Source organism: Sorex araneus, chromosome X (assembly GCF_027595985.1).
Source record: "Sorex araneus isolate mSorAra2 chromosome X, mSorAra2.pri, whole genome shotgun sequence".
NCBI lineage: Eukaryota > Metazoa > Chordata > Mammalia > Eulipotyphla > Soricidae > Sorex > Sorex araneus.
Window position 1 is genome coordinate 61775446 of NC_073313.1, and position 288358 is coordinate 62063803.

General features: G+C 48.4%; 2 protein-coding genes and 2 non-coding genes across 5 annotated transcripts; 1 reads left to right on the forward strand and 3 right to left on the reverse strand.

Moving 5' to 3' along the window:
* Positions 1–16876: 16876 nt before the first annotated feature.
* MAMLD1 (mastermind like domain containing 1) lies at positions 16877–118345 on the reverse strand. Of its 2 annotated transcripts, XM_055121881.1 has the most exons (7): positions 118206–118345; positions 117600–117670; positions 54827–54985; positions 40212–41882; positions 23747–23987; positions 19686–19770; positions 16877–18892 (listed from the first exon to the last, which is right to left on the reverse strand). In XM_055121881.1, the coding sequence occupies exons 3-6, from the start codon at positions 54920–54922 to the stop codon at positions 19730–19732; spliced, it is 2049 nt and encodes a 682-aa protein (XP_054977856.1). In that variant the 5' UTR covers positions 54923–54985; positions 117600–117670; positions 118206–118345; the 3' UTR covers positions 16877–18892; positions 19686–19729. The 2 variants fall into 2 exon arrangements, with proteins under 2 accessions (XP_054977856.1, XP_054977855.1); XM_055121880.1 differs by lacking the exons at positions 117600–117670; positions 118206–118345 and adding an exon at positions 116960–117246.
* Positions 95678–95807, forward strand: LOC129400251 (small nucleolar RNA ACA64). The gene has a single exon (XR_008627561.1). It is a non-coding gene; the product is annotated as a small nucleolar RNA ACA64 (small nucleolar RNA).
* Positions 118346–163424: 45079 nt separating the features above from the next.
* On the reverse strand, positions 163425–163700 carry LOC129400043 (60S ribosomal protein L36a-like). Its single transcript, XM_055122707.1, has one exon. The coding sequence runs from the start codon at positions 163698–163700 to the stop codon at positions 163425–163427; it is 276 nt and encodes a 91-aa protein (XP_054978682.1).
* Positions 163701–282085: 118385 nt separating this feature from the next.
* Positions 282086–282207, reverse strand: LOC129400206 (U6atac minor spliceosomal RNA). The gene has a single exon (XR_008627525.1). It is a non-coding gene; the product is annotated as a U6atac minor spliceosomal RNA (small nuclear RNA).
* Positions 282208–288358: the final 6151 nt, after the last annotated feature.

A 288358-nucleotide genomic window follows, 5' to 3' on the forward strand; every position in this document is an offset into this window, starting at 1 on the left:
TGTACCCTTTAGCTGTCCTCTCCCGGCACTCTGTGGCTCAGCCCCTGGCAACCACAAGTCTACTTTCCAGCTCTACAGATTCGTCTGTTCTGGCAGGAACAGATAGTATCCTTGCTCCTAGTTGGAAGGCTGAGAAGCAATCGGATTAGCCTGCGCTGGACTTCCAGGCGACCTCCCCCAACCCTCTATCCTATGAGTCGTGGGAAGGGAAGCCCGGGCCCCCCCACACAAGTCAAGTGCTCTCCCTTCCCTCAGCTGCCCACATTCACGGTTCCTCCCCGAGTCACAAAGCAGCACCCGTTTCCTTTCCCTCACACGCCTCACCCCACAGCTGCAGAGGGGCCCGTTCGGTGTGTTCCTCTGTCTGTTGGTAGCCCTCGGCCTGCTTCCTCTGAGGGGCGGCTGGACATCACCTTGAGACCCAGCTCATGCTTGCCAAGCCCTCCCACTGTGGCCCGCAGGCACGGGTGGCGAGTGTGCCAACCCTGGGCCCTTTGTTCCCCAAGACGGGCCCTGGGCAGCCAGGGCCCCGTGTGGCACTTTCAAAGGACCACATGTTCCCTCCTTTGAGGCTGTCTGTCCGGGCGGGGGTACGCCGTGTATGTGGAGATAGACTTCTCCACTGCAAAGGCAAAATGCCCCACGAATGGTCATGGGGCTGCAGCGTTTCCCGGGATCCTCTGTGCCCCATGCCTGGCCTCTTCAAGGACCAGAAGGTCTTGATTTGCAGGCAATAGTGGCCATGGCGCGACTCTGGGTTTCCCAGTGGGACTGTGTCCACCTGCAGCTGCAAAGCCGGGGGGGAGGGGAAGAGAAGGAAGGCAGGCCAATGCGGGGGAGAGAAAGAGGCTGGAGAGGTGGCGCAGGGGCTAAGGCCAACCCTGTGTCCGTCCCCCTAAGCCCTGCCAGGAGTGATTTCTGAAAGCAGGGCCAGGGCTAAGCCCTGAGCACCGCTAGGTATGGCTCCCAAATAAGCCAACCAATCAAACAAAGGCAGCGAGCAGGACCTATGGAGGTGGCTTGGTGACTGGGGCCAGGGAAGGGCACCCCAGCTCTGTGCATACCTTTTCCTACCGATCAGGGATTTGGCAGACCCAGACTCCAATATACAATCTCAGCTTTGAGGAGGCCCAGCCAGGAGGCTTTTATACATGGGCCAAATTCTGGGACAAAATAAACCCTGCAGCCCTCAAGCGACCCAGGTGAGAAATGGCCAAGAGCAATGAGAAATGCACAGGAGCAACGGAGGCCCTGGCCTTTGCCTCAGGGATTCCCCCCAGTAGCCCCAGGCACCTTTCTCCTATGGGGTAACCTGGGTTACCGCGGGGGTCGAGAATGCCTGTGAAGATATGACTGCGTGTCTCCTCCCTCCTTCTCCCAACCCCACTTTCAATCAGAGAACCTGGCCTGGCTCCTGCCAGCATCTCTGCCTGGGGGAAGTTCAGAGCCTGGACGCCCACTTGTTTTCCTAGCCATCTTGAGAAGTTGTTCGCATTCTGGAAACCAGGGTTGTGGGGGGGGGCACCACTTCCTGCCACACCACCGCTCTGGGTATGCTGCTGGTGGTGCTGAAGATGCCAAGGAGGACGGTAAGGATACGGTGAGATGATGCTGACGATGGGGAGGGATGCAGGGAGGGGTCAGTGGGGCGAGGCTCCTAGAACACACCTGGCTTGGTTTTGTTTAGAGGAGTCACTCCAGGCAGTGCGTGGGAGGGTGTGGGAATTGAACCCGGGCCTCTCACATACGAAGCCTGTACTGCAGTCCTTTAAGCTCTCTTCCCAGTCCCCACACTGGCCTTTGAAAACAAAACTGTGTTGTATATTAGGGTCCCTTCAACACATTTGATATTGAAAATGGAGACCACTGACATGGGGCTGAGAAATCCATGCCTTGGAATTGTACCTGAACATCACCGTGTAAAAGGACCAACCTTATTCCCACACCTCGGCCCCACCATCATTTGCTTCATGCCTTTATTACTGCCTCTTGTCTCATTATGGACTTTAGAATGTGAGGAGTGGTGCACCATGCCAAAGAATGGCCAATTAATTACATGTAAATATAATACTTTAAAACACGGAAGGCACCCAAGCTCTGTCCATACCTTTCCATTGTAGCTGGCAGAAGGGAGAGGGCAGAGGTGAGAAGAAAGTTTACCTCCCAACCTACAGGACCACCCCAGAAAGAGCCTTATATGAGCACTGGAAGGATTGGCTACTGGCCTTGAAATTGAATTCTGTCTGCTGCTACTCAGATTCTTTGACATAATTCTGTGCCTTATTGTCACTTGATCATTCCTCCTTGGCACTGGCTTGCTCATGTTGGTCTTGGTGGTGACGTAACTGGTACCAGGACTGAGGATCAAGTTACAAAGTTGCACTAGCAGAGTTTCTTTTTCTTTCTTTCCTTCATTCTCTCTATCTCCTTCCTTCCTTCCTTCCTTCCTTCCTTCCTTCCTTCCTTCCTTCCTTCCTTCCTTCCTTCCTTCCTTCCTTCCTTCCTTCCATTTCTTCCTTCCCTCTTTACCTTCCTTCTTCCTTCCTTCCTTTCTTTCTTTCTTTCTCTTTCTTTCTTTCTTTCTTTCTTTCTTTCTTTCTTTCTTTCTTTCTTTCTTTCTTTCTTTCTTTCTTTCTTTCCTTCTTTCTTTCTTTCTTTTCTTTCTTTCATTTTTCTTTTTGATAAAGCACCATGAATCATAATGTTGTTCATAGCTGACTTTTTGACATACATTGTTCCATCCCCAATCCTGCCACCAGTGTCAACTTCCCTTCACCAGTGTTCCCAGATTCCTCTCCTAAAGCTCCCCCACCCACCCCAGCCACAGTCTGCCATCTCCATAAGCGTCTTTTAAATCTGGCTACTAAAATTTGGGTCTTTAGGTTCTGTGTTGTTGACTCTGTAGTTTGAATATTTAACTCTATTGTTCCTTGACACCACCTATGTAGCTGAGTCCCCCTGGCCCTTGCCCCCATTGCTTCTCATCTATCTCTTCCCTCCCCTTCGCTGTTTCTTTCCTTCTCCTCCCTAAGTTCTGGGGCCTAAGGTGATCTAGGCACTCCCAGCTTTAAACCATTGCATTTCCTCATCCATTTAATTTATGTCTGTCACTGTGATCCCGTTGCTCATCGATTTGTTTGAGCGGGCACCAGTAACGTCTCTCATTGTGAGACTTATTGTTACTGTCTTTGGCATATCCATTACGCCACGGGTAGCTTGCCAGGCTCTGCCGTACAGGCTAGATACTCTTGGTAGCTTGCTGGGCTCTCTGAGAGGGGCGGAGGAATCGAACACGGGTCGGCCGCATGAAAGGCGAACGCCCTACCACTGTGCTTTCGTTAAATAAATGAATCTTTTCGATTCCACTGTTCTTCCTGCACTAACATACGCCTCAGAGACCTGGGCCCTCCCTACGAAAATAGGATGAGAACGCTATTCAGGTATCCCAAAGAGGAATCGAAAGAGCTATGCTTGGATTATCACATTTCACTCAAGTGAGAGAAGGAATCCGGAGTTCTGACTCCTGTCGATGGTCAAGAATCAGGGATGCTGTCTCATTTGCCAAGACATCAAAATGTAATGCGATTCAGAGATGACCGCTGGACTAGAGCTGTTACCGACTGGATTCCACGGGACGTCAAAAGACCACGTGGCCGCCCAACAACGAGATGGTCAGACTTCTTCATCAAAACCCTGAATGAACGGTGTGAGGCTCTTCCTGTTCCTGGAGTGAGCAGATATCATTGGGCTACACTAGCACGAGACAGGGACAAATGGAGACGTTACTGGCGCCTGCTTGAGCAAATCAAAGATCAACGGAATGACAAATGATACAAGTGATTTTTGTTTTTAGAAATGCCGACCCATTCTTTGGTGAAAATATCTGAGTTATACATAATGGATTTTTAACCTAATAGGTACAGATACTGTTTTCAAAAGCCATCGTCCTTCAAGTCGGATTCGAACCAGTGACCTAAGGATGACTATTAATCACACACCTACAGTCCTCTGCTATACCAACTGAGCTATCGAAGGATTCTGGGCTGGAGTGATAGCACAGCGGTAGGGCATTTGCCTTGCACGTGGCTGACCCAGGTTTGATCCCTCCACCCCTCTCAGAAAGCCTGGCAAGCTATCGAGAGTATCTCATTTTGCACGGCAAAGCCTGGCAAGCTCCCCGTGGCATATTCGATATGCCAAAAACAGTAAGAACAAGTCTCACAATGGAGATGTTACTGGTGCCCGCTCAAGCAAATCGATGAGCAGCGGGATGACAGTGACATTTTTATTTTTATTTTTTGCTTTTTGGGTCACACCCAGCGATGCTCAGGGGTTACTCCTGGCTCTGCACTCAGGAATCACTCCTAGCGGTGCTCGAGGGACCATATGGGATGCTGGGAATCGAACCCGGGTTGGCTGCGTGCAAGGCAAACGTCCTACCCGATGTGCTATCGCTACCGCCCTCCATTTACTTTAAATATCATATATAAGTGATATCATCCTGTGTTCATCCTCCTTCTGACTTTCTCAATTTAATATATCTTCCAGTTGCATCCATGTTGCAGCACATTGCATGATTTCATCATTCCTTACAGCTCCTTGCAGCATTTCTGAGGAGGAAGAATAAGAGAGGAACAGGAGAGAAACACGTGGTGGCTCCAGGGAGGTCAAGTTACGGCTTGAAGATCCTCTGGCTTCATATCGAAAAGTGACCCTCAACTTGGTATAAGGATTCCAGTCTGGTCTGTGCAGTGGATTCAAACTTCTCACACATGGTAAGTTCCATCTCTCCTTTCTAACAAGACCAGTGAAAGGTCGTAAGCAATCCCTGCTTTGAATACTTGGGTAATTTCTGATTTTGACCTAAGACATATCGTGTCATTCACAACTTTGTGTGTATGTCTTTGAATGTGCATGTGGATTTTCTCTGCAATAGACTCCTATCTTGTCAAAAGCCAAGAACTTTATTTATCCTTGGTCCTGGAGGGTACAGTGAGGATTCTTGGCCCTACCCAAATCTACTGAAATGGTATTCTTTTCTTGCTTTTTGGGGTTTGGGGGTCACACCTGTTAGTGCTCAGGCCTTACTCCTGACTTTGCTGGACTCAGGAATATTTGGGGCACCATGTGTGATGCCGGGGATTGAACCTGGGTTGGTCACTGTAAAGTAACACGCAACCCAGAAATTCTTCTTGCAGCGATTTATTAAGAGACCTTCTCATGCAAACGGAAAAGAGGACGAACGAAGGATGGACGAAGGAAGAGGAACCAGGGGGGAACCCACTAGCTAGGCAGCCTCCCTCCTTATATACCTCTCGCTGCTTGTTTACGCCCAAGTGTCTGCAGCTGATAGGCTAGTTACACCTTGTGGGCGTGACAGGACATCCTGTTTTCTTATTAGGAGTTATTTTCGAAGCACGGTGAAATTAACAAGAACAGGTGTTGTTTACGAAGCACGGTCCTGTGGAGGCTCTCCACAGTTCCCCCTTTTTGTTTTAGAACAGCAAGTCTGCGTAGCGACCTTGGCCCCCTTGGCCTTACCCGTCATTGGGAGCCCTCTCGCTTGTAGGTCCCTGTCTTAGGTTGGTCCAAGGGTCAGGTGGGGTATAATGCACCCTTTCAAACTCCTCAACCACAGGAGGTCCCCTGCAGTTAAGGGCTCTCAGCTGCATAATACCTTTGCTACATCCAGCTAGACCTGAGTGTTCAAAGCGAGACTATTGTTTCATAGTTGCAAGCCAAAGCTGCAGGGATTGCTGTGCTTCCAGGGCCGCAAATGCCCGTAAATACCACGCCCTATAAGTAGTTGTTCTTGCTGCATTTTATATAGACACCAGGCAAAAAACCAAAGCAGCGAGAAGCAACAAGGACAGTACTACTCCCACCCCCGCCCACTCTTTGATAAAATGGACGGGACTTCTACTCTGGTCTTATCAAGATGGGTAAGGAAGGGGATAATCTATGCACAGGCGTCAAAGCAGGCCATGTTGTAGCAATGGCCCAGGAAGCTGCTTCTTCAGCTCATATCCTCACAGGAATCAGGCTGAGGACAAGCACCAGTTTGCACATCTTGGTCTACTGGAGGTCTGAGATCCAAATCAGGTGGTTGAATTCTACCTCTGATGAGACGTAAAGGGATCCAAAGTTTCTTAGCGGGGTTATCATCTGTTGAAACAAAAGCATAGCCTTTTCCTTGAATGAGGAGTTTTCCCGCTACATTCAATTGAGAAAATACCTCCTTTTTGTATTTGATTTAACATTGCGTATGTCCACTGAAAAATGCAGAGGTGATGGGCTTAAGGTCGCAGTGTTCTATACTGAAAAGGGGTTGTAGTAACTGTATCTGGGCAGGAAATAGGCTGCGCTTCCCGCCATCCCTGGCTGCAGCGATTATACTGATTGGAGCTCTGAAACTCCACACTGGGGAAAGGGGCTGAAACTGGGAACATCTCCTGATTTTGTGGGGCCTGGGGCTGGTCCCCTTGCAGGTGTCCCGAGTTGGGGTCACCCACTACACCAAAATTAAAGCGACAACCTCTGGCCCAATGATTTCCCCTCTTACACCGGGGACAGGGCCTGGGAGGTGCAAGTCTGGCTCTGCAGTCTCTGGCCCAGTGGTTTCCCTTCTTACACCTGGGACAGGGCCCAGGACATGCTCTCGTAGAACGGCTTGGGGGTGCATTGCAATCTCTACGAAAGTGGCCTGGTTTTCCACAATTAAAACATCTTTTCTGAGCTTGTCTCTGTAAGGCATAGACCTGTACCTTATGTTTAGCAGAGCCAATATTCCTGCATGCTTCCAAATACCTGAATATGTCTTCCTTCTCCTTAATAGGGCCCAGAATGGCCTGGCAATCCTCCTTAGCATTTTCAAAGGCCAATAGTTTAGTCAACAGCTCCTGAGTTGCCTTATCTTTAACCTGCATTTCAATGGCTTTCATCAACCTTCCTATGAAATCTACATAAGGTTCTGAGGCTCTCTGGAAAATCTTTGTAAAACTTCCCTTAAATTCTGCTTCTGCATCAACCTTCTCCCATGCACGCAGGGCTATTTCACGGACATGAGCAAGAACAGCATGAGGCAAGGTGACTTGCCTTTCTGGGTCGCGCCATTTCCCTTCACCAGTTAACATCTCACAAGTCAACTCAATCCCTGAAAAGTTTTGTCCAGAATGGCCTAGGCCTTGAAGCCTTGCCTTGGCCTCATTATAGAGCCACATTCTCCATTCCAAGTACTGAGAACGGCTTAAGCATGTCTTAGCAACCATGTGAAAATCTTGAGGCACCCAGTAGGATTTTTTACTCCAGTATGCAAGATACTCCCTACAGTACGGAGATGTAGGCCCGTATGAGACACAGGCCTGTTTGAAACGACTGAGAGAATCCATCCTTAACCTGCGATGAGATGGATGCTGCTTCTTCTCTGCCTGGACTGGGCGATTGGGAGCATGTCCCGAGCGGTCTGGAGGCCGCTTGGCTGAGTCGCCCTCGGACTCACAATCTGAGTAAGTGGCAGCAGACTTATAACCCACATCACTTCCATCTAATGCACTGGAAGTAGAGCAATATTCACCAGCCTCAGAAATATTTTTACTATTAAAATCCTTTCGAGACTTAGGTGTGAGAGGAGCTGAGGCCGTATTATTCCTAATGTTCTCCACATCAATTGCACTATTCAAAAATAGGAGAATAGAATTAACAATCTCCCATGTAGTCCAGAATTCCCGGGGGATCTTAGTCCCTTTCTTAGATGCCTTATAGACATTTTTCCTAACTTGTCTCCAAATCTTGCTTTCTAAAGTTCCTTCGTCTGGGAACCATGGGTTAATCTCATAAACCACTTTAAGGCAGGACCGGAGTTGGTCTCTGGAAATGTAGAGTTCCGGGTTTCCTATTCTGCGGGAGAGACTTAATGAAATCCATAAATGACTTGCCCTGTTCAGTCTGGCTGGAGAAAATACGAAAGACCTTGGGAAGGCACAGAATCTGTCCCATTTTAGTGGGGGATTGCTGCTAGGATTCTAATCCGCAGCACACACACACAAAAATCCTGATCTCCCGCTCACTTTCTAGAGTGGGGTGCACCGAACGCTTATTCTTACCTTTAGTTGGTAGTTCGGGCCCACCCAGGGACGCCAGCTGTAAAGTAACATGCAACCCAGAAATTCTTCTTGCAGCGATTTATTAAGAGACCTTCTCATGCAAACGGAAAAGAGGACAAACAAAGGATGGATGAAGGACGAAGGAAGAGGAACCAGGAGGGAACCCACTAGCTAGGCAGCCTCCCTCCTTATATACCTCTCGCTGCTTGTTTACGCCCAAGTGTCTGCAGCTGATAGGCTAGTTACACCTTGTGGGCGTGACAGGACATCCTGTTTTCTTATTAGGAGTTATTTTCGAAGCACGGTGAAATTAACAAGAACAGGTGTTGTTTACGAAGCACGGTCCTGTGGAGGCTTTCCACAGGTCACATGCAAGGCAAGAGCCCTACCAGCTGTACTATCGCTCTGGCCCCATGAAATTATATTTTTTGAGGCCGGAGACCAGGATGCAGATTTTTTCACAGGTGGTTTTGATGTACAGCACAAGTTCAAGTTAGGCACATCGAAGCAGGAGCTTGAAGGAGAGAGGGACTTCACAAGGCTCCTTTGGGGCCAGTCCGAGAGTGGTGCCCTGTACTCCTTTTATCTGGAAGTTGGTTTAGCATCCTCGCTAGGTTCAGGGGCCCTGGTTTCCATTCCTTTCATTATCTGCCTATTATTTCTGTTGATCATTTCTTGCCATTGGGTTCTTAATATTTATCTTAGTGATTCCTTTATTAGGTAGTACATACAGAAGAATAGATATTAATCAAAGGAAATGCATCTAGCTAAGGAGATAGAAACGGAAGAGCCTGGCAAGCTCTCCGTGGCGTATTCTGTATGCCAGATACAGTAACAATAACAGGTCTCATTCCCCTGACTCTGAAAAGAACCTCCAATCGTTGGAGAAAATGAGTAAAGAGAGGCTGCTAAAATCTCAGAGCTGGGACAAATGAAGACGTTACTGGCGCCCTCTCGAGTTAGTCGATGAACAACGGGATGACAGTGATACAGTGATACAGTGAAGGAGAGAGAAATGGAGGAATCTTGTATGTAGGATAACAGCTTCAGGTAGTTTAGGTTTATTTGGTTACTCCCGTTACAGTGCTCCCACTCCTGTGTTTATTTGTAACTTCTTTCTTAGTGTTCTGTTGACTTGCAAATACTGTTTTTCTCTTCTCCTTGAGTCCTTTGCATAGTTTATTCAGAGCAATGTCCTTTTTGTATGGACACAGGAAGACTTAGCAAATGCTATGCTTTTATAACCTGGGAGTCATTTGACTCTACATGATAGTTTCCTCCTGGGCATCTGTTCTCTCGACCTAAGCCTCAGCTGCCCTTAGTTCCTAGCACCCCTAAAAGCAGGGTCCCGACGTGGGACGAGACGGACCCAGGGCAAGCAGTGAGTTGTGTGCTAACCTGGCATCGAGATGGGCCTGGCCAAAGTGCCTAATGCTTAACTATAAGTTAAGAGCTTGATCATGGACAAATGTTGTCATGATCCAAACAGTGACAACTAGATTTGGACCCTGCTAGGGTGAGGAATGATTAATCTGGCCTGAGTGCTGTGGTCTGAGTCTGTGGCAAGATGTTGCCAGGAGAGCTGCCTTGCAAGCCTCAATGTATCTCTTGCTATGTCCATACAAAAATAACTAGTATTAAGATGTTAATAAGTGTTTGGACTAAGGAAAGGAAAAAAACCTTAAGAGTCATGAAGGGCTTTGGAATGCCCTGCCCTCAGGAAGGGCTTTCTTATGTTGATTTTGCTACCTGGCTGGGTGTAGCCTATAGGGCAAGGTGGGAGAGAGAAGGAGGAGGAGAGACAAGAGAGTGGCTGGAGTGGATGCAGAGAGAGGCCGGAGCTGGGAGTGTGGGAGATGAGAAAGATGGAACATTGAATAAACAATAACTAATCAGCAACCAGCTTGGTCCTCGTTCTTCCTTCGCCTGTCCTTGACCACCGGCCGTCCTGATCCAGTCCACACACAGCGGTTCCAGAGCACCGAATGCGGGTGGTGAGACAGAGCTGCCTGGAGAGCCCGCGAGTGCACGCACCCCTCAGCGAGCTTTAGTTTTTTACGGAATACCAAAAGAACAATTTCAAAAATATTGCGAATTCAGAAAACTCAGGGAAGCCAAACCCATGAACAATAATCTCAGAGATCAGTTTGTGAAAACTGTTGTCAGGAGAGGTGAGATAAGGCCACTCTGGTCAGTTCATGAAATGAGTCAGCTGTGCTCTCCACTGGCTTCTGGAAAAGCGGCCTGAGGAAATCTGAACACTGTCCCTTGCCCTCCCAAATCCATACTTGGCCTTCTTCTTCCACATAAAATTGTGATCCTCGTCTGAAAAAGTACAGGAAGAACGGAATAAGGAAGTGGAGCTTTGGAAGCTCACAAACAGCTTCAGATGGGGAGACAATCTGCCAGCATAGGCTGGGGCATGAGTTTTGAAGAGAGGGTGAAAGGGTCAGGTTTTATGTATGCCCAGCTGAATTAGGGTGGCCTTCCCGCTTATACATATTCTAGCACCAGCTTATACATATTCATATACATATTCAGCTTATACATATTCATGAGGGGGAAAGGTGGGCCCGGCCGTTGAGGAACATGCAGTGGACATAGATTTCGCATACAGAAAATGGTGGAGAAGGGTCCTTGGTGGGGGTGTTTTTCTCAGTGATAACAACGGGAAGGATGATCGGGAGATCAAGGAGGCCACTGCGTTGTCTCCACCAGCTGTTCTCCAATCAGGAGCCGGAGGCCTCATCTGCAGTACACTGTGTTCTTAAAGTTTTATCTTTGTCCAGTGAGAGACAAAAGACTGTAACAAGGTGGCTTCTCCCAGGGAGGGACCGTCCCATCTTCCAAAGACAGGCCTCAGGATAATTGGCTGTATCTTTTTTTCTAGACCCAGAAAGTACATTAAATTTTTTTTTCCAGGGATGTGTGGGAAGAGAGTAGCAAAAAGCTTGGGCACTAGATTTGCACTTTAAAAGCATACTTAAAGACATATTGCCAGACATTTTAGCATAAAAGTGAAAGTGATCAGAAAACTTTGAAGAAATGTACATTGAATCGACATCAGTGCACCTTCCTGATGGACATCAGCTAGTTATTTTATTTATTTGATCTACCCAAACCTCTGTCCATCCATCGACCATGTATTTTTTTTCCTTTGTGTGCTTCAAAGTAGCAGCTCTGAGCAGTTTGCACCCCAACAGATCATTAACTAGCAGTCAACATTTGTTTCAGATTTTTTCCTTTTGGTAAATTGGCTTACAATGAGATGTCCAGATCTTAAATGAAACATTCTCTGAGTTTTAGCAATACCTACACTGGTGGAACGCAATGTTCCTATCAAGAGACAGAATTTATAATTACCCAGAAAGTTCTCTGGTGCCCTTGATTGTCCAACCCCAAGACCTGCCCTGAGGGACCTATTACTTCCATTTTGTTTCCCCAGATTGTTTTTCTTTATTTTAGCACTTAAAATAAATGAAATCATATTGTAAGTTGGCCCTTGAATTGTGCAAGTCTACTGGGCAGTTTTGTTTTCTAGTCACACACCGAATTGCTCAGGGATCACTCTTGCCTCTGCTGGGTTGGGGGGAGCATATTGGATGCTGGGGACTGAACCAGGGTCAGCTACATGTAAGGCAAGTGACTCACCTGAAGCATTGTTTCTCGGGCCCTCATGTGGGCTTTTTAAAGGCATGTGTTGTAGGGGAGGGGGGGAGTTCCACATTGAAAGATTCAACCAAACTTTGGTACATCTACCCAGTGGAATACTATGCAGCTGTTAGAAAAGATGAGGTCATGAAATTTGCATATAAGTGGATCAACATGGAAAGTATTGTGTTAAGTGAAATGAGTCAGAACGAAAGGGACAGACATAGAAAAATTGCACTCATCTGGGGAATATAAAATAACAGAGTGGGAGACTAACACCCAAGAGTTGTAGAGATAGGGACCAGGAGGTCTGCCCCCCAGTTTGGAAACTGGCCTCACATGCTGGGGGAAAAGACAGCTCAGATAGAGAAGGGAACATCAAGTAGAGGATGTTGGGAGGACCCATTTGGGTTGGAAGATTCGAACAAAACGTAGACTATAGACCGAAAATGAAGGCCACTCAATTACCTCTATTGCAAACTACAACACCTAAAATGATAGAGAACAAATGGGAATGCCCTGCCGCAGAGGCAGGGTGGGGTGGTGAGAGATGGGGTGGTGGTGGTGGGAAGGATACTGGGATCATTGGTGGAGGACAATGGGCACTGGTGGAGGGATGGGTAAAAAACAATCACTGTATGACTGAAATGCAAACACAAAAGTTCATGTTTGTAACTGTACATCACAGTGATTATCTAACAAAATTTTTTTAAAAAAGAAAGATTCAACCAATCATGGATATCAGCTTGTTGAATCCACAGACACAGAATCTGTGTAAATAGAGGGTCACCTCTAAATTAAACTTGGATGTTCTACTGCAGCCGGGGAAGAGAGCACTGGCACCTTGAACCTGCTGCCTTGTTCAAGTGGCTCCTTTTCATTGCCAGGGAAGAGCATTTTTATTCATGCATTGCATTTTCTGAATGCTTGAGACTTAGTTTGTCTACTGTCTCATTGTTAGACTCTCACGTTGTTTACAGTTTGGGGCTCCTCGGAGTCAAATTGCTATGAAATTCTTATACTTCTCCTTTCGTAGATGATCCACTATTTTTATCATCAATGTTGGGTGCACTAGTCTTTGTCACATGCTCCAATTTTGCCCTCTAAGATTGTTGTTTCTCTTCTGACTTTTGCCATGTGCTTTTCTGCATGTCAGAATGTTTATTTCACTTGGGCAATTTCATGCATCTTTTTTCTTTATAGCTTCTGGATTTTATGTCATGATTGGAGAAGCTTGATCTACCCTGACATTATAAACTTATTCACCCTTGCTTTCATAGCATGCGTCAGGGATTCTCTTACCCATTAGCATCTTTGAATCATCTTAATTTATCCTGATGTCTGGAATGAGGCAGGGGAGCCAGACTTATTGTGCAAGCGGTTGACTTTTCCAACACTATGTTGTGTGTTTCCCTCCCCAGTTTGAAATGCCACCTATGTTTTTGTTGTTGTTGAGGCAAAATAGCTCTAGTTAGAGAAATTTACTTAAATAATACAGAAGGGAAAGAGAAGAGAGACAGGGAGAGAGACAGAGTATTTAAGAGAAAGCATGGGCTTCTGCAGAGGGTTTTGAAAAAGTGGAGAGCACCACTTTCAGGTCAAGTTGTGGGCCAGTCTCCAAAGTAAAGAAGACGCCATAAAGTAAAAGAAAGGAATCACACATCTCAGGTCGAGATGGGCAAGTCTCCAAGGTGGGGAATGTGCCAGAACACCACTTTTCACATGGTCTTATTTCCCACACCCTTCCCATTGACCCTGTGTCAGAGCCATGTTGCTCTAAATACAATGCCTTCATGCTACATTTTATTTTATTTTTAAATCTTGTTGGGGGGTATTGGGCCACACCTAGCAGCACTCAGGGACTGCTCTCAGCTCTGTGCTTGAGGGTCAGTCCTGGCAATGCTCGAGGGGCCATGCAGTATCAGGGATTGGCCCAAGCTTGGTTATATGCAAGGCAAACACGTTCCCCTTCTACTACATTTCCTGCCCCTTCATGGGACTTTGTAACAGCCAGTAGTACTAGGACCCTTCCTCAAATCATTTCATCATCTTCCAGAAAAGAATCCATTGGAGATCCTACGGTCACAGGTTTAGCTGAGTTCTCTTGGGGGGTAATAAGAAGAATGACAGAAGGACCACTAGGATGCTTCCCTAGTTGTAGACTCGGGTACCCAGGGGGTGGGGAGCTTCAGGAATGAGGCACCAGGTAACTAGCCTCCGTCATTGGTTAGACTCTGCAGAGTGCACAGGAAGATGCCTCATTCATTCTGAAATCCACCATCCACAGTGGCCCCAGCCTTCCCTCCTGGCTGTGGCCTGGCCCTGCCTACCTCTTCCGCTTTCCTGATGCTCTCCTCTTGCTTATGGGTCCTGTCCACTGACCTCTTTCTTTCCACGTAGTCCCCAACACCGAACTGGATCCTTCTTACCTTTTCATTTCAGCTCCAGATTTAGACCTGCAGAGCTGTCTCTGTTGAGAGCTTAGCTACCATGGACCGCTCCCCACTTCCCGTCAGCTCCCCCAGCCCCTCCCTCTCTCTTTCCTACCGTCTGTGTTTGTTTCACAGCTCTTAGTGCAACTTGTTACTACTGATTTTTTTTTGCAGGTCCAGGGCCGGAACCCAGGATGCCACACACAGGAGACATGTGCTAACCACTTAGTACATCCTTGTCCCCATTTCCTTGTTGTTGCGTTTGCCATGTGCCTCTTGGTGACGGTTGGTTTCCTGTCATCTGGACTAGGTCCATGCCTTGCTGCTTGGGCTGCAACTCTCCTGCCCTCTGAACAGGACGGCCACTTCAAGCCTTTCCACGCCAGTCCTCTGGCTTCCCGAATCGCACAAGTCCCGCACCGGCTTCCTGTGGCAGATGTGGGACTCCTCAGCTTCCTAAGTGTGAACATCCCTGACTAGGAATCTCCTTGAATATGTCCACGGGTTGCTTAGCTGGCCCATTTGTCTGTGCGCAGCCCCGTCTCCATAACTGTCTCCTGCTTCCTGCGCCAGGCAGGCTGACCGGTTCACGGTGTGGCTGCACACCAGAGAAGCTAGCAGGCGTGCTTCATCACAAAGCCGTCTACTGCAAGTTCCCTAACTTGCCGGGATGCAAGTAAGTGACCGAGAGAACCATTCCCCCTGACTCCAGGGGACTGAGCCTGGGGTCTCACGTGGCCTCCTGGGGCCTTGGGACTTTGGAGTAGGAGAGGGCAGGTGGAATAAGGTTTGGAGGCAGCAGATGCCCCTAGCAACTGTGATTCTTTCTGTGCTGTGTGGGGAGGCTTTCCAGAGCAGGTCCACTCGACCAGGAAGAGGCTAGACCACTGTCTGAGGAAGATGAGGGGAACCGTCATTGCAGGCGAGCTCCTGACACCCTCCTAGCTCCTTATCAAGGGATCTAGAGGCCTTCGCTGGGATGCGCGAAGGTCGGCCTTGACTCGATGGGAAGAAGGGCCTTAGAGAAAGCGGCTTCCAGAAGTCAAGGGCCAGGTCTTTACTGGAAGAAACGAAAGCCCAGCGCTGCCGAAGTGGACTGAAAAGTTGGGATTTGTTTTATGGCTGAGGGAGGTGGTTACTTCTCCAGTGTCTGTAGGGAACACAGCCAGGTGGCCCTGGGTGGAGTGTTAGCGGGAGGGAGGCAGGCCGGGGGCTCCTCGTTCTAGCTGGAGCTGGAGAGACGGGGCCTTGAGGGTCCTTTGAACTGGCTTGGGCAGAGTGAGGGCCCCTGGGGAGGAGCCAGGGGGCACAGGCGAGAGGGAGCTCAGCCATGGCAGAGGGGCTGGGAACAGAGCTGGAAGCCACAGCCACTGTATGGAGACAGTGGGGTAGAGTGAGGGTCGGTCTGCGGCTGTGGTGGTGGGGGTGAGTCAGCCCAGTGGGCACAGGAAACAGCAGCTGAGTGTGCCAAGATCAGCATTTGTGCGGGGCCTAAGACTGAGCGGATGCTGGGCCTGTCTGGGGCACTGGAGGCCGAAGGAGAGCAGAAGAGCTGGGGCAGAGGACCTGTGTGAGCAGCCGGACTACAGCCTGGGCTTTGGGGTGCTAACCTCTCACCCCTTAGACACTGGGGGCCTTTTCTGGGACTTGAGGCCTCCCTGAAGTGCATGTGCCAGCGCCAGAGTACTTGACCCAAAGATGCCATGGGGGGAACTGCTGACCTGTCTGGATGAGGTTATGAACTCTCCCAGGCAGTTGGAGGAATGAGAACGAGTTACTTGGGACAACATGGAGCAGAGATGTCGCACCCGCCTCCGTGCATTTGGGAGTACCATCTCCACACAGTACCATCTGCCTCCCTGTTCGTCAGCCTCCCAAGCCCCCGTGGCCACAGGACAGCAGTCACAGTGAAGTTCCCCTTGGCATGTGGCCCAACCCGAAGTCAAATTCCAGATGAAGCCCAGAGGCAGTAGCTTTTGGACTGTGGAGGCTGCCTGAGAGAGGGCGGGGAGCAGGCAGCAGGAGTCCAGGGCTGACAGAAGGCACTGGGCAGGACCTGGATGCCCAAGTCAGCTGGCCTTGGGCATGGCTGCCAGGGCCGGTGTCCCAAAGACAGCTTCCAGAAGGTCAGGTCTCAGAGTCCAGAAGGGGGGAGGGTCACTGCATTGCAGACTAGCACACTGAGAACTCGTGCCGGAGGTCCTGGGGCTGACCCTCACCCTGGAGCCAGCATGCGGACTAACAGGATTTGGGGGAGGAGTGTGATAATTTGGACTCTGAGGCAGCGCCTTCGCCTTCACTTTCCTGTGTCTCCTACCTCAGGGTCACGTCTCTTTCAGTTGCCCTCTGTGGGTGTCCCCTGCACAAGGGGAGGGAGCAATCATTGGGCCTGTTGCCTTCTCAGTGGCATGCACAAAGGATGTAGATTCACCGTGGCAATCTCCATCAGCCCCTCACACCTAGACTTTAGTGGCTTCGGCAGCTGTCTCCTGCCCACTCGGCAAAAGCCATGTTTCTTGGCTATGGAGGGGGGGCCATCGCTAGGATGGCACTTTTGCCCCCACCGCCCACCTCTGGACAGAGCACAAGACATGCAAACGGGAGCCTGGGAAGGACCAAAGACACCAGCAGGCTGAGCTGACGTGGGCTTGCAGGTACTGAAAGCTCCCTTGAAAAATAAAAACATAGAGGCACTTTTCTCCTGGCTGTTTATTACAGAACGAAGAAAAAAACCGCATTGGCTGGAAACAGACGCCAGATTTCAAATGTTGAGGTGAAATACGAGGTGGCAATTAAAATGTGATTACACGGAGTCTGGACACCGAGAAAAGTTTACAGAACAGTGGGTGTGGGTTTCCAATAACAGACACTCAAATATACAGAACGATAATTGCCGAGAGAAAGCATCAAAGACAAACCCCAAATCAACTATTAATGTTTACAGACTTTCCCCCCAAACCACAGAGCCTTGCATCGAAAAAATCCTGAAAGTCTTTGATTATCACCTCCCTTTCACCCAGCGAGGGTGGCCAGCAGGGCAAAGCTGGGCTTTCTCTCCAGGTGAACGGTGAGTGCAGAGCACTCATTCCCGGGGACCGCCTCTCCCAAATCTCCAAGAGGTCTCAGTCTCCTGGGGCATTCACCATGCTTCTGCTGTAAAATGCTCATCAGGAAAGAGCAAGCATAGACGGCAAGGTTTGCAAAAGACATCAAAAAACCACACACGAGATAGAATTTTCAGTGAGAATGCTAATAAATGGCCAAGTGGTTTTCTACTTGGCAATAATTATTGTCCGTTTGCACGGTACCCTCTAGGTCACATACACATCTCATTGCGTCACAAACCAGAAGCGACTCAGCCACCTGGCTTCGAAGGTATTGGGAGCAGAACAACACAAGCTTGAGGATATAGGCAACAATGTGTAATCAACACAAAACAATGCATAATAAACACAACTCTACCAAAACGAAAGCCGTGGCTTTATTTACAAAGTCACAAAAAGAAGTATAAATACTTCTGCCATTAACGTTTAGGAAAACCATTTACAAAATTTTCAACTATGTACAGGTGGCTTGAAAAATCACCAACTTCTTATTTTGTTAAAGGTAGACAGAGGAAGGGGCGTGGGCTGTGCCACTTCCACTGTGTATGGGGGTGGGTGGGGGGGAGCGGGTCATAACTATCTGGCTGTCTGGAGCCTGTTGTGAATTGACTCTCAATCCAACACTCTACGGTGACATCAATGCTGGCTGCTCTCTACGCTTATGCCTCCCTAGTGCTAGCGCCCGGGTCTGCACTAGGGGCCTCTCGATCTGAGGTATGCGGGACGGCAGTGTGCTGTCCCAAAATGTCATCGATCATCCTCAGATCACATAGCCAGGGCTCATTGGGGACGCTGTTGGGGCCTTGAAAGAGCTCCCGAAGGAGGAGCGGCAGCTCACGACCGTCGGAGAGCAACAGGGCATCATCAGCGAGTGGGAACAGGGCCTCAGGCTGCTCGGGAGACTGGCTGGCAGCAACAGCAGAGGCGGCGGCCGCGGTGGCGGCGGCAGCCACAGAGCTGGGTGGCTCAACGGCCTGGATGGGGCTTCTGGGATCAGAGCCGACCCAGCCCTGTTCGGGGGACGTGGTGACAATTGGCACGGGCACTGGGGCCGGAACAGGGCTCATCTGAGCCACGGGGCCAGGACTAGCTGTGGCCGGAGCGTTCGCTCTCCCACTAGGCCTGCCCCATGTGGCCATCTGACTGGGGAGCACGGCTGCGGGCAGCACAGGGAAGGCCTGGGTGAAGATGGCCCTGCTGTCGAGATACTGCCGGATGCTGCTGCTCACTATCTGGCTCAGGGAAGGGACCCGAGAGCCCTCGCGGGTGGCCGCAAGCATCCACATGGTGCTGCTAATCATGGCAGGGGTGGCGGCGGACACTCTTAGCAGGTGGGGGCTTGGATGCTGAATACCCAGAGAGCTGAGACAGAAGCCAGACAGGGGTGCCCCCGAGGGGGCGGCCCTGGTCAGATAGGTGTGTGGGTACACAGCGGGTGACAGGAAGGGGACTGGGATGCCGGAGTAGCAGAGGCCTCGCTGCTGTATCATTCCGGGCTTGAAAGTGTTTGAAAGGCCCCCGGGCCTGGGTGGTATCACGTGCTGGCTGGATGCAGGGTCGGCCGTGGTTCGGCTACACTTGAAGATGACTTGTTCTTGGACGGCTATGGAGAGAGAAGGCACAGTCAGGCTCAAATGCATCTTCATTTGAGCTATGGGTGGGGCACATACAACCAGCGCTGACCTCCCTCCTGACTACCCTGGGATACTGTTCTCTAGACTTTCTTGGATCCCCCTGCATTTGCATGGCAGCTCTTCAGGGGAGCCCTCCTGGACTGTGTAGCTCTATGCTCATGAGCACCAGCCAAGAGCCCCTCCCTGCCTTTTCCAGTCCACTGAAACTCCATCGGGCACTGGGACTGCCCAGAGGGGGGGGTCTTACCTGCCCTGACAGCAGCCTTCCTGATACTCATGCACACCCCCACTGCACGGTAGCCGTGTCCAACCTCTGCAGCCTCGGCAGGTGGGGTGCAGCTGCTACCAGGACTGGAAATTGGCAGGCTGGCCCATGGTGGCAGAGCAGATACTCAGAGCCCCAGAGAGCGAGACACAGCAGCAAGCAAGGGTCACCTGAACCCCCTTTCTCTAGGCCTGTGAGGCTGCTGCTCACCAGGGCCACTCCTTCCTGTCCCCAAAGAGAAGGGCCCAGACTCACGTGGACTCCCATCTTTTGCATAAAAGCCACTTCATGGACATTAGGGCATGGACTTCAAAGGGGGCCCCACTCAAGCCTCCACCGAGATGAGCTTTCACTGACCCACAAGCACCCCAGTCTCCTCTGCATCCAGAAACTCCACAGGATCCGCTTACCCCACACTGAGTCCACACCCTCCTTCCCCCGAGCTTTCTGGTTGGTCCATCTGTCCCCTTTTGGGAACACCGATCCTCCCTGCTTACCTTGAAATTGTCTCAACTGTTGGGCGGTATATGCCCGCCGCTGCTCAGGGATCATTGCCATAGGACCGGATGTCCGCTTCCCTTGCTAAACAGAAGATGGAAAGCACTCATTAGATGAGGCATACTAGGACAGAGTAGCCTCAGGACCACTGCGTGGGGACTCAGGACTTGGCTTTGGTGTAGCAGAAAGCATGAGTGCACACACTGACACACTTGCATGCATGCCCCGCCCTCCCGAGCGAAATTCCACAGGTATACAAAAAAGTAGGAATCGGCACCTGGGTTACAAAAATCAACTGCAAGAGCATAGGATGGGCCAGGAGAGACAGAGCTGAGCAGCAACAGCACGGAAGGGAAAGATTTAGCTGATATCAATGTTCCTCCACTCAGGATGTGTCAGCAGTGAGATGTGATCACCAAAGAGCAAATTAACATCAGGCTGCATTAATAGAAGCAGAACATGTAGAAGAAGGGAGGTGACAGTCCTACACTACTCTGCCTTGGGCAGGCCGTGTCTGCAATGCCAACAAGAGACCTGGCATGGCAGGCTTGGGGAGAACCAGAGGGCAGGAGGAGAGGGGAGGAGGTCCTGGACACTGAGCACACGGGCGGGGCAAGGCGGAGGGCATCCGGGTGCCAGGGCCAGGGCAGTACACTCTTAGGCTTAGGGGTGGCCTGTGCCAGACTCTGCAGGGTATACATGGTGAAGGATCGAGGCTCACTTGGGGTGACTGGCACGAAGGGGCGAGATGATGGCCTTGTCTGACACCCTGCTATCTCTCTCCCCTCAAGGAAGCATGCCCCCAGAGTCCACTTCCTGAGTTCTGTCCCCAAATCCCAATGCCAGGGGACTTGGCCTTCTATTTCGGCCCGTGTGTTGGAGTTCTGCAAGGCAGACTGGGGCAGGGGGTGGGGACTGGCACTTGGGAGCGTGTCCGGCTCCCGGGCCTGGCAGCAACTCCGGCCTCAGGTCCTGCCAAGGCAGAGAGGACAAACATGTGGCACCAGCCAGCCTCTGCCAGATTCCAACCGACAGGGCTAGTGGCTGCCTCCCTTCTGGGTTCTGAAAGGTCCCGGCAAGAGCTGAGGAGGCAGTGGCTCTTGAGCTGGGGGGGCTTCCCGCTCCCCGAGTCCCTGCGAAGAGCACAGCATTGCCGGCGGAGGCCAGGAGCACAGGGCTCGGCTGACGGCTAAGGTCCCCGAGAAGAATTGGGGAGACAATGAGCAAGCAGCTGGAGCGGGTGGGGGGGACTTCATTCCCAGGCAGCTCTCTTTTTGGTTTTTAGTTCTTCCACCCTGTTCCTATTGTGACTCGTCATGCTCAGACAGCTGAAATGAATTGCCCTAAGTGCCATGGGTGGCTAAGAAATGCCAAAGTGCAGAGCTGGCAGGCAGTGCCACCACGCCAGCTCTAGGCTCCAGGAGCTCAGTCTGCGGCGCAGTGGGCTCTCCCGTTCATGCCCTCCAGGAGCCCCCTGTAGGGGGAGGGGCACAGAGCCAGGCCGAGACACCCAGCTTCCCTCACACTGTGTGGCTAGGGGACACCAGGATGTTGCAGGCAGTCAGTGGAAGGGCAGGGCAAGTGGGGTCCGTACCCTCCAGCCTGTGGGCTGGGCTTAGGACTTCCTGGGGCCCTGCCCATGAGTCCAGTGTGTGGCTTCATGCCAAAAGGCCCCTGCTCTGAGCCTGCTGTCCATCCTCAGCACGCTCTGTGCTGTGGGCCTGTTTTGCGGTCCGAGTTTGTTGTAGGTTCCAGGCCTACTGTCTGTGTGATCTGCACCTTCTGTGTGTGTCCTGTGCCCGAGCCTTCTTCCCTGGCCTCCCGAAGAGGTGCTTCCTTTGTTTTGTAGATGGAGGATCAGCCTTTGTTCTGTATCCAAATGCTTCAAAGATAAGACCTGAGAAAACAGTTGTTGCCTTTTGACACTGAAAATTGGAATTGTTGGAAAGCGGAGCAAACAGGAAATGACCAATGCGCTCAGTGAACAGGAGGAAACAGGGGCTTTGAGTCTCTGCGTTGACACTTGTGGAATGGTCCAGCAGCCCCCGCGGCCGTGGGTGAGCTTGGCCACTCCCTGGCTTGGAGCCGGCGTTTTCATACCAGGTGATGCTCCCAGATCCAGCCTGCCTCTTGTGGGGTGGGGAAGTTGCTGTCCTGAGCCCGCACTCCTGGTTCCTGGCCCTTCCTCCCGGGGAGGCTCAGACAGGCAGGAGCCAATGGCAACCTGGGAAGCGCTTGCAGATGCCGGCTGGTGGGAAGGCTTGTCCATGTGCAGGAGAGGGGGAAGGGCCAGGCCCACAGCCTTCCTGCCATGGGCATAGCTGAGTCCATATGGGCCCCCTGCAGGATAGGTGTGCAGGCACCCTCTGAACCCAAAACCGTGACCTCACTGACTGTGCCCTTTAACCAGACAAAGGGCCAAAGGTCAGTGGGGCTCCCTGGTCTTAACCTTGACCCTCAGAGCACAGGGGGCCAACTCCAAAGGAGACTCTAGAGGGACTAGTTCTGGTGGAAGAGGACAGTCGCCAAAGCTGATTCTGTACCACACAGTGGTGGAGGGTGGGAGGGGAGGGCAGGGGTGAAAGATAGGGGGGAGGAAGGAGGTGGGGCAGGGAGGGAGGGAACTACCAGAGGGCCAGTGGGAAAAGGAAAGAGAAAGGAGGCACAGAAGACAGAGTAGGAGAGGGAGGGGGAGGGAGGAGGAGTGAGAAGGAGGGGAGGGCAGGAGAGGGGGAGGGCAGGAAGAGAAGGCTGGATGGGGGAGGGCCGGAAATGAGAAGAAAGGGAGGAGGATGGGGAGGGACAAGAAGGGAGGATTGGACAGGAAGGGAAGGAGGGCAGGAGATGGGAAAGAGGGCAAGAGGAGAGGGGGAGGCAGGAAGGGGAGAGGGGGAGGCAGGAAGGGGAGAGGGGGGATGGGAAAGGCAGGAACTGAGGACTCGAGCCGGAGGACTGGAAAGGAAAGGGGGCAGGAGGGGAGTAAGGGGGAGGAGACAAGGAAGAAGGTTCTAGAGGGTCCTGATGGCTTGGGTTCCTGGGGCCTCTCCACCCCTAACCCGAAGGGACCCCTAAGACAGAGGCAGCGCAGGTTTGAGGGAAGGTGACCGCCTTGGATCTTAAAGGGTCCTCCGGGCTCATCCCCACACTTTTCAGCTCCCCCCCAACACTCAGGGTGCAGCATCTCCAGCGTGGATCCAGATTGTGGGGTGGGGAGCAGCCTCAGCCCCACCCTGGGAGGGAAGAGAGGAAATGAAGTGAGGGACAGAAACTGAGCAGCGAATACCCTCTCCCGGGCTGTCTGATGAGGACCCCTAGGGTTTTTGTGGGAGCCCCAAAGTGGGCCAGGTGGCTGCCGCTCAGCTGCTTTGGAGCAGGAGGATTTCCATTAAAGGCGAGAAGTGCCGAAGGCCTCGTCCTGATCGCTATCAGCACAGCTCGCCCTGTGCACGCTGCTCCGTGCCCACAATCGCCGGTAGACAGTCTGGGCCGCATTCGCTCACATGACCAGGTCCGTGCCTCTCCCAAGCAAGTCAAGCTGTTTCTGCTAATTTCGCGACTTGATCCCAACTCGCCAGGAGCCAAGGCTTGGCCTGGAGCCCTTCTGCCTTGGGCAGGAGGATCCACCTTCCCGATTCTGGGGACGCGGGTCCCGGGTGGGGTCAGAGTCACTGGCTTGAGGTTCAGAGTCCACAGCGGACGGCAGGCTGGAGAGGCAGCCCCTGGGGAAGGGGGGGTCTGGGGGTGCAGAGCACAGACCTCCTCCCCTCAGGCTCACAGGTGGGCAGCAGGGACAGGCGGGGAAAGAATTGGGGTGCTGGGAGGCTCCGCAGAGGGGACCGGAGATGGCCCCAGGGGCGCTCTGCAGCACTGTGCTCGTTGGGCGTTCAGTTTGGCCCTGCCTGGCAGGGAGAGTAGAGAAAGCTCTAGGAAACCTTCCTAGGTGTACAGAGTTGTCTGGGCTGTCACCTCCCAACAATCCTGTGAGGCAGGCGGCAGGCTGAGCAGGGGCCCGTGCCCCGTTGACAGATGAGGAAAAGCGAGGCTGGGGTGTATGACTTACCTAGGGCTTCGCAGGTAGGCAGCAGTGGTGCGGGCAGCTGCCTCCAGGCCTTCGGATCCCAGCCGCCCCAGGGCGCTGCCTGCGAGCTGTTGTGCGAGGTGACTCGGGCCAGATCATGGGCAAAGGAGCTGCCGGGCAGGTAGGACTCACTCCCCAGGGCTTGGCAGGATGAGGCCTGTCGCCCGAGGCCCACCTGGGGGAGCCTGGTTTCCCCAAGCTTGCAGGCTTTTTCTACATGAGTCTACAACAACCGATTGAACAATCCATCAGCTGCGCGACTACAACCTGATCCGATTCATCTCGTCTCTGCCCCGAGTGATTTGGGTGTTGGGGTTAGTTATGTATGACAACAGGTGTGGGGCAACCAAACCAAACTACTTGGTGTGGGCGGGGGGTGGGGGGGTCCCAGGTCTTGGGTCACTTTGACAATCCGTTCGAAGCTATAGCCCCTCTCCACAGAAAAAGCAGTTTGCGGGGGTGCATTTGGCCCAGCCCAACCTACCCACATGTTACATGTAACTTCAGGGGAGTTCTGGACCACTTAATACCCATCCGAGGCTCTCAGGGTAAGGCTCCCTTGCCTGAGACAATCGCTGTCTTGTTGCAAACGGGAGTGAAATAAGGTCAGAGAGTTGGGTCACTGGCAATGAACTCAATTGAGCAGCCCCAATCCCACCCTACCCACCCTCCTAGCCCACCCCCGCGACAGAGCACAACCTTGGAACCAGTTTGTAAGTAGATATGTGGAGACATGCGGTGAAATCTGCAAAACCAAACGGTGAGTGGCAAAACCAACAGTCCAGCTCAATGCCTGAGACCGCCCTCATGAGGCTTATTTGCCATGGTCCCTAGGTTTGGTTTGGGCTGAGATCTCCCTTCTCCATCAGGTATTAGGACCTCGGGAGGGCAGCGGACCCAATGGAAGTCCCAGTTCTTCCAATTTGACATGCCCATCCCATCACTTGGCAACTGTGATGTCTCAGAGGACCAGGGAAGGCTGCCTCTCCATCAATGAGAAGTTCTGTCCACCCAAATAGTCTCTTCACTCTGCTGGGAGGCATTGCTGGTGGCTACAAGACCCGGCAGAAGGGGGGCAGTGACATCCCCAGGCTCAGCTAAATAGATACAGTCAATTCCTTTTGTTGAAAGAAACATTAAGCATCTATTGCAGGCAGAACCAAGGCCACTGACAATTTGGATGCATTCTTGAAGGGAAGAATTAAAAGGGTCACCACGGGATTTAGGGGGCATTGACAATAATCCAAGTGCTTGACTCTTCAGGCACACTCAGTCCTTTAAATACAAATGCATTCAAAGGCCCTGGGGCGGGAATTAGGCAGTAAGGATTATCCTTCTTACAGATGAGGATACTGAGGCTCAGAGATCAACTAAGTCACACAAAGTCACACAGGCAGTTAGCACAACCAGATGCAATCCTATCTTTGATTGGTTCCCAAGTCAGCAGGCAGTTTGCCAGTGGGTGTACTTGAGTGTTAACTCACCATCAGGCAAACAACTTTTCAAATGTGTAGTGTTTCAGTGTGCCACTGAGAGGCGGCCAGAGTTATAGTACAGTGCGTAGTGCTTGCCTTGCATGCAGCTGATGTGGGTTCCATCCTGGGCACCCCATATGGGCTCCCAACCCCACCAGGAATGATCCTTGAGCACTGCTGGATATGCTTCCCCACAAAAAACCAACCAACTAATGCCCGCTGAGAAAAGAACGAGTGAGGTTGTATAATGGGCTGGCCATGTTTGCCAGAGAGCTTGCGGGGAGGCTGGCAAGGTTGGTGCAACCCCAGTCCCAGGGATACAAGCGCACTTGCAGTTTTTTTCAGAGTAATCTGTCCTGTGGGGCCTCGCAAGCTCCATTTCTGAGGGTCCCGGCACTGCCGCAAACACACGTGTCTGTCCCAAGCTCTGCACACATCTAGCCTGCAGTGCTCTTTCTGGAAGTTGCTTCTGTTGAAAAGCAGCTCCCACACCTCTGTGATTCAGCCTCTCCTTCCTGCCAGGTGTGAAGGCTGAGCATCTGTTGGGCTGGACTGGGTCTGAGTCACCTCTCCACCCCACCTCCTTTCCCCTGTGCCCACATAGGGCCTGGCATCTACAAGGGGCTCAGCCAACACTTGGAACGTTCCGTTGACTTAACTTGTATGAGGGGCTGGAGCGATAGCACAGTGAGTAGGGCATTTGCCTTGCATGTGACCAACCCGGGTTTGATTCCTCCGTCCCTCTTGGACATCCCGGCAAGCTACCGAGAGTACCCCGCCCGCACGGCAGAGCCTGGCAAGCTACCCATGGCGTATTCGATATGCCAAAAATAGTAACAAGTCTCACAATGGAGATGTTACTGGTGCCCGCTTGAGCAACGGGATGGCAGTTACAGTGATACAGTAAACTTGTATGAGCTTGGCAGAATGACAATCTGCTATGTCCCAGGCCTTCCCCAGTGAGGTAGGAGTAGGAATGTCAACAATTGGAACCTTGATCCTTTTCAGCACATCTACGTATCCCTTCCCCACACCACTGGTCCACGGAGGCCATTAGCAAAACAGAAATCACTCAGACTCACCGGAGAAAGGGATTATTAGTGTATACCTGCATGCGTGTCATGGTGTGTTGTGTCACACTCACTGTCCCTGCTTTAGGTAATGGGGACGTGGAGACCGGATTGCTCAGGACAGACCATGCTAAGGTGGGAGTCGCTTGAAGCCCAGCAGGGAATAGATGTGAAAGTGCCAGAACATGACCAGGAGCAGATGACAGCCTCCTCCGCCCCCAAATCACTGGCCATCCTAGACTATCACTGGACCCCGGAGAGCTTCGGTGTAAGGAGTCCAGTGGATGACCACCTCAGATCCAATTCGAGTCAAAAACTTGACCAGAAAAACTTGACCAGAAGCACGTAGCTGTCTTGACTAGGTTGGATACAGGTCCCATCCTTCCCACAGAGGAAGGCAGGTTGCGTTTGGAAGGGTATGGTAGATGCTGGAATTCCTTGGGCTTCTGGGGAGATAGAGTGTGGCTTTCTAGCCTGACTCATCCTGGGGGTTCTGGCAATGAAGCCTGAATTCTTTATTCTTTCTCATATCCTTACTAGCCAAGTGAACTCTGCAGAGATAAGAAGAGAGTGCCCAGGAGAGGGGATAGGAATTACTCTGAGAACCTGAAGTCCTTCTGATTTCAGAGGCCAACCCCAGCAGCGCAAGCCACTAGTGGGATGAACATGGGGGACACTGAATGTTACCCACGGAGCCCGAAGGGTTAAAGGGAGAACTCTGGGGGCTGGAGCGATAGCACAGGGGGTAGGGCCTTGCACACGGCCGACCCGGGTTCGATTCCCAGCATCCCATATGGTCCCCTGAGCACTGCCAGGAGTAATTTCTGAGTGCAGAACCAGGAGTAACCCCTGAGCATCGCTGGCTGTGACCCAAAAAGAAAAAAAAAAAGAAGAGAACTCTGAAAGAGCCTGGCTTTTTGGGTAAGTTGATGGAAGTGCTTCCTTGTCAAATGAAGGTAACAGGGGGTGGGGGGAGACGGGACTGGGGAGGGGGGAGGGATGTTGGGTTTACTGGTGGGGGAGAATGGGCACTGGTGAAGGGATGGGTTATCGAACTTTGTAAGGGAGAAACTTGAGCACAAAAATGTATAAATCTGTAACTGTACCCTCAAAAAAATAAATGTTTACAGTCTGAAAAACAACAACAACAACAACAACAACAAAAAACAAATGAAGGTAACAGGAGGCTGTCACTGCCATGCCGTTACTCATCGATTTGCTCGGGGGGCATCAGTAACGTCTCCATTTTGAGACTTGTTGTTACTGTTTTTGACATATAGAATACACTGCAGGTAGCTTGCCAGGCTCTTCGAGAGGGGCAGAGAAATCAAACCCGGGTTGGCCACGTGTAAGGCGAACGCCCTACCGCTGTGCTATCACTCTCAAGGCCACAGGAGGCAACTTTGCAAATTTGAAGCAGTGCACTGGGAAAAAAAAAAACAGGAAAATACAAGGATTCTACATTGTCATTACCCTGCTTGGCCAAGTGTAAATGGGATTTTGAAATACCAAACCACACATCTGGACCGGAGCAATAGCACAATGGGTAGGGCACTTGCCTTGCATATGGGCCAACCTGGATTCTATACACAGCATCCCATAGGGTCCCTTGCAACTACTAGGAGTGGTACCTGAGTGCAGAGCCAGGAGGAACCCCAGAGTATCATTGAGCATGGTCCCAAAACAAAAAAAAAATCCAAACTTGTAGGGGCCAAAGGCATAGTACAGCAGATAGGGCACTTGCTTTGCACCTGGATAACCGGAGTTTGATCCCTGGCATCCCATATGGTCTTCTGAACACTGGCAGGTGTAATTCCTGAGTGCAACATCAGGAACAAGCCCTTAGCATTGCTGAGTGTGGCACAAAGCAATCCCCTCCCACCAAACCACCGAAACACTCATAATTCACACATATAGAATTATGATAAAAGATTTGGAATTTAATCATAGAATTTGGTTCAACTGGCAAGTGTTTACTTTGCCTAGAGTAAAACAAATAATCTGAGGAATGAAGAATATATCAATACTGCAAATCAACAATGTACAAATCAACTTAAGAAATGAAGGACTAGGGCAATAGCACAGCAGGTAGGGCGTTTGCCTTGCATGCAGTCAACTCAGGTTTGAATTCCAGCATCCCATATGGTCCTTTGAGCACTGCCAAGAGTAATTCCTGAGTGCAGAGCCAGGTGTGACCCAAAAAGCCAAAAAAAATAAAAAAGAAATGAAGGACTGTCATTTTCCTGTGACATTAATTCCACAAGTAAGCTAGTGGCCTGCTTAAAGACGGGTCTTCTCCTGCTCATCCTCCTCCTTCATCTCAGTAGTCAGTGCTCCTAAGTAGTGAGAAAGGAAGACTAGGTGGTCACTCAGCCTACGAGGCCAGTGGGAATTGGCCTGGAAGTGGAAACATGGTGAAACTCGAGTATCGGGGTTGGGGCAAAGGGGAATGGTGGCTAGGAGGGGACGATGGCACAAGTTGTTCTATAGTTGCCGGAAGTGTCCTATTTGCTCATCATGAATATGATTTTGATGATGATACTCACAGCACCATATAGTAAACATCTATAATGAGCCGGGCATCATGTCGAAAGCTGTACAGTTTCTGTGTAATAAAATCCACGCCCACCCTCAAAGACACATGCCATTATCATTCACTTGTTTTGGAGTCACACCTGGAGGTGCTTACTCCTGGCGGGCTCAAGGAACCCTCTGGGATGCTGGGGATGGAACTCGGGTGGGTTGTGTATTAAGCAGGCACCTTCCTCTCATTACTGTCATTCCAGCTCCTATTGTTCACATTTTATAGGTCACAGGAATGAGGTTCAGAGAAGCCCAAGTCCTGGGGCATCATAAAGCCACATCTTAAAAGAAAGTGGCCATGTTCTGAGAGAACCTAGGTCTTGCTTCAAAATCCATGCTCTTAACCATAGTCAAAATGTGCTGTCAAAAGCATCAGCTTTATGTTAAAGTACAACCACATCCTCTCCCCTCCCAGCCCCTCCTGGTGCCTCATATTGGGGACAGTAAGCACTGCTGACAGGCTCCCAGGGTTCCAAAGAAACTAATCCAAATAGCTGTCACATTTGGGCAACCGAGGAAGGGAGCGGCAGGATTTCCTTTGGACACTTCCGGATTCAGACAGCAGATTTAATGTGTGCACCGAAAGTCCCTCCCTGCCTAAGTGCCACTAAAAGTTCAGCAAATTTAGTTTTGCGAGACACCCTCCTGCCAGGCTCAGGGGCACACTCCAGGGGCTAATAGCATCCCAACTTCCGCAGTTCATTCTGGGTGGTTGGGCCTGTCGGCTCACGAGTCCTGAACCTGTCTCGAGTGTCTGAGAGAGGAGGAAGGCACTCCTTAGCGGCTGGTCCCCGTTCTGGCTGACTGTTTCCAGGTACCAGCCTCTGCAGCACGAGGCCGCTGCTTGCCCCCAACTCCCTGATTGGCAGGTGGGAAGGCCGAGGCCTCAGTAGAGAAGGTGCCGCCTCTCACAGCAGCTCATTTTTTTTTCTGGTCTGAAGCTGGAAGGGAGCAGATGGGGTAGGAAGGAGCCGGAGCTTGAAGCTCCTCTGTGCGGCCTGGCGGGACACCTGGCGAGAAGAGGGCTTCCCACCCCATACTTTCAATGCCACTTTCCCTCTCACTCAGGGAAGATCAAAAGGGCAGCCTGTTTTTTTACCAGTTAAAGTCATGGGCCAGATCCAGGGAAGTTCTGCCCTCTGCTCCCAGATGAAATACCCCAAGTATTTCAAATGCAGCAGGGGCTGCAAATGAACAATGCCCCCCGCCCCCCAGCCCCGGGACAGCCTGCAGTGTCAGGGCTCTGCTCGGGCAGTCCTTTGCAGGGTGCAGTTTTGAAAAGGGGACACTGAGATTAGCAGTCTCTGGTAAGAGAGCAGGAGGATCCTGGGTCGTGAACCACACCCTGGGTACTATCCCCATGCCAGGTGCCTTTTTTGGCTTTGACAGCCCTGCAAGGGGACAGCTTCCGGCTGCTGAACCCCATCAGCTAGGGGGCGTGCCTCAGGACCCCTCCTGTGTCGCATGTCTCTGGGGCTGGGTCACAGCACAGCTGCCCCGGAGACACCCATGAGGAGGCCTGGGTGTCATCACACACTCACACCCCATGCCCAGAGCTGAAGCTGCCTGCTGACCTGAAGGACCAGAAGCCGTCCCGGGAAAGCTGTTTGCCAGCCAAATTCCTTAGATTCCTTCAGCTCTCCAAGCTGGAGACTCTGGGTTAGACCCTGGTCCTCTGCATCGGAACCAACTCTCTAGGGCACATTTGGGCAGAAGCATCCTTTGCTCCTGGGCCCTCGCTACACAGAGCAGCAGGCTGAATGCCCGAGGAGGCAAGTACTGGCCCTGGGACCACTGTGGGCTGCTCTCCTGCTGCTCCTTTCCAAATGGGGTGGGTCTTTCTTCCCTGTCTTCTCCCTCTCTTTCTTGGCCAATGTGAGCATGCGCAGCAGCTTTCAGGAACACAAAGGGCCACATCCTGGCCAGGCGAAATGATCCCAGTGTGGAGGCTAGAGCTGAATCCCGTTTGGGGAGGTGACAAGGCTTTCTGACTGGGGTGAGCATTCAGGGAACACAGGAAAGGGGAGCATGAGGAGGGCCAAAGCAGGTGGCTGTAGCAAGTACAGTTAGGGTGCAGCTAGCATCCAGTCTCCCTTCTGGCACTTTCCCATTTCAATCTAAGCAGCCTCACTTCCCCGTGCTGCTTTTATGCTTTGGGGACAACAACCAGATAGTCAGGGCCTTAGAGTTGGAGGACCCGGCCCAATCTCCAGGAAGCAGCCTAGCAGGGCAGTGATCGATCAGGCGATTCACCCTGCCCCACCCATATTCCTTGGAATTCTAGAAGCACACAGCTTCTAGAACACTGTCCTGTCACGCACTACAACAGGACGAAGCCTGGAGCCCCTGGTGTAGCTGGGAGTCATGTGCGCCCACAAGGGGGAGCCAGTCCTGGAGTGAGGTCCAGGATGTTAGAGGAGGCAGAATGCACAGCTAGAAAAGCACTAACATTTTTTGGTGACAGGGTCAAGCCATTGATTCAAAGCACCCCTGCAGTGTGCCCAACCATCCGACTTCAATAACAAGCTTGGTAATCGGCTTCATGTTAGAACATTCCATCTCGAATGATGAAGTGTGGACCGCGGCAGCCTGTTCTGCCTTGACGCCATTTCCCCTGAGCCAGAGACTAGTTTCTTTTCAGAGACATCTAACAACCTGCCCCAAGTAGACAGGGGGCTGGTGCAAGAGCTTGTCCTTGGACTCAGCGCCAATGAGGGGCGTCCATTCAGAAACACTCTATTTTGCATTAGTCGAATGCACACACACTTTAGAAGCAAGAGCCCAGCTAAGCAGCGTGAAGAATTTTTGGATCCTATTCAATTCCGATGCAAACTCGGACATGTACTTTGTGGGTTTCTGTGAGGAAAATAATTGATGCTCCAAACTGGAATTCATCTATAGAAAAAAGGCAGTAGGAGCTCCTTAAAAGCAATTATTGGCATCAAGCTCCTGAATTTTTAAATCCCTTGAAAGGTCCGAGAACAAACAAACCAGAAAGTTGAGACCTAATTTCGAGGTAGTAACTGTAAACACACCAGTCAAAACCTGTAAGAGGTGCTCTGGGGAGGAGGCTGGTCTCGAACCATTGCCAGGGTTTTTGCTCTGCCTCCCTACTTCTATGTGCTAGCAAGAACGTCAGCGGCCATGAAGGTATGAATCGACAGGTGTTCAGTGTAAGGTTACGGAGACATAGTTACCCTTTAAGAACTTTCTGGATGGAGAGAAGGTAGGTTTGCCTGGACTGTGAGCTCAGGCGGGGCATGGGGGTGCAGCTATCACTGTGCCAATGAGGGGTCTTATGGCGGGGGGAGGCGGAAACATAGCTGACTCAGTGGGAGTATCAATTGGCTTCAAATGTCTCTGAAGGGCTCTGAAGCCGGGAGAGGGGGTGAATACTGAGCTAGATGACCATCAATCTCAAGATTTTTGTCATTTGGCTCAAACCAGGGGCCTGCAGAGGATTCTGAACCCTGTAATGGGTGTCAATCTGGTTCTGGCAAATCACAAGCAGATTTCCTGCTCACAGCAGAGACTTGGCGGCATCTTGGAAGCGGCTGAGACTGAGCATCCTCCCAGAATCAGCTCTTGGAGTCTTAGCATGGGCTGAGTCTGGGTCCCAGTGCTGTCCTGGCTGGGGCGTGAGCACTAGACAGGGGGGAATGGCAGCAGCTGCCACAGACCCTCGACTGCTGACCTTTACGTCAGCAGGAATCCACCTGAGCAAGGACATAACCGCGGGCCTTTGCACCCCCACTTTGCTCCTTTGATCTGTATCCCTCTTGAGTGCCAACAGGCAAAAGAGCAAGAAGGGGAGCTGAGGGCCCTTTTTGTAGGGGATTGGGGGAGTCAAGAAGCACTCTCCTGATGACATCCCTATTCTTTTTTTTTTCCTTTTTGGTTCTCACCCGACGATGCACAGAGGTTCCTCCTGGCTCTGCACTCAGCAATTACCCCTGGCGGTGCTCAGGGGACCATGTGGGATGCTGGGAATCGAACCTGGGTCGGTCGTGTGCAAGGCAGGCACCCTACCTGTGGAGCTATCGCTCCAGCCCCTGACATCCCCAGTATGCCAAAGAAGATAGTTGCAAAGGAAAAGGCAATAAAGGAAATAAAAGCAGCTAACTAATAGAGCAATGAAATCCAAACACCCTTCCCCAACAAGGAACACTTCCACAAAAGTAATACAAGTCAATACAACACCTACTATTAAAGATAAAAAAGGTTTGAAATCAGTGGTTTGAAGCTTCCTCAAAGACAACCAAATGTTCTTAGAACTTAAGCTGCCAATGGTACTCATATCAGGGCAATCGCTGGTGTGCAATGACACTATAGTTATGGAAGAAACTGGGGAGAGGGTACATACCATACGAAGAGCTCTATATTATTTCTTAAAATTGCACGTGACCCCAGCTCAAAAGAAAACCTTGAACTGAAAACACAAAAGCTATTACATTGGTAGTTTTCCCAGAAGAACAAATTTCTGCCTAATAACATCCCCCCCCCAAAAAAAAAACTGCTCACTGAATCTGGGCAAGGAATCATTCCTCTGGAGACTGCATGAATGTCTGGATGTCTAAGCCCTCAACAGCAGGAACCCCACCGCCATCATCCCTAGGGAACTACCAGTGTGGACTGACACAGGGGCTGTAGCTGTGACCAGGCTAGGGGAAGAAGCTGCACAGTGGCAGGCCTGGTGCTTTGTGGGGGGCTGATGAGCATGTGCTGTGGGCTACAGGAGAGCAAAAGCCCGACTGCACCTCAAAAATGCACCTTGGCTGGGGTGGGAGCAGTGGCCCATACATGTCCATGCAGAGGCAAGGCGTTCCTTGGTCTCAAAGGCCTTGTAGGCTGTGCATTGCTATTAATATTTGCTCTAAAATCCTCAAAATAGTCTCAAGAGCTTAATCCTGTAAAGGCTAGAAGATGCGATTCATGTGTGGGCTCCTGCTCGTCTGTCTGCTGTCATCCAGCTTCCCATTGACAGAGCCAGACCTTCCCTATGCCTGCAGAGCCCACCACTGTGTGTGTGTGTGTGTGTGTGTGTGTTTATGTGCGCACGTGCGCGTGTGTGTTGGGGGTGGAGAGGGCAAGATTCACAGACTCGGATTCCAAAGTGATCCCCAAGGCAGAACCGGAAGGCACTGCAGGGTGGACTGGGAGTCCAGCTGGGTAGCAAGACTTCTCCAAGACGTTAGGGCACCTACTCAGGGGCTCTCACTTCCGGCTTGGCATGACAGTGGCAAGGCCTGCCGGAGTCGCCATCGGGAACCCCACACAGACGGCCAGTCATTCGGCCAGGCCCTGTCTCCAAACAGCTGAAGGAGCCAGCGAGTGGCGACCCAGCATCCTGCTGCAGGGCTGCAGGTTGGTTTCCCGGTAGCAGGGGACTCTTCCCCACCTTCAGGAGCACAGACAATGGCCGCCCTTCCCGCCCACATTTGCCCAAGCGGGCATCTCTCCTAAGTGCCTGGAAGGGAAACTAGCCAGGAAGGTGATTTCTAAGCACTGGCCATGTCCGTGGATCCCGTCCCACATGGCTGCTTGTTGGAACCCTGACAGCCCAGATGTCCATGCCCATGGCTACCTTTCCCTGCTGTGGGTCCCTGGCGGAAACACAGTATGAGCCTTAACTGCCCACTTTCTATCTCCTCTTTTCTTACCGAATCTCTGGATCTTGCCCTTCATCAGCCCAGTCCTGTGCCGTTAACACATTCACAGAGCCTCCTGCTGGTGTCTCCTTCTGCCCCTTGTGCATCGCCCCCAACTTCACCTGGGCTTAGCACCTCCAGATTGCCCCTCCTTGCTCTCAAGTCCCAGACACTCTCTCTTCCACTCCCTGTCTCAACGAACTGGGCTATTCTAAGGTCCCCCTCAAAGTAGTGGCATCAATGGCCCCACACGTCTGTGTGTGTCACACTGGTAACACTGAACACAGACTCTGCAAGAATCATCTGTGCTAATATGTGCCAAGGATTCCTTGCATTAAAACTGTGTGCAGTGCTGGGAAGTGACATGCAAGGCACTGATCTACCATGGAGCTACGTCCCTGGCACCAAGACCTTCCTTTTGAAGGCTAAGTAATTGTCCATTAGATGGACAGATCCCATTTTGTTGATCCCTTCTCCAGTTGCTGGGCATTTGGGATGTTTTCACCTGTTGGCTATTTTGGAGAGAGCTGTTATGATCACGGGTGGCCAGAGGGCTGTTCAAGACCCTGCTTCCGAGTCTATTCTTAGGAGTGGATGTGGGAGCACACGGGAATTCGATGCCTCGTTACGATGCCTCTACACTGTTTTCCACAGCAGCTGCGCCATTTCACATTCCTACCGAAAGCACACGCGGTTTCTGATTTCTCTGCATCCTCTCCAACACTTGTTCTTTTCTGAGATGAAAAAAAGAACCTTCCTAATGGGTGTCCAGATTTTGGCTTGAAGTTAGAAAACCTCGTGTGAGTCGCTGTTTCTCCCCCAAATTCCAGAGCTCGACTTTAGGAGGGTTTGCCCAATTGCGGGAAAGGATCATGGGCTTGTCCCCATTCCTTCCCCTGGGACGGGGTGTGGCTCCAATATTTTCCCGAACTCTGGCTCTTGCAAATCAACGGTCATTATTTGGGATCACAAACAAACAGCCCCCTTTCAGACCCTGGACCAAGAGAATCAGCTGGTTCTCGCAAATCCTCCTCCTGTGCCACCCAAACTGCGGCCTGCCAAAAAGCCGGGGTCCCCCACTCCTATGCGCCTCTTCCTCAAACTTGGCAACATGCTTCAGGGGACAGGCACACAGCATGTGTGCCGGGTTTGCAATCCAAAGCACCCCTCAGCACAGCTCTATTTGGAGTCATTTCTCACAGCACTTCCAGGACACGGGTAGGCCTGCCTTGGTCCCGGCAGCTGGCCCTGGCATGCTGAGTCCAGCCTGACTTTTGCTGATCTAACATGCAAGCTGATTAACTGGGAGAGGGAACAAAATTTGGAAGACAAGAGGATGTGCTTCCCCCGTATCCCACCCGGGCCTACCAGCCGGTACCCCACGGGGGCAACAGCGGCGGGCAAGCCTCTGCTAGAACACTCCCCGGGAGCTTCGAGGTGTTCAGGAGGGTCTGAGTGGACCTAAGTCTGGAGGGGTCTCTTGGGCCTCAGTAGAGCTTTGCTTTGCACATATGGACCACACTGGTGGTGCTCAGGGGAACCCCGGGGCTGCTTCTGGTGGTGCTGACGGCGAGTGCTGCCTGGTGCTGGGGTTCAGGGCAGGCATGGTGCTCGACCACCTAAGCCATACCCCTGGCCCCCGCCTCAGTGTTTTGAAGGGGAGCACCAAATAGGCAGGGCCCTCTCTACCAACAACGTGACCCTATGAGACAGGACTGGCCAGTGGGGGCCAAATGGGTCAGATCAAGGGAAAATTACCACGTTTCGCTTGCCCCTTAGGCAAATGCCAACTCACTGCGGCACTGTCCCTTCAACTTCATGAGGTGCCAGAACATGCCAACTCCAGTGTTCTTTGCTTTCCCAAGTCTGCCTCCGCCCCACCCCCGGCCTTGGGGTGCTGTGCTGGTTGGGGCCCCGAGGGCCATAGTGGGTGCTAGCCACCTTGGGTCAGTGTCTTGGCCTGCAGCTGAGACCCTCCTCTTTGGCTGGCATTTTACTGCAAGTGGCACCTGTGGCTCCGCCTCTGACTTTAGAACCCGCAGCATGTCTCAAGAGGGCCTCCTCTCTTTGTGGGTCTCACACACATGGTCCATGGAGATTCCCGAGGTGGCACCGTGGAAAGGAACACACCATCATTACTGCTTTGGCACTCTCAGAAAACGGAAGCCAGATGCCTTCCACTAAGCTGAACTAATGACGGCATTATTTTGACCCTTTTTGTTAATCTTTGTGTTGATGGGGGGCACACCCAGCAAGGCCTCGGGGCTACTCCTGATGCGGTGTCGGGGGGACTGTGCGGGCCAGGGATGCAGAGTTCATGCTTCCTCCCTTTGAGCTCTCTCCCAGCCCAATGCTTGCTTTTGATTTTTAAAAATATCTTCAAGCACTTCTGGTGGCCCCGTGATCCCGATACTTGTGGGCCAAGCAGCACCACATTATTCGAACTGAGCATTGAACAGTCCAGCTTTATTGGCTAAGTAGCATGGCAGAGGCCCCAGGGCCCCCTACACACTGTTTTCAAGCCCCCCAAAGTCTCATTTGGAGCACCCTGTTCTCCTCTCCAAATGTCACTGCTAAAAACAACACAAAGCTTTCTGAAGTCAGTTACTAGGAGACTAAAATCATTTCCAGCACAGGTCTTTCTTCTGAGGGAATGTTTTGGGGGCACTGTTTAGTGGGGCGTCGCCGAATAGGGGATGCTTGCTTCAAAGATTAACATCAGACAAATGACTCCTAAAGTTCTGCTCTTAGAAAAAAAAAAGAAGCTGAGCCAGGACGTGGGAGATCAGTAATGATTATCAACCAAAAAATAAACTAAATTCTTGGTAACATTAGCGCCCCATTCTGAGTGTGCATTTCCCAAATTCTGTCTGAAGTTCCTGGCAATACAGAGCAGTTGAAATAAAACTTAGTTAACTCTCAGAGAGTGAGCCCAAACTTTCAAAAGGTCTTTATGCTGGGTGGAATTATATTTGTTCTCAGAGTAGCTTTAAAAAAAAGTTTTCTTCCAAACAAAATGGCAGTTTAGAAAGGAAGAAAAAATGCGGCCTGAATGTGCAATCGGGTGCCAAGACAACATTAAAATACTCATTTGGGAAAATATTCTTGAGTCTAGTGGCCAAGACACGTGTGGGGCAAGCCCGGCTCTGAGACCAGGCTGCCCCCATCCTTCCTGAGCACCCTCAGAGGTTCCTCCAAGCTCTGTGCTTGCATTCAGCCAGCCTCATTTCACATACAAGCCTTCCCACCAGACTCTGCAAAAGATGTGCACGAAAGAAACATTTCTTAGAACTTAGGGCAGTGGGCTTCTCTCCTTAACCCTGGCCTCTCCTTAACCCTGGTACAACAGAATCAAGGAAAGCCAGTGAAAGCCAAGGTCACAGACTGCCTTACTGGGGCTGGAGAAGGGGAGTGTTTCAGCAAGATCTCCATCACTTGATTTAAAGGCTAATGGACAATGCTGAGAGCAGAAGAAGGTGCCCTGGCAGAAGTAGGCAGAGCAAATGGAGCCCATGCCACTGCCTTTGACAAGAAGGTTTCCTTGGCCTATGCCTCTGAGTTTATCCTGCTGGTGTGCCTTGTGGCAGGGGGTGGTGGAGGGGTGTGGAGCAGTGCCTGGCACGCATGCGCATATTTGATTTGGCTGTGCTAATGAACCTGGCAGTCACAGTCACGGAAAAGTTCTGCTCTGCTCAGCAGGTAGGTCCACCTTGGAAATCCAATCGTAAAGGAGTCTTGGGTTTCTGCCAAGGTGCTTTGCAGAGGCTTTGAGGGGAGGAGGGTGGAATGGAAAGGGGGTAGGCGCTCCTTAAGGAACCACATTGCGTGCTTTGGCATCCATCTCAACCCTATTTGAGCAAACCTCCCAAACCTGAAACACAGACACATTACACTGCCTCCCTTCCCCAGTGACAAGGACAGAGCCTAACCAGTTCTTTCACCACTGACACTGCTCTGGGCCTCGCTGTTCCCCCACTGGTTCCTCTCGGGTTCTCGGTGTGGCTACAGAAGATACAGGGAACCTGAGCTGGTGACAAGCTATAGAGAGCTCAAGGCAACGGATTATTGGTGGACAGGACTCACCTGAATCCCTCATCTCTTCCCACCTCCCACCTATCCTGGTTTCACTGGCTTCTGGGTACACGGGCAGGGACACGGTGGTCCACACTCGCCTCCCTCCGGGCTGCTGTTCAGCTCCTCGGGACTCATCATCCTGTGTACTGGCCTCCCTCAGCTCCCGGACCCAGGGAACCCAGGCACAGCCCCTGCCCAGGGAACACTCCAGGTCCCTCTGCTCCAGATCATCTTCTGGCCTCGGGAGATGGAGAGGAAGTAGATGCAGAGGCCGCCTAGGTCCATTTACTTAGGTCACAGCTGTGTCAGCTAAGGGACTTTCTGGACATCAGTGGGGATACCATGGGCCAGGTCTCAGCATTGTGACCGTGATTCATCCTATCCCCCAGACTCCCCATCATACACACAAGGACCCCGGGGTCTGGAGTGGGCAGAACCCTAGCCAGTTGGAAAAGGGTCAGACAGGAGACTTGACCCAAGTGATCCCAAGCTTGGTCTCTCTTATACCTGCACTCAAGTTGGCCCTTCTGGGCTGGTGCCCTGACAAGGCCTGGGGTACCCCTATGCTCGATGTTGTCTCCATGTGTGTCCAGGCTGCAGGAGTGCTTCTTAGTTTTCCCAACACATGAGGAGCCGCGGTGAGAAGGAAGACGGCTCTAAAGGGCAACCCCCACGCCGAGCCACCCAGTCCTATCACAGGTGACACTTAGTGCTAGGTCATCAGATCTGCTCTGAAGAGGACACGGGGTCAGCAACTGGGGGAAGCCTCCATCTGCCTGCCTGCCAGGGTCCTGCCAGCAGTGTGAGAGAGGTGGGCCTCTTGGAGGCCACATGGAAGGTGGTTTACATGGACACACACCAGACGGCGAGAAAAGCCCCAAGCCCCAGAAAGTAGGAACCAGCCTGGCGAGGTACCAGGCAGGAGGGTGAGAACCTGCATCAGGGAAGGCCCAGTGGCTGCGCAGCTGCCCTTTGCCCAGTGTGTGACTCTGTGCAACATCTCAACTCTGAGCCTCAGTTTCTCAGCCTGTAAGCTGGCAGTAGGAAGCATCGCTCCTCACAAAGCACTGCTGGGAGGGGCCCGGCCACAGTGCCTGTGCACCAACATGGCGACACCGAACAGGACAACGTCATTGGAGGCTGTGCTTCGGCAGTGCCCGGGGATGAGCGGCACTGATGCTGCTCAGCAGAAATCTACCAGCACATTTCCAGAACACTCCACGGGCCTCGATCCGCATGGCACAGATTGAAATGCCTCAGGGCCATGGACTTACCCCCTACGTGTTGTGACCGGTCCTGCCAGTGAGGAGTGGGGCTGAGGTGGGGACACACTACCTGGCACCTCAGGAGCTTGGGGTCTGGGGTCCCTGCTTCCTTCCCTGGAGTGCCTGGCGGATGCCATCCCCCACTCAGGGGAGTTTAGCCCCTGCACCCGCAACAGGCAACATACCACTGGCCCGCTGCAGCATTCTCACTGCACAGGGCGGAAGTCGGCTTTTCTGGAAAGGAAGGCCAGAGCTGGGCATGACTAGTGTGAACCACCTCTTTGCTTGCCCCATGGGAGGACGACCGGCCAGTGGCACGGGGGTGTCCTTACCTGTCTTGGCAGAGTGGGCAGCGCCTCGGAGCCCAGGGCACGCTGCTGGTAGCGCTGTGGCTGCTGCATCACCTGCTGCAGCAGGAACGTCGAGGGGTCGTGCTGCTGCAGCTGCAGCGTGGCCGTGGCGGTGGACGAGGCAGTGGCCGAGGACGGCATGGACGGCGGCTGCTGCAGGTAGTGGAGCAGGCTGGCATGGCGTGATGGCGCTGGCATGGGTGGCATCTTGGAGGGGCCCGGCTCCGACATGAAATGTGATAGTGGTTTGGTGTTGCCAAACGACAGAGGCTCGGGGACGCCGTGGCTGCCGCTGGCCATGGCCTGCGGCATGAGCATGTTGAAGGGGGCTTTGGATGCGTTGGTGCTCATGGGCTTGAACATGGCATTGGCCATCTGCTGCTGCTGCTGCTGCTGCTGCTGCTGCCCCAGCGCATTGCTGCTGGTTGGCAGGCTCCGGACCAGCGAGCACTGAGGGGTGAAGGACTGTTGCGGCAAGCCGGGGCTGGCCAGCTTCTCCGGGCGATAGGGCGGCGATGGGCCCGGGGTGCTGGTGGGCAGCGCGGTCAGCATGTGGCCTTGAGGGTGCTTGATGGTGGATGACACCAGGTGCGCGAGGATGGAGCTCTGCTGGGTGAACTGCGACTGCTGCTGGCTGATTGCCGGGCTCGGCACATAGGGCATGCTAGGGAGCAAGGCGCTGGAGGAGGCCTGCATGGTGCCTGATGACATGCACGACACCAGGAGGCTCTGCGAGCTGAAGGCTGGCGGTGGGTGAGGTGATGGCACGGGGCGGTAGGGGGGTGAGACCCCCGGGGCAGGCAGACCGGACCAGGTGGGGGCCGGTGTCTGCTGCTGCTTTGTGGCCGAGCCCTGCTTGCTGGCTGCCAGCACCTTCAACTGGTGGGCGTGATGCCACTGCGGCACCGGGATCTGAGGCATGGCCACCGGGGGCCTCGCCTGTGCCGGATTCTTGACCTGCATGCCAGAAGTGGTAGGAGACATCATCTGTTTACTGGTGGGGGGCAGTCCATAGCTGACCCCTGCGGAAGAGGATGGCATTGGCAGTGCTATGCCAGGCACCTGGCTGCAACTCGGAGGAAACTCTTTGCTGGGCCCCAGGCTCTCCAGGTGTGGCATCTGAACGGTGGGCTTGGACGGGGCTGCCAGGCTCGCCTGCGGATGATCCAAGAGCAGCGGCTCCTCCGGCTTGTTTCCAAGGATCTTCTCCAGATCGAGCTCAGCCGATCCCGGTTCTTGAATCTTGGTCAGTTCATCCAGCAGCTCCTGAAGCTCTTGGTCCACAGCGGCCTGCATGTTGCTGCTGTTGTTGTTACTTTTGTCGCAGTAAGGAACAAGGTGGGGCGCCCCCTTCAGGCTCATGTCTGTGGGCTGCACCACTGCGTACGGGGTTCCCATGACATTGCCACCATTCATGGGATTATTTTCCAGCATCAGAGAATGGCCAGTGACTCCCATGGCTACGGAGCTGGGATTCATGGGCATGGGAGGAGGCTGCAGCTCGGTACATGCTGCGCTGGCATGGGCCCGGGGCACTCCCATCGAGAGAGTGACATCTTCAAGGCAAGGCCTCTTGCTTTTACTAGGGTAACCCCCTTCAGCCATGCCTGGATATTGGTAGCTCTCTTCTTCCTGTCTCCTCTTAGTGGCTCCCTGTGGGTGGAGAGGTGTGGGGGGAGAGGGAGAGAGATTGGTATAAAGACGCATTATAGCTAATGAACATGAAACTTACAAGATAAAACAGATTTCTCAGTTGAAAGACTTCTAGTTGTCAAAACTATACAATACAGCCTATTTTGGGCACTGCTAATGCTTGTTTCTTTGTTGCTGTGTTTCATTTAAACTCTCTTGTTATATCTCAAAGGAGTCATTACGCTGTCTGTATACTCTATATGCCAGAAAGTCACGGATAGGAGGTTCTATGCCCATTTAGAGGAAACTGAGGAAGCCACGAAGGAACCCTTTGGTCAGAGACCGGCAGTATTGCAGAACTAACCAGAGGCAGAGCAGGGTGGTGATTCCCGTCTATGGAGCGTGTGATTTGTAAAGAACAAGAGTGACAAGAGTCACCATGTGATCTCGAAAGAAAGACAAGTGTATCATAGACAGTTGTGTCTGATGGCCTCTCTGTCTTGCTTCCATGCATCAGGCTGCAGTTGAGACCATGGACCATATCCAAGCCTTTAAGGAAATCAGCAGAGGAGGATATGGAGTCTGGGGCAGCTGTTGAAGCTGCAGAGTTGAGGGCGGGAACACAACGTGGAGCAGTGACTCAATTAATTCTCTCTCCAATCAATTCTCTCTCTCTCTCTCTCTCAGAGTAGTCCTCTCTTAGGGATGGCTGGTAGTTCCCTTTTTTCTTGTTTATTTTTCATGGGAATGATTTGTAATCCACTGCCCCACCCCCCTCCCCAGGTGAAAGCTCCCTAAAGAAGGAGAAATTCCTCTCTGCAGATGCATCCTCGGGCTGAAAGATAGAAAACAACGGGAAAAGGGCACAGCCTGCAACGTGGGGGAGCTGACCACCAGCTAACAGAGCCCGCCTCCGGGATCAAAGCAGGGCTCTTAGTCATGCCGGGCTTCCTACGCTCCCTGGGCTTCACACGGTGCTCAGAGGCAGTCACACACCAAGGCCTAAGGCCTTCAAGGACTGGAGACATAGGGTGGGGTGGGGACACTGTGTGGCAATCGGCGCCTTAAGGACAGGAAGAGTGGGCCTGGAGCGACAGCACAGCGGGTAGGGCGTTTGCCTTGCCGAGCCGGGTTTGATTCCCAACATCCCATATCGACCCCCGAGCACGAGCACGATCAGGAGTAATTCCTGAGTGCATGAGCCAGGAGTAACTCCTGTGAATCGTCGGGTGTGACTCAAAAAGAAAAAAAAGGACAGGGAGAGAGGGGTGGGGAGTGTCCTCTATGCCAACAGTCCACTAGAGACATTTCTCTGGCCGCATTTTCGTGTAAGAAAGCCCTTTCTGGAAGGGGTCCGGGAATGCGGGTATGGAGTCCAGGTATTGTACATTCGAGGTCCCTGTTCTGCTGTGCACAGCTAGACCACTGGGAGCTGAAGCTGTGGGGCCCGGTCTGTGGTCCCCTGGGACCCCTGGGACTCACAGCAGGCAATAGACAACGTGGGTTGGGTCTAACGGGATCATGGATCCTAACCTTGTGATACTAAAGATGGGTACCCAGAGGCCTGGGGCAGAGTCAGTGCTTGCCAAGGCACACAGCAGCCTTGTCACGACCACTCAGCCGTCTGCACCCTCCCTGCCGTGCCCAACCACTGGTTGACTTCTGTTTCTCGTTGCTCTCAGGCCACAGCAGGTGAAGGAATCGGGACAAATGAGGATGAGGAGACTGGGAGTTTTCTTCTGTGGCTTCCTGCAGTTCCATCAACTCTGTGTCAGCTAGCAAATGAGCCACTTTTGCCCAAACCAGTGCGATCTTGCACTACATACCCCGAAAAACTTAAAAGAAATCCAGTATGTATAGAGAAGTGGATGAGAAGGAGGAGTAACATGCCTGTAGGGGCAGAGATGCCATAGGCTCCCTGCCCCAGGCAGGGATGGCCACATGCAGCCCAGGATGATATTCATGAGGTCAGCAGGAAGGCACCAATGGGCGGGGGGGGGGCAGGAATGCCGGGAAGGGGAGTGTAATGGGGTACCTGACAGGTAATGCGGAGTTCACTAAAGAGCTCCAGGGGTGCCCTGTGCCCATCTGTAGCTTGTGCTGACTTCCCCGCTGGCCAACTGCATACATGCTAATATGCCCACTCCATTCCAGTGAGAGCACACCACTGGCTCTTCCATAACCAAGCAGGCTCCTGGATGCCATGTGGTGTGCTGCGGAATGTCCATTGCAGTTGGACCTAACTTGGGACCCCTGTTGCAGGAGGCAGGCTGAGTTGCTGATGCTTGGGGGTGCTTCTGTAGGAGGGAGTTGAGCCCGGCCTCAAGGGGTTTCATAGCCGCACAGCTTCAGGTTGGGAATTGGATGGTGCCAGCTTCCCTCAGACAGCCTCAAGCGTCCGCCTCTAAAGGGCCCCTTCATTGCATTCCAACTGAGACTGGCTGTGCTTTCCCGCTGCCCAGGGCCATTCTAGTACCTTCTTTGCTTCCCATGGCCAGTACTTGCTATTGATGAGGTCACTCTGCACAATTTGGGGGATAACTGGCAGAACACCCTGTTGACATGCCACTGGGAATGTCAGGCCCCTCACCTAGTCTCCAGAACTTTCTGAAGTAACAGTGCCACTCCACGCACAGGCCATTCTCTAGCCTATGGCTCAGTGACAGGCAGCTCTTAGGCCAGCTCTCGCTCCCAATCTGACTCACCCACTGCGCCACTTCTTTCTTCTATTTTAAAAAATATAAACAGTGGGTGAATAGTAGAAGCTGGCGTGGTTTCTATAGTCTACATCAATCTTCTTTCATTTCTTTCTGTTTTGGTTATTGTTGTGTGGGCCACACCTGTCAGTGCTCAGGGTTTACTCTTGGCTCTGTGCTCAAGGATCACTTCTAGTGGGCTCAGAGGACAATATGAGGTTGCGGGAATAGAAACCAGGTCAGCTGCGTGTAAGGCAAGTGCCTTACTTGCTGTTTTATTGTTCCAGCCCTTTTCTCTTCTTCCAGAAAACATAACTGAGTCTGACTTGTCTATAGTCCCACAGTTAGGGAATAACCAGGACACTTAGACCCCAGGTGTCCCAGCTCCCTGAATCCTTAGCAGTGGCCTTTGGTGGGGGAGGAGGCTAGTCACCAGGCATCTTTTAGAAAGAAGTGAATTTCGCTCTATTCACCAATGCCTGTAGAGCCCCATTTCATAATTGGGCAGACAAAGGCAGCAATGTGATCCCCACGACCTTCTAAACATTCATGAAAATGCATCTGGGAGCATGTGATGGCTTCCCCACCCCCTAAATAACGAGAAAACAAAGGCAACCCTTCTGATGGGGGCCAAGTTCAGCTCTGAAGTCCACATTCTTCCTGCGTCTGTCTGGGCATTGACATACAGCCATTCTTCCTTTTCGACATTTTCAGTCCGGCATGGCACAAAAGGCAGAGATTTCTTGAAAAGATCAAGAGCTTGTGAGTTCCATTCAGGTTCGTAAAGCAGGAATCCGGAGGATCTCAGCAATGGTGCAGGCACAGAAAACTCGCCTCACAGGAGTTTGGCTGCATTTTGGACAGCCCAGCTGGAAGCTTTAACACCCACAAAAGACCAGAAAAATGGGCTCAGATCCTGTTGTGGGGAGTGTCGGAGGCTGCAGGTGTCCGGGAGGGGCGGGTTCGGAGATGTCATTGTCCCTCCAGAGGGCCCTGGAAGGGACTGGGAAGCAGGTAGCAAAGGCTCATGGCTGCTTCAGTCTCCTGGATGCCAGTTTGCTTCCTGGCCTCTTCGTCTCTTACGGGGAGACCCGTCCCGGTAAACTTCCCTCGGCATTTACAACAGCATGCAGATTGGACTGCAGGCCTCTGTGATGATGGGGTTCCTCTGTAAACTGGCTCGGCAGAGAGCAGTGAGAAGATGGGAGGGCGGGGAAGAAGACTCCGAGTAAAGTGAGCATCCCTAGGTTTAAGAGAGCAGGTTTTCAGGACAAAGGGAGAAAGAAGGAAGAGCTGGGCTGTAGGGAGGAGGAAGGCCATGCTTGGCTGGCCGCACGGTCCTCGGCTTGTCCCTTTCTCACGACAGTTGCCCGTTGACTGAAGCGATCTTTGACAAGTCCGTACAGGGTTTTCAGTCTTGCCAGCAGAGCAGGGTACGTGTCTCTGCGGCGGGCATGCCAGAAGAGGTGGGAAGGTCAGGGAACCCTCAAAGCCAAGTGACTTCCAGGAGTCTGTCTCAGGAATCTCTGCTCCCAGCCACTGAGCAGCAAGAACCTCGTCCTATGACAGGCAAAGTCTTGGTGCCGCTATTTGCTCAAGCAGCAGCTGATGACGGAGCAGGAGGCCAGCGCTGGAGGAGTGACCCTAAGCCTTTCAGCTCCCTTCTCTCTCCTCTATGCAGTGTGTGACTGGGGGCAAGTCACTGGCCTCTCTTTGGCCCTCAGTGACACTTTCTGTACAATGGGCTTTTGGTCTGCCCCGTGAGCCTCAGGGCCTTTGGGGATGGTGCCCAGCTGGGAACACACTCTTTACTGACACCCTGTGTTAAGCCCTGGGTCGCCAAGCTGCCTGCTGGCTCTTTAACAAACAAGGCCATGGCCACCAGGATTGGGGCACTGGCAGGAAAGGACAGAGGCCACCCACTTGGCCCCGACAGCCCTGTGCCAGCAGCCGGCAGAGTTGCCTGGTTCTCAGGAAGAGAGGTGGCATTTCAAATGCCCCCGTCAGCTGCTTGCCACAAGCCAGTATCCTGAGTTCCATCACACTGCCCGCGACCCCCTGCCTTCCCTTCCGACTGGTGGCTGGTTGTAAGCAGCTGCACCCAAAGCTGGGGGAAGGGCGTGCAATTTTCTCAAGCTCCCTTCTCTTTGTGGAGTGTAGAGGCAGCACTTGGAAGAGCTGGCTGCTCGAAAAACAGCCCTGCACCTCCGGGAGTGTGTGGCTTTCAGGCACCCAGAGTCCCCAGGGTCCCATCCTCTGAGTGGAATCAGAGCATGCCACCCTGGAAGAAGGCTGCCAGGCCCTGAGGGACAGGTTGGGGAGACCCAGAGCCGGGTCTGCTCTAAACACAGTCCCAGGCGCTGTCATGGGTCGGGTCTCCGTGGACGCCCAGGAGTGCAGCGGGTAAAAGGGCCATGTGGAATAGCCCAGGCCAGCCTGGAAGGTTAAGTGGGGATTGCTTAAGGAAGGGGGGCATTGTCCCTGTACAGAGAACCTGTGTGTGTGTGTGATTCAGGCAGACTATCTTCACCTCCTTCCCCAGAATGAGCCTAAGGGATTTTGAATGGCACTGAGAAAGGGGAAGGGGCTAATTAAGGCAGGGACACAGTCAAGGTTGGAATCTACAGGCCTGGGTTTCCCGGTGGGGGCGAGCATTGGGCCTCAGTCTACCCCTCTGGAAAGTGCATGGGTGCCGGGATGACTGAGCTCAGGCTGATTCTGCCCAGGGGTCCCTTGGGACAGGCGGGGCTCTGTCCCACAGGGAGACCAGGGTGGGGCCATCATTGACCCTGCAGGCAGTCTTCACACAAACCCACTGGTGGTAGCGGGGGCACACACAGGTGGGCCCTGGCTTTTTAAGAAGAAATTACTTAAACACCCCTCTCTCTCTTTCAAGGAGCATGCCAATCACCGTGGTAAGCTCAGGGATTTTCCACCCTCGCTCCTTAGTGTTGGCCCTCAAGTAACATATCCTGGACTCGGTCATCTGTGACACTGTTCCATGATTCAGAGGAATCCATCTTTGTACAGCCCACCAAGGGAATCCTAAGAGAACACCCCTTTCAGGAGTGCTTCAGAGAGTGGAAGAACTCAGAGGTTCCCCTCAGCTTTCTCTTCATCTGTGGGGTGACACTGCCCACGGAAAACACGCGTCAGGAGTTCTGCCAGACACCCAGCGGGGCTGGAGAGTCAGCGAGAGGGCCTGATGGGTAAATTGAGGTTTGAGAAGGGCTGTTAGTGCATTTTGGAGACGCAGCTTCTGGCCAACATATGCTGGGGGCAACCAGGAGCCCCAGTTAATCCATGAGCTGTGAAGAATCGAGTGTTGGGGCGTCTGCTATGAGGGCAGAGTGAGCTATGTGGAAATCCCATGCAGTGTGGAGAGCCAGTGGCTCCCCTTCCTACAGACTTTAGCCTGCTCAGGTGAGGACAGGAGCCAATAGTGCTCCTTACAGCACTGTGGGTTGAGGGCACGACACGGTCCTGCCTTCCTGGATGCATAACTGTCTCCATGTTATGCATAACTTCCCCACTCATAACCAGCGTGATGAGCTGAAACGGACAGAAGAGAAATAGCTCCTCATAGCTATATACTGTCTCTGCTGCAGTCATACGCACAAGCTGTGCTTTGTGGGGACCTATACTTCTCCAACTGGGGGGGGGGGGCTCTTTACAACAGAGAATGGAAGCTTCAAGGCCCAGGGTTAGCTAGCAGGTCTAGAGACGTTCCGAGAATAATGAGTCTTAAAGCTTAGGCCAAGGGGATGCTGCATCTGCCTGTCTCCCCACCAAGGGCCCGTGGCTTGGCCTGGGCTTGAGAGCAGGCCAGAGACTGCCCTGCAGCAGGAAGCCAAGAGTCAGAGGCACCTGGTCTGTCCAGGGCCTTCTAGAGGTCACATGCGCACTGAATCAGCATCTTTCAGCTGCTGAGAGCCAACTTCCAGCTCTAAAATGGAACTGTCTGCAGACGGACCAATACAGCCAGCAGCTGAGAGGCTGGCTGGACCCTGTCGCCGGAGAACTAGTAGGTGGGATATGGAGTAGCGGGACAGTCCCAGACTCTCCCCATGTTGACAAAGAAAATCGGGTCCCTCTCTGTTGTAGCAGGTACTTCTGGAGTGTGGACAAGGTGATGGCTACTCTAGGCCTCCGTTCTGTCGTGTTCATGAGCCCCATGATGTAAAGCTAGTCCGGGGCCTGGCATGGTGCAGGCTGAATATTCTTCTCTCGGCTCAGCAAGTCTTTCCTGGTGGTCTGAAGATAGCCTCGAATTTGGTGATTCAGCAGTTTTTGCCTTCCGAGGCAGATGAGCCTTGACTCATTGGCTGCACTCCTGCACAGCTGTGTGCAAGGGTAACTTCTGGAAGCTCCCCCAGAAAAAAGTGGGATGAGAATGTGCCTTCAAGAGGAAAGTCTCAGCATATCGCTTTGTGAGGGGAGAGATCCGTCATTGAAACAGCACTGCTCCTAAGGTGTGTAGTCGCGAAGGTTCCTGTCATGAATCCTAATTTAATATTGATCGCCAGCATATGCCAATGCTCCGGATCCCCGGAGCATACCGCAACACGACAGGACTACATATTCAAACGACGATGATCCGCACATATTGATCGCACTCTCTCTGTGCGGAAAGTGTCTGCGACTGCATTGTGCTCTGTGTCATCTACCCTGCGCCTGTAGTGGTAGTGATGACAGTGGTGGCAGAGGCGGGGGAATCAACGTGGGTGTAGCTGATGGATGTGATGGTGGTCGGCGTGTGGCGGTGGTAGGAGCGGCAGTGATTGATGGAGGTGAGATGGTGTAGAGGTGGTGAGAGTGAGGAAGTACAGGTGGAAGGGGTAACAGGAGGTGGAGTTGAAAGTGCTAAGTGACGGTGCAGGTGATGGAGGAAGTGGTTAGATGGGTGATGAGAGAGATGTGGAGGTGGTGGTGAGGGCGGGGGCAGGTGGGGTTGCTACTGGGGCAGGAGTGGCAGTATGGAGGTGGAAACAGTAATGGTGGAGGTAGTAGAAGTGGATGGACATGGTGGAGGTGACGGTGGTGGCACGCTGGAGGTAGTGCTGACAGGAGGTGGTGCCATAGCAACCTTCCTTCTGCTCGTGCCCTTCTTAAGAAAGGCCACTGACCCTGGCAGCATCAGAAGGCTCACACTGAATGCGTCATTAACAGAACCCTCAAATCTGTCTCCTTGCAGTTGTGCATAATTATCCTTTCTCACCTAGAAAATTAAAGTTGCATTGCCGGCGAAAATAAGGGAGATTTTATTGTTTGCTAAAATGCTGCCAAAGAAGTAATTTCATGTCAGATTTAACTACAGGAAAGGGCAAGTCATTTTGAAGTTCCTTAGCTGTCTTCTGGCTAACAGAATTGGACAGCTAGCAGTGTGAGCTACTCTCCATTTAGATCTTTGAAGCCGTCCATTCGATCGCAGAAACTTCTAGAAAAGAAGGCCGGGAGAGGCTGGCCCTGAACTCCTAGCCATAGCAGAAAGGAAGGTGAAGGTTCGAACTGTACAAAACTGGGCCTTCCAGGTAGCTCCAGCACAGACCCCTCAGTCCGAGAAGGAGTTCAAAAAAGAGAGACGCGCCAGCCTGATGGAGAGGGAGCTATAGTTCTCGGAACAGGCAGGAAGTGAGCCAAGCCAGCAGGACTAGGGTGTGTGAGCAGCGTTACCCAGTGCTGTTACAGGGTAGCCAGCCGGGTGGTCAGGTGGCCTGTTCCTCATCTCTGGAGCCTGGTGGCAGGTCTGAGTCTGGGGGAGTCACAAGGCTGCCTCCCCCCCCCCGGGTGCAAGCGGCCTGAAGTGGGGGTGCGGGGTCAGCTGTGCATGAACGTCCCAAGCTCTCCTGCCACCCCAAGCCCGGCTCCAACTGTGTGGCCTCTCATCCAGACGCCTCGTCCCTGGGTCCCGAGGAGCCTGGGGCAGGGCCAGGCAGGAGGGTAGGCGGGCAGGCTGGCATGAGCTCTCGGCGGCTCAGTGCCAAGCTCCCAGATGCCAGCAGAAACCAAGTGCCAAAGAAACTCCACTTCACTTGCACCTGTGGGTCTCAGGGCATAGGTTGGCTAGAACAGCCCCCCCACTCCCCCAGAGAGGCCCCGGAGTTGAAGCCCGCTGGGCCGGCGACAAGGAGGGCCTGCTGAAGAAGGGCCTCTGCCTGGCGGCCTGCCGCACGGGGTGGCTGTCACGGGAAAGCGCCCTGACTGCAGGAGAAGGAGGGAGAGAACAGCTGTGTGCTCCATGGGGAGGATCCCCAAAATAGAAAGGCACAGACGCACTGCAGGCCCTGACCCAGAATGCGCACAGCCTTCCCATCAATCCCGCTCACGGGGAAGCGGGGAGGCTGTTGGCGCTGAGCCCCCCACCTCCAGGGGCCCCGTGTAGCTCCAAGGACACGCGCGTCCCCTGGCCCTTCTCAGGGAGGAAACCTCAGAGCTCCTGCCGGACGCTAGGCATTCCAAAAAGGGCCCTTGGTGGCTGGGATATTCCCTGCGCCCTGGGGTCACTGCCCTCCCGGCACCACGAGGAGCACGCACGGCCGTTTCCCGGTGGGAAAGGTCTCAGTGAGTGTCGGGCCCAGCTGCCTGCCTGGGAAGTCGGTCCCCGGGGTTCTGCACAGGGCCCCCTCTCCTGGGCAGGCCTGAAGCGGGAGGCTCCCAGTGGTCTTGCACCTTGCCACCTCCTTCACCCCCCAACAGTTTGCCAAGACAGCTCAGCCCAGAGCCTGGGGCTGCCCCGGCCTGACTCACAGGCTAGGCTGGGGGTGATGCTGAGCGGAATGTTCTCAGGAGCCCCTCTTCTCTGTCAATGGGTCAGCTCTGACATAGCCTGCGGGTAATCTGGAACCCAGTTCTGAGCACTGCCCCTTGAGCTTCCAGGGTGGAAAGCTGTGAGAATTCCTAAGCTGGGCCCCCGATGGCACTCAGGAGGGCAGGCTTGGGTTTGAGCTCTCGATGTCCAACTCACAGACTGCAACTCCGGGAAAGCCCGAGCCCTCCTTAGTCTAGGCTGTTCACTGGTCAGAGGGCGGAAGCGGACGAGCTCATGGCTACAAAGGACCTCTCGCGAGACCCCCTCCTTTGTTCTTCTGGCTGCAGAGCGGGCCAGACATGGGGGCGAATGTGCTGCTCGATGGTGAAGTGGGGTAACCCGGGGTGTCTAGCACAAGGTACCAGGAGGGCCCTCAGGAACGTGGCAGGAAGCCAAGCAGAGAGACAGGTCCTGTGGGATGACACTCACATCCTCTGACCTCCAGGTCTCACCAAATTAGTGACAACTCTGGGGTCACATCTCATTCTCTGGAGTGAACCTGGGACCTGTAGGTGAGGTAAATATGGGCACAGAGCCTATTATACTCAGGACCACCCTGACTGGGCCCCTCAGATCCAGTTCTCCACTTGCTGCACTCAAGGGGACTCACAACCACCAGCTTCCTCCTCCGCAGAGCTTGGAAGGAAACTGGGCCATGCAGCCTGAAGAGCTCTGGTCCCGAGTGCTCCCCTGCATGTCTGAAACCCCCACAGTCTCAGAACTCTGCGGCTCCTGGTAGGATCTGGGCTGGGACCAAGGACAGGGGCCAAGCACACCGAACGCCAATTCCATCCAGGCTCTGCGAGATGCCCATCGTGAGATTCTCACACCAGGAATCAACCCACCCACCAGTGAGGATGGGGAACACGGAGGGAGCTTCATGTCAAAGGTCAGGCCCACCTCCTGTCCAGGAATATGTGCAGAGACCCGATGCCTTCCTCCAGGCACAGAGGTCCAAAGTACAAAATAAAAAGAGTAGCGGTGGAGGGAGGCAGGGGCAGTAGGGACTCATTGCTGAGCGCAGGAACCACTGGGTAAGGCACTTGCGCCCTCAGGCAGCTAGAGGGCAGAAGGAGGAGCACCCAGAGGGGGCAGCGCTGCACCACTTAGCTCTGTGTCTCTGGTCAGGTCTTTTGCTCTCTCTGAGTCTCCATTTCATGGGGTGACCCCTAGGGGTCAGGAGCTAATCCTGCCCCCTCCCCTAGGGTCCCGAGGAAATGACAATTAGCAAAGGGCCTGGTACCGAGTCAGTGCTCCATGATGAGCAGCCATTACTACTCACTGTACTGTTGTCTGGGGGCCGATCCCAGAGCTCAGGGCTCACTCCTGCCAGGGGTTGGGCGACACTATATGGTGTTGGGGATAGGACCTAGATCAGTCTCAGGAAAGGCAGGTGCCAAGTGCCCCACCCACTGTATTATCCCTCCAGTGCCGTTATTCCTCTTGATAGACCTTTGTCCTTAGGGAAGGCTGAGCCCTACAATGATGACATCTGATGCCACTTCCTTGCAAGGGGCTTACAGTGCTCCAGGGGAGCCCCAGGGGTCTCTTAGAGCATTCTCATTTGGGACTGAGACGACACCAGGTGTAGGGACAGCAGCTTGACAGGATGTTTTGGGTCGGTGGACTGGGGAAAGGATGAGGAAACTAGGAAAGCTAAAACTCTGAAAATACCCCCACTGCAAGGCGGCAGGCAGGATGCGGGTGAGCGGGGGCTCCAGAGAGCTGCTTCCAGCTTCCAGAATCTCCTGGAACTAGAGTGTTGGCAAAGGGGGTTGCCCCCACTGTGCCAGAGGGGGAGCTGCGATGCCAAGAGAGCAAAGCCCAAGGCCTCTTTGCAGGGTGGGAGGACTCCATCAATTACGGTACGGGGTACCCTAGTGTTCAGGGAAGCTTGCTGTTTGGGAAGCAGGGCACTCACAGAGCCAAGGACAGAGAACAAGGTGTACCCTTTAAGAGAGAGAAGGGCTGATTTTGATCAAGTCCAAGGCATGAATCTAAAGTGGTGCATGACTGGAATTTTTGGCAGGGCTCACAAATGGCTCCAAATCTGTAGAGAGAAGCCAAGGCTGAAAATGGCCCGGGCAGTGGAGACCTCTCTTGTGAGGGCCAGAGTGGCACCAGTCTACACTGACTCAGACCCATGTGATGACTCATTGGTCACACTTCAGGAAAGAACGCTGGTGAGTGAGGAAAGGTGAGGAGGACCCTACAACTTCAATCACCCAGTCACCGAGTCTTCCAGGAAATGCTTCCGCAAGGATGTAAAGGAGGAGAGAAAGCCGAGACCTAATGTAACCCTTGGAGGCATTGCAAAGAGAGCTGCCTGCAAGGTCTTCATTCCTAATGATGAAAGGGAAGCAATCAATCAAAAAGGCAACTAGAATGGAGCCTCGAGATAGTCTCCTAGACAAAGCCCAGTGTCAGAAACTTGAGGGCAGGCTGCTGGCAAGTCTAACCCCATCCTTGCCATCTCTGGGAACTGGGACGTTTTGGGTGTTCAACGTTCATCCTCACGACTCCATAACACATTCAGACACACGGCTGGTGATCAGGAAGGAGGGGGAGGGAGAAATATGACAACAGTCCTTGCAGACCTGTGCCCCTATCAGAATCCTCGCATCAAGTGAAAGCAGGTTGCCCTCGGGATCAGAGAGGCCGGGCCCTCAGTTATGTGCAATGACATTTCTGCAGAGCCCAGAGTCCCAGCTCTCTGTACAGGAAGGAAGCGGACCACGGCTCTAGAAGAGCCATTTCCTCTCTGCTCTATTAATTTCAGAGATTAAGCAGGCCACTCCTCTGCGGGCCTAATACACTGAGATAACAGCCATTGTGTTTGCTGGGACTGCTACTAACTGAGCTCATCTGGCTCGACTGGCTATGGTACAGGTTTTCACTGTCACATTCTACTGACCGGTGACTCTCACGGCCCATCCTGGCTTCAGGAACTATCGCTTGGGACACACAAATGCTGTGTTCGAGGTGGCTGGGGGAAGCACACACTTCTGAAAGGATTTCTCAAAAGCACCCCCTCCCCCGCCCGCTCGACAGAGAATTGAATGGGGATCTCTTTCAGAGCCTCCTCCCTGGCTTCCGGTTCTCAGTGGCGCGAGGAAGCTACTGTAATACATCTAGTGCCTGTCATTCCCACCTTCTTGGTTTCTGCAGGGCGGAGGGAGGGGTAGGCCTTTTCATCCCTCTTTCTAGTTGGAAGCAGGGGAGATGACTGGACTGGGAACGCAGGTGGAGCCTGGAACCATACTTCCTGTTCTCCCAGAGACTCACACGAGCCTGGACTGCTCATCTCCTAGACGTTTCCCAGGTCCAGTGGCAATTCCTGACACTCTGGGTTGGTCCCCCACCATGAAGTTTTTCACAGCACATGTCAATAATACACCTTACATTCAAGTTTCAGATGAAGAGCATTCAATCCCCCCTCCCCCCATTGCCCATTGTCTGACCGATTCCTGGAGCTTTCTGTGTTCCTGATGATTTCCCACCATGGAGTAATTGGGAAGCATGTTCTTGATTACAAGCCGATTTTTCCAGTCATCCATTGTTTGACCTGCAATTTTATTCTTGACTCTCCAAGGCGTTTCCCAAACGACCTAGACACAGGGCTTAGGGAGACAAAAAGTACACTGTCTTCAGATTCGAAGACCAGACCATCAATCCCATGAATTACAGACTTTCACTCTGAGGACAGGTTTGGGTTGGGTCTGCACATTTCTTTTTCTGTCTCCCCACCACCACCTTATTCTCATCCCAGGGGGCTGGGACATGGCTGGGAGGCAGCTGGCTGGTTCGAAGCCAGGCCTGGGTTCAGATGGGTGCAGAAACAACCTGACATGACTGCCTTGGCATGTCATTGGGCTCCAAGGCTGGGACTGTGGGTCCTAGGTCTGACATTGTTTTCATGTGGCAGACCTAGGAAACTCTCTGGCCTTCCATGCCAGTCCATTTCGTTGAATCAGGAGAGAGCTTCTACCCCTTCAGTGCTACTGGAGCCAAATGATGGCTATGCACATGGCCGCCCCTAGCCAAATAAGCTAGCAGTTCAAAGCCTGAGAGACAATGCAACGAAGCAATGGATGTTGGAAGGAGCTCATGAAATGCGAGTAGAGTGGCTTATAAAAGCAAGCAGCCTGTGATTTGCGATATTTGCACCCCGTGCACACCCATAAGCCTTGTTTTTTTCATGGCTTGGACACATAGCGAAGGCTCTGTGAAGCTCTTCATACACGAGGGGAGCTCTCCACACCCCCCAACCCACCCCGTACAACCTTCAGCAATAGAAAATCAGGCTGTGAGTGTTCACATTCATATCTCTTGGAATAAGAAGAGTACTTGCCCCCTTTCCCCAAAGAACAACTTAAACCTCTGAACATTAGTTATAAAACTTACATAAGACACTGAAAGAGGGAAGGAAGGTAGAGAGAGAGGGATCCTAAATCTCAAGGAATGAACTGGTGGGTGTTCATTCCTTGAATGAAGTTGCCTGGGTGCTCTTTTTGCCTTATGGGCCTCAGACATAAAACTGAAGAAGCTGGTAGCCCTAATGCCAATGGGCACGGGCCAAAAGTTCCCAACCAAAGCCTTTGGTCTAAGGATCCAGAAATTTGCAGCTTATCAAGAGAGACAAATTTTATACTACAGCTCCTCTAATTCAGCTGAGTGTGACAGAAAAGTCGTGGTTCCACTCTATCCCATCAGGAAAGGTGCAGGCCAGCATAGACTCCACCTCCACCTGGCCGTTTTGGCTTGTCTCTGCTTCTTCCCACTAGGGTGGTGTCAGAGGGCAGTGAGGACCGATCCCTGCACAGCAGGAATGAGGCTGCATCCCACCCTGAGCTGTGTCAGGGGTGGTCAGCTAGACCAAGTGTTCCCACCCATGCCAGATTAGGTTACATCAATGGAAACCCAGTGGGGAGCTGGTACAATAAGACTCCAGAGTCCAGACTCCCTGGTTTCAGAGGAGGCCAAGTGGGGAACCCAGCTGCCACAGCCACAGGTGGAAATATGATAGTGCCTTCCACTTTCCTGGCCACAGTATTGTCAGAGAAAGTCAGCTACAACAGGAATTTTAAATAAAAGCCAGTACTATGGGGCTGGATCATACAGCAGTTAAGGCACTTGCCTTGCACTCAGATGACCCAGGTTTGATCCCTGGCATCAGATGTGGTCCTCCGAGCCCTGTTACGACTAATTATTGAGTCCAGAGCCAGGAGGAAACATTGAGCATCGCTGGGTGTAGCCCCAACACCAAAATAAACCCAAATAAAAATAAAACAAACCAAAAGAAACAAAAAAACTGTTACTATAATACTTGGGAGTACCCAGATTTCAATGGAAAAAATCTCTTCATACCTAGAATCAGGAAATCTCATGTATGAAAAAGAAAATCCACAGATGCTGGCACTGAGACTACATGGACATTAGAACATTGGACAATTTTTAAAAACATAACAATTAAAGTGTTTCAATCAACAATTATAATCAAGCGTGGAACAAAAGAAAATGATAAGCCTCAGCAAAGAAACAGAATACACAAAGGAAAACCAAGTGGAAATTCTAGAACTAAAAATCAAATCACTGAAATAAAAAGAAATTTAATGGATGGGAGCAAGTAAGATGATAACGGAGGGAAGAGAGAAAAAAATAGAATAGCAGTTACCCAATCTGAACTGGGAAAATAAATGGGAAAATAAACTGGGAAAAAATGAAAAGCATTATAGATTCATATGGAAATGTAACAAATGACCTAAGTTTATGTTATTAGAATCCCAGAAACAGAGATCAAATAGGGCAGAAAATACATGGAAAGAAATAATGGCTGAAAACTTCCCTAAATATGGCAAGAGGCATTAATCTAAAATTCAGGAATCTAAGTAAATCCCTAACAGTCTAAAACAAAGAAACCCTACTAAATAAAGTCTAAAAAGCAAGGAAAAAGAAATGACAACTTACCTATAGAGGGGATTTTTTGAATGACAATGACTTTTTAAAATTTAATCAGAAATTATGGAAGCCAGAAGGTAGCACAATCATTTACAAGTGTCAGAATAAAATATCCACTAATCCAGAATCCAGAATTACTGGGTATATCCCAGTGAGAGTCATTCCAGATATGGAAAAAAAATCAAAGAATCTGCCAAAAAGACTTCTTTAAGCAGAAATAAAATGATAAAGAAAATAATCGCAAACACCATTAAGGAACAAAGAACAATGGAAAGAGAAAAAACGTGAGGGGACCAGACAGATAGTACAGTGGGTAAGGCACTTGCCTTGTATGAAGCCAAGCCTGCTTTGATCCCCAACATCTCAAATGGTCCCCTGAACAGAACCAGGAATCACCTCTGAACACAGAGCCAAGAGTAGCTCCTGATAATTTCTGGGTGTAGCCCAAAACCCACCCTCCTGCCTTAAGAGCATAACTGGATAAATATAATAGATCTCTTTTTGCTTTGCTCAAATTGTCTGAATTTTGTTTGATGGTTGGAGCACCAATGATTAACATTGCATACTGTGGCTCTAAAGACATGAGGAGGAAAGTTTTAACAATTGATATTACACGTGAAAGACAAGTGAGTGAAAAGAGGAATGCTGTTTCTTCTATACTTCAAACTGTTAAAATGTTGACAGCACAGGATGATTATATGTTATGTATACATAGGCATTACCTAGAGCAATAACTAAAATAGCACACAGGAAAATCTGCTCAAAATTCCATGCATGAGTTATTGAATAATATTCTAAAACATCCTAACACATAAGACATCAGGAAAAAGTATAAGAACAAAAACAGAGAACAAACAGAAAGTAAAAGTAAATTGACATAATAAGCTCTAGCTTATCAGCATTTATATTTAGTAAAAATGTTTTCAATATACCATTGAAATGATGAATATTAATACATGAGATTGTTCATGACTCAACTACATGTTGCTTGCAAGATGCTCACTTCAGATGTAATGATGTGGCGAGTTTAAAAGATAAAAGGGTGGAGAAGAAATTTCATATAAACATCAATTTTTAAAAAGTCTTGGGATGACTCTAGCAGTATTACACTCAAATTTAGAACAAATAAATAAAATAAAATTTAGATCAGAGAGAGACATCAAAAATGATAAAAGTCAATCCACCAAGATGACTGCAATTATCAAATGTGCATGTACAAGAACAGAGTTACAGGATGTCTGAAATGAAAATTAAAATAACTTCAAAAAGCCTTAGGAAAAAATGACATTTACCATGAAGACTTCAATAATTCATGAAACAACAAAACAGAAAATGTGTAAGGTATAAAAGAAGTCAACAACACTAACAATCAGGACCAAATACATATTTATAGACCATTCCACTAAAACCAGGTAAAATTTAAATATTGGAGCTTATACTCAATGCTCAGGAGGTCTGGGAATCTCTTCCAGTGATTATTGATGAACTGGATGATGGTTCAAGAGCCTGAGCAGCAAGTGCTGCTTGGAACCAGGGTATTCTGGCATTACCTGGCAGTGCTCAGGACCTCAAGGACTGCACCCAGGGGTGGTCAGGGATGCAAGGGTTCTAACTAGGGTTAACTACATGCAAGACATGGACCTTAACCCTTTTACTGTGTCTTCAGACACCAAATTTAGCTTCTTTAAAAGATCAATCCCCAAGGAAAATTTCCAAGAAAGACATAATCTGAGCTATAAAACAATATATAAATATTTTTAAATAACTGAATACTATATTCTATTTTCTCTTTTATGGACTCAACTTAGGAGACAATGATAGAAAGGCAACAGAGAAATCTCCAAACACTTGAAAAGTATGCAACACACTTAAATGGTAGAGCAGGAGGCCTCAATAGAAATTTTAAAAACACTTAAGACTAAGTTAAAATTAACTATATAAAAATATCTAGAACACTGGTAAAGCTATACTGAAAGGAAAACTTATAGCATTAAATGCTTGTAATAGAAGTGAAAAAAATCTAAAATTGATCATCAAAATTTCCACATAAACAACCAAGAAAAAAGCTAAATTAAAGCCAAACAGTAAAAAGAATTAACAATGGATATCAAGAGATGGTGAAATTATGTAAAAAACTGGAAAATATACTAAACTTCATGGAAAAAATCTAGTTTTTTAAAAATATTACAATCCCTTAAGCAAGATTGCCTCCAAAGAGGAAAGACACAAATTGCTAATACCGTGAATGAAAAAAGAGGCATTACTACCGACCTTGTAGGCATGCACAGGACAAATAGAGAATATCACAAACAATCTTACATATATAAAATGAAATGAGAAGAAACAAACCATAATTTAAAAACACATTATCAATGTTCACCCACTGTGAAATGGTAATAGTCTTATAAATATTCAATAGATTAAATGCATAATTTAAAATCTCTAGAAAACGAAAACTCCTGAACTTGCTGCTTTCAATTAGATAATTATACTAATTGTTTTAAGAAGAATTAGCACCAATTCTATGTAATTTCCTTCAGAACACGGAAGAAGAACACTTCTCAACTCAAAGCATTATCCTGACAAGCAAAGACAAAAACAAAAAGGAAAACTACAAACCAATATTTTTCAGGTACATAAACACAAAAATACTTAATAAATTCTTAATAAACTTTGAGCAATGTATGAAATTTACCACCACGATCAAATTGGGTTTATTCTAGGTATATAATACTGGACTGGAGTGATAGCACAGTAGGTAGGGTGTTTGCCTTGCACGAGGTCGACCCAGGTTCGATTCCTTCGACCCTCTCGAGAGCCTGGGAAGCTACCAAGAGTATCCTGCCCACACGGCAGAGCCTGGCAAGCTACCCGTGACGTATTTGACATGCCAAAAACAGTAACAACAACTCTCACAATGGAGACATTACTGGTGCCTGCTCGAGCAAATTGATGAACAACGGGAAGACAGTGCTACAGTGCTACATATGATGCTGGCTCAGTATTTGAAAATCCATCCACATAATCCACATTGCAACAGACAAAAGAGTAATACTCACATGATCACGTCAGAATAATATAGAAAAAGAAAAACCAAGTTGGAGAACTCACTTTCCAATTTGAAATATATTACAAACCTTCAGTAATCACATCAACATGGTGCTGGCCTGATGAGAGCCATGCAAATCATAAAATAAGGTTGAAATTCAAGAAACAAACCTACAAACCTAGTGGAAATAGATTTTTTTTTCTGTTTTAGATTTTTGAGTCATACCCAGTAGTACTCAGGGGCTATTCCTGGCTCTGTCCTCAGGAGTGACCTGTGGTGGTATTTGAGAGACTTAATGTGATTATGAGGTTCAAATCAGGGCTGGCTGCATGCAAGGCAAGCACCTTATCCCATGTACTATACCTTCCAGCACTAATTATTTTTTAAATTTTGGGGGAGGGTCACACCCAGCTGTGCTCAGGGCTTAGTCCTGATTCTGTGCTCAGAGATCACTCTTGACTGGCTTGGGGGACCATGTGAGGTGCCGGAGACTGAACCCGCGTCAGAGGTGTTCAAGGCTACCTGCTGTATTATTGCTCTGGCCACTGGCTTTAAGATTTTTTAAATAAAAAGTCACAACTATTTAGTGGAGGAAATGAGTTTGTTTATTTTTTATTTTAAACTATTTTAATTGAGATACTAGATACTAGATACCATGACAAGAGTCTACCTCCAATCCACCCGTATCTCAAGGGCTACTCTCAGTCCCCTTTTCCCCACTTCCCATGTAAGCTCATTTCAACAGACAAAATCTTTAGTCCCTATGACTGACCATTTATTGCTCCTTACTATTTTTTACCACATATGGGAGAGTTACTGTGAAAATGGTGATATCCACACACACAAGCATGAACAGAGATAAACTCCTGAAATTCCACAAAATAACAAATCAATGATAAGCTGATAAAGTAATATTTTTCCAAAAACAATTTTTCTTTTTTATAGGCATATCAACTTAAAAATGAACATTATGTATGAAAAGACTTGTGTTGACACTTTTAAAAATTTACATAAGTGAGTAAATCCTAAAAATGTAAAATTTGGTTAGAGTGAAGAAAATTAAGAAAAATTTAACTTGGGGGCTGGAACAATAGTACAGAGGGTAGGGCGTTTGCCTTGCATGCGGCCGGCCCAGGTTCGATTCCCAGCATCCCATATGGTCCCCTGAGCACCGCCAGGGATAATTCCTGAGTGCAGAGCCAGGAGGAACCCCTGTGCATCGCCAGGTGTGACCCAAAAAACAACAAAAAAAAATAACCTGGGTAAAAGTTATTTGCGTTAGATTTTGAGGCCACACCTGCAGTGCTCAGGGCTTACTCCAGGCTGTGTGCTCAGGGATCACTCCTGGTGGAGCTCAGGAGACTGTACATGGTGGAAAGGGAATGAACCCCGATTGGCCATATGCGAGGTAAGAGCCCTATCAGCTGTATCACTGCTTTGGCCCCAAGGGGAAAATACCTAATTGAAGGACCAACTAGATAGCCACATGTCAAAGAATGGAATTGGATCCCTATACCTTTCGTGTATGCAAAAATTAATTCAAAATGGAATAATGATCATAGGAACTAAAGCAATAAAACTCTTAAAGAAGCCAAGGGAAAAAAATCTTCATGACATCGGATTTGATCATAGGTTCTTTGGTCTGATAACAGAAGTGTGGACAACACTAACAAAAATATGTAAGTTGGACTTCATCAAAATTAACAACTTTTTGACTCAAAGGGCATCGTTATCAAGAAAGTGAACAGGCAGCTTGCAGAATGTGAGAAAACATCTCCAAATGATAATGTCAGCTAAGTGCTCAGTGTAGAGAATGCATAAAGAATTCTAAGAAATCAACAATAAAAAGAACATAATACAATAAAAACTGAGCTATAAGCATTTTTCCAGTGAAGATTTATTTATGGGCAAGATGCACAGGTTGAAGATGCTTGATATAGTAGGTGATAGGCTAATGCAAGTCAAAACCATGACAGTCTGTCCCCCGCTCCCCACACTAGAATAGCTAGCTTTATTTCTGTGTTGTGGGATGCCACTTGGCAGTAGAGCAAATGCGTTGTAGATATGAGGTCCTGATTCGATCTCTGGTATCTCGCTGATTTTTTTAATTTACAAAAAAATAAAGGAAAATAGTGCTGCTGAAAATGTAGACAAACTAGAAGTCTCACACATTTCTGGCAGAAATGCAAAAATGTTATGGTTGCTGCAGAAAAGCATTTGACAGATCCTCAAAAAGTTAAATGCAGAAATAGCTTGTGACCCTACAACTTCGCTCCTAGGTTTTTACCCAGGAGTTGAAAATAGGTGCTGAAACACAAAAACGGTCAAAGCAGTATTGCTTCAAAACACCTTATAATTCCACACATGTGAAATATTCAGAATAGGTAAATCCATAGAGACAAAGCAGGTTTTTGTTGGAAGGAGCAAAAGGACAATGGGGTATGATTTCTTAATAAGTATGAGGCTTTATTTTGGTGTGATGCAAATGCTAAAGAGCTAAATGACTATGGTGACTCGTAGATTATGATGTATTAAATGTCACTGAATTGCTATGTGAATTTCATCTTTATTTTTAAAAATGTTGACAACACTAAATGCTGATAATGATAGGGATGTGAAATGTTGTAGCCACTCTGGAAAACAGTTTGGCAGGTTCTTAAGAAACTAAACATGTAATTACTCTCTGACCTAGCAAGGACACTCCGGAGTATTTATCACAGAGGAATCACGATTTTGCAAGTGAATGTTTATAGTAGTCAAATACTGGAAATAACCCAAAAATCCCTAAATAGATAAATGACTAAAGAAACTGGTATACCTTGAAATACTCTGCAATAGTAAAAGGATAGAACTCTTGATATATATAATGAGCTAGATAATTATACAGAAAATTATGCCAACTGGAAAAAAAGCAATGACAAAAATGTGTACAATGGACGATTCCACTTAAATAGCTTTCAGGAAATGATAAAACAATCGAAATGGGCACAGATGCCCACAAATCCTTGGTGCCAAGGATTAGGAGTGGGTGAGTGTAGGAAGAAATGAGTCCACAAATGAGTATCAAGAATACAAGTGGTGATGGAAGTGTTTTATACCTGACAGTGCCAATTTCAGTCTCCTGAAAATAATGTTGTACTCTTTTTATTTTTTTTTTGCTTTTTGGGTCACACCTGGCGATGCTCAGGGGTCACTCCTGGTTCTGCACTCGGGAATTACCCCTGGCGGTGCTCAGGGGACAAAATGAGATGCTGGGAATCGAACCCGGGTCGGCCATATGCAAGGCCCTACCCGCTGTGCTATCACTCCAGCCCCTATAATGTTGTACTTTTATATGAGTTCCTCAAGATGACATACCTATGATCATGACTAAAATTCAAGAAAACCACGAATAGAGGGGAACTTTCTCAATTTGATAAAGAACATCTAAAACATACCTACAATAGCACCACACTCGATGTCTAATACCTCTAAGATTACTTTCTATGCTGCTATTCAAACAGCGCAAAATTTTCTGGCCAGTTATAAGTGCAAGAAAATTAAATAAAAGGCATACCTATAAAACACCGGTAAAATTAAAACTAGCTGCAAAAATTTCTCGGGTATCCTGTCCTGACTGAGACCTCTGGGCAATCTTGGGAGGGGGTGGGCCAATTTCCCACTCTACCAAAGTCCCGGAGCCTCACTCACACCCCAACAGCTGCCTCCATGCCTCCGACCAGACTCCCCAGCTAAATATTCCGCATTTTCTGGAGTGACATCTCCACACTCCACAACACATCCCAGTAGGAGCACAGCAGATTGGATGGGAATAAAATGTGGAAGCTAACTAATCTCGACTAACAAATACGTTAACACAGAAGGCTTAACTTGCAACAAAAGCTTAATAAACCCTCAGACAAGGACTTAATGTCCTCATGGTGAGACATAGCAATTTTCATAAATTTTCTTTTATTGAAGTATTTGTTGATCATTCCATTGGCCATTTAGTAGTAACAAGCAATATAAAACAGATTATTGTGAGCCTGACCCAGAGCAGGCTTGAGAAGTGGTAGGGAAAATGGAGACGATGGTGGAGGGAAGTGACACTGGTGTTAGGATTGGTGTTGGAATAATGAATGCGTGTAACAAATTATCACGAACAACTTTGTAAACCAGCATTTAAGTGGGGAAAACAGAAAGTAAAACTATCTGTGATTGCAGTTGACAAGATTAGCTGCTCAGACAATTTAAAGTGATCGACAATAGAACATTTAAAACCAATATCACTAATATGTACTAGCAATGGGCAGATAGACAGTAGAATTTAAACTACAATGCCATTTCCTATTGCACAAAAAATTCTTAGGTACAACCCAAGCAAAGTCTGAAGAAGACTTGTATGCTGAACAGAATACTTGTATGCTGAAAAGAAGATCTAATAACATGGGATGGACAGATAATTCCATGTTGACAGACTGGAAGACTTGACATAACAGCACTGCACTGTAGCACTGTTGTTGTATTCATCAATTTGCTCAAGTGGGCACCAGTAACGTCTCCATTGTGAGACTTGTTACTGCTTTTGGCATATTGAATACAACACGGGTAACTTGCCAGGTTCTGTCATGCCATGTGGGCAGGATACTCTTGGTACATTGCCAGGCTCTCCGAGAGGGATAGAGGAATGGAACCTGGGTCGGCTGCACATAAGGCAAACGCCATACCTGCTGTGCTATCGCTCCAGTCTGACATAATAACGATAAGAATTTTCCCAAAACCATCTATGGTTAGCCAAGTTCAATCAGAATCTGATCAGAAATCATACTTCTGTAAATATAGACAAAATCTTTCTAAAGATTATATAAAATGTCAGCAGAATTAGAAGGACTGAAAGAATTCTGACTAAGAATAAAATGGAAGGAATCAGTCTGCCCAGTTTTAAGATTTATTATATGACTACATTAATCAAGATTGTGTGGTATTGGCAGAGGGACAGACACACAGATCATTGGAACAGAACAGAGAACCCCAAAATAAACCCACACAAATATGCCCAACTGATTTTTGACAGAAGTGTGAAAGCAATTCAGTGGAGGAACGACAGCATTTTTTTAAACACGATTCTTTAGCAATTGAACATCTATAGGGAAAAAATAAATCTCTACCTAAAACTTATGTCTTACATAAAAATGAACTCAAAACAGACTAGAAAGTTCAACGTCAGACATAAAACTGTAAAAGTTCCTCCCACAAAAGTGGAAGAAAATCTCTTGAATATAGATCAAGCTTAAAGGTGTTTCTTAGATATATGACCTCTGAAAGCAAGATTCATAAAGGGAAAGATTGATAAACTAGGCCTTATCAAAAGTAAAAAATCATCTTTTGCTCTTTGACAGGGGTGAAAAAAAACCTCAAAACTATATATTGGAAGAAAAAATCTGCAAACCTCAGAGCTGAAAAAGGACTAGTATGTATAATACATAAAGACTCTCACAACTCAATAGTAAGAAAACAAACTATCGAGTTAGAAAATGCACTGAGACCATGAAAATATATTGCACCAAATATTTCACTTTCCCAGAGAGTACCTAAGCACATATATGGGTGTTCAGTTATCATTAGGCTTTAGGGAAATGCAAATCAAAACCACAGGGAGAGAGCACACATCCGGAAGATAGAGAAAACAAAAAAGATGACATCAAATGCTGATCAGGATGAGGATTGAGTGGATGCTTGCATGTGACTGGTGTACATATAAAATGGTGCAGTGATCTGGAAAAGCACTGGGTGCTATTTCATAAAACTGAATGTGCAACTATTGTTCTAAGGAATAAAATTACATTAGAAGGAATTGCATTCATACAATTGCACTCTAAGGAATTCATCCCAGAGGAATGCAATGCATGTCCATGCAAAAGCCTGTTGCAAGATCAATGTCTTCATAAAACTATGGGGTGAGTGATTTTCTGAACCTATCATTTTTGCAAGTTCCAGTAACTTTATAATTACTTCAAAATGACAAGCTAACTGCTACTTTAAAAAAAAAGATGCCTGTGTCCAGATTCAGGGAACATCAAATAATATTGTATATTGATAGGAATATCTGAAATCACATCCTTTTCTTAAGTAATTTAGAGATGTTTGTAAAGATCTTCATCAAGTTTCCACCCACATCTTTCCATGTTTCAGGGACTCATGTCAGGCCTTGACAGTAACTCCATTCAAAACAGTAGGGTCTGGAGACACCCACAATGAGGACAAAATTGTGTACATTATACAACACACCCCAATCCACGAGAAACCGCAGTTACTCCTAGAGCCATCACTAAGTGACCCTGCCCTAGCATCTTGAATAGGGGTGGACATACAGGCCCAGATTTCATTTCAGGGTTTGGAAGACAAAACTTAATGACATAGGATAAGCTACCCTATCAGTCCTAAAGGAAAAAGGGCTCCCAAATATTGCAGCAGTTTTTCAAGACTCCACAGATTTCTGATGCTGTCTGTCTGCAATCCTCAGTTGTCTAGTTAAAGAGGGCAGACAGGCGAGGTGAGTGACAGAGGCCCGGGGAGTGGATGCCTTCCGGACACCATTGCCTGGAAATTGACCTTGGCCCAAGTCAGAGGAGGGTCTCTCCATTTTGGCCTCCAGTGCTGGGCATATTTCAACTTCTCATTTTTCAGTTTTTGGGTCATTCCCAGCGGTGCTCAGGGGTTACTCCTGGCTCTCGCACTCAAGAATTACTCTTGGTGTGCTTGGGGGACCATAAGGGTTGCCAGGGATCAAACCCAGGTCGGCCTCATGCAAAGCAAATGCCCTCCCCACTGTGCTCTCGCTGTCCCCCAGACCTCACTGTCCCTCAAGAGCAAGGTCTCTTAAGCCTTTTCCACTCGTGACCCTTTCTCCCAAGAAATGTTTGTTTGCCCTTGAGTATCTAGATATATAAAGTAGGTATAGAAATCAAACATTAACTGAGAATAAAACATAAAGAAATTGATTTTTAAAATATACTTCTAAATGCCACTTTAAGTTGCTCTAGAATCTCCAGGAGACAGCTTACAACTCACAAGCTCCTCCTTACCCAGTCAGAAGATACAGAGACTGCCAGGGTAATTCCTGAGTGCAGAGCCAGGAGTAACCCCTCTGCATCGCCAGGTGTGACCCAAAAAGATGGGGCTGAAGTGATAGCAAAGTGGGTAGGGTGTTTGCCTTACAGGTGGCCGACCCGGGTTCGATTCCCAGCATCCCATATGGCCCCCTAAGCACCACCAGGGGTAATTACTGAGTGCAGAGTCAGGAGGAACCCCTGAGCATCGCCGGGTATGACCCCAAAAGAAAAATAAAAGAAGATAGACCTCAGTGGTCTCCTGTCATGAACGCTCAGGGCCCCAGGGGATCTCACCTGCTCCCTGTGTACACCACGGCCTGCAGTCTCACCCTCTTGCTTTTTTTTTTATTCAGAACTCTGTCAGAGTCCTGCCACCCAGGTACCAGCTCTACCTTACAGGCACCCGACTCTGGGCATCATCAGAGGAAGAAGCCCAGCACAGGCCAATGACAAAAAAGGAGCGGGGCAGGAACTGTCAAGAGTGTGCACGAGAGACGGCCACCATCTTTCATCATCGGGGTATAGGCTGGAGGTGTGGCTCAGTGATAGTGGATGCCTCTGGGTTCCAGCCCTGTCATCCTCCTAACTGAAAAGCAAACTAAGTCCTCCTGAAGTATAAAAGTACATATAGTAACATTTCAAAAGAAATAAAGCACCAGGAGCTTCAGCTGTGCCAGGACCCTAACACTCAGCACACCGGTCAGGCGGAAGAGAGAAAGGCAAGAGTAGAGACCACCTGGGGTATCAGACTGGAAGGCAGAAAGTCCAGGGACAGTGAGTGGCCGAGCTCCACCACGCCCCTGCCTTCAGCTCTCACCACAACATGTGGATGGGTGCCAGGCCAGCGTCCCCGCTCACGGTCCAACTCTGGCAGGCAGACGCTGGGGCAGGAGAGAAGATGGTTCTTCCTGGATGCCCCCACTTCATTCTCAAGCATGAAAGCCAGTTCCCTTGGCAAAGAAAAGGGCTTCCGCCAACGGCCTGCAGAGTAACTCAAGACGTGCAGTGCAGTGGAGAAGCTGAAGCCAAAGGAGCAGCCATCTGCCCTCAGCGCATACACGGTTACGTGTTACATTGTCCCCTGCTCCCCCTGCTCCAGCTTTCTGTGTGGGGCTCCCAAGCCCCGCTGTTACAAAAGGTGTCAGGGATTGGAAATAGCCACTAACTGATGTTATAGGGTGGGCCAGCTCCTGGTCTGGTCTGGCTGTGCCGTTTTGAAAGTGGAGCCTGAGGTACAGAGGGCCACACTGGGGCCCACCACGTGAGCTTATGCCATCAAAAGCCAAGGAACCAGCAAGCGCTCCACCAAAGGTTCCCAGTGTGACATGCTCTCCCTGACCCGTTGCAACTGAGGCTACTAGTGGCCTACTGGATCCATCCAGCACTCCTCAGGGAAACACTGTCCCAGAAGAATGAGCTGGAACCCTTCCCGGCCTGGTGCTCAGCGCACACACTAGAAGATCTGGAGCTCCCCGCTGAAGGATCCACAAAGAGAACCCCAAGCCAGTTGGAGTGCTGGCTTCAGAAGCTTTGCTGACCCGGGATGCTGGAGCCTCTGCTGGCTGCTGTTACTGTGCATTTGAAAGGAATTTGCACATGGCATGAGCTCTAACACGTGTAATAACAGCCCTGTATTGCAGTGTGTCACTTTCTCTTACAAGTGGCCTTCGCAGATGGAATAGAGAAGGGATCACTAAGAAAATGATGGCTGGAGGAACCAGTTGGGATGGGAGATGCATGCCGAAAGTAGATTATGGACCAAACATGATGACCTCTCGGTGTCTGTGTTGCAAGCCATAATGCCCAAAAGTAGAGAGAGAGTATGGGGAATATTGTCTGCCATGGAGGCAGGGGGAGGGTGGGAAAGGGGGGTATACGGGAGATGTTGGTGGTGGGGAATGTGCCCTGGTGGAGGGATGGGTGTTTGATCACTGTGAGATTGTAACCCACACATGAAAGCTTGTAACTATCTCATGGTGATTCAATAAAATTTAAAAAAAACACACACAAGTGGCCTTCGAAGAGTCCAAAGTGATGAAGAATCAGAACCCTATATAGCTAGTGGCAGCATGCCCACCGTGGGAAAGAATCTGGGGCTCCTCAGCTCGTCAAACACAGAGAGCCTCAGGGAATAATGCACTCCTGGATCTGCAGCTAAGGGAAGTGAAAACCTAGCTACACACAATCTTGTATGTGAATGTTCATGCACAGCATTCTTCAGCATGGCCAAACGGTGGAAATAACCTAAATGGCCATCAACTGGTGCGTGGGTAAGCCAAGTGTGGTATATCTACACAATGCAAAATCGATCATCCGGAACAAAGAATGAAGTACTGGTTATGCTAAGTGAAGGATACCAGGCGCACAGACCATCTAGTACACGGGTCCATTTATGTCAGATGTAAAGCAGTGACAAATCCTTACAGACAGAAAGTAGAGTTGTGGTTGCCCAGAGTAGGGGGGCATGCGAGCTGACTACTGATGGGGACAGGGTTTCTTTGAAGTGTGCTAAGTATATTCTAGACTTAAATATGGTTAAACATTTCTGTGAATATTCAAAAACTGTTTCTCAGACAGGGGTCATATGGCCCCAGGTGGGCTACCAAGAGATCCCAAAGGAACAACAGGTGAAAATTGTATGAATGGGAGTCATAGAACACACTAGAGGGTCAGCTGGTAAGACTGGGGGGAGCATGGGAGTGAAACCAGGTCAGAAGGGAATCACAGTCAGAAAATGGTTAAGAAACACTGTTCTGGGGCTGGAGCAATAGCACAGTGGGTAGGGCGTTTGCCTTGCACACGGCGGACCTGGGCTTGATTCCCAGCATCCCATAGAGTCCCCGGAGCACCGCCAGGTCCTGAGTGTATGAGCCAGGAGTAACCCCTGAGCATCGCCGGGTATGACCCAAAAAGCAAAAAATAAATAAATAAATAAAAAGAAAGAAACACTGTTCTAAAACACACTTCCAAAGATTTAATTGTGTGATATTTGCATTATACATAAAGAACGCTCTCTGCTCCCTCTAAATCCCGCATCACTCCTCAATGTAATGGGGGAGGGGTTTACAATAGATGTTCCTTCTGGAGTAAGTCAAGAGAAACATGTTTTAAGTTGGTAAGAACCTAAGCCTATCCTGCCCTCTCAGTCAGACAGGTTACTTTTTTTTTGCTGTTTGGGCCACACCCAGCGATGTTCAGGGGTTACTCCTGGTTCTGCACTCAGGAATTACTCCTGGTGGTGCTTGGGGGACCATATGGGATGCTGGGGATCGAACCTGGGACAACCGCATGCAAGGCAAACGCCCTATCCCTGGTCAAAACATCTAGATTCCACATGGGTCAGGCATCAAAACAGACCGCCACAGTCCCCTCCAGTTAGCTTTGTGGCAACTGGCTCTCTCTGGCACTCAGGGCGCTCTAGTAGCAGACTCTTGCCAGTCAATCCCGAGCTTATGACTGTATGTCCACCCCTGGCAGCTAGTAAGTATCTGCACTGGGCCCAGATTCCAAATGGAAGCTGGGTGTGGTTTGCGGGGGTTCTGCTTCCACTTTCAGACCAAAGATGTTGGGACTGAAATGAGAGCGCAGTGAATAGGGCACTTGCCTTGCATGACCTGGGGTGGATTCCTGGCATCCCACATGGTGCCCTGAACTCCACCACGAGTGATATCTGAGCACAGAGCCAGAGGGAAGCTTTGCATAGCACACACAAAACAACAACAAAAAATAATCCAAACATGTGGGACCCACTCAGCTCAGAGAAGGGAGAGAAATGCGGGCAGTTGTCACTGGGCCACTGCCTGGATGTGTCCCCAGGGGTCTTTGCCCCCAGCTTGGTCTTGAGTGTCTGGTGGTGTTGCATGGTGGTGTGGGGTGGTGGTGTGGCATGGTAGCATGCACAATAGATTAAAGAACCTGAGAGGGTGGGTTAGGGGAGAAACAGGGGAAATGTGAAGCAGTATCAGGGCACTGGTTCAGAGGTTAGAGAAGAGCCAGTGATAACAACTGTCCCCTTGTCTTTAGGACCCACTGGGTCACACTCAGAGACTCCATGAGAAATCTCATTACACGGGACGAAAAAGCACTTTCAGGACTTGTTGGCACGGAATCCACCCTCTCATGGTTCAAGGGACTGCTTCTTTGCCCACATTCTGGATATGATTTCTCAAAAGAAAGAAAACAGACAGGGTTACTCTCAATAGCTTTGGAGAAAACAAATCTTCAAGGTCTGTCCCTTGGCTCTAGGATGCACAGAAAGGTCAGGAGAAGGTGACTGACCCCCCCTAAGGAGATACCAGCAAGGCCAGCAAAGCGCCTATGTGCCAGTCTTTAAGACCAACAGCAATTAGCAGGCCGCCACTCAGCTGGGAGGCGAGAGTCCTGGCATCAAGGCCAAGGGGAGGCAGCCAGTCAGCTTTGGGCTTCTACAGAAGTGGGAAGCAACGCCACTGTTTTATCGACAACCTGCCAAGGCCCTAGACCCACGGCTCTGAACCCTCAGGCCACCCAAATGCTGAGACTGGCCGAATAAGACATCTTTTCCTCATCAACACTGTCTTCCCTGACTCAGAAAACAACAATGCTGTTGGCCAGAGCTGCAAACTGTGGGGGACGCATGCACAGCGGGTTAGCTCACAGGAGTAGGAAATTTCCAGAAAAGTCACCAAAGTCCTGCCTGAGGCTCATCCTCTGCCAACTCCAAGCCCCTGCCAGCCAGCTCTGCTCACCTGTGGAGGCGTTCTGAGCCAGCCAGGAAGCATGGCGCGCCACGTTCCCCCAGTCTGACTTGATCCCTGGACTAATTTCTTCTAGATGGACATTCTCAAAATCCCATCAGTACCGCCTCCACAACTTCAAGAGGCCTTCCAGCTCGAAATCCTCCCAGGACAAATATTTAATTCCAATTTGGGGTCAAGTACGAATGTGCTTTTCTTTTTGTTTTTAATTCTCGTGGGGGTTAGACTCAGTGGCAGTGTTTGGGGGTCTGTGGCATGGAGGTTGGAGCATAGGTGCTGGGATGAAGCCAGGGCTTGGACGTACAAGGCCTGTGCTCTACCCCTTGAGCTATCTCCCCATGGTCCCTTCTTCTTTTTCTTTTAAAGGAGATTTATTTCTTTCCTGAGTCTTACAGAAGCCTTCATGGAATGTGTATTTGGGGGTTTAAAAAACTTAGTGGCACAGCTAGACTGCAAGGTGTGTCTCGGAGAAACACCACAGACCACGGAGCACCAGGCCCTCCAGTGGAGTGGCAGCCGTCCCCATCCCTCAGCTGTGCACATGGCCAACTAAGGAACCAGAGACACGTCGAAGAAGTCCTACGTGCCAAGACTTTGCAGCTCATTCATCTGTGCAGCCATCCATGCAGTCATCCCGTCAAGATGCCTGTGTCATGTGGTGTCATCCCTTCCTCTTTTCTTGCTTCTCCAAAGCCAAATCTGAGTGAGTTACAGTCCTAGAGAGACGGCGGATTAAGAATGACGCAACCAAACATCTTCTTTCTTGCAGTCACACAACCTTGGTACCTCCCAAGGGTGTGGTTTGCTTGGGGGGGGGGTGGGCACTCGCAGTGGTGCTCAGGGGACCATGCAGTGCTGGGGAGCAAATCCAGGGCCACCACATGCAAAGCTTGAGAGCCAGCCGGTTGAGCTCTCTCCCCGGTCCCCGAGAGTATTGTTTTGCCTTTTAAGTGGCAAGAAGCCTCCAGAACTTTACCTAAGGTCCTATTTATTAAGGAAGTTTGGAGCTGGAGTGATAGCACAGAGGGGAGGGTGCTTCCCTTGCATGTGGTCGACCTGAGTTCAATTTCCAGCATCTCATATGGTCCCCTAAGCACCGCCAGGAGCAATTCCTGAGTGCAAAGCTAGGAGTAACCCCTGTGCATCACCAGGTGTGACCCAAAAAGCCAAAAAAAATGTTACTTCATTTCTGTGAGTTTATCTCAGGCACTGGAAGGTATATCTCTGTATTTACAAAGGCTGATGGGATTTCTGCTTTTCATTACAAAAAAAATTCCAGCTCTCAAAAGCATTGTCAGTGGGTTCGGACGGCTCTGGGTGAAATGCTTGCAAGGCTCGGCCTTGGGAGACAGACAGCCTGTCCCAGGGGCTTGCACGGAAACCTGTTTCTTCAGCTCGGGACCCTGATCACATAAGTCAGCGTTTGTCTACCTCTTCCCGACTCCGCCCACTTTCTGAGCATTATTTCCGGACTGAGGCCCCTACTCTATCTCTGAGACCTCGCTAGCCGCATTCGGTGCCCATCTCCCACCCTTAATGTGATTGTCACCCGTGGTTCCCTTGGGAGTTTATGGGGGCCATATGGCTCCCGTTTGAGAACCACTGTCTATGTGAAAGCCATTTTAAATAGAATTTCTTAATGATTTATGACCAGGAAATGTTTTATTTGTATACCTAGCTTATACAAATAAAGCTATACAAATAAAATATGTAAACCTATGCCTGGAGTCATGTGAAAATTGCTCAGGCAGAGAGGGATGGAGAGTAGAAAGTTTAAGAAGGGGCTAGAGGGACAGTACAGAGGGTTGGGTGCTTGCTTCGCACACAGCCAACAGGTACGATTAACAGCACCCCATACGGTCCCCTGAACCCACCAGGAATGGCTCCTGGGCACAGAGCATTGGCGGGTGTGGCCCCCAAATGAAGCAAAACAAAGCAGAACTCTAAAATAAGCACATAGAGCCCTGGGTTCAAGTCCTTGCTCAGAGGCACACCGGCTGCCCCCTCCTGAGCCCACGTGTATTATGCGCAGACTCCAGGGCGGGCCAGGGCAGCTGCCTCCTCCCCGTGCCCAAGACTCTAGCCAGGCTGCTGTCAGAGCTGCTCCCTGCCGAGCCACGCCAAGATCCTGCCCCTGCCCCTGATGAAGTCTCTTTTTTTTTTCCTCTAGCAACTGCTCCTCCATCCCACACGGGGGCACATGGGTTCAGGACCCAAATGTAGGAGCTGCCATTTGTCCTTGTTAAATTTCCCGTGACAATCTTGAGCTCGTCAAGATCTCTTTGGCTCCCAATTTCATGCTACAGAGAATTCCTCAGCCTCTGGCGCTGGGTCGAGGGCCAATCCGTTCAGAGCGCCTTCTCTCTTCTCGTCCAGATCATTGAGAAAAAGGGAAGCGGGCCAAGAGGGGGGTCCCGGGATTTGCCTGGAGACCTCGCTGTCTAAGGGAGGACATTAATCCATTATCCACGGCCTTTGGAGTCAGTTCTTTAATTGGTTACACAATCACATAACTGGGCTGTAAATGAGGGTTTCACAACAAACGCTGCCAAGTGCTTTGGTGAGGTCCAAACCCACTCGCCCGCTTCTCTCTGACCTACCTGCCCCATGAGCGCGGCTGTTTTGCTAACAGAGAAGGAGGCAGCACTAACACTGCAAGCTATGCCTCATGGATTTGGGGTGGCAGGGAGGGCTCTCCACTCCTGATTTCATTTCAGACTCACTTTGGACTGGTTTCCGTTACTAAGCCCTCGCTAAGAGCAATTTCTCCAAACAGCATCTTCTCCAAATTTTCCAGGGAACTGTGGCCAGCTAACTAGGGTTACGTAAGATACCCAGTTTCTGGAATTTCTTTTCGGGAAGTCCATGCCCAGCTGGTGGCTTCAGGGTTCTTTTCACAGTTCTGTGTGGTTGCTTACAGCCCCTGGTAAGGTTCAGGGGCTTGTTAGCAGATGCCCTGCTCTGGCGGTGCCCTTGGCCGTCACTGCCCATCAGTCTTACGAGAAAGCCTGCAACATTCTGTAGCGTCTGACTGCTCCTTCTGTACACTCTCTTCGCCCCCCCCACCCAGGCATATCCCCTCAGCTCTCTGCCAATCCCCCCACTCTGACGCCCCTCGTTGCTCCATCAGATCCCTCCATCAGCCTCACCACAAGATCCCAATTGTCCCTTTGGGTGGAATGAACCTGTGCTTGCTCCTGGTGAGCAGAAAAGGTTTCTTGCTGGTTTCTGGGCAACAGGGGAAGGTGAGACACCCTGGAACGAACTCACGAGTGTCCAGACCCGGCTGACCATGAACTGTCCTAGGCTCACAAACTTCCAGGGATGGCTGAGCATCAAGAGTGATGCCTCTGGACTGGCGCCAGGGTCAAAGCACTTGCCCTGCAAGGCTGAGATCAGTGCGCTCCCCGGCACCAGCTTCGCTCCCTGGGACCGGCAGCTCTGCAGCCAGGTCTGTGCGGGCACCACAACTCAAAAAGCAGAATGCGCAAAAGACCCACGAGGCAAAGGCAGAGCCCCCAACGGCGCCACAGCCGAGTGTGTGCACCCCTGGACATCACACACCACAGAAACAGCGAAGCCGGAAGGACAGCAGAACGGAAATGAGCACTCGGGGACCAAAAAGATACCTGGGAGAACTTTGCAAGACTGATGATGAAGTCATCTGGTCACCCCTCAGCACCTACAGACAGAAGGACTGGCCATTAAGCAGCTTCCCAAGGGCCAAAATCAGATTTGTGAGGCCCCAGGGAGCTAAAGATTTGTTTTGATTTGGATGAAATACTCTTCACTTTCGTTTCAAAACACACCCACAAGGCTCTTTACGAGAAAGAATGAAACGCGGCCATAGGGCAAGGAGTAGGGTAAACTGTCAACTTTCTAGAGACTTGAGGTCAAGGCCATACACCCACGAATCATGAGGCATCCACTGCGTGAGGCTTGAACCACGGAGCTGAACGGCTAGTCTAGCGGTCCTGCTGGCTAGAGGACCAGAGACAGTGGGGGCTGGCAGGAAGTTGGTTATACAGGAAAACTAGAGAGGTGGAGTATGCGGTAAGGGGGATGATGCCCATCTGTGTGATCTCTGTGTGTGCTGCTAGCACAAACCTGCCTGAGCTATGCACCCGAGTTAGTCATGAAGTAGCACTGTAGCACTGTTGTCCCTTTGTTCATCGATTTGCTCGAGTGGGCACCAGTAACGTCTCCATTGTGAAACTTGTTGTGACTGTTTTTGGCATAACAAATACATCACGGGGAGCTTGCCAGGCTCTGCCGTGAGGGCGATATACACTCGGTAGCTTGACAGTCTCTCCAAGAGGGACAGAGGAATTGAACCTGGGTTGGCTGCGTGCAAGGCAAACGCCCTACCCGCACAGACGGGAGCAATAGTCATGAAGTAGTGGACAGAACTGAACCCTTGATCTCTCACCCTCAGGATGGTGTTTTTTGGGAGAGGGGTGTTAGGAGGGTTGGGTAATTACCCACCGGTGGTCAGGGCTAGCTAGTCGTGGCTCTGTGCTCTGGAGTGACTCCTAGCGGTGCTTAGATCTGTGGTGCCAGGGATTTGAATTGGGGTTGCTGGCATAAGGCAAATGCCTTAACCCTGCACTCGCTCTCTAACTCCTCACGCTCAGAAAAGTTGTGCTGCTTGTGATGTGCACTCGTGGGTCTCAGATTCCCATTATGGTCGGTCTCGGAGAGTTCCCAAGAGAAGCCCTGGGGTTGGGGCTTTGCTCCCACTGGACTTTACCTAATGAGTGACTATTTCTGTGACAATCTGCCCCATCACATGAGTACCACTTTAGCTTGAGAACATGTAATGAGCATCCCCTTAGCTCCTTAACTCTTCCTATGGTTCTAGATCACAGGATTTGCATTCCTAAACTTGACAGAAAATGGTGCGATCTGCAAAGCAAACCCGTCAGTAGAATACAGTGAATCTTGACCCACCAGTAGCCTGACTGCTTCTCCCACCCACCCAGTATCAGAGTTTCTGCTCCTGGAGTTCTAACAGCTGCTGACAGCTGGCTTCCTGGGACACGGGGAAGAAGGAGCAGGCCTGAGACAGCCCCGCAGCAGCATGAGGCCTTTGGGTGGGTTGATAGGGCAATTGGTGATCAGGGCTGTGTGGGATGTGGTGACAGCGTCCAAGGCACACAGACAGAAGGCCGCTCCATGGCCTCCGGTTTGCTCTCATCACAGTGGCCTGTTACAGCTTTGGCAGCTGCTTCGGAGGCCAAATCCAAGCAGCACAGTGCACGCCAAAGACTGAAATGGCCCTGCAGCTGACAAGACTGTGTCAACATACAGACCGGCAGTGGTCAGCTTGCTCGGTCAAATAACAGTTAGAAGAACCCAGAGTGGGGTGGGGCTTTGGGGGGTTCAGGTTTGATCAGAGGAGGAGTATGGAACACCTGCCAGGTCCAGTGAGGTCTACGTGGCACGTGGCTGCTTTGGGGTTCCTTTCGGGGTGCCGGTGTTCACTGACTGAGCCGGGACAGTCCAAGGCTGAACACTGGTTTGATATTGGCACTTCCTTGGACTTAGATGGGTTTGGACTTCGGATTCTGTGTCCTGTAGTAGCTGAGCATTTGAAGCAGACCCTGGTGCCCACCAGTCTGCGTTAGGATCCTAGCTCTGCCAACTGAATAGCTATGTGGTTCCAGGGAAGTTACTAGTCCTCTCTGTGCATCTCTTTCATCATCTTGACTAGTCATCAACCTAAATGCCTGTCGACAGATGATTAGATAAAGAAGCTGTGGCATATAAACTCAAAGGAATACTACTCTGTTGTTAAAAAGATAGACCCATGCCTGTTGGGGTATTGTGGAAGAAACCTGAGTGATTATGCTTAGAACAAACAGTCTGTCAGAATAGGAAAAGACAATGATTGGATGATTTCATCCCTATGTGGAATACGAATGACTCAAGCAAACCAAACTGGCAAAAAGAGCTGAGATTTGGTGAAAACTATGACATCAGAGAGGGAAGGAAGAGAGTGGGAGGTGAGGGGTGTGGTGGGGGAATAGTAGCAATGGAATAGGGGAAGGGTAGCGGAACTTCCTGGTGGGTGCAGTCTACAGGTGTCTCTTGGAATTGTGTAACAGTGGCATTGGACTAAAACAAACAAACAAACAAACAAACAAACAAACAAACCCAAAATGCCTGTCTTCTGTTAGGAGCCCAGGAAGACTGGTTGACACAGGCAGGGTGCCCCCCACAATGTTAGCCAGGAATCTTGCCTTTCTTACCCCCAATGGGTTCTTGTCAGTGGGGGCCTGAGCTCTGTGGTATTAGATAGTACAGAGGGTAGGGTGCTTGCCCGCACACAGCTGACCTGGATTCAATCCCTGCCCCCACAAAGTCTGCCGGGAGTGCTCCTGAGCACAGAGCCAAGAGTAAGCCCTGAGCACTGCTGAGTGTGCCCCAATAAATAAATACTTTTGTGAAAGAAGACACCTTGGCAAACAGGTACATCTTGACAGGAGCTCTCAGAAACCACCTGGGATCGAGCCTGCCACTGGGTTTGTTTCTGAGAGCCAGAACATTCAGACAGAGGTGGAATCAGCGGCCTCCTCTGAAAGGCACACACCACACCGCAGCCCAGAAGAGGATGAGCCCCGCAATAGTTTAGGTGGTTAAGTCTGTGCACGTTTGCTCCTAGAAACCAAGTCCCATCTTGGCATCAAGCAGCCTCCCATCTCTAACTCGTCGTGGTCTTTGGGCAGTTCTGGTCTCATCCAGCACAGATGGGGAGACTGGATTATGTGCCTCCTGCCAACAGCCGGCCAGAAATATTATCTAATCAAATGGAGACTTAATAAGAGGGAAACTGGAGAAGTGCGCTATTGCAAGAATGACCCCAAACGCGGACACCCTGGCCAGTGAAGTCGTGGAATGTTTTAGACCACCAATTTGCTTGTGTGCGCATTTCACAAAAGCTGGCAGGATCCGAGAGAAACTGAACCCCTGTGGGGGGGGGGGGTAAGGATCCCAGCAGGCATCTGCATGGTGCTTCGCAATGTGAGAGCTTCTCAAAGTAGTTTAGCAACACACTTTCCCTCTGGGGACCTCCCCAAGCAGCCTCACAAAAGAGGCTCCTAGGCTCTGCCAAGAGTGATGGGGTCTTCGGCTCCATAGCAACCCTTCCCTACCAGATTCTTCTTCTTCTTCCCTGGTTTCCAGTCCTTTCCTTGACACCCCCAGCCTAGCAGGTGGAGAACGCATATACGAGTGGTGCATAGATGGTGGCAAGCTAGCAGAGAAGCATTTGAAAACAGCTCATGCGAGCAAATGCCAATGTTTGAGTAAAGCAACACCCCAGGACTGACTCCCCCGCACTGACAGCAAGTCTAGCTCCTCTGCGCTTCCATTTGCAGACATAAACATCCACTTAGGAGTTCTGAAAACACCATCTACGCCAACATTTGGACTCAAGTAACGTTGACAGGGTGGCATAATCAGTAAACTCACTTTTCTGCCGGGTGCTTTTGCCACGGTCTCTGGAAAGAAGGCACTGGAGCCTCTCCGATAAAAGATGACGTGCAAATTAGAAGCCCGTGATTGGATTTGAAGTCACACAAATTTTGTGCTCTGCAGAGAAAGGAACGGAGATTCCCCCCCATCCCCCACCCCGACTTATCTGGAAACAGATCCTGTTGCAGAATTGCTGACTTGGAAGTAATTATCAAGAACTGTGAACATCAGTCAAGAAAAACCTGTTCTTCCTTGATCGAAACTATACGGAAGAACCAATAAACTGGAAATGGAACGAACTCGGAACACAAGGAACTCTGCCTTTCCTTCTCCCCCATCCATGGGATCTGTCCCTTTTCTCCCAGATTTGGTACAGGTCGCCTCCTGGGTCAGTGTGGTCAGCGCACCCCCCCTTCCCTGCCACTGGTGTGCTGGGAAAAGAACTCTGATTAAAAGGTCCCTTGTAGCATGAGGATTTCTGTGTTGTAAATACTCTCATGTGGCTGATTGCAAGCAATCAACATGATGGCAACCAGCTCACGAAATTCCTGCAAATGTAACAATTGGCTTTCAGGAGCTGCTAGGAGCCAGCTGGACTCCACTCCAGCCCCTCCTCTGTCTGCCTATCTGCCTTCCACTCGGGGTCCTCAGAGATGACAGAGGGAAATCACCACAGAAAAAAAGGCATACTGCAATCCTGGCAAACACACACACGCACACGCACACGCATGTACGCACGCACGCACACACGCTGCCTCTGGGCTCAGATGCTTTCCCACTAATAATAATAATTATTATTAATGGGAATAATAAGTCACGAAAAATAGCTGGTTTTATTAAGGGTGAATAGAGTGCCAGGATGTTGTACAAACATTCAATCTCTCACTGAATCCCCGAGTCAGCCCTAGGAGCCCTGCGGCCACCATGTGTGTCAGAGGGGAGCACAGATGGTCGAGGAGGCTCAGTGACACGCCCAGGGGGCGGAGAGCTGGTCCAGCGGGGAGGGTGTTTGCCTTGGGTTCGATCCCTGGCAGCCCATATGGTTCCCCAAGCCCTTCCAGGAATGACCTCTGAGTGCTGAGCCAGGAAAAAGCCCTGAGTACATCCGGGCGAGTCTCCACTCACAAGACAGTGACTGGCCCAAAGTCACACGGCTTGAAGTGGGTAAGCTAGTTATGTGCTTGAACTTTGATTTCAACATTCCGATTTTCTTTCTTTCTTTGGGATTCTGGGCTACAACCGGGGCTGTGGTGCTCTGGGCATCCTGTGTTGGGGAGGATCCAATCTGGGGCTCCGGCATTCAAAGCACATGCTCCAGCCCCTTGAAGCAGCTCCCCGGGCCCTAGAATGTGCGAATGGCCACCAGGGCCAGAGGCGCAGGTCCTAGAGCACACGTGTTGCTTCTGTCAGCCATAGCCACAGGCCCTGAGTCTGAGTGTGGTCCGGGAAGCCCTCGCCATGCATCGCCAGGAGTAGCCTTCGCAACTAACACAAAGGTTAGTTTGTAGCTGACTTAGTCAAGCTGGAGGATAGCACAAGTAGGCCTTGCATGCAGCCAACCCGGGTTCGATTCCTCTGTCCCTTTCGAAGAGCCTGGCAAGTACCGAGTGTCTCGCCCGCACGGCAGAGCCTGGCAAGCACCCCATGGCATATTTGATATCTCAAAAAACAGTAACAAGTCTCACAATGGAGATATTACTGGTGCCCGCTCGAGCAAATCGATGAGCAATGGGATGACAGTGCTACAGTGACAGCTGACTTAGTAAAGAAATTAGGAAAGGGGGGATTCCAGCCAACCAAATAGGGTTCAACATTGCTCCAAGGGAGCTCTCTCTCTCTCTTTTTTTTTTTTTTTTTGCTTTTTGGGTCACACCCAATGGTGCTCAGGGGTTACTCCTGGCTCTGCACTCAGGAATTACTCCTGGTGGTGCTCAGGGGACCATATGGGATTGCTGGGATCGAACCCAGGTTGGCCTCATGCAAGGCAAACACCCTCCCTGCTGTACTATCGCTCCATGTTCCCGAAGGGGCTCTTACGCTGGGGTTCACGGATGAGACTGAGGGAGTCCCGACATTCGGGATGGGGGGATGACATTTCTGTTCTCATAGCACTCTAACTGAAATTTAGCATTTTCTTCAATTATTCATGTTGGAAACGAACCACTGTGATATTTACAGAACCTGTGACTTTGTTGCCAAGAGAAATCACAGATGTTTTCATTTCCCATTACTGCCATGGCGGGGATGTCCGCGGAGCAGCACCTTGCGATTATAGCTGTGATGAGACCTACTGCGGGGTGTCATCGAATGTGTTAAGAAGCACTAATCGGGGCCAGAGCCATAGCAGGGCGGGGAGGGCATTTGCCTTGCACGTGGCCGACCTGGGTTCAAGTCTCAGCACCCAGGAAGGTCCCCCGAGCAGTGCTAGGAGTAATTCCTGAGTGCAGCACCAGGAGTAAGCCCTGAGCATCGCTGGCTGTGACCCCCGCCTTTCAAAAAAAATAAAAATAGAAGCACTAATAGGGCATGGATCCATAGTACAGCGGGTAACCCACGCGGTTCCCTGAGCTTGCCAGGAGTAATTTCTGAGTACAGAGTCAGGAGTAACCCCGGAGGACTGCTGGGTGTGGCTCACAAACACAAAAATCATGGGAGAGGGGAAGGAAAAAAGAAAAAGAAATAAAGCGGAGAAAGAAGCACTAATCAAAATATTTCACTGACTTGCTCGCAGAATATATGCATAACTATTTTGATCTAATTGGTACCCTTTGTGACCCTACTGCTTTATGCATTCAAAACACATTTCCCTACGACAAGGCTCAACCTTTCAATAGAAGGCAGTGGTTTGGGGAGTGCCAAAAGGGTGAAGGCATCAGGAACACGGTTCCGAGCTAATCAGTGTTAAGCCCTGCCTTGCTTACGTGAATAAACCCCTGGGTTCTGTTCTAAGAGTGACTGACCACCACCCAGTACTGATCTTCCCTTGACGAAGTCGTCTCAGGGAACTGAGAAACCACCCATCACAATAGCCCTGAGAACCCCAAACTTTGCAGTCTCCCCTGATGCTTGCGGGTACGTGCTCCTTCAGAGGACTGTCTAGAGGGGGACTCAGAACAGCTTGTCCAGTTTCCTTTGCATGGCTAACCCCTTTGATCGGCACAGTCAGTAATCACTGATGGACACGCAACGTTCTCCCCCAAGGAAACGGCAGGGGCCATGAGTGCATCCTTCCAGCTTTCAGGCAGGAGCACTGAAAGGGGAGCCTGCGAGAGTGGTACTGGGAGGCAGCGTCAGCTTCTGCCCGCTACTCTTCTGGGGTGCCCTCAGAGCCTATTCTGTATAAAGGGGTGCTGTCTTGCCCCCTCCTCGGGGCTGACTCACGCACGCCACGGTCCCAAACCCAGCCCATGGCGGCCACGAAGACATTGAAGAGCCCGAGTGTGACTGTGTGGTTGCAGAAACGGAACCATCTGGCCGGTGGGGTCTTCTAGGAGGGGGCACTGCACTGTTTCTGGGCCAAGCATCAGGGACTGTCTTGGGGATCCAGAGGAGGTCATGGGCACCTGGACTGTAACCCACTAAGCGGGAAGGTGACCTGGAGGTGTAGTTGACAGAACGTGTTCTGCCAGGACCCAAGAGAAAGGGGTGCTTCCCTCCTCACTTGCATGCGGGGGTTCCGTGTGCTGGTGAAGGAGATGCGCGTTCAAGTACTGGCATCTCAGACACTGGGAGCTCAGACATGCTCCCTCCTGAGCCTAAGTGCCCTCCCTCCCTTGCAAAAGAAGGGAGTTGGCGCATCAGACGCATCTTGGAGTTCTGAGGACTGAGCTCTGCCGCAGAGGGAGCACTGTGGAGGGAGCAGCCCGGGCAGTCTGTCTGCCTCATTGCTCTTTGCAGGAGATGCAAGGCCCCCACCACACACTCGGAGGAGAGGACAGGTAGTCCAGACTTTCCTCCTCCTCGGCCACTGCTTTAGAGCCAAGGCAGGGCAGTGCCAACAAGGACAAGGCCCAAGAGGTGGCAGATGGCTGGGCAGACAGTAGGCTCTGGGTTCTCTGGGCTCCTGCCCACTGTGCTCCTTCTTTCCATTAAATGCTCCTAGTGAAGATCTGGAAGGCGCAGAAGGGCTTTTTCGGGGGGGGGGGTGTCTTCTGAGTAGTATCCAGAGGGCCTCATGGTCCACTCCTGCTGATTTACAGCTGGCTAAGCCAGCGGTTCCTGCGAACGTTTGAGGATTGTGGCTGCTCAGGCCCTATAGTGCCAAGGACCCCCAGCACCACCCTCCCAGTTCTGGGGGGCCTCAAGGCCCTAGGGCTCGGTGGGTGCATAATTGGCACCCCATACTCCCTCTGCAGCCCAGAGAAAAGTAGCACAACTGTCTCCCTTGTGCAACATAAGCGCACGGATGAGAGGCCAGAGCTGGCTCTCGGTTTGGCCTTGGGAATGAGAGGACTGGGAGACACCACATCCTGTCCACGGGAAAGTGGAGGCCCAGGAAGGGGAGCAAGCCCCACTGTTCCTGCCTCTGATTCCAGCATCCTCCCGGCCCCTTCACCCTTCTGGCCCCACATGGGAATGGTCAGAACCAAGGCAGGAGACTTCTTGGAGAAGGCATGGGATGGTCCAGTAACAGGAGAGACAAGCAGGGTACCAAACAGCTATCACTCAGAGTAGAAACCAAGTATTATAAAACCACCTTTTCCTTCTGGCTTTTTCTAAGATTTCGGCCCGGAGTGGATTCCCAGAGCCAGGCAGTAACATGGCCATACAGATGGGTTCAGGGCCTGGAACTGGGTGTTCAGCAAAACAGCACGTTCAGTCTCCAGAGACTTTCCATTTCCGCTGCAGGCTGCCAGGGGAAGGGTTCTGAAACACTGGGCCATCCCCTCCGTCCCCTCAGCTACCCACACTCTGCAGTCTTTATTCAGGAAGGTCAGCTTGATGCTTCTAGACACTCCCCTATTCCCAATGTGCTTCTGTCCCCCACATTCAATCTTGTTTCATAATACAGCCCCCGGACTAGACCACAGGTTATTTCTGGATCCAGCCTGATGACTAATTTGCTGTGGAAGATAGAGAAACCACAAAGCCCTACCAACCCCATAGAAAGTTATGGGTTTTTTTTTTATCACACCAGTGGAGAATGTAATCTTATCAACTAAGTTGAAAAAAAAGTTTGTGAAATTCGTAAAAAACTCAATACATGGGTTAGAAATATAGTACAGGGGTTAAGGCGCTGCCTTGCACACAGTCGACTCCAGTTTGAATTCCTGGCACCACATAGGTTCCCTTGAGCCCCACTAGGAGTGATGATTCCTGAGCACAGAGCCAGGAGTAAGCCCAGAACACCACAGGATGTGGCCCAACCCCTCCCCCAAACAAATCACAAAGCAAAGCAAAAAAAAAACCTCAACACAGAGGTTTTGAGCCAATCATTCTCCTGGGTCTGTAACCTATAAGCCAATGAAAGAAGAGGTCCACACAAACACGCTTGTATTCTTAGGCTGGCAGTGACTGTATTTATAGTCTTCCAAAACCGGAAACCAGCCTAGTGCTCATCAAGAGGTGAATGAAGAAGTAAATGGTGGCATCATTCATACAGTAAACTACAGTCAGCAATACGGAGAATAGGACAATAGGTATGTACCATAACAGAACTAGGTGTCTGTCACTATGACAAATTACAGGAAGCGCTTATAATAGGATTCCATTTATACGAAACTCTAGAAAATGCAAACAACTAGGGACTGACAGAAAATACATCAGGGTTGACCCGAGTGGTGGAAAGAAGCAAGAGGGAGGGATTATCAAGAGGTCAAAGGAAACCCATGGGGTGATGGCTCTATGGCATCGTGTCACAGAATGATGTTCTGCATCACTGAACGATGGAGTCCCTGTAACAACTGTGACCCCAACAGACATCTGGTCTAGGTGCAGCAGACTGGAAATGACCTTCTTGACATTCATACAAGGAGGGGGGGGTGGTCAATGACAGATGCATTTCTTCGAATGTGTTCCTGTCATTGACACCTGACTAGTCAAGAGCTGGACTATGATGATACTATGTAGATCCTTCACAACGAATGAAATGGGTTTTGAAATCTGTCCACTGTGCAGCAGATTAGATATGCCCCAACACAGGCTGGAGACACATCATTCCATTGCTTCCTTCTTCACACGGCCGACCCCTCCCTATGTCTCTAACTTCCCTTCTTCACGCTAGGCTGGGATCCACTAAAATAGCCTCACCTCTACCACATCTGCAAAGACCCTTGTTCCCAAATTCACATGCGCAGGTGCTGGGCATTATGAGGGAAGACTTCAACCTATCTTCTCGCGGGGGGGCACAATTCACCACACTTCACCATGGAGGTCTCTGAGTTGAACACCTCCCCCAGACCTTCGTAGCTCACTGTGCTTCTATCCAATTCTAGGGTACCTCTCAGCAGGACTGGGGTGTCAGTCAGGCCTGTCTATGCAGTTGGAACGATCTGTTGATTCTGGTTCTGAGAATCTGTGAGAGTTGCCTCTTTCCACTGGCCGGTTTCTGCTCATCACCTTTCCCCTGGGCTACCGCCACGGCCTCCTCCCCAGGGACTCCTCCCCAGTTACCTCTGGCTACTGCCTTCCAAAGTGACCTCTCCATCACAGAGACTTCTTTCCAAGATGGGTCTGATGGTAGCTCTGGTCCAGAAATATGGGCAGTGCCACATTCCTCCATGCCTGCCAGGCTTCCTCTGTCCTAACAATAGCGCTCTGGGGCCTTGATGTTCCCAAACTCACCACTTCAAGGCCCAAGCAAAGGCCTAACTGCATAGGTGATGCTCTATCCTCTGCCTCCTGGATCCCGTCTTCATTTCCAATGACCCAGGAACCACCTCCTTGGGCCTGAATACCATATGCTCTGGACCCTTTCATCTAGTCCAGTGAACTTCCTCTGAAGGGGCCATGGGCTCGGAGCTCAGTGACAGAGACCTAAGACCTGCCTCTAAGCGTGCTGGCACCAGAACGGAAGGGCTTGGGGGCAGGTGGGGTGTGGAACCTGCCCTGGTACTGAGCTCCAATAGGGCACACTATGTCAGCCTTGGTACTCAGATTATCTCAGTGGATGAATTCTGATGCAGAATTCATGCTGAAAGTTCCTAAGAGAACTTTCCAGATGAAGTGTCATGTGAGAGGGCCCCCATGAGTGAATGGGACTCAGGGAGGGAAAGACCATGTGGGAGATACAGAACGGGACTATGGGAGCGAACACCCTGAAAGAAATGAAACTGAAGTGATACATATATACGTATATATATATATATACATATATGCGTATATACATATACATATATACACACACACATGCACACATATACAAACTGGAGTGATCGCACAGCGGGTAGGGTGTTTGCATTGCACGTGGCTGACCCGGGTTTGATTCCTCCATCCCTCTTGGAGAGCATGGCCAGCTACCGAGAGTATCCCGCCTGCACCGTAGAGCCTGGCAAGCTGCCTGTGGCATATTCGATGTGCCAAAAACAGTCACAACAATTCTCACAATGAAGACATTACTGGTGCCTGCTCGAGCAAATTGATGAACAACTGGACAACAGTGCAACAGTGCTACATACATATATACATACACACGTATATATGATATGTAAAATGTTAATATATATGTATCTATGTGTATATATATACAGTGAAAGCAGCAGCCCTTTACACAGCAGAAGAGGCCAGGGCAGGACATGCGGGAGGCAGGGCTATCGTTGGCCTTGGATGCTCCCCATGGCAGCCGATGTGTGCCACAATACTCTGTCAGGCAAGCAGAAATAGTGGCCGGGCACTGCTTAGCAAGTGGACATGCAGCGCGCCTGGCTGTGCTGATTGCTGACGGGCTGCCTACTGCAGAGGCGCACACTGCCAGGTCTGTCTTGACTGCCTAGAAGATATCACCACGTGGCTGTTGCTATGGGCTTAGGAGAGCGACACAAGTCTCGCTCCCCGCTGTGCACCTCCTCCTCCTCTCCATCTTCTACCTTCTCTTCTTCCTCCTCTTTCCTCTGTTCCCTCCTTGCCCTCTCCTCCTCTCCCTCTCTTTTCCTCTCCTGCCCCTCTCTCCTCTCCTTCATGTTCTTCTCCTGCATCCTCTTCTTCCCTTCTCCCCTCCGTCCTCTTCCTACTGCCCCTTACTTATTCTCCCACCTCTCACTCTCCCCAACCCCTGGAGAAGAGTTGGAGATAACATGGCATAGGAAGGCAGGGTCAGCCCAGAAAGTGCACTGGATTTTAGAGAAAGAAGTCTGACATTTACAGAGATGGGAAAGAACCAAGACAAGGGTATGGGTTGGAGGGTGTTGACTTTGGAACAGGGGTGATGAACTGGAGTTATTTGTGAGTGTTTATCACTCAGTGGGATTCTATATATGAATGTGAAGTGATATATATATATATACATATATGTGTGATATGTAAAATGTAAATCTATACATATCTATATATAACGGGCCCAGAATAAAATGGATTGCCACATAAGGGAGTAAGCTTCCTGTCCCTAAAAATGTCGAATCAGGCAGATGCCAGCAAAGCACACCATGGAGAGACACCGTGACTAGAGAACTTAGGCGTCAGAGGTGTGGCTAGACTAGTGACTGTACGCATGATGACAGGGAATCACCACGGAAAGGACCCCTGAGCCGGTGAGGGACGGTAACAGGCAGAGCAGGCAAGTTCCACTTCCAGTGTAGGAAGGCAAGGAGTCTGGCACGGGGCAAGAGCTGGAGACGCTGGTCAAAGGCTGGGTCCAGGGCTCAGGTGGCAGGCTGGACTTCCAGCTCTGACACACACAGTGGGGACGTCAGGAAGAGAGCCTTAGCCTTAGGGTAAAGCATAGTCAGCCAGCACGAAGCCTCTGTTAAGGAAAGGGCAGAGGTAGAGTGAACAAAGGGAAAGGTGCTCTTTGCACTTGAATAGGATGACTCAGCTCACAGAGCTGTCCGTTCTCTCCACCTTCATTTATACATGGAAAAATGAATCCTCATAAAACATACAAACAAGCTTGGAAAGGCTAGTACAGGCTACAAGTTGCTACTAAATTTCATAGGGAAAAAAATAAACAGACAAGAGGCAGGAAAAGCTATTACAGAGCACTTCTGGTTCCCACCGAGAAGAAGCTGGCCCGTTCTTCCCAGATTCTCCCTCCAAACTCTGCACCCTGCCCAGTCATGTGACTGTACCCAATACCGGACTCGCAAGCAATGACCAGGATGCATTGCATGCCGTGTGTCCTGGAACCCCAGGAGAAACTGAAAAAGAAAGTGAACGGTGGAGACAAATAAGCAAAACCTGGCATCACATAACAAGCAGAAGACTCTCCTCGGCATTCCGGACTGACTCCACACGCCACGGACAGGAAGCTGGAAAGTCTCCCACCTGGAACCAACAACAGGCACAGGCCGAAGAAACAAGAAAGAAAATCAAAACACCCCCAAGAGGATGCCATTCTTCTCTAGGCAAAGGGTCTCTGAGAAAGGTAACCTCAGTGACAGCCGACTTCTTCCAAAAGATATGAATATTTTTATTTTTCTAACTCAGCAAGACCTGGCAATTTACAGTTCCTTTCAATTTCACTAAATGTACACTAAAAATAACTTTAAAATTTCTCTCATTTGATCAAAATTAATTAGAAGGAACCAGGTGACAACTTCAATATTTCTGCCTAGAAATCTCCCTAGTTCAATCATGCATTGCATTTCATTGGGTATATTCTCGAGCTTCCACAAAGGAAAACAGTTACATTCTTTTTCCAAGGATCCCTTTCTCTCTAACTTTCAATGATATTTTCTTTCTGTCCTTTAAGCTCTAACAGTAACCCCGAGGGCCATCACGGAGCAGCTAATAATCTTTTCAATGCTCTTTAATCTTTTTCCTGACACTGTCCTCAAAATCCTTCCATCTCCCACCTGCTACCTGGCCCCCAAGCAACATGTTTTATATTTGTCATGTTATCAACCTTCTCCTAATTATCAAATTGGTTCTGTGTATCTAGAGCTAGAGAGATATTACTGTAAGACATGGTGACATACAACAGTGACGTAGATCTCTGTCACAAGTTAGAAGCCTTTTTTTTCTTTATTTTTGAGTCACACTCGGCGATGCAGAAGGATTACTCCTGGCTCTGAACTCAGGAATTATTCCTGGCAGTGCTCAGGGGACCATATGGGATGCTGGGATTCTAACCCGGGTCGGCCGCGTGCAAGGCAAACGCCCTACCCGCTGTGCTATCACTCCAGCCCCACAAGTCAGAAGACATTTAAAAACAGCTCTCCCTGCCCTCCTCCAGCAAACCCCAACAGAAAGCCAGAGCCATGCTGTGGCCATGCCAGCCCAAACAGGAAGTGAAGGTGCCACCGGACCCCAAGGAAGCAGTGCTGCGTGGCTTCATGCACAGGCTCCCATTTCCCCACCAGGGAGGGCCTGAGCAGAGCTGAGTGTCCACCTCTGCCTCCAACTGGCATTAAAGAGGCTCCACGGGGGCATGGCAGTTGGGGCAGGCAGCACTCCACTTTACCTGCACGCGCTGCTATGAGCACACACTTGCACAGCGAGGCAGGGCTCGACTTCACCCTGGGCCTGATGGCTGTGCAGCCCAGCGGGGAGCTGACATTCCACCTCCACCTGCAGCAGGGAGAATCTGGGAATCAGGCCTCCACACCCCGGCTTCCCGGGCAGAGCCAAGGAGGGGAGCCGACAACTGGATTCCAGCTCAGGCAGCAACACCAGGCGAGTCAGTGCCCTGCAATTTTCCCCAGGAAGGGGTCCCCAGAGCTGCTGAGTTGGACTTCCAGCCCATCCATCAGCAGTAAGGCTGTAGCAGTTAGCTCTCTACTTTGGCCACGGTGGCTCTCACAGAACAAAGTCAGCAAATAAATGTACACAATCACGTGCCCTCACATTCTAGCTCTTTCAACTGCTGTTTGGGGGCTACTCCTGGCAGTGCTCAGGATTCAGCCCTCGTGGGCTCAGGGGGCCATATGGGATGCCAGGGATTGAAACTGCTCAACTCTCCGGTCATTCATATTATATGCCAGTCGGAGGACTGCCTGATTAAAATGAGCATGAGTGCCATCTGATGTCTTATACGGTGCAAAATACAGGGTGTTTGCCTTGCATACAGCTGACCCGGGTTTGATTCCTCCGCCCCTCTTGGAGAGCCCGGCAAGCTACCGAGAGTATCCCACCTGCAAGGCAGAGCCTGGCAAGTACCCGTGGCATACTCGATATGCCAAACACAGCAACAAGTCTCACAATGGAGATGTTACTGTTACCTACTTGAACAAATCGATGAACAACGGGACGACAGTGCTACAGTGCAGTGCTACCTTAGGATAGAGTAAAAACACTCATATATGTTATCTCTCACAACATGATTATAAAGTGAGTGTCATTATCTCACAGCTTCTTTATCCAGCCCTCTGTTGATGGGCATTGAGGTTGTGTTCATGTTTTGGCTATTGCACATGATGCAACTTCAACATAGGGGTGAACTATTCTTGTGTGTTTTTATAGCCTTCAGATACATGCCAAGGAGTGGATTGTGTGGAACTTTCATTTTTATCTTTAAAAAAAAATCTGTATACCGTTTTCCATAGAAATTACACAAATTTACATTCCCAATAGTGAATGAGAATTCTCTTTTCCTCCACTTCCTTGCCAACACTTGTTGCTTCCCATCTTTCTCATATAAGTCACTCTCAGAGGTGTGAAAAGTAATATCTCAGTGTGGTTGTGCTGTCCATTCCCCTGATAATAAGTGATGCTGAACATTTTCACAGATCTGTGTACCATCTGTTTTCTTTTCGGAGTGTTTATTCTGGTCTTTTAAACTATATTTTTATTAAGTTGTTTACTTCTGTTGTTGCATTGTATGTGTCCTTTCAATACTTTGTATGTTAGATGGCCAGAGAGATAGTACAGTGGGTAGGGCACTTGCCTTGCACGAAGCCGAGCCAGGTTCGATCCCCGGTACTCTAGATGACCCTCCAAGCACCACTAGGAGTGACCCCTGAGTGCAGAGCCAGGCGTAACCCCTGAGAACCGCTGTGTGTAACCCTAGGAATATTTTGGATATTAGCTCCTTCTCAGAGGAAGGATGTGCACCTATCTTCTCTCAGTTCCTGAGGATTTTAAAGCAGTAATAAAACTGTTCATAATAAAACTGTTCAACAAGCAACTGTAAATACTCCCAAAACATTAATAAAATAGAAAATCTCAGCAAAGAAACAAGCTGTAAAAGGAACCAAATGACAGACCAGTGAGATAGCTCAAGGGTTTAGAGCACATGTTTTGTATGCATGTACCCCAGGTTTGATCTTTAGTTATGCATGATTATCTGAGCACTGCAGGGAGCAAAAACCCCTCTGAGCACTGAGCCAGAAGCAATGTCTGAGCCTGGCTAGTTGTGGTCATCCCCCTAGAAAAGCGCTGAGTAGTAATTATAGAATTGAAAAAAATCAAACCTACTGAATGGGAAAAATCAGTTGTGTGGCAATGAGAAGATAAAAGGAATCAATTTGAACAACAGACAGAAAATAAACCGAGAGGATGGATCCACAGTACAGTGGGTAGGGTTATGGCCTTGCACACAGCACACCTGGGTTCAGTCCTTGGCATTCCATATGGTACCCCGAGCCTGCCAGGAGTGATAGCTGAGCACAGAGTAGGAGTAAACCCTAAGCACTGCTTTGTGTGGACTACTCCCACCTCAAAAAATAAAAGAAACTAAAAAATGTCAAGAGGAGTAGGAGGAGGCAGTAAAGAAAGAGGTAGGACTCTTCAGGAACCTCTGAAACAACAAACTGAAGATCCAACATTTGTATTATTGGAGAACTAGAAGAAGAAATGAGAGTGAAATATTAATCAAAGATAATAGCTGTGATTTTTTCCAAACTGAGCAAAACCATAGTAAGAAAGACTCCATTTTATTAGCACAGAGGGTAGGGCATTTGCCTTGCACACGGCCAACCTGGGTTCGATTCCTCTGTCCCTCTCGGAGATCCCGGCAAGCTACCAAGAGTATCCCGCCCACACAGCAGAGCCTGGCAAGCTTCCCCGTGGCGTATTCAATATGCCAAAAACAATAACAAGTCTCACAATGGAGACATTACTAGTGCCCGATTGAGCAAATTGGTGAACAACGGGACAACAGTGCTACAGTGCACTGCTTTAGAATATAACAATATATGCATTTCCTAATGTTTTGCCTCATTACTATGAGTGGTAGTAATGTTATTTATTGCCATCTATATTGTACACTTGTCCCTTCAAGTAAAACATAAAAGTTTTACTTCCATCTTGATATTGTTAACTTCTCTACTTTTGAACTATAACTGTCTTAACCATTTCTTCTATATACACTAAGCATTAGATGAGAGGATGTTAGATTTTTTTGTTTCATGCATCATTGTAATTTAATAAATTTGTGATAAAACTCACTGAACTTACTACTTTTTTTAGGTCACACCCAGCAATGCACAGGGGTCACTCCTGGCTCTGCACTCAGGAATTACCCCTGGCAGTGCTTAGGGGACCATATGGGATGCTGGGACTCGAACCCGGGTTGGCCGCATGCAAGGCAAATGCCCTACCCGCTGTGCTATCACTCCAGCCCTGTACTTATTACTTTTAATTTTTTAAAAACTTTCTTTTATTAAAGTACAATGGAGACATTACTGGTGCCCACTCGAGCAAATTGATGAGCAACGGGATGACAGTGATACTCTTTCTAATTCCACACACAGGAATCTGAGATAATACCAAACGGGAAAAATCCAAATAAATCCATGTCAAGACATCCCATAATTACACTTTTGGAAAGCCAAAGACACAGGGCTGGAGAGACAATGTGATAGGTAGGGCACAAGTCTTGCACAGGGCTGACCTGGAATGTGATCTCGGGACCCTACATAACCCCCTGACCCCTCTCGGAGTGATCTCTGAGAGCAGAAGTCAGGGGTAAGCCCTGAACACTGCCAGTATGATTCATAAAAGAAAACAAAACGGAAAGGCAAAGAAAAAAATCTTGAGAGCTATCAGATAATAATGACATATTACTTATAGAAAAGTATCAATTCAAATTACAAGGAATGTTGCCTCAGGTATATTGGGTACTCAAGGAAGTCACAGAACATTTTTTTCAAGTGCTGAAAGAAAAGAACTGTCAACTCCAAATTATATATCTGACAAAAAATATCCTTCAGAAATGAAGGTGATATCAAGAAATTCTTAGATGAAAGAAAACTAAGAGATGTCATTGCTATGATCCCATTAATTAAAGAACAGTCGCAGGAATTTCTCTAAGCAAAAAAGAAATGATAACATTAGATATACCTGTAATTTAAAAGAAATTTTTCAAAAAAAATTCAAAGTAGTAAGTACAGTAAGTTTTTATCACACATTTCTTAAATTCCATTGATGGATGAAACAAAAATTAGCATCCTCTCATCTAATACTTAGTGTATATAGAAGAAATGCTTAAAACTATTATAGTTCGAAAGTAGGGAAGGTAATGATATCAAGATGGAAGTAAAATTTTTATGTTTTTCTTGAAGGGACAAAACGTACACTACAGATGGTTATAAATAACTTATGTGTACTATCATTAATGGTTATAAGGCACCCATTAAGAAATGTGTGGGGCTGGAGCAATAGCACAGCGAGTAGGGCATATGCCTTGCACGCAGTCGACCTGGGTTCAATTCCTAGCATCCCATATGGTCCCCTGAGCACCTCCAGGAGTAATTCCTGAGTGCATGAGCCAGGAGTAACCCCTGTGCATCGCCGGGTGTGACCCCCCAAAAAAGGAAATGTGTACATTGTTATATTCTAAAAAGTTAAATATAATTAAAATGGAGTCTTACATAAACTTACGAAACCCAAATGGAATGGGTTTAAATGTAAAAAGTAAAAGAAGGAAAAAAACTGGAACACAAATCAGAAGATGAGAACAGAAAACAAACAAAAAGCACACTTAACCTGGAACATACAAATAGTTGCCTTACTTTTATACGGTATAAACACACCAATGAAAAGACAAAGATTGGCAGATTGCATTTTCTAAATGGCTCATCTACATTCTACCCACAAGATACTCCGGATACAACAGCATAGATAGGTTGAAAGTAAAAAATTAGAAAGACATACCCTGCAAACAGTATTTTTTTTGAAGAAAAGTTAAAAAGTAGTAGTGTTTGCATTACTATCCTAAAATGGAATTCAGAGCAAAACAAATTATTGGAGATAAACATTAGATAGTCATAAAACAATCAATTCAGTAAAAAGACACAATGATCTTTAATGTGTATACATCAAGTGACAGAATCTCAAAATACATGAAGCAAAAACTGAGAGCTAAAAGGAAACATATCAAATCCATTTTATAGTTGGTAGGTTTAACACTTTATTTACAGAAATCCATATAGCCAGAGTTAGGATCAACGAAGAAGTTCTCAACAATATTTCACCAACTAAAATGATCTAGATGACATTTCTAAAATATTTCACCCAGTAACTGCAGATTATGCATTATTTTCAGTGCCTGGGGAATATATACCAAGATAGAGCATATCCTAAACCCCCAAATGCACCTCCACAAATGTAAAATAATTGAAATCACGTGGAGTAAGTTCTGTAATCACAAAGAAACCAAACTAGAAATCAATAACCCAAAAAAAAATCAGAAAAATCTTAACACACTTAGAAATTAAACATCACACTTCTAAATAATCCATAGGCCCAAAAGGAAACCCCAAAGGAAACTTTAAAATGCACTGAACTGAATGAAAATGAAAACACAACTTAGGAGCTTGTGTAGAATACAGATAAGCCTTGTGCAGAAGGGAAAATGCAGACCGTAGAAAAGAGGAAAGGTCAAGTTAGCATCTAAGCCAAATTAAGAATCTAAGTTTATACCTCAAGAACGTAGGGGGGGAGTGCAAAATAAGGCCACAGCAGGCCGGCAATGGTTGACTGTCGCCCAGGGCTTTGAGCTTCGACCATGGCCATGGGTGAGGTTGGAGTTCAGAGCCAGTGGGGCCTTAACTCACTGCCCACTCCGGTGTGGGGACATGAAATCCAGGCCCATTCGTGTAGGGTGAGTGTCATTGGCCCTCACTCACCTCAGCCTTCACACACGGGAGTGCTTGAGCCTGAGTGCACTCTGCTGGGGTCCTGAAGGGAGGGAGGGTGGAGAGGGTCAGCTTTCCCCCTTTCAATATGGTTCTGATCAGCGAAAAAAATCCACGGCAGGGCAAAAGCAACATGAAAACAAGTATGGGCGACCCACGGTCATCACAACAGGGAAATAGATGCAACAAATAAATGAAAGAACAATAAAGATGAGAAAGACAGTGGTTGGAGAGATAGTACAGTGGGTAGGGCAACTGCCTTGGGTGCAACTGACCGGGGTTCAATCCTTGGCACCCCATATGGTCCACAAGTCCTGCCAGGAGTGATACCTGAATGTGGGGCCAAGAGTAAAGCCCAAGCATCGCCGGTTGTGGCCCCCCAAACACACAAAAATGATAAAGATAAGTAGCGAAATTGGAAACAGAAAAACAATAGAGAAAAATCAATGAAACAAAAAGCTGCTTTTATTTTTCCTCGAAAAGATCAGTAAAATTGACCTCTAGTAAAACTGAAAAGAAATAGAAAAGACACAAATTACTGATGTCAGAAATGAAGCAGGAGATATCACTTACAGCCTGGGCAGACATCAAAAGGATAATAAAGGAATATTACGAAAAGCTCCATACACATAAATCTGACAATTTAGATGAAATGAACCAATTCCTTGCAAAGCACAAACTACCAAAAATAGATTATTTGAGTAGCCCTATCACTATCAAGGAAAGTGAATTAATAATTTAAAACCCACTATCTCCCCCTAACTCTAGACACAGATGGCTTCATTGGGAAAAAATCTACCAAACATTAAAAAATTAATACGGATTCTACAATTCTCTTCCAGAAAATGAGAAGCGAGAACACTCTGTGATTCCTTTTATGTGGTTGATACCCTGATATGAAAACCATATAAAGAGAGAAAAAAAGAAAATCAGAGTCTAAACCTATCATGAATATAGATGCAAAAAAATCTGTAAGAAATAGTTAAATAACCATAAAAACTCACACAATATGAAATATATAACCTAAGCCACCTATTGCTATGAAGAGTCAAAAATTCTCAAAAATATCTCCAAAGCTAGGCTGATTTGATGGGAGAACCTTACTAGATATTTAAAGACTTAATACCATATTTATCCCACCTTTTTAGGAAAACAGAAACGATAGGAAACTTTTGCAGCTCATTTTATGACTCAGCTACCAGAACCAGACATAGTAAAATAATTAAATGGTAAACCACTATTTCTGATGAACTTAGATTGTCAAAAATTAACAAGCCATTATCAAATCAAATGTAGGAGTATTGGGAAAAGAAAAATACCCAGTGACCAAGTGGAGCTTATCCCAGGACTGCCAGATTATTTCATCTTTTGGAAATTAATCCACTATATTCACAATATTAATAGGTTAAAATGATAATAAAATCCACCTTATTATATCAATTGATGTAGAAATTATTCAACAGCCTTAACACTCCTTCATGATAAATACAAATTGTTATAAACCGATGCATAAAGGAGAACTTCCTCGACTTGACAAACAACTACAAAAATATTCCACAGCTAACTTTTTATTTAATGGTGAAGGAGCAAATGATTTCTTCTAAGGTCAGTAACAAGGCAAGGATGTCTGCTCTCATCACTGCAATTCAAAAAAGTGATTGGGGGGGCTGGAGAGATAGCACAGCAGGTAGGGCGTTTGCCTTGCACGCGGCCGACCCGGGTTCAAATCCCAGCATCCCATATGGTCCCCTGAGCACAGCCAGGGGTAATTCCTGAGTGCAGAGCCAGGAGTAACCCCTGTGCATCGCCAGGTGTGACCCAAAAAGCCAAAAAAAAAAAAAGTGATTGGGATTCTAGCTAGTATAATAAGGCAAGAAAGAAAGAAATTTAAAACACTACATACAGACCAGTAGAAGGAGGTACATCTGTACCTATCTGCAGATGACATGACTATCTACATGGAAAAACTCAGAAAACTGATAATAAAAAGACTCCTAGAATTAACAATTGAATTCAGTAGGACTGCAGCATCAACACACAAAATCCAATCACATTTTTATATGCTAACAAGAGATGGAAACAAATTAAAATGATCAAAATTCTAAATTTGTTTAAAGTACAGCTATGTATAGAGTAATGGCATAAAAATGAGAGTCATGAAATAAATCTTACATTTGTGTTCAACTGATTTTTGACAAAAGTACCAAGGCAAAAACAGGTAGTTTCACCAAATGGTCCTGAGTCAACCAGATACCACATACAAAAGGATGAAGTTAGGGGCTGGAGCGATAATACAGTGGGTAGGCCGTTTGCCTTGCACACAGCCAACCCAGGTTCTACCCCTAGTGTCCCATGTGGACCCCCAAGCACTGCCAGGAGCAATTCCTGAGCACAGAGCCAGGAGTAACCCCTGAGCCTTGCCGGATGTGACCCCAAGAAGCAAAAGAAAAAAAAAAGAACATTGTTGGATCTATTTCAGGCTATAGAAAGATGAACTCAAGATGGAAGAAAAACCCAGATGGAAAAGTTTAAGCCACCAACATCACAGAGAAAACAGGAGTAAAGCTCTGTGATCTTGAACTGGGCATAAAAACAGGTAGATTAAAAACAATGCCAACAGATAATTTAAGATTTCCTTAAAATTGAAACTTTGTGCTAAAAATAACACTATCCAGACAGTAGGAAAATGCTAGGGGCCAGGGATGTAGTTCAAAGATGTGCTGAGCATGCCTTTCCCGGGCAAGGCCACAGATTCTATCCTCAGGACCACAAGGCTCCACTCAGCAACTCCAGGATGCCTCTCATGGCCCAGAGCACCACAAGATCCCAGGAACACTATATGACTGAGTGGAAGCATTACTAGCAGTGGCCCCTGGGTTCCCAACCATCACTGAGGACACCTTCCAAAATTTAATTCACATTAAACCCAGACAAAAGTTCAGTATCCTGAATAGATCTAAAGCTCAACAATCAGAAGACAGTCCTATAAAAAATGGGCAAGACAGTGCAATAAACATTTCATAAAGAAAGATATGAAAGTGACCAATACATACATAAAGAGATATTCCACGGCCTAAGTTAAAATAAAAAACAGATAATTATGTGCTGAGGGAGACACGAAGGTCTTGGAAACCTCGCACCTTGTCGGTAAGATTGTAAAATGGTACAACTCCTGTGCAAACACTATTTGGAAATCCTCAAAATGTTAAACATAGAGGTAGAAATTTCACATGGGTATACACACAAAAAAATGGATATCATGTCTATACATGAATTTTCAGAGCAGCAATATTTATAAGAGCAAAAGTGGTTACAACCCAAATTGCTATCAACTGGTGAATGATAAAACAGGTTGCGCTGGGGCTGGAGTGATGCAAAAGTGGTTACAACCCAAATTGCTATCAACTGGTGAATGATAAAACAGGTTGCACTGGGGCTGGAGTGATAGCACAGCGGGTAAGGCATTTGCCTTGCACGCGGCCGACTCAGGTTAGATTCCCAGCATCCCATATGGTCCCCTGAGCACCGCCAGGAGTAATTCCTGAGTGCATGAGCCAGGAGTAACCCCTGTGCATCGCCAAGTGTGACCCAAAAAAGAAAAAAAAAGGTTATGCTATAATACATGTTAAAACATCAACTGGGGGTTGGAGCGATAGTACAGCGGGTAGGGCGTTTGCCTTGCACGCAGCCGACCCGGGTTCTAATCCCAGCATCGCATATGGTCCCCTGAGCACCGCCAGGGGTAATTCCTGAGTGAAGAGCCAGGAGTAACCCCTGTGCATCGCCGGGTGTGACCCAAAAAACAACAAAAAAAATCAACTGAACCTGAAAATATTGTTTGAAAAAAGCTATCTACTTAAGATTTCACTTATAGTAAATTTTCAGAACTTACAAATTGATAGAACTTAAAAAGATACTGATGAGTGCCCCAAACTGAGGATCAAGAGAACAGGGGCATAGGGATAATAGGTATGTAGTATTTTTTGGGGGGGTGCTTACTAAAATTTATGGAATTAGATATTGGGGGTAGCTGCGAAACTGTAAACATACTAAAAACTGCAAAACTGTAAATATACTACAAACACTTAAAACTGAACACTTCAAAATGGATCTTAATGGAATATGAATGATGGCAATAAAGCTGTTTAAAAAACACAATTCCATTTACAATTGCTCCAAAGAAAATGCACTACTTAGGATCTGCAGCAAAATAAGATCCAAAATGGAGGATCAGAGGGCTACTACAGCGGGTAGGGGTCTTGCCTTGCATATGGCCAACCAGAGTTCAATCACTGTCACCCCCATAAGGTTCTTTCAGTCTGCCAGAGTGATCCCTGAGCAGACATAGAAGTAAGCCCTGAGCACCACGAAGTGTAGCACCCAAACAAAAAATGATCCCAAGATGACAACATTCTTATGAAAAAGTAAAGACCTAAGTAAATGAAAAGACATATACCATTTATTCACTAGAAGACTGATTATGGTACATATCTCAACTCTCCTCAAATTCTCTATGGTTATAATGGAATTCCTCTCAAAATTCCAGTAAGGTTTGTCGTAGATATAGAAAAGCTTATCTCAAATGTGTCACGAGGGGCCAGAACTTTAGTAGATAGGGAAGGGTACTTGCCTTGCATGTGGCCGACTGGGTTCGATTCCCGACCCACATATGGTCCCCTAAGCCCCAACAGAAGTGAACCCTGAGTGTAGAGCCAGGAGTAAACCCTGATCACCCCCGGATGTGGCCCTCAGACAAAACAGAAAATGCATAAAGAAGGGTTGAGGAAGACTGGGTGCAAAAACAATTTTAAAAAGCAAGAGTATAATGGGAGAAATCACTCTACCTGGTATGACTATTTATCTGTCCCATTAATCAGGACAGTGTGATGCTAGCAGAGGGACAGTTATATAGATCAATGGAGCAGGAATCAAGCCCCACAAATAGCCTCACTAATTGTAGACAATTGGTGTAAAAGCCAATTTACGGAGGAGGGAGAGTTAGAGCAATTGGACAAATCTAATCTCCAACTTTACACCTTCTGCAGAAATGAACTCAAAATAGATCAACATCCTCAATGTAAAATATGTAACTGCAAAACTGAAAAACAAAAGAACAAAGGAAAGGAGAAAATCCGCAGGACACAGCACTTGATGAGTTCAGAGACTGGAGAACCAAAGGATTGGCCATGAAAGAATCTTTCAACAAATGACACTGGTAAGAGGATGAAAAGGCAAGCTACAGAGGGAGAGATGTTCAAATTACCTATCGGACAGTGGGTGGCACATTAAATACATGACGAATTCCCAGAGCTCCATAGTAAAAACAAAACCACTGCAAATAGTCCAATTAGAAAATGGGCCAAAGTCATGAACAAGTTTCATGGAAGTGAAGATACAGATGGGAATTAAAATAGAGAAAAGAGAAACATCTTTTCATTGTTGTGGTGAAGCATGAGAGAAAGACAATTCGAAAAAACAACACCCAGCCATTAACACACACCTCTCAGAAAGGACCCTGGACGCTGCACTAACTGAGATTTTGTTTGCTCGGGGGCCATGTCCAGCAATGCTCAGAACTTAATCCTGGTGATGATTTGGGGATCCTCAGTGGTTCCGAGGTTCAAGCCAGCAAAGCAAGATCCTTAACCTCTGTACTGTCTCTCCAGCAGCCCAACTATGGAGAATTATGCTCTGTGTGTGTGTAAAAAGCCCCAACCAGGTAAAGCAGGTATCATAGGGTCGGACTGATAGTTTGTGCAGATAACATACCTTGAATAATGATAAAATAAGAAAATGAAGGGGCTGGAGCAATAGTACAGAAGGTAGGATGTTTGCCTTGCATGCGGCCAACCCGGTTTCCATCTCTGGCATCCTATATAGACCCCCAAGCCATTGCCAGGAGTGATTCCTGAGTGCAGAGAGAGGAGTAAACACTGAGCAGCACTGGGTGTGATCCTCATACCTCCTTCAAATAAGACAAGTTGAGTAGCTGCTGGAATTTGGGGTCTTGGTGCGGGAACAGGATAGGAGTGAGGTGGACTCAGTTAGAAAAGGGCATAGTGAAGTTATCCCATATGTTTGTACTGTTCTACATCTGGACCATGGTAGTGGTCGCAGGGATATGTGTGTGTGTTTACTTCAAATAAATAATGGCACTGTCATCCTGTTGTTCATCGATTTAATCGAGCACGCACCAGTAACGTCTCCATTGTGAGACTTGTTACTGTTTTTGGCATATTGAATACACCACAAGGTAGCTTGCCAGGCTCTGCCGTTCGGGCAAGATACTCTCAGTAACTTGTCAGGCTCTCCGAGAGGGACGGAGGAATCAAACCCGGGTCAGCCGCGTGCAAGGCAAATGCCCTACCCACTGTGCTATCGCTCCAGTCCCAAATAAATACTATTTGAAGTAAATATATTTACTTTATGGTAGTGATATATATTTACCATGGTAGTAGTCACATAGATATGTATGTATACACACACATATACTCATATATTTGAAGTGAATACACACACACACACAAGCATACTCAGCCACATAGAATAAGTGTATGTGAAAACGGCAAACTCCAAATCAAGGCCATGGACTGTCTCAGTTTCAGTGTCTTGGTGGCGAGACTCTACTCTGCTATGGAAGAATTCACCTGTCCGGGGAGGGGAGTGAAAGTGGTACAGTCACTTTGTCTCATTTCCTGTAACTAAATATGAACCCACAATGATATCAAAAATCTTTAAAGATTTTAAAAGACATACAGCGGAGGTGACAGTATAGGATGTAAGATGCTTGCCTGCATGCAACTGTGGCTACAAAGACCTTGGTTTGAATTCCCAGTACCACTCTGGTCCCCTGAGCACCACCAGGAGTCACTCCTGAGCACAGAACCAAGAATAGCCCAAAGAATCATGGGTGTGCTCCCTAGACCAAAAATATATATAAACACATGAATAAATAATAAAACATACAAATGTTCTCATTAACACTGTGTGGTATTGGAGGGAAAAGACACCACCCCCAATGGAAATGAAGTCTACACTTAGAAATAGATCCGAGTGTTTGTGGAAATTGAATACGTGATAAAGGAGACATTTCAAATCACTAGGACAAAGATGGGCATTGTAAAAAATTGGACTATGATACTTGAGCAGTTATTTGAAAATAGGCAAAGTAAAGTACATGCTTATATCATCCCAAAGGACAAATACCAAACGGGCTACGAGTCTTAAGTGTAAAATAGGAACTCATACAAATACTGGTAGGAAACTGGGTGAATTCATCTTTAAGGAAAATATTTATGTGATTAAAAAATGGAGATGCAAATAAGGTTACACTGCAGAAAAATGTTTTACCTAGTAAAAATAACAAATGGCATTAAAAACAACTGGAAAACTGGGAGAAATGAATGTAACTTATATCAGAGACTTAAAAGCTAGTATCCATTATGTATAGACACTCTTAATGTTAAGAAAAAATGACCCAAATCCAACAGAAAAAGGGAGATAAGAAGTAAACAGCTCACACATACACACAAAACTGGGAAAGCCTGGAAAGCATCTAAAATGATGTACATAGCAAGCACTCTGTTGCTGAGACTTTAAGGAAAACAACACTTTATATTGCTAATATGGTATCTTTCGAGAGGAAAACTTAAAAAAAGCAAGCAAACAACCTGCAGGTTTACTTTTTGACCCAGCAATTCCACTTCCAGAAACAAACCCTGAAGCTAACCCTCAAATGACAGGATGACATTTAGGCACTAGCAAAATGACATTTAGGCACTCGCTGTTTCCTGCAGCATTCACTGCAACTGCAAAATATTTTAAATAAACTCCTGGTTCATACCTAGGAGGGCAGTTAGCTAGATCATCCACATAGTCCTGTATGATGCAGCTGTTATATAAAAGAGTGAGAAAGTGCTCCATGATTGCTAGGATTTGCTGAAATGTACTGCCAAATGAGAATCCAATGCCCCAAAGAGAATCTCTAGTAAGTGACCCTTCCTCTAAGCCTGAAAGGAGTAAAGAGACACAATTGTCTGCTCATTTGTGCAAAAAGAAACGCAGAAAACTAATGAGGTTGGTTACTTGGAGAAGATGAATGGAATGAGATGGAAAGAACAGACGTAATGGGAGGTGTTGCTCTCTGCACAGCTCTCATTTTCTGAATTATTATTTCACAGGCTCAAAGGAAAGAATTAAAATGAACAAAAATGGAGAAACAAAAACCCCCAAAAGGAATCTAAATGGAAACAAGTGAACGGGACCATATTCAAATGACCACGCTGGGAACACAAGCGGGCGGAGAAGTAGCCATGGCTAATTTTTTAAATACAGTCATTGGATAATATACTCTTAGGCTCAAGACAAAACTGATTCTAAGCATTGTACTGTTGTTAAAAAGATTTCTATCCAAAGTGGAGTCATGGGTTAGCAATTGTGAAACTGCTTTCTGTGTGTTCTAGGATTCAACAAATGAGTTTTATGTTGTGAATAATAGTAGAATGATTTCATACTGTCATAGAAGGGAGATCCAAATGCAGATAAAGGAAAGACGGGATGTACTTTGGTGTCAGATGGAAATTTAGATGAGCCAGTGTGGATTCATGGTGTATATACACATAGATAGGTAGAAAAATTATCGCAATATTATGAATTAATAGAATAATGCAAAGCAATGCAGATGACTTTGTTCAGTCACTCCTGGATTTGTAGGTGAGGGGGGCCCAATAGCAATGACTCTTATAAGAATAAAACTATAATTTCCTTTTCCAAATACCAATTCCCCCCCCAAAGTCTGTTCTCCACTAAGGGAAAGCTAGCGCTTCTTAGAAAAATGACTGATTTTCGGGACAGGGCCGAACTGTGCAAGATAAACCTGGACCGTCTTGCTGTGCCAGAAACTAAAGCCCTGCTCAGAGAATGATTAGGGACATGTCCAAAAGACAGATGAGCCAGCATTAAAGGAGCTCCCACTGGCCAAACCTGGGGCAATTTGAGTATCAAACTAATTACAGCAAAGAATTAAAACTCACTGAATAAAATAATAATCCATGTGTTCAAATGGTGCGAATAAATATATAAGAGGGAGGGAAAAGTCTTCCAGTAGAAAGCCAAATAATAAATACAGAAAGGATGATGGAATTGGAAACTCATTATTTGGCAACCAGCATCATAAACTTGCCTCAGGCAAGGATCCTCAATGGATGCTCAAGTAGTGAGTGAAAGTTTTCAGAGTAACAGGATATTAACATATCTTCAAAATATATTCCCATAAGGCACTTACTAATTACAAAGGGAACATAGTAACTTGGCAGTGAAAAAAATCTGGCAGATACCACATGAACCAAGTGATCAAGGTTGACATCACCAGCAATGAGACATATTGACATCATGTGCCTCCCGACAGCAGAAACAGGACACGGCATCACCCCAGTGGTCTTTCTGCCGAGTGTGCAGAACCTGAATCTAATCGAGGAAACATCAACAAACCCCAAGTGAGGGACATTCTACAATACAGCTGGCCAGAGATCCATAAATATCAATGTTATGAAATCCAAAGACAGGCTGAGTAATTGTTCCAGATTAAAGCAGAAGTAAGACACATTAATGACCAAATATGCACTGAATGACCCCAAATTTTCATTTTCTGTAAAGGGCATTTGGGGAACACTGAGAAAAACCTAAAGAACGCCTTTAGATTAAAATTTGTAGATTGAACAGCTACCAATGCTGACTTCCTGATTTTTTGGTCAATAGACTGTATTTATGCTAGAGAAGACCTTGTTTTCAGAAAATAAACATTCAACTATTTAGGGATAAAGGAGAACTGTGCCTGTTTGTCCAGGATTGATTCTCACCCAGTTTGGCAAAGGAAGAATGTGTGCAGAGCAAAGAGCGGAGGCATTAGATTTCTTTAAAAAGCGATAAAGAGTTAACGTTTGGGGAATCCGGGGAAAGGTACTCAGAAGTGATTTATCTTGTTCTCGCAATGTTTTCTTGAGCCTGAGTTTATGCCAATTTAAAAATGAAATGAAAACAACTCAGAAGAAGTGATCAACTACACCTCCAGGGACAAAGCGTACAGAGCAAAGAGCGGAGACCCACAGGGAAATCCGTAAAAAGTGCTCTGAGTTGACGGGTGCGTCTTGCAGAGACAAAGGAGGCGCATCAGTATGCAGACGATGGTAACCGGTGTTCTCAAACATTTCAAGTCAAAATTCGGGCCTTGTTTCTGAGCAGAGCTGCTGTCAATGCGCCTCAAAAGCCCACTAGTGAATGTCAAATAACAAGCCTCTGAGGACCACCCCCATCATTACAAAAAGTCTGTTTTATTTTAAATTAGGCATTGGGACAAGACCAAGGAAATTAAATATTTACTTTAGTTGAGAACAACTCTTGGATGTTGGCAGGGATAGGGGACAGAAATTCCTTTTTGATAAGGTCCTATATGATAGCTACAAACCAAAAACCGCTCAGTCCTGTGTTCTGCTGACCACAGGGCTGTCCTAAGCTGGGGCCTGGATGCATCCTCTGGGCCAGTTTGAATGCGTTGGCAGACCCAGGGCCAGAACAGCAGTCCCCAGCGACTCAGCTCCCAGAAGTCGCAGCACATGCCCCTAAGGGGCCTTTAAGGCTCTCCACTTCCACTCTCCTGCAGAAAGACCATCAGCTCTTTTGCTTTCCAGCCCTTCCACTTTATGTCTCACAGTCCCGCCTACCAAAGGAAAACAAAACATCTCATCGCTGCTCATTTCAGAAAAAAAAAATTCCAATTAGGATTTTCCATTGCCCAGTTTCTGAAGCAACTGAAGAGACCCATGTATGTGTACTGACAGCTGGAGTGGCATCTGTAGGTTAGCACTACAGCACTGTAGCATCATCCTGTTGTTCACTGATTTGCTCGAACGGGCACCAGTAATGTCTCCATTGTGAGACTTGTTGTGACTGTTTTTGGCATATCGAATACGCCATGGGGAGCTTGCCAGGCGGGATACTCTCAGGCGGGATGCAGGCGGGATACTCTCAGTAGCTTGCCGGGCTCTCTGAGAGGGACGGAGGAATCGAACCTGGGTCGGCCGCGTGCAAGGCAAATGACTGTGCTATCGCTCCAGTCAAGAGCTTGAAACATTCGAGTTCTTCCCTCTAGCTTAACAGCAACAGACTGTGGGCACCACTCTGGGTGATGGCTTGGTGCCCTATCCTGGCTGCCAGCATGACCCCCACTTACCTGGCCCTGGCAAATCTAGCTGGGTTCACAAAATGAAGGAGGGATGGGTGGGGAGGGTCACCTCAATCTGTTTGCAAGACAGTTTGGAGCAAATCACACCTGTTGTCTCTCAAGGAGATGACAGGCCAGCTCCTAGCAAAGGTCCATTTCCCAAAGCTGCCAACTGGAGGGGGTGGGGAGAAGCAGCCAACCTCCCCAGGGGTCAACGGGCTTCCCTGGGCACTGCCAGGAGTGAGCCCCAAATTGAAATAAACAACAAAAACAAAAACAAAAACAAAAGATTCCCACCCCCTCCCCAGCTGATACTGCCCCCAGGACTTAAAGGGCCTGGGGCATCTTTTTTTTTTTTTTTGCTTTTTTGGGTCACACCTGGTCATGCACAGGGGTTACTCTGGCTCTGCTCTCAGGAATTACTCCTAGTGGTGCTCAGGAAACCATATGGGATGCTGGGAATCGAACCCGGTTTGGCCGCGTGCAAGGCAAATGCCCTACCCGCTGTGCTATTGCTCCAGCCCCAGCCTGGGGCATCTTTAGGCCAGGTTAATGCAGTGACAGGACTGTGCTTTGAGAAGTGAAGAGCCACTATTGCCAGGAGGGGCCACACTGCTGGGTGGGCAGGCAGGCTCAGCAGAGGCCGAGGGTCTGTTCACACACTCACCTGTGCACTCCAGGCCCTCCTGGCTAGTCACACGCCATTGGGCGAGCACTGGTACATCTCAGACCTCAGGTTGCCCATCCGTGATTGCCTTGATCGCCTTCCTGGCCTTCCCTGGAGGAGTCTCCACCTTGCCAGGGTTGGCTGTGGGCAGTGGGGGGGCTGTGGAGTGGAGCGCAGCAGTCCCTTCCTTCAGGCTAAGCACACTCCTGCCAGACACATGCTCTCACGCCTCTTAACCCCTACACGGGTTTCCAGCAGGAACCCGAAAGTGCCCTTACCACCCTGGGGAAGACCGAGCGGGTGGAGACCAGTGCCGGAGCCTGGGCCAGGGCAGGTCTAGGGCCTGGGCAAGGGACGGCGACCAAACTGAACCTCAACTCCCTGCACTCTGAGTTCTGCCAAGAACCAAGCCCAAGGCAGGACACGGATGGAGTGCTTCAAACCTGACTCCCAGAGATCGGGGTGCGTGGGGACGTGAGGGCCCAGGACGTGCATTCCCACCGCAGAAGCGCTGGCCACTCTCATCCCGCCCGGCTCTTTCCAGGAAGCAGGAAACCAACCTCGTGCAGGGCCTATGACCTCAGCCTCCCGGTGACCCCCGCGCAGGCATGGGCCCGTGGCTCCCAAAGCCGAGGAATTTGGGGAGAACAGGGATTTGGAGGGCTGCCCGGGAACTCGCGAGGAGGGCTTGGCCAAGATGCTTCCCAGCAGATGAGTCCCGGGCTTTCATCAATGCTTTATCATTGCTCCCATTTGATGCCGCCTCACCTGCGCCAGGCGGGGAAAAGCCCTCCCCGCCACCCACCCTACTAGCAGCGCGGACGGGAGTTTGTCATGCTCCACAGTAGCATGTGGGGCCGTATTGGGCTGTGAGGTGTGGGGCTGAGTGTCGTGATGCCCCTCCAGGGTCTCAGGGCTCACTGGGGGGCGGGGGCTGGGGCTGGAGCTGCCATGAACACAACAATGCTCTCTACTCCTGCCCCGAGGGAACACTAGAAACAGGCGGTTGTTCACTTTCATGCGAATGTCAGCACCATTATTTTAACACCAAGTGGGTCACATCTGACTCCCTCTCCCTGAGATTAATTTGAGAGTGGCGACGAAATAAAATGGCATACTTCTTTGAGCTTTTGTTACAACATGTTCGAGCAGCAAACTGCGAAGAAAATGTAGTAATTAGAGGTTAAATTAATCCTTGACAGACAAGCGGCTTAGAAACGCCGTGCCCTCCTCCCCAAACCTAGCATAATGCACGCCAGTCTTTCAGAATTAGACACGCAAAGCATGTGACATTGGCAACTGCACCGAAACGACTGTCCCACTTAAAATTCCGAGGTCTGCGTTGGAACTTCCAGAGGCAGATATTAACACCGAGATCTCATTAGGAACCCAACCCAAACAATCCCGTGGCCGCCAGCAGAGCCCACCCAGGAAAGCCCCTCGGAGGGACTGGCCGCCCAACTCTCCAGCAGCAACTTGAGAACAAAAGGGGACACAGTCCCTTTGGAGCCTCAGCCCAGCCTGATCATGAACTTGCAGCCACCCACCATCTTCACCTCCTTCCAGACCCCCCAGTTAGGACCCAGTGTGCGCCTAAGTGCCCACTGCAATGCTCAGCAGGGTGCACGCACGCCAGCAAGGCAGAGCCTAAGGCACTAGGGTCACTCGGACCAACTCCCCTGGGAGCTGAGTACCACCGGAAATGGATGTACCAGGTTAGTTTCGGGTGCGCAACAGAAGGATTGGACATGTTTGTGCACAGTGCAAATTGACCATCAGAGAGAGTCTATTTCCCCTCTGTGCTTAGTCTCTTCCCCCCAATTAGCAATGTCCTGCCATTGCCTCTGGAGCTCAGGCTGGAGACTTCTGTAGAATCTAACTGGAAATTTGGACCTCTAGATCCCCTGGACCCATTTCAATCCCTTTCTTCTCTGCTCACCGCTCCCCAGTTCGCTGCAGGTTTTTTTCGCTTGGTTTAGTATATTTTAAACAAATAGTTCTGACACTGTGCCCTTTGGGACAAAATGGATGGGACCCGAGGAGGTTATGCTCAGTGAAATCAGTCCAGAGGAGAGAGACAATTATCAGATGGTTTCACTCCTGTGTGGAATATGAATAACTAAAGCCAACAGCCTGTCAAAACACAGCTAAATTAACTCCTAGACTCTGGAAATGGTGGTGGCCACCGGAGGGAGAGGGGTGGGCAGAATCGGCAGGAGGGTATATGTGGGGATGGGAGGGGGGACATTGACACAGAGAGGGCTAAGACTATATCCCTGCCACTCCCTAATATTGCAAACTAATGATAAAGTCGTGAAAAAGCAAAAATCCAGAGAATTCGAAACAAGAAAACTGACAGCTTTTCATCTGGCTTAAAAAAGCTGAGTATCTGGGGGCTGGAGGACAGCCGGTAGGGCACTTACCTTGCACATGGCTAACCTGGGTTCGATCCCTGGCACTGCTTATGGTCCCCTGAGACCCCCGCAGGAGTGATCCCTGCGGGCAGAGCCAGCAGTAAGCCGCTGAGTGTGGCCCAAAAACAAATGAACAAAAAAAGCTGAGTATCTACCACTGACCTCATCCTCCGCCCTCCAGCCCTCTGTCCTCCACTGCAAGGAACAGAAAACATCATGGGTGTGGTCCGGAGAAATAGGGATATAAAGATGCTGGTGGTCATGGCCTCTCCCTGACGCCACGGGCTGGTAAAGCTATATATGCACCTCCTGTGGATTTGTTTCATTTTATAAAAAATGACCAAGTTCAGAAGATAAAATGTCAGGGCTCAAGCAATACTACAGTGGGAAGGGTACTGTCTTGCACGCAACTGATGGCGGTTGGATCCCTGGCACCCCTTTTGTTCCCTCAAGACCAGCAGCAGGGAGCCCTGATTGCAGAGTCAGGAGTGAGCCCTGGGCACCCCCGCTGGGGTGCCCCCATGCAAAAAAACAAAACCAGAAGATAAAAAAAACTGCCAGTGTTTTTCAAAATGATCCGCATTAAAAAGGAAAAGGTCCTAATTAAACAACAACAACAAAAAGGGTCCCCCTCCACAAGCCGCAGTTCCTCTCCTGGGACTGGCTCTCCCCCAAGGAAAGGCTGTGTGCCCAGGGCACTGTTGCCCAAGAGACCTTTCCGATGGAGATCCTGCCTGAGACAGAGCAAAACGCCCTTCTCTCGATCGGGATCCCTTCACTATGCCTACCCGGGCCCCAGGAAAGCTGGGGCTTGTCTCCGGACACTGCTTTTCTCGCCTGTGAAAAACTAGTAAAGCTCTAGGGTTTTACTTCCCAAGTTTTGAGAGTCCCCCACATCTGAGCTGGACAGATCCGTACATTTCTGCCAGCTGTGGGCTCGAACCAGGTGGCAGGGCTCAGGACATTCTTGTAGAGAACTTGGCATCCCGCAAAGATCCCAAGTGCCCTTCTACCCAAGGAAGAATTGAGGGCTCACCACTGCACCCTTCTGGCTGGACGCCATTGGTGAGCTTAGCTCAAAGGGCCTGGCTATAATTAGCATAAGTATGCCCCCTCCCAGGTCTACAGGCCAGATACCCCCAGAGGAGGAATTGGGTGCGAGGGACACCCTGGGTCAGCAGACCCCTTAGAGCGGGGGAAGTCTGGCGCTAGGTTCTGTGGAGGCTCAGAGAGACCCCTTTGAGCAAGCAAAGTCCTTGCAGGCTTTTGTAATGGTCTTTCCATCAAGGTCATGTCTAAAACCATATTCCAGGGAGCCCCTCACCTTGCCTTGCTCTGGAGTTTTGGAAGGGGGTGCGTTGTGAGAGATCTGATTAGCCTGGGACTTACTAAGAGTGCAGCATTTAGGAGGGGGATGGGGGTCTGAAGGGAATCGAGGTAGCTCTGGAAACCCAGAGAAGCAAGGAAGAGACAGTGCACCCCCCTCCCTTGGCCAAAAATGCAGCCCTGAGCTGGTCTTTTGGAAGCAGGACCAAGGGACTGTGCAAATACAAGTAAACAGTAAATAAAGTTCTCCTGCATCTCCAGGGAACCCGGGGCTAGCCTGAGGGGCCCCTTCTTCCAGTGACACATTTGCAACCCAAAGAAGAACAATGACCTAAACCGTTACAATAAAGCCCAGGAGCATAGCTAAGTGGCCTATGGGAAGTCTTGGGTTCAAAGTCCAGCACTCATCCTTTCCCCCCAAGAAAAAAATCAGTGAGTTGGTGCCTGCAGGTTTATGCTCGCTCCTCCTCCCTTTCTTAAAATCCTTACTTGGCTCAAGGGCCAAATGCTTACAACAGTCCGAGCCCTTCCTTGAGCTTCTATTGAGCTTCAAGATGCCTCTTTGCTGGTGCTGCCTCAGTGGTCTCGTGAAGAGCCTGATGGGAATCAGTCCCCTCTGTAGTCACATCTGGGTTGGTCTATTTACACTCAGCATTCTATCTGCTCCCACAAACACTCAGCCTTTTCTGCTTGGATAAGGAGATTTTCTAGTTACATCCATTATATGTGTATCAACATTTATGGCAGCAAGATAATTGCCAAAGAGCTCAGAGGATAAAAGGTCCTTCTTCGTAGTGCCCCCCCCACCCATTCGTTTAAAAAAATCAATATGAACATCAAGGAGGACAGTGGCAGATTCCTGCCTGGCTGCCGTGTCCTCAAAGTTGGAAATGGGATTTTTCAAAACCACCCACTGGACTCGAAGAAAAGGCAAGGTTTGATAGCAACTTCAGAGCTCATACTCAAGGGGGCACAAATGCAGGCGGAAGGCCTTTTGGGTCCTTGAAACCTTTGCAAAATAAATAACTGCAAAGCAGCAAATCTTTCTAGTAGAGGCATCCTCTGGCAACCCGCCAATCGAATTTCAGAGTGTTTTGGACTTGCTCTATAAACCCACCGATGCTTAGAAGACCTATTTTCAACAGGCCCCGAGGTCACTGGACTGGGGTGCTTCACAGGAGGGGTACCCTCTGGGTGGTCCTCCAGCCTCTACTACCCAAGCAATGGGTGGGGGAGGAGAGAGGAGGGAGGGTACACTCCCCACGACTCATTCTGCTAATCAGTGGGGAGTGTTTTCTAGAACAGTGCTTTCCCAGTTTCTCAGCTAATTATTTCTCCAATGCACCACTGCAGACAAAAAAAAAATAAGAACAACAGATTTTTCCCAACAAAAGTTTGCTCTGCAAGAAAGTCCCTTTAAAGAAGGCGAGAAGTTAAACTACTCTCCGATGACTGACCAGTCCCTAGCATTTCCATCGCCTACACTGCAGTTGAATTTCTTAGGGATGATCTACTGACAGGTGCATTTTAAACTTTTGGATGATTAACTTCATAGAGAAGCAATGAGAGTAAACACATCAGCCACACTTAGAAAAAAACCCAGTCATGAGCAAAACCGTGGTCCTGAGGAAATCTCCCTGGAGATGCAGTGAAAATGAAGCCCCCCCCTACACACACACCCCGAAGCAACAGGCTGCTTCCTGGTTGAGTTTAAAATTTCAGTGACGTTCCTCTTGCAACCCACACATCTGTGTCACTGTCAGCGTCAGTGGCAGGAAAACAGACAAAATCACCCTTTGGTAATGATTTCCTAACATGGAATTTCCTTGTATCTCCTCGAGCCTTCTTCCAACGCCAAACTGTTCCCCCCCCCCTCAAACACAATGTACTGGAAGAAAACTGCAAATGGTCACAGACGGAAGAGGATGGATTTTGAGGAGATCTTATAAGGAAGAGCTGTAGCTCTTTGTGATATTTTAAAAGGGGTGTGTGTGGGGGCGGGGGAAGAGTTGAGGGAAAGGATGGCTAGTTTTTCAAAAGTCAATAGGAACAAAACAGATTTCCTTCCAGGCACTGGGAATTTCTCAGTCCCTCTCTTTCTTTCCCTTTTCCTGTCTCCTCCTTCCCAAGTTCCACTTGGAGCACATTCTGACATCAGAGTTGAAGGAAACCCACTCACACACTGGACCCAGGCGCGGAGGTGCCGAAGCAGCCTTGGGGCAAGGGCCAAGCTGGAGAATCACCAAAACACAAAGCAATATAAGAGCCCATCACTTTGTCCTCTGGAGAACATCCTGTTTAATATGCAAACCGGTCATCAGGAGAAAAGAGGGCTGTTACTTTAAGGGGAAGAAGCTGATTAGCTGCTTGGGCTGGCAGCAAACAGCTGGTCTGTCCGGCAGGTTCAAGGCCATTTCAGCTTCTCTCTTATGGAGGCACCATATGTTCCATCTCGCACATCAGCAGCTTTATTTTCCAATGATCTTGCTCCAGAAGGGAAGCACAAAGGGGGGGTGGGGAGGAGAAGGTAGAGGCCGTGGTTTACCCTTTGAGTACTTTTTTGTGGTTTTAGATGCACTTGGGATGCGTGTGGGGTGGGGTGGGGCGGGGCGGGGGGGGCGGCAGTTAACGCTTCGCCTTCTATTTTCCGAAGACCAGAGAACAAACATTCGACCCGCACTTACGAGTGACCCCGAGAGATGAGAGGGGAATGGAGCAGGGTGAAGATATTCCAAAAGGCACAAATAAAATGTCGCCATCAGAGTGGATGAGAAGAGGGGGCGGAGGCGGCGCGGGCCGGGAGGAATCTGCGCTCCCCGCCGCCTGTCTCGGGCTGAGTTTGGGGCCCGCCCACTTCTCCTTATTTGTCAATTTTTTTTTCCTGCCAAAGTCGCCCCTTTCCCAACAAACTTTACCAGCCGGAAAGCGGCGGGGGGTGGGGTGATGAGCGGGGGGTCCGAGCGACAGGTGACTTCCACCGTGGCGATTAGCATTCCTCGTGCGAGCCTAGCTTCTCCCGGTTGGACAGGGGCCGGGCAGGTGTCGGGAAAGAGGCCAGCGACAGCCCCCGTCAACTCCCACCCACGGCCCGGGCGTCGAAAGTGCCAGGCGCGCGATCGCGGCCGAGACGCGGGTCCACGCTCTGCTCCGAGGTGCATCCTGGTCCCTGCGGGGCAGCACCCAGGTGCCTCGGAACAAAGGGGACCCCGGCGCTTTCGAGGCCGTGTGCGTGTGCTTGTGTGCGTGTGCGTGTGCAGGGGTGCAGCGGGAGGGCATGAAGCCGCCTTCTGCGTGTGGAGGGGTGCAGCAGGAGGGGGCCGGTGGGCGCGGGAAGGAGGGAAGCGCGAGCCGCCGCGGTGGCCGAGAGGCGCTGGGTCGCCGCCTGGCCCTCAGCCCCGCCGCGGGGCGCAACAGCCGCTGTGAGAGCCGTGGCGAGGGGTACACGGGCTGCAAAGCGAAACCGAGGAAAGGGCGCCCCCTAGGCCCGCGCCCCACGAGCGCAGCAGCACCCGGCCGCTGCCCACCCCGCGAGCGGGAGCCGGCTCGGCCTCCGCGGCCGCCCAGCGGCTGGCTGTCCGGGCCGCCGGGCCCCGGGGTGCCCATCTCCTGCAGGCTGGGCGGGCGGGCGGCCGGCGCCCGGGGTCCCCGCTCCTTCCGGGGCTCCCGCGAAGGCTTCCAAGCAGCCCCCTCCCCCACCGCCTACACTTGCCCTCCTGTCCCGAGCGGCTGAAGCCACTGGAAGGCAGCCGCCCCCGCCCCCTGCCTCTGGTCCCTTTCCCCTTCCCTCTCTCCAGCCTCCAGGGAAACAAAGGGGCTTTTTATAAAGCGGATTGTTGGCGGCGGCGGCGGGGGTGGGAAGGAGGGGGATCTATAAAGACAAGAGGTGGGGTGGAGGAAGAAGCCGCGCGGCCTCCCGGAGCCCCGCGCGGCGGCGGCGGCGGCGGAGAAGCCCCCCGCGACCGTGGGTCCGCCCCGCCCGGCCCATGGGCACGCAAGCGGTGATCGGCGCTGGCTCCCGGGTGGGGCCGTGCCGCGGCGATGTCGCCCCCCTCACGGTCCCCGCTGCCGGGGAACACGATTCCCCCCAGCCAGGGCCGGCACGATTCCCTCCCGTGGGGGGCTGCCCCCGCCCCCCGGGAGACCCGGGCCCTCTTCCCAGCCAACTCTTTGCAAATTGCCGGGGCCCGAGGGGGGGACTTTGCGTCTTTGTTCCGCCGTGGCCGCCTCTGGTTCCCCAGCCCTAGACAATGTCCGGGAGCCAGCCTCGGTTGGCTACCCGCAAACGGCACAGCATGTCCGCCTTGGGACGGCGCCCCGGAGGGGATTCCTCCTGCGGCCGAACAACAAGGGCCGGCCTCTCCCAGCAAGTGGACTTGCTCCCGAGTCCCGCGGCCAGCCCGTGCTCCCCCGCTCCGCCGGCACACACGCACACCCCCACTCGAGTGCCCCCGCTCAGCCGCACCCAGCTGCAGGCGCGTGGCGGGGCGCAGCTCCCGGCCCGAGGTGCGGCCGTTTGCTCGCGTTCGGGCGACTTGAGGCCAGTTCGCTGGCAGGCTAACCCTATTGGTGTCTGCTCGCTCCGCATTTCCGCACGACTCAAACACCCAGCCGGGGTGGCCGGCTCTCGGGGAGCGCGGCTTCGGACACATCGCACCAGGACGGGGCCGGGCCCCGCCAATTGGCCGCAAAAAGTATTTGGCTGCGCTCCGGGGGGCTTCCCGCCGGCCCCGGCCGGCGCCGGGCTCTGCCGCCGCCCCGGGCCTGGGAGCAGGGAGCGCGGGGGCGCGAAAGCTCCGGCCGGGAGCCCAGCCGGGCCGGCCTCGAGCCGCCAGCTCTGCCCAGGGCCGCTCTCCAGAGGATTTGGCAGGGGAGGGAGCGCAAGGCGGCGGGTTCGGCGCGCGCACACTCCACACTCCCGCTCGGCGGCTGCAAACCCTGTCGGGGCGTAGGGGTGTGAGTTTGTGGGGGAGCGCGGTACCTTGCTCCCAGCGCCCACAGCCGACCGGCCCGAGCGCCCGGAGCCCGCAGGCGAAGACAGCGTCGCCGGTGGCATCCAGGCTGCAAGCGGGCACGGGGGCGGGGGAGTGAGGGGGGGACGTCGCAACGAAGTGAGAAGCGACTGGGAGCCTGCAGGGCTCGCGCCCCTCTGCCGTCCCTCTTCTGCTCCCTGGCAGGCGCCGCCGGTTCCCAGACGCCCTGGGCACGCCGGGGCGCAGGCAGAGGCCGCAGTCCCAGGCAAAGCTGGCTAGCGCTCAGCCGGGTCGGGCCGGTCCGAGAGAGGGAGAGAGAGAGAGAGAGAGACAGGGGGGCGGCCGCGCGCCGTGCCAGGTGGGCTAGGCGCCGGGAGCAAACTTTGGGGTCCCCCAGCTTTCAGCAGCCCTGGGCCTCGGCTTCTCTCCTAGGGGGCCACAAGTGGGGAGCACAAGTGCGCCGAGAGCGGCCCCCCCTGCCCGGGCAGGCAGAGCCGCTCGCGCCCGCCCTCAGCCTTACCGTGCTGCGGAGATCTGGCGGCGGCGGGGGCAGTGCCCGAGGGGCGGGCGGCAGCGGGAGCGGGCAGCCTGGCCTCGGGCGCCCGCCGAGTGACCCGGCCCGGCTCGCGATCACCCCCCTGGCGAGTGGCCGGTGCCCCTGCGCCCGCCCGCCGCCGGGCGCTTCAGCTCGCGGCCAAGTTCATGCCGGCGGCGGCGCTGCAGTGGCGGCCTCAATCTGCTCGCTCCATTCCCACCACCGGCTCCGCGCCGCGCGCCCGGAAGGTGGAGTTTCGGGGGTTTAAGTTACTGATAGGCATTTCTCACTGCTGTGTCACTCGGGGAGGAGGAGACACGCACGCCGCACACTCACACACCCTCACACTCACGGCGACGAGCGGCTGCAGCCTTAAAGGGGAAGCCGCGCCGCCCGGCCAGCGACCCCGCCGGCCCCGGGCCCCCGAAACGCCGAGTGGCGTCGCCGCCAGGCCGCCAAAACGTGGCCGCCCTCCTCGGGGCCTAGCGCGCCGTTCCTCGCCCTTTCGCGGATGGAACGCGGCCGTGGGTGGGCTGCGGAGTGTTCGCCTCGCTTCGTCGGTGGGCTTGAGTCGGAGGGTCCCGGGAAGGGGCGGAGACGCGGGCGGAGACGCGGGTGCACTTACCTTGGTCGTTCGGGCGCCCGGTCCCAGACGGTCGGCGTCCTCCGCGGCAGGTGGCTCGCTTAGACGGTGCGCTGCGGGAAGAGGCGACAACCGCGTCAGTGCCCCCCGCCTCCCGGGGTCACGAGTGGCTGGAACTCGCCCGAGGGCCGCAGACGGAGCTCGGTCCGGGCCGTAGGGGGTTTCGCTGCGCTGGAGCAAGCCCCACGCGCAGGTAGACTTCCCGCGTCTGGACAGGAGCGCACCCCGGAGCCACGGAGAGGAGGGGGACCAGCACTCAGCAGCCGTGACCTGGCGAGTGCGCAGCGCCACAGACGCTCGGGGTGGGGAGGCCGGAGCCCGGAGCCACCCGCACTCACTTCGTGCAAACGACGGAGCGTCTGCGCAACAGAGAGAAGCGGGCTGGGGCGAGGGCGGGGGCCCGCCACTGGGGGATGCGAAGGCGAGAGCCAGGGAGCGCCCGACCGACCCCTGCAGGACTCGAAAGCGGGGTGCAGAGCGCCCGAGCCTCCGCGCCCCAGAGCCCCGGCAACACGCCCCCTCCCGGCTCCGCTCCGGAGCCCACCCGAGATCGCGCGGGTTTCCCACTCTCCCCGCCACGGTGCTCACCTTCGGCGCGCGGCGAGGGGGAGAGGGGAGTGCCTGTCCCGCTGCAGACGCGTCTGCTCGCAGACTGGCTCTGACCAGGACAGACACGCGACCTGATGTAACAACCGTCGGAGTCGTGCGCTCAGGTGGCGGCGGCAGCAAGGCCCCGCCCCCTCTCGTCTAGCTTCCCCTCCCCCCACGCCCGCCCCTCCCACTCCCCTTCTCGAGGGCCTGCGGCCCCTGGCGGTGCGGTTGGCAGGGTGGCCTTGGCTGGGAGCCAAGGCGCCCCCCCCTACACCCCACCGCGACTCTTGTTAACCCTCCCGGCCCTCATCGCCACCGGCCCCGGTCCCCCGGCCCCAAAGCCTTACCTAAACGAGCGGCTCTGGCGGTCTCTGTCCGGGGTAATCCCGGGGCAGACACCTGCGGCTTCAGCAGGAACCTGGGTTCCTGGGAGCCCCGCTGAGCGCGCCGTCTGCCCTCTGACCTGGCGCCGCGGCCGGCGGCTCCCCTCCCCCCACCCCTAGCGGAGGGCACTAGCAGGGCCCCTAGGGAAGGATTCCCGCCCGTCGGAGCCCGCTTCCTAACCTGGAGGTACCGGGAGGCGGCGGCCGCGGCTGAGCTCGGTCCGTGGACGCTGCGTCCGATCCGACAGCAGCCTCGCTCGCCACAGCCCGGGAGCAGGCTCTGTCGCTTCCCCCGGCTCCTTCCTTGCACCTCCGAGGAGCGACCTGTCACCAGCACATCTGGTCGCACTTCGCCCGGCTCGGGGCCAGCAATAAAGGGGTGGGTTCGCCGCCCACCCGGGCCCCTCCTTCCCTCCACGCCCACGCGCCCTGCCCGCGAACACTGCGCGGGCCCCGGCAGGGAATCGGCCGGTCCTTTCGTGGGCTGCGTAGGTGACGCAGGGCTGCGCGCTAGCCACCCAGCGGGTCCCCCAGGTTCCCTAGCGGCGGGCCCCACCGCAGGCGCAAGTGGTGGCTTCCTGCCCGGCACCCTGGTGCCAGGGGCACGGCCGTGCACGCCGTGGCGACAGTAGGGAAGGATTCCACCTGGGCACTCGCAAAAGGGCTGGCAGCCGAGACAGGGGCTCGCACGGGGGACAGTTCTTACCTTCTTTACGACGAAGCGGGCGGCGGTGGGTGCCTGACCCCGCTCTGGCTCGTACAAGACGCGGGGGGAGCGGGGGGGGACGTTCGAGCCGCTCCCCCCCAACTCCACGAAGAGAACCGAGTGTCACGGGAAGGAATAGGATTAAAGGAAGCCCGTCCGGGGACGCCCTGTTCCTTGAGCCTCTCCCAGTGTTTTCTGAACGGTTCTCTCCAAGTGCGTGGTCATGGTCAGGGTGGAAGATGAGGTTCCCAGACACCCCCCCCCCGCTCCCTCTCTAGTCACCCCCCACGCTATTGCAGTGTGTGTGTGCGTGTGTGCGCGCGCGCGTGTGAGTGGGGGGAGAGGCATACCTTTCCCAGCCCCCACCCCAGCGTCCCGCTGCCCCACTGCCCAGCCCAGACAGAACTGAGCTCTGGATCACCTGGAAAACACTTCTTCCAGAAACTTCCACCTCACCCTCCTGGGAGCTCACGGGGTGGGGGTGGGGTGGGGGCTGACCCTCTGCATTCCAGGCTCACTGGTACCCTGTGCAAAGCCTGTCTCCTCCCCATGACAGTTTCCCAGAGACCCACCAGCTCGCTCTCTCCTTTTCTTCCACTCCTCGCCCCCCATTTATTTTTCAATTTTATTTTCACAACCATGATTAGCAGCCTGACAATTCTCGCAGTGGTAGGATTTTATATATACAACGCTCAGACCCCAGACGCTTGACCATAGTGCCCTGTTTTCCTTTATTACTGTCTCTGGGGTCCCCTCTCAGTTCCCCCCTCCCCATTCCCATCCCACGTCTGAAGTCTCCCTGCCCTGGTAAGCGAAATTCTATTGAGCAGTTCTGAGTCTGTTGCTTTTGACCATTTGTTGTTCTTTTACTCTGGGGCTTTCAAGTCCCACACAGCAGGCAGGGATCTCTTCTCTCTCTCTCTCTCTCTCTCTCTCTCTCTCTCTCTCTCTCTCTCTCTCTCTCTCTCTCTCTCCTTTTGGCTGACTTCACTCACCATGCTGCCCTCTAGCTCCCTCCGTGCAGGGGAAAATTGCGTGATTTTCCTCTTTTATATAGCTAGGTAGTATTCCACTGTATATTGTACATATTTACCACTGTTTATCCACTTATTTGGGACTTGGGAACACAAATGTCACCTGGGCACCCGGGATAGTCACTTTTCACAGTCCCTCATCCCTCTCAGCCACCTTCTCTCCCCTCTCTGCTTTGTTTTCTCTTTGGCACCTCCCGCTAGCCAGCCTGAATAGGTGAACATCCCCCAGAGGGACGCAAATGATGGCATGCCTGCCTGGTGTGCCTTGCACAGAGCATCTGCATGTTGACCATGAGGCTTGGTTTACCTTCTAGCGAAGGCTGGGTCCACGTGGGGTGGGAACTTGGAGCTGCCATTATATCTGAATGAGGTTCCTGAGACCTGGACAAAGATGACCACACCACGGATGGGGGTCAGGCAGAGAGCCATTTCAAGAGCATGGTGACAGGCCAGAACAATGGTACAGCCCGTAGGGGGCCTGCCTTGCTCGTGACCCTGGCATTCCATAGGGTTCCCCCAGCCTGCCAGCCAGGAGTAAATCCTGAGCAAGGCTGGGCTGGGTGTGGCTCAAAGCCGAAAAACAAACAACAACAACAAAAGAACACCATGGCCCCAATGGGCGCAGTGGGGGACGGCATAGAGTGAAAGGAGGGGAAGGGGAAGTGATAGGCAGGGTACCCTTTCAGTAACAGTCTTGCAAAGTACAGTGCTTGAAAAGAAAATAAGAGAGAAGACAAGTGTCTGCCATAGAGGCAGGCTCTGGGGGCTGGCCAGGGAGGGACAGGAGGGAAACTGGGGACATTGATGGCGGCTGGTGTCGGAACCGTGCGTGACTGAAACCCAATCATGAACAACCTTGGAACTGTGTATCTCAGGGTGATTCAATAATAATTTTTTGTAAAGCAAGTGGCTCTTCGTTTACAGCAGAGACTCTGGGTGCTGGTCAGCTCTGGTCCTGCAAGGCTGGTGGAGAAAGGGCAAGAAGAGACGAGAGACCATGGCGATGTGGAAGTTTTCTTGCCTCTGAGTAGATCGTCCCTGAGACATGGATCACTCCCAAGTCAGGGACAAGTCTTGGGCAAGAAGAATTTCTATGTTCTGGGTGCTTCACCTGCAGACCCCCATGTCCCGTGGAAGGGAGGGCAGGGCTGAGCCATGTTCTGGATGAAGGCACTGGAAGCTCAGAGAGGCTAAGGGGAGGCAGAGCTGGAAGCCGTTGGACCTCCAGGTGTGCTGCTTATGTCTGCCACTCGTGTTTAGCAAGAGAAGTCCTGGTGAGGAAAGGAAACCCATAGGGACCTGGTGCTGGTCCACACTGCCCTTCTGGGAATCTCCTACCCCATGGCTGGAAGCCTGCCAGGAGAGGGTGGGACTTGGGCTGTGGGGCTCCAGGGAACCCATGCTAGGACGTTGTGTGAGCCCTGAGTGCTTCTGCTTGGAAGAGCAGCGTCCTGTCCTTCCATCATCCCCGGAGCCATGTACAGTTCCCAAGGTCCATGTGGTCACCCTGGGAGTGAAACTGGGCAGCCTGGGAACTCTGTTTGTAACGTGCCTGTGGGAGGCACAGCACTGGCCTGCTGATTGCAAAGGAGACACATGTCCAGTGATCGCATGCCTTCTTAGCCCCTGGCTCCAAAGATTTCCATGGTTCCCTTCTGCTGTGGCTCTAATTCCCAAACCTCCATTTCCAGATTCATCTCCTCATTCCACCAGTCACCCTGGCCCTTGGGCCGCAGCCTGGCAGGGCTATGAATCAGGCTCCAAACCTTTCTGGTCTTCCTGGTCCCCCACCAGGGCTCATGCACTTCCCCAGCTTGGAATGCCAGCCGTGTGACCAAACCCCACCAGCCTCGGGGCTGGTCTCCCAAACCCCGTCTTCTAGACAGCCTGATGGACGTCCCTTCACATACAGGGAGTCCCCACTCTGCGAGGCTCTGTGGTCCCCTTTCCCTGTCGCTTGCCTGGGCTTGGAGAAGGGGTTCTCGGAGTCCTCTAGATGCCACAATCCAGACTCAGAGGGAAGGCCATGCTGAACATGGTCGGGCTCCACGTTGGGTCTCTCATCTTCGTGTTCTCCCACTGCACAGAACCTGCAGAAAGTTGCCCCCATCCTGACCCCCACAGCCAGGCATCACACTTCGTGGGCGAGTCTGAGCCCATAGGTTCCTGGATGATTGAAACTCCTCTTGAAGCATCCTAAGATGGGTCCCCTGCTTACTGCTGGCTGCAGGTCCCAGCCCAAGGGAACCAGGTCAGGCCAGAGCCGTGGACACGCATATGGACCTGTGAACTGAAAGCCGTAGAGCCAGGTGGGGCGCCTGCACCCCCACCTATCTCCACGGAGCAGTCCTGAGCCTCCTAGGAGGCATCAGTAAGATGAGGGTCAGCATGGTACCTTTCTGCCTGCCTGGCAGCACTGGAGTTAGGGCAGCCCCACTCGGCGCTGTGTGAGAAACCTCTGGTCCTTCATCCAATATGTTCTCTGTAAGGATTGTTCTCCTGAGCACCCCCAAAGATGGGAGGCGGGCGCTGAATCTCACAGGAAGCTGGAGGAAAGGCAGATGCTGAAGGGCTGGAGAAATAGTACAGCAGAAGGGCATTTGCCTTGTACACAGCCAACCAGGGTTCAATCCCCAGCATCCCATAGGGTCCCCCGAGCACTGCTACGAGTAATTCCCGAGTGCAGAGCCATGAGTAAGCCCTGAGCATGGCTGGGTGTGGCTCCCGAACCGAACAATAAGGCAGCTGCTGAGTTCTTTGGTGTGCCCCGCAGAAAAGCAAATTGGTATCATGTAAGGAGCCGGATGGGGCACCTAGTGAGAACACGTGGCATTTCCCCGTGAGGCAGGGGTTCAAGAGTTGCTGGGAAACAGGTTGAATTATTTCCCTTCACCGTGTTCTTCAGCTGGTTTCATTTTCTCCCATGGTGGTGAGCATATTTAAGACTCACAATGGAAACAAATGGGAAATTGTTAAAATATTGATTGTAATTTCCTGGCGACTTCGCTGATGTGAAAAATAGGGACCTTTAAGAAAAAAGCCCTCATTAGCAAGCGAGCAGTTAATTAAGGTGCTGGAGAATGGCTGGCATCGATTTCACCATGAAACCAGAAAACTGTGGCTCCGAGTCAATTCCCCCCTCCCACCTCAGCTCCTTGCTTTCCACCAATACCACTTTCCAGATGCCATAGGTAATAGCATGAAAGCAGTGATAAGGGGGGGGGGCAATGGTTATTAAAACAGAGATAGATAAATAATTTAAGAAATTAACGTAAATCCAGATGGTTTCCAGTTTCCCTCTTGCTCCATCCATACAACTGAAAGACATCGTCAAAGCTTTTATATAGAAAAAAGTATGCAGATGGCTTGCTAATTATTACTCTTCATGCAAAGACATTTTTTCCAACAGCACAGGCACGACTCAGGCCCCACATGGGAAGAGGCACCATCCACTGTTCTAAGACCCTTCAGACCATTTGCAATTTTGTGATTAAAGAACCGACAACAGAAAAACCACGGCCAGTGGCTGTCCTAGCAACCAGCCAGCCATGACTGCTCCGGCACTAGTGCCGTTTAGAAGGTTAATATGACCTAACACCAGGGAATCAGCCCACATCCAGACAAGCGTCTTAAGAAACCCAGACAATACGCTTCCCTTTCTGCGTTAGAAAAATCACACTGTCGGCAAGAGAGCTGGTATGGTGATTAGGGCACTTGCCTTGCACATCCCTGAACCCAGCTACATCCAGAGCACTACATAAAAAGCCGAGTACCACCAGACGTGATCCCTGAGCAGAGAGCCAGGAATAAGCTCTGAGCACAGCTATGTTCCTGTGGCCCTCCTCCTGCCCCCACCCCAAAGAAAATCACCCTCATATGCACATCAAAACACCTAAAGCTCAGGCCACACCTAGTGTGTGCCAGGCCTCACGCTGCACATCCCTGAACTCAATGAAGCCTCAGAAGAAGGCATGTGGAGCTGGAGGGATAGCACAGAGGGTAGGGTATTTGCCTTGCACGGGGCCTACGCGGGTTCGATTCCCAGCATCCCATATGGTCCCCTGAGCACCGCCAGGAGTAATTCCTGAGTGCAGAGCCAGGAGTAATCCCTGTGCATTGTTGGGTGTGACCCAAAAGGAAAAAAAAAGAAATCAGAAGGCATGTCTCAGTTCAGTTGGCGGGGAGGTCAGAGAGGTCCAGCAACTTGTCTAAGATCACACAGCTATTCAGTGGCACAACCAAGCTTTGGAAGTTTGGAACGCAACAGCCTGGACAGAATCCAACGAACACATAAATCATAAGCCAGGAGAGAGGTAACACTTGAATGTCACTATTTCTCCATCTGGCACCAGCTCAGGAGAAAGGTCTGCCACATCTGCAGACCGCAGAAATGGGCAAAGATGTGCTGCCTGTTACAAGTGGTCTAATGCCTCCCTGAGGGTCGCTGCATGCAGGTATGTGTCAGAGCCAGAATACAGGGTTAATCCAGGCCCGCTGCTTACCGAGTTTCCTAGTGTGCGAAGTGCGCACAGAACGAGTACCCCTGTTGGGCTGCTGGAATGATCCAGGGGCTGGCGTTGTGGATGACAGAGTAGAACTACATGTTTTGCATGTGTGAGGCCTGAAGTTCCAGTCTTGGGTCATATTCCCCACCCTCAAACACTACTGGGTATAGCTGTGGTGGCATGTAAGCACTGTCAGGAGTGCCCCATATATATGTTATACATATTCTTTATAAATATATAGATATCTTTACAAAGAACCCAGCATGGTGTAAATGATCAGTTAGCGTTGGCTGTTGTATAAATAAGTGAACTGACAACTACTATTACTATTCTTATTATAGTAGGCAGCCATCCATTTTGGCAAGATTCCAGCAACATGGCCCAAATAGTCTCTTCATCTGCAGCCGTGTCCCATCCAAATGCATCTTCCTTTATAGGCATTAGAGTAAATTCTAGAATCCAGATCTCACCTCATTTTCGTCCTGTATAAATATTTTCATGGAATACTGCCCTCAGGAAAAGTTTCTTCTTCCAAATCCCCTAATCTTTCTTAGTCTGCTTGGGGTGCCTCAACCAACTCCTGTAAAGGGGGATGAAGCAACAGGAATGCACCATGGCCAGTCCCTTTAGTTCAGCCCAACACCCCCAAAGTCTTAATCCATTCCAACACCATCCCTCCCTCCAAAACCTAACCAAAATGTCACCCAAAGCAGAGATGGGTGAGCCTCCCCAGAGTAGGATAGCTATACCTCCGTGGCCCTGTGAAGTGGAGAACAGGTTTGCTTCTTCCAACTATATAGTGCTGGGTGTGATGGTTAGTTTTGTGTGTCTACTTGACAAGAACAGGGGTCCAGAGAATTAGGGCACCCTCATCTCTGGGATATCCATGGGACTTTTGCAGGAGAGATGGCATTTGAATCATAGACTGAGTAATGAGGTTCACCTGTGGTGGGGGGCAAAAGCAGTGCCAAGATACGGGGCAGAAACCAGGCCCATTCACCCGCTCCCCTTGAGTGGGGTTGCCTCATCAGAGTGTCTTGGCTCATAACCCTTCAGACTCTTGAACTTCCGTCCACCAGCGCTTCCCTTGTTCTGAAGTCATTGGGCTTGGTCTGAATGATCCTACTGGCTTTGCTGGCTCTTCAGCTTGCAGAGGGCTGACAATAGGACTTCTTGGCATCAGACCATGTGAGCCAACTCTGCTAATAAACTCAGGTCTCTATTGATCCATCCACAGTGGTCTATGTATGGATCCATCTCTCTAGTATCTACTTACTTACCTATTTGCCCACCATCCACCTACTGATCATCTGTCAATATCTCAAACATTCCCAAACTTATTTGGCCTTCTGCCCCCTTTTCAGAAAAAATATCACATAGCACCCCATGGAAATCTATTTTTGGCCAGTGAACAAATTGAAAGAGTCCTTCAAATGCACCAAGGTTACTCCCACCACCCCTGGGGGTGACCCAGCACCACCGACTTTGGAAAACTGTTAGCCCTTCCTTCCTTCCTTCCTTCCTTCCTTCCTTCCTTCCTTCCTTCCTTCCTTCCTTCCTTCCTTCCTTCCTTCCTTCCTTCCTTCCTCCCTCCCTCCCTCCCTCCCTCCCTCCCTCCCTCCCTCCCTCCCTCCCTTCCTTCCTTCCTCCCTTCCTCCCTCCCTCCCTCCCTCCTTTCCTTCCTTCCTTCCTTCCTTCCTTCCTTCCTTCCTTCCTTCCTTCCTTCCTTCCTTCCTTCCTTCCTTCCTTCCTTCCTTCCTTCCTTCCTTCTTTCCTTCCCTCCTTCCTTCTCTCTTTCACATTTTATCTCTATCGTTTCTTCTCTTTCTTTCTTTTTTTTTCTTTTTGGGTCATACCCGGCAACGCACAGGGATTACTCCTGGCTCTGCGCTCAGGAATCACCCCTGGCGGTGCTCAGGGGACCATATGGGATGCTGGAAATTGAACCCAGGTTGGCCGCATGCAAGGCAAACGCCCTACCCACTGTGCTATTGCTCCAGCCCCTCTTCTCTTTCTTTCTATGTGTCTCTGCATTTATCTGCCTCTTGGTCTATCCGTCTATAAAGCTTCTGTTTTTTATTTCCTGTACTCTAAATAATACAGTGGGTCAGGGGGAAGATAGACACCCCCATTCATGATCTTGGGATCCTGGGTCGCAGGAAAGAGTGAGCCATAGCGGGGCCAGGTCCATTTGTTTCCAAGGCCTGAGATAATCCTCTGTTCTCCAGGTTTGTTCTCCAGAGGAAACTCATGTGGCGGACACAGTAACCCCCGAGCTGTTCCTGAACACCTTGTTCTTTCGCACCTCTGTGACGCGTGCACACTGTTCCCCATGTCCCTGACCACCGCAGCCCTTCCCTGAAGTCTTGGATCTGGGTTCTGTGCCTCTGCTGGCTCCTCCTTCTCGACTCACTCCTATCATCTTTGTTCCCCTCCCCCTCTCACTTGTAACTGCATCTCCCGGGCCACCCCACAGGCCTGGACAGCCCAGCTCTTGCTGTTTCCCATAACAGGTGGATGCAGAGTCTGTGTGCCTGGAGTCCCCAGGCAACTGCATGTAAAGCTTTTCCTGACTTGGACTGCAGGCACAGTGTGTGTCTGAGCCATGGACAAAGCACCTCATAGCCATCGTTTGGGACAAGTTATTGTACTGGAGGGCTGACAGGGTGTGGCACAGAGATACCTGACAGAGCAATCTGTAGGAAGTGACCATGCAGAGATGACTCAGGTACTTGCCAAGCTCAGGAGACCATCATTGGCCTGACTCCCAGGCAGGCCTGGCTACTTCTCTACTCGCCCTCTCTGGGTCTCCATTCTCTCATCTAGAAAATGGGGTTATCTCAATATCTGTGCTGCAAACCATAATGCCTAAAAGTAGAGAGTATGGGTGAAATTGTCTGCCACAGAGGCAGGGGGAGGGATGGGATGGGGGTGGTATATTGGGGACATTGGTGGTGGGAAATGTGCACTGATGGACGGATGGGTGTTCAACATTCTATGACTGAAACTCAAACATGAAAGCTTTGTACCTGTATCTCACGGTGAGTCAATAACATTTTTTTAAAGAAAATGGGGCTAATTGGATGCCAGCCTCATCTACAGAGATCATGGGTGTGTGGGGGGTTGGTGGGGTGGGAAGAGAGAGGATTCAGGGTGTTCTTGTCTGATGGGAACTACTATTTGGCTAGAGCCAGTGTCAGTTTTGGTCACCTACTATTTGGCTAGAGCCAGTGTCAGCTTTGGTCACCAGCACCACTGCTCTGGTCTTTGCCAGGGCAAAGCCTGCCCCTGAGCCCAGCGGCAGGGCCTGGCCATATGCCACCTCTCTAGTCCCTAAGCGTGCCCAGGAACCCACCCCACAGAGCACTGTAGAGAGGGGATGCGTCCGCAAAGCCAGTCATGCCAGATTTGGGGAGGTGGCAGTGCTAAGAACTCTGGCTGTGGAGGCAGGGCATGGGGTTCCTGGTTCAGGCCTGCTCCAGGGCAGACGGGAGAGGTGGCCAGCTGCTGGCCTCCGGGCTGCGCAGTCAGTTCTCCACCCACGATTTAGCAGGGAAGTGAACAACCGGTCCTGCCCGGCACTGGAACCAGAAGCTGCGACACTGAATAAGGACACCAAGGCCTCTTCGCAGTGAGCCTCGAGCTCTTCTGAGCTTGGAGGCAAGCGAGGCCAGAAGATCCTCTACCACCTGATGAACTCCTCACCAGGCACCTCTACACCACTCTGTGTTCCCCAACCCCACCTCTGACCATCAGAGGTCTCAGATCCACAGCCATGTTTTGCCCTCGGGAGGCTGCCTAAAGCATTTCCAAGGTGGCTCTAGGTGGGAAATTACAGTACTGGGCATCTGCCAGGAGGAGGAGAGTGGCCTGAACGTCTCTGCCGTTCAGAAAAGGGAGATTCAGAGAGGGCTGAATCGGAGCCTTTTGTGAAGCCAAATTCCCATCTCGTCCCTGTGTGCCGGCGTTGCGTGGCATTGGGCGCAGGGCAAATGGTTTGAAGAATGGAGTCCACACATACTGGTGGCAGTTGCCTGGCCGGCTGGGATGGATCTAGAGTCCCTCTTGGGGTGGCGTTGGCATGGGAAAGAAGCTAGCCACAGTGCCCCCAGACCCTGGCTGTGATGTCCCAGCCACAGGTAGGTGCCTGCTTTCTGAAGAGCCAACTTAAAACTCCTTTGTGGGCTCAGATGCTGCGAGGAGGTGCCACAGTCCCAATGCCTCTGTGGGCTGGCGGACCCGGGATTCTCCCTCAGATGCTGAGCAGGCAGCCGAACTTCACCTCCCAGCCCAAGCTGTCCGCTGCCCAACTCCACACTAAGTCCTCGCACGCCCCGCCCCGCCCTTGTTCCTGCTAATGAAAGGGCTATTTTGCCAGGGTAACATTGCCCAGCCATTTATTAGTGAGGATTGATTTTCAGTTGTGGTTCCCTAGGACTGTGCGATGGAGCAAATCGAAAGCCATTGCCGAACGCTTCTAGCATGGCAACCCGTGCTGTTTCCCGCTGCCACAGCTCCTACTCACTGGCTCCCAAGGAACTCTCCAGAAACCTCCTTCCGCTAATGCCCCAGTTCCAGATGGGGCAGATGGGACTCAAGGTGGAATGCCCTTCCTGGCCCTGCACAGATGCCCCCCTCTTTTCTGCTCCCATGGACTTCCCTTCTTTCCTGCATCCTCATGGTCCCTTGCCCCTCAGCTTGGGCACTTGTGGCCTCTGTGCTCCAGCAGGAGGGACTCAGAAGTCTCTGGATCAGTGGACTGGTGGCCTAGGTCCACCCATCATCAGGCTCTTGTGAAAGCCAGCTTCTTTTTTAAGCCTAGCCTCCAGCCTCCAGTCTGAGGAGGGTTAAGTAGGCATCTCTTTCCCAAGCATCGTTGAGCACACAGTTCCAGCACTGCTAGACTCATGGAAGAAAGAGCTGTTAAATGAGAAATAGTACGGTGCGTCAGGTACTTGCCTTGCTGCAGACTCAAGACCGGATTTGGTCTTGTGCCTCTCTTAGGGTCCCTCAAGTGTCAGCAGGAGTAATTCCTGAGTCCAGAACCAGAAGTAAGCCCTGAGCACTGCAGAGTATGGCACCCAAATCTAAAACCAAAAACCTGGGCCAGCGCCCGAGTACAGCAAATAAGGCACTTGCCTTGCCTGTGACAGAACCGGGTTTGATCTCTGGCACCCATCGTGGGTCCCTGAGCCTGCTAAGGGTGATCCCTGAGTACAGAGTCAGGAGTAAGCCCTGAGCACCACCTGGTGTGGCCAATAAAACAAAACCAAACCAAACAAGAAAAATTGGAGCAGTCTTCATGTCTCTTATTCTTGTCACCCCTGAAAGAACTGCAGCTACCTCTTGAACAGGATAGGGTTAGGGTCATTAGTCACTGTGCCTCCTTCCCCACCATAAAGTTGAAGGTCTGCTTTGACTCTCCCAAAACACAATTATTACTACCACCCTGCTATTGTTGACCGGGAGGCTTCCTAATGGAAGGAACAGTCTATTCCCACATATTTTGTATGTTTTGTGTTGTTATTACTTTTTGTAAGTTAAGTCAGCTAGAGAAGAGAAAATGTTACTGCAGAAATCACAAGGAAGAAAAAATACATTTACTTAAGGTGCTGTACATATGAAGAATGTAAGTCCACATTATCTAGAAAATCTGTCCAGTTCAAACACATGTTGCTCAAGACAAAATATAGCTTTTACTGTATGTGGTTCAATACAGTTCATGCAGGTAACTTTTTTGGGGGGATAGGCACCACACCCAGATTTTTCAAGGCTTACTCCTGGTTCTGCAATTGAGGATCACTACAGAGGCACGTAGGGAACCATATATGGTAGCAATGATTGAACATGTGTTGACTGCGTGCAAGGCAAAAAATTCCTTGCTCTCCTCTCTCTCTACCTCATACCTCTGTGCTCTGCCCAAGCTTCTGGAGCTACTCTATGGCATCAAGCAGCCAGTCCCATTATTAAACAGTTTCTCTTCACTTGGGTTCCTCCTCCTTCCTTATTTTTCAGCTCCTCCCCTCAACATCCCCCTTCTTCTCCTCTGGGTCATATTTATAAGTAAAGATACTTGCACATAGGCTTTTGTCTCTTGCTCTGATTTTCTGGAGAACTAGAGAGTTGGCATTAGAAAAGGTCTTCAAAATTTAGAGGATGGGGTTTGGAGCTGGAGCTCTTACTAGTTGAATGACAATAAGCATCCCACTTTGAGGGAAAAAGAGGTGGTTGATCCCTGACATGCAGTAGCAGCACCATTACTGTCACTCTCACACACACACCTGAGAAGCATGTAGCGTGTGGCAATAGAAGTACAAGAACAACGTGGTGTCCGTGGTAATCATAAGAATTGGGGAGGTCTGGCTTTTCATATAAGAAACTTGCAATAAAGAAAATTACAGACTTGAGTCAGACAACCATCAATTCATAACACCCCTTGGAAGCTAGAGAGACTCTGTAAACATTTAAAGGAGTCCCATATCTCCTGCAGGTTATGATGAAAATCAGAACCAACACCAAGTTTGAAGATTAGGCAGTTGCAAGAAGATTGATGATAGACTCAAGAATTTTCTATGACAAGGGTTTGATAGGGAAACAGTGGGAGGTTGAGACCTGGGCTGGGGGTACCTGGGTACAAACTGCTAAGACTCTTGAATGACCATAATCTCCAGAATCATCTTCCAAGTTGGCATCCTGTTTCTTTCTGCCAAAGAAGAAAAGGACTTTACACAGAACCAGGATGATCACTGGGCAGAGGTCTCAGTAGAGTCTGAGTCTGGAAGTGCAATTTTGCTTCTGGAAGTAAAGAACATGGATACCCAAGAAAAAGTAGAGACTAACCCAGGGGCTATGGCTTGGAAGAATTTTCTGATATAGTAGTATGACCTCGTGCCCAGGAATTCAATGTTGTAGGACATTAGAAATGGATCCTAATACTCTGTGGAAAGGGTAACTTGAGCTTGGACATGGCATTAGCTTATGACAAATGAGTTGGAGATGCTGCAACTTTGAGGGTATAGAGTTGAAGAAGGACTCAATGTTTGGAAAGGTGTCATGGAAGAACTATTGTGTAATCCTAGAAAACTTAGCACACTACTTTATTCCTTGGGTGAGCCAAATTCCATAGGTGAAATGTCTTCATCAAGGCAAAGGGTAACAGGGATATTAGCATATTTGGAACTCTTTATTGGAAGATGTCCTCTGTTTATTGATTTTTATGGTGTGAGATACCACTATGGAACTGGGTTGTCTGAGTATCAGTGAAGTTGATGGGGTACTAGAATGCTATAGATGAGGTGGAAACAATCATTCTTATTATGGGAAGGGAGGTCAGGTAATGTCTAGTATATCATATCTGAAGGGATGTATAACGAGTTACAGGCCATTGTGTCCTCAGGACAGAGATAAATATTTTATATTAGGAGTCAATACAAAAAATAACTTAAGAATATAAAGCACAGAAACAGAAGATAAACCTGTTAGCTATCACACACAAAAAGTTTCATACCCAACTTCTAAATCTGAAGTTGAGTATGATTTCCCAAATCCAGAGATCAGCATGAATGGAAATCTGGTATGCTTTTGGAAGACCTTATAGAGCCACTAGAATCCCATATGAAAATATGTTCTTCAGGCCTGTAGAGATAATATTGCCAGTAGGGTGCTTGCCTTGCATGCGACCAAACCTGAGTTCAATCCCTGGCACCCCATATGGTCAGCCGAGACCCACCAGAAGGTGGATAGAGCCAAGAATAAGCCCCAAAAAGCAAAGAAGAATTAAAAATAAAATTATAATAAAATTATGTTCCAGTTATACCCCAAGATAACCTAAATCCATTTGTGAGGCAACTGTGTTAGGAGAAGGGAACCACTTACAGTCTTAAAGTATTGACACAGGATATGAGCTTGTATTAGTATTATAAAACTATGAATGCTGTCCCTGGTTTCTTGTTTGAGAAGAGATTTACTGAAACCAAGTGATAAATGGAATCCTAGACCAATGGTCTAATGGATCTGGGGACCCACTTCAATCATTTCCCTGGATTCCCAGTATACAGATATATAGCTTTAACAACCAGAATAACCCACAGATTGAGACCCACTAGGTGGAAATCATGGAAGCTCTCAACCAAGATAGTGAATCAGCAGCATTGCTGAAGGAGTTGCAGAAATTAACTCCAGATCAAGAGTTAAGAGTGAGAGGGTGGTTGGTGCATCATAGGCTCATTCAATTCACCAATAGGGTCTAGGAAAAAAGACAGACCTGATATATGGTACTGAGCTGCTTACTGTAAACTTTACCAGGTGTTTGATTCTGATATGTCTGTACAGCTAGATGTGCCTCTTTGGAGAAGTAGACCACACTATCCTGTGGTCCTTCCAGTGTAACCCTTGGTCTGGAGAGTACATTATTTGACCCCCCTCAATAAGTGGAATGAAAGCCACTTGCCTTCACACAATACAGCTAGGAGTACATATTCTCTATTGTACCCCAGGATGGGTGGATTTTCTGTTCTCTGCTCTGTCCAATGGCCTTGTGATATTTCTTCTGTTTTGTTATTGGGTCACACCTGGTGGTACTCAGTGATTACTCCTGGCTCTACACTCAGAGATCACTCTTATCGGGGTCTATATGAGGTGTTGGGGATCAAATCCAGGTCGGTTGCAAGGAAGACAAGTACCTTATCTGTTGTACTATCTCTCCAGCCCTTCCTATGACCTTCTTGACACCCCACAGAACATTACTATCATCCACCATATTGATGAAATTGTGGACATCATACTAATAGAACCTGGTGGGAATCAAGTGATGAGTACCTCCAACATACTTACAAGCATGGGCAAATGGAGCTAGACCATTTGTCCATTTGGGTTAGGAGAAGGGAACCACTTACAGTCTTCTTGAAGTATTATCCATGAACTTTGAGAATCAGTGACATTCTTAGGAGTCTATTAATTGAAACTTTTCCATGACATCCAAGAAAAGGACACATTTTGAACTGAATTTTACTTAAAAATGTTAATGAATGAGATCTGTATTTTGCAATACTATTAATATTGGTTTCTCATGAAAATAATTCCAACACCACACCCTTTATCTGTGTACTCAAGAAAATGACACATTTTGAATTCGTTTGAGAATTTTCCTCCAGCATATTTATCCAATTGATTGGAAGTTCGCCAATTTTGATTAGGGTTTAGAATAAGAGAACACCCTGTAGTATGCCCAAGTGCACTATAGGCTATTCTAATTCTTCAGCTGGGTAGCTAGTCAGATCAAATGATGACAGAGGATCTTTGGTAGACAAAAAGGCCGTATGGTGTCTTTGACCAGCTTGAATGCACAACACTGTATAAAATCCCAAGGTTTGAAGCAAGGCCATGCCTTCTGGTCAAATATTGTTCTATTTTTAAAATACAGGTCTAGGAGTGTTATTGGGCCTTGGGAGAAAATCAGTGCTTGACCTTGAGACCCCGAGTAACTATAAGACTGCAGCTGTCCATCATAAACTAGGTATTATCAAACCCATTAAGGTACTTGGACAAGGACATTCTTTGTAAGAGGAAAACAGTAATTTATTTGACTTTATATTCAAGAAGGTTATACTCAGATGGTGCATATTCTTGAGTCTTCTGCATCTGTTGCATTAACCAGCCTTTCACTCAGGTCATGCCTATGGCCTTATAGAGTTTTCCATTCATCAATAGATAAAGGGTAAAATACTTTGGGCCTCATTCTCAGATGCAAAATAATGACTCGTTGCTGCATTCATTCCAACTCCAGTCAGTGATATCATAAAAAACACGGCAAGGAGGAAATACTTGTAGCAGGTGGCCTTGCAAGTGGCAAAGTAGTGCATCAACTTGGCATGGAGGCAGAAGTGGCTTATACACAGACCTCCAGGCAGTGACAACCGGCTTAGCTGGTGGTCATGCATTAGATTTTGTTCTCTTCCCAAATTTGTGTATTTCGGTCTTGACCTCTGGTGCTTGAAGTTGTGTCCGCATTTGGAAATGGGCTTGTTGCAGATATGATTGGTCAAAATGAGACCATCGTGACATAGGATGGAGTAGTCAAGATGACGGGCATCCTTACAAAAAGAGGACATGAGGACAGAGTCACATACAGAGGGAAGACCAAGTCAAAAGACACAAGGAGAGATATCACTTATAAGCATAATTGAGAGTCCTGGAGCAGACTCCCCTCTCAGAATCCTCAGAAGGAACCAACTTCACCCACCTTGGTGCACTGGCCTTCTAGACTCTGAAACTGAGACTATACATTTCTGTCTCTTAAGCCACCCCATTTGTGGCACTTTGTTATGGCAGCCCTAGCAAACCTTCCAAGAAAGATGCTTGGGAAATTATGTTCATGGCAAAGAGATGTAGCAACAAACACATGGATAATGGGATTAGAATGTGCCCAGTCACTCGGTGTCATTACGGTAATAGAAAGCTTTGTGAGTGGCACATAAAATACTCGTTGAGAACCATACCCAGTGAAGTTGAGGCCCTGATCTCCAGGATGCAGTATTTCCATGTAGCCAACAGCCAGTGTTTGGTTCTCAATAGCTAGAGCCTACAATCTGGAAATTAAGTGGTGGACATACAGCTGGGCCTCCTGCGCATTCCTCCCAGTGACCCCTTGGTGGAATTTGTCCTTCTTATTTCCAAGTCTCCATCAGATTAGAAGTTCTGGTTTGGATAGGGAAAAATGTCACAGTGAGGTTTCTATTGAACTTGAAGTTGTCATGAGGCCCTGGTCAGTTTGGGTTTCTTTTGCCAGTAGATACGCTGAAAAAAAAAAGAGCGAGTTAGGGTTACTCTTCCATGTTACGTGTAAAGGCGTTCAGTGGGTGTGTAAGATCAGGTTAATTCTGGGCTATGGACTCTCCTGGAGCCTAGTTTCCCTGTAGATCAGGCAATCCTCTACTTTGAATTATCTGGAAACTATGGGAGCATTTCTGAAGAGCCTCTATTGAAGAACTCGGGTTATTTCCTCTCCTGTTCCTCCATCATTTTGCTGAAGGGTCATCAGAACTAATGGCCTAGCCTTGCTTTCAGAGAAGAAGAGTGTAGCCAACACCCTCCTTCAATTAGGACAGTGTATCTGGGTGACACGCAGAGTCACAGGGACCACCTTTGAAGTTCTCTGTTGACATAGCTCAACCATCAAAGTTGGGTGAGTGTAGGGTTGCAGGCTCTGAGTGCACCCTCTGTGCTTCTAGATTCCCCATCGGTGTCCCTGCCCACTCCGTGCCAGACCCCAGACTGCATCTTAAAAAAAAATTATTATTTTTTATTGGTGAATCACCGTGAGGATACAGTTATAGATTTACACATTTTCATGCTTGTGTTTCAGTCATACAGTGCTTGAGTACCCATCCGTCCAACAGTGCCCATTCTCCACCACAGATGAACCCCATCCCATACTCCCCATCCCACCCCACCTCTGTGGCAGGGCACTCCCTTTTGTTCTCTCTCTCTTTTTGGGTGTTGTGGTTCGCAATAGAAGTATTGAGTGGCCATCGTGTTCAATCTATAGTCTACTTTCAGCACGCATCTCCCATCCTGAGAGGGTCCTCCAAGCATCCTTTACGTGGTGGTCCCTTCTCTATCTGAGCTGCCTTTTTTCCCCAGCATGTGAGGCTGGCTTCCAAGCCACGGAGCAAACTTCCTAGTACTTATTCCAGACTGCATTTTTACCATATTCTGAGCCTCCCTGGAGAGGCCACAATAATCTGTATTACCTCTTGTCTGCCATGAAATGGAGCTCCCCAATCAGAGGGTGGGCGTTCCCAAGGAAACTTGCCAGGCCATCCAGGAGAAAGGAGGCAGCTGAGCTGGGAGACCCAAGGACCTGGTGACTTTGGACTAGTTTTTCTGTTAGCATCTTGGTTCCCTTAACCAGAGGGCAGCTCTTGATGCTTCTGTGCCCAGTAATAGAGGTGAATGGTGTTTTCAGAGCATGGCTGCTGGCCACCATCTCAAAAGGGCCTCTGAAACAGTGGATCTTGGGCTTCACATATGTAAAGGCAGAAGGAAGATTATTTTGTTTTCTCAGATAAGAAGACCTGTGTCTTCTAAGAAGACCCATGAGAGCTGGGTCAATGTAGGGAGAACACTCTGAGAGACACACAGAGTCCCAACCGTTGTGCCCCATTTGTCTCTTGGCTTGTCATCTCCAAGTCTAGCCACTGTGCTCGTGACTGGGTCTGTGACATTTCTGATGACCCCGATGCGGGTGAGAGCTGCCAGTGCCTGGTGCCACCTGTGAAGCCTGCTTCTTCCCTCCCTCCATCCTTGGGCTTCTCTGATGCCCAGGGGTGGGAGATTGTGGGATCTCTCCCCACCCATGCATGCATCCCTGGCTTTGGTGGCTCCAGGAGGAAACTGTGTCCCTTTCCTTCCCATCATGTTCACTACAGATAATCTTGGGGTGTGTTTCCTGTGGCATCTTCGGTGGCTCCCGAGATCCAGTTAGTAGATTCCTTGCACTGTGGCCGGCTTTAGAACCATGTTCTAGGGTTGACTTCCTTCCTTCTCTACAGTACTCCTCCTGCTCCTCACTGTAGCCTCTGGGTCACTGTCCTGTGCAACCCCCCACGCATAGGCTTCTGCCTCAGGTTCAGCTTTCTGAGGGTGCAGGCAGTGAGGAGGCACAGGCCCATGCTCACTAAGGCTCGTGATAGCACTCTCTGTACCTGATGCAACCTGTCACAAAGTGCAGCTGGGGTGCAAAGGATCCCGGGACCCCCTCCCCAAATAATCTCGGGTGTTTCAGTAGACATAGCACTGACTAGACTGTTGAGGAGACAGTGTTGTGGACCAGTGTCTCTGTAAGGGGAAGTGCTTTTGCCAAGTCAAGGAATGGAGTACATACCTCCAAGATGTACAGATGTCACAGCCGTTGAAGCAGGGTCCAGGGCAAATAGAACACACAGAGGCAAGAAGTCTTACTGGAATAAGTGAGTTTTTTTTATTTTTGGGTCACACCCAGCGATGCACTGGGTTACTCCTGGCTCATGCACTCAGGAATTACTTCTGGTGGTGCTCAGGGGACCATATGGGATACTGGGAATAAAAACCCGGGTCAGCTACGTGCAAGACAAATGCCCTACCCTCTGTGCTATCACTGCAGCCCAGAAGTGAGTTTTTGGAGGAGAGGGGGAGTTTGGGGTTCAGGACCCAGATGGAGAAATAAGTCGGCTACCATGAGGAAACCGTCCTCCTATCCCCAGGCAATTGAGGAGGAAGAAGGAAGAGCGAGAGGAAGGAATGGGCTGGTTTAGGTGGCAAAGATGACGGGACCCTCATGATGGACCACTTTGGTGTTCTCTGTGAATTACACAGAGCCTGCTGCTGCCTCAGTCTGGGGTGGGGCTGGTGGCTTGCCTAGGGACAGCTGCTGTGGGGAATTCCAGAAGGATTGAGTTGCTGACGGGAGCCCCCCCACCCCCACCCTACCTACCTGCCAGTATGGGGAGAACTGTGTGGAGAAGGGTATTTCTTGAATAGGCATGGGACTTTGCCTTTCGTGGATTCACTCAGCCTCCACGTGGCTGGTGCTGGGCGCTCCTGCCGGCCACTTTATTTTCTCAAGTCAAGTCCCCCTTACCCACCCCCAAACTTTGGCCCAAGAAGTCCCTCCTGCCAGCAACAACTGGTCTTACATCCCCCAAGCCCCAACCCACATTCTTCACATCGCAGCTTTTGCCCCACCTCGAAGGAGCTATCTTTGTGATTAATAGCGACCGTTCTCAAACCCGTCTGTGGAGCCTGGAGCGGCTCTCTGGGCCATGCCTCCTGTAACTCCTGTTGTCAGCCCAATTTAGCCAGAGCCAAGAGACACAGTGCCTGGCTCCGGGCCATGTTGCAGTGCCAGGTCTGAAGGGCAGGGCCTGAATCTCTAGCCCCCGCCTTCACACCTAGACAAATAAGAAGTTTGCAGACTTCCCAGGAGGTCGAAGATTATGAGAAGTGAAATCCCGCTCACCATCCTGGAGCCTCAGCAACCATTCCAGGAGTTCTGAAGTCAATCTAGACACTGCTAAGAAGTCCAGGGAAGGGTGTGGGTCCTTGACAAATTGCTTGAGCTTTGACATCAAATGTTGTGTCTGCATATGTAGTCGTGTGTGTTTATTTTTTTTGAGGGGGGCAGGTGACACACCCAGATGTGTTCAGGGTTTAGTACTGCTCTGTTCTCAGGAATCACTCCTGGGGTACTCACAGGGCCGTAGGGGATGCCTGGGATTGAACCTGGATTTGCAGTGTACAAGACAAGCATCATAAGCTCTGTATCCTCACACTGGCTCAGCCCCTATGTCTATACTTCTGTGTTCCCCTGGAGAGAAATCCCTAAATCTACCTAGCTCTTCAAACAGCTCAGCACACCCGCAAAAGCCCAGACACACCGCTCACGTGTCTTTCCTGGAGGATGCAGTTTACGCGCCTTCTCTGAGCACAGCGCTAAGAGGGATCACTGCACAGGGCATCTGCGTCAGTGTCAAATCCACAGTCAAATGCCTGCTGCTGCCAAGGCCCTGGGCCACTGCCAAAACTGCTGAGGCCACAGATATTTGCGCGCAGCCAGAATCCGCCTGTGACTCATCACCTCCTCTGACATCCCAATGCAGAGATAACAGGGAATAAAGGACCAACCAGGTTAATGGATCCTGCGGAAATTAAGAACCTTAACCTGTTGATTCCACACACCTGGGTTCCTGTGCCGTTTCCTTCACGCGTGAGGCTTGTCCAAATGTGTGGAGAGGGGCCTTGAGCATGGCTGTGGCTAGGCTCTGGAGGTCTTCGACTTCGGGAGCTCTGCTTGGGGCAGGGAGGGAAACTGAAGCCCACCCCCTCTGAGGGGCCCCAGGGAAGACAGCCAAGTGCGGGGGCAAGAGACTCTGCAGAGGAACGCAGGTGTGTGGGACCCGGAACTGAGACCTCCAAGCCTGCTCGGATTGGGACTGGGCCTCCTCCGCCCAGATTTCCCATTTTCTAGTAGCTAGGTGGTCACACCCAGGGACTGCCCCTGGCGCCATGTAATCCCACCAATGGCCAACATCCAGAGACTATAAAACCAAGCTCCCGGAAGAGAGCTTCATGGCCGCCCGACATCTTATAGCTTAGTTCTCCCTCTGGGAGAACCTGGCAAGCTACTGAGAGTTTCCTGCCCACATGGGAGAGCCTCGCAAACTCCCCATGGCATATTCATATGCCAAAACCAGTAACAATGATGGGTCTCATTCTCCTGACCCTGAAAGAGCCTCCAATGCGGCACTGTTGGAAAGGACAAGTAAAAAGAGGTTTCTAAAATCTCAGGGTTAGGACGAATGGAGACATTACTGAGACCACTTGAGAAATTCGACAATCAATGGGATGATGATAATGATAATGATGATAATGAACCTGTTGATGTTGGAAGGTCCTTCAGTGGCTGTTGAATCCTGTAGTTTCAGAAATGAGGTACAAGCCCAGCTTACTCCGGTCGAAGGAGAAGGGCAGCTGAGTTCTAACATGTTTGGGAGCTAGTGGGCTCAACAAGGTGAAATGGGGCTAAAGAGATAGTACATTGAGGAAGGCGCTTGCCTTGCACACAACAGCTGACCTGAGTTAGATTCCTGGCACCTCATATGCTCCCTTGATCACCACCAGGAGTGTGCCCTGATCTCAGAGCCAGGAATAAGCCCAGAAAACTACTGGGTGCGGTCCAAAAAAAAAACCCAACCATAATGAAATGGTTGTCTTACCAGTCAGATATCTCCGAGTCTTCACTTGGTGAGTCTCTGAATTGTTAGGAGGGAGGGATTGTGGCCTTACTATATTTAAAACTGCAGGGCTTGGCACAAGAACGATGGTATATAAAGGTTCATACAATTATAGGGGAATATCAAGTACCCAGAGACAATATAAATGAAGAACAGTAGAATTGGTCTTCAGTAGGAAGCTTGCCACTGAGGCTGGGATGGGGCTGGGGGGCGGGGTGGGTAAGTTAGCGAAGGGAACACTAGGACAGTGGGTGAAGGGAAAGGTACCTACCACACAGGTAAGCTGGGGTGGGAGGGAAACTGGGAACATCAGTGGAAGGTAGTGGCACTGGTGAAGAGATTGGTGCTGAACCAATGTATGCCCACAATTTAATCATAAATATCTTTTAAACTTTGTGATTTAAGGCGATTCAACGCAAAATAAAAAACAAATTCAAAATGATAGACCAGGTTTAGGCCATAATCCACTTTGTGAGATTCTCAAGCTCTATTCGCCCCCAATTTAGTGAGTGCTCATGTGTTCCAGCCACAGTAATCCTCTCCATCACATTCACCCCCAATCCATGATCACACCCCCCACCTAGCTTTCCCCAACCCTCACCCCTGTCATTTCCCAGCCATCCCAATCATTTTCAAACTCACCCCATTCCTCCCCAATCCCCGCTTCCCCACCCTTACTCCATCACTGCCACCCCCAATCACTCCTCAAACCCTGTTTGATCATTCTCAAACCCCTTCTCCTACCTGTCCCTAGCCCCTGTCCAAGGTAGGCTCCCAGATATCATTCCAGGTACCTTCGGGAGCGACTTTACCCTCTTGCTCTCCCATGTGCTTTCCTGTCACTCAATGTATGAGGCTGGCCTGTGCAGAGAAACTGAGGCAGGGGGCTTTAAACATCGAAGGAATATATGAAGGCTCCTGTATTGCATGTCTGGCGAATCTGGATTCTACAGGGTCGAGCTGTGGCTACAGTCCCTAGGCAGGCTGCCTTCTCCCCTGGGGACACCTGTGAGTGGTACATATGGTGCTAAGGACCTCTTGGGACCTGTGCCCAAGGCCAGCCATAGGCTCTGGCCCTGAGGTCTGGGTGGCACCCCTTGCCAGGAGGTGTTCTCACAGAGGACAGGCCTTGGAAACTTGGTACCCCCCTGGGCCAGGTCTACAGGGCTTTATTTGCGGGCATGTGTGTCTGGCAACATTCCCTGCTCGAGTTTCCTGGGCAAGTGTGCAGAGGCCTGCAGGCATGAGTGGGTCCATGAGCTTTGACATCCCAGGGTGTCCCAGGAGCCATCCCTACATGGGCACCCCAGGCTCAAGCTGAGTTGCTCGCCCAGTGAGGATGCCTGGCCGGGAATGTGGGCTTCTTGCGGCCATGAATCAGCCAGAATCATTTTTCTTTTTTTTTTCTGGGTGTCTGTCAGGGGCTGGGTGGGAAATTGATGGTGCCCAGGGCTTACTCTCAGCTCTGTAGTCAGGGATTACTCCTGATGTAACTCGGGGGACTACATGTGGTGCTGGGTATCGAACCTGGGTTGAACTCACGCCAGGCAAACGACTGACCTGCTGTGCTATGCTTCTAACCCTCAAAGCACTTTTCCTGCTGGCCCTGGTGCTAGGCTGCATGTTGCTCCTCTGATGGGGCACTGGGCACTGAGGAGGCTACGGCGAGGCTGAGAAAGGCTGTCCCAAGTGTCTGACATGGGCACCTTGATTGAGCTTGAAGCTGCTTCCCTCTCTTTCTCAGATAGAGGCATCTCAGATGCTTCTCGGAGGACTCTGTCTTTCTTTCTTTTTTTTATTGAATCACCACGTGGAAAGTTACAGAGCTTTCAGTCTAAGTCTCATTATACAATGCTCAACACCCCCGTCCCATCACCAGTGCACATTTCCCACCACCAGAAGCCCCCGTATGCCTCCCCGCCCCCCGCCTGTGTAACTGATAGTTTTCACTTTACTTTTATTGCCTTCAATATTTCAACAAAAAACTCACTATTATTGTTTGGAGTTTCCCCCCAAAGTCAGACCTGCTTTGGTCTGGCAGGAACCATTTCACACTGCTGACAGTCAAGAGATATGAGGTTGCATGGCCACCATAGTGGCCGCACAGTTTCGGATTTCTGTATAAGGTCCAGGGAAAATTCTGCCTGAAATTGCATCACTGCAAGCTTTTACTTCCCTTTTGTGGAGCTCATAAGATGGAAAATCCGAGAGAGAGAAACTCTTCCCCCCTGGCGCCACATGGGGCCCTGGCTCAGTTCAGTCTAGAGGCATTTCTGCGAGCTGCTGGTGTCCAAAGACGTTTAGTTGGCCTCTGGGATCATGCTCGTGCAGAAGCGGAAAGGCCACACACGTGCAGCCGCTGCGCTTAAATCTTGGCTGAGGGCGGGGCCGGTACCACCCGCCCCCCGGGATCCCGGAAGACTCTTTCTTGAGGTGGTCTCAGCAGCTAGCCCTCTAGAGCTAATGGCTTTGCATTGTTAGGTTCACACCGGTAGAAAACCCCATTCCAGAGCAATGGATGGTTTTCTTGTGACAAGTTAAAGTCCGTCCCCTGGACCTGTAGGCGATACATTCTCCAAGCTCACCTCGCAGTGTCATTGGAGCCTGGGTACAGACAGGGAACAGCTGTGCTAGGACAGCAGGCACGTTCTAGGGGAATATTGACAGAGGGGGCTGAGAGTGAGATTCTTCTCCAGCTTACCATATGTGTGTGTGTGCACACACACACACGCACACACACTCCTGAGAATGAAGGGATTCCAGGAAGTTCCCCCCATGTGCACTGGTCTCAGAGCCCCAACTCCAGAGCGGCAGGGATGCGGGCGGGTCTCAGAAGGGAGCCCCGACTAACACCAAGTTTGCTTATTTGTGTGTCTGTGTGCTTCTCGAGGGACCTCCCATGTGGTGTTCATGGGGCCCGGGTTCCACACACTATGAGAGTCATTCAACCAGGCTGGAGGGTTTGTTGCTTGGGCCTGGTTCCTTCTGGGACCTGGTGGGGGAGTGTGTCAGGGCAATTCCTGGGCAGGCTTTGGGATGCCAGTGTTTGGGGGACCATGCAGTGATGGGGTCAAGCCTGGGCCTTGGCATCTTTGATTCCTCCCTAAGTCTCGAAGGAAAAGATGCTGAGCTCAGGTTCTGGGCGTCCCCTTTGCTGGGCTGTCAGGAGGAAGACTCCCGATGTCTGGCTTCGAGGCGGTGTCTTTTGCCCGCTGGGCTTCTAGCAGTGGGTTACCTCGGGCCTGCGGGCTTCTTCACAGTGTCAGAGGCCTGCCATCCGGCTGAAAAGACAGATAGGATCAAAGAATGCCAGGGGAGTCAGGTTCCCCAGCCCCGAGGGCGCCGTCCCGCTCCCAAGGCTACAGAGTAGCATGACATAACTGGGCTGGGCAGGGGCAATGGATCTGGGCATGCTGTGTCAGCGCAAGGTGGCCCACCTCTGTTTCCTGACCTTCCCTCCCCATGGTCCTCTCCCGCACCCCCAATTGCTGCCAGTGTTCTCAACCATCTAGGAGTTAGCCAGTGACAAAGTCCTGTGTTGGCCTCCTTTGGCTGAACCAGGTCTAGAGGCACTTGGCAAGCCACGTTCTGGCCAAGCTGTGGGCCCCTGGGCAGCCAGCCCGCTCTCCTTCCCCGTGTCCCATCCTCATTGGCAGGGCCTGGCTCAGCTGAAGGGGTTGCAGTTCACCTGGGAGTGCTGTGAAGGGGTCAGCCACCCGGGCACAATTGAGCTGTCTACATCTGGGGGTATTTCCGATGGAGACGGAATCTCAACTTTGGGCTGTATCATGGCCTCCGTTTCAGGAGGAGGAGGCTAAGGCCGGCCTGTGTGGCCTGTCCAATGTCACTGGGATAGGAAGCCAGGGAGATGGAATTGCACGTCTCTTATTGAGACCTGGGGACCCCTGGGACCTACACAGCCTTGTGGCTTAGCTCTCTAGAGGCAGGGAAGAGGACTGGGGTCTCAGCTGAAGGAACTCTGGAGGGCATTAAAGATTCTCTGAGGCTGGCAACCATGGGGCTTGGGGGACTGTGTGTGCAGAGAGCACAGACTAATGGAATCCCCAGGGGTGTGTGTGTGTGTCTGTGTGTGTCTGTGTGTCTGTGTGTCTGTGCATACCACAGTGGCCCCAGCCCCTGCGGTCCTCTCATATTCTTTGTTATGTGACACCTCAAGGTACTCAGGGATCGCTTCTACCTGGTGCTCTGAGTACTCTGTGGGGCCAGCGAGAGAACCTGGGGTTCCAGCATGTCAAGCCCGTGCTCAGCTCTCTGATCCATTTACCCTGTCAAGTTCTCTTTAGCTCTTTCAAGACGGTAGTCAAATTCCCACAGGAGGCCCCACTGGCCTAAGCAAACTGAATTTCCATGAAAAATCTGGCCCTCCGGGACAGCTATCTGCCTAAAGCTGCATCATTCTGAGCTCCCAGAAGCATCCCCCAACCCCAACTAGGCCACCAGCTCCCTCCCTCTTTCAGAGCATGGGCCCACTTGCTAACAGACCCAGAACTTCGAGGCCTAGCACATCAGCCGGAAGTCAGCAGGGCCCCTCATGAGGTGTCCATCCCATTCCAGAGCTAAATTTGGCAGCGGAGGAATCCCAGGAATTCCTCAGGCGCTTGAATTCCACCTTTTTTATTTTGGGGTTGAGAAAAGAAGGGGCGGAAACTGTGAAACTCAAGCCTGACCCTGCAGCCAAGGGAAGGAGGAAAGATGCTGGCACCCTGGTTTGGGGCTCAGGGTGCTTTTCTCTGGAGCCCTGGAGCCCTGTGCCTGGGACTTGGGCCCATCCTCTGGCCCAACGCTTGTGGGAACTGTCCCAGTGGGGCCCAGGATGCCAGCCCTGTGGTTCCTCTAAGCTGTCCTGCCTTCCTCCTCAGGCCCTTCTGGGGGGCTCTGTCTTTCTCTGGGGCCTGTCGATTCACTCAGGACACTGCTCCCTGTAACCTCCCCCAACTCAGCAGGCTGCCAACTGAGCACTGGCAGAGGGACCTACAGGGCACAGCACCATGGCGGTCATGTTGTGCGGGGGACCCCAGCTTTGCAGGGAGCCCACACAGGGGACATTGGAAAGTGCAGCCAGCCAGGGCAGTGCCCTCCCTTTTTTACCAGTTGCCATGGGCTGTGCGGGTCATAGAGGCTCAGGCAGGACTCTTGTCCCTGCAGCCCCCACAGCCTGGGAATGGAAGAGGGGGGAGCAGTGGGGGGTGGGGGAGACGCCCTTGTTTCTCCCAACATAGCTGCTAGCGCCAGCCCCTGGCCATCACTCCCTTGAATGCCCACCTTTTCCTGAGAAATGGGCTTCAGGCGGCCCTTCTAGGGAAGCGCTGGTCACTTGTCCCTCCCTGGCTGGTCTCAGCCTCCAGCTCCCAGCACCAAGTCTGGTACCAGGCTGCTTTCTGGCACCCGGCAGAATGTCTTTTCGGACCCTGGGTCTGCACTGTGGCTGCTTCCGGTCCAGTCTGTTACCTTGACTGCAGGGGCTGCTCAGAGGGGCACTTGTGACTGCTGTGTGGCAGGACGGTGGGACCTGACTCAGAACTTCAGCTTTAAGTTGGGGGGGGCAGGTCCCGAAGGCATCCTTGATCCTGAGAACTGTGTGACCCTCCAGGCCTCCCAGAACTCACTGAGGGCATGCAAGACCGTGGTGTGGACTAGGGGCAGAGGACTTTCAAAGTCCTCCAAGGAATCGCCTTTCTAGACCCAGCATAGGTTACAATCAATTTCCAGATAATACCTGCCCTGAAAGGCAGATTGGTGGCTTGCATGTTCATTGTACCCAAACTTTAATTAAACCCTTTAAGACGCAAACCTGCCCTGCATTATCCTGCTAATTGACCCGACCCAGTGAAAGAAGGGCCGAGTCTGGGACTGCAGTGAGTGCGTGTTAATAAAATTTATTTCTGCGGTCTCGCCCAACTCCCTATTATGTATTCAAGAAATGTGTGGGCTCCAAGCCAGTCATCACAAAGCAAAAGTAATAAAACCTCTGAGGAGCTCCTTCCCCCACCCCCACCCCCGCCTTACCATTCTGGGCTTGGTCCCCGTGCTGGGGGTGGGCGGTTCAGGGGATCCCAAAGGAGGCTGCTCCCCCACTTTAGCAGTGGGGATTTGGAGGTTCCCCACTTGCTGAAAGTCGCACTTTGTCGGCATCCCCAGTGCCAGGTCATGTGGCTGGTGACAGGCAGAGGTGTTCCTGCCTAGCATAGACAATCGTGGTTTCCAAGAGCCTCGTTCTCAAGGATTCTGCCAGGAGACATCAGGGCTGGAGCCAGCACGGCTCCTTAGCCTTATGCCCTGGTTGCCGGGACCCTCCTTCAACCCCAGACCTGGCTGTCCTGGTTCGTTGCTGCCACTGTGTCTGGAATAGGGGTCCCCGGCGGTCAGGCCGGGCTGATGGAGTGATCACTCTTGGGCCGCAGTGCTGCAACACTGCTCAGGTCCCCCCGGACCTTGGGGCCCTTGCACTGAGCTTGGGACCGCACTTCTGGCCCGGCAGGGCTCTGGGCTAGTATGTGGAGGACTCTGTTCAGAGGGACCTGGGGACGCTCACACTCACCCCTCCCTTCAACTGCTTCTGTCCCCTGTGCTGATGTTGATGGAGCGAAAGCACCCATGAGCATATCAAGACTTCGTAAACAGGGAGAGAACCGTGAGCCTTGGGAATGATAGCAGACACTCAGTCCCTTGGCGAATGATGCCGGCCACAGCAGAGCCCAGCAGCGCCAAGGCCCTGCCTTGCTCACTGCAGGGACAGAAATGACTAAAGTACCACTTGGCAGGTGCTCTAAGAGCAATGTGCACAAAGCACTGTGGGAAGTCAGGCAAGGGAGTGACTAAGCCTCCAGCGAGTAAGGAGACAGTAGAAAGACATCTCTGACTATGAGCCAGGAAGGGAGGCAGGACCAGGAACTGAGTCTGCCAGCATCTCATCTTGGACTTCTGCCTTCTAGAATAGCGAGGGAGGAACGTCTGTGGTTTCAGTGCCGCTGTCTGTGGCATTTCGTTATAGCGGCCTATGCCTCTTACCACAGGTGCACATGCTTACACACAGAAACACAGGCACACGAGTTCTCATGGTTGCACACACAGAGACACATGTGTCCAGAGATCATGCACACATCCATAGAGAGGGACATACACAGGTGCACATATACACACAGGTACATGCACGTGTACTCACACATATGAACACATGTGTGCACATGTGTGCACAGGCCCAGAGATGCACCCATATAGATGTGGCAGCATGCCGAATCACACAGGATACACACATTGCCCCCCACCCCCACTTTTCAGAGGAGAACCAAGCTCTCTGCTACTGGGAGGACAGCTCAGGGTGGGGGATGGGGCGCAAGCTGCAGACAGGGGAGTGGCCTTGAACTGTCTCTGTCACCCTTCTTCCAGGATTGGAAGGTCCGAGGGTGGTAGGAACTCCCTGGTAGACTGGCATGTGTTCCTGTGCCGGAGGAACAGTCCCCAAATCCTTTTGGCTAGTTGCCAGATCTGCTCATCAGATGTCCTCTTGATGTGGGGCACTGCCGGCCTGGGCCAGTGACATCTCAGTTCCTGGGTGGAGCTAAGGAAGTCCATTTCCCTTCTGGGCCCCCAACCCTCCACCTTAGGTGTTTGCTACAAAGAAATGATGGGGAAAGTTCCTCTCCCTGTGATAGTGGGGTGGAGGAGTGAGTTTTGAGGCTCAGGGAGTGCTTGTGTAGGAACTTTAAGCTCCTTCCTCAACAGGCAACCTTGTGGATCTATCAAGTGCTAAGAAGACTTTTGTGCACAGAGTCAAGTTCAACTTGTGTCTCTGAGCCCAGCACTTCTGGCCAAGACTGCTAGCTTGGGGTCTAGAGTTCCTGGTCAGGGTGGGGACCCCCAAGAGAACATGGAGTCTGGGAAACCTGAAAGAGAAACAGAAGACAAGTTTGGTCTGATAATGGTCTTTGAAAATAACGACAATGTAAGGTCCAGAACCTGAATTGTAACAAAGCTCTTGAGATGCGGGAGGGATTTCCTGAGTGACCAGAAAGACCAGGAAGGTCATTTGAAGGCTGCTTCACAGAAGCTCCAAATCAGAAGTAGGACAGGTGACCAGGTGATCCAGGAATATTGAGCCCTGGAGAAGCTGGAAAAGACAGAGACTGGGGTCCCCGGGACAACCTGAAAGAAACACAGCCCAATGACATCCTGGCTTCAGTCCTGGGATACCCACTTCCAACTTCTTTCTGTTTGTTTTGGGACCACACCCAATGATGCTCAGGGGGTACACCTGGCTCTGCATTCAATAATCACTCCTGATGGTGCTCAAGGGACCATATGAGATACCAGGGATCAAATCTGTGTCGGCCGCATGCAAGTTAAGTGCCCTCCTCACTGCACCTGATCTCCAGCCCATCCACTTGCAACTTCCGATTTCTAGAACAGTAAGGGTAGCCATGGTGTGGGGGGGGCTGGAGTGATCATAAAGTGGGGAGGGTTCTTTCCTTGCATGCAACCGACCCAGGTTGGATCCCTAGCACCCCATAGGGTACCATGAAACTGCCACGAGTAACCCCTGAGTGCAGAGCCTGGAGTAAGTCATAAGAACCCTGGGTGTGGACTCTCTAAACAAACACAAAAGTTAGAGTAGCAAGGGTTCTGTTGTGAGCCTGTAAGTTGGAAAGGCAACAGCTTCAAGAGAAGGCGATGGGTCTTCGGCCATCGCACTGGGACAGACACTGTACCAGGGAACCCCACCCACATTTTCATGTACCAGGGAACCCCACCCACATTTTCAGAGTGTGACCTGGCTCTTGGGGACGCAAGAGTGCTGACCATGACTCCCATTTTTTTTTTTATTAAATTTGCCAGGACTGCCTGTCCTGGGTGGCCCAGCAGAAATGTTGGTTGGACAGGCCTTGTGGGTGTTCCTGGCTCCTCCTCGACTTCTGGGTGTGTTGAAGGGGGTGCCATACAAGCCCCATGACAGATTCAGTTCCCAGGTCTGCTTTCTGTTTCCACCCACTGAGTTCATCCCTTCCCCGAGTTCTCTGGGTTAGGCCAGACTCCCCCTCCAGACCGAGCAGCCCCGGAGGCCTCAGGATCCTTGTCGAGGCTGATGACCCCCTTTCAGTCAGATGCTGGCAGGCCTGGGAGGCCACTGTTTCTGCTCCTCACACCCCTGCAAAGCCTTAACTAGCCGTGCTCAGAGATTCCGACATCAGGACCCTGAGCCTCAGAGAGAGACACAGCCTGGGCCCATGGTCACTCAGATTGCTCTTCCTTCTGGCCATGACCATTAGCCCTGATATTTGGCCAGAGCACACCCTATTTAATAGTGGGCACCGGGGGAGTGGCCCTCTTCACCAGCATGCGCCAGGCTCCTGCAAGGTAGAACCCATTTCTCCCGCTGCTCGGGAGACCTCACTTCCCAGCTGCTTGGATTCACGTGCTTGGGACCAGCGCTTCTGGAGGTTCCCATTTGTTTGCCGTGACAGTCCCAGGTGGAGGAGAGGTGTGCGTGTTTCTAATTCCACCAGCCCCCCCCCCACGTCTGTGTCCTGCCATGCTTTCTCCCAGCTAGGAGTCTTCTTTTGGGGACACTCACTCCAGAAGATGTCTTCAGGCTCCGGTTCCTCGGGATCTCAAGGGCACTCCTGCTAGGTTCTAGGTGGGACAGCCCCGAGACAGTGGACAGCAGATCCGTCTCAGGTCCCCCAAACCATCTCAGAGCTGAGACCCTGTTGAAGGAGAGACTTGAGAGCTGAGGTGCCCCAGGAATCATGACAGTGCCCCCAAGACCTTCAACAGTCACCCGGGACTCTGGGCGACCCATCTTGTGCTCTGGTGTTGCGATGAGACCTGGTCCTGCAATGCCAGCAAGTGGCGTGCCTGCCATCAGCAGGTACAAAGAAAGGGATGGGCCAGAGAAAGGGGTCCCGGGGAGCATGGCCAGGCCAGGGCCCACCGCATAGGGAGCCACAAGGTGGGACTTCTCGAGGGCTGCTCCTCTCATCTGGGAGTGCACTGTCTTTATTTCTGATTGATCTTCTCTATTCCAAGTAGTTAATGGTCTGTAAACACATTCTGTTAGGCACCTGGGAGCAATTTCCTCAGAGCAATCTTTTTTTTTATGATTCAAATACAGTGGTTTGGGAAGTGGAGTTAGCAAGCCACAGGCCGGGGATTACCTGAAGCTTCTTGCCATGCAAATTCTCAGGGGCAGGGTTAGCAGGGGCAAGGCCTGGAGCAGAGATTCTGGACTTTTTCTCCAGCCAGGACAGCTGCCTAATTCTCGTGGGGCTCCAGGCAAAGTGGAAACGCTGGGTTCCTTCTTGCTAAACTCCGAAGGCTTTGGGGGCAGTGATAGCAGATTGAACATTAAGCCAAACACAGGGCCCTCGGGCACGGCTGGCACCCTGCTCCAGGACACCCTTGTGTTTCCCAACTCCCCAAGGTTTGTGGATGCTCATGCCAGGGCGAGCGCTGCTGCTTAAGGCATTTCCATTTTCAAAGTAATAATACCTGTTTGAGAAAAAAATGGCGGAACAGCCAGGAATGAGAAAGAACCGACTATCTCCCAACCCAGATGCCATTTATTGAACTGGGGACTGCACATCTCCTGTCCAAGCATGGGTTTTGGAATTTTATCTGCACCCGTGAACTGCCGAACACTCCCCCTCCCCAGGTGTACCTTGTACCGTCTTCGATGTGCTATTGTGTTTTGTGTGTGTGCGTGTGTGTGTGTGATTATGCTGCTTGGTTGTAAAGAGCCTTGTGTCTGGGCACCTGCCAGCCCACTCAACTCACTCTCAGGGGCTGGCAGCTCAGCTCCCTCATCAGGTGCCCTGGCTTACCCTACTGGCATGGGCTGCGGGGCCCACCTTTCAGAGAGCGCAAATGGGCAAACGTGACAGGGCAAACCTCCCACTGAACCCCACACAGAGGCTTCCCGGAAAGACGTTCTCCCCTTCCAGGAAGACCCCCTGAAGGCCATTCTAGCAGCCCCAAGACATGCTCCGGGTCTGAATGAGACTGACACTCCACCAGGGTCCTCTCTAACACAAGCCCCGCCTCCCTTGCTCTTCAGGTTTCAGAGAGGAAGCTGAGGCCCAGTGAGGCTTGCCTGACTCCCAGGCCAGGGGAGTAGCAGCCAGCCCCTTCTTTGTCCTCTTCAGCTGAGATTCTTGGAGCTGTGAGGTCTGCAGGGACTTGCCCAAGGTCACCTAGCAAGTCCTGATGGGGCCAGAACAGGGACTTGAGTTCCTGACTCCTGCCTTCATGCTGCTCCTGTCATCCTATTAGCTAGAGGTCCGCTCCCCAGTGTCCCATGTCACCTTTCATGGACTCTATGTGCATTGCAGGGCATTGCAGTGCTAAGCACACTCGCCAGGACATAAACCAAGTGCCCCATGACAGACGAGGGGATTTAAAAAAAGTTGTCGGGTAAATGCAGCGAACTGCTATTCATGTGAAGAGCAAAGAGCTTGCCTTTCGCTGAAAAAAAATGGAAGGGGCTGCAGGGGACTGTGTGATGCGAATAGCTCAGGAGAAAGACAAGCACGGGTCGGTTTCACCCACACGTGCAACAGAGGCAACGAAGCAGGTAAATGGAGAATGCACAGTGAAGAACAGAGCAGCAGACCGGGGGGCGGTGGGAGCAGGGTTCGATTCCCAGCATCCCATATGGTCCCCTGAGCATTGCCAGGAGTAACCCCTGTGTGTCACCGGGTATGACCCAAAAAGAAAATAAAAAACAGACCAGGAGACCGCGGCGGCTGGTTCAAATGGCCGGAGCGCGTGCTTTATGTGCGGGAGCCCTGGGCTCTACTGGGCACTACATGAGAAAGCCCCAGCACAGAGTAGTCCTCAAGCATTGCCAGATGTGGCCCCTGAGCCCCCCGCCCCAGGATACCCAAACCAACAAACCCAGTTGGACTTGGACGACAGAACCAAGGTGAGGAGAGTGGGGGCTGGGCACGAGTGGGGGGAGGGCGGCCTAGTGGATGGTGGTGGGTGTTTAAAAAAAACCCAACAAATTAGAATGATTCAAGCCGTATCTTGACAGCACCTCTTAATAAAGCTCTAATTTATTCTGTGCTGAGGGGTTGCCGAAATCTTCTGCTCTCTGCAGAAACATCTACTGTTTCTTCTCACCCAGCCTCAGCCCAGCACCTTGAGCCTCGGGCTCACAGCCAAGAACAATAGGAACCTTCCTCAGGCCAGCTTCCAGCCACAGACAGACCGCCTGGGGCTTTCCACTGCTAAGGCCCGGGGTTAAGGGTTTGAGTCTGTGAGCACCAGGGGGTCCAGGGGGTTAAGGGTTTGAGTCTGTGAGCACCAGGGGGTCCAGGGGGTCGGGGGCTCTAGTGGTCTCTAGATTAGCACCTCAGGAGAAGCCAGGAATTCCCTGGCCTCCACCCCTGTGGCCCGTCCCGGGGTGGCCAGGCTAGCGTAGATAGAGATGTGGCTGGAGGTCCCTTGGTTGAAGTGCTTCAGTGCCTAGGGGAGTCCTTGTTCTCCCCAGTGCTCGACCAGGGCGCTGCAGGCGGCAGCCCACAGCCCAGACTCTGCCCCTCGTTTGATGCCCATGGGGAAGGCTGCAGGTCCGATGAGCAGGTTTGCCTGCCGGAGGGGACTTAGGAGGCACAAACAGGTAGGTGCGCACACAGCTCTCCTGTCCTGGGCTGGTACAGGTCTGTGGCTGAGCCGGGGCGGGGTGGGGGCGGGCAGGTCCTCCTGACCTCCCCAGGCAGAGAATCCTGTTTTATTCATGAACTGCCAGGCCCGAAATAGGGTGAGAGTGCTCACATGCGGACACCCCAGTGAGCTTGGAAAGTAAGAACAAAAATATCTCAGCCACAACACGCTCTCTCTCTGCTCCAGCGGGCCAGTTATGTAACTGTCACTTAGTCATACTATTAAGCTACAAATTGCCGAGCCTGTGGTGGGTGGAAGGGGGTGGGGGAAAACTCACAGGGTGGAGTCCCATCAGCCAGGTCCCTAGGAAGGATGGGTGCTGGGCAGGAGCCAGCAGACACCCCTTGATTCCCATCTTAAGCACCCCTGACAATGGCCGGAAGCAGGAAGCCCTCCCTAGATCCCTCTGTAATGACCATTTCGGTGGCAAGGCCCCCTGTCGGAGATTGATGGCCCAGGAAACTGGCTTCCGTGAGCCCACTGAAGGAGTCCCCTCCTGCCAGGTGCCTGGCCTTCAGGCCTGGCAAGCCCCCAAGACCCCAGGATAGCCCTGAGGCATATCCCAAGAAAGGCTCTTGGTGCTCCGGAGACTGGGCCTCTGCCACTTCCTCCCACAGATCTGTGTCCCATGCCCCCCTCCCTTGCAGGCCAGACCTGACCTCAGGTGGCGAAGGATTGGAGGGGCCGACAGGATTCCAAATCTCAGATGCTGAGGAAAATGGGAGTGATTGTGTGGGCTGGCCAGCCTTTGGCCTGATCTAATTGTTGATCTAAAAACTGAAGGCAAGTGGGCTGGAGCAGCACGTAGTGTTTGCCTTGCCTGTGGCTGACCTGGGTTCAATAACCAGCATCCCATATGGTCCCCTGAGCACCGCCAGGAGTCATTCCTGAGTGCATGAGCCAGGAATAACCTCTATGCAACGCTGGGTGTGACCCAAAAAGTGAAAAAATAAAAAAAAACTGAAGGCAAGTGACCAGGGACAAGGTCATCCCCTCCCCCAAACTGAACATTTCCGGCTACCAAGGGAGTATTGGTGAGGCGAGCCTCGGCCACTCAGAGGCCAGTCCACTGGCAGCAGCCACTACAGGCTGCTTTCCCGCTCTGTGTCTTTGTGGCCTTAAGACTGAAATGGGGTGAACACCCACTCTCACCCGTAAGGCCTGCTCTAAGAGTTAAATTAGCTGCCGGTGGTGAAATGCTTTGAAAATCACTGTGGCACAGAGGAGAGTCCTGTATGGCATTGTGCGAAAACCCAGGGAACCATAGAAACCCTTTCTCCTCCGCCCCCGGAGTAGCTTGCTTCCTTTGCCTGATCTGCTCTTCTTTGCGCTCTCACATTATCGCTGGGGAACTGGAGGGCTGGACAGGCCGTACAGAGGTTACTTGCTTTGCATGTGGTTACAGTGGTTTGAATCCTGGCACCCCATATGCTCCCCGGGCACCCCCAGTGTGCCCCCCTGAGGACCACAGGGTGGAACCCCTCCAAAGAGCTGGATCCCTGAGAAACCTCCTCTGACCCCCTCCTGATTGGCTGGGTCCAGAGATGTGAGCTTCCCCCTGGCCTCTGGAGGTTTGCTTTGCTCTCTGCCTCCCTGCCTTGCAGGGGCTTCACCTTCCGTGCTGTTGGACACCTACCACAGTAGAGGGGCTCAGCACAGAGCGGGTGCTCAGCGAATGCTGAATGCAGGGAAGAAGAGATGAACGAAAGGCTCTAGTCTCATGGAGTTGCACTTTTATTGTTTTGGCCTGAGAATGATGATGCCAGTATTGTTTGTTAGTTGTAGTGGTAACGGTGGCTGATTCACTCATTTGAGCCTTTTGTGTGCATGGCTTCATGGAAGCGTCACAGTGATGCTATTATTCCCAATTTACAAACCAGGAAGCTGAGGCTTAGAGGTTGATCCAGTGATGGCTACGCTATCTCATCACATATGCCGTGTTTCCTAGAGTCTTAAAGGAAGTAGGAGAGAAGATGGTGTGGGGAGGGTGCAGGTGGTGGGAGAATTGGCAGTGGGAGAGGCAGAAGTGGAGATGCTGATGGGAGTGGAGGTGATGGTGGAAGGAGACATAGGGATGGAAGTGGAGGTGACAGTGATGGATATAGCCAGGAGGTAATAGGGCTGGTGGGAGAAAAGGCATTCTTACTTAGTCTGAGTCACGTCTGTGATGGTGAGGCCCTCGGTGTGGGGTGAGTCTTTCTGGGGGAGAAAGCAGGAGGGAGAAGTTCAGTGGGGAGAAAGGAGAGGGGACAGGGGAATGATAAACTGACTGAGGCACTCTGCATGTTTAGGAAGAGGGAGGCATTTGGGGCTGGCGATCCCCCTGGACTGGGAACTGTGCCAACCTGAGGGGTCACACTTCACTTGGTTCTCATCTCATGTTGCCCAGTTTCTCCAGAAAATCCATCCTGGACAGGGGCTGGAGCAATAGCACAGCAGGTAGGGCATTTGCCTTGCACGCGGCCGACCCAGGTTCGATTCCCAACACCCCATATGGTCCCCTAAGCACTGCAAGGGGTAATTCCTGAGTGCAAAGCCAGGAGTAACCCTTGTGCATCACCTGGTGTGACCCAAAAAGCAAAAAAAAAAATCCAGCCTGGGCAGACAGACCCAGCCATTCCAGTGGAGGGATATAACCCAGGGGTCTCTGGGCTCCAGATGGCAGTAATATCACCAAGGAAAGTTCCTACACTGCCTTAGCTCTGAGCCTTCATGAAGCAGAGGCCAAGCTCATTATTATTATTATTATTATTTCTTTTTGATGAAGCAAGATTTTTTTATTGAAACTTATTTAGAAATATGTGAGGGGAGAGAAAGAAGTATGTGTTTAAGAGAGAACGCAGGCTTCTCCGGAGTGGAAGTAGGCAAGCCAAGAAACCTAGAGACGAGTGAGATGCATGTTTAAGGGAGAGCGCAGACTTGAAGAGCAGGTTCAGATGATTATGCAAGAATTTTACTCCTGGAAAGGCCTGCGTGAAAAAACCTGGACCCAAGTGAAGGAGAGCAAGGAAGAGGGCTGCGTGGAAACAACGAGAAGGCAGGGTCAGGCTGGCTAGAGGAGGCTCCTCAGCTCACCTTGGTGACCCTCCCAGTTTCCCGTCAGCCAGGCATGAGCCGGGGCCTTGATGCAAATGCAGTAGAAGATTTCCAGGCACAGACCTGGGCTCCTAGGTCAAGAATTCTGGCTTGCAGATAGGATACTTCAAGCTGCCTTATTCCTGGCCACCATGCACAAACCATAGCTGCTTTCCCCTTTACTGTAATTTTTGTGTGTGGGGAGGGGTGTCTTCTTGGCTAGCCAAGCCTCAGTTGCACCTGGTATCCTCTGGGCTGGCTTTGAGAGCTTGGGCACTGAGGTTGTTGTCAGTCTCCTGCTAGCAGCATCTCCCCAGCATAGGCTGTGCTGGGTTCCTTGAAGAGACAACTCCAGTTGAATGACTTGCTGGGGAGGTTACTTGCCAGCACAGTGCAGAATCCTTTTGCTGCATGGCACAAGGACTGTCCAGGTCCACATACATCTCTTCTGAAGGTGTCCTTGGGCTTCGTCTGGCAAAGGCAAGCTCTGAGAAAGACCTTTCCTCCTTTGTACTCCTTCCTTCCAGAGCAGGGGTAGACTGCTGCCTTCACTTTAGTTTCAGTTCCAGAGTCTTGTTATGGGCCAAATGGGCATCTCTGATACTTTCTCTATTCTTTTTTCAAAAGTTTTTTTCCTTAATTATTTAAGGATTTTGGGGGCTTTTTTGAAGGGGTTTACATCACACCCTATGGTGCTCAGGGCTACCCTGGCTCTGAACTCAGGAATTACTCCTGGCATAGCTCAGGGGACCATATTGGATGTCGGGTCAGCTGACATGTGTCTGGGTCAGCCACAAGCAAGGCAAGCACCTGATCCTCTACTATCGTTTCAGCCCCCTACTTTTTCTCATTTTTACTCCTTCCCGCGCCTTTAGACTCACTCTGGGATCTCATCTGGACCATATCCATAGTGCTGAGAGAAAGGGAGACAGAGACACACAGATACACACGGGTGCAGAGAGAGAGTTTGTAAGAGTGTCAATAGGAGGGTAGGGAAGTGAGTCTACTAAGAACTGGCGTTGGAGTGAGGTGGTGAAGGAGAGAGGGAAATACGTGGGTTCAGTTGTGGTGTTGTGGTATGGGCAAGGCAAGCTGATGTGGAGAAAAACTCAGTCATCTGTCATCCTCCTGCAAAGGTCTCCCATATTTTCAGGAGGAGGAAGAAAGAAGGAAAGAAGGAAAGAAAGAAAGAAAGAAAGAAAGAAAGAAAGAAAGAAAGAAAGAAAGAAAGAAAGAAAGAAAGAAAGAAAGAAAGAAAGAAAAAAGAAAGAAGGAAAAAGAAAGAAAGAAAGAAAGAAAGAAAGAAAGAAAGAAAGAAAGAAAGAAAGAAAGAAAGAAAGAAAGAAAGAAAGAAAGAAAAAAAGAAAGAAAGAAAGAAGAGTCAAAAGGAGGCTGGAGAGATAGTATAGCAGGTAAGGCACTCGCCTTGCACATGGCTGACTTGGGTTTGATTTCTGGCACCCCATATGGTCCCTCAAGCCCTACCAAGAGAGACCCCTGAATGCAGAGCCAAGAGTAAGTTGAGCCCTGCTGGATGTGCCCCCCAAACCCAAAACAAAACAGAGATTGAAGAGCAGGAAGATTAGGAAGAAGGTAGTCAGTTGAGAGCAGCCTCTAATGTCCTGGTTCCTTTTGTGAAAGAAGGCTGGGTAATTAGCAAGTGTCCATTTATTGCATGGTGGTCATACTCAACACAAGTACCACGGTCCTCTCAAGCTACTAATACTCGTACTCACTGACCTTTACTCTGAGGTTTACCGAATAGACCTACAGATTCTTCTGGTAGTTGCAGGATCTCATCTGGGTCCTTCAATAGGTCCACAGATATCTGCTTTGTGGTCTTCCTCACACTAAGTCTTCAACTCAGAATGTTCTCTCCTACCCTCTCCATCCCACCCGTTCTTCCAATTAACAAGTGGAATGCCACCTGTTCTAGGAAGTTTTCCTTGAATTCCTTCAGGCACCCTGCCCCTGCACACCTGCTTCCTGGGATCATCTCCTGTGTGTCAGGCTTCTCCTAAACAACCACAAGAGTGTGTACATCCACAGAGAAATTTCTCTTTGAAGAACCAGCTCACACACTTCTGGATGATGGCATATGCAATACCTGCAGGAAGGGCTACCAGGCTGGGGACACAGAGAAGAAGGAATTTTGTGGTTTAAGCTGAAAGACCATCTGCTTTGCTGAGCTCCCTTTTGTTCAGGGAACATGTTTGACTGACTGGGTGAGGCCCAACAGCATTCTGAACAACTTTACTCCAAGTCCATGGATGAAAGGCCAATCACATCAGAGGAAACATCTTTCACAGAAAAATGCAGAATAATATTTGACAAATATCTGGGTACTACAGTTCAATCATTTTATACCTAAAGGAGCCATTGCACTTTCCAAATATACTACCTTCCTCCAAGTACTGCCTTAGGCTCTGCTCCAGGGCACCAAACAAAGGCTCATAAAAAACAAGCAGGGTACAGATTTCTATGTACCACAACGAATGTGTATGTAGAAATATAACTAGAAAGAGCTATGTAAAAGGACTCAACAAGACTTGTTTGTTGTAGAGGTTACTCTGGGTGGCTTTTTCACTTGGATTCCTGGGTTTGCCTGGATTGGTTCCAGATCTAGCTTGGATAATCAGAGAAGGGAAATGAACCTAGAAAAACTATGATGAGTTAAATGAGATTTTGCCGGTTTTCCAAGAGAAGAATTCTTTCACTTATTCATTTATTTTTCACACTAATGGGGCTTCCCAAGTGGTATTCAGGAGGCCTGGATATATTTAGCATTCAATTCAACACAAGGGTCCAAGGATGCAGTGCTCCCTGGGACCTAGATCCTAAGGAGTACCTGAGCCACCCCAGCAGTTCTCAAGGGACTTCAGGACCATACCTGGTAGCTGTTGGGCATCCAGGTCAGGACCCAAAATTGCACAGTGGATCATGTGGTGTCAGGGATTGAACCACAATCAGCTGCATACAAGGCATACACCTTAACTCTGTAACAACATTCTGGCTCTTAATTTTTAATAATTGCCTTAACTATTTCCTATACACAAATTAAAATTCATATCAGAGAGTATTGTAATTTCTGCACTAAGCATCAACATAACTGAGAGAACCAAAGAGGAGGAAAGTCAAATATACGTTTATATTTATATTTTTATTTTTTTTACTCTTTTCTTTCCTAATGTTCTAAGATTCCTTCCTGTATCATTTCCTTCTATTTAGTACATTTCCTTTAGCCCAACTACTGGAGACAATTCTCTTAGTTTTCCCTCAAAAAGATATTATTTGAGATTTAGATTTCTGAATTATTGTGCCATTTCCTTCTGACTTTCATGGCTTTGAATGGAAAAAAAATCTGCTGTCATTCAAATTGCATCATTCTTTTAAAGAAGGTTCATTCTCCCTCAAGACATCAAATATTTCCCCTTGTAATTATTTTCAAACTGGGGAGGGTACAGATTTATTTGGATTTATCATGTTTGGGGTTCATTTACCTTTTTGAATCTTGGAAATTTTTTCAGTCATTAATTTTTCAAATATGTTTCCAGATCTAGTCTTTTTCTCTCCTCTTGGGACTTTAGTGACAAGAATCTTTAATGATCTTTCAGTATAATGAACTTCCATTATATTCACATAGGCCCCTGAGGTGCTATTCATCCCTCCCAACCACTGTTGTATTGTTCATATTGAGTAAATCCTATTGTTCTATCCTCAAGTTTACAGACAATTCTATTCTTGCCAATCTACTATTGAGTCCATCCAGAGAAATGTTTACTTCAGTTTCTGCATTTTTCAGATGTAAATTTCATTGTTATTTTTACATTTATTTCTTTGCTAAGATTTTATATTTTCATTTGTTTAAAGCATGTTTGGAATCGATTGCTAGAGTATGATGACAGTTGCTTTAAAATGTCTGTCAGATCATTCTATCATATGACTTTTCTTAGTGTTGGTGTTTGACTTAACTATTTCCTGTATGTATATTGAAATTCATATTGTAATTTTTGCACCAAACATCAAGAGAACTGAGACAACTAAAGAGGTTGTTTGTCTTTTCCATGGAAATTGTGGTTTTCCAAGTTCATGGTATGGTAAGTAAATTGGACTGTGCCCTGGCACTTTTCAGTCATGTTGGGAGTTGTGGGATTGACTGAAATCTTTTTATTTTTTGGCTTTTGGGTCACACCCGGTGATGCACAGGGGTTACTCTTGGCTCATGCACTCAGGAATTACTCCTGGCAGTGCTTGGGGGACCATATGGGATGCTGGGAATTGGGTTGGCTGCGTGCAAAGCAAATGCCCTACCCGTGGTGCTATCACTCCAGTCCCTGACTGAAATCTTGTGTAGAAGGGAGTGGAGTTTATCTAAACCTGCTGAGTGGGTGACATGGATGCTGCTTTGTTCTTGGCAGGTGAGGCAGAAGTTCAGCATCTCCACTCTCTATTGACACCCAGTAGGGAATGTAGGAGCACCGTGTTACTGCTGAGTTGGGGGTAGGAGTTCTGGTTCTCTAATAGGCATCTGATGGCAACTCATTGGCTGAAAGGGGAAGGGATTTCTTCTTACTGCTCTCCAGGTGGCCTCCATATTGTGATGGGCAAAAGCATCTCTGGTACTGGTCTCCTTGGTTACCATGTTGCAAGGGGTGCCCTGTTCTAATCCGAAAGGGACGGAATTATTTGCTTCACACTCAGTACTTGCTATGCAGGTGAGACAAACAGTGTATTCTGTGATGCCTGGTTACAGCAGAGCATCTATTTCCTTAAAGTTTTCTTTCATGTAATGCTTTCCCTTTGCTTGATCCCTTGGCTAGAGAGCAAACTTCTGTTGAGGCTTCTTTTATTTATTCCCATTAATATTTCTGGATTATTGGAATTTTTCCACTTCAAGTCTGACACAAAAAGAAAGTCCCCTTCATTGTGTTGTTCTTAGACCCTCTGGTCCTTAGTTTACTTTCCTCTCTCTACCTTTCAGTGTTTGTTATTTGTTCTGTAAATAATTTTCAGGGGGTGGTTGCTATATTTAGTGAGAAGAATAGAGAATAGTATATTTACTCCAACTTGCATCACCTAGAATTCATTTCTTTTCTCTTCTTGGAGTACACACCTTGCTTTGTGCTCAGAGGCCACACCTGGTAGTGCTCTGGGGATTATAAGTGATGCTAGAGATCAAACCAATGTTGTGGCCACAGTCACATACAAGGCAAGTACATAAACCTCTGTATTATTTATCTGGTGGTAGAATTCACCTACTATAATTCTCATAACATCTTATAAGTTAATAACTTGTTATATCTCCATTATATATATGAGTCAACTGAGGTCCAAGGATGTCGCATAGATAACAAGCTCCAGAGAAGGTTATTAAGGCCTGGTCCCTGACCTCCCATTGTAGGAGGACCAGGGGATGAGTAACCCAAGGCTTGTAGCTCAAAAGGTTCAGCTGGCATAGCAGTGGGATTCATAAGACAGCGGAATCTCTTGAGCTGCCTTCTCCTCAGGATTCAGGAAACGCTTCTTGTGGATAAGCCCTTAAAAGCCCCTCTCAAACCCCACCCAATATTCTGTGAGCAGGACCAATCTGGTCCACATACAGGCACACGGTGCTGTTGTGCACGTGCAAGTGCACACAGAGAGCAGTTCTCAGAGGCTGCTGTTTTTTCCATGACCAGGTGTAAGAGGAGAGACTTTATGACAATATAAGATGACAGTAGGTTGTGGGGATCACAGTGGCTCTGATCCGGTGACTGCCACCATGCTGAGGGAGAGGTCATCCTCACTGGCCACTGAGGACTGTCCAGGCTCTGGAAAGTTCACTAAGCAAGAAGAAAATCCCGGAATGGAGGGTGCGGCCAATGCCTGATGCTCTCCTTGTCATGACTTCTTGAGGCTGGAGCTCTAGAAAGAGGGTCCTGGAGTGAGGGTGAGTGAGGCTGATGGGCAGAACAGGAGACTCTGGCTTTGGCACAAGGTAGGTGGGATAAATGGGTCAGGCCTAGAGACAGGAGTTGTAGGCCCAGGGAGCCTTGAGTATGTCTTCTGGGGGTGGGGGGCTCTATGATGACATCAGGACCCTTGTCACCCAAAGGCACTGCATATAACCATGCAGATAGGAGCTCTTCCTATCTGAACTGCAGCACTTTTAGGTTTGGTGTAAAAGATGAACATAGAAGGAAGAAAATAGGCTACTAATAAAGTCAACTTTGTGGTTCTTAATTCTTCTCTAAGAACGAGGGTTTTAATGCAACCAGGCCTGAGGAAGGTTTGTAATTTTTGATTGCACTATTAATATATCACCCCTGGCCGGGCACACTGTGGTAATGCTCAGTTATCACTCTCGGAGCACATACCATGTGCTAGAGCCTGAATATAAATACATGGGCCTCTTGAACCCTCATAACCAACCTGCCAGGGTGTATTAGTTTCCTTTAACAAATGGCCACAAACTTGGTGGCTTAAAACAACAGAAATTTATTCTCCCACAGCCTGGAAGCAGTCATCCAAAATTAGTGTCACCGGGCTAAATCAGAGTGCTGTCCTGATCATACTCCCTCCAGAAGTCAGAGGAAGTTCTGTCTTCATCCCCTTGTGGGGATTTTGGGTGTTTCTTGTGGCTGCATCACTCATCTCTCTACCTCCATGGCTCACTTTCTTCCTCACATGTCCTATTATCAGAACACTCTGATGATATTCATGGTCCTTCGGAAGAACTCAGAATCCTTTACCTATCCTGAAATCCTAAAATTAGCCACATTTCTTTACCATATAAAGGAACATTCTCAGAATATGAAGGTTAGTGTCTGATATGTTTGGACACCGTTTTCCACCATGTCCCATCACATACGGATCATGATTATGCCCATTATTCTGGAGCTTGGGTGGGGACAGAATGCCTTTTTTTCCTCTCAGGGAGTTTTTTCATGACACTACTTAATTTCCCTCCTAAAACACGGATTATTCCATCAGTCTAATACAGCCCAGGATTTTTGTCTTCACAATAAAAGATGAAGCTTAGAACTGGATCACTTGTCCCTTTCTTTTTTTATCGCCTCCCAGTTAAAAATGTTTGCATCTCATAATGGCCAGCATGCTCTCAGATCTCCAGTTGGGCTCAACATATTCAAGTCTCAACGCTATCTTCTTTGTAGTTTTAGCCTTTTTCCAGAAAATGGGTTTAGTCTGACCTCCATAACCACTCTGCTTCCTGTCATAACGGCGCTTTTCCTGGGCATACAGGGAATCCTTGCCCTTCTTATTCTGTGTGACTTTGTGGGATTGATGTTTGCCACATTTCTTACAAAAAGTCTGGCAGCTTTTCGGTACATTCACCATGCTTGCAGTAGCGGTATCCACGAGGGAAAAGAAAAGAATGCCTTTAGGATTGCCATTCTACATCCATGTTGGAGCAGTGAACAGTTGTACATTGTCGAGACATAGGGAACAGATTAGGGTAGAGTGTAATGGAAGAGTACTCTGATGTAGGGTCAGCTTTCATGCCATATTCTTCATGCCTCTTACCCAAAGACCCACATAAAGAGACTTGAAATGAAGCATCAGTGGAATAATTTAGATGGAGCAAGGCATGATGCATGAGCCAAAGGATGAGTGGCTAGACCAAAGGATGGTGGTTGCACCAAAGAATAGTGAATGGATTAAAGAATGGTAGATGGATCAAGGATGGGATTACGGACCAAAGGGCAGGTGGACAAATGGACCGATGAATAGGACCCACCTACATACCTTCGGCTGCTCAGCCTGTTTCTGCCATAATCACAATCTCCCTGGCACATATGTCTTTGGAGTGTGTTTTCTCCCTCATGCAAGGTAACTTTTGCCTTCTGTCCAATATTTATCATTTGCTCTACTTGTTGATTCTGATTCAGAGCTGAAATGCCTTTATAAGTACAATCAACACTCTTTTCAGCTCAGCTTACCAGCCTGGCCAGGATGAAGATATGATGCCAGCTGAGTAGTGCCCTCCTCTCTCCCTCCACACTATATCTGTCTCGTAGGCACACCTCTCCCCATCCCCCACCAGGCCACAATGATTTTTCTGCAGAGAAGACTACAGGCCTGGCAGGAAGACCTCTGCCAGCCTCTCGAATTTCACTCCAGAGTGGCTGCTGTCCTGGCTGGAGCTGAATTCGGTCTATTCTCCACCCACTCTCCCTCCTCCTAAGAGCATGTCCCGGGCTCCACGGAGCCCTCACCGACTCTATTGAAATCCAAGCTCAATGACAACACTGTCCCTGGAAGAAAGTCTCTCTCATTCTCAAATGCTCAGTTCTCTTTAGACTCCTCCCCAATTTGATCAAATGAACCTCCTGCTAGTAGCCTCTGCTTCTGAAGAGATGTCTGGACTTCCAGAGCCTCCAGGCCTGACAACTACTTTGGACCAGTTTCTGAGCCTGTCTTAAGACTCAGGAAGGCAAACAGTCTGGGGAGCAGCTCCTGAGGAGCTATCACCATAATTTTAAGTGGCACCTGTGGGGAATAACAGCCTTAGCTTCATATGTCATAGACGGTACTTCCCTATGCTAGCTGTGTGATATTGGGCAAGCCACATCACCTCTCTGAGCACTCCCCACAACTCCTCATCTGGAAGTGGGGGCGTGTATGCCCCTGATTGTAGGCCTATTGAGAAATGGGAATCAGTGAAGGGCTCTGGGGGCAGGAGATCCTGGACCAAAGAATGGTGCATAGACCAAAGATCCATCTTCTGCTGCTTTATGATATGGAAGTGGCTAGAACTTGAATTCTACCACTTGAAAAGGGATGAGCCTGAGGACACCGGGGCTGGCTGGGTCCCCCAGGGAGCTTGATTGAGTATGAGTTCCAGTTCTGGTGAGCAAGCATGGACGGTACAGATACATTCACAAAGAGAGGCTAGGCCAGGGCTCCTTAGAAGCACAGAGAGAGAAATGCCCCAAGACACCTCCATTCCCTGTAGAATGACTTTTTTGGTTGTGTGTGTCTGCTCCCTCACTCCTCAGAACTCAGAAACCCTCCAAGACCATAAGGGTAATGTCCAGTCAGGGTTCTCTTATCTATGTAGACCTCCCCCTAGTTCTGGAATCTCTCTCTATCCTCTACCTAGCATGTTTCTCTCAGTCTATTAATCATCTATCACCCACCATCTATTACCAACCATTTATCATCTATTCTACATTTACATACATACTTCTTTCTTTTACTGTAGACATCTATTTTATCATTTTTCTGTCATCTATCAATCATCTAAGTATGTATCTATATATTTCTATATCTGTCACTTATCTCATGGATCTCTTTACCTATCTTATCTAGATAGCTATCTAAAAGAATTGGTGTCTGACTGTAAGGGCTGGAAAGTCTGAATTTGTAGGGCAGGCCAGCAGACTGGGCTGTCAGTAAGAATGATAATGAGTCTTGGGGCTAATGTTTGGAAACTCAGGAAGGGTTTCTTTTCATGAAACTTTAGTACTTGTTGTATTTAGGCCTTTAAAAAATATATTTGGACCTTTGGCTGATTTGATGAGGCCCAACAACATTACGGAGTAGAATCTGATTTACTATAGGTCCACTGATTAAAAAGCTAACCATGTCTGAAAAGAACGTTTTCAGCAACATCTAAGCTGGTGTTTAACCAAACATGCAGCACCATAATGTACCCAAATGAACAACTATAATAAACCATCACAGATATTTTAACTTTTGTCCCAACATCGCCAACTATTCACAAGCTTTGGGTAGAGTCAGTGTTCTGATCCAGAGTCTAGGGATGCACTTCAGATATGAGATCATGACGGTATCTGTGGGAGCCTTTCTGCCACCTCATCACAGGCCAAGACAAGATGGAGGCTGGTTCCCATTCACACTTTGAACTACCTTGCACAGGTCCTTTCAGTGGTGTGGGTGGCCATAAGGCAGGTGGGAGAATAAGTGAGTTTTTAGATTCTCCATGTTTCCCTTTCACAAAGTTTCTCTTGCCTCTTAAGCTGCTGGGCACTTGCAAATTGTCTCATCTCCTATCCTTGATGACACTTTGGCTGGATATCCCCTAAACTTTGGAACAGGTCCTTCCACAGATGGTCAGAATCTCACTAAGTGGTATTACTTGTTCTCAGCATATGCCAGTAGAGGTGCCTGGCCTGGGTGTGAATGTCTCAGTTGCTTGGGAGGTCAAGGTTTCAAAACTGTCTCTTTAGGTCAGTGCTCCATTCCCTGCATGTACATGTGCACACCGACACCTGTGTGTACGTGCATACACATGTGCATACAGACACAGATACAAACACACACATATAAGAAGCCTCTGCCATCAAGAATGCTTACAAGAATGTTTTGAGTCCTCCAGGGTGTTTGGATGGGCGTTCAGTGACAGCTGCAATGAGCTGGGTTATAGCGGAAGGCACATTCCACTGGGTGAGGTCTGAAGTGGGCCAGAGGCAACTTGTGTCTTAATATACCAGGGCATGGCTAAGCGTTGGATTGGGGGGGAGGAGTTGTGAATGTTTTTCCACTGACTTTTGACAGCTGAGGACAAGTGAATCCTGCGAACATATTTAAGTCAACATGGGATGGATGTGGAAATAGTCAAGAAAGATCCAAATGGTGGTCTAGTAGGCCCCAAAGTGTTCCCCCAAAGAGATCTATGTTGGGATCCCTGGAACCTGTGAATATTACCTTAAATGGTATAAAAGGACTCTGTAGATAGCAGGAAGAAGCATGAGTTGAGGGATTACTCTATATTATTCAATGGGGCCCTAAATGCAGCTATTAGACTCCTCATAGGAGGGAAGGAAAGGGACAGATGCCAGACACAGAGGGGACATGTGATGGGAAGATGGTGATAGAGGTGGGAGGGATGATGTCTCAGTCCCAGGAGCATCGACAACCACGAGGATTTGAAGAGGGAAACTTCCCCAGAATTCCTCGAGGAGGAGGCTCTCCCAATGCCAATCTCCCAGCTAGGAGATACTACCACTGGCGTAGCACTTCCAGCCTCCAGAACTGCAAGAGAATGTTTCCATTGTTGTAACACCACCCCAAGCCCCCAGTTTATGATATGTTCTCTCGCCATGGTCCCAGGGACAATTTCAAAAAACTAAAATGACTCATTAATTATTATTCTTTTGGCTTGGGGGCCACACCCAGCTGTGCTCAAGGCTCATCCCTGGCTCTGTGCTGAGGGGTCATTTCTGTAAGTGACACATAACCCTATGTAGTGCCAGATATTGAACCTGGGTCATCCTCGGGCAAGACAGACACCTGATCCCCTTAATAGCTCTCTGGCCCCATTACTGACCTTTTGGTTTTGGGGTTTTTTTGGTTTTCCGGACCTGTGACAGCCACATGCTAGGCAAGCTCCTTATCCTCTGTATTGTCTATCGTGAATTGACCATGCTGGAAGCATCTGGAATGATCAACTGGATCCAGCTGCTTAGTGGTGGGGCCATCTGCCCTGTCCTGGGCATAAACCTGAGCGCATGCATGTGCGCACACACCCACACACACTTACTGAGAGAAGCCTCACCCTCAAACATGCTGTCCGAATGTCTGCAGGGCGGCAGCGTGTGTGTTTGGATAGGGACTCTGACAGCTGCAGCGAGCTGAGTTCCTGTGGAGGGCACATTCCACAGGGCAGAGCCTGTCGTGGGCCCGAGAGGGACAGGCCTGACTGAGGGAATACCGAGGCTCCCGCTCAGAATCGCCATCCTTCCTCGGGAGTGGAAGGAGTAAACCTGTAGAAGCACAAAACCCAGAAGCTGGATCATGAAGGTAGCTTTCACCCACTGACTGAGCCACCAGTCCACGTGGGGGTCTGTGGCTGAGGCCTGGTGCCAGCTCCCTGGAGAGCCTCCCCAGCGGCAGTGTGGCTGTCAGGGCTGCCCTCTCTGTCCTCAAAGAGGCTGAGCTGCTTTCCCATGGGACTAGGAGGGGCTTCAAGCCAGGCACTCAGGGGCCTCGGGCCGTTCAAGCTCTTTCTAGTCTCTTGTCACCTGGTGCGTCTCTTTTACCACTCTGGTAAAGGCTAACAAGACATCTAGTCCTAAATTGATAAGCCCTTTCTTCCTAAAGCGGCAAGTCCTGATTAAATTCCAGGCCTGACTTGGTTCCGAAAGTGACTCACCATCAGGCAGGAGCCTTCGTCTCTCAGGGAGCCTGCTGCTCTGGGTGGGGAGTGCGGATCTGCTCTGGACACCTGAGAATATTTCTCACAACCCCCCTTAACCAGCTCCATGTGGCGGTCTTGTGTTCCCTTTCCGTCTGAGACCTACTCCCTCAGAACACTCATCTCTAGGTATGCGACATGGAGCTCAGGGGCAGCTGAGATCTCTAGATCTTAGGGACTTTTGTCTTCTTTGCCTAGGGCCTCAAGCTCTATTAAAGCCATCCTGAGGGTCTGGAGTCTCAGGGCCTGCTGTCAGGGCCCTGCTAGGCACTGGGGAATTTGGTTGAGGGTGTGCTCATGCAGGATCTCAGATTTCTCCCTGTGACTTCATTCTGCTTGACTCGTAACCCCTGGGACCCCTGAGACGAATATCGAAGACATGACTCGCTCCTCTTTCTCTCTCTATCACCCATGCTTGCCACTCATCTTTGCTATCTTCTCCTCTGTAGTGATGTCTACTCTCCCGTTGATGTGAGACCCCAAACCCAAAATGTGCATCTGCTACGTGAAAACTCTGCCCCAGCCCTGCCTTTTCCCCACCGACTCCACGTCTTGAGGAACGGATAGTTCCCAGCAAAATTGCTGCAAAGTGCATCTCCAAAGAGTAATGGTTATTTTTTTTCATTGATTGCTGTCATGCTTTTTTTTTTCTGGTAAAGAAAAGAAATTTTCTAGTTGTCTGAGCTAAAAGCTTTTGGTCAGGATTGGGTTTGAGTAGGGTCTTTTCCCAAGGCCTTTTGAGCTGGGACCAGGTTTGAGTCCCTTTGGCATGGATTTTTTAATTAGTTTCTTGCAGTTCCTGTAATAAAGCACCACAAACTGGGGTAGCAGAGTATAGCAGAAATCTCTTCTTTCTCAGTTCTGGATGCCAGGAATTAGAAACAAATCTGTCTGCATTTCCAGGCGCTGGCTGGGAACTTCAGAGGAGAAGGCTTCCTCAGCTCTTCCCACTTCCGGTGGCCCCAAGCATTCCTTGGCTTGTGGTTATATCCCCCCATCCAATATCTGCCTCTGTCTTTCCTCCTGTGTCTGGCATTTTAGTATGTATCTGATCACTTTTAGGGCCTATCCAGGTAACTCAGGATAATCTTCTCATCTCATCATACTTACCTAAAGCATCACATGTGCCATATAAGGCAATATCTATAGGTTCTGGAGATTAGTACAGGGGTAAATCTGCAGTGGCCCACATTCAATCTACTCTACCTCTCTCAGCTTCCAAAGAGGGCTCATAGGACCTGTAGGGAGGGAGAAGCACCAACCAGGGAAATTTCTAGAAACTAGAGGAACACAGCTACCCATTGGTATCTGTGATTCCTCCAGGGAGGTAAACTCATGCCACTTAGCAGGCAGCACAAGATGCCCTCCATACCCAAGGGGGCAGTCGACTGGGGTCTTTCCTGACCACAGAGGCTAGAGGTGAGGGAGGATTGGCTTTTTGGTTCTGGCTGGGCCAAGGTAGAGCAGGGTGGCATTGTATGTCATGGATCAGCCAATCATATGGGACCTCTGGTACAGAGCCTACCCTAGTCATGCCTTCCTTTAGAGACTTCCCCTATCCTGCCCAGGCCTGGGGCTCAGGAGGATGTAGTTTGATCTGTTTGCTCATGAGAGTGCTGAGTCAGCACCTTAGGGACCAACCCTCCCTTAGGTACAGACATTGGGTCAAACCCCAGCCATATCTGAAAGCATTGGAAAACCACATGAACGTGGATTTTGTCACAGCAATAGTGAGAGTCAGCGACAGAGTGGAATCCAGAAGTCATTTGCTGCTCAGTATGGAAATACTGTAACCTCCCTGAAGAAGTTCTAGAACAATCAAGGGTTCCATATGTACATCTCCTCAAACCATGTCTAGTTGTGATGGCTGAAAGCTAGAACCCCTGCAGGCCTGGGGCAAGGCAAGGCTAGTGAGTGTGCAGGAAGTGGGTTTTCTGGAGGACCCACTCCAGATGCTTCCAGAATGATCTGCATGTGTTCAAGTATGAGGGGACACCTCACGCTCATCACCACTGCAGACCCAAGTTCCAGTGGCTTCTCCATTGGTCTTGAGAGTTCTTCCATCAGCTCTGCTCCTCTGTGTTTTATTTGTTTTGAGCCACACCCGAGAATGCTCAGGGGTTACACCCGGCGGGCTCAGAGGACCATATGGGATGTTGGGGATAGAACCCGAGTTAGTCACGTGCAAGGCAACACCTTAACTGCTGTACCATTGTGACAGCCCTGTCTGCCTCTCTCTTTGTCCCACAGATACTGCATGCCCAACTGTTCTCCCAGAGCAAATTGACCCCCAAGATCTTATGATGTCTGACAACCTGCTTTTACTTTTTAATAGGTGACATACTCAGCAGTACTTGGGGCCTTTGGGGCCATTCCTCAGCAGAGCTCGAAACATTTGAGCCAGTGTGGCTTGGCAGTCATCAGGGCCACTCATGGTGTTTATTGAGGCAACCATGCACTGTGGTTATAGAACTCAGGTCATTGCACATTCAGAGGATGTGCTTTACCACTTGAGCTATCTTCCCGACACTCCGACAACCTTCTTTGGAAGGAAGCAAGGAAAAAACTCTCCCTGCCCTAGAGCGGGAAGTGCGCTACTTTTCGAGGCCACATGGGCTGTAGCCGTGGCTGAACTAGATGGAGCTCACCACCATCCATCTTACTGCTTCATTCTCCATTGGACTGCGCCCCACCGGTGCTGTTTGATCACCAGGAACATCTGCAGGAGCTTGGGGCTTTCAGGCTGGCTCAGGTCACTCTTCCTCCTGTCCCACAAGGCCTTGTACCAGTGCCAGATAATTTTTGGCAAGCAAAAAGGTTATAAGACCAAAATAATTGCCCTCATTTTATGGCTTGGGGTCTTTTCACAAAAGTGAATAGTGTGGGGGCTGGAGCGATAGCACAGCGGGTAGGGCGTTTGCCTTGCACGCGGCCGACCCGGGTTCGATTCCCAGCATCCCATATGGTCCCCTGAGCACCGCCAGGGGTTATTCCTGAGTGCAGAGCCAGGAGTAAACCCTGTGCATCGCCAGGTGTGACCCAAAAAGCAAAAAAAAAAAAAGTGAATAGTGTGTGGCCCCAGAGGCTCCTGCTTGCTCTGCTGATTGGGGTGGAACAAGCCTAGGTAATTGCCTCTTCTGTGGAAATTGAGCACATTTGATGTCATCAATTAGGACCAGTGAGGTGCAGAAGATCCAGGGGAGGAATAGTTTCCACTGCCCTCTGCCCTGTCTTGCCAGCCCATTGCCCGTGTCCTGCCCAACTCACGGGCCGTTTCATTTCTCCCTGGGCTCGCCTGCTGTTTGTCTCTGGGAGGCTGATGTGACAGCGTTCCTGAGAGCATGGAGCTCAATTCCTCACCCTTAGCACTTGGGGCAAGGGCGGTGCACATCAGGAGCCCCGAGGAACACAAGCATCCCTTGTGCCAGCCCTTTGCTATTGGCTCTGAACCTCACGCCCACTGAGGCCTTCTGGGACCCCCATCTTCAGGCTGGGTGGGGAATTCGGAGGAGTTAGGAGCTGCCAGCCTTGTGTTCTTGCGAGCTATGTCCCTGGCTTCCAATGCTGGAGAAGCTTAGGTGGCCTTGCTGGCAAGCATGCTAATGCCCCCTGGCATGGTGCCCACTCACGGGCCTGCACTTGGGTGTTCCTGGTCCGGCACTGGCAGCTGTGACATAGGCCAGGCTGCCCGGGCCCTGGTGTTGCTGTCTGCTGGAACCCACTGTCTGCAGTGAGGGAGAGCCCAGCTGCTGACCCAGCTGCCTGACCATTCTCTGTGCACCTGCCTTCAGGGTGGGGGGCACTGCCTGAAGTGGGGAAACTGGCTCAGGGAAGCCTGCCTCTTTTCATTTCGAAGTTTGACCCCCTAGGAGGGAGCCACCTCTTGTCGTTTTCAGGGAGGCCTTGCTCACCCATCAGAAGAGAAGTAACAAATAACCCCCCACTCCTTGCTGGCCAGAAACATTTCTGGGAGATAGAGAGAGGGCCAGGTTTTATGTCAAAGGGAAAACCCACCCCAGTAGCTTAATTTTCTGAGGATCCTTGGAGGACCACAGAGTGACACAGAACTGTCTAGGCCAGACCTTGGCAAGGGGGGCAGCTGCAGGTTGCGAAGCCTCTGTGTGGGGGTCCCTTGCTGTGAGTTCCAATAAGGCTTCTCGGGGTCCCTTGAGGCTATTTGGGAGTTTTCTTTGCCAAAGAGTGCAATCCTATAACTTAACCTGCTACTTCTCAGGGTCCTGGAACAGATCTGACTCCCGTCTGGAGTATCGACCAATCCAACCCGGAGGTTGAGACTCCAGGGTCCATAGTGCTCAGGGGGCTGAGATAGTGAGCGATGGCTGAGACTGTCCTGCTTTACGGCACCGTCTGACAACTTTGGCATTGATTTGGCTCTGGAGTGTCCTGTCCTGGGACCCAGATTCTGTGATGGCCTGGGTAGGTTCCCCCAGTTCCTAAGTTCTTTCCGAAGACTGGGATGGGACTAGTGTCTGTGTGCCAGCATCGACAGCATGAGAGACTGAGGGGCAGTGGGGCAGAGATGGGGGAGTATCAGAGTTTTGGGGACCAGATCTGTGATTACTGAGGTGTGTTTGCAGGGCCAGCCAGAAAGGGGGGATACCTTTGTCTGTGTGTGGGGGTTCCTGCCCTTTCTATGCAGTGGGACTCCCAGGGATGGGGAGAGGCATCAAGGGAGCGTGGGGAGAGGATGGTTCTGCTTATAGATCTCAATGACCAGGTCACCTTGCCCTCCACTCCATGAGGTGCAGGCCCCAGGCCCAACTTCATGCCGTTCGCCAAATTCACTCTGGCGGCGGCACGTGGGAGGCAGGTATTTACTGGCAGTCTCCGCTTCTCAAATGCCAGATGGCTGTGTGTTCTCATCGCTATGGCAGCGGTGGCTCTGGGCCCCAAAGGCACAGTGACACCAGGCAAGAGGGCTGGCAACTTTGCTGGGAAGCAAACCGAGTTAGCACAGTAAGATGCCTCTTACCGTATCCCCCTGTGGCCTCTGTCTTCCATGGCAACTGAGGTCAAAGTTATTTCTTAGCATTGAAAGAGAATCAATACCCCTCGAGAGAAACCATTGTTTTTCCTGATTGAAAGCCTCCCAGTGCCTGCAGCTCGCTGCAGGTCTCTAGCCTGGTGATTCTTCCGTGACCAGTCAGATCTGTGGTCTAGAAGGCCCCAAAGGTGCCGGACACCTCTAACTAACCAGCCTGACCTGAATATGTTCTGTTCGATCAACAGGATGTCAGACCAGCAGGAGAAATGATGGAGACCAAAAGGAATCATTTTTTCCTTTTCCAGACAACTGTTGGCCCTGAGTCTCTTGAGGATGGCTGGTTGCGTATCCCTATTTCTCTCTGCAGCCTCTTTGGACCTGGCTTAGATGGCCCTAAAGAACTGGAGGCCTGTTTTCCTCTGATGTAAAGGAAAGTCCACCCCTCTGGGTTCCTCTCGTGTTGCCCAAGTCCTCTTCACAGCATCACTCAGGTTAGCAAGAGAAAACACAATTTCATGACAGGCATATGGAGAACGTTCCTGAAGGCAGTTCTGAGAAAAAGTGGGGGCTAATTGGTGATATTTATCCCATGTCAAGAGGCCTGGGGTTTCAAGAAGAAAGGAGGAGAGACAACATACAATGAGTTGGGCAAATCTCTTTACTCTGAGGTCAAAATAAGAGAGGTGACACGTTTCTACCTGGATAATCCCCCAACTACCTTCTGCTAGGCCATAGAAAGGAGGAGCTATGATTGCTTCTCTGATAAGGAAAAGGAAAAGGACTGAGATAAGGACAAGACTTTGGGCCTCTCATGGTCTGTGCTCAGAAAACTGTTTTCTTTAAAGCCAGAATCACAGGTCTTGGAGACTCACGGGGACTCGGTGGACAAGGTGACACTTACTGGAAGATGCATACTCTAGGCATACCAAGAAAAGTCTCCTAGACCCGAAGGGGGGAGAAATGGGAAGTGAAGGTGGGGGAACAACATCAGGGAAAGCAAACCACAGGAGGGTTGGGAATCAAGGCATTGGGATCTGCAGAGCAGGGCTGATGACAGGGGCCATCAGTTTGGGGACCAGGAGTAGCTGGACTCGTAGTTCCCGAGACCTGGCCCAATAACTCTGACAGAAGCGAAGGGGCTGCCGCACTGGAGACATGCCCATGTGGGCACACCATACAGTGGATCTACTGACAACAGAGCTGACCAGCAGCTCACTGGGAAGATCCCATGCTGCTCCCTAGATAGACTCCAGAATACCAGAAGACAGGGTCACTAGAGAACCAGAAAAGGAGGACTTGGGAGTTCCTAAGAACTACTTGTTTCAGAAAAAAACCCGAATGCCAGAGAACAGATGACTGGTTAAAGAAACTTTGGTACATCTACACAATGGAATACTATGCAGCTATTGGAAAAGATGAAGTCATAAAATTTGCATATAAGTGGATTAACATGAAGAATATCATGTTAAGTGAAATGAGTCAGAAAGAGAGGGACAGGGGCTGGAGTGATAGCACAGTGGGTAGGGCGTTTGCCTTGCACGCGGCCGACCCGGGTTCGATCTCCAGCATCTCATATGGTCCCTGAGCACCGCCAGGAGTAACTCCTGAGTGGAAAGCCAGGAGTAACCCCTGTGCATCGCCAGGTGAGACCCAAAAAACAAAAAAAAAAAGAAAGAGAGGGACAGACATAGAAAAATTGCACTCATTTGTGGAATATAAAGTAACAGAATGGGAGACTAACACCCAAGAATAGTAGAGATAAGTACCAGGAAGATTACTCCACAGCTTAGAAGCCGGCCTCATATGCTGGGGGAAAAAGCAGCTCAGATAGAGAAGGGACCACCAAGTAAAGGGTGCTAAGAGGGCCTGTTTGGGATGGGAGATGCAGGCTGAAAGTAGACTATGATGACCACTTAGTACCTCTGCTGCAAACCACAATACCCAAAAGGAGAGAGAGCAAAAGGGAATGCCCTGCCACAGAGGCGGGGTGGGGTGGAGGGAATGGGGTGGGGGTGTTGGGAGGGATGTTCGGACCATTGGTGGTGGAGAATGGGCACTGGTGGAGGGATGGGTACTCGACCATTGCATGACTGAAATGCAAGCACAAAAGTTTGTAAGTTTGTAACTGTACCTCACGGTGATTCACTAATCACTGTCACTGTATCACTGTCATCCCGTTGTTCATCGATTTGCTGGAGCGGGCACAATTTTAAAAAATTTAAAAAAGAACTGCTTGTTTCATTTGGACCACCCTACAGTCTACCCCATCAGGACTTCCCAGGGCACAGACTCCTTGGAGCATGTTTGTTCCCCATATTAATGTGAACGGATAGGGAAGAGGTTCTATGAATATATAGACCAGGACCAACAGCGCTTTGAGGATAGCCTGTTCCAGGACAGACAGATATTAAAACCAATCACTAACAAACAAAATAAAATATAAAGGAAGCCTAGTTAACGCAGGGAACCAAAGAAAATTTCAGAAAGATTAAAATTAATACCCTTTGAGAGGTAGAGAAATATTATGTCAAAGACGATTGCATAGTGCAAAATTCCAACTCTGTGACATTCTGGGAAAGGGCAAAACTATGGAAACAGTAAAATCAGTGTTTGCCAAGGATTAGAGAGGAGGGAGGGATGAATAGAGGGAATGGCAGAGGATTTTTAGGACAGCGCAACTACTCTGTGTACTGTAATGATGGATACGTGTCATTATATATCCATACAAGAGAACCCTCATGGAATCTATGGACTGGATGAATCTGAGTTTTCAATATGGTTTCACCATTTTTAACAAATGCACAATTGTAGTGAAGGTTATCAAGTGTGGGAGAGGCCATGTTTCTCTGTGTGTGGGGAGGGGGAGGGGGAGGGGTGCTAGGGAACATATGAGAACTCTAATTTCCACTTAATTTTGTGTGAGCCTAACACTGTTCTAAAAGCAGTTTGTTAAAAATAAAAGGTTGTAAAAAATGAAGCGAATCTTATGACAAGAGAGGGCTTCATATGATTTGGATGTATGTGTCCTTCCCAAATTTATAAATTGAAAACTCAAAGTCTTTAAGAGGGGGTGGGCCTTTGGAATTGGTTCTCAAACCCTCTGGTGGCAAATTGAAGGGCAGACCTGCATGAATGGGGTTAGAACTCTGATAAAGGAGGTCCACAGAGATCCTTTGCCCTGTCCCCTTGTGAGGACAAGAGTCCTGGAGGAAGACTCCCGTAGACCATTCTGGTTATGCTGATCTTGGACTTTCCTCCTCTAGAACTGTAAGATATCAATTAGTTCTTGATAGGTTATCCAGTCTTTGTTTTAATTGCCAGGATGGACAGGGGTCTTGGGAAATACAATAGAAGAAAATTTGAGAATAGATTAAAAAGTTATATAGAATGGAGGAAATATTCCAGAACGTAGAACAAAATCAACAAGCCAGGGACATTTGAGGAAAGCACAGAAGCTGTTGACTGAGGTTAAACTCAGGTTCAATCTTCAACTAATGAGAATTCCAAAAAAAGATAAGAAGAGGAACAAGGGGAGAATATTTTTCAAGAAATGCAGGAAGCTTCCTGCAATGAAAGTACAGTGGCTGCCAGTTTTATAGGGTCCACTGAGTGACCAGTACAACGAATCAAAACAGCAAGAAACTTTATGTGAAGGAACATTATGAGATTGCAAAACACCAGAACAAAGAAAAAAACCTGTCTTCCCAAGGCACATAGAGAGATCAACTGCCAAAGATCTTCAAGCAGAACACCTTCAGGCTTCTCAGCAGCAACTGGGCATCAGGAGAGGGTCTTCAGGTAAGATCGTATGTGAGGAACTCCCCGTGTGGTTGTTAATACAGAGAAAAACTGCCGCCCAGAGAAAGGGGGGTCCTTCTACAATCCTCCCAGCAAAAATAGGGTCAAGAATGGAAACCAAGGCTGACTTTCCAGCCATTTCTCTCAACCATCACCCCTGCCCTTTCCCATTGCCCTGCCCCACACCTCAGCAGTCAAGCATCCTACACATAGCTCCATTTCACAAATATGGCCAGTGAGGCACAAGAGAGCTAAAATGAGACAAGAATTCATGGATAAAATTTACACATACGAATACACAAGAAGTGTGTTCTTAATTAAACTCTCATAATGACACCATTATAGAGGGATGGGCAGTTTTAAGAGAGCTGCATACTCTCTATCCCATTGGTTTAAATGCCAACATTTTAAAAAGGCACTGGTCACTGTCACACCCAGGATATTGATCTGCCAGGACATAGGAACAGTTCTGGTACCGTCAGACTCATCTTATTGATCCCCTCCCTTGCAGGTAACTAGTCTGCTGATTTGGTCTCCATTGCTATACTTTTATTCATTGTTATAGTTCTATTCATTGCTGTACTCGTCTGGAAATTCAGGTTGTTATGTGTATACATAGCTGATTCCTTTTCATTAGAGTTGTAGACAGGGAATGGGTGTATGTAGCACAGTTAGGGCAAGCCTTTTGGTTGATTTCCTCTCAGCAGATCTAGACGATAATATGCTTATGCCATAGGACTGTGCTGGTGATTCAAGAAGTGTTCGAATAGGTTTGAGATGAGTACCATGCACACACTAAGTGCTGCATAAGTGTTGGTTGGGTAAAACAGAGATAAATGGGTTGAAGATTTCACTTTGGATTTGTAGGTGCAAAAGCATTTGCTTTCCTGATCACGGGGTTTGGTCAGAAAAGAAAACTGAACTCTTGCAGAAGAGCTGGGCCATCAGTTTAAGGAAGATGGGAAGGTGATTGCCATCTTGATTCCCTTGCCGTTTTCTGGATTCCCTTTTCTTTAAAGATGTTGCCAGGCTTCTCTTGCATAGGGGATTCCTTCCCATTCTCTTGTTCCCAAAGCATTTCAGAACAAGGCAATATTGAAAGTCCTCTGTAGACTGCGAGACATTTGCAGCCCCAGTCAAAACATCACTTTTGTTTATATCAGACACTAGCATATGCGCAAAACAAATGCCTACTTCAAGGGAAGGGGAAAAGTCAGTGTTGAGCAAAGCCTCAGGCTCCTTCTCTTATCAAGCTATCAGGGGCAGAAATTCTTGTGAATCCGCAGGAAAGACTTTCGGTGAAATACCTGCAAAGTCTAAGCCCAAGGAGAAAATCAATAATCCCACCCCTCTCTGATTCCTAGAAGCCTGGGTGATACCAGGAAGATGACTACTGAACCCAATCCTGGCAAGCAAGGACCAAGGAGAGAGGTTAGTCCTCTCTCTGTCCCTGCCACAGTCCCACCCTCAGATTACAATTTAAAAATTGGGCAGTGGAGTTACACAGAGAAATATCTGGACCCAATCTGGGCCAAAAGGGGGTGCAGCTCAAATTACATTTCTCCGCTAATTGTGATCTGTTAATTACATTAGTAAAAGAGGCAGGAGAGCCTCCACCCCCCTCCCATTTCGTGGAAACCCAGGGCTCAGTGTGCGCACTGGCTCGGCGAGGCATACACAATCACAAGATGCAAAGGCACACATTGAAACATGTTGCTATATTTAGAGATAATGGCGTTTTTCTTTCTTAAGGCTCGATATAAACTTTGATTACATAGCATTTCTTTAATTTGTTGCTATTCAAGAAAACCCTGGGAACACCATGTTGAGCAATGCCTTGCTTTTTTCATTTGCGTTTTTCATTTGCATGTTTTAATTTCCCTGACTACAGCTCCTCATGGACAAGGGCAGTCCCTGTGGGAGCAAAGATAAGACTTTTCAGGATAAATAATGCCTTTTTCCTTTGAAGGGGGGATGTCGAGGGGTACCCCCTTGAATTTGGCAATTCCATGCATTGGAGGAAGCAAGTGAATCTTCAAGAACTTAAGGAGAGCTTACCCCTGAGCAGGCCACTCAGGCCATAACCAGCCATGTGATGGGGAAGTTTGTTCACACACCCCCAGACTGTCTTTAACTTCACCCATCTGTAGAATTTCTAAGGGTAAATAGGTCATCACAAAGGCTTCAGCAGACCAGGCCTGGAAAGATGAGAAGGATCTGGCAAACACCTCATCTGCTCTCCTTGGGGCATAAATAGGATCGCTGAATGAGGGGCAGGCCAGAACTGGGACTCCTGGCTGATCCTTAAATCTGTCCTGGACTAGATCATGCAGTTTCTATCCCTGGATACAACCAAAGCCTTGAAGGCAGCTTAGTGAGACCTATGTATGTATATCCTGTGCTAATGTTTTTTTTTTTTTTTACTTTTTGGGTCACACCCAGCGATGCTCAGGGGTTACTCCTGGCCCTGCGCTCAAGAATTACTCCTGGTGGTGCTTAGGGGACCCTATGGGATGCTGGGAATCAAACCCGGGTGAGCTGCGTGCAAGGCAAACACCCTACCTGCTGTGCTATTGCTCCAGCCCTTCCTGTGATAGTGTGAAACCAACAAAATGCATCTACGTACACACAATCAGCTGCAAATAAAGATGGTTTGAATCCCATCTACCAATGTCATGTGTGGCAAATGTGCATGAGAGGCTTTTTCCTTTTCTAAGAGATGTTCTCTCTTGAAGCAAGCAGAGATGTGGGGGGAGATTATTGTGTTACCCACGTGCTCACTTTAAGAGCCTGAGTCTGCATAGCCCCGCTAGGAAATTTGGAAGTTGCCACCCGGAATTTTTTCCTTAAGGTCTTCTAGGCCATGAGACAAACAGCAAGACCACTCCTTTGGTTTTCGGTTCCACTGGCATTTAGAAAGTTCCAGAACAGGGTTTAGGGTTGGAGGAAGTAGGCAGATCAGGCAGAAATGTTCACTCAGCTACAAAACTAGGGACTCTGCACCTGGTTTAAGATACCAGTGAGGGGGTCCACAATTGACCTGATTGCCTTCTTCTCAGATCCCTGAGTGAAGCGAAATGCACTCAATCAACATGTACCAATTTTCCTAATGACGAGTGGGGCACAAAAGTGGGCAAGACACCTTCTGCTCCTGCCTCATGGAGCGGGCAACCTGATTGGGGGAATCCAGTGAGTTCATAAGCAGTTGTAATAATCCAGGGTCATGGCTGCCACTCCAAAGTGGCCCAACTTCAAAATTGCCCAAGACTGATTTGGGGGCTAAGCCTATCTTTCACACAATTACAGTCACTTAAAATACCAAACCAGCAGTCCCTGAGCATCAGAAGTCAAAGGAAAACCCAATCCCCAAAGAGATGTTAGCCCAGTTGTGTGTCTATGCTTCTGAGTGTTCTTTAAGCCTCGAGATTTGACTGAGATCTCCTAAACCGACTTCACCCAGGAGAAACAAACAGAGAAGCAAAGGCACTGCAGAGAAATTCTTCAACCGTTTGCGGAAACCAGAGCGTAAGTGGGAGTGCTGTTCTTGCTAGCCTTGGTTGGGGGTGCATCGGTGGGGTGGGATGGTGTCATGGAATGGAAGAGATTCAATAAAAATCCTGTACTTCTGAAACCAAACTGGAAGCTATTGTAAGAATCTGTAATTTGTTTTATTTTACAAATATTTCCTACCATGTCTCTGAGAAGGCCTAGGCACAAATGGGATTCCACTTGACCAGAATGCCTTGAAGGATCAAGCCCCAATTTCTCGATCTCATTTGCCACTAAAGGACCAATAAGTCCTTGGGGAAAGAGCTGAATTCGAAGTTGGGGCTAAGGGATTTGATTCTCCCCATGTGATGTTCCAGGAAGATAAAACTACCAGTGGAAATGCCCAGAAGCCGATCTATATCTGCTCCCACGGCCAAACCAGATTGTTTTGAGGATCAACAAGGAAGATTTAAAGTATATTCAAGTCTAGGAGAATCTAAAAAAATCTACTGACACCAAAATGATTTGACAAAGGACTTGGTGGCCCAGGTGTGAGGTTAAGGCTATTGAATTTCTGCCTTGAACACGCAAGGCTCCTTGAGTGCCACATGGTATATTCCCCCTAAATAAAACAACATTCAAAAACCCAAAGGTATTTTGGCCTTACTGGCCCTCACCTTTTGAGTCTACTAGGAAACCATCCCCTTATTTTGAAAATTGGTAAATTGAGGAAAAGAATGAAGTGTTTCTCCTGCCTCTTCTGTATAAGCAGTACTTCAGAGTAGCAGCGAGTCGGTGAGGAATAGTCTATCCATGAAAAGGATTTCTGTTAATAACTGAAGAAGACTCCCACTGCTTTCAACCTCGGATGCAGTGATGCCAGTCTTGTTCCTACTTCTCGGCTTTTACCTGCGTCTCCTGCTACATGTAGGGATAGCCCATCTGAATCAAACACAGCTCATGTGGAGGTTGCTGTACCCAGCATCATGGTCCAGACACTCAACTACCCCATCACTACCAGGATATCCTATATAATCACCTCCTCCCCAGCCTTGCACCATACCCTTCCCACTTCTGGCAATCACTCCTGTCTGCCATTTCCAAATGTTGCCTGAATGGAATCATGGGATGATGCAGAACAGATCCTTTAGGATTCTGCCCTGCATGATCTTCTGGAGATGCAAGGAGATTTTGCACAGCAGCTTCTCTGTGCAGCTGAGGCTACAGGCTCCATGGCTCTGGATGTGGCACAGCTTGCTAAACCTTTCCAGAGATGGAGAGCTGCTCGCTTCCCCGTTTTCATTCCTCTGTGGTAAAAGCTCCGACCAGCTGGTATTTCCTTCCATAAAATTCTTTTGGTTTCTGAAAAGTCCTGATGAGCTCAAGAGGTATACTGAATGCAGGCTTTGGACTCCTAGTCCAGTGCTCCTGCTCATCTGCTGCCTCTCAGCCCACAGAAGCCCCATGGCATATCTGTGAGTCAGCTGAAGCTTCCATAGAGCAGGGGTGGGGGGAGGGACAGGCCTTTGGCCACAACAACTCACAGGAAACTGTCTGTGCCATCCAGCATATCAACTGGCTTTGCAAGCACCCGGCCCAGATGTGTCAGGCCTGTGGACACAGACCCCCTTTATGTGGCCTGTTCAATGGCCGTCTGTGAGCCCAGGGTTGCCCAGCCACCTCCTGGCCAGGGGCATGCTGGGTAACTGCCAAGCCAATGACAGAGTTCACACTCTCCGGCCTTTGCCCCCCCCACCCCCCGCTTCATATTGACTGGAAAGCCTCCATCTTCCACCACGTAAGTGGGGACACTGCGAGCATAGTTGCCGGCTGGCAGGATTGGGGCCACTCTTCATTGTACGCCAGCCATGGGCTTTGGGCACCGGTTCAGCAAACATTTACTGAGAAGCCACTCGTGCCCAGGAGCTTACCAGTTCTGGGAGTGGGGTGGAGGGCAGTGGGAGGCTCCGCCATTAGCACAACTAGGTGGACTGGAGTCGTTCGGGGGCGGGGGGTACAGACTCCACCAGAAGATGGGCAGGGGGAGGGGAAGGAAGCTGGCAGCAAAGGGCCTAGGAGGGGCAAGGTTCCACTTCGGGCAGAGTGGAAGTGGAGAAAGTGATCAGGTCAATGGCACGGAGGGGAGGTGGGCGGGCTGGAAGGAAGCAGGGCCAGAGGAGAGAGGCACGGGCAGGGATGGCCAGCCAGGCCCAGGGAGGGCTGTGGAGGGAAGAGGGGTGAGTGACGTTTCTAAGCTGACATGCGGGGAGCAACCCCGGCAGAGTAATCAAACAGCAGCAGCGTGCTCGGCTCCCAAGCATCCTTCCTGAAAGCGCTTTGATACCATCTGCTAGTGCTGTGCTCTTCCAAACAAGCAATTCGAAAGGCTGCCTTGATTCATGGGGCCCCCAGCCACGAGGCACACAGATTCGGAGGGAATCAGCAAAGCCCGACCTCCCCTACCAGGCGGTGTCCCTACGTCAGAGCCCGCCCCGGCCTTCCTGCTGCAGAGCGAGATGCAGGGCCAGCCACTAGAAGACAGTGGAGGTCAGGGGAGCCGTCCAGGCCAGACGCTGCTCCAGCTACCTATTGGATCTTGCCTCAGCATGGCCGAAGGGGGAACAAGTCAGCCCTTCAGTGGACTCTCTCCTGGGGGTCCCAGGTGGCTCCACCGTGCAATCTCTCTCAGACCAGAACATATGAAACTAGGAAGAAGTCACAACCGTCAGGCTGCCATTGGATTGCCCGTTTCTGCCGCCTGGTTTGGAGTTGTCCCTCGGATCCTGTTACTGGCCTGATATTACAGGGCTCACAGCACTGAAGTAAACTGTTCTAGAGTCCGTTAGGCTAGGAGAAGTCCGGGGGGCTCCAAACACACGTAGTTTCTTTATCATTTTCAAGTAATATCAGATTTACAGAAACGTGTAAAGATATTGGACAGAGAGGTTGTGTGTCCCTTTTACCACCTTCCCATAATTATTTCTTGTTTTGGAACTTCAGTCTATTGGCAAAGTCAGGAAGCTGGAATTGGTCGGGTTTGAGTTTAGCTGGGCCATTTTATCACATGGCAGTGGTTACTCTGTCAAGGGCCATAGCCATCTAGATACGAGAGAGTGGAGGGAGGGCTAGGTACTACAAAGACCTCCCTTGTACAGCTCCTTTGCAAGCATCCACGCTCCCACCAGCCCAGAGGCCTGGCAACCACGAGTCTGTTCTCCAAATCCATAATTTTTTCATTTTGAGGATGTTATGTAAATAAATTGGTTTTTTTCCCCTCTTAGAAGAATGCCTTTGAGATCCATCCAAGTTGTTACATGCATCATTAATTCGTTTCTGGTTATTACTGAGCTGCAATTCATGGTCAGGATGGACCACAGTTTGTTTAAGCACTCACCCTCTGAAGGAGAGCTGGGTTGATTCCAGTTTGGGAGTATCGCAGATAAAGCTGCTGCTCTGATTGTTCAGGTGTCTCTCTCAGTGTGTGTATGTGTGTGTATGTGCGTATGTGTCAGTGTAAATAGACTTTATTTTCTTTGGGATAAATACTCCAGGGAGCAGTTGCTGGGTCATGGATTAGCTGCTCACTTCATTTGGTAAAAAAAAAAGTGCTCAATTGTTTTCCAGGGTGGCTGCCGCCTTTGCCTCTCACCCACATTGTAGAGTGATCAGGTTTCTCAGTGTCCTCTGCAGCATTGCATTTGGGGTTGTCATTATTTTCTGGTACTAGTCATTTTGATAGGTGTGCAATGATCTCATTGTGGTTCTAATTGCATTCCTTGAGCTTCTTTTCATGTGCTTCTTTGCCAACTGTGGGTTATCTTCTATGAAATGTCTCTTCAAATCTTTTGCCTGTTTTCTAATAGGACTTTTTTCCCTCTGTTGATATTTGAGACTTCTTTATTTGAGATACAAATCTTTTTTAAAAACAATTGTTTATTTTTATTTTTAACCTTTCATGTTTGTGTTACAATCACACAATGATCAAACACCCATCCCTCCACCAGTGCACATTCCCCATCACCAATATCCCCAGTATACCCCCCATTTCTTTTTTTTTAATTTTTAAAATTTTATTGAATCACCATGAGATAGTTACAAGCTTTCATGTTTGGATTACAATCTCACAATGATCAAACACCCATCCCTCCACCAGAGCACATTCCCCACCACCAATATCCCCTGTATAACCCCCTTTCTCACCTCCCCCTGCCTCCATGGCAGACAATATTGCCCATATTCTCTCTATTTTTGGGCATCATGACTTGCAACACAGACACTGAGAGGTCATCATGTTTGGTCCATTATCTACATTCAGCATGAATCTCCCATCCCGACTGATTCCTCCAGCCATAATTTTCTTAGTGATCCTTTCTCTATTCCATCTGCCTTCTCCCCTCCACTCATGAAGCAAGCTTCCAGCTATGGGGCAATTCTGCTGGCCCTTGTATCTAATGTCCTTGGGTGTCAGCCTTATGTGATGTTATTCTATACTCCACAAATGAGTGCAGTAGCATGGTACTCTCCATGTCTATCCATTTATAAGCAAATTTCATGACTTCATCTCTCCTAACAGCTGCATAGTATTCCATTGTGTAGATGTACTGAAGTTTCTTTAACCAGTCATCCGTTCTAGGGCACTTGGGTTGTTTCCAGATTTTGGCTATTTTGAACAGTGCTGCAATGAATATATAAGTACAGATGTCATTTCTACTGTGCTTTTTTGCATCCTTGGGATATATTCCCAGAAGTGATATTGCAGGGTCATATGGAAGCTCAATTTCTAGTTTTTGAAGCACTGTCTATATTGTTTTCCAGAAAGGCTGGACCAGTCGGCATTCCCACCAACAGTGAAAGAGCGTCCCCTTTCCCCCCAAACCACACCAACACTGGTTGCTTTTGTTCTTTTGAATGTGTGCCAGTCTCTATGGTGTGAGATGATATCTCATTGTTGTTTTGATTTGCATCTCCCTGATGACTAGCAATGTGGAGCATTTTTTTCATGTGCCTTTTGGCCATTGAGATACAAATCCTTTGTTATATATGTAGTTGGAAATTTTCTCCCAGTCCGTAACTTGTGCTTTTCTTCTTAACATGGTCTTTCGCAAGCAAAGTATTTAGTTTTGATGTAATTCAATTTAATCTATTTTCCCTTTTATGGATTGTGGTTTTGGTAGAAGGGCCAGAAATTCTTCATCAAGTCCTAAGTCCCAATGATTGCTTTAAAGTCTGCCATCCACTTGGAGTTTATTTTTGTATAAGATATAGACATTAGTTCTAGATTTCTCTCTCTGTATCTGTTTTTTCCTCTCTCTTTTCCTTCTCCTCCTTTATTCTACGTTTTTCTGCCTATGGCTATCCAATTTCTCTAACACTATCATTTGAAAATGCTATCCTTTCTTATTGAATTGATTTTGCAACTTGTCAAAAATCTGTTAGATATATTTGTGTGGATCTATTCCTTTGTTCTCTGTTCTGTCCCATTGATCTATGTGGCTGTCCTTCTGCCCAAACCACACAGTTCTGATGACTGTGGCTGTACAGCAAACCTTTCTATCGAGCAGAGTAATTCCTCCAACCTTATTTTTCTCTTTAAAAAGCGTTTTAACTCTTCCGGCTCCCTTCCTTTTTCATAAAATGTAAGCATCATATTCTCTATGTTTATTCAAAAAACTATCTGCTTGAGCTGAAGACCAATGGAACAGGGTTGAATATTCTGACACAAAATCTCAAATATATGATCATCTAATCTTTGATAAGAGAGCAAGAAATGTGAAGTGGAGCAAGGAAAGCATGTTTAACAAATTGTGCTGGCAAAACTGGACAGCTATATGCAAAAAAATGGACTCAGATCTCCACCTATCACCATGTACAAAAGTCAGATCAAAATAGATTAAAGACCTCAACATCAGACCAGAATCCATAAGGTAGGTTGAAGACAAGGTCGGCAAAACCCTCCACGACACTGTAGCCAATGGTATCTTCAAAGCTGACACACCACTGGCCAAGCAATTGAAAACAGAGATAAATAAATGGGACTACCTCAAACTAAGAAGCTTCTGCACCTCAAAAGATACAGTGACCAAAGTACAACGACAGCCTACAGAATGGGAAAGGATATTTACGCAGTACCCATCCGATAAGGGGTTGATATCAAGAATATACAAGGCACTGGTTGAACTCCACAGGAAGAAAACTGCCGACCCAATAAAAAAATGGGGCGAGGAAATGAACAGAAACTTCCCTAAAGAAGAAATCCAAATGGCTGAGAGGCACATGAGAAAATGCTTGACATCAGTAACCATCAGGGAGATGCAGATCAAAACAATGAGATACCATCTCAGACCACAGAGACTGGCCCACATCCAGAAAAACAAAAGCAACTGGTGTTGGTGTGGTTGTGGGGAGAAAGGTACTCTTCTCCACTGCTGGTGGGAATGCCAACTGGTTCAGCCCTTTTGGAAAACAATATGGACGATTCTCAAAAAAATTAGAAATTGGGGTCCCATTTGACCCAGCAATACCACTCCTGGGAATATATCCTGGAGAGGCAAAAAGGTATAGTAGAAATGACATTTGCATTTCTATGTTCATTGCAGCACTGTTTACAATAGTCACAATCTGTAAAAAACCGGAGTGCTTAAAAACAGATGACTGGTTAAAGAAATTCTGGTACATCTACACAATGGAATACTATGCAGCTCTTAGGAGAGATGAAGTCATGAAATTTGCATATAAGTGGATCAACATGGAAAGTATCATGTTGAGTGTAACGAGTCAGAACGAAAGAGACAGACATAGAAAGATTGTACTTATATGTGGAATATAAAGTAGCAGAGAGGTACAAGCTTGTAATGATGCAACTTCTGGCAGAAATTTCTCTGGACTTAGTTCCTAAAATACTAAAATATAGAAATCCAAAACCTCGTGGCTGCTATTGTAGCCACACGACCTCATATTTCTTCATTCTCTGCAATGGAAAACAAATTATCAAATGCTTCCTTTCCAGCAGGTCTGACTTTGGTGGGGGGGGGACTCCAATCAATAATAGTGAGTTTTTTGTTGAAATATTGAATGCAATCAAAATAAAGAGAAAGGAAAGTGAAATTTATCAGCTACACAGGTGGGGTGGGGGGCTGGGAAGGTGGGGGGTGGGAGGGAGGTTCACTGTGGTTCTTGGTGGTGGAATATCTGCACTGGTGAAGGGATGGGTGTTTGAGCATTGTGTAACTGGGACTTAAGCCTGAAAGCTTTGTAACTTTCTGCATGGTGATTCAATAAAAAAAAATCTCTGCTTGAATTTTGATAGAAATTACTTTTAATCTGTATACTCATTTGAAAAAAATGCCCATTTTTTACCATGTTGTCTTGTTTATTTGGGGGGCACACACTGTGGTGCTCGTGGGTTGCTCTTGGTTCTGTGCTCAGGAATACACTCCTGTCAGGGGACCATGTGAGGTACCAGGGATTAAACCCGGATTGGCTGATGCAAGCCAACCACCCTCCCCACTGAACTATTGCTTCAGCCCCTTCTATGTTGCCTCTGAGTCTGAGCATGATCTGTGTTTCTATTGATTGCTATATTCTTTAATGTCTATCATCAGCATTATTTAGTTTTCAGCAGCAAAGCATTGCATTTGTGTTGTTAAATTCATAGCTCTGTGTTAATTTTTAGGAATGATCGTAAATGATATTGTTTTTAAATTATATTTTCCACATGCTTGTTGCTATGTAAAAATAGGATCAACTTGGGTGTGCCGATCTTGTGTCATGCAATATTGCTGAACTGATTACTGTTGGGTTTTTTTTTGCCGTGGGAGTTTTTAAAATAGTCACTCACGCCATCTGCAAATAGGAACAGTTTTGTTTTTCCTTTCTAATCTATATTCTGACTACCTCCTCTTCTTACCTTCTTAAGTACGCTAGAACAGAATTGTTCCTAATGTTAAAGACAAAATGTTCATCCTCTCACCATTAAAATAGGCTGGGCCATACTGGAGATGCTCAGGGCTTACTCATGGCACTGTGCTCAGGGATCACTCCTGGCTGTGCTAAGGGGCTCATATACAGAGCTGGGGATTGAAATAATTTCTGTACTATTTCTCCAATTCAATTCTTCTTTCTTTATTTTTTTTTTTTTTGCTTTTTGGGTCACCCAGTGATGCTCAGGGATTACTCCTGGCTTTGCACTCAGGAGTTACTCCTGGTGGTGCTTGGGGGACCATATGGGATGCCGGGGATCAAACCCGGGTCGGCCGCGTGCAAGGCAAACGCCCTACCCGCTGTGCTATTGCTCTGGCCCCTCAATTCTTCTTTAAACTGTTGGTAAATGAGTCAATTAAACCATCTGGATCTATATTTCTTAGGAAATTTTTTCTTTAATGGTTGTGTGGCTACTTATATTATCTTTTTTATTTGGAGGAAATTTTGATAGGCTGTAATTTTCAAATTCTTGACTGTTCTGTGTAAGTTGTTCAATTTGTATATGCAGATTTGATTATGGCATTCCCTTGTTATTCTTTGGATGACTGTGTGGTCTGTAGTGATAGCCCCTGTTTTGTTCCTGAGATTCAAAAATCGTAACTTCTCTATTTTTTTTCATTCTCAGTACTGCTAAGTCATTGGCAACCTTACTGATCTTTTCAGAAAACTAGTTTTGTGTCTCATTGATTTGTCTTGTTTTCTATTTTCAATTACATTGATCTCTACTTATTTTCTCTTGTAGTTTTTGGGATTTTCTTTGCTTTTTTACATTGTTAAAGAGCTAAGGCTAGAGTGACAGTAAAGCAGGTAGGGCTCTTGTCTAGCACACACCAACCTGGGTTCAATCACCCCAAATGCCTACTAGGAATGATCCCTAAACACAGACCCAGGAGCAAGCTTTGAGCACACTTATATGTGACCTCAACACAAAAACTAAAATCACATACTCTTTAATTGAGACTCCTCCTCTCCTCAATGCACGCACTTAATGTTATAAATCTTCTTAGCACTGATTTCAGATTTTAATATGCTGAGTTATTAGTTCTACATTGATATTAGTGTGGAACCAGAGAAGCCATATAGTTTAGTTATTTTTTATTATTATTTTTAAATTATGGTACTGAGGATCAAACTTAGGGCCAAATACATAAGAAGCATTTGTATTACCACTGAGCTACATTCCCTGTCCCTGCATATTCTAATTGTTTTAAATTTGTTCATATTTGTTTTATAGTATAAGATACAGTCCATATTGGTGAATATGCTGTCAGCATTGAAAACAAATGTTTCTTCTGCTGTGGTTGGGTGAAGTGCTGTATAACTTTCAATTAGGTCCAGTGGATGATGGTTTTATTGAATTTTTCTCCATTCTTACTGATATTGTGTAGCTGTTACAGCAATTATGGAAAGAAAGCCTCCAATTGTAATTGTGGATTTGTCAATATTCCTTCTCCATTCAATCAGTTTTTCTGCACATATTTAGCATTGCTATTATTTGATGTGTACACAGTTAGGATTGCAATGTCTTTTTGGTGGATTGACCCTTTTATTATTATATATATTCCCCTGTGTCTCTGGTAGTTTTCTTTGCTCTGAAGTTTGATATTATCTTTATCTGATATTAACATAGTCATTCCTGCTTTCCTTTGATAAATGTTTGCAAGTTATTGTTTTTCCTTTCTTTATTTTAGATGTGTTTATAGCATTATACCGAAATGAGCTTCTCATAGGCAATATATAGTTGGGTCAAGTTTTCAACATACTCTGCCGATATCTGTTTATTTGTTTATTTATTTTTTATTGCATCACTGTGAATTACAATGCTACAAAGATTCTGATTGAATTTCAAGCATATATTGTTCCAAGACCAATCCCTTCACCAGTGTCCACTACCCTCCACCAGTGTCTCCAGTTTCTCTCCTGGCCCCCAGCCTAGTTCACAGAGGCAGGCAGGAGCTTTTCCCCTTCTTTATAAGAAGACACAGGTCTGATCCTTGTCACCCCAAAGGGTCTCCCAAGCCCACCAGGAGTGATCCCTGAGAAGAGAGCCAGGAGTAAACACTGAACATAGGCAGGCATTACCCCAAAACCCAGATAAGGAAAAAGAAGACGCACGACAGACAAATATGTGGGAACACAAAGATCTTCAAGCCAGGGAGAGTCCTCACCAGAACCGAAAATTCTAACAGCTCGTGTATTTATCAATCTCCAGAACGGTAAGAAAGAAATTTTTGTTGTGTAAGCACTTAGTACATGCAATTCTGTTATAACAGCTCAGAAAAAAGTAAGAATACATTTAGGAGTAATGAATCAGGTCTTGTCTGTTTTTATTTAAATAGGGGCTTTGGGGACGCTCCTGGCCATACTTGGCTCAGCAGTATAGGGCTGATGGTTCAGCCTCAGGCTTGACAGTGCAATGTTATTTAGGCTTGGTGATGCTGGGAGACACCAGGACTACAACTGTAGGTGCTAAGAGGGGGTATGGTATCAGGGATTCAGCCTAGGGTCTCTCACAGGCCAGGCATATTCTCTACCACTTTGAACCTTATTTTTGGTACCTTGTTATTTTACAGATTTTTTCACACATATTTTATATGTATGAGGTTTGACAATGATGGGCCTTAGTGTGAACATTTTTCTAGTGTAGCCTACTTGGGCTTTACCCAGTTTCTACAGTTTCTAGAATCTGTAAGTTTGTCTGTTGCATCAAATTTGGAGATCTTTCATCTATTAATTCTGCCAATACATTTAATCCCCACATTGATTTTGAGACATTTATGATCTCAATGTTAGGTCTTTTAAGAAAATTGGGGGGCTCTTAAATGAAGCTCAGGTGTCTTGGGGATCACCCCTGTGATTATTAGGTAACTGGACCAGCAAGTTGAAGGAAGAGACTGAGGATGCAATGGTACACAGGACTTGCAGTGCCAGGGACCTCTTGGGACACCAAGGCAGTGCTTGGGTGCCTCCAAGGATACACCTGGTGATGTTGGGATTACAGGGCACAGGGTGTCAGAACAGGGTTAGCACATGTCCTGTACTCTCTACCTGGACCCTGAATGCTGAATATTTTTATAGTCTTATATGACCCTAAGGTTGTGTTAATTTCCCCTCAGTCTAGTACTTTGGATTTGGTAGTTTCCATAGTTCTATACTTAAATCTACTATTTATTTCCTCTATTTCTTTCATTCTTTTGTTGAGCACACCAATGAAAATCTTTATTTCAGTCATTATGTGTATTTTTTTTTGTTTTTGGGCCACAACCAGCAGTGCTCAGGGCTTACTCCTGGCAGTTCTCAGGGGAGCACATGCAGTGTTGGTGATAGAATTGGAGTTGGCTGCCTGTAAAGCAAATGCCTTAGTCCTTTTCTATCTCTTTGGGCTTATTTCAGTTATTATAATTTGTGGTTTATCAAATTTAATTTATTTTTCTTGGACACCCAATTTCTTTGCTGAGACTTTGTGCCCCATATTTGTTACAAGAATATTTATAATTGCTCTTTGGCGCATTTTTATGTGACTACTCTAAAATCTTGTCAGCATCTCTGTTAATTATGTGTTGGTATCTGTTTTTACTTAAGTTATGATTTTTCTTGTTCCAGGTATGATAGGTGATTTTTAGATGTATCTTGGGGCCAGAAAGGTAGTACAGTAGGCAAGTGCTGACCCAAGTTTGATCCATAGCAACCCCATATGGTTCTCTGAGCTTGCCAGGAGTGATTCCTGATTGCTGTCAGAAGTAAGCCCTGAGTACAGTCAGGGTGGACCTCCAAAAATAAATAAATAAATGTGTCCTGCTAATTTGGGTTATCATTTTGTGAGATTTTTAATCCTATTTGATTTTTATTTTTGTAAGTAGTCATGGTGTAAATGTTGAAAGTTAGGCGTCTCTGAGATGTTCAGAAAAGAACTTCCCAAGATGTGTCTCTATGACATGTAGATAATTTGGAGCTGAGGTCAACAGAGAGCCTTCAAACTCATGAGAAACTCGGCCACTCTCTTTACTATTTAGAAGAGTGCAATTGGGGGTTTTACTCAGAATTGGGGTTCTACCAGGAGTAACCTATCAGACAAACCTATCTCCACGGCAGGAAGGGCAAACCTGTAATTCGAGAGCACCTGGTCTAGGTCATCTGGTCCATCCTTTCATTGTGTGAATCCCCCTCCTCTCTCATTGAAGCTCCAGGCTCCAAACCCATTCCTAGGCTGAGGATATAGTACTCTACATTAATTTCAGGATCCATGTCTATATTGATGACCCATATGTATGTAATTAAATTAGTTTCTTTCTACTACCAATCTAAAGTTACTTTGATAACTTTAGAACCCAGAAAGCAGTGGAAAATTTCATCTCTACCTTAGCAGCTAGGTGTAGAATCCAGGTGCAGATCAAGGTGGCCATGTATACTATACTACTCACTGAGCCCTTGCAAAGTAGCTAACCAAAGATACCAACTGGTATACCATCAGTATTTGCTGGTTGCCCTGGGGTTGAGGTGGAAGTTTGTCTTCTTGCTGGACCTTAGTGCCATGAATATATCTGAGACAATGGAATGTCAACTAGCATCACCTCTCATTGTCCATTTTCACTTCTTCACTGTCAGCAAAGTGGGGACAGAAATTTGGGTCTTGACTTTGCTGACACTGAGGCAAAAACATTTCCCTTTTTTATGTAGTGGTAGTGGAGCAGATCACATATAAAAGATTTCTGTTAGGCTAGGTCATCCTATTCCAAGTTCTTGGGCTGGAGGAAGAAAACTTTTTGAAAGTTGCTTGGTCTGTACCTGTGGGTGGTTCCAGGTGAGAGGCATGTGCTGAGTATCTCTGGTATATCTAGGAGGCAAGAAAGGAACACAGGGAATTCACCACCATGCCACCTCAGGTGCCTCTAGACAGTTCTTTTGTCTTCACAAATTCTGGAGTTTTCCCTTCTACCATTTGTTGTCTTTTCCCCCATTGTTGTCACTGGAAGGACCTAAAATGGGCCTATTCTATCTTGGCAAGATCAAAAGTCCCTATCTTTTTGCTTGTTTGTTTTGTTTTGTTTGGAGGTTCTAGCAGGGCAGCACAGCTACTCTTATACCCTCAACTGAAGACAGATCCGTCTCTATTCAGGGAAGGCTTTCCTCTTCAACAGAGTGCGCAGCTTTGGGAGGGACACACATGGAATGGTGAGGGAGGAAGGGGACACCCACCTAGCCAGCCAGATCAGCTGAATCAACCCTGGCGATCAATGGGGTGACATGTTGCAGGAGTGATAGCACAGAGGGTAGGGCGAGCCTTTGACTTGCACGTGACCGACCCGAGTTCGATTCTTCTGTCCCTCCCAGAGAGCCCGGCAAGCTACCGAGAGTATCTCACTGGCACGGCAGAGCCTGGCAAGCTACCCGTGGCATATTCAATATGCCAAAGACAGTAACAACAAGTCTCACAATGGAAACGTTACTGGTGCCTGCTTGAGCAAATCAATAAATAATGGGATTACAGTGCTACAGTTTTGTTTTATGGGTCACACCTGGTGGTGTTCAAGATTTACTCTTGTCTCTGTGCTTGGGGAACCATATGTGGTTCTGGTGTTGGCCACGTGGAAGAAAAGCACCCTATTTGCTATTCTATTACTCTGGTCTAGGGAGTCTTTATCTTGTGATAAAGTAATAAGAATAGTGAGATAACAAAGCCGTACTAAATGTTTTCTATGTCTTCTTAAACCTTTCTGTGTACTGTCTCATTGCATTCCAACAATAAAATTGTGTAGTCTGTATTGGCACTCTATTAGACAGATAAGAAAACTGAGTTTCACATTTGATAATGCTTTGACTAAGGTTATACAGCAGGTAGGTGAACCAGAGTACTCAGAGTTCTTTTTTTTTTCAATTTAATTTTATTATATTGAATCACTGTGAAAAAAAATACAAAGCTTTCAGGTTTAAGTCTCAGTCATATAATGATTGAACCCCCATCCCTTCACCAGTGAACATGTTCCATCACCAAGAACCCCAATATACCCCCCTCCCACCCAACCCCTACCTAAGTAGCTAATGATCTTCATTTTATTCTCTCTATACTTTGAATACATTCAATATTTCAATAGAGAACTCACTATTATTGTTTGGAATTTTCCCCCAACAATCAGACCTGCTGAAAAGGCATCATTTAATAATTTCTTTCCATTGCTGAGAATGAAGATTATATGAGCTCGTGTGGCCACTGTCACGGCCGCACGGTTTTGGATTTCTGATATTTTAGTTCAGTTCACAGTCTAGATGCATTTCTCTAAGAAGCCGCTCTGGGTGCCAAAATGGGTTAGAAGACCTCTTGGATCATAGTCTTTAGGAGCAGAGGGTCTTGTGCTCTGACTTCTGAGTCCTGTCAATAACCTTCATGATAAAGGCTGCTTAGATCTAAGAAGAAGCAAACTGTGATAACAGTGGAGAGAAAGCTGTGAGTCAGAATTCCTGGGGAAGGGGAGTAGTCAGCAAAGCCATGTGCTCACATATTTCTACTTTTATTTAAAAAATTAAATTGAGGGGTTGGAGTGATAGCACAGCGAGTAGGGTGTTTGCCTTGCACGCGGCCAACACGGGTTCGATTCCCAGCATCCCATATGGTCCCCCAAGCACCGCCAGGAGTGATTCCTGAATGCATAAGCCAGGAGTAATCCCTGTGCATCACCGGATGTGACCCCAAAAGCAAAATGTAGAAAATAAATTGATATTTTGTGGTTCACAATGCTATTAATACTTTCTTTTTAAAAATTTATTTATTTATTTATTTTATATTTTTTAATGAGATACCATTACAGACTTACAAACTTTTGTCATTACGTTTCAGTCATACAATTATAGAATACCCATCCCTCAATCAATGTCCATTCCAGTAATGGTTTCTTGTGCACATAATTCTGATATCACACCCATCACCAGTGTATCCCCTTTGATCTCCCAACGACACCAACACCATTCCCTCTAACTCCCCCCATAATTCAGTTGTGTGGCTCAGTTCTCTCATTGTATTGCCTTTACCCTTTGTTGCTACCTTGCTGTGTATCTTTAAGTCCCACCCATGAAAGAGATCATTCTGTATCTATCCCAATCCTTCTGGCTGACTTCAATCAGCATGATCTCTAGTTCTGAACATGCAAATTGTATGATTTTGTTCTATTTTAGAGCTGCATAGTATTCCATTGTGCATATATATCACAACTGCTTGATCCAGCCATAATTGGGCATTTGGGTTATTTCCATATTTTGGCTACTGTACTAAGTGCTGTGTGTATGTATATTCTTTTGACTGAATATGGTAATTAGCTTACATACCACACCCTAAGGGAGATCTTCCTAGAGGACTCAGTATTGCACAGGGCTTTAAAAGGTAAGTGGTCAGAGGCTGTGGTTTAGTGGTAACATGTCTGCCTTCTGTGCATAAGTGAGGGCATGAATTCAATCCTGAGTAACACCCCACACTGCAGAGCACAGTCCACTTGCTCGTTTGTGTGTGTGTGCATGTGTGTGTGTGTGTGTGCCCCCGAGAGCCACAACAAAGTATATGATCCCCTACTGGGTCAGGGATTGTAGCTTGGAAGTAGAGTACTTGCTTTGTATAGGTAACACCTTGAATTTACATATCCAGCATTTCCCCAAACTAAGGTGGTTATCAAAGTATGTGACCCCCTAACAAGTATTGGAACTGTGTGACCCTGAGGACTTCAATGAGTGTGTGACATCCAGACACTGCAATGAGTGCAATCCTAGAAACCACAAGAGCAGTCGGTAAATGACTAAACAAGTGAATAAAGAAATAAGTTCAATTTAAACATGAAATGTAAGTGGGCTTCCTGTGGGTGGAGCAAAAAGTAGAAGCAATTCTAGGTGGGTGGAAGAGGATGAGACAAGTCAGGGAAGCTGGGAAGCCCAGGGAGGTTGGAAGTGGGTATGCTGACCACAATTAACCTCGTTCCTGAGCACATATGTTCAAATTTGAGCAGATTTGATCATTTCGGATGAATGAAAGAGAAGGCTCAGATATTGAACATTCAGGGCCTTCAACTCAGAAGTCCCCCAAAGCAAGCCCAGCTTAGCACCACCTCAGGCCCAAGACACCATAGTTGAGGGGTGGGAGAGGGGACCCAAAGTCATAGTCAAAGCCAGTCTTCTCCTATTGCTCCATCCTTAGCACCCCTGCACTCTGTGGCTTGAGTCTTGATACTCTTGAACATCAGCACCACCTTTGCATTGGCTGTTGAATGTCCCTGAATGGAGTCTTCTAGATATTAGGCTGTGGGCCATATATGCTTTTATTGGGACAATGGTTCTGGGTGATAGCTCCAGGGTTCCCCCAAACCCAGCTCAGGTGTAGCAGGGCTACTGGCCCCTCAGTCCTCACTGTCCCTGAGCATTTGGCAGATTCTTGTGTGGAGTTTGCAGGAACCCCAGCATGGCACAACAGGTGCGTAGCTATGGTGGAATGGATCAGATCCTAGTATGGGTGCTAGACAGGCCTGTTTGGGGGGGGGGCGTTACACTCAACTGGCTCTGGCCCCTGTGTCAAGGGTTTGTGAGTGTGGTTTCTAAAGTCTCCTGGCATGCTCATCTCTCCTGCTTCACACCTCACACGTTGCTGCAAGCACTGGTGGGAAGAAGTCTTATTCCACTTACCAGAGGGAGGCATATCCCCCGCTGGTGGAGGCCCACAGATAGTATATCCAGCCTCTCTGGTGGTTTACAGTTAGGTCTACTGTCTCTCTGCAAAGCAGAGCCCCTCATTCCATTCTGGAGAGGATGAGGCAGGGAACAGAGAAGGGAGGTGGAACAGGAGGACTCTAGCACCCCAGAGACAATGGTGGGGTCATCCAGGGCAGGGGGAGCCCTGCACCCCCCTTTACCCTGCTACAGGTTCTGGCGACCCCCTCTCAGAAGACCCATCTTCTGTCCGAGAGGAGCAGGAAGAAAATCCATCATTGTAAAAGCAGAATTTCCTGAAGGAACAAAATGAAATGTGGAAGGGAGGAGATTTCAACAGATCTGATATGGGCTTTTTAATCTGCTAGCTGATATCTCTAAACTAATTTCTAAACAAAGAGAACAAAGAGCCTGCTGGGCCTCTAGGGACACTCATATTTTTTGACTGAAAAGTGCATCAGGTTGGAGGAGAGTGAAGATCCTTCCCCCACCATCGCCACCTCTGCAGGAGGAGAGAGAGTGTAGGGCCAAGGGGCAATGCTGGGAGAGGGGGAAGAGGAGAGAGGGAGGGTCTCTGGGCACAGGATGAGGGTCTATAATGGATGTGCCTCCTGTGGATTTCCTCCAGAATCTCTCCCACTTTTGTGGGTCCCACCCGACGTGAACAGGGCTGACACCTAGTGGCAGGGCAAAGTGGATGGCACACCGGGTGGGCCAAGCATGTCCTGGCTCCACCAGCCTATCTGCAGTCTGCTGGGACTCTGTCAGTGATGTCCCTGACCTTTGCTTCCCATCCTTCCAGAAGCCTCCAGAGGATCTGGTGGCACATAGCAGGATGCACTGCAAGGCCATTGGGGGGCAGCTAGTGCAGCCCCGGTGAGGCCTGGTCAGGGTGGTGTGGCATTCCCTTTCTCCTTTTCCATCAGAAGAGAACACTCATGTTGGGGTCTCTCAGGAGCCCCCTTTTTCCCCGCTGCAGAAGGTGGGCCACATCCCTGCTGTGAGTGTGACCGTCTCTTCTCTCAATTTGCATTATCCTCTGGTAAATTTTGGGTCCCTGTGAAGTCTGATGGCCTGCAAGTTCCCTCCTGCACCCACCGGGGCCTCATGGCCTTCCACTTTCAGCTCACCAACTGGTCATCTGCTCCCCTTCTTTCTGTGGACTGCTTCTCATGTCTCCCAACACTCCACTCCTGACGTTCTTGGGTCTCATGTCTCTATCAGTAGACTGCAAAGTTGAATGGCCCTGGCTGGCTTAACAGGCACTCGAACCCCTCTTGGTCTGGCCTAGGGATGTAGTAGGCACTATACAGGTTGTATCTAAGTGGACACCGATGGAGGGACATAGGAATAGGCCCTTGTTCCAGAAAGACTGAAGTGCTTGCTGTGCTCATCACCTCTGTAGCCCAGTAGAAGCAGAGGTCTACGGAATTGCCTAGAACCTGAACTTCCTGGGCCCTAAAGTGGCCCGTGGTAAGTGGCTGACTCTTGATCCCTGAGAGATGGAGTCCACACACCATGAAGGCAGCCAGGGTGGACCTTGGTGTGTACCCAGGTGCTGTCCATCTAGGGCATAGAGGTTTTTTCCTGCCCTTGCCACCAGCATGCTAGATGAAGGGTTGTAGGCTCTTTCCTAGGCTTTGGTCAACAATAGGCAGTGGGAAGCAAGTCCTTGTCGCAAAAGGAACACCATATTCCAGTGCTGCTGGGGTGTGGATCTGCTCTCTTGCCTGGATCCTAAGTGTCTTGAGGCCTGATCCCTTACTTCCAGAGAACCTGAGATTCTCGCTGAGGGTCCACCCTTCTAAATTCCAACCTGCCTTGCAAATAAGAGGCTGCCAGTTTGATACTGGGTGCCACCCACGTGTAACCAACATAGTCCCAATGACTGTGGGTTTTTTTAACCCTTGGTGCACCAACAGGGTATGTGTACTCTTTGCCACAAAATTGTGTGAGCACTGCAAATGAAAGTTGTCAGCCCCAAAAGCACTATGTGTAGGTGTGTGGTCCCCTGATGATGTGTAACACCATATCTGCAACGTCACAACCCAGCATGACTGTGGGAGATTACAAGCACTCGACTCCTGGTCCTTACAACAGCAGCAGCAGGAACAACAACAGTTAATACTTTAGAGGGAAGGAAAGAGGGAAAGTGGTCCTAGAAATTACTTTGACTCTTTTCTGAAATTGCTGTGAAGTTATTATTACTATTAATTTGGGGGCTAGGTGTTATTTATTACTTACTCCCTGTTCTGTACTCAAGGATGTCTCATGGTGCTGCTCAGGGGACCCTATGTAGTACCAGATATTGAGCTGGGATGAGTCACGAGCAAGGCAAGAGCCTTAACATCTGTACTATTTATTTTGCCCCTGGAATTTTTTGGTAAAATACTTGACTAACATTGGTTCTATTGAGTATCTTATTCTAGATCTTTAAGTTAGGAAGAAAAGCTGTTTTTATTTTATGATTTGGGTCATTGGAAGAAAATAGGTCCTTATCAGGATAAAAAATATTTCCTTTTTCTAATGATAAAACGATTGAGTTCTACAATTTTGCTATGGCCTCACTTCATTTTGTTTTGGTTTGGGGACACACCCAGGTATGCTCAGGGCTTAGTCCTGGCTCTGTGCTCAGGGATCACTCCTGGTGGTACTTGGGGAACTATATGGTGTCCTGGGGATTGAACTTGAATTGCCGTGTACAAAGCAAGCTCCCTGCCGCCAGTACTGTCTCTCCAGCCTACCTCCAGCCTTAAGTCTTGGCTGTATTTTATATTTAGTTCCCAAATTATATTAATGGTGGATTTGTTAGGTTTTTTTCTCCCTTTTATCTAGTTCTTTAATATTTTGTAGTATTTCCATTTGATTAATATGGGATAATGCCCATGCAACTCTCGGTCAGGGTGAAAAGACCCAAATGCTACTTCTGTAAAAGTATTTCTTGAACAACAGTTAACTTACTGTGTTTGGAGTTGCATTTCTGGGGTTTTCTTAGCAAAGGCGAATGCCTGGGCCAGTGTACAAACCCAAAGCATTTGGCCACAGGGTTAAGAATATCCCTTTTTGTTTCCCTACTCCTTTGAGGAAGCAGCCTATGAGAAGGGAGAAGACCTAATCTTCTTCCTTGCCTAGAGTCATGCTCCAAGATGGTGTCCGAATTAGAATAGATTGTTCCCAATCACTTACTGCTTTAAGTCACTACGGCCCTTCTTTCCTCCAATCTTACAAAAGGGGAAACTGAGGCCCATACGCAGCATGTAACTGATGAGAATTGGTCACAGATTACTTGAGATCAGAAAGGATGTTCAAATTTTTGAGCCAACCCTATTTTGAATTCAATGTGTTTGCCCGCAAGGGGTGGGAGGAAAAGAGGGACTATTTTGTAGTGACCCATGCTCTGAATTTCCATGTGATGAAGGGGGCATGGTTTAAGTTACAAAAGAGCCAAGCCTGTGGCTTGGTGAGGTGTTCAGAGAAGTCAGATATAACTAGGGGACTTGGGAAAGCATCAAAAACAGATTTGGTGTCTTGAGCCGTGTGGAAGCCCTACTGGAGTCAGCCCTCCAGCCTAGTGTGATGCTGCGAAGTCCTGCCAGATTGCCCTTCCTTCCGGTCTGTGTCTACAGCATCCCCCGCTTATCTAATCAGCTGCCTACACACCCAACCACTGGCACCCTGAGTAGTGCCATTAGCGTGCCCACACATGTCTATCCCAGTGTGGTCTAAACACTTCCCGGGTTCTAGACTGGATCTCTGGCCACTGGAACCAATCCTCATCCCTTCCCTCCAGGGTCCTTACTGAGGGCAAGTTAGATAACACCAATACTGGGAGTGGACTCTGTCACTGGAAACTGGAATCTGTGTAATTTACTCTATTATAATTCAAGAAATAAAATCTATTTCCGGTGATTAGCTGTATCTATTTATAGACGATGAGGCCTGAACTATGATATTTATAGAATGTCATCGCATTTAGCAGTAATAGCACAATTACATGTTTATGAAGTAATGGTTTTGCAATTTTTCCTAGAATTCTCTGACATTTAGATCTGGAAATTTTACATTTTAACAAGCAAGAACAGCAGCTATTTATTTAAGGGTGAACAGCAAAAATTGTCTTCTCTATAACTCCTTTCACTCCAAGAGCCTGCGACCCCCCAATTCCCTTTGCTTTTCACATACAAAATAAGATGATATATGTCAAATAATATACCTATTCTTGTGGGGCCCTGATTTCTTTCATAAATGGTGCCTTTCATTGCTTGCAGTTCTGACATCTCCAAATCTTCCCCCGTGGGATGAGCTATGGACATATTTATCCTTTGCCATAACCATCTAAATCAGGCTAAATAGCTGAGGCAAATGTACCCAATATACAAAATAATGCAGCAAAAGTGAAGCAAGACACTCTGCCAAATAACCCCCTGGTTCCCTGACTCATAAGTTAAGGCTTGGGGAGGTAAGCGGGGGAAATGGAAATTTTCTCTGGGTTACTGGTATTAGCAGTAATCTGCATGACCAGCTGGGTGCCCTTCAGGCAGGTGCTAGAAATATTGCTAAAAGCTCAGGTCTGAGTGCTGACTCTCAAATCCTTTTATCATTTAATTCCAAGGCTGGTATTTTTACATCTATTTGGTGTATTTATATTAACTATATTTGGCAGCAACCAAGTCATCCCTCACAGCCTGTGGCAGTAGACATTGTATTGGAAGAAGGGTCTGCAGTGATCTGGGCCCAGGATGGCCTGGTAGCCCTTGTTCATTTCCATGCTTTTATTACATCATAGCTTACTTCAACTGACAAATGTGGTGTCAACTGTAAGTTCACCTCCAAATTTCAGAAAAGGTGATTTTCCCCTCTGAAAACCAGCATAGCACTGCCCAGCAGCATCAAATGAGGAAATAGAACTGTTACCAGGCTGGGAGGCAGGAGTTCCAGGTTCAGAACCAGTTCTATTGGAGTCGGGTACCGGGAACTCATCACATTCCTTCTTCTGGCACTTGAATTCCCCCACTGTCAACAGTGAGGATGCTGGCCCACTGGCCTTAAGGGCATGGAAGTACATAAAGAGCTGTTGGCCAGGGAAGAACTTAGTGAGCCTGTGGCTTCCCTCCCCTCTCCCACTTTGGGTACCCTCCTCTGCTCTCTGGGCAACAGTTCCCACCTGCCCACATTTGCATGTGGCAAGAGAAGTGCCACATCTTCCCAGCCAAACTCTTTTGTGGCATTTGCTCTGATCTATTTAATACCAGTATTCTGGGAAGGCAGCAACTTTCTACTTGACCATGGAGGTCTCAGAATCCTCTAGAAATTTGGAACCATTGGTTCTCTGGGAAGTGGGGGGCAACATTTAGGTGTTCAGCTTCCTGGGCCTCTCCCCATGGCACTTAAAGCAGGATATTGGCATTTTTGGCAAGAATCACCTTTTCACTTGATTCCACCCAATGGTTACCTCCTCTTGGGAGAACTGAAGTTTCAAATGGCAAAGCCTTCCAGGTTATGGGACGTGAGGCTGCATGCGACCTCACCATCTGCCTCCTTTCCTGGGAATTGGGTGTTGACTATGCATGTTCCTTCTAAAAGCTCCAGCAGGCAATGTTCCTGAGTCCTGCTCCTCCTCCAGCTCTTGGATCTCAGTCAGGGATACCCCCGGCCCCCTTTGCCCTGTCACTCAGTTGGGAAATCTGAGACTCATTCTAGGCTGTTCCTTCTCCCTCATTTCTAACGTCTAGGGGTCACTGAAAGGCTGTGTATTCTAGTCCTCCACATCTGGGAGTTGTCTCTTCCTTCTCATGCCTACCTTCACCCTAGCTGTGATCTACAGTCAACTGGCTGCTATCTCAGAGAGAGACTGTGGTCTCTCTCCCTCCTGCCCAATACTGAACTTTATAGAACTTTCTTGATTGTACATACAATCAGGTTATTACTTGGCTTAAAAGTCTTCTGGGGCTCCCTGCTGTCCATATTCTCCCAGAATTTTTTCATCCAGTCCCATTATTTCAATGACCATTTCTTTTTTGTTGTTCATTCTGTAATACACTCAGTGGTGCTCAGAGCTTACTCCTGGCTATGCATTCAGGGATTACTCCAGACAGGCTCAGAGGATTGTATGGGAAGTTGGGGGATCAATTCCAGGTCAGTCATATGCATGGCAAATGCCATACATGTTGTGCTATCTCTAGCTCTCAATGACCATTTCTTGACTCATGATACTCATGTCTCTATGTACGGATCTAAAGTCCAGAGTTCATGTAAGCAAGAGTTAAGCTAGAAACTTCCATGGATGCTCTGTATGTAGATTGCCCAAAAGAATATGTCCCAAACTGACTCTTTATCTCCCTGACCATATCATGGATGCTATCATCACAACCATGTCATTCGTCAAGTAGGTCAGCACAGAAACATGAGCCATTGTTGACTCCTCTCCTTTTTTCCTCTGTCTCTTCCCAGTCCATGCCCAAGTTCAGAGTATACCCACATTTCTCCATGTCCACGTTATGGGATTCAGGTTGACTTGAATTTTCAAGCTCTGTCTCTTACAAGTGTACCAGCTGGATCTGTTGACCACTTGGAGACTCTGCCTCACTCATGAAATAGAACTTGTCATTCTTTGGGCACTGAGTGAGCTGGGGCTTCACTTCAATAGTCACTATTCCTTCACCCATGATGATTAAGGCGTCCCCTCTGCTAGGCACAAGTCAGGTGACAGTGGTCCCAAGCAGGTGGGGCACCAGATGGTTCCTGTGTCCTAGGGAGGAGGAATGACTGTTGGCTCATGCTATACTGGGAAAGGAAATCAAGGTGCTGTGGGGCCTGGTGCTGGCCAGTCACCCAGCAAGTGAGGAGCTGAGTGGGAGAGTCTCCATGGCCTGGAACCACAATTTCTACTTCTGTGGTGCCCCAGGGGCTGCCTTACTCATCTGTTCCCGAGGCCCAGCGAGAAGTAAGCATGACCAACCTTTCAGTGGCGGTACATATGCAGCCCTAAGGACTCAGACAGGTGATTTTCCCCCACACCCTTGAGGGCAGTGAGCAAAGGGACAGACAGATCTCAGGAAGATCCCTGGAACCCTCTTCTCCTATGGCCCCACAATCAGGGCCTCTGAGGGGACACCACTTCAGTCATAGCTAAAGCAACATCCAAGCCCATCCTCAGCCTTCTCCTGGCTGCTGCCTGGCAGAGCCAATGTCCGACTCAGTGTTAATGATTAACGTGCAGCACTGGGATCGCAGAGTTGCTGAGAGTCCTGTGTCCAAGAATGAACCGCATTGCTAAATCAGCGAAGACAGTTGCCAAGGTAACCCCCATGTAATCTATTTAACTGGCTCCCCAAACACCAATCAAGGTCAGATAACGCACTCGAGCACCATATGAACACACTCAGACGGCATCAAGCTTTGTGGCAAGACAGCAGGGAAGGAAGAAACCTCATTAGGAATGTGGGAAGAAAGCACCCTAAATTTCATTTGGAAAAGTGTTGATTGGTAACGCTATAGGCTTGGGTGGGGGCCGGGTACACCAATTGGAGCATGTCCTGGCCAAGGAGGAAGTCATAGGGGTCATTTGTTAAGAGTTGCCATAGTCTGTTCACTTAGGATGAAACCAAAAGGCATGCAAGCTTGAATTATTAATTTCAGTGAGTGTTTTATCAGTGCAAAGATCTATACTTATGTTTCAGCCAAACAGAGTGGCTTTAGCTCCTTTTAGGGGGATCCTCTCGTTACTCTCTCATTCAACATCTAGCCCCTCCACTGAACTTACCAATAGCTCCAAAATGTTTAGAAGACTCAGGGGGACCTTGAAATTGCATTTCTTCTTACCTCATCCCTGCAGCTTCCCTAGAGTTCTCAGGAGGAAAGCACACTTTGTAGACTTGCTGCCACATACCTCTTCATGTCCTGCTCCTATAATAATCTTGGTCAGGACTGTAGCAAGCAAAGAGGGTGCTTGAAGTAGGGGTGAAATCTCCTGGTTTCAAAGAGACTTGCCAAGTGAGCCACAGTTATGTCACACATTCCTGTCCTAGGCTGGCAAGGTGAAAGAAAGAATCATGGTGACTGGCCTCAAAGAGCAAATTGGAACCAAATATTCTGAGCTCTTGTCCCCACTTTTGCTCTGACTGAGGTCTTTGGAGTCTCTGGCCTGTTGGAGCAATGCAGTGCCTCACTTCTTGACTTTCCAGTCTTTCTTCACCCAATTCATCAGGGTGGTGGTATCTCCCAGGTGGCTGCTGCGGTACTGGACTGAACTAAATGATCCACCTCTCGATGGAGCAAATCCTGACATCTGGCTCCCTAAGCTCTAGCCTTTAGTGCATCTGCCCATTTCCTGTTCTCTTCTGAGGGAGGTTGAGCCATCTGAATCACAGGCCTAGGAGTAGTTGATAGGCCCATTGATCAAATATTGTTGTCAAAGAAGAAAAATATTTTCCTTTTACCCATAAACTTCATATCAGATTAAGTCATGTCACATTTGTGTTTTCAACTATTTTTAAAGTATTATTGGCTCGAGGAACTCCATGTTGGGGCTCTCACAGTTTCATGAGAAAATGAGTTTTGGGCCCACTAGTCAGAGTGCTTGAATGTTCATAATCCCTGTCTTATAACCCGGTCCTTCTCTAGGACAGCACTCGGATGCCCACATCCACAATGGGTGGGGTTTCTGAAGCATTTGCCAACAATTCCCAGTCTAAATGGAAATTCCCTGAGTAGGCCAACCCTTTGTCCTAAGGACCTCTCCCCTGTCTTCAAACTGGATAGGGAAGTGATGATTCAGAGGTCCCAGACATATGGCCCAAGTTTTCCTAAAGCACCAACTTCAGACATTTGCATTCATTTCAGGAGAGATTCCGGCTGAATTTACTGTTAATGAGCTTGTGCACAAGGGAGACAGCATAGAGCAGAGTGTCCTGATCGGCTCTCAAATCTCAGGCCAGGGAATGTTTGTAAAGGGGTAGATGTGGGAAAGTGGTGGCATCTAAATATGCATGGGTGGAGATGTACAAGAAGTTGGGTACACAGGCACAGTGAAAAGAACATGTTTCATGGGACCCGTGTTCCTTAAACCTCTACTCCTGGGAATGTTCAGTATTTAAATGAGGGGGAAAAGTCAGTGATGGGTTAGCACTGGGGTCCATCTTGGCACTAGCTGCTTCAGTTAGGTTCCTTCCGTTGAGATATATACCCTCCTTCTGAATTCCTATGTGATGTCATGTTCAAGGACTAGTAGTGTGGCCTTCTTTGGGGGCAATAAGCACAGCAAAGGGATTTGTGGCTGCAGAAAGGGGATGAGAGTCTCAAACACAGTCCCTTTAAATGCCAATTGCTCCTTAAGAAATTCATGCAATGACAAAATTGCTTGCTGACACATATCTGGAAACACATTCCTGCCATTGACTCCTAATTATATCCTTTGGAGGGGTTGTTGGGTAAAGAGGAACCTTCTTCCTTCAGCTGGGGTGAGTAACTCATGTCACTTCCCTTGGGAGGTGCAAGGCATGTTGGGTCCTGAAATTTGTTGATTTTTGCCTGCAGGGAAACTCATTTAACCTCTTGATTTTATTGAGAAAAAGCCTTCTGTATATTAATTTTTACAATGCAGTCACCCAGAGACAGCCTCCTTCAACATACAGACAAGCAGTCTCCTACCATCTAGAAAACTCCAATCAGTAATCCCATTCTTCACACAGGGGATGAGCCACCTCAAGGATCTCCCAGATTGGAAAGTCTTGCCCCTGAGACATGACAAATAAGATTAAAATTGAAATTAAATCTCATCCCAAACACATGTGTTTGATCATAAATAAGCTCGACAAGCTCTCATTGTTCATTTAAACATCATCTGCTGTAGCGGGGTGGTGTTCACCTGGTTGGAACCCTTCAGCCTACCAGTAGTGAGAAGCCTGAGAGCATGCAGGTCTGGAAGGGCAGTTTGTTTCCTGCTTCAGGAAGAACATGGCAGTGATGACGCTGCCTGGAAAGCCAAGTCACAATTTTTCCAAAAATCATGAAATCAACATGATTTACAGTTATTCATTGTTGGGTTTTAGATATACTATGTTCCAGTACCAATGCCACCACCAGTGTCTTCTTCCCTCTACCAGCTGATATCAAGTTAGACTCCAGCCATGTCAGGGCTAACTAGCAAACAGTTTGAGTACTGGTAGAATGACACTTTTCTTCCAGCCTTGTCATAATCTCTGTAGCATATAGAGATCCTGAGAAATGCCCACCACCTCATGATCTGTGGCTTCTTGGCCCACAAATTAGCCGGATCTTCCTACATAATGATAAAATTGGATTCCAGCATTTGTATCTGCCTAGAACTTGGGGCCTTCTGTTGCCAAGAACCTGTTGTGGCCTGGATCTGCCCATGAAGTGTGCTCAGGAATATCAGGTCCTTAAATAATGCCATTGTGTCCAACCTGTTTCATTAGCATGCTCATAAGAAAAAAAAACAGTCCTAACTGATGTTGAACAAATGTCATCATTCAAATACTTTTTTGTTCTGCCATTATATTTAACGTTACAGCTTCAAAGAACCTATTGGCAATGCTAAGTGAAGACTAGCTGTATGTCTTTGTGGTTTGAAGGTTATCTGTAGAGTCACCCTATCTCAGCCAGCTGGAAAGGCACACAAAGGTCAAAGATTCTCCAGAGTTGGGCCTATCCCACCAAGATGCAATTTTCTTTTTTTTTAATTTTTAAAATTTTATTGAATCACCGTGAGATAGTTACATGCTTTCATGTTTGGGTTACAATCTCACAATTATCAAACAGGTATATGGTTTAGCACCAGGTCGCTGGGAGGAGTCATTATTACCAAGGAAGCAGGGATGGCACAGAGAATTTGTGTTCCCTAGTTTCTCTTGGCCATTAGAATGTTGACATGTTTTCCTTTCCACTTAAAATGTGCTTCATGGAGGCTTAACCTGTAAAAACGTCTTAGTAATCTCTTATTCAAGGGCTTAATGGCTCCATGGTGAGATACAACAATTTTCACTGACTTTCTTCTAAGGAAACATTTTTGGATCATTCTGTTAGCAAATGATTGATAACAAGGAATATAAAATAAATTTTTGCAGGCCTGCTATGGGGGCAGGTTTAAGGGGTGGTTCGGAAAATTGTAGACAATGGTGGAGGGAAGGTGTAATGGTGATGGGATTGGTGTTGTAATGATGAATGCCTATAACAAATCGTCATGAGCGACTTTTTATTTTTTATTTTTATTTTTTAGTTTTTATTTTATTGAATCACTGTGAAAAAAGTCACAAAGCTTTCAGGTTTAAGTCTCAGTCATATAATGATCAAACCCCCATCCCTTCACCACTACACATGTTCCACCACCAAGAACCCCAATATACCCCCCCACACCCATCACACCACCTGAGTGGCTAATGATCTTCACTTTATTCTCTCTATACTTTGAATACATCCAATATTTCAACAGAGAACTCACTATCATTATTTGGAATTTCCCCTCAACAATCAAACCTGCTGAAAAGGCACCATTTGATAATTTGTTTTCCATTGCTGAGAATGAAGATTATATGAGCTCGTGTGGCCACTGTCGCGGCTGTGCGGTTTTGGTTTTGGATTTCTGATATTTTAGCTCAATTCACAGTCTAGATGCATTTCTATAAGAAGCCGCTGGGTGCCAAAGTCTTTAAGGAGCAGAGGGGCCGTTTCATGTGCAGATGCTCCCGCATGAGCAACTTTTTAAACCATAGTGTTTATATAAAACATAAGGGGAAATTTATATATGTAGGCCTTACCTATTCCATGTAAACTTCAAAATATATTAATGCAGAATTACTTTAGAAGTGTTATAATGACAGGTGAGACATGATTATTACCATAAATAAATCCAAGTATAAAATAAAATTTAGTGTGATATACTTTGGATTCCACAATTGACTATATATATGTATATATACATAGGAGAATAGGCATTTGATGATGTATTAAATCAATTTAATTTTTTTATTCACATAAGTCAAAATTGTATAGGATTTCTATTTGGCCCTTACTGATCATTCTATTTGCCAGTTGTTAAATTTTTGTTGGAATAAGCAATATAAAGTAAATCTATTATGTGCCAAAGGGGGCAGGTTGGTATTGGGAGGAAAACTGGGGATATTGGTGGAGGGAAGGTCACATTGGTGGTGTTGGAACACTAAATGCTTGGAACAACTGTATAATGAACAAGTAAGGTCCTTTGCATGGACCCTAGTCTGTCTGAGCATCTTTAGGAGATGGGGGAACTAGATTCCAGGCAATCACTGGGGAATACTATAAAGGCATGGAACAAAATGGTGCCTACCAGCCAAGAGGAAAGACCTAGGACAGATTATCCCTCGGGATCTTAGAAGCAACCATGATGACACACTGATTTCGAACCTCTTGATTTGAGAGTCTGCAAGGAAGCATATTTCTGTTGCTGAAGCCACACAGTCCATGGCACTTTACTATTGAGGACTGATCAAACCCATACTGCCACCTTACTATGACACTCTGGTTCAGGATTAAAGAGCAAAGGAATTCTCTGGAATGTCAACATGTCTCTCAGATGCCTAATGCGTTAAACTTAGTTTTCCACCACTCACTTCTCAAAAGCATCTGAAACCATTTGTTGCCTTTCTCAAGAGAGAAATAAAAAAAAGTGAAGAGGTATGTATCCAGCAAGGCATATAGCAAATTGGCCAAGGTGGGCCAACAGTGGCCTAATGCGTTAAACTTAGTTTTCCTACATTCACTTTTGAAAAGCATCTGAAACCATTTGCTGCTTTTCTCAAGAGAGAAATAAGAAGTGAAGAGGTATGTATTCAGCAAGGCATATAGCAAATTGGCCAAGGCAGGCAGGCAATGGGAGTTCAGGCCCACTGTGGATCCCACCTCTGGCATTAGCCAGATGAGGTTCTCTTGCTCTGAGGGGACACTGTGACAATGCTGAGGATTAAAGAAACAGCACAGAAATCCAAGAACAGAATAGAAACTTATGACAGGAATTCAGGGCTCAGGGGCCCAGACACAAAGGGCATGACCAGACCTCTTAGAGGGCATCTGGGCTTGACTTCACTGTTTTGTGTATTCACGGGGCCTTCCTGATGTACCTGACATCCCCACAAAGTCCCTGAGCCTGTGAGTGAGCCGCTCTGGCACCCACTGGAGGAGGATTCTGTCTCTTCTTGTGCCTGGAGAGAGTAATCTCAGGTTGGAGAACTCACGTGGTTATCAGAGGCAAGTCAGCGATCAGGGGCAACTGCTCCATGAGACAGTAGTCCAGGCTGCCTTACCTCCCCAAGTATGAAAATGCCTTTCGTGGACAAGGACAGGGCAAGGAGTATAGATTCCAGAAGACAGCCCTCCCCAGCAGAGCCTCTTCATCACTAGTGAAAGCCTGCTTTGGGGTTTTGGTTTGGGGTCACACCTATTAGAGCTCAGGGCTTCCTTCTGGTTCTCTACTCAGGGATCACTTCCGGTAGGTCGCCGGGACCATAGGGGATATACTGGGGATGAAACTCATGTCTGCAGGGAAGTGTCCTAACCACTGTACAATTTCTGCAGCCCCATTAAGTGAACATCTTAATGCACAGTGGCAATTCTCAGGGGAAATGTGACTCTTGTACTGAGTCACATGGTCTCATCCTCCAGAGAACCTGGGGTGGCGAACAGCTGTTAGGGCATACCTGAGATTGTTGGATGTGTGGAGGAAGCAGAGCCTAGTCTTTGTCAGGAGGCTGAGGCTGCAGGGATGCTTTCCCCGAAGCTCCAGAAAAGTGATAAACATCATCTTGAGGTTTGGGATGAAAGTTAAAGCCTAGAGATTCAAGCAGAAATCTCAGGCCAGCTAGCTTCATAGAAGCTTCACGAAGATCACTGCGAGAGAAAAACTATTTTTTAAGTTAAATATATTTTCTTTACTTTTGGGGTCACCCCTATGACGCTCATAGATTACTCCTGGAACTGCATTCAGGAATCACTCCTGGCATAGCTCAGGGAACTATATTGACTGCAGAGGATCAAACCTGGGTCGGCCACATGCAGGGCAAATGCCCTACCCACTGTACTATTGCTCCTGGCCTAGAAAAGCTGGTATTGTTGTTGTTGTTGTTGTTGTTGTTGTTTAGAGAGGTATGTCTGGCTGTCCTCAGGGATAATTCCTGGTTCTGCACTCAAGGATCACTGTTGGTATTACTTGAGGGTCTGTACTCAAAGCCACGGCTGGAACCCAGCTCATCTGTGTGCAAGGCAAGTGGCCTGCCTGCTATGCTATCTCTCCAGTCCCATAGAATAACTGGAGTTGGAAACTGAAATGTTTATCCAAGCCACAAAAGGCAAAGGCCAAGAGTCAGACGTTCAAATGGGCATGCTGACTGCACTGCTAAGATGGACGCAGGGTTGAGGAATTGCCAAATTATCCCTTTTTTTCTTTTTTTTTCTTTTTTGGTCACACCCAGCGATGCACAGGGGTTAACTCCTGGCTCTGCACTCAGGAATAACTCCTGGCGGTGCTCGGGGGGACCATGTGGGATGCTGGGAATCGAATACGGGTCTGCTGCGTGCAAGGCAAACATCCTACCCACTGTGCTATTGCTCCAGCCCCCAAATTATCCCTTTTTGCGACTTCCCTTGATGGGCACCTGTGAAGTGAATTGGACAATTGCCTGGACAGCACTTGACAAAGCAGGTGAGCAGCCCTGAACCTTCACAGCAGCAGCTGCCCTAGGCCCCAGACTCCAAGGTGGCACCAAAGGAAAGGCGGGGCCACCTGGCCAGAGAGATTGTGGAGTGGTAGCTGACCACCCAATCAACCTCTGATTCATCCCACCTGGGCCCCTCTTAGTGGTGGCTGGAGAATAGAAATGACTGACGAAAGCAGAGAGATTCAAAGCTGCGACCTGACTCTGGGACTGAGCCTGTGGAGAGGCGGCGGGAGCCTCACGTGTCAATCTCTCCTGCAGAGCAGGATGGAAATGTGGAGGGTGGGAAGAGCAGCTGCGGCCTACGTCATGGGGACCGGAGCTGCAGACAGGGCGTGTGCATGTGCAGGCATGGTCTGTGTGCACCTGAGGATTGTGCATATGTGACTGTGCCTATCTGTGTGTATTCATGCATGTAATCATCACATGTGTTGTGTGCTCACAAGGTACATGCACATTTGTGTGAGCACATGCACACACAAACATGTATGTGGTCCCTGCACATATGAATACACGTGAATGCATATGTGTGAGAATGCATATAGCATTGTACTCTTGCACTTGGCTATCTAGATGCATGATGATGCATGGGTGTAAGTGCATGTAACATGAACTTGTATATGTGTTTATGTGTCTTGCACGTGTGTATGATGTTTGTGTGTTATTTTATATTCAACAAACGAAGTCTCCCTGGGTACCTGCGTACTATATTTCACCATATAATCATTGTACCCCATTTTTTCACTCTTAACCTGTGGTTTATGGGGATAGGTAGATAGTACGGTGGTTAAGTCACATGCCTGGCATGCAGCTGACACTGATTTAATCCCTAGTATCACATGGCTCTCTGAGAATCACCAGATGAAGACCCCGAGTTCCCCAAGCCCCTCTAGGTATGGGCTGGAGGTCCTTAGAATCCCCATGTGGCCCAGTTAATCCCCAGAAGCACTGCAGGGCCCAAGCAATACTGTCACTTCAAGTCCTAACATTGAACCCCTAATCCAGTTGGCAGAGAATTGCCTGGAGGGCCCCCCTGGGCCTCCTGAACATTGCTTGGGAGTCTCCGCCAAATTGGTTTGTAACCTTTCATCATGTAATCATCACATGGTATAATTCTGCTCATCACGCCGCTTAAAAGGTAAACAGAGCAGCAATGTATTCACCAGTGGCATATGGATGTGTATTTGTCTTCTGGCACACTGAGCCTAGAATTCTCAGCACAGGCGCATTGTCAGTGTGCATAAACAAATGCTTTAAAGACTGCTTGTGCATTTCTGCAATGGGGGGCTGCTGAGTGGTGATCAACAGTTGGTGCTTGTTGGAAATATTAAGCACCTATCCTTGGAACTGTTATGCAAGTAGGAAATTAAGAGTTAGGACCTTATGCCTCATGAGACAGTCATCAACAGCTTGGCAAACATGGATTCACTATATGGATCTGAAAAGCAAATGCACTGCGGCAGAGCAATGAAGTAAACACATCCTGTATGAGTGGCACTGAGGACCCCATGTTGGATCACTAAACTAAGGATTGGGAGCAGAATCGTTGGACACAGAAGCTTAGATTTTGGAAGCTGGTACTTCTCAACACTGCAGAGGATTTTCTCGAGGATAATATTTTGACTGCTATGCACAACTCAATAACAAGTAATGTGTTAACTTTTTTCCCAGACTGGAAAAATGTTGGCTAAAGTGTTGTGAAGAAATTATGTGCATATATTTGGATGATTCCATTTCATATATATATATTCATTAGTGTAAAATGCATCATATTCTTGTACCAAAGATAGTTTTGTAATAAATGATTTTTAAGTTTCAGGAGACTGGCACAATTGGAAAAAGTTAAAAAAATAAAAATAAAAGCTTTACTAGGGGCCAGGGAGACAGTCCAGAGATGGTAGGGTGCTTGTCTTCCACCAGATGACCCAGGTTTGATTCCCGATGCTGCATATAGCACATTCTTGAGCATCACCAGAAGGGATCCCTGAGTGCAGAGTCAGGAGTAAGGCCAGGACACAGCTAGTTGTGGCCTCTAGGGCAAAAAAGCTCCATGGGGCCAAGGATGTGATTTGGTGGCAAAGATAATGCCGTATCTGTGACACCTAGATTAGTTTCCTGACACTACAAAAAATAGTAAATAAAAAATAATTTCTTTTTTTTTTTTTGCTTTTTGGGTCATACCTGGAGATGCTCAGGGGTTACTCCTGGCTCTGCACTCAGGAATTACTTCTGGTGGTGCCTGGACTATATGGGATGCTGGGAATCAAACCGGGTAGGCCACGTGCAAGGCAAATGCCCTACCCGCTGTGCTATTGCTCCAGCTCCCAATAATTTCTTTAAAAGTTGTAAAATTGGGGGCTGGAGCAATAGCACAGCGAGTAGGGCATTTGCCTTGCACGCGGCCGACCTGGGTTCGATTCCCAGCATCCCATATGGTCCCCTGAGCACCGCCAGGAGTAATTCCTAAGTGCAGAGCCAGGAGTAACCCCTGTGCATCGCCAGGTGTGACCCAAAAAGCAAAAAAAAAGTTGTATAATTGCCACACCCCACTTTTTGGCAAAAAATTGGTATAGAATCTATAATGATTATGTGAGAAAATCCAACACCCCATTTTCCAATGCTCCTTTCTGCCTCCTTGAAGGCAGCAATTTCTTCCTGAGCTGGCTCTTTACCATGCTGCCACTGGACCAACGGAGATCACAGAGAGCGGGGGTGAGTGGAGCGGGTGGAAGATGGGGGGAGCATCTTTGAGAAAGTTGGATTAAACAGGTGTCAAGGTGGGGAGGTACAAGGCTCTACAGGGGCCAGAGGATGTAGGGTCCAAGAAAGGCATGGAGTGGTCGATGAGAAAGATCCCTTTGAGGGATTGGAGGATCCTGTAAAGCCCATTTGGTCTTGCTCCCCCAACCTAAGACCAGTGAGTTTGGGCCAAGTCTTGGGCAAGGGTGACAGAGATGCAGGAGAAGGAAGGGAGCAAACCATGTGCACATATGTGCCCTCCTACCCCAGCCACAGCCTCACATACACCTGCAAAAATGGGCCCTCCATGTGGCCCAGAAGTTGCTGGATCAGGGAAGGGAGCCAGTTGGGTCAGGCACTGTCGTAGAAGGGCAACAGGTCCCATCAGGGTGGGTGAATGAGAGGGATTTGTCCTGAACCACAAACAAGGGAGATAAAGTCAAGGATCGAAAACAAATCCATCGGCTTCTTGGCTCTCTCTGAGCTTCCTTTGCCCGGAGCTGGTCGCACCCCCTGTAGTTCTGTCTCTTGAGTCCAGTGAGTGGATGCAGTCAAGGCACTTGAAGAGCTGCCCCCACTGCAGTCACAGAGGGACTCAGGAAGGTGTGGTCTGTGCCTCTCTGGGGGACCCTGTGACAAGTTTGACCTTTATCACACAGGAAGCAATAGGAGGGCTGGAACAGTCAAAAAGGAGTAATGGAACTGTGATGTGGGGCTGGGTCTGGTGCCCACCAGTGCCCAGCAGGAAACCTCTGCCTGGAAGCCAAAAGCTGCCTGAAAGAGAACAATGATTGCCTCGCTTTCCGATTGGTATTCCTGCTATTTACATGCAACATCTCACCCAGGGAAAGGTGTCAAAATAGAGTCAACTCTATTGTGCTGAGAAAGTCGCTTTGGCAGGTCTCATTGTCTGAGTCACATGAGAGTGGACATAAATCATTCTTGGCAAAGTTCATATTGGAAGTGGAGAAAAGTGATTGTAGAATCAAGCAGGCAAAGGTTTTCTAATCCGGAACATTCTAGCTCTACTCCCATGGATGTGGGACTGCCATGTTCCAAATCTGTCTCCTCAGAAGAACCCATCTTTTCATGTCGGTCCAGAAGTACCAGTGGCTCTATAGGAGACATCGCTCTAGCTCTCAGCCACAGGATCCACGAGCAAATCAGTTCCATAATCCTCAGTGCGGTGTAAGAAACGATGGGGGCCTGGGAGACTCACAGTCAAGGAGAACGTGAATTCCTTCAACTAAGCACCCTACCTCTTGACTGCATTTGCTAACTTGTCATACCTTTTACACTAATCTGGCATTTTAATACAAAAGGGAGATAAAAAGGACAATTTTATTGTCCTCTTTGTGCCACATTTGACACTTGGGCTCAGCTGAACCACTATGATTCACTTTGGACATCTTTTTAAAAATCTTTTTTTTTTTTAAATTGAATCACTGTGAGATAGAGATACAGTGTTTATGGGTTCATAGTCGGATTTCAGTCATACAATGTTCCAATACCCATCCTGCCACCAGTATACATTTCCCACCACTGATGTCACCACTTTCCCTCCTGCCATCCTCTCCCCCAGCCTGTCTCTATGGCATACACTTTTCCTTCTCTCTGTGTGTCTCTCTGTGTGTCCCTGTCTTTGTCTCTCTTCTCTATCTCTCCATTTGGGCATTATGGTTTGCAATACAGATAGTGACATCTTTTTAAAAATAAATCCTTTTTATTGATTGAGTTACTGTGATTTTCAATACTTATAATGTTGCTTTCCTGTGTACATTGTTCCAACACCACACCCATCACCAGTGTCCCCATCTCCTTCCCTGGAAGTCCCTGGTGCCCCTCCCTTTCAAACCCTGCTCAATCAATATTGTCAAAATGATCTTGGACCATTTTGGCAGTGGCCATTTCTCTCCTCTTGCCAATGCTCCTAAAGGATTAGTCTCCCCAAAGGATTAGCCTTTGTCCAAGACGTCCAGATAGGACTTTCCACTCTGCTTCATCTGGGCTTATGGAGTTAAGGTCAATCAAAGTCTGGAGAAATCATTACTTAAGGGATACAGATTATCTACATTTAAGGCCACCTCCAATAATTTTTAAGCTTGTCATTTACATTTTTATTTATTTTATAATGTATTGAATCATGGTGAGACACTGTTAAAAAGTTGTTTATGATGAGGTTTCAGTTGCACAATATTTGAGCATCTATCTTTTCACAAGTATCCATTTTCCTCCACCAGTGTCCCAAGTTTCCCTCCCCATCCCATTCCTCTTCTATGTCAGATACTTCTTTTTCCTTTTAGTCCCTTGCGTTGCAATACTGTTACTGACAGAGTAGCACGAATATCACTTTACCTCCCTTCAGCACCTCTGATAATTTAATCAGAGCAACCTATCTTCAGGCACGAAAGGCAAGGTTTTGCCCTGTGACATTAGCCACTCCCTTTCATGTGAGGTCCCTCTTATATTCTTGATGCCCTAGATCCTGTCCCATTCTTAATTGAGATTTAAATCATCATTTTGTCCCATTTATTTGTAAGTTTGTAGTTACATAAGTTCTCCATATGTGTCTACTTCAGTTTGGTCTTCTATTGTGAATCTGTTTGGCTCTATCAGCCAGAAAAGAAGCAGAGGAATGGATGGGGGTAACTTTAGGCTTTCCTGCCTGTTCTGGAGGCCCATCTTTGGCTCTCCTGTTTGGCCCTGGGGTCTGTCATGTTTAACCAGCCTGGTCTTCTGTTACCTGATCCAATTTGGGTTGATTGGGTTGGAATACTGCATCAAACAGCACCCCTGATTTTTTTTGCTACCTGGCCAGTCCTTGGAAAGGTTTTTCCTGAGACAAGGCTTTCTTAGACGTTTGATTTGGGACTACAAGTGAGGAAGGTCCCTGAATCAGCAGCCCACTCTACCTTTCTACCCTACCTGGGTGATAGGTATCAAGCTAAAAGTTGAGTAGACAACCCCAAGGACCACCAGGAGTGATGCTTAACACAGAACCAGAAGTAAACCCTGAGGATTGCTGGGTGTGGTCCCAAGCCCCCCTTCCCTCCAAAATGGAGGAAGCAATTAAAAAGGTGAAGTGCATTTGTTTGGGGTTATGAAAAGGCCTATAATGGAGCGAGTCAGTTATGCCAAGCCCACCCAGATGTAATTCCTAAACTAACTGAAGTTCCAGCCTGCTCCCAGAGTGTAATATTACCAGGAAGGGAATTTGCATGGTACAACACACTTTCCTCCTTCAGAAAAGGTGCTCTTGCCAAAATTTTTTTTCTTGTCCCACTCTGCTTCCTTAATATAAAACCCTTCCATTTTGAATACCTCCTTGGAGTCTTTCTACTTACTAGATGGCATACGTCCTGGTTTATGAGTAAAGTCAATTAGAACTTCAAAGTTAACTGGCTTGGGTTTTTGCTCTTTTAACAGAATCAAACAACTTTAATTCAAGGTACACAAATAAAATACAAAATTTAACGCATGCTCCAGAGAGGGATAAAATTTGGACATTTTATGAGAGGAAGAGAGGAAGATGTGGTTACAGATGAGTTGATTAGTGTTAACAAGCTTAAAGTCTAATTGCTTATACATAATTGGTTACCGATTCTCTAGAAAGGATGAAAAGGGAATTGACTAGTCTCTGGACGACATGGGAAACAATTGCTTGCTTTATGGCTTGTTAAAATAACTGCTATTGGTCAAGTTCAAAGGTCTTTATCCCAGCTCAAATGACCTGGGTAGTGAAATTTCTCTGTCGTGCCTCCCCAGTTCCAGGTTAAAAATGGTTTCACAGATGCCCACTTTGCAGAGGTAATCCCTTGATGCTCCCGGTTGCCATTTATCTAGGGTAAATAGCACTGGACGGTAGCACTGTCATCCCATTGTTCATCGATTCGCTCAAGCAGGGACCAGTACTGTCTCCATTGTGCAACTTGTCGTTACTGTTTTTGGCATATCGAATATGCCACAGGTAACTTGCCAGGCTCTGCCATGTGGGCGGGATACTCTCGGTAGCTTGCCAGGCTCTCCGAGAGGGATGGAAGAATTGAACCCAGGTTGGCTGCGTGCAAGGTAAACCCCTACCTGCTGGAATGATCACAAATTTGCTATCTGAAACAAATTTGGGATAAGAAGAGGAGTTACAATTCTGTTTTGTACAAATGGCTTCAGTGACCTTGGAAAAGTAGAAAGAATTGAACAACTCATCCATCTAGGAGGCTCAGGCTTCTGGCCTGGTGAGCTGGGTACACACCTGGTAAGGGCCTGAAGTGATGCATATAAACCAGAGCTGGGAAAAACATACTTGGAATGATCGTTAGGAAACCACTAAACATAAACCAACCCATCTAATTCTAAAGTATATTCTAAGGTAGAATCAGCCCTTATTTCTAGCAATGCCAAATATGAGAGGTGGACATTCTACCTCGGAAAGTATGCCACCCCTATGAATGAGCATTTGGAACTTTACAGTAGCTCCCTGATTGATTCAAGTCAAGGGTGGCAAAGTAGTGCTTTGCCCTGCTGGGAAAAATGACTTGCTGAATTCTGAGGTAAATGCATCCATCATTCACAGAGGAAGACACCTCCTGGGAATGCATGTGTCAGACACTTCCCCCCCAATTCCCCTACTCCCAGCCTCAGCTTGGGGATTTTGGACTACAAAACCCCACTCTGGACAATGATCCTGAGCAACCAGCTCAATACCCTGAGTCTGTGGTCCCTAGTAACTGCAAGAGGTTATTTGTACTGTGTTTCCTGCTACTGCCTATAAATCAAACGGCACATTGCAGCCTCATCAATCCCAACAGATCCAGTGAAAGGAACAGTTATAATACAAACGAAACGAGAGGCTGAAAGCTGAATTTCTCCAGCATGTGACAAAAAGAGAAGTTGAGTTTAATCAAGGTCTTGCACAAGCCCAGACCAAGTACCCCAGTGCTGGGGAGAAGGGTGGGAAGAGGACTTTCCCACAGAAAGCCTTGACCCTCATACCAGAACTGCTGGTGCTCTTCCTGCCTGTTGGACAGAAAGAGCGTTTTCTTTCTGCCCTTCTAGACTGTAGCATGGAAGCCTACTAGAAAAAGACAGAGCAACTGAAGAGAAACAGTCTAATAACATGCATGTCTCCTATACACAGGGGAGAGACAGAGGAATTGCTCATATCACCTTAAATATTGTCTTCAGAGAAAAGATGAAGCATCTTCAAGGATGCGGCCTATTCTTGGCATGTTTTAAGTAAAGGGAGGTGGATGGGGGCTGGAGAGGTAATCGAGTGGATAGAGCACTTGCCTCCATGGAGCTTCCTGGCTAGAGGTTCTGGTGTTCTCACACACCAGGCTCGGATTCTGGGGCTTATTGACTGGCTAGAAAGACCTTCAGGAAGCACCATGCCCTCTGTTTGGTAGACACATCACCTGGCTCTCCTTTAGAGGAGGCGGGTGGCTAAGAGACATTTGCCATCAGCTACTGAACGCTGCTCTCAATCTGTCTAGACTGGGCCCCAGACATGGGGTCTGAGAAGGCAAAGTGGGGGAAGTCAAGGAGGATGTTGAGGTGTGCCATAGGACCTGGTGGTGGCAACAACAACAATAAGGGGTCTGTGTGAGGGACTGGTGTGGGGCAACGCTTTCTGAAGTGCCCAGGGTGGGAAGAGCCATAAAGACATGCTGTGGAATGATAGTACAGTGGTAGGGCGTTTGCCTTTCATGAGGCCAACATGGGTTCGATTCCTCCGCCCCTCTTGGAGAGCCCAGCAAGCTACCGAGAGTATCACGCCCGCACGGCAGAGCCTGGCAAGCTACCCATGGCATATTCGATATGCCAAAAACCAGTAACAATAAGTCTCACAATGAGAGACATGACTGGTGCTCGCTAGAGCAAATCCATGAGCAATGGGATGACAGTGACAGTGACAGTGAGCTCTCCTCAAATGGCAGCAATGCTTTGGCTTCAGACCCAGAGTCTGCAATTGGCTGCCACTTTTTTGCAGGGATGTATCTACTGCAGTTAGACTTAGCCTCTTCCCAGAATGCTCGATGGCCACATACCCTCCTGAAGCAGTAATAGAAACTCCTGGAACTCTATGCTCCCTAAGTCATTGGCCTCACTTAGGCTTCAAGAGGACCTTGGGACAGGAAGACCCCAGTAGGCGGAGGGACCCAGGGGATGCATTTTCTGGAGGCACAGGAACACCCACAGACAGGCTGAAACTCCTTCTTCCTTGAATTGCAGCTCCTCTGAGAGAAGGGTCTACGGACAGCTTCCCCCTGCCCCAATTCCACCACTTGGAGGAGGCCGCAGGAGGGAGTTGAGCTTCAACTTTGGCTGCTCTGCGGTGCACAGGCTCAGGAGGAGATTGGGTCTGTCCCTCACACACAGGCAAGAGATTCAATCCAGCAAGACTGCATTGCTCACATTGTCATTAGCGCCTCTTTGCCTCTGTCAGACCTTCGGTGACTTGGTGCTAGGGCTTCCAAACAGCTAATGGGAATTCCCTGATCTGCTTCAGAGCCCTCTGGTTTAGGGGCTGGGAAATCAGTGACGAGGCCAGTAACAGCACAGACTTGGGGGAATGGAAGGCGAAAGGAACTCTTAGCACTCCACTCTGTATGAACCACACATTCTAAATAGGGAATCTAAAGCTTAGGGAAACTCAGTAACTTGCCCAAATCAAAGAGCTAGTAAGTAGCTGGAGGTGAGATTCTTGCCCAGATATTTACTCTGAACCCCCTGCAAGTCTTTTCTGGGTGTCTGCACATATTGGACAGAAAGGGGACAGAAAACTCCCCCTCTTCCCTTCTAGGTTCATTGAGAGAGCTAATAACGAGACAAGCAACAGACTAATGGGAGGAGACAGCTCCTATGGATGGCAGAGCTAAAGACTGGAGATCTGAAGACATTCAATGGGGCCATATATTTCACCTTGATCTATAAAAGGGGTCAGCATCTAGGACTTCAAGGGGATGGAAGATAATTTACTGCAAGGCGAAAAGAGGGAATGTTTGGTAAACAAATATTTGCCCTGCCATGCAGGTAAAAAAAAAATCTCTCTGTAAAGAGCTCTCTCCCTGGTATAGGTCCCTCATCCAAATAATTTCCCCTGACAAAGGTCAGTTAAGAAGCCTTTCTAGGGGCTGGAGCAATAGAACAGTGGGTAGGGCGTTTGCCTTGCACGCAGCCGACCCGGGTTTGATTTCCAGCATCCCATATGGTCCAGAAGTAATTCCTGAGTGCAAAGCCAGGAGTAACCCCTGTCCATCGCCATGTGTGACCCAAAAAAATACACCTCTTTGTGGTCTACTCGTGTCAATGATCCACATCTCTGAATAATTCCTATGCCAGCGTGGGATACTTCCTAGTGTTCTGTTCTATTCTCACATTCTCTTCAATCTACTCTTGCTGCTGCCCTGTGAAGGCTAGAGTGCAGAGAGCAATATTAGACCAGAACTTGTTCTTACTCATCTTCTTCCACTGGAATGAACCCTCTGAGGCTATGAAAGTTTGCCCATTTTGTGCATTTTCTCCCTATTTTTTAAAATGAACTGTTGACATATGGCTATTTCAATATGCACTATTTGCAAGGGACTGGAGTGATAGCACAGTGGGTAGGGCGTTTGCTTTGCACAAGGCTGACCCATGTTCGATTCCTCGGTCCCTCTTGGAGAACCCGGCAAGCTACCTAGAGTATCCCGCCCACATGGCAGAGCCTGGCAAGCTACACGTGGTGTATTCGTATGCCAAAAAGAGTAACAAGTCTCACAATGGAGACGTTACAGGTGACTGCTCAAGTAAATCGATGAGCAACGGGATGACAGTGCTGCTATCTGCAACAACTTAGTTTCTCAGTTGTACAAGGCACATTTCAAGTACTCATGAGTGCTATCAACACAGAACATTATATTGGACAGGTCAGCTCTAGAGTAAGCCCTACTGACTAATCTGCACGTGGAGCAAACAGATTTTGAAGGCTCTGCCTTTGGTCCACTGGAAGTGAGGGAAGAGGCTTTCCAAGCTGAAAGGAACAGTCAAGCTTCATTTTCTTCCCCTTCCTTTCCTTTTGGTATTATTGTGTGATCATGGGTGACGCGGCGGGGAGGGGATCTCACACATGCTTGGTAGTTATGCTCACATGTTTTGGATGTGGTTTGCACTGGGAGCCACATATTTTAGTGGAGGTGTTTACACCCTTGCTCAGAGGGGTTCCATTCCTGGCCAACGTGCTGTGCTTGCACATCTGTAGTTGTGGAGCTAGTTGAGTGTCTTAGCTGCAGTGTTTTAACACACCTGGCTGTGCGCCTAAGATCACACACTCTGTTGCAGTTGCCAGGGCTGCAGACAGCACAGTAGCAGGAATATAAGCTCAGTTCCTGCGGGCTGCACCAGGGATTGAACTTCTGACCTCCTATTTGCAAGACAGGCTCTGTGCCCCAGCCCAACCCCCTCCCCCAAAGCTGTTTTCCTCCTCCCATAATCTCCCGCCCTATCCACCCAAGCTTTTTTTTGGTCATTTTTTATTTTTTTTAAATTTTTAATTAGAGAATCACTGTGATGTAAGTTACAAACTTATGAACTTTTGTGTTTGCATTTCACTCATACAGTGATCCATCCCTCCACCAGTGCCCTTCACCTCCACCAATGATCCCAGTATCCCTCTCACCACCCCACCCCCTCCTCCCACAAGCTTTTTTGATCTCTGATCTTTTTGATTTCTGATAACGGTGGACTAGATAGCTTGAATCATTCATCTCAATGCAAACAACTAGGAACGCTGGAAAGTGAGTCCTTTTATAGGGAAATCTAAATGAACATAAAATGTAGACAGAAATAAGGGTGACTGGAGCTGGGCTTTGAGCACACAGGATGCACATTATTCCAAAGAGAGGAAATAGAATGAAAACAACTCGGGTCTTCCTCAGCAGCATATTCGCTCAGAAGTGAGTCAACCAAAGGAATTCTCATTAGGCTTTGAAAAAGTTGAGGAAGGAATGCTGTGATCTTGAGGGCTGAGGTTCTCAAAAATGCAGTCTGGGGACCCCTGGGATCTTCAAGAACCTCTCAGGGGACAGAAAGATTAAAACTATTCTCATGATAATATAAGACATTAGCACCTTCTCTCTCCTGGGTAAGCAGTGGAGACTGCGGGCTGTGGGAGGCAGGACCAGGGAAGTGAAACCAGCTCTCTTCTCTTCCCCCGAACCTTTCGCCCAGACGTGAAACAATGTCTCCTTTTGCATTTCATTTTTGGGTTAGTACACGAATTATAAACGACTGGCTCACATGCTGATGCCAGCTGATAAGCCCCTAGATGGCCAGGTTGAGCTGGCGAGATGGACGCCTGCTGGATTTCCAGCCTGCTATGGAGGGGGAGACCAGGAGAAATGAGAGTGTCAGTCTAGTCTGAAGACCCGCAGGCTCAGAATTAAAAGTGCCTCTTTTCAAAAAAAATGCTGCTAAGAAAATCGACAACCAGGCACAAACTGGAAGAAATTGATTTGCAAATCATTTATCTGATAAAGGATTTGCAGTCCCCAAATATAAAAGAATAGTTCAAGTCCATTCTCTTACTTCCCTGACTTCTTTTACATTAAATCAATTTTGACATTTTCTCTCTCCTCCATCCTTTTTCCTTGGTGGTTCTAGTTGCGTTTTATTTTAATTTTTTTTTTAATTTTTACTACAACACTGTGATTTACAAAGTTATTGATAGTTGAGTTTTAGACATAGAATGTGCCAGCACCACTCCCACCACCCGTCTCAACTTCCCTTCACCAGGGTTCTCCAGTTCCCAGCCCCTCCCTCCCTCCAGCCTGCCCCCTTCACAGGCACATTTTAAGTTCGGTGTTTGCAGTTTGGATTCCGTGTTTTCTGCGCTGTTGAGTCTATGGTTTGGAGATAGAGCTATACCATTCTCCCACATACCCAGATACCTAGGGTCTCTGACCTCTGCTTCCTTGTTACCTCCCATGCTCATATTCTTATTCCCCCCTTGATTTCTTTCCTACATGACTGCGAGAGCTTATTTTCTTTTTCTTAAAAAATTGTATTGATTCACCCTGAGATATGGTTACAAGCTTTCATGTCTGAGTTACAATCACACTACGATCAAACACCTATCCCTCCACCAGTGCACATTTTTCACCACCAATATCCCCGGTATACCCCCCCTTTCCCACCCTCCTCCTGCCTCCATGGCAGACAATATTCCCCATACTCTCTCTCTACTTTTGGGCATTATGGCTTGCAATGCAGATACTGAGAGGTTATCATGTTTGCTCCTTTATCTACTTTCAGCACAGATCTTCCATCCCGACCGATTCCTCCAACCATCATTTTCTTAGTGATCCCTTCTCTATTCCAGCTGTTCTTTCCCTGCCTGCTCATGAGCCAGGCTTCCAACTATGGAGCAATCTTCCTGACCCTTCTATCTACTGTCTTTGGGTGTCAGTCTGTGAGAGCTTATTTTCAAGTTCAAAGGAAGGAAAAGGCCAACTTCCCGGTTGAAAGGCAGGCAAACAGGAGAAACTCCTGGGGGAAGGATCAGTCCTTTGTTCTCTTCAGGGCTTCCAGACTGGATGGGGCCTATCACATTAGTGAGAGTCATTGGATTGATTCAGTTTCTCCATGCTTTCCATGAGGGAGGTTGGATTGATCTCTGACACTGAATGGTCCCCCAGTACCACAAGAAGTGATTGGCACAGAACTGAGTAGCCCTCAAGCACTGTTAGGTGTGGCTCCCAAACACCCCCTTCACCCCAGGAAAAAAACAACAGCAAAGGAAATCTCAGGGATCCAAGGTGATGTTTCAGGAATCAGGGTGTGTGCCTTGTGTGTCCAAGGACCTGAGTTTTGTCCCTGAATCTGAGTATGTATGGTCCCTGAGGACTCCTCTAGTAGCTCATGGCACCAGTGGCCTAGCATTGAACTGTCTGGCCCAGCTGCACAAGCATCTTGGGGATGTCCTCCAGAACCCATGAGCACTGCTTAGGAGACTTCCCTGGGAGCAACGATGATCTCCTGTAAAACCGCTCTCCCTCTCACAATGCACTCAGAATAATCCTTGACCAAAGGGCCGACCACATCAAAATAACCATCCCAATGGGATCCAGAGACTCAGATATGCATGAGGTTCCCTGCTTTAAGGACTCACTATTGTTGGGGATGAGGAGAAATCACATTCCATTCCTAACTTTTGGCTTCTCATTCCCAGAGGTCTAGCCTGATGAGAAGAGGAGAAATGACGAGTGTGGTGAAAGGGCATGAACCCCTAAAAGTCTGGCCCAAGCTGCTCAGCCTAATAGTCTGTCGGCCACTTGCTAGTTAATCCCAGTTGATTTTCTAGTCACCACTGTCTCTGCCCTCTCTGTTTCTCTCCTTCATTATTCTCTCTGACGCTTATGAACCCACTGTGTGTCTATATGCCCACGTAGGTACATAAGAGTGAGTGTGTTTGGGGGTGCAGGTTGTATCTGGTGTTTTTAGTGGGGGAGATGGGTCTAGGTTTCCACATGTGCATCTGTGCCTGGATGTATCCGCACAAGTGAGGGTGTAGGGAGTGGGGAGTGTGCCCAAGAGACTGCCTTCAGGGGCAACTTTTCATGCTTGACTTAGTGGTGAAGGTGTCTTGACCTTCATGAATATACATGTATGAGGAGTGCAGCTGAGTGTATTCGGGGTATGTCCCTATCTGGGCTATCTGCAGGTGTTTACAGGCATGCTGGTGTGGCGATGTTCAGGAGAAGATGTCTATTTGTGTGGTGGAGGGGTGCCTGGAGGTGTGCGTGTGTGTGCTGGGATTACAGATGGTGTCTGGACATGTGTCTCTGTCCAGGTAGCAATGGAAGGAAAAATACCTGAGGGCTGTGTGCGCCGGAGGTGGAGTCTGGACGTGCCTGCCCTCTTCCTTCCTAGCTTTCTGTGTGGGTAAATAAGGAGCATCTTCTATCCCCCACCTAAGTTGGCTCTGAGGTTAAACTGAATCAAAGGTGTGCTCGTATGTTTGTTCACCTAGCCACATGGTGCATGCCACCACTTGGGTGCCCATGATCTTGCAGGCCCATTCCCACCGGTGTCCCCCATCCCAACGTCAGCTCTCTCTGGAAGGAAAGACCTGTCGGGCCCCAGAATGGTGAAGATTTTAACTTTGACTTCACAGAGCCTGCCTGGAAGTTGCTGCAAGCCAAGGCAGGGAGGGGCTGTGGTCCTGGGCCCGTTTGCTAAGACCCCTTGTCTCCCCCTTCCCTTCAGCCTGGTCTGCCCTGGATGCTCAAACTGTGTTCACTGCAAGCGGACAGTGACAGTTCCTCAGCTGTGTACTTCTGCACCTAAGCATGTCAGATGAGGCCGAGCAAAGCAACACAGAATTTAATAAAGCCAGGAACTGGGAGAGCGCTCCATCCCAAATCAATCCTCGATGTGTTTTTAATTAAGTTATAGCCCTTGTGATTAAAGAGTGTGAATTTCATTACTGTGACCATTTATCAAAGAGTATAGCCGCTGAACCTTTCCAATGGCAGGGAAGAAGGCTTTTCATTTTCATCAACACCAAGTGCTCTGCTTGTATCTCCTCTGACTCATCAGGGAGAATTGTCCCCCCTCCCGGGCTGCCACCCACTCAGTAATGACAAATCCATACTCGGCCCTTCATTACCCATCAATAGGCCAAGGAAGGTGAGTGGGAAACCTGATTTAGTTCAAGTGCACCTCCCAATTACCCGCCGGCCAGACTGCCCTGTTGCACAAGCCCAGGCCTCAGAAAGCAGGAGACTTAGAGCTCGCAGCCCCGGTACGCTCGACTGTTGGGAGGCCTGCAAGAGACAAGGGCTGCTTAAAGACACATGTCCACAGTCTGTGTGAATCCATGGGTAGATGAGGGAGAAAGGGGAGAAGGTGCCACACCAAAGGTCACCATTGAAAGGTCACCTTAGGGACAGTGTATTTGCTGGTTTCTAGATGTGTGGTTGTCTGTGTGCATGCATGCTTGTGCCTGTGGATATATTCTGGATGGTCTTTGAGATTGTTCTATCCAAGTGTCACACTCAGAAAAGTGTCTAGATCATGTCTGGCATGAGAAGTACTGGGATGGGTCGTGAGCACTGCTTGGGAGATACCGCTCCCCCAACCCCCAAATAAAATAAAAATGTAAAAGCTGCCATTTACAGTATTAAAAAAATAAAATCCCTAGCAATAAACCCCATGATAGACATGCAAAACTTCTACATTAATAACAAGAGAATCTGGTTGAGAGAAAATAAAAGGAGAAGCGTGCCAGCACCAATGGGTCAGAAAGTTCCATATTGTAAATATATCAAATCTCTGCACGCTAACACTGCCATCCCCTTGCTCATCGATTTGCTCGAGCAGGCACCAGTAACGTCTCCATTGTGACACTTGTTGCTATTGTCTTTGGCATATCGAATACGCCACGGGTAGCTTGCCAGGCTCTGCCATGTGGGAGGGATACTCTCGGTAGCTTGCCGGGCTCAAAAGAGGGGTGGAGGAACTGAACCCGGGTCGGCCGTGTGCAAGGCAAACGCCCTACCCGCTGAGCTATCACTCCAGCCCAGGTAAGCTTTAAAAATTTTATACTACTCTGTAAAAAACTAAAGCACGCCAAGGGTCGTGTGCACCCGCGGGCTCTCTGGGCATCTCTGTCTCATCGCCCACGTTTGGTGCTCTGGAACCGCTGTGTGTGGACTGGATCGGGATGGCCGTTGGCCAAGGACAGGCGAAGGAAGAACGAGGACCAAGGTGGTTGCTGATTAGTTACCGTTTATTCAATCTTCCATCTTTCTCATCATCCCACACTCCCAGCTCTGTCCTCTCTCTGGGTCTACTGCAGCCTGGATTCTCCTTCACTAGTCTCTCCCCCTACTTGTCTCTCCCACCTTGCCCTCTAGGCTACACACAGCCAGGTAGCAAAATCAACATAAGAAAGCCCTTCCTGAGGGCAGCCAGGTTCAAAGGGAACACTACCTAAGGGCATTCCAAAGCCCTTCCTGACTCTTATGGTGTTTTTCTCCTTTTCTTAGTCTTAGTCCAAACACTCATTAACATCTTAATACTAGTTAGTTTTGGATGGGCATAGCAAGAGATACATTGAGGCTTGCAAGGCAGCTCTCCTGGCAACATCTTGCCACAGACTCAGACTACAGCACTCAGGCCAGATTAATCATCCCTCACCCTAGCAGGGTCCAAATCTGGTTATCATTGTTTGGCTCATGATAACATTTGCCCATGATCAAGCTCTTAACTTATAGTTAAGCATTAGGCACTTTGGCCAGGCCCATCTCGATGCCAGGGTAGCACACAACTCACCGCTTGCCCTGGGTCTGTCTCGTCCCTTGTTGGGACCCTGCTTTTGGGGGTGCCAGGAAGTAAGGGCAGCTGAGGCTTTGGTCGAGAGAACAGATGCCCAGGAGGAAAATATCATGTAGCGTCAAATGACTCCCAGGTTACAAAAGCATGGCATTTGCTAAGTCTTCCTGTGTCCATACAAAAGGGACATTGCTCTGAATAAACTATGCAAAGGACTCAAGGAGAAGAGAAAAACAATATTTACAAGTCAACAGAACACTAAGAAAGAAGCTACAAATAAACACAGAGGAATGGGAGCATTGTGACGGTAGTAACCCAATAAACCTAAACTACCTGAGGTTATGTAATCGTACACTACTCAAGAATATAATACTAATGCAAACTAATATAATGTTAGTATTAATTTAATATATGCTATTATTATTATTATTATTATTATTTTACTATTTTTTGTGTCACACCTGGCTCTGCACAGGGGTTACTCCTGGCTCTGCACTCAGGAATTATCCCTGGTGGTGCTCAGTGGACCATATGGGATGCTGGGAATCGAACCCAGGTTGGTCGCGTGCAAGGCAAACGCCCTACCCACTGTGCTATCGCTCCAGCCCCCATAATATATGCTATTATAATAGTAGCATTATTTTATTACAGATTATCATAGATTTCACAAGGTGAACCCATATCTAAAAGTCTTTGTTGTACCACAGAAACCACCATGGTACCCCACAAGGTCACTAATCCTCTACCCAATATTATTCACTATCCTGAGTTCTACTAATCTTCGTTTAATTTTTTACTTTAAATTGATTCAAAAACAATTTGCTGGGGCTAGAGCAATAGAACAGCGGGTAGGGCATTTGCCTTGCACGCGACCGACCCGGGTTCGATTCCCAGCATCCCATATGGTCCCCTGAGTACGGCCAGGGGTGATTCCTGAGTGCAGAACCAGGAGTAACCTCTGTGCATTGCCGGGCGTGACCCAAAAAGCAAAAAAACAAAACAAAACAAAACAAAACAAAACAATTTCCTTTCTTGTGTGGGTATTTGGTTGTTTTTGTTCACTATTACTTTTATGAAATGTGTGTATGTGTGTAGATCATGATTTATTTACCTCTTCTCAGCAGGTACTTGAGATGTTTCTGGTTCCAATAATTTGAAAAACGCTTTTTATGCCCACTTGTGGCATATCTTCTGATGAATATGGATCTGCATTTCTGTTTTTTGTAATAGTGGATAGCTGAGTTATATATGCATATTCAGCTGTACTTAGTGCTGTCACACTGTTTTCCAAGGCAATTGTACAATTTAAATTAAGCTATATGAGCAGGTTGATATGGTATACGTGAGCTCTACTTGGACCATGCATTGATCAACAAATAGTTCTATCTTTCCTCATGTGAGCATTTCTGTTGTGTAGTGATCCCAGCTTAGATTTCTTGGAAAGGGGACAACACCATAAATATTAGTGTATACGGTGTTCATTGTTCTCTCGGGAATAATGTTGACGAGGGAGTGGAGGGAGAAGAATTAGGCGGGAATAGAGGTTGGATTTTGATATATAACTCTGCCAGTCCCATTGTGATCTCAGGGCCTAGGTTGACACTTCACTATTGTTCTATATTGGGGAAAGGACAACTGCAGATGAATGGTTGTGGTATATACACACAACGGAATATTATACAGCCCTAAGAAAGAACAAAAATATGTTACTTGTAGCAACATGAATGGAACTAAAAGATGTCATGCTGAGTGAAGTCTGTCAGAAGGAAAGAGACAGATACAGAATTATCTTTTTCATATGTGGGATTAAATATACACAACAAGGTGTCAACAAAAGTCCAAAGGCAACATAATGAGAGAACTGATCCACACAACTGAGCTGAACTGGGGGTGGTTAAGAGTCAGGGGTGTAAGGGTCCTTGAGAGAGGAGGGTATATACTGGTGAAGGGTGTGGTGTTAGAATTATGTGTATGAGAAGCCAATATTAGTAGTACTGTAAACCACAGAATCGCAATAAAAAATTGAAACAGGGAAGGGAGTCGTTATGCCGGACCTCAATTCATCATTGGGTACAAGTGATTTTAGGTGAGGAGGCTCTTTTCTGCCAAAGGCAGTCACCAGGAGAGGGACAGTCAGCTGTGAGTGTTGTAGCTGGGGAAAAATGGGCTCTTCAGACCTGAAGAGGGGAGAGGAAAGGTGAGGCACATACAGTACAGTTCACTACAGCAACAGTTTGGCTCCCATTTGCTTTCCTCTTATGATTTCTCCAATGGCACATTGCTTAACCATCTGGGCACTCTTTACTTTCATTATTGTTATTGTTGTGATAGGCTGTGGGTGTGATGGTTTGCACACACTTGGTAGTGGTGATCAAATAGTTTTGGTGCTCATGGGAGGGTCACACACTTGAGATCACACACTTGTGACATTGGTGCTCACAAATGATAGTGTTGGGTTGAACTTGTAGACTCATGCCTGCAAGGCTGGTGCTCTACCACTGAATCACGTCTCTGGGCCCTCAATAGACTTGGATGAAATGTTTATCCAGGTCCTTTGGCAAATTTTCTCTTGGAATGGCATTTCCTCATTGATTTGAAGTAATTATTGGTGTATTTTACAAAATTCTTTGAACATATATTCTGGACATATATCTGAAAAATAGTTACATAGGAAATTTCTACAAATGAATACGAAATTGATATTTCAGTAAAAATTTTGGCAAAGGATTTGAATGTATATGCTATAAGTATCTTCTTTCCTCTCTGAGGATAGAGATAGAGGATGGCCACTTTGCATCTTAATGTTTATTTATGATAAACAAAAGTCATTAATTTTATGTAGTCCAATTAATTTTTATATGGTTAGTGCACTTAATGTCCCATTAAAGCTCTTTGCCTAGTCTAAAATCATGCAGATGCTCCCCTAAAACTTTATTTTAATTTTTGTAGCCTTTGTCTGCTGCCCTAGCATTTATTTCAACGGAATTCACAATATAGTCTTCTTTGTGATTTTCAATTGACTCATAGAAATTTACTGGAAACAATATTTATTAAGTGCATCTTTTATGCATAACTCAGGTGATAAGATGGGTAACTCTGTTTGGAGACTATTCTGTCTCATTTTCAAAGTGACTTTTGGAAGTCCTTGCACAACGTAACTTTAAAAAAAGTACATGAGTGGCTTGGAGGCTGGTCCCTCATTCTGGGCAACTCAGAGAAGGGAACACCAAGTAAAATGTGGTCGGAGGTCATGCGGGGGAAGGGTGATGCGTGCCGAATATAGACTAGAGACTGAACACAATGGCCACTGAACACCTTTATTGCAAACCACAACACCTAATCAGAGAGAGAGAGATCTAAAGGGAATACCCTGCCATAGTGGCAGTGTGGGGTGGGGGAGACGGAACTGGGGAGGGCGGGAGAGATGCTGGGTTTACTGGTGGTAGGGAATGGGCACTGGTGAAGGGATGGGTTCTTGAAATTTGTATGGGGAAAACACGAGCACAAAAATGTATAAAACTGGGGCCGGAGCGATAGCACAGCGGGTAGGGCGTTTGCCTTGCACGCGGCCGACCTGGGTTCGATCCCCGGCATCCCATATGGTCCCCCAAGCACTGCCAGGAGCAATTCCTGAGTGCAAAGCCAGGAGTAACCCCTGAGCATCTCTGGGTGTGACCCAAAAAGCAAAAAAAAAAAAAAAATGTATAAAACTGTAACTGTACCCTCACGCTGATTCACTAATTAAAAATAAATAATTAAAAAAGGTACATGAGTTATTTGGATTATGTCACATGTATAGATTAGTGTGGAGATACCTAACACATTTACAGAACCCCCAGCTCATTAGTATTGTTAGTATTGTCGCATCCCTCCTTTCATTTAGATCTTAGTTTCTCTCAACCAGGTCTTTTTCCTGTAGAAGTTTTGCATACCTTCCATCAGATTTATTGTTAGGGTTTTATTGTAATTGTTATTTTATATTGAAAATGGCATATTTTAAAAAATTGTCTTTTATTTTCAGCGGGTAGGGTGTTGCCTTGCATGCGACTGACCTGGGTTCGGTTCCCAGCATCCCATATGGTCCCCTGAGCACCGCCAGGGGTAATTCCTGAGTGCAGAGCCAGGAGTGACCCTTGTGTATTGCTGGATGTGACCCAAAACAAGCAAAAAAAAAATTCATTTATTTATTTTTTTTGGTGGGGGGATATTTCCCAAGCAATGCTCATGGCCCGTCTGGGCAATTCTCTGCCAACCTGGTCTGCCATTCAATGCCTCCACCTGTGGGTGCCATGCTGGTCTCCTCCTGTGGTGCTGAAGATCAGGGGTGTCGAGGATCTAACCAGGGTCTGCTGTATGCCTTAAACCCGGTACAATATCTGCAGTCCCTATAATCTCATTTTTATTGATCAGGTTGCTATTCTCAAAGCCAACAGATTCTTATATATTGAATTGGTAATCTGTAACTTTAAGAATGCTAATAGTTTGTATATTATATGAGATTTATTATATGCCTATTATGTAGCAGTTATTTTGCTCAGTTTAGGGGTAAAGTCACACCCAGCTACGCTCAGGACTTACTCTTTGGCTTGTACTCAGGAATCACTCCTGGTGGGGCTCAGAGGGACCATATGCAGTGCTGGGAATCACACCTAGGTTGGTTGCATGCAAGGCAAGTGCCCTTCCTGCTGCAATGTCTCTCCAGCTCCAAGTAGATAGTTTGTGAATAATAGGTGGAGGGATAGCACAGTGGTAGGGTGTTTGCCTTGCATGAAGCCGACCCAGGTTCAATTCCTCCGCCCCTCTCGGAGAGCCCAGCAAGCTACCAAGAGTATCTCGCCCACACGGCAGAGCCTGGCAAGCTACCTGTGGTGTATTTGATATATTTGATATGCCAAAAACAGTCACAACAAGTCTCACAATGGAGGCATTAATGGTGCCCGCTCGAACAAATCAATGAACAACAGGATGACAGTGAGAGTGATTTGTTTCTAATCTTTATTCCTTTTCTACAGCTTTATTTATATAATCCAAAGATATTGGATGTCTGGTGTGATGTGGAACAGTGATGATGATATGCTTGTAGGCAACATTTTCTCATTCTCAATCTGTGGATAAGGTAAATATTTTCATATTTCACTGTTTATTGTGTTACTTGCTGTAGCTTTCTGCTGCTTCTCATTGTTAGATTAGAAAATTCCTGTCTAGTCCTACTTTGCTAGATGTTTGATCATGAATGGCTGTTGAATGTTGTCAAATGCTTTTCTGCATCAATTTAAATAGAAATATGATTTTTCTTCTTTTTCTCTGTTAATATGATCAATCCTGGGAATCGATTCCCTAATATTAAACTGCATTCATATGCCTGAAATAAACCTCAGTTGAAACATAGAATTCGATAGTGCATCCCCAGAAGCAGACATGAGACAAGAATTAGAGTGCAAGTAGGTAATTTGGTAGTGATTTCTGAAAACCACAAGAAGTAAATGAATGCAGAGTGCTATTTACGCACACATAATACACACATATGAATAGGCAAGATAATACATTAATGTATATGACTTGACATATATGATTGGAAATGTGTATACATAATAAACGTAGAAACATATATGTGTGCATATATATAAAATGATAGCAGAAAGTCTCTTGCCCACATGCCTGACTGTCTTCCCGGGGTCTCTCGGAGGGGATGGTCTCCAGCTTCCCTCCCCACCACGAGCAGAGCTCCCGGTGGCTGAAGACTTCCGGAGCCTAGCCACAGCCATGCTCTAGGCTCTTCTCCACACGTTTGGATGAGCCTCACGCATGTAGGTACCGGCAGAGAAACCCAAGTGTGTGGGACATGGGCTGAGGCCTCCAAGCCTGCTCGGATTGGGACCGGGTCTCTTCTGCCCAGATTTCCCGTTTTCCAGTAGCTAGGCGGTCACACCCACGGACTGCCCCGTCGCCCAGTAATCCCATCAACGGCCAACATCCAGAGACTTAAAAGCAAGCTCCTGGAAGAGAGCGACCACTTCATGGCCATGTGACATCTTATAGCCTAGTTCTCCCTCTGGGAGAACCTGGCAAGCTACCGAGAGTTTCCTGCCCACATGGGAGAGCCTCGAAAACTCCCCATGGTGTATTCATATGCCAAAACCAGTAACAAACTGGGTCTCATTCCCCTGACCCTGAAAGAGGCTCCAATGTGGCATTGTTGGGAAGGATGAATAGAGAGGCTTCTAAAATCTCAGAGCTAGGATGAATGGAGACGTTATTGAGACCCCTCGAGAAATTCGAAGATCAACAGGATGATGATAATGATGATATATAATGATTGGCTTAAGTTTGTTAAAGATTTTTGAAACTGTTCATGAGAAAAGTTGATCTACATGTTTCTTTCTTGAAATAGCCTCTTCAGGTTTTGGAAGCAAGGTTATAGTGGTCTCAAACAAAAGAAAGTGTTCCCCCTTTCTTTACTCTCCACAAGGGCTGAGGCCGGTGGGGTTTTGTTGGTTTGTTTCTGGGGGCACACTGGCCATACTCAGGGCTTACTCCTAGCTCTGCACTTAGGGATAACTCAGATAACTTCTGGTGGGTAGGGTACCATATGTGTTTCTGGGGATCCAACCCAGTCCAGCCACATGCAAGGCACGTGTGATACATGTTGTACTATTGTTCTGGCCCAGCTAGTCTTTTTCTTCCCTGAATTATTTGAAAGGATTCACAAGTGACCCCATAAGGATCTATGGAATTTTGTGGAATACTTTTTCATTATTATTTATTTTTAACTAGCCATTGGACTATTCAACTTTTCTGCTTCTTCTTCTGTCAGTTTTAGAAACAATCTATTTTTTATGGAAGCAAAAGAAAACTTTAAGCCCAAGGTAGCACCTACCCTGGTCTATCAAGGGAGATAAATTATCCTTGCAGAGATGTAGTTCTTTTCTGTCTGTTTTAGGGATGCAGAAGGCTACATTTATTTATGATAAGAAAGGTCTTGTCAAGTCACAGTAGAAATTGATGTGGAGACAAATGCAAATGCATTGACTCTAAAGTATTTTTGTATTATCAACAGTCCTCCATGATTATGTAAATTGGTAAGAAGTGATTGGCATTCACAAATGTGCCTCAGAGCACATATGGATAATTAGCACAGCACTGAGGAAACCAGTTGCAAAAGGCAATTGTGACAAATCACAAAAATAATGATTCTCGATTAATAGTTAATGGTACATGTCAGGGGGAGAAGAGTTACTACTCCCCCTTCCAGTGTGTGTGCTCCTTTTTATTTCCTCGGCCAATCTTCCCTGCAATGCTGAGTGCTCCCTGACCCACTGCCAAGACTGGGAAATGCAAAACTCCAGGCCAGAAGGCCCCCAAAGTCTATGGCAAAACAAGACTCAACAGCTCCCTTCTCAATGTGCAAATGGGCTGGAAGAGCACCAGCAAGAATGCTCGAATGTCAAGTTTGTTTAAAAGCCACAGTGCTTAATGAGTACTCGGCTGGGGTTTCATTACTAATGTGGGCCATCCAGCCTACCCAAGTCACAGTCCCTCCCCTCTCAGCTTTCAGGAACAATTCCTAGTGAAAGTGCATGTCAATTCAGTAGCTCAGACAGTGTGAGGTCTAGAATAAGGCTAGAGCAACAATCCTATTCAAATCAAATGGATTTGATTTAAGGGCTCACAGAGCATGGAGAAGACACTTTTTAGTGATCTGTGCAGACAAGTTACATGCAACAGCATGGAAATTGACAAAGGAACAAAGACTTTTAAAGAGAATCACCTGGTGCTTACAGACTTCAGATCCTAGTAGCGCCAGGAGGTACTCCACACAGGCATAAGTTCCAATCAGATTGCACTCCTGGGACACAAAAGCAAATTTGAGCTAGGAGGTGAAGTGTAAGTGGAATCTTGTGGAAAGAGTAGGGGAAAGGCTACAGAGTTACCTCAGCCTCTGAGAGAGTCTAGAGAGTTTGAGGATGTGCCCTGGAGATCATCATGCTTGGTGCTGATGCAGGGAGCGTCTTTCTGCTGCCAAGAATCTCTGGTGCGGGAGCAAGTGTCTAAGGGACCCCCCTGGGAATCCAGATCTGTGTATTGCTGGGCCACCAATATAGTTCTCCTTACCTATCATTTGTCAAGATGGCCAGAGCGGTGAAACCTCTGTGAGTAGAGCTGGGGAAATCCAGGCATGGTCAGTTCCTATGGGCCTTTACCCCAGATCACTGAAGACTTGGTTAAAAATTCTCTGGAAGGGCCTGGAGCAATAGTAAAGTAGGTAGGGCATTTGCCTTGCACCTGGCTGACCCCGGTTTGATCTTGGCATCCCACAGGGTTCCTTGAGCACTGCCAGGAGTAATTACTGAGCATAGAGCCAGAAGTAACCTCTGAGTATTGCTGGGTGTGACCCAAAAAGCCTAAATAAATAAATAAATAAATAAATTTTGCTAAAAATATCTGGGAAACACAACTGGGCACTCAGAAGACCAGACAGAAGTCCTGCTTATGCCCATGGATCACTGAGTGACCTTGGGCTTTTCCCCACCCTTCTCAGTGTTCTAGATGTCCCACAGGGGGTTCTTCTTTTTTTAAGATACCTTTTCATTCTAAACAGTTATTGAATACAGAGGTTTCCAGATACAAGCCATTGATACTTAGATTTTTGAAATCAGAACTGTGAAAACTTGTAATATTTATGTATTAACTCATTTAAAAATAGCCACATAAACCCATTACACGTTAACATAAATAACTCATTTCCAAAACAAAACTGATCAGAAAGAAGAGTGACATTATTTTCTAATTTTCAAAATCTCTTTCATGTCAGGCTTAATAGAAGACAGCTGGATTCTTATATCTTCATTCAATCTGTTGTGATATCACACATTGTGCTGTGTCTGGAATTATTCACTGTGATGTGAGCAAAGAAGAGTGAAAAATCAAACCCATCTAGAGATGACTGAGCAGAGTTCTGACTTCAGGGGTCCGGAGACCACAGTGTGTAAAATGCTGCTCTAGCATAACCAGGAATGTTTTCTCACGTCACCTAATTACTGCATCGCCCTGTGCCTCCCATTCCAGACCAAGTCCTGCACCAGATGTCTCACTCCTCTAAAAGAACCTTGAGGTTTTTCTTGGAGTGGGCACCCACATTCCCCCGAGTCCTCAGAGAAGTGAGTCTTTTCATTTCCAAAATTCTTATTTGTGTTGAAATTGGGCCACGCAGATGACCTTGTCCACTTGTCAACTCAAGGGGGTCAGAAACTGGTACCAAGCTCAGAAAGAAAAAGATGAAGAGTAAGAAGTCAACAAATATGCAGAGGGTATGCTTAGCTTCCTGTTGGAGACAATGAATGACTGATTCATTGATTCATCAAGGAAATCTGGTCTGTCACGTGGAGTAGGCTGCTCCAGAGTGGAGAAATGGATGAGGCCAGAAGTTCATTCAGAAAGGACAGGAAGCCCAGGGGTCTTCTGGCAGAGAGTGAAGTGCTCTTCTCCTATTCAAAGATGGGCTCGGGCAGGAGGGAGTCTATGACCAGCCTTCAGTGTGTGGTCACTGGGGGAAGTTAATTTCCCTCCGTCACAACTGCCTGTCTGTGAAATGAAGGACCCTCTTTTTAGGGTCATAGGGTACTAAGGTGTTGGTGACGGTGGCCAGAGAATACCATGGGTGTCTCATCCCACGAAACCGGATAACGGGGCTCGTGAGGAGAGGGTGCGAGAGTGATAGGGAGAGGGGAGACAAACACACACACACATACAGAGAGAGGTGAGCAAAAGCTACTTTATTGTAACTGCACAGTGCTTATGTATGCTTAGGCTTCAATCTACTTGCGTCACGGCCTTAAGCTAAAACTAGAAGTAACTAATGGCACCCAGGGCAACTAGGGGAGATAAGAACAGATATCAGAAGGCTGATCTATCTGTTCCTGTTGGCTAACCATCCTGCTCTTATAAAAATGTCCCAGTCCTCTGGTTCTTGTAAAATGGCTTTCTCGACCTGTTTATGAGAATATTTGACCTCAAGCTATATGCTGAAGGCCCGCTCAATACACATGGGGAATGTTAGTGTGATCTAAAGATGTCGCCATTCTTCACGTGACAGCAGGTGTAGAGGGGAACTGTAAGCGCAATAAACACTTTCAGACGCTGATCAGGTTCCTCAGTCCGGCCCCTTCTGTTTTCCATGAATATTGCCTCCGCATTGGCATGAAGGGCATCTGGCAAGGCCATGCACGGAGAGGAGAGGGCCTTCTAGCTTCAACTTCTTACAAGCTGGGCTGAAGCAATCCCCCCTCCCAAGGGCGGGAGAATGTGTGGCTGCCTTGGGCTTGGATCGAGAGACAATGGTTTGCCCTGGGATGCTCACTGGGCATCTTCATGGTCTCTGCCACCTAGGACCCTGCACCCAGGTAGTTTGTCCAGTCTCTCTACCTGCAGCCTTTGTTTACGTCCTTGCAGCTGCTGGACAAACTCTGACCTGCCTCCATCAGGCTGGCTCCTGAGGCTGAAAATCAGAGATTTTACAGAGAAACAACCAAAGATAGTTCCCGAGGCAGCCAGAAAGTGACAAGCGCAGAGAATGATGGGTGTGTGCTGAGAGCTTTCTTCCTGGGGTCTTACTCACTACACACATGGATATCTCTTTCTCTGCAACCAGTAGGCTGGCAGAATAGAAAGGGAAATTTGGGGTGAGTTGACCCCTTGGCTGTGACTGGGATCATAATCAGAATGGCTCCAATCCACCCAAGGACCCTTTTCCCTCCACGGGCACTCACAACCACATAAGCCTAGGACCAAGTTCCGCTTGGAAAGCTTGTATGAAGATGTGCCCGGGGAAGGCCATGAAGACAGGGCTGCTGTGAGGAAGATGACACTGGGTGGTAGGTGACGAGAACAATTCCACCGCAGCTAAAGTGGTCCTCACTCAGCAGTCTACAAAAGTTCACAACAGCCACTACCTCTGGGAACCTCCCATTAAGCCCAGGAAACTAGTGGGGCAGGGAGTCTCGTGCCTTTCATAGAAATAAGGAAGTGTTAGAGCAGTGAGGTGACTTAGCTGTTGAAAGGCCCATCACTCACATGAGAGGGTGAATATTGGCTTTGAAGGATGCTCCTTTCCTAATCCCTGGGACCTAGGATTGAGACCTTGTATGGCCAAAGCAGTCTAGATAGTGCGTTTCAATAAAGGATCTGGAGAAGGGACACTTACTCTGAGTCATGTGGATGCTCCCCTCAATGCCATTGCCAGTATCCTTGGAAGGGGTCAGACAGAGAGACTTAACACAGACTAAAGAGAAAGCAAAGTGATGGAAGAGATTGGAATGGTTATTTTGAAAGGGGGAGGGGACTAGGGCTGAGAATCACAGAGAGCCACTGGAGGCTGGAAAGGGGCAAAGAAAGGTTTTTCATCTCTCAGAGCCTCCAGATACAACCAGTCCTGCCAGCACTTTGATTTTAGCCAAATTGACTCTTGGCAAGACTAAGGTAGTGGGAATTTGGTACAGCCACTGCAGGAAGGGAACGTTAGCTGAGTACTGACCTAGTGTCAGTCTTCTCAGTATTTTTCTCTGCTCTAGGCAAAGGCTCCATGGTGGGGGTGAAGGTGGTTCCAAAGCAGGAAGCTCCTGGAGGCCACCAGTTTAGTTTCTTGCTTGACCACTTAACTGTGACTTCCCAAGGACTTCAAAGGAAGTAATAGAAGCCTGACTGCAGGGCTGGCAGGAGGTGTCCCTCTGCTGATGGACTCGGGACCGGGATGCTTGCCACCAGACAGCTTCCCCCTACCAGTGGGTATGAAGGGTCGGCTGGCCATTCCCCTGGGACAGAGGATACTACTGGAAATTCCCAGAAGCCTTCCCTCCTTTTTGCCCCAACATGCTGGGATGGGAAAGATAAGCTCTATATCCTTCCTCCCTGAGGTGTCTCCATGTGGTCACAGTAGGTGGCCAGGAGAAATGTAATGGTTGACAGATGCCGGGTGTTTTCTGTGTGAAAATTAAAATCTCTAGCAAATGTTGGCATACTTTCTATCCTCTCCCCCTCTCCCCACCCTTCTTCTTCTGAGTCTCTCTCCCTCCCTACATCCCTCCCGCCCCCTTCTCTCTCTCCCCAGCCTCCCCTTTTTTCTTTTCTCTCCCTCTCTGTTCTTGCTCTTCCTCATATTTATGTTCTTCTCTATTCAGTTCAAGTCCCTGCAATCTGGTTAAAAATTGGAACCTTAGCACTTGGAAGAATCACTTTGATTCCCTAAGAGGCCTCTGCAAATTGCTTTTCCATTTGAGCAATAATGGGGGCTTTCAACCATCACCCCAGAAAGTTAAGCTAATCCTCCAGCATCCTTGCTTTGAAAGTCCCAATACCTGGGCAAAGTGGTTTTTAATTTCAAAATTATTTCTAGCGGGAACTATCCAGTCACACCACCAACCCTAGGCCAGGAGGTATCAGAAGTCAATGGCGGAAGTCGCCCCCGTCACCCTTCATTGTCCCATCAAGGCTGCAAGTAGGAGAGCTGAGAACCAGACACTGACTTGTAAACTGAATCTTGAGTCATGGGTGCCATCTCTTGCAGTGCCTCGGAGAACTAATTTTATGAAGCCAAGCGTCTTTTTGTAACACAACCCCCCCACCACCAATTGCTCTGGTTTGTAACTTCTGTGCATCAGTCGCTGAAGGAAGCCAGACCTCTTTGCACCTAGAGTTCCTCTGCGTTCTGTTGCATAAAGCAGCCAAGGTTGCTGCCTCCAGACTAGAGGAGTCCCACCTGGGTCCTGGCAGAGCTCCCCCTCCCCCAGACCCACAGAAGGTTTGATCAGAGGCTGGGAGTGCAGGTGGCACTCTGTACCACCTGGAGCCATCACAGAGAGTGCCCGCTTCCTCGGGGGCTGGCGAGGAATACCAATTGCACAGTTACTGGGCCCCCGCTGGAGCCCGCAAGAGAAAATTAAAAGGCATACACACGCCTAGAATAAAGGGCCCTCTTTGTGTAGATAATCACCCAAATTGGTCACTGTGTTGTACCTTCCTCTCTTGGGGGAAGTCACTGCCTTTCCCTTATTCTCTTCCACCAGTCTGTCCTTGGAAACGTGAGGGGCTGAGCTTTTCAGGGGTGCCCTGGCTTTCCACTAGCGCAAGGACAGTGGTTTATTCTGCTTTGATTCCAGGAAAGATCTATCTGGAAACTTCCAGCAGAGATATCAGGGTTCAGCCCAAGACTGTGACTCCAGACCGCCCTCTGGATGGCATGTGGGCAATGCAGGAACTTCTCTGAGTCCCCTTTATGGACTTTGAAAAACCCTCGGTCCAGAAGCAGGCAGCACCTGGGTGGAGGAGAGACCAAGGGGTTTACTAATCCCCAGCAGCAAGGAAGGAGCACCCTGGAAGCGCCTGCTTCAGCTCGGAGACCCTCTATAGGGAATCCCATTCTCTGCTCAGTGAGGATCTGCTCTCCAAAGCCATTTCCCCAAGACAGACGAACTGTCTCCTGTGGTGGTGGACACCTAGCACTGTGGGAGTCCTAGGTGTGCCCATCCGAATGTAAGTGCAGGTGCTTGGATCACGAGCCTGGAGTGATGGCAAATCACGTCCACACTGATGTTGATGGGACAGTGGTCCCCAAGTACTTGTTCACTTACAAACATGGCCCTATTTGGAAAAGGATTGTTGCTGACATGATCAAGGGTCAGAGATGAGATGTTCTGGTTTCTACAGGAGTCCCAGTATTGATGAATACCCTGACAGATGGTTTCATGAGAGAGGCAAGAGGAGGATACACAGGGGTGAAGAGTGGTGAGAACAGAGGCAGAGATTCGGGGAAGGCACCCCAAGCCTCTTTGGGATCACTGGAAACTGGAAGGAATAGGTCTTGGAGCCTTTGGAGGGAGTGTGGTTTTGTCAGCAAGTTCAGTTCAACCTCTGGCTTCCAGAACTGGAAAAGAAAAAAGATGACATGCATAAAATTCTGCTGAAATGAATGCGTGTCTGTCCTAAGCCACCAAATCTGTGGCAATTTGTTCTGGCCTCCTGAGACACTAACGCAACCCCCCATGCCAACAGTCCCTAGGAAAGGGGAGAGGAGAGAGAAGGAGTGATGAAGAGGAGGGAGGAAGAATGAAGAGGAAGAAGGAGAGAAGGAACCACCAGTAACAGCATCTTCCTTTACCAAGATCGTACCTGGGATCAGAGAGGATCTAGTAGCCCTGGGATCATGGTGCCATTCCAGAGGACTGCAATTATCGGCTGTTGGCATGAGTAGCCCTGGAGCTCGGGCAGGCAGGAACACAGGTGAGGTATGCCTTGGGGACCCTGGAATCTGCTCTTCTGCTCTACAGATGCTGAACTTCAGGAGAGGGCTCAAAGGGCATGTGACCAGAGGCCATGTGACCACATGGCCTCTGGCTGGACGAAGGATTGGGTTACATTTCTGATCTAGAGGAGGTGGCCATGGAAGTGACCCTCAAGGATGGGACAGAGCCAACCCAACTCTGGTCCCATGGCAGAGCAGGAGAATGGGGCACACTCAGGGTCTAGGACATCTGGTGCTGGAGTGGCCTCTCTCCATACCATGTTTTCTCTTTCCTGCAGTACGACTCCATGATCGTCAGAAACCTGGGCATTCACCTGACCCTCCTCCCCCGTCTTCTTTCTCCCCATTGCCTCTCAACAGTCAGCCTTGTTCATTCGCTTCCTAAGCTTTCTCTCCTGCCACCTCCACAGGCTATGCCCTGAGCCCCAACCGGGGAGAGCAGTTGTTCACCACTTGCATTTCTCCTGTCCTGGGACTGAAAAGCATGATTTGGACATTCAAGTTGCATTGAATAGCTCCCTCTGGTTCAGGACAGGATCAGAGTAAGGCTCTGGGGTTGGGGTGCAGGCGTGGAGTGGGAGAAAGTGTTGCTTCTGCCTCTGCCAAGTGGGCTCTTCTGCAGAAGCTGGCTGCTCCACGGGCTTTGGCAGCAGTGAGCCGAGCTGCAAAGGAAGAATTTTCTGATTCATGTGCTTTGTCACATGTTAATGCTATGACGGATGTCACTATCCACAGGGATCTTCAATGCACTTTGCTTCTTCTTGATTTCTTCCCAGGAAACTCTGATTAAATGCTCTCATCTTATCCATCACCCACTCTTAAAACTAAGGCCTCAGTGTTTGGGTGTGAGAGAAATTTGATTTTGCTTTTAGATGCTCTTCAGGGCTCCGTGCTGGTCACGTCTGCTCTGTCCATTTGGAGCAGCTGACTATCTCAGCTTGCAAGAGCCAAATACACCCACAGCTTGTTTTTACAAAATATTTCTTATTGAAATCCCGGCAGGGTAGATTATTTTTCATTGAAAGTCTAAAATTCTCTAGCCTCTAGCCCTTAGCTGGTTTTTAAAAATTCACCTGATGCTGGTAGGGGAACAATTTAGAAACACAACACAGGGATAGCAAAGTTAATTAGACTCTGTGTTACCTTTTGTTGTGCTCCTTGGTGTGACCAGCTTCTTCTGAGAGCAAAATATGAAGCTGAGCTCATTGATGGCAGGGATGCTGGTCTTTTCTCTGCAGCTTTCCAATGACTAGCACCCTGGAGGTCTACTATTCACACGATGCTTCACAGAGACTTCTTATACAAAGGGAATGACTGAGTTCATCGGGAATCAAGGCTCAGCAAAGGTCACAGCTCCTGAAATGCAGTTATGGGGTGAAAGTTTAGGTTGATGGTAGAGCTCCTGCTTCATTCCTCCTCCAAAGCAGAGTGATGATAGGTGAGAGTGTTTGAGCTGTTGTTTCTAAGGGAGCTGTTTTCCTGAGAGCTGGGAAAGACGCAGTAGGAAAAGGGTAGGCAAAGACAAACCATTGAATGGCCAGAGTGTTGCCCTAGGACCATGCACCCTGAGAACGGAACTGAAACAGGGAGTTTCTGAGGGACTCCAGAACCTGTTTATTTAGAGTTCAGGTATGACTTCTAGGTGTGGGATCAAGGCTTACTTGTCCAACTGTGAGGAGAGCTGAAAGAAAGAGGTCCAAACTTGGCTAATGCACAGGAAGCCAGAAGGGAACTTTAGGTCATCTGCAAATGCTAAGGCTATCGAGATAATGTGTGCACCTATCTGGAGTTGGAATCCCAAGAGCCAATGCTAAGAGTCCCCTCCAAAGGGGCAGCAGAATCTTTGAGAGCCATGTGCAGTTCTGGGTGAGTCTGGACCAACTGGTTTTCTACCTTACGCTTCCCCTCTTGGAATTTGCTAATTTCTTTGCCAAGCAAGCAATCTAAAGCATATGTCACCCTCAATTTTAGTCAACAAAAGTCCCACTGCTAATCTCACCGTGTGTGAAACCTTCAGGACAGAGGACAGGTCCAGTTCTATGCCATGGAGAGGGAAGGAGACATGTCCCTTGTAGTTGAGTTGGCTACCATGCCTATGATAATCTTTTCTTTTTTTTATGATGATGATGACTATTATTGTTGTTGTTGCTATTATAGAGGCTATGTAATATATTCGTGGTAGTGTTTATGTTTATGGCTCAGATGCACAGAGTTACTGCACCTTCACTACCACCAATGTGCCCAAGACCTTCCACCACTATTTATGTTATTTCTAGTCTTCCATTTTGTAACCCTCCACTAATCAAGTAATCTGAATTTTTTAATCCAAGACCAAGGGTTTTTATAGTTTGATACTGTTTTTTTCTTGTTCTATTATTGTACATATCATGGTAGTGAGATCATCTAGTATTGTTCCTCTCTCTTATTTTGCTTAATATGATACCCTCTGCTTCTATCCAAGTTTCATCAAACTGTATGGCTTCATCTTTTCTTACAGCAGCGTAGTGTTCCTTTGTACATACTGCAATGACCATCTTGACCTTCAAGAGGATGCAAGCAAGAAGGAGGGGGGAGTTTTTCTTGGCTTTAAATGGATAGGAAGGCTTCTAAGAAGTGGTGGGATTTGAACTGAGCCTAGAATGAAGGATGAGGGTATAAAGAGAGGATGGCCACAGAGGCAGGAGAGGTATACCAGATCTTGAGAGCCAGACCGAGCAGTTTAAATATCATCTCCTAGATACCAGAGAGCATTACAAGCTTGTAGGCAAGTGGAGGAATCAAACCCACCTTTCAGAAAGCACCTGCCATGACTGATGAAAGTATGTATGCATCTATCTAGCTATAGTCATCCATCTATTCATCCATGTATCTGTCCACCAATTCACCCACCACTTGATCCACGTATCATCCCTCTATCATCCATCTATCTTAATGTGCATCCAGGAAAATATCTATTCATCTATACATCTATCCATACATTCATTGCCCTCCTATCTATCCATCCATTCACCCATTTCTCCATCCATCCATCCTTCTATTTACCTATCTATTCAACTACCTATTTACCCATATATCCACCTATATACCTATTTATGCATATATCTATCCATCCACCCAAACAAGTATTCATTCATCCATCCCACTTATGTATCCACCTATCTATCCATCTATATTCCTATGCATTGATCCATTGATCCAGTCATCCTTCAATTTACCTATCTATTCATCTACTTATCTAGCCATCCACTGAGCTCTCTATCCATCCATTCATATATCATCATCTAGATAATATCAATCCATCCATCTATCTACTATTCATCCATCTTTCTAATTTCTCTATCTATCATTTTCCTTCCATTTTCTTTTCTTTTTCTTTTACAAGAGAAAGTGTTTTGGTTTGGAAAGAGAAGTAACCAGTTTAGAGAGAATGCAGACTCCAAGATCCAACACACTATAATCTATGTGGCATGTGAATTGTCTGCAGCACACAGGCTTGCCCCAAGAGAATTCAACAAGCTCCAAGGCTTGTTAAGAACAAGTGGCTTAAATAGAGAGGCTCAACACTTTTCAAACAGTGGCTCTGGGGAGCCCGAGAGCTGGAAACCATCTCAGGACTTGCTTGGGCATCCCCAAATAAATTATGACCTTCCTCCCCACTCCTCTCAAAACAGATGATCACCCAGAAGAATCTAAGGAAAATTTAGAAAAGGGGGCATTGAAGAGGTGATAAAGGCAAATTTCCACAATCAGATTATCCTGAATTATAATCCAGTGGTCACTGTCCCAAGAAGAGGACAGAGGCAGAAGAGAAGGCCATGTGAATGTGAAGACAGAGGCAGAGGTTGGAGTAGCACCACCATGAACCATGGAAGTTGTACCCACTAGAAGTTGGAGGAGGCAGCATGGGTCTCCCCTCACCCCAAAGCCTTTGGAGGGAGACCATATCTTCCATTCCAACCCTGCCCACTGACTCTGAGCCAGGCAGGTGGTGGTGGCCTCTGTGGCCACAGGGAACTGTGAACAGGCCGTTTGGCAGAGTCTCACCAGCTAAGGCCAGCAAGGCAGGAAGTATCCAAGGAGTCTCCAGCACAGGCCACGTGAAGACATATCCACATTCTCATGATAAGGCAAGCTCATAATCTACTGCGAAGACTCCAGTGCAACAAGCCTGTTCCCACGAGTGTTTCCTAGTTCCCTCTGGCCATTTGCTTGTCATTTACTCCTGGCAAGTATGGGAGGGACTCTGGAGAAAGTCTTTGGAGGGCTGCTCGGGTTCCCTAAGGCCGCTGAGCCAACTTTCTGGCTAAAGAGAAATGCTTTAGACAACTTGCTTTAAATAATCTGGCCAATCAATCTCTTTTCTTTATTCATTAAGGATATTTGCGCCTAAATGGCTTCTCTGTTTCTCTGGAGTTTGGTTTCCAGCCCAGGCAGGGCAGGGCATGGGGACTGACAGGACTGGGGCTCTGGGGGTAGGTGAGGTTGCCAAACTCAGGTAGGTATGCAAAGCCAGGAGATGCACGCTGGGGTGGCCCCCTGCACACCCACCGCCCATGCGAATCCTGCCTCAAGATTGGCCTCCAGGATTTGACACTCTAGATGGAGGTCCTAGAGGACTGGCCATCACGGGAGGCTCCGAAGCTAAGGATCTGAAGTCAGGGAACTGTCAGACGACCTCCGAACTGCTCGCACCAGGTGTGCCAAGGAGGCAGAGAGGAAAGGCAGATGCCCAAGCTGCTGTGCAGAAGGGAGACTGGGGGAAGCCAGACTCGTGAGGGGAGGGGACTGCTTAGCCTCTGTTAATTGAGCCTTTTTCTGGGAAGTGGATCTTTTTCGCTGGGTCGGGGTGGGAGCTGGGGGTGGGATTCTATTAACATACTTCGGGTAGAATTTTCAGCCTTTTATCTTTCCTCCACTTTCAGTTCTCTTAGGTTTGCATTGGCTAATGTAGCTGATGAGCAAAAGAAAGAAGGGGGAGAAGGAAAAAAAAGTGGAGGGAGCCAATTAGCTACATTTTCATTCAGTTTGTTTTACGAGCAGGAAAGGTTTCAACATAAACTATCCCGATTACACGGATTAATGAGATGTTTTACGTTAGAAAAAAAAAACGCCTAGGAAAAAAAGTTGCAGCATATAATATCAAACCCAGCAGGCTTTGATTTTCTGCTGCCGAGCTATTCAAAAAATAATAATTAAGACGTGAACAGTAAACTGATTCCCTGCATAAATTAGAGCTGGCAAAGGCAAATGTTTCCTTCGAGATGCAGGTATGGAGATGGGAGATGGAGCCAGAGACTCGGGTTCAAGACTAATTGAGCTGCACTGGGCCTGGAGCCAGGCAGGTGGGCATGGGGTCTTTGTTCCCTTCCAAGCCTCTTGTGAGGACCTATTTGGGTGCCCTGGACGTGTGTGGCATATGTGGCCACTACAGTTGTCAGACCCCACAAATACCTCTGCCCCCCCCCAAGAAATATGCAATATGCATGGGCAGGTTCTTTTTGTTGTTTTTGCTTTTTTTTGGGGGGGGTCACACCTGGCGATGCACAGAGTTACTCTTGGCTCATGCACTCAGGAATTATTCCTGGCGGTACCATTATGGGATGCTGGGAATCAAATCCGGGTTGGCCGCGTGCAAGGCAAACACCCTACCCACTGTGCTATCACTCCAGCCCTGGGCAGGTTCTTTTTAGCAAGGTAAAGAAGACTAGTGGGACCCCCCCCACCCACCTTCCTGCTACTCTGTGATTCTGAGGTGCCTGGGGGAACTGAGCTCTGCCTACTGTGAAGCCTTAAATATTCTCTCAGAAAGCTGCAGAGACAGTGGGATCTGAGCATTGTTAAAATGCCCCCCTACCCCCCTGGGCTGGAGCAATAGCACAGCAGGTAGGGCGTTTGCCTTGCACGCGGCCGACCCCGGTTCGATTCCCAGCATCCCGTATGGTCCTCTGATCACTGCCAGGGATAATTCCTGACTGCAGAGCCAGGAGTAACCCCTGTGCATTTCCAGCTGCGACCTACCCCCCAAAATAAATTAAAAATGCCCCACCCCACAGCCTGGCCATGACAGCAACGAAACCCAGGGGCCTCTGATAAGAACCAACAAGATCCTCCCTTTGCTTCCGATAGCAGCTTGATACTAGGGACCAGGGGCTGAGAGTGGCTTGGGCTGGGGCAGGACTCCACTTCCGAACCCCGGCTCCCCAGCACACACCTTCAATGCCCCCGGGGTCCCTCTGAGAAGCCAGGTGGGGTCTTGACAGTGTGCAATTGGGATGACTCTCCCAGGACACCCCTTTGCATGCCTGCCTCCTCCCAGGGCCCTGTGACACCCAGAGACCAGCTGGCCTGCGAGGGCCTGCTCTGAGCTGGAGTGTAGTGCTCCCCATGGGTGCTTCCGGAGACTGGGGCAAAGGGGGGAGGGGCTTTAGACGCCACATCTCGCGGTCCTGCCTCACTGAACAGCTCTGGCCCTGGAGCAGGCCACCAGCAGGTCCTCTGGCACTTGCCGCTGAGGGCACTGGGGTGGGGAGCAGCCTCATTCCTCATTTTCCCGGGTCAGCTGGGAAACCCTTTGGCAATTTGCCCTCCGCCCCCCTCCCCCCCCCGCACACTTTCCACAGGCTTTGCCTGGCCAGTGTGGTTATTGATCCTTGGCAGCAATCCGGCCTCTCTGCCACACCCCCATGCCGCCGAGCCGGCCGCCCTGGTGAGGCCTGTGACTCCTATGATTTCTTCCTCTCCAGGCTGGACACATAGCAGCTCTTTTCATCCAGAGATGTTCGCTGCCCCTGGAGGGTTAAAACATAAATAGCAGTTTCTCAGCCCGCTAATAAATAGATGAGGCTAAGCAAACAATGTCTCAGCTGGCCTCCCAGCCCCTCTGCGGGGCCGCCTGGCCGCCGCCTCACTAATGTGCCCACCAGTCTCCCTGGGCACGCTCTCAGTCTGCAAAGGCCGAGAGAGAGGCTGGCAAAGTGGCACTAAAAATAAAATGAACAAGAGGCAGGAAGCAGGCAGCCCACGCCGAGGAAGAATCTGTCTGCCCAGACAGCAGTCCCCAGCCGGGAGCTCACTCGGTGCCATCCCAAGGGGCCTGCTTTCTCGGGGCACTCCCCTGGAGGGCTAGTGGGTCAGTCTGGCCTTCTCATGCTCACGGGAAGGCGGGCACAGCCTGTGTTCACAGCTCGGGCGGCCTCGGGCCCACAGCCAGGCTCCGCTGGTGCACATGAGCCGCGCAGAGGAGCAGACACGTTCCTTCGCGTGGCCGGACACGGGAGAGATCACGAGCAAATCAGAGCCAGCCCGGGACAGGAGCTGCGTCTCAACAGGCTGTGGGGCCTCTGAGGGAATGTCTCCTCTAGGCGCTTTGCCACCTGCTGCAGGGGCACACTGAAGCAGCCCCCTGGCTGCAGAAGCCCTGGTGCTGCCTTGGCCACCCCTGTGTTGGGGGGAGCCACCTGTCCTCTTCACCCCCTCCATCTTTTCCCCCTCCTCTCTGTTCCCAGGTTTCGGGTGTCCCCCGCAGCCCTGCCCTGGCCAGCCGTGCTTCCCAGCAGAGCTGGCTGGGGGTCCCCCGCACGGCAGGACTGCCTGAGACACTGTAGCCTACAGGTAGGTCCCTTGCACAGTGCCCAGTTGGTGACCTGCTTAGTTGTGGGGCTTGCAAGGAGCTGGGGCCTGGGCGAGTGGACGGGCCCCAGAGAGAGCCAGAGCACACGCCCAAAGGGCCTGAGAAGGAAGGCAGGCAGGCTGAGAACCAGCTGCAAGCCTGCAGTTTGGGGCCCACCTGGGACAGCCCCCACAGACCTTGGGCTCCAGGGCTCCAGAGAGAAACACCATGAACCCAAACCACCTTGTGGGCCTTGTGATGTAAGCGATAGCCAGAGTTGTGTTGGGAACATCTCTCCCTGTCCCCTTAGCTCTAGCCTGTGGGACACATACTCTCGGAGACCTCTTAAGCTCTTCCACCTGTTTGTGGCCAAACTGGCTTATTCCAACTCACCTGACCCCGGGCAGGCCTTCCCCCAAGCAGTGGTGCCATGGCACCGGGCCAAAGCCTAGCTTCGCCAACCCAAAGGACAACAATGGCTTTGCCGGGTGTCCAGACCCCACCCTACACATCCTCTCCAGACAAGGGTTGTTGATCAGACTGGAGGATTCACCCACTTGAACAGAGCCGAGGTTTAAACAGAATTGAAGCGTGTATCTAGTCTTCACGGCTTGTTTTGGTAATTTTTCTAGAAACCAGTTGCTTGATCACAGCTCTTTGCCCAATGTAGGCGCAGCGCTGATGTCAGGAATGCCCCCAATTCTACTAGCCCACCATGGGCCCCAGCAGCACAGCTGAGCCCTTTGGAATGGGGGCTTCCCTCTCAGCTGCCCGAGGGATCGACTTCCATGAAAACTGAGACTTGTTTATGGAAAGAGTGGTCCGTTGGTCGGAATCCTCCTTTCCTTGGTGTTGCAGGGAATCAAGTGTGGCGGGGACTAGCTCTCTGATTTCCTGGTGGTTTTCACGCAGAAGGAATAGTTTGGGAACCAAACTTCAGTCCCTTGTCTTTAAGAAGGCTGCTGTCCTGCATTCCTGCTGATACCTAGAAGCATCTAGAAGACTTCTGGGAGACAATGAGGCTGAGCGGGCTCTCCGAATTTCCATTCCATTTTTTTAACTGCCTCAGTGTCAGCTGGACTCCAAGCCTCAGGAGGTGAAATTGAACCCCAGGATTTCCCCAGCTCTCTGGAATGAAGCCTTCTATAATTAGAGCCCCACAATGTCAGGGCTGCAGGACGGCCATCAGCTGGCCCATCCCTATCGCAGGGACTGACAGCCCAGGTGGGGAGGCCCAGCTGGTGGCCCATCCCAGGCCTCCCTCCCTGCTGGGTCCTTCCTGCCACACCTTCAAGTTACAACCCACTCTAACTCAAAGATCTAGTCAGTCCACGGTGAGCACTTGGTTAAAGGAACCAGAGCTAGTCCCTACTCTCTGAGGCTGTGAGGCTCAGGTCCACTAAGCAGGCACTGGGTGCTACATTTCCTTCTTGAGACGCCACCACTGGCCAAAGAACACATGACTTGGAGTAAAACCTGTGATCTGGTCTCAACCTTTTGTGGCCCCATTCTAAGCAGGTGTCCCCACTTTTTCTGTGCTAGACAGTTCCATTCTGGAAGTCCCCATGTCATTTCTTACCCATGAGTAATTGTACTAGCCGTCCCCTCTGACCTAGCTGCCATGCCAGGACCCTTTTGTTTGTGCAAGGCCCTTCTTCCGGGATTCTCCACCAATTTCTTGTTTTCTCCTTCTACTCTCATATTCAACAGACACTTTGGTGGCATCCACCTTATGCCAGATGCTGTTCTAGGCACTGGGGATATAGCAGTGAAGGAGACAGAGAAAAAACCTCAGTGCTAACTTTGCAGTGGGGAACACAAGTCATAGATGCCAAAAGTAGTAAATGATGTCGAATCTTAGAGATGGGATTCGCTTTTCCATCTGTTCTCCCTGGATTGCCCTTGCTTCCCCTGCTCTGGCATGTGTGAAATCCTGCCTCAATAGAAGCTGAACTCCTTGAGTGTAGAGGTCAAGCTTTGCCTCATGCAACACTGAAAATAGAGCAAGCACTCGTAAAATGTTTGTGAAATCAGTGAGAAAATGAATGAGTGAAAGAAGTAAATGAATAGATAGATGAGTGAATGAGTAATGCGCAACTGAATGCTTGGATAAATTAGTGAGTGAGTAAATAGATAAGCATGTGAATAAATGAATGAATGCATGGGAGATAGCATGAACGAATGAGTGAATGAGTGAATGAAAACATTGATTAATATTGAGGCTCAGAACACTTTTGTGTTTCAGCTTTTCTGAGGGAAGACGTTTAGTATTGAAGATTGGGTGTGTTGATAGAATTTCTGGGACTCAGGAGAAATAGCAGCCTTGGCTCTCACAACGCAGAACACACGAGGAGTGGCTACTGAAACTCAAGATCCCAGCTTCTGGCACATGCCACATTTTGTGTCCTTCCAGGGGAGACCTATTCAGGCGCCTTACCTTCCTGACTCAATCTTTGTGCACTAACTGTGCTCTCATGCCCCTTTGATTTCTTCTACAAACATAGAGATGCTCAGTGAGAGAAGTTTGTCTTTCTGCCTAGAAAATGGATGCAGAAATAAGTAGAAGCAAACCTGAACTCTTCTCATAAGCTATTCTCTATTAAAAATGTGTTGGAATTAGCAAATCTATTTACATTATTTGCTAATAATTTTCATATAGTTTTTAACCAAGCAGATCTTATCTGACACCTTAATTTCATTGGATGTTTAAGGAATTGAGGACTAACATGTGAATGGCTTCTTTTTAAATAACCAGTTGGTGCTCTAATTGAGTTGTGAACATGCTGTTAGTCTTTTCACAACATAATCTGCCGTGGGACTTGATTTTCTCCAGAGACTTATCTACAGTTTATACACATCTAGTCTCTGTAAATGTGGTTTTGGCTTTTTCAGTAATAGCGTTAGACCTGAATACTTGAGCACATACCAGCAGGTCTAGGAGATTGAGGAGCAGTTTGCTACATGCATTTAAATACACCATGCGAGGGCCAGAGCAATAGCACAGTGGGTTGGGTGGGTGTTTGACTCACATGTGACCAACCTGGATTCAATCCTTGCACTCTGTATGGTCCCCTGAGCCTCCCAGGAGTGATTCCTGAACACAGAGTCAGGAGTAAGCTCTGAGCACCACAGGGTGGGGCCTCCCTAAAAGCCCCCAAAGTTAAATAGATAAATACACTAGGCCAAGAGGAAAAATAATATTAACATATTTTATAGATGTATCTTTTTTTTTTTGCTTTTTGGGTCACACCTGGCGATGCACAGGGGTTACTTCTGGTTTTGTACTCAGGAATTACTCCTGGCGGTGCTCAGGGGACCATATGGGATGCTGGGAATCGAACTTAGGTCAGCCGCGTGCAAGGCAAATGCCCTACCCGCTGTGCTAACACTCTAGCCCATAGATGTATCTTTAGATAGTTTACTGGAATTCTGATAATTCATCTGCTTTTTGAGAAAGGGTTTTTTCTTTAGCTTTTGTGGCTATTTTTTTTATTAATTTTATTTATTTTTAATTAGAGAATCACCGTGAGGGTACAGTTACAGATTTATACACTTTTGTGCTTATACTTCCCTCATACAAAGTTCGGGAACCCATCCCTTCACCAGTGCCCATTCTCCACCACCCGTAAACCCAGCATCCCTCCCACCCTCCCCAATCCCATCTCCCCCCCACCCCACCCTGCCACTGTGGCAAGGCATTCCCTTCTGTTCTCTCTCTCTAATTAGCTGTTGTGGTTTGCAATAAAGGTGTTCAGTGGCCGCTGTGCTCAGTCTCTAGCCCTCATTCAGCCCGCAACTCCCTTCCCCCACATGGCCTTCGACTACAATGTAGTTGGTGATCGCTTCTCTGAGTTGACCTTTCCCCGGAACGTGAGGCCAGCCTCGAAGCCATGGAGTCAACCTCCTGGTACTTATTTCTACAGTTCTTGGGTGATAGTCTCCCACTCTGTTATTCTATATACCATAGATGAGTGCAATCTTTCTATGTCTGTCTCTCTCTTTCTGACTCATTTCACTCAGCATGAAACTTTTCATGCCCATCCACTTAACTACAAAATTCTTGACCTCCTTTTTTCTAACAGCTGCATAGTATTCCATTGTATAGATGTACCAAAGTTTCCTCAACCAGTCATCCGTTCTGGGGCATTCGGGTTTTTTCCAGATTCTGGCTATTGTAAACAGTGCTGCGATGAACATACATGTGCAGATGTTGTTTCGATTGTACTTTTTTGCCTCTCTGGGATATATTCCCAGCAGTGGTATTGCTGGGTCAAATGGGAATTCAATATCTAATTTTTTGAGAATCGTCCAAATTGTTTTCCAGAAGGGCTGAACCAGTCGGCATTCCCACCAGCAGTGAAGAAGGGTCCCTTTCTCCCCACATCCTCTCCAACAGCGGTTGCTTTTGTTCTTTTGGATGTGTGCTAGTCTCTGTGGTGTGAGGTGGTATCTCATGGTTGTTTTGATCTGCATCTCTCTGATGATTAGTGATGCAGAGCACTTTTTCATGTGCCTTTTGGCCATTCGTATTTCTTCCTTGGTAAAATTTCTGTTCATTTCTTCGCCCCATTTTTTGATGGGGTTGGATGTTTTCTTCTTGTAGAGTTCAACCAGTGCTTTATATACCATTGATATCAACCCCTTATCTGATGGGTATTGTGTAAATATCCTTTCCCATTCTGTGGATAGTCTTTGGATTCTGGTCAATGTATCTCTTGCGGTGCAGAAGCTTTTTAGTTTAATGTAGTCCCATTTGTTGATCTCTGTTTTTACTAGATTGCTTAGTTCCGTGCCACCTTTGAAGATACCTTTATCTTCAATATCGTGGAGGGTTTCGCCGACATTGTCTTCAATGTACCTTATGGTTTGTGGTCTAATGTTGAGGTCTTTAATCCATTTTGATCTGACTTTTGTGCATGGTGTCAGGTCAAGGTCTAAACCCATTTTTTTGCATGTGGTTGTCCAGTTGTGCCAACACCATTTGTTAAAGAGGCTTTCCTTGCTCCACTTCACATCTCTTGCTCCCTTATCAAAGATTAGATGGTCATACATTTGGGGTTGTGTGTAGGGATATTCCACCCTGTTCCATTGGTCTACGGCTCTGCCTTTGTTCCAGTACCATGCTGTTTTAATTGTTACTGCTTTGTAGTAAAGTTTGAGGTTGGGGATGGTGATGCCTCCCATCATCTTTTTCCCAAGAATTGTTTTAGCTATCCTTGGACGTTTGTTATTCCATATGAATTTTAGGATTGCTTGATCCATTTCTTTGAAGAGTGTCATGGGTATATTTATAGGGATCGCATTGAATCTGTATAATGCTTTAGGGAGTATTGCCATTTTGACAACATTGATTCTCCCTATCCACGAGCAGGGTATATGTTTCCATTTCCTCATGTCCTCTTTGATTTGATGGAGTAGCGTTATGTAGTTTTCTTTGTAAAGGTCTTTTACTTCCTTGGTTAAGCTGATTCCGAGGTACTTGATTTTCTGGGGCACGATTGTGAATGGGATTGCTTTTTTCATGTCCCTTTCCTCTGCCTCATTGTTTGCATATATGAAGGCCATGGATTTTTGGGTATTGATTTTGTAGCCTGCAACTTTACTGTATAAGTCTATTGTTTCTAAGAGTTTCTTAGTAGAGGTTTTAGGCTTCTCTAGATATAGTATCATGTCGTCTGCAAATAGTGAGAGTTTGATTTCTTCCCTTCCTATCTGGATGCCCTTAATCTCTTTTTCTTGTCTAATAGCTATCGCAAGTACTTCCAGTACTATATTGAAGAGGAGTGGTGAGAGTGGGCATCCTTGTCTTGTGCCTGATCTCAGAGGAAAGGCCCTTAGTTTTTCCCCGTTGAGGATAATGCTTGCCGTAGGCTTGTGATAGATGGCTTCGACTATCTTGAGGAAAGTTCCTCCAAACCCCATTTTGGCGAGGGTTTTCATCATGAAAGGATGTTGGATCTTGTCAAATGCTTTCTCTGCATCTATTGATATGATCATATGGTTTTTATCTTTACTTTTGTTGATATGCTGGATTATGTTGATTGATTTCCGAATGTTAAACCATCCTTGCATCCCTGGGATGAATCCCACTTGGTCGTGATGTATGATCTTTTTGATGAGTTGTTGGATCCTATTTGCCAGTATTTTGTTGAGGATCTTCGCATCGGTGTTCATCAGGGATATTGGTCTGTAATTTTCTTTCTTAGTGATGTCTTTGTTTGCTTTTGGTATTAGGGAGATGTGTGCTTCATAGAAACTGTTTGGGAGATTTCCTGTTTTTTCAATTTCCTGGAAAAGTTTGAGGAAAACAGGCAGCAGGTCTTCTTTAAATGTTTGGAAGAATTCGTTTTGTGGCTATTTTTTATTGCTGTTGCTCTTTTCATATGGGTGGCCTTTGCTATTGGAAAGGCGGTGCTTATTTAGAAATTGTGTGCTTCAGCATGTCCTTATGATACATCTGGGTCAGACAGCTAAAGCAGATTAAGTCCACTATGTTTCAGACAGATTGAATATGACTTAAAGTGCCATCTCCCCCAATGGAGATGGAGAAGAGAATCTGTGTAGCTAGGACCATATGGATTCATTATTTGGGAAACTTTGGAACACTTTAGAACACTTTGAAATCCTTTTGAATTTGCAGAATTGAGAGTGGGAAAACCCACTTCTCCAACTTTTTATGGGCCTTTTCATCAAACCAAAATCATCTCTCAGTTTCTAGCCTGGAAAATTTGGCATCATTTTTCAATCTCCAGTCTCCAACTTCCTCTTTCTTGCAGTGACTCAGACCCAAGTGCCATCATTTCAACTTTCTCTTCTAATTGTCACTGGGATACATCCTCCCTATCTTCACTGCCACGTCCTTGGTCTATTGCCCTGTGATCTCAACCTTGAACCTCTCCGATAGCCTCCACAATCTTATCCCAGACCCATGCTCCTCTGTTGATTGTTGATACCAAGATTTATCTGCCTAAGATGTTCACTGAGAATTTATTCTGTTCTCTAACAAGTGATAGAACCCTTTCACCTTCTACAGCCCCTGTTGAAATCTAGGCCTTTCCAGTTGATTTTCAGGAGGCTTGCTAATCTTGATATGCCTAACTTTTAGCCTTCTAATCCCTAGTAAGTACAGAAAAGGTCAATAGCTCTTGAGAGACATGAGCCTGTTATGGTTTTGGTAAAGGCTGGACAAATACACTGATGGAATGGAAGAGTGCTCCTAGAGACAGACCTATGCACATATAAAACATGATTTATGATATAGGAGGCATTGCACGAGAAAGGAGAAGGAATAGATGTTACAGCCAACTGTTCGGGGATAATCTGGTATCCATAAGGATAATAAATGAAACAGGACTCCTGCTTCACATTGCACATGACAATCAAGGTCAAGGGGACTTAGGGCTTAAATGTGAAAGGTACAACAGTAGAGCTCTTAGGAGTTCAAAAAAGAGAATATCTCCATGACATGGCATGAAAACACTAACTAGAGGAAAAGATGAACAAGCTAAACAATATTAAATGAAAATTCTACATTTTCAAAAAAATAGCTGAAGAGAGTGGAACAACAAGTCACATATTGAGAAAAGTTATCTGGAACACATAACATAGCCAGAGAATTATGTATCCAAAATACGTTTTAAAGAGTCATACAAGAAAAGACAGATGACCCCAAAGAAAAACTGGTAAAAAAATTAAACAAGTAATTTGTGAACCAGAAAATCTAAATGGATAGTAAATGTGTAATACAGTACTGGACTTCTTATTAATAAGGGAAGTGCCAATGAAAATCACCGTGTGGGCCCAAGGGGTAATACAGTTGGTAGGGCTCTCACCTTGTACATGGCCAACATAGGTTCAATTTCCCAGCACCCATGTAGTCTCCTGACCTCCACCAGAAGTGATCCCTGGGTGCAGAACCAGGAGTAAGCTCTGAACACAGCTGGATGCCTTCTCCCCCACCTAAAAAAAATTTTAAAAAAGAAAGAAAAAAGAAAACCGCAGTGAGATTCATCACATAGGCCCACCGGGTGGGTAAAGAAAATGATTGTTGTTATGGATGTAGGGTCCCCAGAACACTCATGCACTGTTGTGGGTGAGGGTGCTTACAGTGGGATATGCCTTTGAAAAGCTTGCACACTTAAATAAATTTGAAGATGGCTACACTCAATGCCCCAACATTGCCAATGTTAATTATACACACTATGGAAATGAGTACGCAACATGTACTGGCACAGACAGACAATAATATACAGTGCCAACCCCCCTGAAACCATCCACCCAGTTGTCTAAGGCAACACAGTAGGCAAGCAGGGTGTGATGCATCAGACTAAAAAAATACCATGAAGATTCCTAAGCCACAATATTCATATTATTGGTAAAAGAAGTTAGATAAAAAGAAAGCTAAGGAGGGGCCACAGACATAGTACAGCGGCTAAGGCACTTGCCCTGCACACAGTCAACCCAGGTGTGATTCCTGGCACCACATATGGTCCCCCGAGTCCTGCCAGGAGTGATCCTTGAGTGCAGAGTCACAAGTAAGCCGTGAGAACTGCTTGGTGTGGGTCCAAAACAAACAAATAAAAACCATATGGGAATTGAAGTATAAACACGTACACATAAAGGAATGGTGCAATCTGAATAAGGTCAGTGGGTTGTACCAATGTCTATGTCCTGGTTGTGGTATGGTGCTCTAGTTAGGAAAAATGGCCACAGTGAATGAGAGTAGATGAAGGAAAAATGGGACCACCCAGTACTATTTTTGCAACCTACTGTGAGTCAAAAAATATTTTAGAATAAAAGTTTTACAATCATAAATTAGGGTCAAAGAGATAGTACAGTAGGTAGGGATTTTTGCCTTGCACATGGCTGACCTGGGTTTGATCCCAGGCAGTACATATGGCCCCTGAGGTCGGCCAGGAGTGATCTCTGAGGATAGCCAAGAGAATTCCTAAACACAACCACGTGTGGACCCCAAACCAAACCAAACAAAAATAATGTATATAGTATTATTCCATTTCTATAGACTTCAAAATACTCATTCACACAAAATTTCGAGCCTTAGGTGGAAAAGTATAATGGAAATTTACATATGCAAATGAGAATAGGCATTTTATTATATAGTACCGAATAGTTTTTAATTTTCTTGCTTGCATAGGTAAAAATAATATGATCATCACAAATTGGCTCCTACTTATTTAGTTTCCAATCATTCTTTTTGTCATTTCTTAAAATTTTGTTGGAATAAGAAATAGAAAGTAAATTTTTTACGTGCCTAAGGGGGCAAAGTGGAATTGGGAAGAAAACTGGGGATATTGATGGCGGGAAGGTCACATTAGTGGTATTGGGACACTAATGCTTGAAACAACTATATAATGGACAAATTTGTAAATCACGGTGTTTTTATTTTTATTCTATTTTTTTACTTTTATTTTTAATTAGTGAATCACTGTGAGGGTACAGTTACAGATTTATACATTTTTGTGCTCATGTTTCCCCCATACAAAGTTAGAGAACCCATCCCTTCACCAGTGCCCATTCTCCACCACCAGTAAACCCAGCGTCCCTCCCACCCTCCCCAGTCCCGTCACCCCCCACCCCAAACTGCCACTATGGCAGGGTATTCCCTTTCGTTCTCTCTCTCTGATTAGGTGTTGTGGTTTGCAATAAAGGTGTTGAGTGGCCATTGAATCACGGCGTTTTTAATACAAATTAATTTTTTAAAAAATGTACAAGGACATCCCGGCAAGCTACCGAGGGTATCCTGCCCACATGGCAGAGCCTGGCAAGCTACCCATGGCATATTCGATATACCAAAATAGTAACAACAAATTTCACAATGGAGACGTTACTGGTCTGGTGCCTGCTCGAGCAAATCGATGACAAACGAGTGCTGCAGTGCTACTCTATTCTATTCTAATAGAACAGTACAAGGGGACATGGGGGATAGGTTATCAATAATCGCCTTGCAGACCTGAGGTTGCAAGTTTGAGTAGTAGTTTTGCCATACTTGTTGACTATAGTTGCTGGTGCATTGCAATGGTATGTGTGAGATGCCTGGTCATTGCAGCAACAAAGGGAAAAGAAGGAAGAAAAACTAAGAAGAACAAGGAAGTGATTACTGGATAAGTGAGGACTGTATGGACCCGCCTTTTGACAGTGGATAGAAAGGCATGAGGGGTTTCTAGGATGTTGGCAACATTGTATATCTTGATCTGTGAGATAGTTGTACAAGTGTTGATAAGTTTGTGAAACCGTGCATTTGTGTCTTAAGCACTTTTCTCTGTGTGCTATATTGCACAATAAAAAGGGTTTAATTAAAGCAGTTCATGTGAAGGCTGCTTTGGGATCATTTTGAACAATTCGGAACCACCCCATTGAGGATAAGAATGGTCTTTTCAATAAACGATGTTGGGAAAACTGGATATGCACCTGAAAAAGAATGAAACTTTTTCTATCTTACACCACACACAAAGATGAACTAGAAACAGATAACAAATTTTAAGGTAAGACCTGAAACCATGTAACTTTCCAGAAGAAAGCATCAGGACCAGCAAGATGGCTCGGTGAGCTGGAGCATGTGTTTTGCATACAAGAGGCCTGGATTCAATCCCTAATACCATGTGATCCTATAATGCTTCTGGAAGCATACCGGCATCCCCCTCCTCCAAGCACTGAGCCAGGAACAGCCCGTGAACATTACTAGGTATGTCCCCTAAAACCAAAAGAAAATAATGAAGAAAAGAGTAGAGTCAGTAAAATCCATGGCATTTATCTTGTCGATGACTTTAAATTTCATAACAAAATGAAAAGGCAAGGAGAGCAAAAACAAACAAGCGGGACTCTGTCAAATAATAAAGCTTCTGTGCAGCAAAGGAAACAATCAAAAAAGTGAAAAGGCAGCTTATGAAATTGGAGTCTATATTTGTGAAGCACAAATGATATGAGATTGCTAGCTAAAATATACAAGAACACAAGAAACTCAATAGCATAAAACCAAATGAGCAATTTCAAACCTACCCATAATCACAGGAACAAAAAGAACAGGGAAGGAAAAGTCTGGGTTTGAGGAGTAAGTAGAGATAGATGGGAGGTAACACGGGTCAAGGCCAGGTGCCTTGAGCACATCGGTGGCATAGAGGTGTGGTATAGTCATATCTATCTATCTCTATATATGTGGTATCTGCTTAGGTATATAACAAGTATAAGATCTAAACTACCATAACCAAACTTAAAAATGTGCCTAACAAGGAGGTAGACTGGTGAGAAGGAACATTGGTGGATAGAAGTCATCACTGGTGGGGACTGGTGCAGGAACATTGTACTCCTAAAACTCAGCCATAAATAACTATGTAAAAATAGAAATCAAAATACATAAATTTAAAATATAGAGCATCTGGACAGACTTCACAAAGACAGCTAAATGGCCAACAGGTCTACTCAAAGATGCCCATTGAAAGTAAATTTTTAAAAAGACAACATAAAAAATGTTGGTGAGAATATGAAGAAAAAGGAATCTTCATACACAGTTGGGAAGTGTAAATTGGTATAGCCACTATGAATACCGTTTGAGAAATTAAAAACAGAAATCGTTGTGTCCCAGACATCTGGGTAGATAGCCAAAGGAAATAAAATTAGTGCCTAGGGGATATATATCCACCCCTGTGTTCATTGCAGCATTGCTCACAATTGGCAGGGTATAGAAACAACATACAGGTCTATCTCTGGATGAATCAATGCATGTGCATAATGGAATATTAGCTGTAAAATATTGCAGAAAATATTACAGAAGGAAATCATGTCACATGCAACATGGTGGGTGAAACTTGAGAGCATTATGCTCAACTAAGTAAAACAAACAAATCCATCTCTTCAATGGTATCAGTTACACATGGAATCTTAAAAAAGTCAAAGAAACAAGAAGTAGAAACAGGTTACCAGAGGCTGGGATGGGGGAAACAAGGACTGTTAGTAAAGCGGTATACAACCTCAGTTACAAGATGACAATGGTCTGAATGTCTAATGTCTAATGGTAACTATAGTTGTTAGCACTGTAGTGCATAATTGAAATGTGTTAAGGGAGTAGAAATTAAGTGTTCTCGTAAACAAAAAAGGAAATGGTGAGGTGATGGATGTGCTAATTAACTTGATTGTGGAAATCCTTTCCCAAGACATACGTATATCAAATCATTCCTTTGTACATTTTAAGTCAATTGCCTTTCTATTTGTCAATTATACCAGAAATAAAACTGGGTGGGGGATATATCTCCATTTTGACCATGAGTTCTATGAGCACTGTGGGTGGAAGTGACTCCAGGGCCAAGGTTAGAGCCTATCTGAGACCAGTTCTCGTTCAGGGACGTTCTGTTTGACAAACTTAGCAAAACTCTACACCAGGGCTGCCCTGGGTAGTGAGATCTGGATAGAAATCATGGAACCAAGACTTCCTTCCGAACCATTGTTTTATGCAACCCCAAGATTGGGCTTTGGTGTTGTCCTGTGCAGCTTGAGGAGATGGAGCCCCCAGTCTTAAATGGCACATTTGGAGATCCCACTAAGAAGACAGCTTGGCCATGCCTGGCTTCAGGACAATTGCTGCCCAATCTTATGCCCAGAGTGAGGTGTGGGGATCTCCCCCTAGGGCTCGGAAGCACAGAGGCTCTGGAGAAGTTCACATGTATGTAGAGAATCTTCCCCATCCTCCATGGCAGGAAAGAGCAAGCTTTGGCTTCTGCACTATCCAGGCACCACACAGGTATTGCCTGCTTCATGAATCGGCGGTCAACAGAAAGATCAGCAGAGATGAGAGAAAGAACTTGTACCCTGGCGAGGGCCAGGTCGGGAAAGTCTTCAGGTACCCTAAAATGCTGCACGCATTTTACTCCACAACTGGGCAACTTCCTTTGAATGACTGAGGTTACTAATCAGTGTGTAGAGCCAGAGGGGGCCCGAAAACACTTGGTCAGGAGGTGTTCCTGAAAGTTCTATGGGGAACTGAAATCCCAAGAGAGGTTTAGAGATCTGTGATAGGAAGTGAAGGGGGAAGCTCATGAACTGGCAGGTCCCACTGTGTGGAGAGAAGGAAGTTCTGGGAGCTGCCAGGTCTTGGTCCCACCTTGAGTGGGAGACTGACCTTAAGTCTGGGGTATGCGGCTCCACACTCTGGGAATCCCACTGGAAACCTCCCCCGTGTTCGAGCTTGGTCCTGGCTGACCACAGGTCAAGTGCTCACTACAGTGGTCACCTGCTTCTGGGGCCTTCATGCTGGAGGGCCTCTTGCTCGATGCTGGCACTCCTGCCAGTGCAGATCACTTTGTATCAGCTTGGTGACTCTCCTTGTAGGAAGCTTTCTTCCAGCTTATTGTGCTATTTACATAATTTTCTATTTTTTCTTTAAAAAACCCTTAAAGTGAGTTTATTTTTCATTGTATCACAGTGAGATACACAGTTACAAAGTTGTTTATGATTGGGTTTCAGTCATATAATGTTCTACCACCTATCCTTTCACCAGTGTACCTTTCCCACCATCAACGTCCTGTTTCCCTCCTGCCCCCTTGCCCAGCTGCCTACCTCTATGGCAGGCACTTTACTTTCTCTCTCTCTCTCTCTCTCTCTCTCTCTCTCTCTCTCTCTCGCTCACTCGCTCGCTCTCTGTCCTTTTGGCCATTATGGTTTGCAATACACATACTGAAAGGTTATCATGTATATCCCTTTACCTATTTTAATCACTTAGTTCTTATCCAGAGTGATCATCCCATTGTCATACTGGCCCCTTCCCTACCTAATTGCCCTTCACCCCCCACCACCCGCGCGTACACACACACAGACTTGTGGCAAGTTTCCAACCATTGACCATTAAATAATTACATTATAAACCATTAAATTTTCTCTACCTTTCAATCTGTAAGTGGTTGGTTAGATGGAAACTTTTCATTTGTGGGAAGTAATTCTCAGAATTCTTGCTCCAGACTCAGAAAGCAATAGGCTCTTGATGGAACCTCTATTTTGGCCCCAAGGGGACCATTCGACCACCAAGCCACTTTGCTGAAGGCCCAAGAAAGTTGCTAGATGGTGCTGCTGCATCAACAGCCCCCACAAGGGTTTCACCAGAGGAAAGTGACTGATAAGTGACCACACTTTGTGGGACAGACCATGGGAGGGAGGACAGCACCCAACCCTGTAGATTCACCTGACAGGAACCAGGAGCCTAGGGACAGGGACACCCTTAGCAGTATAGTAAGAAACATTCAGGCAAGGATGCCCCCATCCAACTACACACACACACACACACACACACACACACACACACACACGAAGCCTTCTTGTTTGCTGGCATTTTTCAAGCAGAGGAGGCAGGCATGTCAGTGGCCACCGCAAGCTGTACCAGCACCCCACCCCATCATAGATCATCCCCAGAGTAGGAGACCCTGTACTTCCCCACAAAGGCAGCTTCCTCAAGGAACCTCAAGGCCTAATGACCCTCCATTCTCAATGGGCAAATATCTCATGCATAAGACTCTCCAGGTACCACCTCTCAGGCCAACCAGCTTGCCCATATCCCCTGTGACCCAGAGGAAACAGTACAAAGGAGAAATCATATACCACCTTTTGTGCAAGTGGGTGTTGCTGGCCTGGCCCATGCATCCACCGATATTCAATGCTGGACTAGACCCTCCTCCCTTTGGAACTGAGGTCAGATTTAAAAGGGTTGGTAATCCTAGCCAATGACTGTGTAGAGCCTAGTGTGAGGCAGAGGATGCACAAGATGAGCTGTCAAGATAAGCATTTGTCTAGGTAACGGCGGTTTGTTTAGAAATGAAGGGCTTTACCACTTCCCTAATCACCAAGGAGACGCTGTTCCTTGGAGTTCAGATTAGCAATTTTGTGATTGCTAAAACCCCCGTGGTGACCTCTCGGGAGGTCCTGGGCATGGGGCCACACACCAAGCTGAAGACACTCAGCTCCCTCTGTCTTCTGGATCAGAACACATAGCAGGCTCAAATATGGCAAAATCATGGACACCCCTCAACGTTGTTTGTGTTATTCCAGCAGTTTGTTCTCTTTCTAAATTGAAGTTTTCAGAAGGTTGAAAGAACAGCCAGACCTGTGGATAGAACATAAAACACGCAGCTGAAACGTGTGTGTTCTCTGATGTTGTAATGGATGAACTGTGTCAGGAAGGGGGTGACCCTCTTGAGATCCTGGGAAGAGCCTCCATCTCACCAACATATTGGTGCTAGGGAGCAACCAAGAGCAGTTTCCTTTAAAGTGTGAGCCCGGTCCATAGTTGTCCTGCCCCCTGGCATAGATGAGAAGGAGAGAGTGAAGATAGATTCACTTATAGATTTGAAGTCAAATGCCAAGTAGCTTAGGGATGCACAGACAGTCCACAGAGATCCCCAGATATGCAGGCACAGAGCGTGGGGATGGCTGACTGGAGTCTCCAGGTATTAGGGGAAAGTTGGAAGAATGAGGTGCTGGGTCTGTGGATGCCAGTAACAAGCCTAGTGGTGTGACTACCAGCTCTGCTGAGAGACCTGTGACCTCTCCTGATTTGGAACCCAGAGAACAAGTTGTGCTCAAGGTACAGAGGCAAGGTTGTTCTTGTTTTTCCCATTGCAGTGTGGTGAGGAGGGTCAGCTGGACGCTTTGGGTAGGATCAGGGCCAGATACTTGGCAAGGCTTTCAGTAAAGGAGAACAGTTTCTGCAACTGAAACTGTTGTCTTAGTGATGTCTTTCCAGGCCACAGGTACCAACAAAGGGGAATGGATTCTGGACAGGAAGAAGGTGGAAAAATCCTCTTGGTGATGAGTGGACAAACATTTTTATGGATACTTTTGGGTAGTACCCAAATAATTTTTGGGTGTTTAGTCGATTTTGGAACTCCACAATTTTGGGGACTTCATGCCAGGCTGTTTTCACTCGGGCTTCCCAAGGGACCCATCCCTGGCAGCCGACCTCTACTACCCAACTGCTGCCATGTTCCAGGTAGCTTTTCAGAGCAGAAATTTTCTTATAATGTTCCATACACACATTATAAGACATATTATAAGACACTTCCTACCCATTTTCCATAATTACCACACCATATTTGATGGAGTTCAAAAAGTGGGCAACAAATCATAGAGAGTAATATATATATATATATATATATATATATATATATATACATACATACACACACACACCTCTGGTAGAGTCTGGCAAGCTACTGAAAGTATCCTGCCCGCACGGGCAGAGCCTGGCAAACGACCCGTGACGTATTCGATATGCCAAAAACAGTAACAATTAGTCTCACTCCCCTGACCCTGAAAGAGCCTCCAATCATTGGGAAAGACGTCTATGGAGAGGCTGCTAAAATCTCAGGGCTGGGGGGGCTGGAGAGATAGCACAGCGGGTAGGGCGTTTGCCTTGTATGTGGCCGACCTGGGCTCAAATCCCAGCATCCCATATTGTTGCCTGAGCACAGCCAGGGGTAATTCCTGAGTGCAGAGCCAGGAGTAACCCCTGTGCATCGACAGGTGTGACCCAAAAAGCAAAAAAAAAAAATCTCAGGGCTGGGAGGAATAGAGACGTTACTGGTGCCCGCTCGAGTAAATTGATGAACAATGGGATGACAGTGATAAAGTGATAGTCAATTTGGGCTATTGAACAAAATATCACAGACTGAGTGGCTCAAATGACAAACTCTCACAATTTATGAGCTGGGAAGTCCCAGATCAAAATGTTGGTATATTTGGTTCCTGGTGAGAGAGAAAGCCTTCTTGATTTGTAGATGGCAGAGAGTGGCCATCTTGATTTGTAGATGGCAGAGGGGGGCTAGATGGGCAGTAGAAAGAAATGGAGGAAGGAAGAGAGAGGGGAGGGAAAGAGAGAAAGAGGGATCAAGGGGAATGAAAGAGACAGAGAAAGGAGAGAGAAAAAACAGGGAGGTAAACAGTGAGAAAGAGAACATACTCAGGTTCCTTTTTCTTCTTAGGGGGCTAATCCCTTTTGGGGTCACAGACAGTTCAGGGGACCAGACACTCACTTGACTTGCATGTGTTGGACCCTGGTTCAATCTACAGTGCTTCACGTGGTCCCCCAAACATGGGTCACTCCTGAGTACAGATCCAGAAATAGCCCCTGAGCTATGTGGGGTGTGGTCTACCACCCATAAAAGGACACAAATCTTATCAAAATCACCATTTCCCATGGTCATCTGGAGTCTTATTAGGGCTTCGAAAGTGATTTAGGCAGGACATAAATGTTCAGTCCATAACAGGGGCCAAACAAAAATCTTAGTGAACAGGTAGGGGTAAGAGCCAGGCCTCTGGTATGGAGATGTCCTTGGGACCCTGTGCCTGCAGTAGGCGAGGTTCTGAACTGGGAGATGGTAGTGTAGTGTGAATTCTGTGTTGTCCAAATCTAAGTGCTAAGTGGCCATGTCTTTCCTGTGACTCCCCTCCTCCCCCAGTATGCCTAATGTCAGCTGGTCTCAGGATACTGGGTTTTCAAGATTTCCAGTCCCTGCTTTTTTTTTTTTTACTCAGGCACTATCTTTATTTGGGAGCTAAAAATGGTTACAACGAATGGTTCTGTTGCCTGCCAGCTGAGAGAACTTGGAGATTAGAGGCTTGGAATTCCCTTCCCTGCTCTCTTCTGGGTTGGGAGCCACATGAGGATTGGATGATCTGGAGTAGCTAGAAGTGAAACAGAAGCCAGTGCTATGGCAGCTGCCATAATGTCCCTGATCTGCTGACTCCTCTGTGACACAGCAGCTCCTACACCAGCAGCTGCCCCCATCAATCATTTGTGCCCAGCGTGCACATAGGTTATGACCGGGGCCACAACTTCCCCTGTAGACTGGTAGGAATTGTATGGAGGGGGGAAGGTCAGTGGCAGGGCTGGGCGGGTGCCATTTTTTTGCTCTTGTCCTTGTCCCAATCCTCCCTCTTGATTGTTGACTAGATATGCTATATGCATATCTACTACCATTCCGCATACTCCCCCCCCCTCCTCCAGCAGTGGGTGTCACTTCTAGGCAACTATCTCTGTCACCTTGACTGTTCTGCATTCTCTCTTTTAATTAAAAAATAATTGAATCACCATGAGATACACTGTTATAAGGTTGTTCATGACTGGGTTTCAGTCATATAGTATTCCAATACCCATCCCTTCAACAGTGTACATTTCCCACCACCAATGCTCCCAATTTCCCTCCCACCACCCCCACCAGCCCCCCACGCCCCAGCCTGCCTCTACGGCAGTCACTTTTCTTCTCTCTCTCTCTGTGTTATGTTTTCTTCAGTGTACCCCTAACAGAAAGCTAGGTGAGAAACCAGACAAGTAGCTGGTGGAAAGCCAAGAACTTACACAAAGACACACTCCCCTAGTAAAGAAAATCACTTTGACTTTGTGGATGCAACCCAAAAGTCAATGCACTCTCTTGGGTGGTTTTTCTCTTCACCTTTTCTGGGTTATAAATGGCACATAAAAGTTGTATCTAAAGTCACACCACTTGGTGTTTTGATAAAAGCACACAATGTGAAGTGAACATCAACACCCTATTGTACCTTTAAATGCACATGAAAAAGCTCAGATTCCCATCAAAATGATTTTTCTATTTGTTTCTTCCAGACAGATTCAATATTGTTCAGGGAAGTTGAACCCAGAAGTCAGGAGAGCCTGTGAAAATTCTAATTGTTTACTGCACTTCTTTGGCATAAGACCTTAAACACATCTTGTCCCACTTTCAGCCTCAGTCTCCCCATTGATAACATCCTCTGGATTACGTTAGTGACTTTCCAATATATTCATAGTAAGAAAGACTTAGCACCAAGAACTTCAAACAAGGACACATGCAAAGCTAAAGAAACTGAAACAAGTTTCTTGAACTTCATTGACTGTATGAGATACAGCTACAGACGAAATGTGTATCTCTGCCTCTGCACTAGTCCTCTTCCTGTGTTTAAATCTAACCCTCAGTATACTGGCATTAGGATTTGGGACTTTTGGGAGGTGCTAAGGCCAAGAGGGTGGAGCTCTCAGGAACGGGATCAATTCCTTATTAATGGGACCCATGGGAGCTCTCTTACTCCTCGACCATTTGAGGACATATGAAACAGACGGTGGCTGTCTATGACTCAGGAAAAGAGCCCTCAGCAGATGCTGAATCTGTTTGTGCCTTGAGCTTGGACCTACAGCCTCCAGAGTCACAAGTCAGAAATATTTCTGGTTGTTTTGACCTTCACATTTTTCAAAAAATAGACCAGAAAAAGAGATGGTAGTAGACAATTGTCAATTGATTCAGTGAGGGCTCAGAAGACATAGTGGAAATAACACAGTCTTCTTAGAAAGCACCAATGGGCCTGAACAAAAGCTGATAAAATGTGGATGTTAGAGGTCATTGGAATGGAAATGGGAGGGCAAATGTGTCTTTGGAAACTATAGGAAGGACCATCTTCACTTGAAGAACGACTCCAAACTGCATTTATGTTTGTGTTTTCTTTTCCCAGTGCTTGGTGCAAGGCTTATCTGGCAAATAAGAAAAGAAGATATGTAAATGTTCCTTTTTAAAATTTTTCTTTGGGGGGCTGGAGTGATAGCATAGCGGGTAGGGCGTTTGCCTTGCATGCGGCCAACCCGGGTTCAAATCCCAGCATCCCATATGGTCCCCTGAGCACCGCCAGGAGTAATTCCTGAGTGCAGAGCCAGGAGTAACCCCTGTGCATCGCCAGGTGTGACCCCAAAACCAAAAATAAAATAAAATAAAATAAAATTTTTCTTTGGTTTACCTTCATGTACAATATTAAGGAGTTTCAGGGATTCTAGGGAGAGAACTTTCTAGGCAAACTGTGGAAAGTAAGGTTTGGCTTCTGACAGATTATAGTAAAATGTAAGAAGAAAAAAACGGCTTAAATGTGGGATCAGAAGGCAAAAGGAAACAAAGCTTCAAGAATCTGAAATCTTTCAGGCTCTTCATGTTTCAAGTACTGGGGAAGCTCATAATGTGGTCAAGTGACCCTTTGAAAAATTAGTCAGGATATAAAGCAACTATTTTACCAAAGTCAGGAAGAAAAATATCTATTAGCAGAAGCACTGCCAGCTGAGACTAGGATCCCAAAAGAAAATTAGACTCATTGAAAAAAGATTGTTGGACCTCCTTGACCTTCCTGGAATCATTTAGGGAGTCATTCTGTGAATATGTACTATTTGCTCTCCAAAAAATATGAAGAATTTTAAAAATGATTCAGAGATTAACTCCCTAGTCTCAGAGTGTCAGGGCCTGGAAGATGGGTATAGGTATTCTACCTGATTTCCAGTATCGATATTGCAAACCACAATACCCAAAATGAGAGAGAGAGAGAGAAAGAGAGAGAGAGAGAGAGAGAGAGAGAGAGAGAGAGAGAAGAGCGCCTGCCATAGAGACAGGCTGGGTATAAGGAGTGATGGGAAGGAACCTGGGGACACTGGTGCTGGGAAATGTACACTGGTGGAGGGATGGGTGTTAGAATACTTTATGACTGAAACCTAATTATGAACAGCTTTGTAAGGGTCTATCTCATAGTGATTCAATAGCACTGTAGCACTGTTGCACTGTCGTCCCGTTGATCATCGATTTGCTCGAGTGGGTACCAGTAATGTCTCCATTGTGAGATTTGTTACTATTTTTGGCATAACGAATACGCCACGGGTAGCTTGCCAGGCTCTACCGTGTGGGCGGGATACTCGCGGTAGCTTGCCAGGCTCTGAGAGGAATGGAGGAATTAAACAGAGGTTGGCCGAGTGCAAAGCAAACACCTTACCCGCTGTGCTATCGCTCCAGACCACAGTGCCACTGCCTACAGCTTGAAGGACATGATTCCCAGGGAGGTACAGCAGCTCACCAAGTACCCATTGCTGCTGCAGAGCATTGGGCAGAACACAGAGGAGCCCAAGGAATGAGAGAAAGTGGAGCAGGCTGCCGAGTGTTGCCAGGAAATCCTGCACCACAGTGATTCAATTAAAAAGTAAAATTCAGGGGCTGGAGTGATAGCACAGCGGGTAGGGCGTTTGTTTGCCTTGCACTCGGCGAACCCAGGTTCGATCCCCTGCATCCCATATGGTCCCCTGAGCACCACCAGGGGTGATTCCTGAGTGCAGAGCCAGGAGTAACCCCTGTGCATTGCCAGGTGTGACCCAAAAAGCAAAAAGATAAAATTAAAAAAAGTAAAATTCAAAACCAAACCAAACCCAAATAGTGTAGCCAAGCAGAACCCTGGGATTGAGATCCTTGCCCTGAAGAGTTTTGGGGCACTATCCTTGAACTACAGCGAGCTGAGATAGACTGTAGAAAGGCAAAACACAGGGCCAAAATGGATTAGCCCCTAGTCTGAACATTCTATGTTTGTCTTGTTTGGTTTGGGACCTGTTGATCCCATTCTTCTTCCCAATATCTGCTCTTTGTATTTGGAATGTCTAGCCCGTGCTCGTCTTTTGGAAACACATAACTCTGAGGTGTTTAGTTTGGCAAGTTCACAGACTGGAGGGGAATTCTGTCTCCAGAGGAATTTTACCTTAAATCTCATTCATATCTGATTTACATGACATTTGGGCTCGAGCTAGTGAGCTAGTGGAGGAATGAACTTAGATCTTTGAGGCTATTTGGTATGATGGATGCAGTTTGCATGTGATAAGGGCATGAATTGGGGAAACAGATGCTATACGCTGTACATTGTGGCTTCCCGTCTGGTGCCTATGTTGAAATTTAATCTGTAGTGTGATGGTGTTAGAAGGTGGGGCCTTTGGGAGGGGATTGGGTCCTGAGTGGGAGGCCTCATGAGGGGATTACTGCATTACAAAAGAAACCTTACAGAATTCCCTTCCACTTTCCACCAGGAGAGGGTACCCTGGAACAGGGCCATTTCTCTAATTTTCATTGTATAATCCAAGTGAGTCCCTCCCTGCAAGTTTTTTTAAAGTTTAGATAATATGATTACAATAGTGTTTAAGTTTATAGTATTGATGTACAAAGTTATGCACATCACAAAAGTGCCCAGGATCCATCACCTGTGTCCTTATGACATCTCTGGGAAGATGGGAAATATGGTGATACTTAAAGAGAATGGTTACAGGGAAATTTACTGAGAATGGCCCCAGAATACGTACCCAGAATCCTTTCAAACATCCTTCTTTTCCCCAGCCTCTGTATCTTACCATCTTGCATGGCTTAAACACAAGGCAGAGTTCTCACCATCCCCCAAGTAAGAAATAATATAAAAGGGAAAGTTTTCCACCTTTCCCTGGGCTTTCTACTTAAGGATATCCCATGTCCATGCTTCCCTTCCTTTACTCAAATTAAGATTCTATTGTATTCAGCCTTCTCATCTCCAGTCCTTTGCTTTGAATCTTGACTGTCCAAATGTGCTATAACTATATGTCACCTCTGGTTCAATCTTCATCCCCCTTCACTGTTGACTAGGTACACACCATTACCTTACTTTACCACCACCAACATGCTTAAGCCCTTCCAGTCCACCTCATTGTTCTCCCAACTCCCTTCCCACCAACCTGATATTCTCTGGTCTGTAACCCAATGACAGGGGCTGAGTCTGTGCATATAGTTTCCATTCTTTTCTTCAACCTTGTTTTCATTATTCCAAGTATAGGCTCACCACGTGTAATTTTGTTTTGAACAACTCTATGTAGGCCAGAAGTTGCAGTTTCAATTATTCTGGTGCCTCTTGAAGATGCAGCCTAGTCTGGCTGACTAGATTCTAGAGGCCCAAGACACCATGGAGGCTTTAGGAGCCTCTGCTAGTCACCTTCCGCAAAGTGACTTCTACTCAGTGTGCAACTTGGGAGCTGCTGTTTTCCCACTATTGGTCATCCCAAACCATCATTTTTGGGCCTTACTGAATTAGAATCCTTCAGGCGGGACCCTATGGCACAGAATCTAGAGAACAGAGGCTAGGAAGCAGAGACAATGCTAATATTTCACCATTGCTTAAAATTAAGCAGTGGAACAGAGTACTTGCTAAGAGCAAGGACCCATGGGAACAGACACACTTTGCCTCAGCCAGAGGGTGAGATAATGAGGCCTATATATCTGTCTGTCTATCTCCTTATCAACTTATCTCTGTTTAATCTCCCTTTGATTCTGTTTCTCTGAAAAAATGCTGAGTAGTTTTGTGGTTATTCATAGGGCACTGATTGTAACCCTCTGACCACATTTTCACAGCTTTATGGAGATTTTGGCAGTCATGGTCCTGACCAGAATTAGTGGTTAATGTTTAGCTGTGCTCTTCTGACCCTGAGGTTCATTTCTTCATGGCTTGCAGATTGCCTGGGAAGAAATGAGATGGGCTTGAGGACAAGTTGAAGGTGTGTGCCCTCTGAGGACTAGGGGGCTCTTTTGCTAGTGGTATCCTCAAGGAAAGTTTCCTGAAATGAGGTCAGCAGGAAGATCAGTGTGGTGAAAATCAGCCAAGATGCTTTGATTTCTGAAGCCCAGCCATTTTTCTTAGAATGGAGGGAAATCTGGCCACCCTGGTTAATATGGGGGCTTTTCGGGGCAGCTCAGACTCAGAAAAGACAAGTGAGAAAATCCATATGTGACACTTCTGCTGGGGACCCAGTTTGCCCACTGCCTTCTGTGTACCCTGACATTTTGGCTTCCTTGAGAAAAATCAAATGAAAATTGTATTTTATAATGCCATTGTTATACTGGTAAATGCATATTAATTCACATTAGCAGTGCAGTCATGAGTCACTTAACAATGCTGCTGTTAATGACAGATTGCACATGTGACAGTGATCCCAGTAGGCTGTACCGTGGAGTCTAGGTGTGGAGCCAACTGCACTGTCCAGGTTTGTGTAATCACACTCTATGATGTTTGCATGATGATGAATCCATCTAATGGCATATTCTTTTTTATTTGACTGGTTATGGTCAGAGCTTATTCCTGGCTCTGTGCTCAGGGATCACTCCTGGCCATGCTCAGGGGGCCATATAGGGTGCTGGAGACTGAATATGGGTCAACTGTGTGCAAGGCAATTGTTTTTCCCACTGTACTCACTTTATGGCCCATAATGGCATGTTCTTTTGGTTTGTTTTGCTTTAGGGCCACACCCTACCTCGGTCAGGGGTTACTCCTGGCCCTGCACTCTCAGGACTCTTCCTGGAAGGGTTGGGGGGCTATTTGGAGTGCCAGAGATCAAAATCAATTTAGCCACATGCAAAGCAATTGCCCACTGTGTTATCTCTTTGGCCCAAATAATGACACATTCTTAGAACACATCCTTGCTTGTTAAGAGCCACATGGCTTTATATATTACAATGTTTTCTTTCACTGGAAAGTTCATTTTCCTTCTGAGTTGAAAAGAAATAAAAATATTTTCATTGGTCCCTAAACATGGCAAGATCTTAGTGGCTACAGGGCCTGAAGGAGCTTCGGATGCATGTGAAATTAGTCTAAGTCCTGTCAAAAATATGTCTTCATAAAATTTAGATGAACAATTATGTGAGAAAGAACAATGTCTTTTAGAAACATTAGTGAGACCACTTCCTGTTAACCAGTCAACGCCGGCATTTCTCTCAGTCCAGTCTCTGGCAGCCACTCAAGTGTTTCCTGTCTCTATGAAGTTGTCTGTTTTGGACAATGACCAGAAATGAAGCAGTCTGTCACTCGCCCACACAGGGATGGCAGCTGCTATGAGTTGCACACCCACTGTGTGCTGGGGATACCCACATACTGTCTCATGGAAACTACATCGCAAAACAGAGCAGAACCCGAGCACGCTGTACTTGGAGGTGGCAGCTTCAGGGAGCCCAGGGGCAGGACCGCTGAGAGGCCCAGTCGCTGAGGTGCTCAAAATCAGTAGGAAGGTCCAATGGGAGGAAATCCCAGCTTTTATTTGCTGCTTCCCATCATCCTCAGCTCTTTCTATCCTTCTGTTCCTTATCCCAACAGGGCCACTCCTCGCTGTGGCCATGAGCAGCCCACTTCAGCCCTCAGAGATGCCTTTTCTATTTTCGGGTGCATAGAGTACTGCCAACAACAGTCCTGCATGCTCATAATGTAACACCGAGTTTAACTCCAAAGAACTGGTGATTTGTTTCTATTCCCACCAGCCATGGATAAGTGTACCTTCACTTCAAGGCCTTCAGACCTTTCCTGGTGCTTTTATATGGTGTTTCTTTTATTTAATATTTTAATTTTGGATCCACACCTGGGGATGCTTAGGGTTACTCCTGGCCCTGCACTTGAAGATCACTCCGAGTAGGACTCAGGGAACCATATGCAGTGCCATGAATTGAATCTTGTTTGACCATGTACAAGGCGAGTGCCTCAATCCTGTACTATCTCTCTCGCCCATACTTTGCCTTTTAATCTGAGTGGGTGTGTGGTGGTAGCTCAGTGTAACCTTGCTCTGCATTTCTCCAATGACTTCTGATGTCGAGCATCCACCCATATATGTTGGTCTTTTCTATTATTATTTAAAACATTTTACACAGAGGCCTGAGCCTATATAGTAGGTCATAGTTGGTGTGGTAGATAATGCACTTGTCTTGCATGCAGCTGACCATAGTTCAATCCTCAGCACTGCATAGGGTCCACCAAGCTCTACCAGGAGTGATCCCTGAGCACAGAGCCAGGCTTAAGCCTTGATCACTCCTTGCTGTGACCCCCGCAAATAATTAATTACTGTATTTTAAATTTTATTTAAAAATAATGCCATCATCCTACTTAAGCCCTGTCCACCCTTGATTTCACCCCTCAGCCCTGTCCTTCTGGTCCTCTCAGTTCTATTGTTGAAGTCCACTGGTTGGTTTATCTTAATTTTGTTTTGTCTGTTCAGAGATTTGTTTCCTTATATAGCATATGCAGGTGAGATCATCCACTGCTTTTCTTTCTTCTTCTGACTTATTTTATGGTGCACAAGGTCCTTGAGTGTCCTCGGTTATGCTGCAAATGGAAAGTCTCATCTTTCTTAGAGCTGAATGATATTCCATGCATATATCTGCCACAATTTCTTCCTCTTCTTTCTATCAATGCTTTCCGTTGTTAGGAGGAAAGAAAACACCCTCACCAGAGCTTCAAAGGCTCTGCCTTTACCCACCCCATCCCCCTAGCTATCCCACAGAGCTTCAAAGGCTCTGCCTTTTTCAACCCCATTCACCCCCCACTGCCCTGCTATTCACCTGCTAGACTAGGCCACTTTGCCCCGGGTGACCTGGCTCCTCAGAGGCTGCATTCCAGGCTTCTAGTTTTGGGCAGCTTCCTGAAGGCCTGTTTGCTGCTGTGTCTCCAGCTCCTGGCTTGATGTTGGGCAAACAGCACCTTTAGGTCAGTTGGGAGCAGCAGATGGAAGGTTGGGCTTAAGGTCTGAACAATATGTGGGCCCCCTGCCAAGAGAGAGACACTCTGCTCAAGGGGCAGCCAGTCCAAATGCCCAGTGTGAGGGGCAGTAGTATAGTAATGCATCCTCAAGGCCTCTCATTGACACCTTGGGAATTGCCTATAGTCAGCTGTGGTCTGATAAGACTCACAGCCTTGGAAGAATGACTATTGTCAGCAAGTGACTCTGGGATGTAACTGCTGGGTTTTGGCAGCTGGCCAGGTCTGGCAGGCAGGGAGGGTGGCCCACAGTGGGAGGCAGGAACCGGCTTCTGGGCCCAGTCTGCTCTGACTTGCTGCAGTCTGGGGCCTGGGCCTCCCCACTCAGTGGAATACAGCACAACCACCTGTAGCATGCTCTTGAACATGCAGCTGGCTCTCCCTGGCCCCACCCACACACAGGCAATCTGATTCAGTAGTTCTGGCCAAGGGCCCAGGAAATCTGCATTTTAATTAGCAGCACCAAAGCCCCCAATGCTCAACCTGGCTTGGCGCCTCTGGGTGAGCAGTTCTGAGGGCCTCGTCCACTGCCCCCGGCTCCCAGTTCAGGGCCTCTAGAATACCTTTGCATTGTGGGTCTCGCTGGGCTGGTGCTAAGAAGTCCCTTGAAGGAAGGCCAGCTCAGTCTGCTCCTTGGGCACCTTCCTTGTCTGGCCCAAGTCCTGGGTGGGTTCCCAATAGCAGGGCCTGGCTCTGGTCTCCTTGGGTGGTCAGACAAGGCTCCCTGCAACACTTCCCCTTGGAGCCACAAGTGTGTAAGGCTTGGAAGGCTGAAGGACAAGCTGAGAGAGTTCGAGGGGCAGGAGGAAGTGGCTACCCCTTCCGGATGATGAATCAAAACCTGGAGGCATATCAGGAAAGCTGGGGTATGGACAGGCAGTACTGGACTCTGAGAAGTCCTGAGGAGACTATTGGCAGAGGAGGTGACTTATAAGGATGCTGCATTGCATGGGGACAGCAGGGTGGAAGTCCCAGAGAGGGGGAGATGCCTGGGTGCAAACAGTACTATGGAGTGAAAAGGAAGGGTCTAGATTATGAGGTGGTGGAGGGGATCATGACCATAGCCTAGAGGTCCTGGGGCATCAATTTGACAGGAAGGCAAGGGTTGGGTTGGGAGCAGTGGCCGCGGCAGCCTCAGGATCAGGAGCTACTCCATGCAAGATTGGAGGATCTGAGGGTGCAGCAGAAAGAAGGGTCCAAGAATGGGGTCTCTTTTGTCCTGAACTCAGAATCTCTTCAACATGGCCAGGGCACCCCACAGTGCCCTTGGGTCCCTGTTTCTGATTTATGATACCACCCAGGATGATGAGCAGAGACAGGCTTCACCTGCGGTTCCTGAGCACCAACTGGCAACCTCCATGAGGGGCTTGGTGCCCCGAGAAACTCCAGAATCCATACTCTTAAGCCCATGACCATGACTGGTGCACTCTGCAGGGGTAATTTCTCAGCATGCCCACTCTTCTGCACACAGCAGCACCTGCACTGCTTCCTGCTTCCATGGGGCTCTAGGCCACACCCCACTAGCTGCGCTGCTACTCCTCAGCTCCTCCTGCACTCCCTCTTCTCCTTTCAGCCCTGCTGCTACACGACAGGGCCCAAAGCCTCCAGCTGCTTCTCTGGGTAGGCGTAGAGGAAACCGTATGTGATGGATAGATTGAGGTGTCAAAATGGCTATTCATAGTACTCAGTAGTCTGGTACTACACCAGCCTGGATGTTGCTGGAAGGTACTTTTTCGGTGTGACTAAGACTGGAATCAGTCAACTTTGTTTTGTTTTTATATGAGTAGTTTTACTAAGGTACCAGCTTTATAATAATATTCATACAGATGTTTCATACCTGCAGTGCTTCTACGTCATGCCCGCCAACAGATCAGCTGACCTACATCCCTCCCAGCACCTTCAGATCACAGCTCTGTTGACCATCTCTCAAAGTTGTTTCCACCGGGGATTGCCTAATCCCTGGCTTTATTTCATTATGAAATGAATGAGATCATCTGATGTTTGTCTTTTTCTTTCTGACTCAATTCACCTAGCATGACACCTTTCAGTTTCATCCAAATTGTAGCTAACTGTGATACTTCATCTTTTTTCACATTCAAGTAATATTCCATGAGTATACATAACACAACTTTTAAAAATATTTTTTAGGGGCTGGAGTGATAGCACAGCTGGTAGGGCATTTACCTTGCACGTGGCCGACCCGGGTTCCAATCCCAGCATCCCATATGCTCCCCTGAGCACCACCAGGAGTAATTCCTGAGTGCAGAGCCAGAAGTAACCCCTGTGCATCGCCGGGTGTGACCCAAAAAGCAAAATAAATGTTTTTATTAGAGAATGACTGTGATGTATAGTTACAAACTTATGAACTTTTGTGTTTGCATTTTACTCATACAGTGATCGTTAACCCATCCCTCCACCAGTGCCCATTCACCTCCACCAATGTTCCCAGTATCCCTCTCACCACCCCCACCCCATCCCCCATCACCCTACTCTGCCTCTGCGGCAGGGCATTCTCTTTTGTTCTCTCTCCTTTTGGGATAACACAACATTTTTTATAATTTATTTATTTTTTAATTGGTGAGTCACAGTGAGGGTACAGTTACAGATTCACACATTTTCGTGCTTGTTTTTCCCTCATGCAATGTTCGAGAGCCCATCCCTCCACCACTGTCCATTCTCCACCACTCATGAACCCAGTATCCCTCCCACCCCCTATCCCACCCCCTCCATCCCGCTCCGCCTCTGAGGCAGAGCATTCCAATTTGTTCTCTCTCTTTCTCTCTCCTTTTGGGTGTTGTGGTTTTAAATAGGGGTATTGAGTGGTCATCCTGTTCAGTCACTAGTCTACTTTCAGCGTGCATCTCCCTCCCCGCTCGGGATTTCCAATCACATTTTACTTGGTGCTCCCTTCTCTATCTGGGATGACTTTTCCCCCAGCGTGTGAGGCTAGCTTCCAAGCCATGGAGCCAACCTCCTGGTATTATATACTACTATTCTTGGGTATTAGTCTCCTACTCTGTCATTTTATATTCCACAGATGAGTGCAATCTTTCTATGCCTGTCCCTCTCTTTCTGGCTTATTTCATTTAGCATGATACTTTCCATGTTGATCCACTTATATGCAAAGTTCATGACTTCATCTTTTCTAACAGCTGCATAGTATTCCATTGTATAGATGTACCAAATTTTCTTTAACCAGTCATCTGTTCTCGGGCACTTGGTTTTTTTCCAGATTCTGGCTATTGTAAACAGTGCTGCGATGAACATAGAAGTGCAGATGTCATTTTGACTATACTGTTTTGTTTCTCCAGGATATATTCCCAGAAGTGGTATTGCTGGATCAAATGGAAGCTCAATTTCTAATTTTTTGAGTAGTGTCCATATTGTTTTTCAAAGGGGCTGGACTGGTCGGCATTCCCACCAGCAGTGTAGAAGGGTCCCTTTCTCTCCACATCCTCTCCAACAGCGGTTGCTTTTGTTCTTTTGGATGTGGGGATAACACAACTTTTTATCCACTCATCTATTATTGGACACTAGGGTTGTGGCCAGATCTTGGAAATTGTCAAAAATGCTGAGGTGAACATGGGTATGTATCTGTCCTTTTGAATGACTGTTTTTGTGTTCTTGAGAGCTTGTTTGGAGGTTCTAGCAGGGAAGCGCAGCTACTCCTATACCCTCTACCGAAGACTGGTCCGTCTGTATTCGGGGAAGGCCGTCCTCTTCGACCGAGCGCGCAGCTTCAGGAGGGATGCACATGAAGCGGTGAGGGAGGAAGGGGGCACCCGCCTAGCCAGCCAGATCAGCCGAATCCACCCTAGCGATCAATGGGGTGACAGATGTCGCAGCCAGATCATCCTCACATCACTTTTGTGTTCTTGAGGTCAATGGTAAGGCGTGGAATTGATAGATCCTATGGAAGTTCTATATTTGATGTTATGTGAAGTATTCAAATGATTTGTGTAGAGACTGAGCAGAGAACAGACCCACCAGCAGTGACTGAGTTCTCCTTTCTCACCACATTCCCCACTAGCACTGATTGTTACCAGATAGCTAAAAACTTATTTTTTTATTGTTTTAATTGGAAGCATCATGATTTACAATACTGTTTATGATAGAACTTCATGCACACAATGTCCCGCAACCACACTCTCCACCAGCATCTTCTTCCCTCCACCCTGTCTCCGGGTGATCCCAGACTTTTTGATATAGACCAAATGATAGATGATATCACATTCTCAATTTTATTTGCTTTTCCCTGTGATGATGATAATCTGTGACGATGAAAATATTTTCTTGGGCTTGTTGCCCATTCTATGTTTTCTTTGAGCAATGATCTGTTCATAGTCTTTTCTTAGTTTTGGTTGTTTGGTTTTGGAGGTTCAAGGGGCTGCTCCTAGCTTGGCAAGCTTATGTTTTGTGGTGCTGGGGATAGAAAGATTGCTTCCTGCATCTGAACATACACTCAGCCTGTGGAGCTATCTCTCTACCCTTGAAGTTGTTTCTTTTTTTTTTTTTTGCTTTTTGGGTCACACCCAGCGATGCACAGGGGTTACTCCTGGTTCATGCACTCAGGAATTACTCCTGGCGGTGCTCGGGGGACCATAAAAATGGTTAGATGCCACGAAGTAGGTGGCAGTGCCTTAACCGTATGTGTGTTGCAAGGCCAAAGCCTCTTCCATCCTTGTCAAGGAGAGTGCTAACCTTCTCTCCTTTCATACAACACTTGAAGTTGTTTCTTAAGACCTGAACAGTCTCTGTTGAATTTCAGTAACCTCCACAGTGTGGTATGGGGAGCAAAGTCTGAGGTTCCCAGAGATGGAATTCCTGCAGCACAGAAGCCCTGCCTGAGGAATGGAGACAGTAGCCCCCAGCCCTATAGTAATATGCAGCCTGCTAACCTGCTGTGCTGAGTTCCAACTGGCCAGCAACCTTGATATGGGAGTCAACTCCTTACAAAGAAATCCTCCATCTCACTGTCTGCCTGTACCCCCTCCCTGACAGTGGTGTGGACTGATCTGTGGATATATTAGCCAGGCTGGCAGGGGGCAGCAAGCATCATGCGTGGGCAACAAGAGTGCCTTTGGGGAACCCATATCTGCGCCCAGTCCCCCTCTCCCACCCTTTTGGGATCCAGCCCGTGTTAATACACTAGTGTGTGACCTGAAAGAGTGGTCTGGAGGGAGCACTGGCCTGTGATGTGGAGACTGGCTTCCACCCCTGCTCTGCCACCAGCTGGGGCACGCTGGGCAAGTTCCTTCCCCTTCCTGGGCTTCTGTGTCTCAACAGCCAAATGAGCGGAGTGTAATTGATGGTAAATATTTAATGGTCACAGATTTCTTCGTGCTGAAGGGAATCATAAACAGCCTGTCAACTTTCAAAGCTGTTCAAGTGGGGCATCTGCGGCTCCCATGCAGCGGCCCTCACTCTAGCCTGAACCTTGACCCCTGCACCCCTGGGCCTGTGTGGGCAGACCAAACTCTCCACACCTTCTAGTGACTTCCATCATCCCTTTTCCTGCTGCCCTGGTGAATTTGGTCTCCAGGTTCTACGTGTCTCGGGCGGTTGCCGGGAAGTTCGTTACTGCTGGTGACTCAGACGTCTAAAGCCAGTAGACAAAGCTCCTTTCAGAGCTCCCCGCGGATGTCAGGGGCTCTTGTGACAGAGATACTCAGGGGATCGAGAAGAGACCAACAGCATAGGGGGCCAAAACGGTAGTTGCGTGGTCAGACATGGTGGCAGTGGACACTGCCTTTGTGTTCCCCCATTTCGGTCCTGACCTTGGGTGAGTGGCCTGGGAAAGGCCCCCCCCCCGCGCTTTATCCACAGTCCCCAGAGCAAGGGGCGGTTTTCTGAGATGCCTGCTCCCTCAGCGCAGGGCCAGAAACGGAACGCTGCATTCTCTAGACAAGCTGCCAGCACCCTGGACACGGGGACATGGCACTGCTGCCAGGGCCCCGAGGCCCCAAGCAGCTGGGCTGGGAGCTCAGCAAGGCGGCTACGGGGTCATTGGGTAAATGAGGACACGTTCCAGAGGCAGCCGCGACCACACAAAAGGGAAACAGTCAAAAGGGTGATTTGTACCTGGACCTCACTCAAGGGGCTGCCGTGCGACCTTTACTCTCACAGTGGCGCAGCTGTGCAGCTCAAGGCCTGGCTCACTGTGCAGGTGACAATCTGCAGAGCCACAATGGCCCCAGTGGCTGGAAGAGGGAAAGAGCCTGTCGCTCAGGGCTAGGGAATTGAGACCTATGGCTTCCTCCGCCTCACCACCCGGTGTGCTCAATGCCAGTGGCTTGGCGAAGGGTCAACTCCTACGCAGAACCCAGTGACCAGTGGGATGAGGCCATCGGGGCCCAGAGCAGCTGCTTTCAGATCCTGGGGCCTGCTGGCCGCACTGGACTTCTGGGCCCTTTGGCTGCTCTGGCTTGTTGCCAGCTGTCTGTCTGGGATCCGTGGTCCCCTCCTGCAGGTCTGCTTCCCTCCGGGTGCTTGTGAACGCCTTGGCTGCTGCGTGCTTCCCTCAGCCAGAGCCTGTCCCCACTGCTGGGTCCTTTCTGCGAGCCCCAGGCAGCTGGTCTCAGGCAGAGGGCACAGATGGGGGACAGGTGAGGACCCAGGAGGAGCTCCAACTCCCAGCTACAACCTCACTTGGGCTGAAGTGGTGGCGAAGAACAGTGGGACTCTCACTTTAGGAGTCCCAGAGTCAGGAGTGCTAGTGGCTGCTGACCTGCAACTGTGACTAGCCAGTCTCCTGGAACTTGCCTGCAGTGGCTTCCTAGGCTCAGGGGAAAGGAGAGACGGCCTCAGCCCCCAAACGCCCAGGAAGGGCTTCCCCCAGCCTCCACAGTCGGCTTAGAGATGCCAAGCCATGTTCTGGGGGAGACACTGCCCACCCAGCAGGCACGTCCAGGCTCCTGTAGGAGTCCCTGAGTCCCCCGGCCACTCTTCAGCTTCGTCAGTTGTGACCAGGCAGAATAGAGGCAGCACATCCACAAGTGAGTGAGGATTAGTACCACTTAGCGGCTGGGCTCCACCGTGACTCTCTGACCCTGTGACTATTTCCCAGCAGTCCCTGGGCCAGTCTTATCCTCACCCTTCTTAAGGACACCACAGAGCCGGTGGCGCCAGCAACAAAACCCTCAGTCTCCCTCCAGCTTCAAGATGGCAAGGTCAAGGTCAAGGTGGAAAAGGAAGTGTTCGCATCATCTTTCCCCATGCCTCTTTTCCCAAGGCTCTCAGACAGACACGTTCCCCCTCCACCCCTCTCCTGCCCAGCCCTCTAACGCCATCACCTGGAGGGCTGAGTTCTTCTGGCGACTCAGTCCTTCAGCCCAGCCCTGACTGCAAACTGAAAAGACGTTAAGTGGCACCTCTCAGAGCCCGCAGGTAAGAAACACGCTCCCCAGAGAAGAAACGCCCGTGAGGTTCGGGCCAAGGACCTGGTGAGAACAACCAAGGGAGGAACAGCTGAGGGCCCAGCACTCACTCTGGTGCCAGGTCACTTGTTGCTCAGGAACCGGGTGCTTGTCCCTGCCTTCGGAGGCCTCCTTCTGGTGAGGGGAGAAGGGCTGTGCCCTGCGGTGGCTCAGGGATTCATTAGCAGCAAGGGCCGTGGTGTCAGACTCCCAGAACTCCCAAAGGAGGAGAACTGCAACTGGCATTCCTTCCGGAGCCGCCGGCATCTGTGCCTCCTGCCCTGCGGCCCCCTTCACTCCACCTGCTCTTTTGTCTCTCCTTGGGAGCAGGGGTCTCTGCCTTAAGGGTACACCACACTAACCCAAGCCCATCTCATCCCGAGCTCCTGAGTGTTACATTATCCACAAAGACTCCTTTACTAAAAATGTCACCTTTGTAGGCTCTGGTCGATCATATCTTTTTTTTTTGCTTTTTAGGTCACACCTGGCGATGCCCAGGGCTTACTTCTGGCTCTGCACTCCTGGCTCTGCACTTAGAAATTACTCTGGCAGTGCTCAGGGGCATCGAACCCGGGTCGGCCACGTGCAAGGCAGATGCCCTACCCACTGTGCTATTGATCTAGCCCTGTCTGGGCGATCATATCTTCAGGGATCCACCATTTAGAATTAACCCCATTCTCTCCACCTGCTGCCAGGGGGTCCCAGGAGACTGACATCTGGGCAGGGGGCAGACCAGCTGCTACTTTCTCCTCCCAGGGTGCTGAGGGAAGGAGGCTGGCCCCAAACACAGACTTCTTCCCTATCCCTGGGCTTCTCGTGGCTGGTTAAGTTTGCTGGGCGCAGGGACGGGCCAGGACACAGTCTGGCCACGTGCTTGGACCTTGGGCTCAAACATCGCCCCAAATGGACTAGGATGGGCATGGTGACTCCACTCCCCCGCCCAAGGAAGCTACTGGGTCCTCGTCCACTACAGACCTCAGATGCCTCAGCTGGAAAAGCAGAGTCCAGAGTAAAAGTCTCAGGGCTTTCTACAGCTGCGACAGCCCTGCTTTCCCACCGAACCCCCAGAGACGATGCCTCAGGCTGCCAAGCTACACTGTGAAGGGGATTGCCCTTTGGGGTGCACAGTTGGGGCTCTCAGACACTTCGGAGGCTGTGCTGTCCTGGGAGTCACAATTCTGCTCTGTGGCCATATGGTGTGCTCCACGCAAAGGCAGCCCAGCCTCACGCCCCTCCCCCACCACACGCACAAAGCCCAATCAATGAACTTCCAGGCCAGGGCGGCCTCTGTCGCACCTGCATCTAGCCCTCAGCTCCTGGTCCCCAAGGAACCTGGAGCCACATCAGGCAATGTCCTCTCTTCCCAGGCAGAGGACTTTCTTCTCCCCCAGGTGTCAGGTGGCACAGGTTGCTGCCACACATGGTGCCCAACACAGGGCATTGAGTATAACCAAGAGCACCCCCTCCTCCCACACACACTCGGGTATTTAAAAATTATTATTATTATTATTATTATTATTATTGCTCTCTGGGCCATACCCGGAGATGTTCAGGGGTTACTCCTGGCTCTGCACTCAGGAATTACTCCTGGTGGTGCTTGGGAGACCATATGAGATGCCGGGGATCGAACCTGGGTTGTCTGTGTGCAAGGCAAATGCCCTATCCGCTGTACTATCTCTCTGGCCCCACTCGGGGTAGTTTTGAGCATTACAAATCTAAGGAAAACCCCAGATGAGTCTCCGAGAGGTTAAGTTCATTGCCAAATCACACAGTTTATAAGTGGGAGACTCAAAAGTTCTAATCAGACAATCTGGTTCCAGAGTTCAGACCTTACACACTAATCTACAGAGGACAGCAGCACACTCACCTCCCTGGTCATGAACATTTCACCTCTGTTGATACATCCCTGAGTGCTTATCTGTCAGCCCATTGTGGTGCCAACTCATACTGAATGATTGATGTTTCTTGGACCATGTCCGTGTCTTGCCCCTTGGGTTCCTGGGTCCTGGTTCAGCGGTCTCACTGCCCAGGTTCTCTCCTCCAGTGGATCTGAACTCTGCCCATTGTTTCTCCCTCTCCTCACCCCTGCCAGTCAAAGTGATCGCTGAAATGAGAGTTAGAATATAGCAGGCAGGCAAAGGGCTGATACACAGAGCTGGGAGCTGGGAACTGCTAAATTGAGAGCAATTCCTGGAAATCAGGAAACAACTATTGAGGCCAGAGGCGTCAAAATTAAATCGGCCTTTGAAACAAACAAGTGCATATCCGCAGGCTCCAGCTGTGATTCTGCAAGTTTCCGGGATGAGCCTCTAAATGAGATCAAGTGTCTCAGTCAGGGCAGGGGAAGATGAGATGAAGTATCGGGTCATTTATGGGGCCAGCGGCTTGCTCTCGTTTGACCGGAAAGTCGTGGAGGGCAACTGAGAGAGGAGCATCTACTGCCTTGGGTCCCACCTCGAGCATGGCACAAGGACACAAACTATGTAGTTGTCTGAAAAATGAGGGGCAAGAGATGGCACTGTGTTTAAAGTGTGATGTGAGGGGGTTTTCTCCTGTATCCTCTGCCTGGAATAAGGTCGTTAGGAGGAAGGAAGGATAAATATCAGTGCAAATGTGGATGTTTCATGAAGATGAAAAAGAATTGGATTCACAACTATAGTCCTAAAGCTTTGTCGAGGTTTATGTTGTTGACAGTGTAGCATAATTGTTCTGATTCAATGTAATTTTGCACAAGTCTCCACTGCTCACTTCCCTATTTCTGGAGAAATCTGTGCTATGTGGAAATGGGAGGGAAACCCCGCTTCAAACTTAACGCCCAGCATTGTTCTGAGAGTGATCTCAGAGAGTTCAGAGGAAAATATCATTGCCACTTAAAAACGTGGAAAGGCTTCCTGGAAGAGGAAGCAGTTAAGCTGGGCCTTGCAGGATGTGGAGTACTTTAATGGCCAGAGCTGGTTATGAGGGTCTTTTTGCTGGGAATGGAGCATTGGTGATGACATAGTAGGGAAAAGGTAAGAGAACCATTTGGCTGAAACTCTTGGGCCCTCTACTGGGCCCAAGGCAGGAATCAAGATCAGGGCAGGTAAGGTTCACAGTAATACACAGTGTTCTTTGACTTTTCCACTGGACTGACAATGGCACTAGAAGCTATAAGATTCTTCACTGCTAAGAACTGGCAGTTGAATATGAGAGTCAACTTCACTTGAGAATGATGTTAGCAAAGTTGTTAGAGTTTACACAGTAAGTGGGGATACCCCAGCTGGCAACCAGAATACATTGGTTGACTTGATGCAAATCCTCATGCTCTTGCTGTGGTCTGTAAGTTGAGTTGGATGGATTTTTTCAGAGGGCACCACATTTTCTTGAAAGAATGACTAATATTACTCAGATTTGGATATTTGAGAGACATTTTTCTCATAGATAAACAAAATGAGCCCATCACTTCAAAGAAAAGAGTGG

What these genes read in the sequence shown, in the direction of transcription:
- MAMLD1 (XM_055121881.1), bottom strand. Translation starts at nt 54,922, where the DNA reads ATGGATGACTGGAAAAATCGGCTTGTAATCAAGAACATGCTTCCCAAT. An exon ending in ACAGAAAGCTCCAGGAATCG is followed by an intron (nt 41,883 to 54,826) that starts GTCAGACAATGG and finishes CTCCACCCACAG; the next exon opens with GGAGCCACTAAGAGGAGACA. An exon ending in TGCCCACTCTGCCAAGACAG is followed by an intron (nt 23,988 to 40,211) that starts GTAAGGACACCC and finishes CGGTTGTTGTAG; the next exon opens with ACTCATGTAGAAAAAGCCTG.
- LOC129400043 (XM_055122707.1), bottom strand. Translation starts at nt 163,700, where the DNA reads ATGGTGAATGTACCGAAAAGCTGCCAGACTTTTTGTAAGAAATGTGGC.